This window comes from Oreochromis niloticus, linkage group LG5 (genome assembly GCF_001858045.2).
Source record: "Oreochromis niloticus isolate F11D_XX linkage group LG5, O_niloticus_UMD_NMBU, whole genome shotgun sequence".
Taxonomy (NCBI): domain Eukaryota; kingdom Metazoa; phylum Chordata; class Actinopteri; order Cichliformes; family Cichlidae; genus Oreochromis; species Oreochromis niloticus.
In genome coordinates, this window is record NC_031970.2 from 7,318,927 (window position 1) to 7,607,284 (window position 288,358).

Here is a 288,358-nt window from a genome sequence, read left to right on the forward strand (position 1 = left end):
GATCCACCGCTTGCTGAAAGCATCTCCTCCTCCTCCTGACAAAACACCACGAATTCACCATTTAGGACCTCAAAACAGTCTGTCACATAACCTCCAGTAAAACCTTGAAATTTTTGTTTTCATGATTGAGTTTTGACCAACAACAAGTTTTAATGTTTCTACTTGTTTCTACCTGTTTTGCCACATATGCCACATTAATACAATGCGTTTGCAATCTTCTAATTTAACTCTTGGCAAAAAAACTTTCTTTTAAGAATACAGGGATTTTTGCACTTGTAGAAATGGTTTGAAAAGGTTTTAAACTCAAGCCCTTGTGTGACACTTTTAAATCCTTGTATGACCCGTACTGGCAGACATCCCAATGTGCATTGATGCTGAATGCACTTTTAATTATTTCAGCCAAGAATGCTCTAATGTGGTCTAATGTGTATTGCACACAACTTTGCAGTAGCAGCAGGGTAAATTTCAAGATCTACAAGCTTCAGTTTGAACCTGAAGCTGTAACTTTTAGGAAGCATGGCAGAAGAGGTTAGTGGGAGGGAGTGAGCATAGGAAGGACAACCTCTGTTATGCTGGCTGGCTTTGGAAAAGTGGCAGGCTCTTTTATTTCTCTACATGGTCTCTTTGGGACTGGAGTCCCTTTCCCGCTGATACTCACCAGTGCTGCCCTTTGAAGTGTGCAGCCAGGAGCTTCACACAAACTCGATTCAGTGTGACACATGTAGAAAAAAAAAATACAAATACTCTAAAATACAAGCACTCACACACACACAAACTTGCATGCCCTGGTATGTAGGATAAACATATGCATGGGATCTTTTTTAATGACACAGGTGTGATGGGTGCTGCTTATGTTTAAGTTCAATTAGTTTACATTTTCTATTAAATGAAAACCAAATTGTGCCAAGGCATCTGCTAAATATGAGAGCATTCACATCATCTCTGCTCCTTTTTCCTAAACCAAAATTTGCATCTCAGTGATTCTTTACCAGTAATTCTTGTTTGAAGTGAAACTGCTTGCAAAAATGAGACAGAATCTCAGCAGTCTATTTGGTGTTGTTTGTAAAAACGATAAAATGATTGAATTCAAATATATATTTTTATATTCCATTCTTACCATCTTTCTCATGAATGGTACAATAAGCGATTTCTCAGTGCAATCACCCACTACTCTTCTAATAATAACTTATCTATGTGGGAGTAGTCATCACAAGTGTGTGTCACATCTCATGTCTTTGGAGAGTGTCTCTGGAGACAAAGAAATGAGCCCTCTATTTCTCTGCCCTTTCTTCTTCCCCCACCATTCAGTCCTTGTTCTTCTCAACTGTGTTGAGTAGTCATTAAATGCACAGTCATCATGTCTGCTTAAGAAATCAGTTTAAGCCCAAGATATCAGGTCCACTATATGTTGTTCGTCCTTTGATACATTCTGTGTTCATTGATAAACCTCCTTTTTGCTTGGAAAGCCAGAATCCCTGCCTCCCTCCATAAAGCCCTTCCTGGCAATCTGAAAATTTAAATTGGTTCTGCACCAGTCATAGTCAGGCTCTCCTTGTGCTCATCACTCACACTAGTGTAACATATAAGAGATACTGAGGATGGACGAGATTATGTTTGCAGCATCTGTGCTGTGTGTGTATGTGCATACTCTGACTTAAGAACTATGTGTGTGAGGAATGAGAATATAGCCATGTTTCATCTATTAAGCATGTTCATGAGGTGTGTCATTCATATAGCAAAGGTCAGCCAAGGGTAGTTTACCAGCTGGCAATAACATGGTATAAATAATCCCTACTGCAGCCAGACTTCATATAATATGATGTGCGATGCAGTATATTGAAATTGCCTACAGGAGAGGAGTCTCAGGAAATTGGCCATCTGGCTTCAATTTAAATTTAAGTAAACAGTTTGCTATAGTCAGTCAGGTGTTTCTTGTTTTGCATAGATTAATGTCTTTGTGTTCTGAGACACAGGTGTCAGGTTAAAGCATGACTTTCAAACAGTGTTACCGATGTTTAACATAAGACATATAACATTTACTAAATCACTTGATCAAGAAAATCTGAAAGATTTTATTGTATAATTTACTGAAAAAAAAAGATTTTTTATCTTTTTTGGTGATAAGAGTGGAAAGCAATATGTCATTTGAACTGAGGTGTAAACAAATTAGTGCATATGTAACAAATTGAAAAAGTGACAATTGATGTCAATCTATAGGGCATGACACACATGGGAAAAATACGTTTCATGTTTATGTTTTCCAGTATCACAAATAGTACACATAGCTGACATAAATCTATTTCCAATTAGATTTATGTCTTGAACAAAGTTTAGTCAAGTTGTTTTGTCTGAACTGGGGTTTGATTGTCCGCTAACATGGTGAGCTCAAACTATTCATTCTCTTCCGCTTCACGTTTGAAAGGGGGCTGGTGCCTATCCCAGCTGCCATAGGCCAAGAAGCTGGGTTAACCCTGGACAGGTCGCTAATCCTTTGCAGGCTAACACAGAGAGACAGTAACTTTTAGCATTCCCACCTATGGGCAATTTAGAATCCCCAGTTAACCTAATCCCACTAGCTGTAGTTTGACTGCAGGAGGAAGCCAGAGTACCACGAGAGAATCCACGCTGACACGGGGGAGAACACGCAAATGCCACACAGAAAGGTCCCAGCCAGATGGTGGATTTGTGCTAACAGTGCTAACCACCACTTCACCGTGTTGCTTCTAGCTCAGATCAGATGAAATATAATATAAAAAGAACCTTTTTTTAAAAAAAATATATAATACAGAAGTGCTATCCCAAAAGCTACTTTCCCTATACCACTGACCTATATTGCCAAAATAATTAATTCAGTTGAAGGATCATCCACTATCACACTGTACAGGGTTCACTGTTTCATTCGTTGTTGTGATGGGGAGATGACTCATGTGACATCTGTCTGACTCAATATATTTAATTGAATTTTTTTAGCTCACAATAACTCTCATACAGTAGTAGCTCATTTACAGTGACAGATGTGTGGTGTGTTTCAGTAATGTAATAATGACGTTTGTCCAATAGAAAGCACCTATTGAATGTACAGTACAGATGGGGGGGTCAACACCGGTGGTTCTGTGTGTGATTAGATGAATGTTCAGCTGCACCAAACACAATTTTAATATGGTCTTTCATGAGCCATTCCTGGCTGTTTGCAGTGCTACCAGACCAGGGAAGTAGATCACAGAGGTTTGAACAGCTGAACGAAGTACAAAAGAATTCATTGCAACAACAGATGTGAATAAATTGTAAATCACCATAATTGTGTTCCAGGAGGCCCCAAGAAATGGATGATGTCATTAGGGGCACAGCCGGTGCCTGGTCCCAGAACAGCCTCTCAGGTGGAATGTACTGCAGTTCCACTATTCCCCTGTCGAAAGGTAATGTAGAGTCCAATATCTACTCTCTTCTCAGAGGGGGAAGCCGATTTGTTGTTGAATAATTGAGACCTAGATATAACACCGATAGTTTTGCATTAGACAGCAGCGTGGCCTCATTGGCTCTCACTCTTCTTTAAAACCATGTTTCTACACATTTTTTATTATCTGCATTTTCCTTCTCAGAGCTGTCTGAGCTGTCATCTGATGTATACACATGCAATGCTTTTAGCAGCATAATTGTCTTCATAAATAATTAGGTTTGGATATTTCCCTGCTAATAGCTTCCCTGCTGTTTAGTCAGGCATGCTTAAAGTTACTGATAGGGCTTTTCTGTAAAAGACAAACTGAGGCAATGCCTAGGTTAAAGCAATATAACCTCATCTGTTTCTCCTAAAGGTGCAGATGTCTCCATACAGACTTCCAATTGCTTGCTGAAAGATCTTATCATCAAGCCAATGTACACATCATTCTACCCAATGAAAGTTTATCTGATTGTTGGTGCACTGACCTGTCTGTTGGCTGGTGTACATTATAGTAAGGGGAACTTAGCAATCTCGAGTAGTACATATTAATGCTTCGCTTTTAAGTTTGCAACTGCTGGTCCTATACTACCCCACACTTGGTTTTATTTTTTTTTTCTTGTTGAACATGTTGAAGGACATGTAGTCAATGGATAAAACAAAAATGCAACAATGTCAAATCGCTATCAGAAAAAAAATTCTTACCAAATGTACACTTACAGTAGGATTCACATGAAAGCAAGCTGTTTAGGGTTTGCTTTTATCCTAGTCTCTATTGTAGCAGTGATTCTTCCATGCATACTTCACATAGTGTCCCTTCCCACAGTCACTAACTTTACACAATAGCAGGGATTGGAGGCTTACCTAATAGCACCATATACAGTAGACTATAATGCAGGTTGATTCTTGGAGCATTTCTATAGTGTTGTTGCAGAACACTGGTTACTCTGATTTCCACTCTTCTATATTTGTTCGACTACAGGATGAGCAGGCTTTGGTATTTGAGGTCAACTTGGAGCGCAACGGCATTAGAACAATGGTATTGAAAAGTTACAATGATTGTACTGGGGCAACACTAATTTGACGCTTTAGGATCAACACCAAAATGACAGTATCACATAAATTAAATACCAGATCCATGTAGACCTTTGATGATGACATCATGTTAACAAGACCTGTAGCATGCCCCTGTAGCATGCCAAAGTGGAAATGAAGACTAAACCAGGATAAAGCATATTGATATTTCTGCTCTTTGAGTCGTACTTTGTTGCTTTGACACACATGCACAAGTGTGACCACAAAGCTCCCAGACCTTATAAATAACTATCAAAAACCAAACCATATTTAAATTTGGCCAGTCTCTGAATCACTTGCAGTGCTTTTTAGATTGCTCAGATAATAACAAGATTTGTTTGCTTTTCAAATCCACAAAAGAGACAATAATATAAATCCAAGACAATGTAATAACCCATATAATGAGCCTTAATTAGAGTATATAAGCAGGATGGAGAGTATTAAAAATAATACTCTCCCACCAAATGCCAAGCTTTTATGCATTTAAAGTTGCCTCATAAGCCATACTCTAGGACAATCATAATAATAATAGTGGATTGCATTTATATAGTGCTTTTCGGGACCCCTCAAAGCGCTTTACAATACCACTATTCATTCACTCTCACATTCATACACCGGTGAAGGCAAGCTACAGTTGTAGCCACAGCTGCCCTGGGGCAGACTGACAGAGGCGAGGCTGCCATATCGCGCCATCGGCCCCTCTGGCCAACACCAGTAGGCGGTAGGTGAAGTGTCTTGCCCAAGGACACAACGACCGAGACTGTCTGAGCCGGGGCTCGAACCGGCAACCTTCCAATTACAAGACGAACACCCAAGTCTTGAGCCACGATCACCCCAATCCACGGTAGCCTCATCTCACCACCTCCCTGTTCACTTGATTGTTTTTGTCACTTTATAATTAACTTTGGACTATCGCTATCCCTTGAATGGCTCCTGTGTTGTCAGACCAAAGAATAGAAGCAAAGAGAAAGATTAAACCCTTTATAAGTATCTTGAATTGCACATCAGCAAAGAACCAGACAAGACTATTGTGAGTAGATAGTTACAACAGTCTAGTCTTCTAAGGGCCACATTTTTACCTAATGCAGCAATGTGTTCTGTGAATTATTGGTGAACAGCACAGTAGTTGTAGAGCAGTATACTGGGGAGCTGTCACCAAAAGTGGTACAGGCAAGTGGGATAAAAAAAAAAAGAAGAAGGGAGAAAAAAATCTTGGCTCTGCTGTAGGGCTGAGCTTTAAGACAGTACTGAAGAAGAACACGAGGACAAAACTGGACTCTGTTTAAGATAACACATTCCATCCAGCTAGGGAGCACACTCAGTCTCACATATTCAGATTGTGTAATGATTTATGCCCAGATGTCCATAGCTGGCAGGGTGCCTGCCAGCATTGTCAGCATGAACTGCCCTGGACTGCTTTCAAATTTGTAAGTGTTCTACCAATATTTGCAGCATGTTCTTCCACAGATGATTTATTTCAGAATACCTATTCATGTAACATATGCTGTTATAATACCAAATACCAAATAAAAAACTTGTTCTTGTTCTTGAATAATTACTACAACATATATATATATATTTGACATTGTTTATACAGTTTATAGAATTTGTCATCACTAACTTGTTGAAAATACAAGTGCTTAAGTATCCCCTCCTGTCCTTGGAAATGATTGCTGTCTTACAACAAAATAACAACAAAAGAAAACATGAATTTGTGCATGACTTTCTACAGTTCTACAAATACTTATTCTACAAGTACTACAATTCTTTGTCAGTTTTTTGTAGTACAAAATATAAATAAACAAGTTAGGCTTGGGTTAAACCTTGGCTGATGTCCAATTTCTTTTTCAATATATTATCCTTCGTGGAAAAAATGTCTTTCTTTTCATTCAGTTTTAATATCCTGGTATTGAACAGTTACTCATACTAAACTATGTTTTTTAAAAATATATTTTACTGTCCCAACGACTTTTTTCACATTGAATTTTAAATGTTTCCATTGTATACAATAGTATTGTCTTTGTTGATTTGTACATCAGGGCATACAGCTTGGATGTGTCAAAAATTATATCATGTTATCGTGTATGTCGTGTAGTCTTCTAAGATTGAATAATGTTCTGCTGAACAGAACCGGTGCTTGTCATTTTGTAGGAAAATACATTCATCGAAGTCTTGTAGGCTAGAAGCTTATAAGCACAGAAAAATACAACTTACACCAGAAGAGAATCCATCCAAAAGCTTCAGGGCTTTTCCCGTTCACTGTCCAGTATTAAAGCATTAAAATAATTGTCTGTAATTACAAATGGCTTCAGTGAGTTTTTCTAAATGACTGACAGGTTTGTGTGTTGAAAGAAGAGAAAATATAATCACTTGCAATAACTCTGACAGAGGTTTCCAAGGAAACACTATACAGTTTATGAGAAATGATGATATGCTTCGGTATGGATAATGGGGTAAATATCTAAGTGAATGCCAAGGGTGGACAAATCTATCTATCTATCTATCTATCTATCTATCTATCTATCTATCTAGCTATCTATCATCTATCTATACACAGTTTGTATGTATGTATATATATATATATGTAGAGAGAGAGAGAGAGAGAGAGAGAGCATGGTATACTAATACTATACTATATGTAGACTAGTCACAATAGTCCTACACTGGTCTGTTCTGTTAGAATGAAATATAATCCAAATAGCCCTCCTCCTCTTCTATAATGGAGCCTATTAAACATGGACTGCAATAAATTATTCATAGGTCCTGTAGAAAGCCATAGGCTACTTCATCAGTCAACTGTCTGATGTCTGGTGAATTTAAATACCTAAGATTGTGGTGTGGCCTTTGGTCAATCAGATGGTTGATATTGACTTACTTTATGGCTCATGTGATGGGTGTGCAGGTTGCAGGGCATAAGGTCATTTCACTTCTTAACTATCAACTAGATGTCTAGAAGTCAGTTTATATCTGCAACATACTGACATTATTTTTAATGCGGCAGTGGTCTTAAGACTCATGCAGAGGCAAGCTTTTTAATATCTATCTATCTATCTATCTATCTATCTATCTATCTATCTATCTATCTATCTATCTATCTATCTATCTATCTATCTATCTATCTATCTATCGTTTGCAATGTGAACATTTTTATAATATGGTCCTCCATCTTGTCAGTGAGCATGTCAAACTGGTAGTTTATCACACCCACAAACAATAGGGATGTAGAGAACTGCTGTGTCAGTGCTGTGCTCTGGTTGTTTTTTAGGTAGGCTCTTTTGGAAAATATATTTTGCAAATTTTGGCCAATATTGAGTTAATATGGCAAAAAATTATTTTGGCACATTTAAAACTCATGCTCAAAGAAGAACAACAGGCTGCGTCCTTGTCTGCCCCCAACCATCAGGTCACATAGAGCCTCTTTCCCCCTGCTGTCTGTGTCTTATTGGACAATCCATAAGAATTACAATATGAGTTTCTATTTTCAAAGAAAACACAAACTTATTTACTACATTATGTTCCTTCTGTCTTTACCAACCTATAGTCTACCACTGGCCTATCTGTGTGTCTATCACTGCATCATACCCCAAACACCACAGGAAGAAAATGTCTCTCCAGTTTACTTGTGGATACATTTCCAGTGCTTCATATTTTTATTCAGCAAGAGATTCATGTATCCCTTCATCTACTGGCAGTAGATTATTCACTGGTGGTGACTGATTTACACACAGGATAGGGTAGAAAATATTCTCACATAACACACCTTGGTTACGTGGCTCTCTTTGGTTGTTGATGAGGAATGGAATTCAGCCAGAAGCTATTGTAACACTATGACACACTGAGTTATAGAATTCATTGCTTTATAAGCAACATATACAATAACAGAATATAAGTCATGTAAAGCAAAGGGGTGGTTTATTCTGTAAATTTTGTCGCCAATTTGACAAGAAGAGATAATGTGTGGAATAGCTTTGAATGACTCAGTGAAATACAATTTATTTCCACATGGAATCATGATATTTCTAAATTCATACATGGGAAAATACCTTTAATGAGTTCGAACGGGTGTTTTTTTTTCTCTTCAATCTAAGACATTTGAGGTATAGTCAGATTGGTTGATTATGTCAAAAGATAATGCCAATTTTTTTCAGTTTCTGAAATAAATATATAAAATGAGATTTACTGATTGCATGAGATTATCTATGTTTTATGTAAGCTTTTGATTAGAAAATTAATCACTAAAAGTCATACAAAGTCTCAAATATTTATTGAGACTTTGTAAATCAAAATTTAAGTTGCATTAAGAAAGGGCAAAATCTAATTCCCAAGTAATGAGAGATACTCACCGCTATTATTACGATGCCAAAATAAGGCCAATAGTCATTTAATAATAATAATATTAATGATAATAATACATTTCACAGCAATAGGCATAAGTGTTTATTTTTTGCAAATGTATAGTGATCAGATATTCATGTATAGTTTGCTTCTTCAAATTACTGTAAAGGAAAAATGGATACGATCCTCACTGCTGTTTTCGAAATAAATTGAAAGCTCACCTAAAATGTTTTTGTATTGAGTTGTAAATCTAATTTCATAAAAGAAATCTATAAGATATTTAGAATGAAACTCATCAAAATAATACTGACAAGTTTCATTTTGTGCCCACCTCTGCATTTTGTCCTCCGTTCAGTAATCTCACGTAACCCAATAAAGTTTTATAAATGGGATAGATATTTTGCTTTGTACTTTCTTGCACTTTCTTTTTTATTATGTCTGTATAGGACTCAGAAGCCATTCATTTTATCTGAGAAACAGAAAGGTCAAGGATGTATCATTGTCAGTGCCCCAGCCAAAATGCCTTCTAAGTTTGTATTGACACCAGATCCAACAGAGAAACCTTTTTCCTTTCTTTTATTCTAGTTGAAACATGATAGTACAGCACACTGTTGTAACCCACACATATGAACGTTGCCATCGCTGTGCACATGTTCATCACACTTACACTCACAATAACAGAGGTTAGGTTAGGTCCTACTGAGATGACCTCACCTAATCTCTAGATAGATGAACAACTACTTCATATGTGGATTGAAGTGACATAATAAAGAGGACAAAGCAATTTCATCATATGTACAGTACTATGCAAAACTCTTGTACATGTGTGATGTAAAATATAGGTTAATGAAATCCATCAGTGTTTGCTAAAAGAAAAAAAAGAGTAATTTAATTAATATATAAATTTGTTTCTTTTGTCACCTTTGTCAAGCACGTCAGTTTTTACAACCACATTCAACCAAATGCCAAATATCAGGTTTTTTTTGGTAATTTCTTTTCTGTGACTAGCTTTAATAGGAAGATAACATTAAACAATGAGATTGGTTGTACTGATTTTAAAATTTGTGTCACAGAATTTCATGTCATAAATATTAAACCGGTAAGGTTTTGTTACTGAAACTATAATATACTCCATGATACTAACACTTGAAGGAAAAAAGAACAACATCTAGAAGACACTGTAAAACTTAAATATGTTTAATTTAATGTTAAGAATTTCTGAGATATCAAAAATCTAACCTGATTCTAATTCTAATCTGATTTTTCAGTGAATGACCCATAGGTCACTCCATTAAATAGGAATAATAATAATATTTAACATAAAGTGTTAAAAACTAATGAAATTCAGTGACACAAATTTTACAATCAGCATAAGGAATGCCATAATCTTGTGATCTTCCTATTAAACCTCACAAATGATCAAATATATAGCATAATTTTTGTAAGAGATGTTAAATTCTTGTTTTAAGCGTTTACTTGTGTTCTGCAGCTCCTCAAGCCAGCAGACACATGCACACAGTGTGAGCACAACTTAAGTTGGAAAGGATCCCCTCCTGAAATTCCCCAAAGCCTCCACTGATCTTTTAGAGACATCCTTGCTAACTGAGAATCCAGTCTGTAGGTCTACACAGCTTTGCTCCTCACTGTGAGCTAATCTGAGTGTTATACCCTGGATTGGCTGGGGTAAGCCTAAACATTCTGAGGCTTTTGAAAATGCACCTGACCACCTGAAAAACAACCTCTGGAGGAAATATCCCACATGACAGCTTTTATTCTGGTTCATCTATCTCTAGGCATGCAACGAGTCACCCGAGGTCTCTTCACTCCCGCTGCCGTGTGGAGACCTGGCATGAATCTGCCATATGCAAAGACCCTTGACAGGGACAATCTTCTTGACCATCTGGCATTTGAAGCAGAGTATACTCTTCTGCTGAGTCTGAAAGAAAGGTGTTCTTTGTGTAAGAAAAGTCTTTCTTTGTATGGAAAGGCTCTTTGATCAGAATGCCCCCAGTAAACCAACAGTGTGCATAAAACCTCAGAAAATATCTGAATAGCTTTGAACCTTGCAGCCAGAATAATACCATACATGACTTAAAGTAATAAATAAATAAATAAAAATCACTATTTTTTCTTATTGCATCTGATACTTTTCAAGTTTGATCCATCTCTACAGGTAAACTAATACAAAAGACCTGTAATATGCAGCCAACTCTGCACTGTGAAAATGTGGAACACCAACTTTGCAGTATTTTACTGGGGATTTATTTATACGTGTATCTGTGTAAAACATTAAACTCTGTCAGACAAATCAGAGAACAGTGTCAGGTGCCAGAATTAGCATCTTCACTGGAGATATATGACTATTGCAGTTACTTTAACAGGGCTCACAAGGTTGCCCTGTCAGCCACATCCAGACAATTAACAAATCAGCCTGCTGACAACTTTAAAGTATGGAAAGATTTATGTCACTGCAAAACACAAACTGCTCTACAGGCATTTATTTTTAGTAGTTCTGCGACAAGCAATCCAAACATTGTAAAATTCTCACATCAGTGGCTCCAAAGAATTACTTTTAAAGTGCTATTAATTTTGCAATAAATGGTTAAGTGGCAGAATATATCTTTGGTCTGAATGCATTATAAACCATTCAGACCACACAGGTAGACTTGACTGGTAATGCATCTTTTAGTTTATTAACATTTGAAAGAAATATATAAATATATATATATATTTTATCTGTAAGATTCTAAGAAATCCAAACTAACCTTGATGGCCTTAATTGCTAACCTCGTGGAATCACTTCCTAGTAACATTCTCACAGTTACAAAAACTACAGTGTATAAGCTTTAAAGATATATAGTGTTTAAACAACATACTAACACAGACAATATAAATATTGGATCATATTTAAAGTAGTGTTTTGAGAAAAAGTAAAAGCCACAGTAACAGTATCTATAAACCATCCTAGGTTTTAGGAATTCTTAATATTCTTTCTATTTCCTGTAAAAACTCTGATGTTTCCCCCTTTTTGTAGTATGCAATTTGAAAATAACTGAAAAGCACACCTCAGTGGTGGCGAACAGGGGGAGCAGTGGGCTTTGTGGCCATTCATCACAGCTAATAGGTCATAGTCTACACTCTGATGCTGGGCATATATCACAGAGTTTTAAAAAAAAGGGGTAAAACCAAAGTCACCTGAGGTTTGTGGCTTTAAGAAGAGCTTAAACATGAGTAATACATGGTCAAGCACTTCCTGAAGTAAACACAGTGACTCCCTGCTCTGCAATAGGTCTCACCAGCTGTGTCTTGTGGCTTTCTTACAAGGGTTGTCATCTCTTCATTTCTTTGCTTTTGGGTCAGATGGCTGCCATAAAATCCAAGATCCCATTAAATTAATTTACAAATTCTTTATGATATGGGTGGCATAGCGAATCTGTTTTCAGTTCTTAATTTGTGCTTCAGATAGTGAGGTAAATGTGAAAAGTAATCTTGACAACAGCTTGCATTTGGTAACCCAAATAAACCCTAATGACTTCAAAACTGCCAGTTTCACTGCAGTTCTGTAGATGGAAGATCACAGAGGGATCACCTCTGGCAGGGGACCTTTTTTTCAAACTGTAGATTAGAGATTCTCTGTGTTGATGATTGGCTTGAGCCCAACTTGTATTGGCATCCAGACAGGTGCTTGAATGTTATTAAGCTTTAATAAGACTCACCACAACGTTCCTTATTAATAGCTGCCCACAGGGCACACTCAGGACCTTTGCATAGAAAAGGAAGAGTGCAACTGAGCAGTAGTACAGAGTGAGAGGTGGAGTTGGGATGGTGGGCAGAAGGCGGGAAGGGACTTGAAAAGGGGGAGACAACGCTTTCATATGGTTGTACTGATAGAATACTAATAAAGTTGGACACATGTACCCTCCTACACCAACACTGCACATTTGTAAGCGCATACAATCCTCCTCTGAGCTTCACGGTGCTATATAGCAGTCTCATGCCTGTAAAATTTCAATTCATACACCAACCAATTAACTCAATTCAAAGGAAAGAGTCTGAGAATTTCAGTCTAAATATTTGAGCTTGGGGAGCAAGTGGAGTTTGGGGAGTAAACATATTCTCTGCAATGTCAAGGGTGTGTTTGTGTGCACATCAGTGTGTATCATACATGCACAAGAGTGGGGCCTTAGAAATAACTCAAACACTAAATCAAAGGAGCGAGTTGTAAATCTTCCCTCTAGATACTAACTAACTGCTGAAATCTGTAAAAAAAACATCAGCTGCGCAGCTCTCGAAGCTAACAGTGTTCAAATTATTTTTGTTGATCATGTTAATGTGCATGAAACTAAAATTCTGGAGTTTTTTTTGTTTTGTTTTTTTGTTACAGAATAAATTAAATACATAAGTAAAATAAATAATTAATAAATGTAATGCTAACCAGTTTCCATATCTGCCATTTATTTAAAAAGTACTTAACATTAACATATCGTTGATATAAACTTTGATCTAACCTCCAAATAAAAAAATAGTTTTGCTGTTGCATTACTGGAGAAACTTCTTGGTGATCCACACTGAGAAACCATCTCTGATTATAGGGTGAAGGTGAGTGTTTTAGTTGTAAACACACCATAGGCATTAAACTTGGAGGGGCAGCACTTAAAAGGCTCTCCTATTTCAAAGTCTGAGATCCGTGAAGGGTAAAACCACGTTCGGCAGCTGGAGTGCTGGAGATACAATAAAGACAGCTGATGGTATATATGTCCATTTGACATTCCAAGGGGAAGGGTAGCTGAAGTAAGTCTTGGTGTGAGCTAGTGCTATATACAGTGCTGCGAAAAAACATTCGGTCCTTTCCTGAGTTCTATTTGGCTTTTTGTTTTGTTTTGGGGTTTGGGGTTTTTTGGTGTGTGTTTTTTTGTTGGATGGAGGGGCCTTTTTGTCACACTTATGCACTTCAGATCATGAAATTAATTTTAAATCTTAGACAAAGTCAACCCATTAAAATAAAAAAATGCTGTTTTTAAATGACAATTTTAGTTTATTAAATTAAAATCACCCTGACCTTGTGTGGAAAAAGTTATTTTAATAAGTGGTTGTCCCACTCTTGGCAGCAAGAAGGTTTGTGATAACTGGAAATGAGACTTTCACATAGGTGTGGAACGATTTTAGCTCACTCTTCATTGCAGGACTGTTTAAATTCAGCTACATTGTGGGGTTTTCAAGTGTGAACGGCCTGTTTAAGGTCATGCCAAAGCATCTCAATCAGATTTAAGTCCAGACTTTTACTGGGCCATTCCAAAACCTTCATTTTGTTTTTCCTTGAACCATACAAAGGTGGACTTGCTGGTGTCTTTCAGGTAAATGTCCTGCTGCATAATAAGTGAGCTTGAGCTTCAAGTGGCCAGATATGGCCAGATATTCTCCTTCAGGACTTTGTGGTAGAGAGTAGAATTCAGTCAATTCTGTGAACGGCATGCCATCCAGACTTTGAAGCAGCAAAGCAATACCAGACCATCACACTACCACCGACATGCTTGCCTCTTGGCATGATGTTCTTTTTATAAAATGCTGTTAGTTTTATGGCAGATGTTTTATGGTAGAGGACACAAATCTCCCAGAAAATTCAGCTTTTTGCTCAGTCTCTTTCTTATTGTTGAATCATGAATGCTGACCTTAACTAAGGCAAGTGAGGTCTGCACTTGCCTTTGTTAAGGTGCTCTGAGTTCTTGTGTGATGGATGAGCCATCACTGTGCTTTTGGGGTAATTTTGGTGGACTGGCCATTCCTAGGAAGGTTCACCACTCTTACAAGTTTTCTGTACTCACTGTAGTCTGCTAGACTCTCAAAACCTTAGAAATGGTTTTGTAAACCTTTTCAGACTGGTAGATGTCAATGGGTTTATTTTTGCATTTATCTTCTTTAGATTGCAGCATGATGGTTGCTTTTTGAGATATTTTAGCCTACTTCAGACAGTCAGACAGTTTCTATTTGTGTGATTTCTTTATTCAACAGGTCTGGCAATAACCAGGCCTTGGTGTGGCTGTTGAAACTGAACTCAAGTTTTCCAAAAAATGTGGTTGATTCAATTACCTGTTATTACTTTTACACAAGCCTGGCAGGTTTAGGCTCAGGTTTTCCTGAATAAATTAATTGTGATTTAAAACCTGCATTTTATACTTCCTTGGGTTATCTTTGATTTGTGATCTAAAACATGTAAGTCTGAAAAAATATTCTAAAAAAATAAGAACTCAAGAAGGGTTCAAATTCTTTTTAGACAGCACTGTAAATACAGTTGAACTGAAGTATCTCTATATCTCCCGCTATGACTGGTAGTCTTTTGCAAATACACTTTTGGTCAGCCAGTGAATGAAAAATGAGGCACTTAAAGGAAACATTGTGTTCAAAACATTGTGAAATTCTAGTAATCAAAAGCTAATTTGGCCATTATTCCCTTTAAGCTCTTGATCTTCATCAGCAGAACCTGTTAGGCTCATCAGTTAAGATGTGAGAGAAGAAAAATCCAACACCATGACTTACTAGGAGCCTGGATAGTGAGAATATGTCCGATAAGACCAAACAGTTTTTTATTGAAGGTTCGAACTGCACTTTGTCTCCATGGTGCGACATTTCTTTACAGAGCATTTAAAAGGTTTTTTTGGTCACACACAATGGCCTCTCCCCAACAGCACTATTGTCTAAATTTGGCTCCCTTTGAATTGGTTCCCTCAAAGAAAGTATAAGTGGAATGCTTTTTGAGAAAATGGAGAAAATTAATCACACATTGAACACATGCAGATCTTTAGAGCAAGACCTCCAGGGAATGGTGGAAAAATGACTTAAGTGTCTGAGTTTTGTCCAGTGAGACCGAGAAGAGTGCAACATTTAGCACCAGTGCCAAAATGTGTGTTTAGCTAATTCAGTTAAAACAAAGAGAAAAGTGGTGTTTTCGTAGAGTAGCATTTTGTCATTTTTACTGGCTTTTACTGACATTGTCTGAAGTGAGAATGTTAAAATCAAATGCTGGTGGGGTTGATGTGAGACTGATTATGTTGATGTAATGTGAGAGGCCAAGCTCAGATTAAAAATAGTTCATTGACCCAATGTTCATAATAATAAGTTCAACTTTAAATAGAGACAGCATGTTGTAGAAAGGGCTTACAATCTATCAACACCTACTTTTTGCAAATGGTGCTTTTCTGTTCAGTTCACCTCACACATTGTCTAAATACAAGCTTAAAACCTCCCTTCACTAACCTCTGTAGTAATGTGACACATTTTCCTCTATGTCAATGTTTTTACAGCATATAATGGCTGTTGGTGCTGAGTTGCAAGAATGCTTACAAAGCAAAGCTGGTACCGAGTGCCTACTTTATGTCCAAGAACCATGACCTACAAAAAAAGTCCAGCAACAGATACAGTGCACAAGAAATCTTTCTGTATTATACGCCGATTCCTGCCCTTTACCTTTCTAGTAGCTCTATCTCCGACCATTACCGTACTTCTTTTGACCAAAGAAAAAATATCTAAAACCAATGGAGCAGAGATTTACCATAATATACACTATTAAAACTCTTCAAAAAAATCAAAAAGTATCTTTAAATAATTAAACTTTCTTTAAATATTGTAGCTTTAGTTTAGTCACAGGACAGACAATAGCTGCATTATTGTCAGACAGAGTTGAGACTGGAGCAAAATATGTGGGCGTGCATGAAAGACAAACCTGAAAGTGCATGTTTTTAAGATGTCCTCCCCATCTCACAAACTGAGTAAAATATAGTGTAATGTCAGTTCTGCTGAAAATCTATGGACATCACATTTTGAGCATGCAGTCTACAGAGAGCAGATGAGAGAAATGTCATACACATAGCTCACCTGAAAAGGCCAACATTGTTTCATTGCACTTTTCTTTGGATCAAACCCTCACAAGAGCACCATTATTTCAACAAAAAGCTCTTCTGATGATAAAACACTGTGTTACTCCTTAGCTTTGTACTCTCTGGCATTAGTGTGACTTATTAGGAGGCTTTATGCCTCGCTTTTTCTCGATCGGTCTTTCAGATCTCCTTGTGATGTTTTTTTTTTAAAATCATTATTTGATTCTGTTTTTATAATTCTTATTATAGAGAAATTAGTATGAATAAAAAAATGAGAACAAATTGGAATCTTTCCATTAAATCTGTAGCCACATGGTGAGGACCTCTCAATCGATATTTCTTCTCCCTATCAGTTCCAGGCGAGTGAGCATGGTAGTGGCATACTATTAGGTTATTACAAAAGCAAATCAGTCAGCAGAATTAATTTTCTTGAAAAATATGAGACTGCCTAAAGGGAATTAATAACCACCAAGGCACATTACGTAGATGTTGAATTTTCATCACTTTTGCCAGCCGTTTCAACATGTGTGCAGAAATCTGTCTGCTTTACTGATGGCTGGTTGTTGTTTTTTTAATCATAACTTCACTTGGCATTTAAATAAGGGGAAATTTGCTTACATAAATTCTCTTAGAAGTCTGATATGTATGCATTTTACCAGAGGATGGGGAAAAATCCAAATATACAAGTACAAATTTGACTTCAAGATTTTGTATATTCAGAATTTACTATTAAAAAGATACAGTTCAGCTAGTTATGCCAATTTCAGAACCCTGTATATTTAGTGGGTATTTTTTGGAGTGCATGCATGTGTGCTGTAAAATCATTTTTGGTCTTTGTCAAGATTAATGTCTTTGTCTTGTCTTTGTATATGAATAGCCCTTCTTGGAGGGCTGATGAACAAATAGAGTCATGGATTTAAAATAAATAAAAAGGGCATGAAGAAAGTGCAAAGTATCTGTTTAAAAACAAACAAATAAACCAAAAACACATTCATATTTAACATACACCTGCGTCTTTCGCCGCAGCTCCCAAAGAGGCAACATACACTGCTGTTTAATCACAATTTTCATTAATCATAGAGTTAAACAGATATTGTTATTTGTGTTTTGTTTGGAAATTATATCCCTCTACTTAGAACAGCATCAACTGTCAACAGTGCTTTACTTTTGATTTACTTTTTTGATTTACTATTTTTGCTTACATAACTAGAAATGCTAGGCCTAAACTAAAGTTTATTTGTCAGCACAATAATAACAAATACAGTCATTATTGCATGCTTCCTGATTTCTGCAAACTTTAAAAACTGCTGTTCATAAATACTTATCTGTTTTTAAAAAGATTACAGTATGAGAAGTATATATTTTTTCAACATTCTTACTTTTTACACATATTCCCGATTTATGCACATATTCTAAAATTGAGTAGTACATGCAGTGTGTGTTTACTGTATGATTTGAAAATGATACTTTCTGACACACGCCAAAAAATAGAAACAAAGTCGCTGACTGTAAAACCACTTGACTCTTTATGATGATGTTCAAATGAAGCTGAATAATATATCTAATAGGTCTCACCTTATCAATTAGAAAAATAATTGAGGTTAGACATGGTGTATTGTATAGTGCTTCAACATTGCCACTTCTGCAGGTGTCCTCTCTTTGTCTAACTTCAAACCCTGACTATCAGACTACGAAACACAGAGTAGAAAGCACTATACCTGAGGTCAAATGTATTAACAAGAAGAGAATTTACTATGCAAGCAGCGTGGGTAAGTAATGTTTAGGCTCGAAGAGTACTACAGGGCTTTCTGATTAAATGTGCTCATGTGTTGTGTCCCTATTTCCATCATACAGATGAGGACTTAATAAGAATGCATTGCCATACTCTTGCAGATACTGTGGGTAGTGTGAGTGAGACAACAGTAAATTTGCATTCAACCGTGGCAGATGTTGTCATATGCTTAACTTCACTTAATCACCTCTGAAGAGACATGCAAAAATATTTTTTAAGTCTCGATCAAAGAAGGACACCTTCTCTACATCCAAAACCAATCTTTTTTTCACTAATGGGAATTATTTGTTTCTAATATCTTTCACTGGCTATTGCATACTTCATGAGGCCACCCACATAACAGGAGAAAGATTTAATGACTACATTTACATATGTGCAGTCTGTATTGATCCACCAAAGATCCTCCACAGTCAGCAGACTCTCAATCAAAACCATTAACATTAATGTTAAAACGTGTCACATTTATGGACAGGCTTGTAATAGCACCACAAGCAACTCCAATAGGTCAGCTTGAACTATTTTGCATATTAAACAAACTGCAGCGTTGTCATCAGTTCACAAGGTGTAATATGCCATATGATGGTATAAGGTTGTTATTGTTGAGTTTTGTTTTTTTGCAGGCTTAATTTACAAATTTCACACTGATTATTGAAAAGAAAATGTCCAGTGGTAGCAGTCAGTATGAATTTTTGCATCTTTTGAAGTTGATTTTCTTTTCTTACCCCTTTAAAAATTGAATATGTTATGGAGCCAAGCTTCCTTTAAAGCTCCAGAAATTCAAATTAATCACTACTATGTGAGAATTAGAGTTTATGACTAAGCCAATAGAGGTGAACCACGTCTGTAATTGCCATACTGAAGCATGACTTGTTGGAAGTGAAATGTGAAAACTGCCTTGCCATCATTTTCTCTCTCATATATGTGATTTCATGCAAATGTTCTATACCCTTGGAAAAAAAAGAGGTAATGGCTCAGTTTGTATAATGACTTTTTATGCCACATTTCACTGGTAGAGATAGGAGGTGGCTAGTGACTTAAGGGCTTTAACACCCCATAAAGTCTCAGTGGTTAAAAATCTTTGCAAAAATATTTGCATGTTTATATTTATTGTATGTATATATATATATATGTCATCTAATCCCTTTGCCAATCTCCCTGAGTCTTTTGACCTGGAATAAAGTTGACTTTATCAGTCTTCTTTCACTGCACAATATTCTGTGTAGGTAATAGTGTTATATATATATATACATATATACATATATAAAAAACAAAAAAAACAAAAACACCCAGCACGCCCGTGCGGGCGGTTTATCCTTCAAGCTCGGGTCCTCTACCAGAGGCCTGGGAGCTTGAGGGTCCTGCGCAGTATCTTAGCTGTTCCCAGGACTGCGCTCTTCTGGACAGAGATCTCCGATGTTGTTCCCGGGATCCGCTGGAGCCACTCGCCTAGCTTGGGAGTCACCACACCTAGTGCTCCGATTACCACGGGGACCACCGTTACCTTCACCCTCCACATCCTCTCGAGCTCTTCTCTGAGCCCTTGGTATTTCTCCAGCTTCTCATGTTCCTTCTTCCTGATATTGCTGTCATTCGGAACCGCTACATCGATCACTACAGCCGTCTTCTTCTGTTTGTCTACCACCACTATGTCCGGTTGGTTAGCCACCACCATTTTGTCCGTCTGCATCTGGAAGTCCCACAGGATCTTAGCTCGGTCATTCTCCATCACCCTTGGGGGCATCTCCCATTTTGACCTTGGGACTTCCAGGTTATACTCGGCACAGATGTTCCTGTACACTATGCCGGCCACTTGGTTATGGCATTCCATGTATGCCTTGCCTGCTAGCATCTTGCACCCTGCTGTTATGTGCTGGATTGTCTCTGGGGCATCTTTACACAGCCTGCACCTGGGGTCTTGCCTGGTGTGATAGACCCCAGCCTCTATGGATATTGTACTCAGAGCTTGTTCTTGTGCTGCCATGATTAGTGCCTCTGTGCTGTATTTCAGTCCAGCTTTGTCCAGCCACTGGTAAGATTTCTGGATATCAGCCACCTCCTCTATCTGCCGGTGGTACATACCGTGCAGGGGCCTGTCCTTCCATGATGGTTCCTCGCCTTCCTCCTCTTTCTTGGGTTTCTGCTGCCTGAGGTATTCACTGAGCACGCTGTCAGTTGGGGCCATCTTCGTGATGTATTCGTGGATGTTTCTTGTCTCATCCTGGACTGTGGTGCTGACACTCACCAGTCCCTGGCCCCCTTCCTTCTGCTTAGCGTACAGCCTCAGGGACTGAGGACTTGGGGTGAAACCCTCCATGCATGGTAAGGAGCTTTCTTGTCTTTATGTCAGTGGCTTCTATCTCCTCCTTTGGCCAGCCTATTACCCCAGCAGGGTACCTGATCACGGGCAGGGCGTAGGTGTTGATGGCCCGGATCTTGTTCTTACCATTCAGCTGACTCCTCAGGACTTGCCTGACCCTCTGCAGGTACTTGGTGGTTGCAGCTTTTCTAGCGGCCTCTTCATGGTTCCCATTCGCTTGCGGGATCCCCAGGTACTTGTAACTGTCCTCTATGTCTGCAATGTTGCCTTCTGGTAGTTCAATCCCCTCAGTTCTGACTACCTTCCCTCTCTTTGTTACCATCCGACTACACTTATATATATATGTATATATATATATATATATATATATATATATATATATATATATATATATAGTGTAGGTTTAGTCAGTACAATTATTCAGAAGAAAATCTCTCCATCTTTCTCTCCTCTGGTCAATCTGTCAGGTTGCCTGCTCATGTCAGGCTGACGCGTGGCAGCAAACTTGTGAATGACTGATCACCATCTGAGGTGCGTAAAGGAGGAGGTGCTGCCAAGGCAGTCTCCTCTGTGGCAAAGACAGTAGTCATGCATGTCAATCAAATCTCCCCGTGACCTTGTGTCAAATCAAACAGCTCCACAGCTGTAACACTAAGAACATACAGTTCTTTCTTTCACCATAGTTGTCAGAAAAGAGCTTTTGTTCTGGTTGTTTTCTTACAGTAGATTAAAGCCAGAGCCATTTTCCTGTTACTCTCAAGTCATACATTTCAAATAATACAAAAGTAAAACTTTCCATTCATAATAAACACATCTTTCTTTATTTATTTAGCAGTATATTTAAAATAAAAACCTTACATGTTCAAACACATTAGAGGTCATTACTATAACTATTTATATTCCCTGTTACTTGAAATTTTTGGTTATAATTTTTTTATTTGGCCTCATGTTTTTAATGTACTATAGGTGGAAAATGACACTGAAAGCATGAATATATCTTTAAAGAAAAGACAGAGAAAGAACAGACGCAAAAGGAATGATTTTGTATATTATTTTAGGTTCATCAGTGTCTGATTTGTTGCTGGATAAGTCCTGATGTGCTAGACTTATCTGTCGCACATAAATTGTGGAAGGACACCAACTTTAAAACAAACAAACAAAAAACCTCTTTAATTCTGACACTTCTGGTGCTCTTTTGCCTTTGTAGTCTCCGGTTGATCAGCACACTAACCCACACTCATGACACAGGCACAGACTAGACTGGAGCACTTTGTTTTTTATTTGATTTAAGAAACCAACAAAGTGACAGCTTAAGGTCAGCTGCCTCTTTCACTTCACATGCTTGCGTCATCAGACACAAGCCGACAAGACAACATGAATCTCTTGACTCGTATATGTTTATATGTATATATATTATAAACACATGACTGTATATATGAATTTTAATGCACATGAACTACAACAGCTACTTCATGATGCCAGAATTATTTTTAATCCAAGATACTGTCATAATCACATTTGACAGTATGCAACATTTTTAAATATCTAAATTTTCTCTACCTTATATTATTGACATAGGGCATACTTCTGTTAATAAGTATGCCTTATGCACCAAGCATACTTATTGTTTTGCAAAATGATAAAAATAAAAATAAATCTTCTTGGCAACAATACTGATTAGAGGTAATAGAGAATAATATGAAATAGAGAACAGGGCCGTTGCTAGCCATTTGGGTGCCCTAAGCACAAATGCTTTATGGTGCCCCCCCCCGCCACTTAAAAAAAAAAAAAAAAACATTAATACTTTTGAATTTCTCAGTGGAATTTGTTTAATTAAATAACAACAAACATGACAGTTAAACAAATAAATAAGGTTAAAGGAGGTTAAAAATACTGTTACAAATAAATACTCAGGCCCCTTTGGAAAATTAAAATCAGAGCTGACATTAAAAGGACCTCTCCGCACAATTTCAACACGATCAGCATCTACAATGTGAGCTGGCCAAAGAGCAGGATCGGTTGAAGGGGGCACACATGTCTCCACAGTGTCACTTTCTGATAGTCTCTCAGTGACAGGACTCTCAGTGGTACTTGTGTATGGAACTGTACCTGAACTGGTGGTTGATGGTTCTTGTTCTTCTTGGCTAGGGATTGTTGCAGGGTCTACAATGGCTGGTGGTTGATGTCCAGGGATGGCACTACTACTGGATGGTTCATCCTGTCCTTGAGATCCTCCTTGAACATATTTAAGCATTGACCCTGCATACAAGAGAAAATATTCAGGGATTTTACAGAAATACAATTTTGAATCTACAGTAGGCCTACGAAAAATTGCATTATAAGACTAATAAATTAAGTAAGTCACTGGTACATTTAAAAATTACTAACTATATTTTACATGTATAGATTTTCATAATGGCAAATGGCAATATAAACATGCTGTACATAATTTGATATAAATGCGCAAGTAGGAAATCTATATTACTGGAAGATATAGGTTTCATATTACACTGTAATATGAAACCTATATCTTATTTATGCCGCATAAATAAGATATGCGTCTTTATAGATATCCTGAAATGCAGCAACATACAAAGTAATCTTGTCTAATCTGATAATAATACTTGACTGCATCACTGACCTATCCCAAAGTTAAGGTTAATCAGTAGCATGCATGACGTTAGCCAGCTAGCAACCTGAGGAGGGAAATGCTAGTCTCACGATTGCTAACGTTATCTGAAAACCGTCAATTGAGTGACCATGATGAGTTGCTTTTAGTAGTCCATTCTATCAGCGCCGTAGCTCCGCAAACGCACATAACGCACACTGCGTAGGGCACCAAATGGCCGGTAGGGCACCAAAAAAATCAGGGTCGTAAAAAAAAAAAAGTAAACCATATAATATGGTTTACTTTTTTGTGTAAAAAAAAAAGTAAACCATATAATATGGTTTACTTTTTTTTTTTTTACGACCCTGATTTTTTTGGTGCCCTACCGGCCAAATCAGGGTCGTAAAAAAAAAAAAAGTAAACCATATTATATGGTTTACTTTTTTTTTTTTTTACGACCCTGATTTTTTTGGTGCCCTACCGGCCATTTGGTGCCCTACGCAGTGTGCGTTATGTGCGTTTGCGGAGCTACGGCGCTGATAGAGAATAATTAAGTTGTAGTCAAAAAAAGAAAAAGAAAGAGGCCTTTAAAAATACCTACACAGAATAGTGTTCAGTGAAAGAAGACTGATAAAGTCGACTTTATCCCAGGTCAAAAGACTCAGGGAGATTGGCAAAGGGATTAGATGACATGGCTTGATTGATGTAATCTGCTGTGATGGATGTAAAGGGAAGTTAGTTTAGTGCAGTAGCAAGAGCGCCGGAAAGATGGAGAAGGGCCAGCTTTTTCAAATAACCAACAAAGAGAGGAATAGCACACAAAGACCACCCAAAGCCACCTCTGAGGTGAAGTTAGCAAGTCAAATGGGAGAGATTTCAAGAACCTGATATTGTTATCATATGATATTTGTGTCAAAGCGTTGAAGCGCTACAGTAGGCATCACTGTATTTTTATTTATTGTTCCAGGAGTCTGGAATTAGTATCCTACGATAGAATTTTAAATCGATTGAGGAAAAATTGTGTTATTATTAGGGTCTTCAATCTGTTGCAAAGAAACATTATTAAAGGCATAGTAGGTCTCGAAATAGTAGAGTAGTTCTCAAAAATCGAAAAATATGTACATATTTAGCAAAATAATTTTCTTTTGTTTATTTTTAAGGTATTATCTGAAAACTCAAGAATTGTGTTCTATTCAGATTACACTATCTAATGATATTTTTATTTTTGTAATGTGACTTGTCATAGTTGCATGGACGTTGAATGAAAGATAGTATTTTTTTTTTCCTTTTTGTGACTAAGAATTTCATGTTATAAAGATTTCTACATGTTTTATTTTGCATTTTTTCCAAATAAATTGTATAATATTTAGAAACCGTAACTAGTTTTATTTTGCAATATGAAGTTTTTATTAGTACACACACAAATGTTTTTTGTTTGTTATTTTCATATTTCAGTCAACCAGTACTCAGACATTTTTCATGTATCTGTTACAAATTACAGATCCTGATTCGTTTTGGTGGTAAGAAAGGTCAGTGAACATTTCAGGCTTTTATCTTTAATGGTTTTTGAGATATTCATGTTCAAACACTGCCTCTGATTTCAATGTGCAAAAAAAATGGCCTGAAAGAGGGCAGACGGACCAAAAATATGAAAAGTATTTGATATATCACGCTAATATCAGAAATAATTATATATGTTCAAACTTTGTATCATAAACTTTTTATGCAAATGGGAGACAGCTGAGGGAAAAAGCCCATGTAGACTTAACATGGAATGACCCATGGGTGACTGACAGGAATTTAGCATACCAGACAAGCACTGCTTTAGGGTCAGCTGTGATACATGCATTACTATAAATATGCAGATAACATTAGTGAGTAAATTATGTGATTCATTACCATAACAGTTTTTCCAACGAAGTTCTCCCTTTCTAATTGCACCTTAGCCAACATAAAGAAATGAAATGAAATGAAATGAAATGTATGACTTTAAGAAATTAATGTGTAAGTGTGAAGAAACTTCACATAATCACTCCTTTAGCACATCTGCAGGAACATTTTTGAGGGTTTAGAAAGGATGTGAACTGCCACCATGTCTGGTTTAATAACACAGGTAATTTAATCCAGAATTTTCAGATTATCATCTCTGAGAAATCAGTCTTCTGAATGAATCATTTTTTGCCAACACACCGCCTTAAATGTAACAGTTAGTTGTGTCAAACACTGCTCAAGTTATTTAATTTAGCTGTATTTTTTAAAATGTATTACTATAATTTAATATACTTTTTTTATTTAAAATGTAGGAATGTTTTTATGAGCTCACTGAAAGCTTTTTTATAGATATGTAGTCCTGACATGACAGCAGCTACAAATGTATGATTTCACATACTAAAATGCATTACTGGTAGTTAGACGGAATATAAAATATTTAGATATGCTCAATGTTAAAAAGAATTCCAGCAGTAATAGTGATGGGAAACATTTTTCTGCAGAATAAATTCTTTTACGTCAAGTAAAATTTAACAATAACACACAGTTTATGTGTATTAAGATGTCTTCATATTGTTTGTATTGCCACTTTTGCCTAAAGGATTGGTTCTAAAATATATTTCCACAAATGTTCATTGTAACTAATCATAAATATTTTGATGATAAATATAAATCATAACCTCTTTATTTGTATTTTATTATTCTTTAGGGAGGAAAAAGTGACTTCAGGTGATAGCGTCTATGCAGAGCCAACCATACCTACATGAAATAATAAAATCATGAAACTGTATATTTTAGTGTGATCCATTTTGTCTAAACCCTTCACTAACTGGGCCAACAACTTCTGCTTATGCTAAGATGGTTGTGACAACAGGCACTGGACTAGTACAAGTACAATACTATACCAAGACTGAAGAGCATGTCACAATAGCAAAGCTGTAAAATGGCACAAATAAGTATACCATATTTGCTACAATGTGTCTTACATGGCATGCCTTATACATTCAAAAGTGAGACCATTTCAGTGATACTTTCATTTTCTTTTTTTTTTCAGATGAAACTTTCTGAAAAGGAAAATAAGACTTGAACTCACTTCATGGCATCTCAGGTTAAGCTGATGTGCTTGACAAGCCTTGACTTGTGCTCTGTTCAGTATGCTTAACAGCGCCGTTATTCATGGATTAATACATGAACACCTTTCAAACTCAGCCTTACAGCCTTGAGTCATTGCGACTGATGTGAATGATGTGTTCACAAATTTGCAAGGAACTCTCTAGCTTACTGAGAAATTGTCATGTTCAAACAAAGGACAGCAGAATTTTAAAACTAGTAGCAACTACAATTCACAACTTATTGCATATATATATCTCCAATATATATACACCTAACTGTATACACAAGCTCAGTGGAAGGGTGCTGCAGAATATTGCGCTTTCTCCATTTGTGAGCTGTGGCTCTGCAGTAAAATTGCATTATGAACACAAAATGCTGATATTTTCTCCTCATACATTCTTAAGATCTCAGTGAAATAGACTGGTATGCAATAAATTGCCTCTGCGTTACGAACAAGCCTTCCCCTTCACACACACATACACAATGTAATACAATGCCTTGGTAATATTATATGACTAAAGAAACTCTCTTTGGGAAAATAACTGGATTTTACCCCCAATATAATGTCTCTGAGGGGCATAGGGAAAGATTAATGTGGTAAATATGAAAGACTATTTTTAGGTCTCTTGGACTGCTTAGCATTGAGTCAGTCTGGTTGCTGTTCCAAAAACTGTGGCAAGCTAACATTAAATCTGAAACAGTTCGAAGTCTGAGAATCATACATCTCTATTTATATCCCTGTTAACTATGGTGTCTCATTTATTTGTGCCCAGATTTTCTCATTTGCTTTTACTGAGCTTCAAAGCTTCAAACTGTGAATTTTCTCTTCAGTGTTATTTAGTGAAAGAATGGATGTAAAGAGCTGCAAAAAAAAAAAAAAAAAAATCTGCAGATTGTTTCATCTGGCAAGCTTTCTTTGAAGGAGATTCCATTGCCTGCAAGAAGATAGGATCAGATCAGCAAAGATTATCAAGCCACAGTACTTTACAACATCTTCTGGGGGACTGTGATTTAGCTTTGGGCTACAGGAACCTCAGTGATATCTGAAAGTCTTTTCTAGCCACATACTGCAGAAGATGAACACACAGATATGAGCTAATATAATTCAGATGTCTGTCAAATGTGCAAGATAAGCAGGGTTACCTGTACTCTGAGAAAAATCCTGGGACAGCATTACGTTATATGAAATATTAGAATGAATTATATTATTTATAGGTAAACTATGTTTTTGCCAAGTTTTATTTATAAAGTACTAATCAAGTGCCCACTGCCACAAGCATGTCAGCATCTGTGAAGTCACAGTGCCATTACATTTACTCTGGTTCAGGTGTGATTTCTCTAAAGAATCTTCATATTTTTGAATAAATACATGCAGATATTTATCCACAGATAGCACTATAAAATACTCTGCAAATACTCTGAGTAAAATGGTTTTTCTTTTTATAATTTTTTATTGATCATACATTGTATGTGTTTTATTGTATTTACGTTCTTTTATGCATTTAGCTCTGTTTATTCATTTGTCTTGTAAAAGCACTTTAGCATTGGCAGATTGTCAGCACGTCTCTATATTTATTGCAGATTATATCAAACTCATTAATTAAAAACAAACAAACAAACATTGACCCCAATCTTATCTTTAACAAAAATGCACATATGATATACCCACAAAATTTATGAACTGCTAAATTCACACAATGATATTTTGACTATTCCTCTATAAATAAACTTTTAGAACTTTTTTTATTTTAACTTTATAACCTTAAATAAGTAGATTTTTTCCAAGGTAAGTCACAGTAAAGTTCCCACACATGCATCCCCCCACTGTAATCACATGAAGTCTTGTTTAGCAAGAAGGGCCAAAACTGTATAGCTTTGCGGAGATGCACATGCATTTCTGTCCAAACTACACAAAGTGCTTTACAGGTCACCATCAGCTGATGCACACAGCTCCCCAATTGTGTTAAGCAACCTAACACAGTCAGTTTTGACAATTTTCCTAAAAATTAACTCGCTGGTCACCTCGCCCCAATTGTTGGGGAAGGAACCAGAGCTAGTGCAAGAGGAGCCCTATCCACTCGATATAGCTGGGTTATATCTAGTAGGTAGACCTACTTCAAGCATAGCAAGGATTTTGGATTCCTGGGGAAGGGCTGGAGTAGCCCACAGTGAGAGGCACCAAGCAAGTGTGGGGATACTCACAAGTCCCCCACTAAGCATCAGAATTATGTTGAGCGAGAGGGTCGCTTCTGTGTGAATTTGAGTCACATGGGGTAAGACTGACTGTTGTCTGTGAATATGAAAGAAAACAGCAGTCCTTAGAGTCTTTAGACGGGGTCTTAGAAGGGGTTCCAACTTCAATGCTCATGTGAGAAACTGGCTGCCTGATCTAAACCACAGTGGTGTTTTGTTATTGGACTTTGTGCTTCTAGTGGACTGGTTATAACAAACCATGTTCAAAGATACATGGCTCATAACTGTTTTCATCAGGTTCTTATAAACCAAAGTGATATCTGTGTCCGAGTCCTTAGCACAAATACAAACACTTTTTCAATGTGTGCTCCACCAGGGTTCCCTGTCATCAGTCCTGTTTTTTGATTTTCATGGACAGGATTTCAAGGCATAACCATGGTGAAGAAGATGTCCGCTTTGGGAACCTCCAAATTACATCTCTGCTTTTTGCAGGTGATGTGGTTCTGTTGGCTTTATCAGAGTGTGACCTTCAGCATGCACTGGAGCAGTTTGCAGCCAAGTGTGAAATGGCTTGGATAAGAGTCAGCACATCCATTCTCCACCATTCCACCATTCTCTGCTGGAGAATGGTGGAATGCTCCCTCTGGGTTGGGGGAAACAGTATCTTGAGATCTTATTAATCGGTAATGGGAATCTGTACTGTGAGTTGAACTCGCAGATTGGTGCAGGATCAGCAGTAATGCGTTGTAACCGTGTGTTGTGGTGAAGAGAGAGAGGTGAGCTGAAATATAAAGCTTTCAGTTTACCAGTCCAAGTTCCAATCCAGAAATTTGGGTAATCGCCGAAAGGGAAAGGTTGTGAATACAAGCGGCCTAGATGAGCTTCCTCCATAGGGTAGCTGAGCTCAGGCTTCGAGCTAAGGTGAGGAGCTCAGGCATCTGAAGGGAGAGTACAGAAGCTGTCTCTCTGCATTGAAAGGTACTAAACGGGAGCTTTCCTATGGAGGTGTTCTGGGTATGCCCAAGTGGCAGAAGACCCAAGTTAAACTTTTTGGCAGTGTCATGGAAAATAGTGTTGGCAGATGACCAGAAATGCTAGGGTTATTGCTGCCTTGTAAGTATATATAGCATACAGTTATAAAACTTGAAAATATAAATGAGTCATACATACTAAATAATAAAGCTTTTCTTTACTGATATAACGTTATTAATAGAGTGTATGGTTTATTTGAAAGCTTGATCTTCTGACACCATTGAGAAAGAGGGTGAATGGTACATGTAAAGACAACTAACATATCAGTCCACATAAGCATTCAGAAAGCATCCCCGTCTAAAGTCAAATAAACAAATATATGAAGTGAAGCGCTGCCTTAAGAAGAGCTGCCTCTTTCATGCAACCTAATAAATATCAATAGGAAAAACAGTGGCAACACCTGCCAACCCGTTCCTTACATTGAGCCACCATGCTTTAATTCATTGTAGTGAGCAAATGCAAGTGGAAGGTACTGGCTTGAAATTCACATAGTAAAAGACAGATGATGCACTATTGATTTGGGCCTCCAGTTGCTGTTCTCTGATCTCTCAAAACTGAGAAGAATATGTTTGGCAGGTGTGCTGATTTTAACCTAGGGCCTGTAGCTCACTTCAACATAGCAAAGAAAATATTCTAGTTCAACTATAGATAGATCTAATAGAATCTGATAGAGCGTAGCTAGAGAGGAGATGCAGAGCAGGTTCCAGGTTGCTTTTAATCCACATTGTATGAGCGTCTGTGGTTTAATTTCTTATGAGACCTCAGGAATTTGCTAATGTTTGAGAATAGCACCCACCCTTTTATTTTACCCCCCAGTGTTACATTGTCTTTGTTGCTTGTGTGTGACAAAACCTCCCCTAACGTATCCACATTAGAATCTCTTATTAACATATGTACTGTATGTACCCTAAAATTAATATTTTGGTAATCTTGGGGTATGTATGTAAACAGTTAGAGCTCTTTTTTGTTAAGCCGAGTGTTCTGTGGGTTTGGTGACTCTTTATATTCATTGCAAGTGTGTTGTTTTAATGTATTTTTATCCAGCATGAAAACTTGCCTGCAGGGATAAATAAAGTTTATTGGATTGAATTAAATTGAATTGAAATGGCCCTGCAATGGCTAGAGAACCTTCAATGAGTCAAAGCCACCCTAATTTGACACAGCACAGACAAATCTTTATTAAATTAAAAAAAAAGTGATGGAGTTGGTGTGTTATGTTGTGCTGTAAGAAAACAATATTGCTTATTTCTAAAAGTTGGCAAGCTTTGTTTAAAGTTTGGTTAAAAACATCTTCATAGTCTTTGGTCGTTTTGTTCTTCAAATGCAATTTTATTACATTTCTATTTCTTTATGCTTTAGACTTTTTTTTAAACACTGCTTGTTGAAGCGTACCCTCTAGCCACCGTCTACTTTATATGTCTTTCCCTGCATCTGTTCTTCTGCTACTGGCTGCGCCTTTACTTGTGCAACTCTTTTTGCGCACCTTTTATTGATGAAAGTTTTGTATAAATCGAATTATAGGAATAGCTAACCACATTCATGATCATATCTTGGATCGCTAAGGGCTTTCAAATTTTTAACCTGAATCTGTTCTTTAAAGACACTTTACCTGGCTGACAAACACATATTTTAATTTAAACATCTTCTTAGAGTCATTTTTCAATAAAGAGAATTTGAAATATATGTTTTCAATTTTTAAACATCACTTCTTAACTTCTTTATCAAATAGGCTACTGTGGCCACCCAGAGGGAACACACCATGGAGAATAAAAAAAGTCACTACCGTTTGTTACAACTCTATGCTTCCTATACCATTATAAGAGAGAGAGAAAAATTCTGTTTGGTTGAGGGAGGCTGTATGAATTATGCAGTCCATGATGCTGATATGGGATCAGCTTTAAAGCAGCTTTTACCCACATAGTAGGCCTTTTAAAAAAAAGGGGACTTGCCCAAGGTGCCGATACGGGATTAATTTTACAGCAACACTCCCATATTCCTCTGTTTGGAAATGAGGAATTGTCCATTGGGCAGATATGGATCCACTTTAAAGCAAGTCTCTCCTACAGTCAGCCGCTCGGAAATGAGGAGTTGTCCATGGTGCTGATTTGGGATTGGCTTTAAAAGCTGCTTTCTCTATACTCCATTTGAAAATGACAAGTTGTCCATGGGGCTGATATGAGGTCTTCTTTGAAGCAGTTCTCCCCTGCAGTCTACTGTTTAAAAAATTAAGTAATAATCCAAATGATTTTGAAGCAGTTTTGAACCAAAGTCTTATGTTTGAAAGGAAAGAGGAATTGTCCACTGTGCTGACTTGGGATCAGATTTAAAGCTGCTCTCTCCTACAGTTTTCCATTTGAAAATCATGAATTGTCCACGGGGCTTAATATGAGATCCACTTTGAAGCAGTTCTCTCCTATAGTCTTATTTAAAAAGTTCCTTTCCATTCCTTTCCCTCCCCAGATTTGGGATCAGCTTTTGAAGCTGGTCTCCTACAGTCTTCCATTAGATAATGAGGAGCTGTCCATGGAACTGTTTTTGAATCACCTCTGAAGCAACTATTTCCCAAAGAAGAAGTTGCTGCATTCATGCACTGCAGTACTACATGAATGCAGCTGCTTCCAGCCGCAAAGAATAATTACACTGACCTGAAAAGTCTTGATACATTGCAAGTATGTGCAGTAGTCAAACAAATGGAGCTACACTCACTATAGCATGAAACAGCTAACAGATTGCCACTTTCATTTGGCTTCACACCACCATTAAAAACAAATATGTCGACCAGTTCCAGCTTCTTTCTTTGTTCCTTCTTCAGTGCAGTATGCACAGTAGCTCACATTCTTCCTTGGACAACATCTGTGCGCTATTGTTGTTTTAGAAATGATCAAATTAGCTCTAACTAGCCTGTATTGCTTGCTTGACTAAGACTGATCACACATGGAGAGCACAGTTAGTATTTGTGGGGCCTTACACAGTTTTTCACAGCATGATATTTGAAAACAGTGAGCTATCCATTCTGCTTATTTGGGTTCAGCTTTAAAACAGCCATCTCTTACAGTCAGTTAGTCGGGCAGAAAAAAAAACAACTTTCCTTTAGCCTTCTTAAGGAATTCAGATGGAGTCCATGATGGCGATTTGGCAGCAGCTTACACTGAGCCTGCTTCATATTAGAGCACATACTGATGATATGGCAAGTAGCTCCTCTGTGCTGTACATGAAACACTCACTTTATTGACAATGTAGAGAAAGGGTTTTTTTTTTGCATACATAAATGAGGAACATCAATGCATCTGGTTCTCTTTCTATTGGGAGAAATGACTATTGGTTTTATGACAGTGCAAAAGGAACTGGAAGTGGAAGCACAATTAGAATGCTGCAAACAGATGGTTAAAATACTTATGAGTGGGGGAGGGTGAACTACCTTTATTATCGATATTTGATTAGTGCTTTTCTTTGGGTCATTTATTAATGTTTCATAGTCAAGTGCTGGTGGAATATCGGGGTAACACTAATGTTATCTTCTATGGACCTTTTACCTAAATACCCATTAACCCCCTCCTCCTTCTCATTGCTTTTTCTTATTCCCCGCCAACCCCTTCACTGCCATGTATTGATTGGCTGCTGGTGGTGTCTTACAGTACTATATCTACCGATATTTATGTTTGTAGCTGCTGGTCTCCGGTTCCCATTATGGGCTTGAGCGATAGGCATGGGCAGTGTTTCAACACCTCGCTGCTGAGGAAAAATGTAATATTCAAGAGACCTGTCCTTAGTCAGCACTTCCACCCCAAGAGCTGGCTATGTAAAATGACCAGGGACAGCAAGTATAATGAAGCGCTGTGTAAAGGCTGAGATACATAGAAAAAAAAGATTATAAGGGATAAACACTGATTAAAGAAAACTTTTCAGGAAATAGCAAATTATGTCAGATTAAATGGTTAATGGACAAGCATTTATAGAGCACTTTTTGAGTGTAGCATGACATGAAATACTTTTAGGATGCAAACATATGCATATAAGCATAGATCACCTATTATATGCATACAGCACCTCTAATGTTCATGCAGATACTCTCACTCCAAATGCCTCCAAATGACCAGCGCTTCCTCCTGAACTACAGTCAGTCCAGCAACTGACAGTTGGTACCATATATGATAGCTATGAAAGTGCCAAAATGCCATGAACATCATCACCAAACATTTGGTTGTGTCAATGAATAAACTTTTAAAAAATCAAGTGTATCAGTACTACGTACCATGGCCAAAAACGACAGACTGCAGTTTCACAGGGCTGCTTGTTGGCAATGATTACACCCTACTTCCTAAAGCATTTAAAAACTCATATGAATCAAAACAATTCTCCACTTGGTTATCATAAAATCCTGAGTCACAATGAATGTAACCTTTCTATCTCTCTTTCTCTCTGCCCCCACTCTGACTCCAGCAACCCCCTCCTCTCTCTTGCTCTCTGAATCTACCTTCCTTTATTTAGCACCTCTCAGAGAACAGCTTCTGCACACTAGCTTTTAAAACCCTTGTTGGTACATCAGCTCCCTAACCTTCCTAACCTTACTCACTGCACCTCAGAGAGATGCCAGCTTGTTGTGATGGTAGGTAATCTGCACCTGTACCCCCCACCCCCAGCCATCCCTCCACCTCTCCCTTTTTGTCTCATGCGCTCTCCCTGTGTCTCATTCTTGTCCCTCACTGCATATTTCACTGGCACACACACACACTCTGATTAACAGGTGAACCACTTCAAGGGAGCGGGCATACTTGACATTTTCACCTTCTCAAATACCCAAAGAAAATTTATCTGAATACCACCTCCAGAAAATGTAACACAGTCCATTGTTCTCAAGCAATTCTTCATTTCCTTTTGTTGTTGTTTTCTACAACTCATGCTGGTCATAAAAATAGTACTGTGTTTCTCTAGGCCTACTGAAGCTGAAAACTATGATGTTTCCATTTGTCTCACTCCCCACACACAAAATCACAATCTGCTCTTTTCTAAACTTCCCACCAAGGAATAAAGGTGCATTATGGGCTTGAGGAATGCAGAACAACAAGACAAATTTTGACAATAAACCACACAGCAGACTGCAAAAACTTTTCCCATACAGCAAAAGCCTTTAGTTTGAAAGTCACGACTTTAGTTTTTGCTTCAGCACTCATTGCTAGAACTTACAAGCAAACTCATGCAACTGTCTTCTGTCTATGGACTGGAATTGTAATGGTAGTAATGAAGCACAATGTGCAGTGCTCATACCATTTTGTGGTGTTCTTTTTTGGGCAGACCGGGTATCCGTCTTTATGACATTCAATATGTTTACATGAATATAGAGGTCAAACAAGCACGCCTTGTTTACTTTATCTTCCAGTGACCCCCATCGGCCCCCAATTCTTTCTCTCATCCCACCTCTCTCTCTCTTTCCGTTTCTGTCGTCCGCTTCATTGGTAGGTTCCCTTCATCACCACCAGGGGCTTTCCATACCGCGCCGTTCCGAGAGCGGCTTTGCCTTTGCTCTCTCTGCGCTCATCGGAACAGAGACTCCAGACGCGCAGCGCGGTGGCAGACAGGGCGAGCGGAGCGTCTGTCCCTCTGATTTTCATCTGACAAGGAATCGTTTACCTTTGATTGCAGGAGAAGCGCCAAGCTGAATAACCGTTAGCGTGTCCCTCTGCAACTTGTCAAGGCAAAGGCATTTGTTCTCGCCATGCGATAACAAAGGTAGGACTTTGTTTTAATTTAATGAGAAAGTTCACCGTGCGCTGGCACGCTCTTGTAACATACATTTCTGTTGGATTTTGAAAATGCCCTTTGCCTTTTAACTGTAGGAGCAAATAGGGGGAAACTGCAGAAATGTACTGTGGATTTTTTTTCTTATAATACTGTGTTTGTGCACATGTATTGATAGAGGAAATTAAAGCTTTTGCATTTTTTAATATTAAATGTATTTATTTGAAGGTTGAACATCGCCAGCTAACTTGTTGACACTTATCACACGTTTAACATTTGTCAAGCACTTGGTAATAAGCGCTACGCAGGACACAGTCGCGATTCCGATCACATGCAGTGATTTAAACAGTAATCAGACTACTCTTAACGATTGTAAGGTTACGGTAGATCCAAAAACTGTGTCCGTTTGGTCGCTCACTCTGGGACAAAACTGCACCTTCACAATTTCGTCGCATGGATTTGTAGCAACATCTTCACGGTGAAATTGGGGAGCAGTAGTGGACTATACTGTGTGCATAGATTTCGTGCGGAATGGTTGTGGAAAATGCAATTTTTCAATGGTACAAACGGCAACTCACTGTAGTAGTCATAGGAATAGACAGTCTAACTGTATATATGCACATCAGCCTTGAAGCAACAACACAAAGCCTAACAAAATGAAATAACCTAGGGGGGGGGGGGCAAAACGACTGCACGCACCTCCTGCACACTGAGATGGGTTTCCGAGGACTGCAGCCACTTGATGCGCCAACAGGATGCATCTGGGGAAGTTGGATGCGTGCCACTGTGCACTAAAGCCATGCTGTTGAATGGATGCTGACTTAAAAGCATTCTAACATCTAAATAAATAAATAAACAAACAAACCACAACTCTTATCTTAGTAATGGTAGGATGAACATTCACTGATAGTTATGTAGACTAAAATATTTTAGTCTCATTAAACAAAAGTCTCATTCTTGCAAATGTAACATCGCCCCTTTTTTGTATCCTTCCTTTCATTTGCTTTTTTCTTATTACCACCAATTACTTTGGGTTTACTCATTTATATTTGATATTTTAATAATTTTCAGTCTTCATGTGGATCTAATAGATATTCACAAATCAAATTAGCATCAGCCGCAATTTCTATCTCGTTTGTTTAACACATTCTGCTGGACAAGATCCAAATTTCCTGCAACATGCACATCTCAGCAGTTACTGACTGAGAATTCTGCTCCTCTCCCTCTCAACCTTTCACTGTGCTTTGTTGCCTTCTTTTAAATTGATTTATTTTGCTCAGCCTTCCAAACTATTTGTCCACATGGCATTTAGATTTGCTTAAATATTATTTGACATTTGTTATTCTCATGAAACAGTCCCTGAAGAGACAGGCAAATGTTAGCTCAATCTAATGTTTGCTGCTTCCCACAATTTTGGACGCATTATACTGTAAGTACTTCACAACTACAAGATTGATCAGATTCCTTCCATGCCAGCTTAATATTTGTTTTGTAGGAAGGCAGACCCTTCATCTTGGTATCTGGATGAAATACAACCTGTTCCCAACTAGAGGACTAGTGTGTGTACGTGTGTGTGTGTGTGTGTGTGTGTGTGTGTGTGCTTCATATTGCTGAATATGATTTGTGACCGTGGGGTTACAGTACACTTTAAGCTAGGATATTACTCTGTGACCTTGGCTAAGGTTAGAAATGCTTAAGTTTATTCCTTAAGGGTGTCTACATTCTTGACTGTATGTATCCCTGTGTGTGGAAATGCGCCTTCACATATACGTACGTCTGTTTATGTACATGGGAAGTGTGTGTATTTGTGAGACTTCTGACAGGCCTCAGTTTACCATTTATCCACAGCTAATTGGTGTGAGAGAAATGCCTGTCGTCACAATAGCCAATCGATTACTTTAATTTTCCAAGTAGATGCTGATCTGTACAGGAATCTGTCAAAGAGACAGGACCTCTAGGTGAGGGCTGCGACCTTTATTGACCCTGTGTTTGAAAAATTGATTTCAGGGGTTACATTATAGGATGGCAGTTGGTTGGAGTAGAGATCAGCGCAAGTTCAGGGAGATTTATTAAACAATTAACTATTCAGTCATTACTTTAAACATTAATCAGGGGGCTTACTAGTTTTCTGCCATGTTGGAATACATTTTCCACTTGCTGCAGCATCTGGTGGTTGTGTGTGTGTGTGTGTGTGCGTGCGTGTGCTATTTATTTATTTATTCGTAATTGTGAAATTATTGCTTTATCAACTGAACCTATCTTATGCATGCAGTGACTGTGGGCTTTGTGATTTTGTTTTGTATAAGGTTGTTTAAGCAATTTTAAGAAGATCTCCCAACCACACACACACACACGCGCACACACTACGTGATTCAGAATACCAAACATTTTCTTCAAGGAATTTATTTGCTATTCTACTGTCCATTAGAGACACATATCTGCTTTCGTAGACTCCTCATTTATTCAGCTGGTGGTCTAACCAGCATGTACATTACAAGGGCCATGTAGCAGTAACCCAGATGGCAGGATAGGCTGATTGTGATTTATGTACCAAAAGTGAATGCATTACAGTGAGCTTCTGGAGTCAGTGCCAAATCCACTGTGAAATTTTCACACGTGTTTTTAACACACAACAGTCATAGATGCACAAAATATAAGCTTACTTACATAAAAAGACCGATGTGTGTTCATCAAGCAGTGGCTCAGTTTTTCTGTGTCTCCTTTCTTCAGTCTGTGTCTTGCTTTTTATCTCACCCTTTGTCACATACACAAACACGCGCGTGCACAAACACACAGCTCCCCTGAAAAATCGTTTCGATGAAGCAGTCCACCATTGTGAGACATTGATTACCGTTTACCAAGCCGGCGCATAAATGTAGTGTTAAAGGAGAGATGGCTTGGATAGATACGAGAAGAGAGGGAGGAAAATGAAAGAGTGCTGGAACTAGAAAGAGAAAAAGGGAGCAAAAGAGGCTGATAGATGGCAGTGATGTGGCACTAAAAATGATATAGACAAGCATAAACGTGAGTTTGTTTGTTTTTTCTCTTCCCTTCATGCCTGACAGAGAAGGTACCGATTAGACCAACTAATTGATTCAGACTTATGATTAGGAACCTAGTTCATAGTGAAAAATCATATACACAATCTCTGTCTCTCTCTCTCTCTAATACCCTCTAATACACACAGACTCATACACAAACACACCCATATACACTAGAACACACATATTCACACTCCTCACTGCTCACACCTGCTGTCTTGTTGGCGGTCAGGAACGGTCAGCCCTTAGTCACTTCATTACCCCCTCCGGGCAGGGACTGCATCAACCATATTACTGCTTGAGCTCTGTGATGGAATCACTAGGTAGAAGGAGACAGAGAGCTTAAGGCTGTGGACCGGCTCCATGGTTGATTTTCCAGCGCTGTTTGCAACTGATTTCAAGAAGAGCGTTACAGGCAATACTTTGATCCAGCAATTTTCGAATACTGTGGCTTTTACTCAGGAAACTCAGCTGCTTTTACTTGTGATGAAACAAGTCACTCATACCGTTTTATTTGGTCACTGTTGCGGCTGTTTTGCAGCAAGCTAGTCAACAATGATTCAACAGTGCAGTTTATGCTGTCATCATCATGCCTTATTTCCTGTCCTTCAAGGTAAAAGAAAAAGTATAAAATCTATGTAAAAGCTTGTTTTGTATAACAAGTAACTCTTGTATAAGAGTTGGATGAGAAGATTGATCCTGCTTCCATATGTATATTCTCTAAATATAAATCTACAGCCACTGGGCCATATACTTAGCTTAGCATAGTTTGGATTAGCGTAAAGAGTGGACGCATCGGAACGCAGCAAGCCAGGATTAGCAAAAACAAAAGGGACTCAAAATCATTACTAGTTATTAATAAGTTATGTCCCCATTTTTTAAACTGTAAAGATGTGAAAATGATACGTTGTTGTGAGGCTAAAATAACTGCTTTTTCTATCAAAAAGCTAAATGCCTGCTGACTAGCCTCATGTTTAGCTAACAGCCATAAGAATGATTTAGTGTTCCAGTCTAACTCATTTGCAAATAATGTTTATTTTCTTTGCTGTGATTGTCTAATTCTAAGTTTTAATTATTATTTGGTCATCTGTTTTTATTTAAACAGATGCTAATTTTGTGCTCTAAAAACAAAAGTATAAACATGCACGTGGAAGTCATGCCCCTATTGTTACTGATAAATTCTGCTAGTTTTGCACAGTTAGACAGACCAAACAGAAGCATGCAAACACAAACAAATGCCGGGCAGTTTTTATGTTCATCTGTTGTATCAGATGGATGCTTTTATTGTTTTATATTGGAAAACAAGTTAAAAAGCATTGTTATTAATTTTTATAATGTATTAACCTAAATGTGCGTCTGTGTGCATGTGTATCGATATATCTATATCATTATGTATCTATCTTTGTAAGTAAAATAAGTAATGTGAAAAATCACACCACCTTATTTCCCTGTCTCATTTCTCATTAGTACACATAACATAATTTATAGACATCTATGGTTTGTTTTTATGCACGTGTAGTTTGGATGCTTGAGAATTTCATTTCAAGCATCTTTAGAAATACATTTACTTTGAAAATTGGTGACATGATGCAAGAAAAAATATATATATGAATTATATACAAGAATTATACAAGCAATGTCCTTCACTGATAAGTTTTGGATGAGAAGCAGGTTATATCCTGGACAAGCCACCAGTCTATCTCAGGGCAAAGTATTCATACTCACAGCCAATTTAGAATCACCAGTTGACCTAACAAGCTTATCTTTGAACTGTGGGACAGAGCCAGAGTACCCAGAGACAACCCACACAGGCACAGGGAGAGCATGCAAATGCCACACAGAATGGCCTTGGCTGGCTGGCAAGTTCGAGCTCGGTGATAGTACAAACCACTGCATCATTGTGCCAACAAGTACAAGAAATACGAGACTCACAATACTGTAATCCCCAAACTTACTTAAAAAAGAGAGAGAGTAGTAAGAAGAGGAGCAAATGGATACTAACAATATTCAAATATTTGATAAAATTGATATAGGTAAAGTCTAAAAACATTTGGAAATACAAGGCAATTTTCATAGATAACAACATTTTTTGTGTTGTAACTATTGGTACTATTGCTACTACTACTACTGGTGGTGGAAGAATAGATTATGTTATATATGTTTGGAGTTTTATAAAATTTACTTTTTGTGTGCTTCAGAAAAAAACAGCTTGTATGCACTACTGCTGGCAAATGGGCTGATTCTGATATAGCGCTTTTCTGTTGTAATTGAGCACTCAATACAACATGCCTCATTCATAGAGCACCTTTTTATCTAAAATTCATTCCAATGGATGCATCAGAGAGCAATTTGAGGTTCAGCATCTTGCCTAAGGATATTTTGGCACGCAGACTGGAACAGACAGGGATTGAACCACCAACTTTCCAATTAACAAATGACCTGCTCTATCCTCTGAGCTACAGTCACCCCTTTTGAAAATATCCATAGTGATAGGTTATGCTCAATGCAATAATGAACATATTGCACTTGACACACAGTGATAGTTGAAGAAATGTTTCACACAGTCAGTTCTTCCACTGTGCTTTTGTTTGTTTCTCTGTTTGTTCTACCTAAATGTGTATGATTTCCTAGAGCCAGGATTTCATCTCTGGTGATGGGATCCAGACTTACTCAATCTGTGTTCATAGCTGGTCTGCCTGGTCTGTGTTTGTGCCTCTTGCACTGGAGTAGGAAGAACAACTGCTTTGTAAACAGGCAGTTCTTCACCTGGATGTCACGGTTCACAAAGACTCTTCCTCTGAGTCTGGCATAACCCCATTGGCAGAGCTTACAGTGGTGTATTTCTGAATCAGTGTCGACTTTGGAAGGATGAAGGCTGCCAAGGTAGGGAAAGTCATCCGCATTTTGTGGCTGAAATGCTTGATATCTTTCGAGATACATAACTTCAGTGAATCACATGCAAACATCCACACGTGAACATGCACAAATATAAGGGCTTTTTTTTTCATATGTTAGAGATTAAAATGAACAAAGGATTAGAGGTGATGCGAAGAGGAGCAAGTTATTATCGTATTGGTTTGTTTGCTCTTCTCATAACCCAGTGTGAGAAGAGCACTGGGGTCATTTTAATAAGTAAACAGTCTCAATCATAGCTTATTTTATGCTCCGTTCAGCATGTAAAAGTAATGCCAGTAAACACAAATTTGATTCCGTTTAACAGGGAAATCTGTGCTTTTTTGTGTACTTTTTTTTATGTAGTTCCAATTATCTACTGTCAGTATAAGGTGACATTTTTTGAAGACTGGAGATGCTCACTGATTAGTGTCCCTGAAATTAGATCTATGATAAGCTGTCACTTTTAAAGGCTTACAGATTGAGTCGGGTACAGCCATTAACAGGAAGGACCTCTTACTTACATGGCTTCCAAACTAAACCATGTAATGCATCATTATTAAGATACACATACGATAATTGGTCGACTTGGCTGAATAAGTTAAAAGCAGAACAATTTTTAGAAACTAAAGTGGCAAAGAGTTTGTTCCCCTTTGTGACTAAGAATCAGTTTATTAATGTTATGTTATGAGTAATAGGCAGAATTCAGTGTTTCTTTGTATATATGTTTGAATGACTGTTATTCAGTCATTAGCTTGCTGCCTGGGAACAAGAAGGAGTTTTATCCAGTTGCCCAGTTTACCTGTCATAGTTCAAATGTATGCATGTTAGTTTAATATGAGGCTACAGATTGTCCCTAGATGTGATTGTGAGTACAAATGAGTGTGTGTCCATGTCAGTTCATCTGTGAACTGGCAGCCTATCAAGGGTATTTTCCTGCCTTCTGTGCCGTCTATGCTGGGACAGACTCCAGCACCTTCTGACCCTGAGTAGGAATAAGCGGATAAGACAATGGATGAATGAGCAAACATCAATGCTGAATTTGTATATTTGTCGAAATTACCCTCCAAAGCTTTTCATTTACTGTCTGGTAATGCAGCCTAGCAACAGACAGTTGGCTCCAGTGAGTGGCTAATACAGGCTTTGGGTAGTTCTCTTTGTCTTTGCCTTTCTCACACTCTTACTTCGTTCTCATTCTCATTTCTTTCTGGCAGGATTGCAAACTTGTGACTGATGAATGGTTCTAGCATACTGTTGTTTGTTATCACATAGAGCTAAATGCACAACCCTGATATTTTCTTTTCTTTGTTTTTATAAATGTAATTATTTATCCAGGTAAACTTCCAAATGAGATAAAAAAAAATCTCTTTTTCAAGTGTGACCTGGCAGCAGAGATTACTTTTATTGCATCATTTTTTTAAACAGGTCTAAAGATTAGTTGGTGAACTGCTTGGCAATCTCCATTTGGAAAAATGTACATGCTCCAATTCTCCAAATTTTTGGGGGAGGTTGCTAGCTGTCACTAAGTGAAGTCACAAAGTGTGTGCCACACCAAAACCCGCTTGGTTTGCATGGACAAGGCTGACTTGTCTGCAAACGCTCCCGAACCACTGAGTTGTAGGGAAACTTGAAAAAGTGTGCTGCAATCTGAAAAAGGAGACTATTCGCATTCAAAATAAAAGTTGTCCCTTTGGGAAGCCAGCATATTTCAAAAGGCAAAACTTTTATTTTGAAGGTGAATGGTCTCTGTCTCTGCTTTGCATTGAACTCTTCGCAGTTGACAAGCTGGTGGCTTCCATGCAAACTACAAACTGGGGGAACCTGCTAGCAGCTAAAGCAATCATAAGGTTTTCATTGCAACAGTATATACCTCTTTGTGGCCAGTTCCACCCAGTGACAGTCAGCATCCTCTCATAAATATTTGTCAACTGGTCAGGGATGCACTTTTTTCAGGTTGTTATCAGGTGTTTGCTGAATGGTCTCTACTCCTGTGTGACTCAATTTCAACAACTGATTTCACAGCAACCTCCAGAAACCACTAACCGGTTGGGGAATACCCATTTTTCCCTAGCGACCAGTGATTGCCAAATGGCACTATGTGCTCTTTCTTACTAATTGACATAAGAACGTGTACTAATAATAAATGTATATGCAAAACATCACAATCATAGTATGGGAGAAAATCCAGTATTAATAACTGGAAATATGATAGAGCAGTTCAGTTGCGTGGTAATGTAATTTTTAAGATTAAATTTTTAAGAATTTTTTATGATGAGAACTAAAAGCAACACAATTTTTGGTGCTTGGACAAAGAAAATATGTCTAAACAAATCATTCTACTACTACATAATACGGAGTGCTATCAAATTAGTGATGATGATTTTATCTCTTTTAATTTATTCTTTGTTGAGCAATTTAGTAAAGCCCAAATGTGCAATAATAATTATAATGTGTATGAAAACAGTTGGTGTTTTATAATTTCTGGATTTATGTATCTAGGCTCCATTGTCATATAGATATTTGCTGTCACATGAAGGACCAAACAAAACTAAGGAATCTCTATGAGCTTTGCAAACAGGGAAAGAGCTCAGAATGCAGAAAAAAACAATAAATTGTGCACTATTATAATCAATAAGGGTTACTCTGTATCTGGACTGACAGAGAATACCAGGTGTGTGGTAAGTGGCAGCTTTAAGAAATGTGTTTGCAGCCAGCATGGATATCACTTCCTCCGGGCAAAGTAATAACTCTTATTACAGCCCTTTTAGGGACTCCTTGGGAGTGGAACTAAGTTGTTTTCCAGTGTGACACTGTTGGCACTTCATAGAGGTATAATGGAAAAGACATCCTTAAATAATTGCAGTTAAAGTGATACTGAGCTGTTGGAATGAATTTCAGGCTTGATAAAATGATCCCTTTATAAAATATTACATGATCAAAATTACAACTTTGATGATGCAATGGTGTTTTTCTCTGTAGTAAAGGGGTTATTAAATATTCAGGTATGAGTGTATAGTTTGATCACACAACAATACTTTTCATCTTACTGCCACATAAAAGTACTCACAAACAAATACAAAAAGGATACACATTATAAGTTTTCATGTGTTTGCTGAATTATGCATTGATAACATATTCATGGGGATTGTTCTACATTATTACTAATGGTATAAGCTTTTGCTGAGAAAAGCATGTTTACACACACGCAAAAGAAGAAGAATACATACAAATACATACACTCACACACCTGCATGCACACAAATATGTGTACAGTTATCATACAGCCTCCATGCTGAAAAGTTCAATAGTTTCTTCCCTTTTCTTGTTATTGAAAACTTTAGCATGCAGTGGCCAACCAGTTTCAGCAGTTTTTAATGTAGGTTCCAAGAAATGCAATTCAGAGAGCATTACTTGGAAGAATGTCTCCATGGCCATCAGTATACTATACTTAAGCTTTGTGATGGTACCAACATTATTGAGGTCAGTCTGCTTGAGTAATCACAATGCATAACAGGTTTTGATCAGGAATTCATCAATTGAGCTGTCTGTGCTGGACAGCAAAGCCTTCAGCTCAACATGCCAGACAAATAGCTAATAGCGCCTGAGTTTAACTCATTCTTTTCTTTCAATAGGAAAGGCATAATCCCTGCAGCACCTCGTAATGTAACAAAATTCAATAATAACCCAGAGATATGTAACCAAGTGAGTATAAAAAAGCAGCATTGTTAGGAAGTCATGAAACGTTGACAAAATTCTCAAGGCTCCCTTGCAAGTAGACAAAAAGAAACGAAATATGAATAAAATTTCACTTATTCGGTAGTTTTATGTGCTCCATTTCTCTTCTGTGAAATCTAAATTGATGTTAGAAAAGTAAAGTAAAACATAATTAGAATGAAATGTTAACAAACTCCTGTTAAATTTTCTGTTCAGGTAACTGCCAATTAGATATATGGAAAAGTCTCAGTTTGGATTTTCCTTGTTTAAGCCCAATGAGGTGAAATGCTCACTTCATATATTTAGAAATTCTGCCCACAACATCACACAAAACATTTTGTCTTCTTATTCCGTATTTGTCTGTCTCTATTTTTTGTCTACTATCATGAATACTTGTACACTATTACTCAGTCTTATCACTGGCATGCTTCATAATTCTTTTGGAGTTCTTCCATTTATCCAACTGTTTACCCTTTACTAGAATTTTTAATTAAAATGATTTCTGCAGTTATAACAAGAGTGTTACAGAATTTGACTGTGTCAACCTGCCTAGTTTTTAATGTGGAGAATTGATATATTAAGAAAGCTATGTGTGCATATGTGAGCGCATGCTCCACTTCTCACAGTTCAACGATATCCAGGTAAAGGCATCTGTTAATTTTCTTTAGCTGTAAATGTTCTTCATCTTCTAACCTGAGGCTTTCTCGGGAAGGCTCCAAGACCATAAACCCAGAAAGGCAAAGCCCCCTTAGAAAAAACATGGATGGATGGATGGAAAATAATGCTGTTTCTTTCTCTTGGTCCTTTTTATCTCTTGCAACAACCTGCAACATTTTCAAGATCCTCACCTCTGCAATGCCCAGACTATCATTTGTCTGCTTAATGAACACTGAGGTGCCATGTTGAGTCATAGTGATGACATATTAGGGTTTTGTCCAATTTAAGGCCTGGTGCAAGAACGTGGTCCATATTTTTATCTTCATTTTAACCATAGCAGGATTTCCAGTTCTTTTCAGCTTAGACACCTCAAAATGCCATAACAGGTAACCGCATTTGATGTAAAACATAATTAACCTATTCACAAAGTAATTCCTAAACCAAATTTCAATATCATGAAATTATTAAGCCTAAATATAACTCTCTTAAGTTTCTTAGTTAACCCATTTGCTGCAATTAGAAGTTGGTGCCCACTAATATTTATGAAAGAACATGAAGTGTATTTATTTTACTTCTGTCATAAATATGAAAATTATCTGCTTTAAAAAAAAAGCACTTTATGTTAAGATTTTTAAAGACTTTTTTAAAATCTCAATTTTTTTTAATGGAATTTGAATTGACACAAGAAAAATATATCCTCTTCACTACAGTGTAAATGCATATATATATAAATAAATGCAAGTGGAGAACATAATATCATATTCACAGTGGGATGATGAAAAGAACATAATATATAGATATATCCAAAGAAAAGAGATTTATAAGAAATCTTTAAATGATATATTTTCATAATTATAATTAAAATGATCATTTTCATAACTGTATGTGTGACGATATTCATGCAAAGTTTGAATCAGATTGGCCTACCAAATAAGGAAATATATACAAACATATATAAATATACATATGCTGCAATCATCATAATATATTACTTCGTTTTTTAAGCCTCGCACATTTTGCGTGCCAAATACTGCCTATTGGTCTGCAACTCGGAAGGTATAAAAACAAATTTGACATGAGGAAAACAAACAGACAACGAATGGTTCATAAATGATGCCTTACATGTATATGGCTTGACAGATCTGCAAACGTACAAAAACACTAAATCTCTCACAACCCAGACAAAAAAAGTTAGTAAGGCTACAAAGCAGATATGCCAGCACGGTTTGGAAAGTTCTCTTTCCAGTGAGCTTTGGCTCCCTTTGCAGCAAAGTGTTGACTAGCCTCTAAAACATGGATAAGTTGAGCTTTTAGATGAGGATTCATGGCAGTGCGATTTGAAATGGTATTAAACAGCTACCATGTCATTTTGAGCAGAGATGTACTCCTTTAGTGGAACAACACAGTTTCAGTAGTCTTCAGTACTCTATATACAGTAAATATTACTTCAGCTATATTTACATAAGGTGATTTAAAAACATGACTTATCTACAAACCTCTGGTGTTAATATATATAAAGAGGTTATGCTATGGTGGTGGATATGCTGGATGGTGGGTGGCTAGAAATTTAAGAAGAGAGTGACACAATCTTATCACAGTAGTGCCTGCAACTACAGCTTTTAAGTCTTTATTGCACAACAGCAGTGCAATCTGTTATTATGTGCACAACATGCATTTGTACTGCAAGTGTAAACTTAAATAAAAGTTTGCACAGAAATATTGGAATATTATGTTTATCTATGAATGCACAGCTGCATATACCTGAGAGCACTGTTTGATTGTACTTGCCTAATTCACTGAATATCCACAAGAAATAATAGGCTTCAGTGGGTTATATGGTGTGATTTAATGTTTGGTTTATTTTATGTTTACACAGTGTTTAATTTACTATACTTACATTATCTGTCTTGGAGAATTTATGATATGAATATGTCACATCTGCTTTTAATGGTGCACAGCTGCATGCCTGCATATCTGGGGCCATGCTGGGATTTATACTGATAATACATATCTCTGCAAGATTAAACTACTGTATGAGCATGTGGCTGTGTGTATTGTGTATGTATGCGTGCACACTAGAGTTACTACAATTCTGGGCCTGTGTCGTCTCCTTTTTGTTTCTGCAGTATAATGGGCTTTGAAAGATAATACCCAAGAGACATAACAATACTTCTGAGCTAGAGGATTGTGAAGCCGTCCCAGTTCGCAGCATGGCTTTGGCTCAAAGCTAAGCTATGATTGGGAAACCAGGGAAACCTGGATTTTCTGGCAAATCATATTAATCGCCACCATGGTCCTTTTTACTTCATGATCTCCTCTCTCTTCAATCACTTTGTGCAGTTTCTAAGCTACTTTCTTTGTTCCGTCTAATTTATTGCAACAGTTTGAATGTAAAAATAGGCTCATCCTCTGCAATATTTTTCTTTTATTTCAGCAGAAATCACTGGCCTTGGCAGATTCAGTTGTGTAGTGGCAGTAACCAGTAACACAACAAGAGTTCTGACAACTTAAACATAATTACTGAATTCCTGCAAGGTTAAAAAAAGCATCTCGTTTCAATAACATGTATTTCAACCTTCAAAGACCTTTTTTCAAACAAAAACAAAAAACATCTAACTTCTAAACATCAAATTTTATGTTACTATAATTGTACTTAAGTAATAGAATTGTAAATAAAAGTAACAAAATACCATTTGAATAAATAAAAGAAAAAAGAGCTGAAAAATAGCTCAAATATTGTTTATTTCACTTATAAAACATCTGAACAGGTGTATTAGTAAACGTGTTTGTAAAAACTGGGGCCCAGTGATTGAAGTTTTGGAAAATGTTACACATCTAACATTTAGTGTTTGAACTGTTCAAGAATATTTAAAAATGTTTGTATTTATGTAAATGTATTTATTCAAGTAATTAATCATTTAGGAAAATATGCTTGGCATACACTGAATGTATACCAATCAATTAAATTTTATTTGACCAGATTCCATTATATTTGACTTCTTTACGTTAAATAATTTAAAGAATTACATGGAAGATTTACATGTGATCAAATTAATTGCTCAGCATTTTGGGACTAAATATTCTTTTAGTGTAGAGAGATACTAAAATAGCCAGAAATGTATTTATTCAAAGACAAACTTTTATATCCACTTTGGTGTTCATCTTTATACCATACAGAAGGTTAGACAGGTATGCAAACATCATCCAGAAAGCTGATACCAGGATGGGCCTTTTTAGCCCAACAAGCAATATTTACAAGAAATTTATTTATTTATTATTTATATGATGTGGTTATGACTTTCAAACTTTTTTGTCATGTTCCAGTGTTTTGTCCCCGTTTTTTTCCCTGTGTCTTTGTAATATGAAAAGTATATTTTGTGGAAAACATAGCTTTGGTGGCTAGGGCTCCTTAGACCATCGGACATATCACCCGTTCAAGGCTTTGAGGCTGAGGTGGAGTTATATTCCCTCAATGTGTGCATGGTTTTTACGCTCTTCTGTTCATGAGGCCAAAGCTCCCTTCCTTCCCCGGTGCACTGTCAAAGGATGTACAGAAAGCCCCCATGTGGTCTTCGGAATAAGAATCAGAATCATGTTTATTGGCAGGTTTGTACAGAGGAATTTGTCTTGGTGTCATCATATGCAGGGAGAAGACAACGTGAAAAATGGCTAACTAAAAAGTTAACAACCAATTACATGATGGCACACTCCACAGCTGTAATAAATAAAATAATATATAAATAATTACACCTTTACATGTTCATCTGTAGATAATTCTTGGCCCTGTCCTTTTTTTCAATTTAAATGCTCCCTTTGACAATGTTGAAAGAAAACAAAACATGTACTCTCATTCAGGGGCGATTCTAGGATCAGAGCTTTGGGGGTGCTGAGCACCCAGAGAGCTGCCCAGCCAGGCAAAATAAACTTTACACGTCACGATGAGACTTCTTCCCTGTCTTTGTTAGTCCATGCATCCTTAAATGTCTCCAGTTGTCCCGAGTTCTCTATGACTGTCTCCTTGGTGCATTTAAACCCCTGTTCCTCCCTGTCCTCGTCGTCTGTTGTCTTCGCCTCCGTTATCAGTCATCATAATTTTACCATCATATCATCTGCAAGTCTGCAAATTTCTTTATAAAATTTTAAGATTCTTAAATTCGTCAAGTCTCTCTGTGCCCGGGTCCTCGTCTCAAAACATGACATCACTGTTTTGTACATTTTAACACAATTTAATACCCACATTTGTGAAAGAAAAACAAAACACTTTTTTCAAAAGTCTGTAACAAAACCATCAACTCTGATAAAGGTTATTTAAATGCTGCAAAAGAAGAATGGATTGGAATAAAAAAAAAAAAAACATATTCTAACCTTAATTACTGCGGGAGAATAATGAATGATTCTCATAGTGAGTAAAAAGTAACAGAGACAGAGATTCACTTTTAATGAGTATGTATCATATAATACAGATATATGAAAACACTCCCAAAACAGAATAAGTTATTACAAATAAATTATTACAAAATATTAATTTAAAAAAATATAAAAATGGAGGCAACTTTGCCTGTGGTAGAATGTATACAATGTATGAAAAAATCTTTACTGCAGATACTAATTTGACTAATTTAATAATACTAATTTTGTGTTGTAAGATTTATGAGTTTCATGCTTTCATAGTGGTACTTGGGAGAGCTTGACATTTTCTCAGGTGGTACACACTGTAAAAAGTTTGAGAAACACTGATAAGGTAATTTATGTGTGCTTTTGGAAAACATTTAAAGCTGCAGTACAGAATCTTTGGAACAAGCTTGAAACATTTTTAGAATATGAACAGAGCACTCTGCTTCCTGTTACAGCTCCTCACTCCACCAGGGCACCGTTTGGCACTTTCTGATATTGTGCAAATGTGATGTACGTACTGTGGCAGTCATAGAGACAACTGGACGGTCCAAATGTTGGCCTACCTATTAGTAGCTGAGGTTTTAGTAGAGTTGTGGCTGGACCACATAAAAATATATCATTAATTTTAATCTCCCCAATCAATGATAATGTTATGTTGGAATGTTGTTAAAGAGGGTCAAAAATGTTTCAACCCAGTTTGTTTTGCAGATTCTGTATAGCAGCTTTAATATAGGGAGAACGCAACTTCCTGATTGTATGAGTAAAATCAGGTTTTTTCTCTTTGTCAGTTTAACGGTTTCTGTTTTGCCTGTCACTATTCCCTGTCTGTTTTCTTACCTGGCTCTTCCTGACCTTGTACTTTTTCCTCACGTTCCCCTCTTTCTTCTCTCCCTTTTTGGAATGACAATCATACACAAATAGATTGTATTCAATTAGATGAAAAAATTACATTAATATGAAAAAAATACTATTAAGATCACTAATGAAAAATCCTCTCTCAGTGTACTTTTAACCAAAAGGCAAATAACCAAACCACATGAACATCTAATAAAAGATGTAAATATTGAAACACTGATCCAACATTATCCTTTATTGACGGATTATTTGATCTTACACTTTTACCTGAATGTTGCTCCTTTTTTTGAAAAAAACCCCAAAAACTTCCTTATATTCATTATGAACCTGGCTGTCTCTCTCTACACAAACACGCACACACACACACACACACACACACACACACACACAACAGGAGTTATAAGGTTAATGGGCATTCAGTCAGTTAGCTAGTTAGTATCCATTTCAAACAACAGTAGGCTAAGGACAATTTTAAGTTTTAGATTTTAAATAGGCTATATACATTTCAATGGGAGCAACAGGACGGTCAAATGTCGCTGATTTTACTACAGAGCAGGACGGATTGTAGGGTAGCAAACATTGTCGTAAAACAAGTTTTCAACACTGCAGGTTACCTGGGTGTAATGCTTTTCGGCTAAAAAGAAACATGGTCTGATACCTACCTAACTATATAAAGAGTAACTGCAGGTTAAATGTAGCTAATATGTCCTGTTTTCAGCCAGGTACTTACACCTCCGCTCCGCTGCGTCTCAGAGTAGGGGAGAGGCGAGCTGGAACAAACCATTTTGGGAGGGGGGGTGGTATCTATACTTTTGTTGTTGAAATGTTACGTCTCAACCAGGTACTGTATGCTTTTTATATTTTTAGTAGTGTGTCACAAAAACAGCAAATATTGTCAAAAAAGTAAGAAATCTTTGGGGGTGCTTTGATTCATTTTGGGGTGCTTCAGCACCCCAAAAAATGGGCTAAAATTGCCCCTGCTCTCATTTCATTATGATGCAGATGACTTTACCTGCCACTGATGAGTCCTCTGAATGTTTTACTCTACTTAACATGAGTATTTTTTTTCTTTTTGACAATTTTAAAACAAACATCTTGACTTTCTACTCCTTACATTTTCAAAACAACTTTTGATTTGGTTTAACAGATTTGCTGGGCGTTACTATTTCAAGTTACTGCTCAAACCGATTTGAGCCTAAACAGTAACATATGAGAGACAACCCTGTTTTTGTATTAATCACTGGGGAATCTTGCATAAAAAGAGATGACGTGTGGCAAAGTTAAAGTAAATTTGACTTTGACTACCCTGCTACCCTGCTCAGTTGTTCACATTGTTGCCAACTTCAGAACAAAAAGGCTATAGTAACTATTCATAGCCTAACCTTTTTTAAGAATTGTCTCTCCCAAAAGCACTTCACTCAGAAAGGAACATCTCTGTTTCCCTCTGTACTATTCAACTAGCTCCAGCACTCAGACGATTCTGAGAAATAAAAGAGACATTCTGTTTCTGTCTGAGTGATTATTTTACTTATAACTGAATTTGTGTATATGAATGGAGTTCATATGACGCCTTAATGCCCACTCACATCCTGGGCCATCTGACCTCAGGAATTCACATGACAAGGTGGGGCCAGGTTTCACAATGAGCTCACCCGAAACCCTGGCTGATTAGGTCCCACACCCGCTTTCACACCTTGGCTCATGTGATTAGAGGATCATCAGGGGGTCCTTTGTCCCTCTTTGGGGGGATACTCCCACTGGGTTTAAATCTGGGACTCTCGGCCATTTGACCTTAGAACTGAAGAAGCTTCTCGGATGAGAGGTGAAACGTCTTCAAGCAACTTAAAGAAGTCCAGACGCTTTTCTTTGCAAACTCCTTTGACTACGATGACCTGGATGACTGAGAACCTTCACAGACATAGTTTTATTTTAGTTTTTAGTTACAACAACATTTGAGACAGACTGCCTCAAACTCAAAGGGTTAACCTCCATATTGTCATAGATTTGAAATCCTTAGCACTCGGATATCTTTTGTCTCTAGCTGGTGGTCAGCAGGGGAGGTCATCCACGAAGCCAATATGTCACTGTGGGTGCGGTAGGGTTTCCATCTTGGTCAGTGATGCACTTCGGGGCGATCGTGGCTCAAGTGTTGGCAGTTCGTCTTGTAATCGGAAGGTTGCCGGTTCGAGCCCCGGCTCCGACAGTTCATGCGGCAGACATGGCCAAACCATTACAGTCGTTGCTTCTGGAACAGGTCTTCCAGTGAGGGATGCTGGTGACACTGACTACGTATCACACTGTTGCTGAGACGGTCACGGAGGGACACTCGGAGAATCTGACGCAAACAACGCATTTGGAAGAACTCAAGCTTGTTGAGGTCGTGCTTGAGGATGACCCAGGTCTCGGCTCCATAGAGAAGAATGGGCAATACCAGTGTCCGGTGCAGATGAGGGTGATGTTTGTCTTCTTCCCGACTAACGTCACCGTTGGAGGGAGGTGAATGCCTCCGCTGCTACACCCTGCCACAGTGTAAAAAAATTTTAAAAAAGGGAAAAAAATAACTTTGTAGAACTCTAGAAGTTTGTAGAAGGTGATATTTGGTTTCACAGCCACACAAACAGTTGAAAAAATTCTCGTGTTAATGTCAGCTTCAGTGCTGCCTATTCTAAAGTCGCAAGAAACTGAATGCTCACCTGAATTCAGTAGCAGTATATTTTGAGAAATATATCAGCAGAAAGTAATGACATTATAAAGATCAGAAAGCACAGGCACAGAAAGAAACATTCAGGTAATTAAGTATTTGATTTACTGCAGATTTAAGAGACTTGTAAATTTTAAAGAGTGAGTTTGTTCACTGATCCAATTAGGAAGATACAGAAAAAGTAGGGTGAGATTAGCATCTATCCCTTTATCTGTTTAAATAGTTTGCTTTGCCTTCTGTTCCATTTTTGTTCTGTGTTGATGTGTTCCTACGTGTTTCGTGTCTCCAAAAGTATAGCTAACTCATGGCCACGTAGACTTTGTTTTTGATGTTGTTGCTAGGATTATTATGGTTTGTAAGTTTAGTTTTAAATGTTAACTTATGTTGGTGGCTTCTTTTCAGTGCTGTGCACGGTACCAGCTTCACAATGACATTATATGCATAACAGACTGCAGCTTTTTTATAATACCTTTTTATAATAAAATATGTTAACTATGTTATTGCTAGATTGTAAAATATAACAATATAAAACAACATAATAAAATTATAACACAACTAAAATTACCATAACAATTGTCTAACCCATGTACTTTAAATAAATAACATGAGGAATAGGGAGCCAAAAAATCTTAATTCAGTCAGTAGCACTGTTTCACATGGGACAGGGGGGTCTGGGAGTTTCTGCTTATAGTGCTGCCCCCACAAGCAAGACCTGGGTAAGTGGAAGAAAATGGATGAGTGGATAGTGGCTCTGTGTTGTAGTTCCTAACTCGTTTACCTTACATACAAAAGATCCCCTGTTTGATTCCTAAAGGATTTACAAGCTCAGCCTCAGGGCGTCACAAGCTGGTATATTCCCAGTGCTGGTCCCAAACCTGGATAAATGGGAGGGTTACATCAGGAAGGGCATCCTGTCTAAAATCTGTGCAAATCAAACATGTGGACCCATCTGTTGTGATGACCCCTTGGGAAATAGCGCAGCAGCTAAAAGTACCTTTTATATTTCATGGTGCTACATGGGGAGAGAGAGAAAGAGTTTGGAGAGAGCTGACTGATTTGGAATTTTGCAACACTAGATGTATTTGTGTTTTTGTTGAGCTAAATGGTGTTGTGATCATTAAGCCTGCTGGTGACAGCAGCAGATATTGCTGCTGATGGGGGAACTGAAGCAACTGTATGTTTTACATGGTCTTGCCTCGGATATACCACAGATACTTGTATGCCTGGAAATATGAGCCTCCTGCTCAAAGTGAGCACAGATGTAGCAGTGAAGTCCCATTTCTTCACCTGCTCAAAGTATAGTCACAGGCAAAAGAAAAACAACTACATATTGGAGACAAACACTGTGCATTCACTTTTCAACTTATTGTTTCCAAGAAATATTAAATTAAGAAATAAACCAGAAAGTTGCCCCCTAAGAACCTTTATGTGCTAGATAATTGTTGCAAAAAACTTTTTGTTGGATCTATAACTCTAGCTCGAAATATCATCACAGTTTACCACTGTGATGAATATGAGGCAATGAAAAGCTGATCTAAATAGTAAATAAGAATCTCTTGGTGTATTTACATTAATTATCCTTTACTGCTTTATTTGAATTCTGCAGCATTGGTTTTCCATTACACAATAATATCAGAGAGACACAGAATTTCAAATATTTAATGAATTGTCAATGAAGAAAATTACCTAAACAACATTTCATTTCTCATTGCTCATTTGCTATCTGAATCACGTTTCTTTTAATCATTTATGCCATTTTTTCATTAGCAAGCAAAGGTGAAGGCTTGTCATTTATAACAAAAAATGTGATTCAGGCACTCCTGGTAATTGCTTTGGTATGGGAGATGTTGCACTCTAGAAGACATTGAAATAGATAGCATAATTCTTTTTTGTGAAGGATGTGATGTTTATTAGAGATCTATCAAGTGAGCCAGGGTATTGCGCTGTAACTCTACAGTACCTGGGTTTATTTATTGCCCTAGCTTGATGCCTCTAGAAGACCTGTAATAGAACTGATAAACAGGACAATTATGCTTGGAACTGCTTTAGCTTGTATTGATAAGGACGTTTGCCAGTAAAAAATAAATTGTGTAGCCTTCATTTCACATGACAGGTTGTAGTTCACTCTGCTCCACTTTTTAAGTGAGTGAGTTTGTTCATGGAGCCAATTAGGAAGATACAGAAGAAGTAGGGTAAGGTTTGCATTTATCCCTTCACCTTTTGTTTAAATAGTTTGCTTTTTCCTTTCTGTATCAATTTTTTAACCTTCTGTCCCATTTTTCCTTCACACTCCTATAAAGAGTCTACACCAGTTGTCCTCCAGAGATTCAGTGGCTGCATTGTTACATCAATGTAACAATGTTTGTCCTTAGTTTTAGTCAAGCCTTCTGTTAGTCCAAGAAGTATCATTTTTCATTCATGTCACTTCAGAAGTCAGAATTCAAAAGCCTCCTCTTCTTTTTCCCAATCAGGAAAATTTGTAAATAAACAGCAAAGCCAGCAGCTGACGATTTGAATCTGTTTATAGATTTACAGAAATTTACAAGTTTATGTTCAATTTGGACACGAAGCATATTATATCTGTGAGGTGTTTATTAGGAAAACACATGAATGTGTGTTACAAATTTGTTCCTTCTTGTTTAGTGTCTCCAAAAGTATAGCTAACTCGCTGACTGATTTTTTCATTATTGTGCTTTGTAAGTGTAGTTTTACATGTTAACTGATGTTGGTGGCTTCTTTTCAGTGTTGTGCACTGTACCAGCTTCACAATGGCAATTACATTTGGGAAATATGAACAACAAAGAAACATTGTTGTTCAGACCTGACTTCCTGCAGCTGGACTTAAAAGAGCATTTTATTTAAAGTGCCCAAGCCCAAAGTACAAAAGTGAAGCAGCACTGTTTTCATTGTATTCCCCATACTCTTCCTTTGTACTAGTGTTGCAAGCGAGGATATTATTTGAGAAGCACAGTTCCAGCTAGTCTTTGCCCTTGTACCTGCATCCTACATACTTATGTAGCATTGTTTGTATTTGCACTTTGTGTGATGATTTCTATATCTCTGTAACTAACTGAATGCGAATTCAGATTATTTCTGAAGGTTTTGGTGTCCAGTATGACCAATTTGTCAATCTAAAAAACTGAGTATTTACCTGGCATAGCCCTTTAAATATATTTGCCATTCCTAGCAAGCTGGAGTTACAGAGTTCCTTGGGGTCGTCTTGTATTAGTAATGATGTAGACTTTAGGCATGCTCTGTGGCCTGTTTGTAAATATATTTGTCACTGTATACATGGGATGCATGATCCCTGTTGATACATTGTGCTTTTCTGTGCCTTGCATGTCCAAAAAGTTGACTGGGGCAAACAAGTCTCAAATACTGAAACAGCCTCCAACTGCTCAATGCTCACTACATCACGTAGTTAAATTCATCACAACTGTCTGGAAATCAGATAACTATATTTCTGTTTCTTAGGTTTTGCAGCTATGTGAAAAAGGAACTTATCAGCAACAGTATGATAGAAAAAAACTGTCTCCTGGTTAGTTCTGGTCATGATTCAACATTTAAGAGTAGGAGGTGGCAGACAGTAAGAATAGGAAGACTGATGGAAAAGGAGGAGTAAATGTCTCCTGGTATAGCAGGCTAGTGTAGTTGCAACAGATTTGCAGAAGATAGTTTCAAACCACCGTAATAACCCAGGCTGTCCATAATGACATTTTTTGTGTTGATTATGAACATAATCTATATCGGAATTTAGAGTTCACTGAAAGTAGTGGTGTAAGACGTCAGTCTACTATAAGTGGTGCATTTATTGACAGCTTGTCAGTATTTCTGGAATACATTGAGGAACTATGCAAGGCTGCAACCACAGCCATCCTCATGATACATGCTATAGCACCATAAGCTATAGCGCTATTTTCATTTTATTGTAAAGTGAGAAGTAGTAACAAGACTAATGAAAGCTGCTTTATACGCAGCTGCATGCACGCTAACATGCAAAACCAGCAAGTAAAGCAAGAACTATTTTACATCCTTTTCAAATACATGTGTCATGGAAGAACTACTGTAGGTTTTACCAGGATTTCACCTCTGAGGGATGGGGAAAAGTGTATACAAGTGTGTGCAAAAATACATGAGGCATCAGTAGTGCTGTCTTTACATCATGTGATCAGTCCTGCCTTTGTGCAGATCAAACTGCCCTTCAAGATAAATCATAAAACTCAAACAATACACTGTAAATACAGATATTTTGTTCAGTAACACTACAATACTTTGTAGAGTAGGATCAACAAAAGATTATGTGAACAAGCTACAGGGACTTTGGAAGCTCAACAGGGGTACTTTGACTTGAATGACCTGGATAACACAGGAAGTCCTGGAATCATTCACACAACTGCTTTTTTCATTACTTCAATCACATCATAAGAATTCTACATCAAAAAGCTTAAAAACTTACTTTGGAAATTAGCACACCAACTGTTGGGTTTTCTGTTGGTTATTCTTTGAAGCCCAGTACCCAGATGTTTGCCATGAGAGAGAAAAAACACTGATACTGCCTACTCTTCCTTCAATGAAACCATATGTCCAGTGGCTTTAACGTTAATAAGTATTCTCCTTTTTTTCCTTAAGAAATTCAAACATGTAAGAAAAAAAAGTGTAACAGACTTCTCCCATTAACAATCTCTCTTGCACATTTCCTGTTTCTTGTGTGCTGGCAGTGGGAACCTTTATGAATCATTGGTTGTTAATGGGACATTGACTATTCCAGTCACAGCAGGAGTGAAGGAAGGGGGCAGCTGGGAGTCCCAGGAGTACTCAGACCCATGGCAGATCCATTATTCATGGTTCACCATGGGCTTGTAGCGAACACTGACACCCGACCTGCCTAAATCAAACAGGGCCAGTGAGTTTAATGCCTCTTGGGAAATGTGAGGCCCAGGTAAAGGTGGGGTGATGGGGAGTAGCGGGGGGGAGGGGGGGGGGGGGGGGGTGATTGTTACGATCAGGTCAGAAAGGATAAGAGGGAGGGGTTAAGGGGAAATGAGGGAATAGCTCCTGTTCCCACTGGCTCTTTCTTGAAAGATGTCACCAGAGTAGCTTTAAAATCAGCCTCTCATGATTTCTTTCTCTCTTTCTTGTGCATATGTAAAGATCTATCAAAAAATGCAAAAACACTACATTGCAGGAAAGAGATACTGGGAATGTGTATAAGAGTGCAATCATAAATGTGTCCTAAGATTATAGTATGGAATAACAAAGCCAAAGCTTCACCAGTCTTCAGAGTGAATGAGAAATCAGCAAGACCTCACTAGTGTCCTCTGTGTGTCATTGCTATGCAGGAGTGTTAGTAGTAAGGCTCCATTCAGCCTATGAGCCAGAAGGTGACACTGAATTGAAGCCAAGCGCTAAACACCCAACAAGGGACTGATTGCCTTGCCTACACCAGCATTTGAATGAGTTAAAAATCACAGAAAGCTTAAGAAAACCTTCACTGCTGCTATGATGATAACAGACCAGATTTTTCTTGCAAAGTTATTCTTTGAACATGCTGTGTGTCTTATCAAACAAGCTTGTGCACAATAGTGAAAAAAAAACAAAAAAACCCTAAATCTGCATCATATTCATGTATACCAAAAGGTTTTTCTGGCTTCTTCAAAAAGACAAACAAAAAACCCTTTAAAGTCAACTGTAAAATGTAAGAGTCTTCTTCTTTCAATTAATTCACATTCTGTGATGTTCCTGAGCTGCAAATAAATAAATAGTAAATAAACAAAAAATAAAGTAAGAAAAAAAGAAACCTTACCAGCACTTAAGATAAATTTTCCCTTGATAACTTCTGCCCCAATGTAACAGGTCATTACTGCCTTGTTTGTGCTTGTCTAGTTTTTCTTGAGTAATTGTATAAAATCAGCGGAAGCGCAAAGTCATGGCACAGCTACATTAATATTCTTTTATTTATTCTCTATGTAGCTATGGGAGCTAATGAATCCAGAGACTGCTTTACAGTGTTTGTACATGACACACAACTCATTTCCCACAGACAAAGAGACCCTGAAGTCCTTTGTAATTACCCATAGAGAAGTTGAACTGTTTGGTTGCCGTTTATCTCCCTCACTCGACACATCCCATGGGCAAGTTCCTCTCTGTTCTCAATGAAAACCCCTCTGTAACATGCACGCGCTTTCTTTGATCCTACAAACATTTTTAATTTGAGTTAAATTTTCAAAATTTACTTATTAGATAATCATCAATTTGTTTCTGCATGAACTGACATTGCAAGCAAGGACTTGGAAGTGTCTAAGCTCTTTAGCATGCATTTTTTGGAGCATTTTTTGGGAAGATAGCCAGAGGCAGTCAGTACTTCATCAAATCTTCAGTGTCACTTTGAGCTTGTCACTGCATTAGCTGTGTGTCTTCTAATGAATATGCAGTGACGCACCTCTATCACGTTGGCGCTTTAACATTTTGAGAAAAATACCATTAATATTTGTTAAAATGTTCTGTGAAGGTATGAAGGCACAAGTGCAAAACTCAAGTTTGAGGACAACATATTGTAAGACTGAGCAGTGTATAAATTAAAAGTGAAAGGACTGTAGGTCTTTCTCAAACAGATGCAGGTAATGTTTGATTGGATATGTTTACAAAGCAGTTGACAAATTGCTTTAATGAGTAAGAAATTATCTGACATGTAAGGGGTTGGGAATCATTTTAAAAGTCATTTTGCTTTGTTGACAGACCCAATGAGGCATCAAAATTTCACTGATGGTGTCCAACTCCTCAAATCTCTGCTTTGGTCAAAGGTTGTTAGTCCTAAAAAACACAGAAAAATATGCTGTCTTTTTTTCCCTCCTCTCCTCTCTTCTCCTCTCCTCTCCCCTGCTCTCTATGCTTTCTATCTTCACTCCCATGCTTCTTTCCATCCATTGCCAAGCCTCAGATTAATGCATTTGACAAACCACTGAGCAAGAAAGGGCATTAATAGCTACTCAAAGCAGAGAGCTATCATGGGAACCCTTGTTGTGAGAAAATTACGCATCTTCAGACCCGCAAGGCGCTATGCGGGGATAACAACACTACTACACACTGTTTTCTAAACACTGTCTTGGCCAAGCCTGAAAAGCAAGAGGCAGGAGAAACTTGGGCTTCAACTGGAAAGGCACGCCAAGGCGAGGTAAAATGTGGGAGGGCGGGGACTGGGTTATGTTTCCTGGATTAATGCGTGTAGCCCTTTGCTACTGAAACATCTGGTCCACAAAGGCCTAATCACCAAATGACATGATGAGCCAGCTTACAGTGGCAGACTGACAATAAAGATGTGGTTTATTCCTTCAAATACACCATGGAATTAAATACGCGTACGCACACTTTGTGTCTGTCATGTGTGTGTGAGCGTATGCTCACCCAAGCATGTGTGTCAATGTACATGTATATTTACATATGCTTTAGGTTCTTTAAAATATATATTTAAAAAAAGGCAGAATTCTCGTGTGGCTAATTTGCATACACCTATGAGTGTTTTTGCTGTTTGACATTATTCTCCACAATTGCTCTTGACAAATGACCACAAAAGGCTGCAGCATACTCGTGTCTAAAGACATGGAGTGTTTTTACAACTGCATGACCTTCATCGTGTTTTCCTCTGGTATTTTCAAGTGGCAAACACATTAAAGACTCGAGGTGAAAAAAAATACATATTTAGTTCCAGACTATGAACAAAAATAATGATCAAAATGATTTATAAAAACCATTTCCAAATGCATGACACATTCAAGGGAATGGTATGAATGCATTTAGCTAATTAGCTTTCAAAATAAGAAATTGACAAAGCAAAACGCTGACCCCATTTGTAATTTTGAAACATGTTTGTTAGTTTGCCATTTTGAAATGTTATTGTGCTTGTATTTTTTTTTTTTTAAAGTATCAAGTATCAAAAAGTATCAAGTAACCTTTCTTTTAGTGAAAGTTCTTAGGTTTCTTAAAGCTTATATTCTTTTTTCTGCAAGCAAACCTCGGAAACAAAAGCTTTCTCACGAGTATTATTTTATTTATTTTTACAAATTAACAACAGAATTACCAGTTGTTGTTTTTTTACATTCTGCTGTTTTCAGTTTAATATCATCTCAAGTTCACTGATGGCAAGTTCAAAAGCAGTAGTGCATGGCCCATTTTCAACATTTGAACCAACTCAAACAACTTTTTTTCCCTTGGAAAATACATTTTTGTACATTTATGAATTAGTTTTACTCTAAATAGTGTAATATCCTAACTATAACAAGAACTGTAATGAATGACTTGTAACGAACTGTGCAAAACTTGACTTTTAATAATATCTCAAATTTTTGTGTCATCAAGTTTTTCTAACCCTCCCACTGACATTTTCGGCTGCTGCAACGGAGACTGCATTCTCATTACATTCTCGCCATAACGCTCAGGTATGTTATTCATTAATATTTACTTGTCCATGACTTCTGTCCTGTGTACCTGCTTACTAAACACCACTGTATTATTCCTGGGCATTCTCATCAATGTTGACTGTGCTACTGCTATCTGAAATGTAGTACGAATCTCACCTTTGCCAGTATCTGTCACAGTCATGATTACAGTCGACTAATGCTGCAGAACAAAAGTGTAAAGGTGGATGAGGAGATGCTTGCAGCACCTGACTGAATGTTTGAGCGCTTCCATCTCTAAATAATATTGGTCTGGGTATACGAACATGAACGCACCTTCTAAAGCGCATTGTGACTATATAGGGCAGATTGTCATGCATACTGCGTATGTCTAAATGAGTTGCTAATATCGCCTTTCTCATTAATGCAGTCACCATAGACATAAATGTGCTGTTAAACGGCCTATGTTCAAATGACTGGTGTGTGTGAGAGAAAGTGAGAAGGATTGGATGATAAAAATTTGAGCTTTATTTGGATGGCTTTGGGGTGCTAACAGTAGTTGAGGAAAATTGTTTTTCTTCTTAAAACAAAAAAGAAAGAAAGGAAAAATAAAATCCAACATGAACAAACAAACACATAAGGACTCGTACATGCGAACTTCTACAAAAACACACAACTGCAAACTCATATACACACCCAGGCAATGATCTGACAGGTGAGAATGGCTTAAAGCTAGGTTAAAGGGGGAGCACACTACATAAGCAGGTCACCTCTCAGGGGACATAGCAATTTTTCAGTGTTGCACTACACAGACCCCCCAACAACCCACCCCACCCGCTACCTCAAAAGAAAAAAAAAAAACAGAGGATGGGTGATCTTCGCTTGTTGTTAGTCCTTCCATCAGTGCTGTCTTTTTGTGTCTTTCTTTTTTTTTTTTAAAGTGGCTTCTCTATTAGCTCCTACACTTCACTTCAAAATTGCAGTAGCTTTGACATGAAAAAAATGGCAGTGTGCAGTGCAAGCTAGTGCATTAGGGACTGGTGTAAGTTTTTAAGCCTTTCCTTTTTAACACAGTGTCATTGCAGACAGTATAGAGTAAATAAGTGAGCATAAAGGGTTGTATAAAATATATATAAGCATAAAGTACTTTTTACAGTCATGTAGTACAACAATATAAAAAATTTACTAATAATCATAGAAAATCTTCCCTATATAGCAATACAGTTATTATCAGTAGAAATCTCTACAGAAAGAGTAGTCAGACAAAAAAGTATTTTTTTTGAAGGACTCTACAGTTTGTCTCACCATCACACTAAACTACCTCCTCCCAACCAGTAAGACATTGTAATTCAAAAATACCTGTTGTCTGCCTCTTGTCTAGTGCTTGTACCTTGTACCTGACGATTTTCAAACAAATACTTTTTTTTCCCACTCATATATAAATCATTCAAGCACAAAAAGGCACCTAACTCAAGGGATGAGCCAGGGTTGTGTCACAGATGACAGAAAATTTTGAATTTTATCTTTAGGCATTTTGTCAGTGTCAGTGTTTGTTTTTGTGTTGCAAAATACATAATTTATTCTTGTTTTGTTCGTTGAATCTGTGAAGAATGCCAAAGATGACACAGTTGAACAAGTATAAAATAGTATTTTTGCACTAACAAGATGATTTTTAAGAGCTTATCATCTTACCAAGAATTTCACTCGCATGTACTGTACCAGTGTACCTGCACATGTGACGTGACAATAAAGGTGATTTGATTTGATTTGATTTTGATACCGTCTTTGGAGATGGTTTAGGATCAACCAGAGACTTGGCATGTCAGAGCAATGTGCGCAGTGTCCATTAAAAAAAATGTGAAAAGTGGTGGAAAAAGAAGAAACCAGCCTAAAAAGGTATATTCAGCAAATGATCAGTACCTGAAAGTCCTGTTCTCAAGCCATGGGGGAAAAAAATCTTGACAAGACCTGACACAGGACTTGAGAGATGCATTTGGCTCTTTAGTTGTTTCAGCTACTATTCGCCAAAATCTCATCAGAAAAAGCCTCAAGGCAAAAGTGTCTGTCACACATGTTACAAAAACTATTTGATTGTGCTTTGGTGCAGAATAGTTTATTCATGGTTTACTAATATACCCTAATAAGTTGATTTAAAGACTGACTTTCCTCAAAATGTCCCTGAGAATTACTGCAATCCTCTGACTACTGATCCTATATATATATATATTATTTTCTTGTTTAATGATAACAGATTTCCTCGCAAAATCCTCCAGCAAGAGACCTTGTGATTCAGACTGCTTGCAGCTTGTCTATTGTGTGCCAGTGTGCAGTCTGAGCATGTTGTTGACAGTGATTTGTGTTTGCAGAGCCTGAATGGGCACTGCTCATCGAACATATTTGACACCCTTGTTTTATAGATTCTCCAGTTTTGACTGTGTGCACTAATGGCTACCACTCTGTTAGAATATGTTCGAACAGCCAGGAAAGTCTGAAAGACCTCTTAAAATACATCTATCATCTTCTTCATAATGTGGCGCCCACAGGAGACGCAGCCATCCCTGGAGTTTTCCTTCTGAACAATGGTTCCATTTGGACGGGTCGATGAATGGTCATTCAGAGCAGTGTTCTTTTTCTTTTCTTTGAAAGGCTGGAGAATTTTAGGTTGAGGTTTAAAAGAAGGACTCCCAGGTCTGTCCACTTCACATTGGAAAGATAAAAGCCTCATGACTCAGGTGAGATGTGTTTTAATATCATGGAGCTTTTCTTAGAGAGTTGACACTTTCACGTTGAAGTACTGTCTGACAAGCCAAGTAACTCTCTGATGTTGTCAGGGTGTGATTGGTCAGACCTTTGCTCAGTATGCTCTGTATTCACACTAATATCTTTTCCAGCTTCTATTTCTGTCAGTATTAACAAGATAACAGAATAATTACAAATGTAAGCAGTGATATTTAAAGCATTTTCATTTTAAAGCAAGCAGTGTTCTCCAAAATTAGATATGTTCACCAATTTCTCCATTCCCAATGCATAACATATGCAAGACTCTCGCTTATCTCACTTACACACAAGCCATCCTTTGGAGGCATTTTGTGATGCACCAGGTTATGGTGCACATTCTCTCTCAGGACTGTCATTCTCAACACATAATTCTGCAATGCAAACGGTTAGCGGTGTGATAGGGCATGTTTTAACCCAAGCTTAATTTGCACATAGGCACAAATAAATGAGATAAATATCCATTTTCTCAACAGTTTATCCAATTTGGGGTGACAGAGAGACAGAAAACCATCAGTGCTCACCTACAGCTAATTTGAAATAACCTGTCTTTGGATTTTAGGAGTAAGCCAGAATAGCTGGAGAGATATGAACATGGAGGCACAGGGAGAACGTGCAAATTCCACACAGGAGAATTTGAACCCAGAACCTTTCACTGTGAGGCAACAGTTCTAATAACTGCACCACATTTTTTTTTTTAGTTCAATATCCATTTATGCAGAGATGTGTATGTGGATTGAACACTGTGTGCCTTTCTGATCATAACAGTTTCATAACCAAATCATTTTCAAATTGGCTGCAGATTGGCTGAAATCCAGAATTCAGCTTAAAGTCCTTTTGCTCCTTCTGGGCATTTCTCCTCTACACTCGTACTCATTTTACTCCTCATGTGTTTGTATGCCATCACTTCTTTGTGGTCTCTATGCTCTTAACCTCCAACTGATCATTGCAAATTGCTGCCCCACCCCGAGGTCAATTGTGTTAGAAGTTTCTTTCTGTTAGAAAAAGCTTCTTACTCCCCACCATTGCCAAGTTCAAGCTTACAGCAGTTCAACAGATTGTTGGGGTTTCATTTTTAATTCTGGAAACAACATCATACGTATTAGATTCAATCTCATGTCACACCACAAACAGATTTGACTGGTGACATTATGTTCTTTCAGCAGTGGTTTTGTGGTCAGTCTGTTTAAACTTCAGATCATATTACAATGTCTTCAGAGTGACATAAAAATAAAACATAAATTACTTTTTCCACTGAAAAGAGCTAGGGTCCGAGGCCTGTGACTAAATAAATGAATATTACAACAAGATAAATGTACAAATAATTTTCCTGAAACCTTTAACTAACTTTAACTAATGCAAAAACATACATTTATTTGCAACAGGACACAACTACTCACTAGCTGGTCAGCCATGTAGCTGAGTCAGTTAGGGAGAGAAAAACAGGGGATGTGTAAACAACAACAACACAACAAACAGTGATGTAAAACACAAAGTTCTGATCTGCTTTGCATCTGCTGTGATTTGCATATCTCATAAACTCATAAACAAATTTATTCACAATAAAACAAAGAAAACATATGAAATGTCTCAACTGAGACATTTTAGTATTTCATGAAAAATATTACCATATTCTGAATTTGATGACAGCAATGGGTTAGGAAAGTTGGGACAAAAGGCTTCTAAAGTGCATGATACTTACAACAAACAGCTGCAGCAATTTTTTATAGCTAATTAGGATAACTGGCAATAGGTCAGTAACATGACTGAGTATAAAAAGGGCATCTGAGAGGTGGAGATGTGAAGATGGGAGGAGGTTCACCAATCTGCAAAAACTGTATCTACAAATTGGAAAACAACTTCATAATAATTTTCCTCAATGTACAATTATGAAGATAAGAATATATCATATATGAATATGATATGTGAATATATCATCATCTACACTACATAATATCATCAAACGATTCACGGAAAATCAATATTGGATGCCCATGCATTTATAATAGGCATGATTCTGTCATGGAAATAACTGAAAGGGCTTAGGAACACTTCCAGAAATCTCTTTCTGTGAACACACTTCACCATGCCATCATGTAAAGAAGAATCCATATGGGATCCAAATCTGATCCTAAAAGGAATCTCCATTTTTAAATCTCATTAAAAATGGACTGAGGCAATGTAAAAAAACAAACAAAAAGAAAACCCCAAAACCCATCTGTAAAGCATATTGGTAAAGGCACTATAATGCTAAACGGTATATACAGGCTTCAGAGAAACATATGCTCCATCCATACATCATTTTTTTCATCATACAAAAAATGGGATAACGTTTCTTTCTCAAAAGTCTACCTACTGGTATCCTCCATTTCTAGACATTTGCGGACTGTTGTTAAGAGAAAAGGTAAACATGGCAATTTTTGAGATGTGTTTGTGTTGCCAGATTCAAAATGACCTCATTTATTTCTTAAAATATTATAATATTCTCCTTTCATTCTTCTCTTGTTATGCAGATCAATAATAAATGTGCATCATTGCATTCCAACTTTTTTGTTGGTATTGTAAAAAACAAAAACAAAACAAACTGCCTTTGCCACTGGAAAGTCAGAACACTCCTGACATGCTTTTCCACATGGAAAAGCACAATAACTAACAATAACTCAAAACTACATGGAATGAAAGTTGCACAATGTAGCTGTTTCCATGTAGCAAACACATTTGAATTTTGGTTATTTTTCCGTTGTGACTGTACTACTGTATTCACTGGGGGCAAGATACTCTCTCAGGTAGATTTAGAGACAGGAGCTGGAGCTAATGGTGCTGGCTAACAAGTGACACTCTCTCATTAAGTGGGAAGATTTGTCTGAGTGGCCAGTCAGGACATTACACAAGGTCAGAGCTTCTGTCTGCCATGGGAAAATAAGTGAAGTAGAAAAGAGAAAAGAGGCCAAGCAGACAGGCTAGAGACAAGATGCTCGCTGTGCTGTCTGAAAGCTCCTCTCCTCTCAGGCTGGCAGGGCTTGATGTGAGCAGAGTTTGAAGTTTGGACTTTGGTCACTGCTACTTTTGAACATGGTGCTATTTCATGCCTGGATGATGTGTGTGTGTGTCTGCCTTGTGTTGGACCGTGTATCTATATAAACTAACTTTGCTGGCCACTGGGTGAGGTAGAGACTCTTTCACAGGTCTATGAGAGTTGCTACCAGAATTGGAAATCAATAATATAGATAGGATACGCATTAGGAGATCCAAGCGGTTTTAACAGCCCCATTGTCATTCCACCACTTTTGTAAAGTGCAGGGAAGTGGGCTATTCTTTCGAAAAATCTTTTTCAATTTTCGTAGGACTGAGGAAGATAGACAGCTACACAAACAGAGAGACAAAGACAGAAGGAGAGAGGCAAAGACAGGAAGCCTTTAGACAATCACACTGAAAGCGCATTTTTGACACATCTTCTGTTCGACAGCCATTCACAGAAGCTTTCAGGATGTAATTTTTTTCCAGACCATCAGCCACTGAAGTGATCCATGGTTGTTTTCTCATCAGGGCTAAACACTCTGTATGACTTGCCCTTCACCAAGGAGGCTGGCCTTCATGAGCATGTTTGCTAATAACATATTCTGAAAAAACTAAACTTTTCTTCTGTATTAAAGAGCTTGCATTGTATGCCCATTTGAGCTAAGACAAACATACACTCTAAGATTTAAAGTGTCTAACTAAAAATTAGTTACACATATATAAGAAGTAGAATATCAAACACCTATACAATATTAGAGTCATATTTTTTCAAATGTAACATCTAAGGGATGTTACATTTACATAAGATGTAATATTAGGGAACAACCATCAAAATTATGATTACTACAATTCTGGTTTAATCACTTCAGCTTTAATAGAGCTGTAATGTGTATTGTTCTAATGTATAATCTGCACAAGTTTCAGTGAATGACCTTATTTGTTTTGTGCTGCTGTAGTGATATCAGTCTCAGGCTAAATTGTGCCTCTATATCTAAAGAATCATCTGGGTCTGTCTGTATTGGAGCTGTACACTGGTGTGAATTAGAGATAACGTGTTTAGAGCAAATGTCACTGTGGGAGACACTAATGTAAACCAGGCCTAAAAAGTTAAAACAACACATTCAAATATTTAAACAAAAGGGGTTTTATGTTTCTCACAAAATTAAATTTAGCGTTATCTCTTGTTTATTTATTTATTTGCAATTTATAATACTGGGAAAAAGTCTTAAGACAACACACTTCTCTTTATATTTTGCAAGGAACTGGGAAAGGTTCAATTATTTATTGTAAAACAAACGGAAAGGTCGTTTATAAGTAATTTGTAAGGCAAAAACACTCTAATGTGCTTGAAAGTCAACATTTGGAATAACGAACTATTCTTGAACGCACCCTGCGCTCTCTTAGACATGCTCTCTTGTAAAAAGTAGTCCTCAAGAATAGTTCTCCAGGCTTTTTGATCCCAACATCCCAAAGTTCTTATTTGGATGTTGGCTGTCTTTTGTTCTAGTCTCTGTCAAGATCATCCTACACTGCATCATTAATGTTGAGGTCTAGGCTCTGGGGAGGCCAATCCATGACTAAGAGTTTTCCACTGTGTTTCTATCCAGGTATGCTTTTACTGCATTGGCAGTGTATTTATGACTGTTGGGGTGTTGAAACTGAAGCAATTGCCAGATTGTACTGGATGGTGGAGCAAAATCTGCTGGTACTTTTCTGCATTCATAGTTCTTCAACACCACAGACAGCCCCAAATTTTGATAATACCTCAAGTGTATTCAACAGAGAGGTCTGGGAATTCGTTGTTTGACCTTTCTGGTAACCTGCTCCATACTTTCTGACAAGATTTTGTATTAAATATCTTGAAATTGGATTCATCCCCTCATAAGATCTTTTGTCTCTGATTTTTAGTCTCGTTCTTTTAGATCTTGGCATTCCTTTTCTGCCTATTCCCTTCTTTAAAACAGCAAATAGTGAAGGTCCAGATGTAGACGACTTTTACTCAGTGCTGTAGCTCTATGATGAATAAAAAGTGCATACCATGCAAGTATCTCATAGTTAGCTACATTTTTAAATTTTATTTTAAAGCCCTGCACCAAAAAAGAATAGATGACATCAAGAAGTGCTGTTAAGATTTGGCTGTTACACTGACAGTCATTTCCCCAAATACCACTGGACTCATAAAAGCGTCACTTTGAACTGTCTTTTAGGCTCATATCTGTCTGAAAGCTTCACATACTGTAGATCACAGTGGTTTTTAGTGACATTGCTGAAGACCAAACCCTTCTCTTTCTGAGAGATTAATCTAAATGTTAATCTGAGTATTAATGCCGCTGCTCATTTCCATGTTGCAGCTCTGCTTTGTATGTATGTGGTGCTGTGCTTCGTATTACTTATTGTTTAAGTTAGACAGTTATATTCACCGATGCCAATTTCTCATCTTCAAAATGTGTGTAGTTAATATGGGTGAAAGTGTAGTTAAGGAGCCTTGGAAAAAGTGGAATCTTTGTCAATATTTATTCTTAAAAAATGAACAGTAAGTGTTTTAAAGGTCAGCTTTCCCAATAATAGCTCATCACATCTACTTAGTTTCTCGTACACATTGTTTTTCATTGAATGTGAGATTCTGTTTGAATGGGAAGAGCTGTTATTATGAAGCTTTGGGTGGAAATGTAGGCCGTTCACTGAGGCAAAATTAGATAAAATTTCCTAACATAACAAAGGAAGGAGGGTGATGATTAAAGACATATGTAAATCAGAAAAAAGCAAAATTAATATGTCCTGAGTGAGGCACCCATTTATACCTTGATATTCTAATTAATTCTCTAGTCACAACTTGCACTGATTTAACAAATGCAGTTATTTTGGTAAATGGTTGTTGCTGTTGTTGAATTACAACAACAGGAGGTCTTGTAACTAGTTCCCAAGAGAAAATACATAGTGCTTTTCTACAAATGGACATCCAATAGCAATTACAGAGTTCAATATAGTATAGTATAATTGCCTAATGTAGGAATAGAAATAGACACATGACACAGTAAGATTATTTGTGTCCAGTTTGAGAGTTAAATTTTTCATGACACTTACCTGCGGAGAGCTGTCTGTCCAGAAAGAAAAAGGGTGACACAAAGGCATAAAATGAAATAATAATATTAATTAAAAAGTACAAAGGTCACACATTTCATATCCTGTGCATATATCCAATAAATATCATAAAAAGCATTAACTCTTATTAAGCTTTAAATTAATTTGTTAAAACTCAAGTAATATAATGGAGCCTCCAGTACCTGATAGGGTCTCTCCTCTTGGCTGCCATTTTCAGAGTCATCTTCAACATGAAACATTTTAACCAGATCTTCTTCAGCAAAAACATGGGAATACTTGTAAGCGTGCACACAAATGTTTGAGGTGTGTCTTTTTTGGGGAAAAAGGTATGAGTGTCAAATTCAAAGAAGAAAGCAGTGAAACTAATTATGTTAACTCTTTAAAATTACCTGATATTATTTTGACCAAACAACAAAATTAATTGTGTTTCTTCTATGGAAATAATTTATCATTGGAACTCTGATTAAACGTCTGCAGAGCAGGTTTGAGCGAAAAGGCAGTTTCTGAGACATGATGTTGGGGGGCACAGGAAGGACTCCTGTTGTTTTCTTAAGGAACAATGCACCTGTTTTTCCCAGGCTAGTCTGTTTTTGGTCAGCACATTATGCATCCACCCCACATCCACCCCAACAAATTGACATTTGGTAGTATTGACAACAGGTTGTGTATGATTCACCTGACTGGTGAGTCTGCATTGTAGGACCTGAATAATCCCAAAACGTCTATGTAAACACATTGATCTATGGATTCATCCATCCATTGATCCATCGATCCAACTATCCATTCATCCAAGCAAGCTTGAGTACTCAGAGAGACACAACACAGACATGGGAGGAACATGAAAACTCCACATCTTCTTGTTGTAAGGTGACAGTGCTAACCACAGTGTTTTTGTTTTTCCACTAGTGAAAAATTGTAGCACATCAGTACATCTACACTTTGACCAAAATCTGGGACTGAGATATTTTAGCTGAGGATAGAAGTATAATTTTCTAAACAACACAAGTAAATAGGTGCTCCATGTAAGAAGTGATTTGCCTCAAGTGAGTTCAAATACCTTGGAGTCTTGTTCTCAAGTGGGGAAAAAATGGAGAGGAAGATTGACAGATGGATCAGGACTGTAGTAGTAGCATTGTTGTGAAGCGAAATCTGAGCCTAGAGACAAAGCTAACAGTGTTCTTGTCAATTTATGCTCCTAGCTTTACACATGGCCATGAGCTGTGGGTATGGAGTGAAAGAATAATATTGTAAATGCAAATGGAGAAAAATGTGTATCCTTCGAAGGATAAACAGTTTCTCAGTTTTACCCCTGGAGATAGGGTGACCTTAGGGCACTCAATAGAAAAGAGACACAAGGAGATAGCTTATGCGGAGACTGTAGTTGAGGAGACAAACTCAAGAGATAGATCTCTGGGTAGGATTGGAAACAACAGTGTATCACCCGGAAAGAAGTAGAGGTGTTGGAGGGGGAGTAGGCAGTCTAGGCAGCTCTACTTGGGATGTTGTCCCTGTGATCCAGAGGAGGATAAGAACTAGTTAGTTGCATACATTTGCCAGTATTACAATTAGTTTGATCTGGTCACCCTGAAGTAGTGAAAGACTGATAAATCAAGGTGATTTGGATTTGGTAACATGGCTGCAGCTCTGTTGGCCTCAGTGGGATTCTTGGATTTGCAGCGGTACAGTAAAAGCTAGGGTTACTGAGATTGTAATGCCACATTTAAATGTCTCTCTTTTAACCTCCTAAGACCCGAACTCTTCCATGACATGCATTTTTAATTTCTCTTTGATATTTGGGCATACTGGGGCCCAATGAATGTAAAAACAAAGAATTTCCAGATTTTTTTTTTACCTTATTTTTGTTTTTAACAAAAATGAGAGCCACAAATGAGGATATTCACTTAAAATTTTGATAGAACAGTAGCAGTATAATGTCCTCGTAAGTGGATATCAGGCCCATGTAGAGCAAAATTGAGTATTTTGGTCAAAATAACCAAAAATGTGATGTCCACATATGTGGACGCCAGGTCCTAGGAGGTTAAAATATATTTTATACCATTAGTGATTTTGGTCTTTGTTTCATTTTTTAAAAAATATATCAAAACATATCTTATGTTTACTGTAGGTGCACCTCTGTTTTGAGACATACTTCATCTATTACTCTGAAATATCAGCCCCAAACATTTTCAGTCTTCAGCCTCACTGTATTGGAGAGACCAATTTAACAGTGCTTTACTTCAGTCTGGCTCCACACACAGATAAGAATATCCCAGAGCAGCTGAAAGAACCCTCTCCTTTCCTTCATCATGTTATCTTAAAGGCATATTCTCTCATTTCCACCGGATACTGTCATGTTTCTGGGTCCATGTTTTACTTCTCTGCTCGGCACAGGGAATGCTTAGCTGAGAAAGTCAAAGGGAAATTGGCCCTTCTCATCCTGTCTTTTTGAGTCACTTTAGAGCTCTCATATTCTTTTATTCCTCAGTTGTAAATAATGCTTTTTCATTGCCCGCATGCCTTAGCTCAGTACTGTTTTGAAAGTATTTTATGAATATCAGGATTTGTTTGAAGTTGACGCCTATTTCAAACTTAAATCTCCTGGCCTTCTAGTTCAACCCCTCCCCTTTCCTCATTCTCTTTGATATGCAGGCAGTGTACACAGAGCTGATTGAATTTGTATTCATCTTTTTTCTAATTTCAGAAAATGCATTACTATTACTATATTTTTGGTAGTTCCAAAGAAACACTACAGTCATTTACCCTTGATGACTGTAGTGTTTCTTTGGAACTACCAAAAATAGCAGTGAAGACTGCTAAATGGAGGGTGAAGAAGTAAAGGTGTCTGATTGATTTGGAGATTTAGTTTGCGTTCTAACTGCACTTCCAAGTGTTTTACACATGAGAGGGGATGTTCTGACATATGCTTCTGAGATTTTAATACTTACAGTGTAGATTAATTTAGTAATATACCCTAAAAAACTGCATTTCCCCAGTCACAGTACACTACACACTACAGTATAGCAAACGTCTCTTACACCCCCTAATAGAAGCACACTTTGCAGTGTGAATCTCAGGTTTGACATGCTGTCTGTCATTATCATTGTCTTGGCCTAACATCTCAGTCACTATAACTTTTTGAGTCGCTGCCTTAAGTTTGATTCTCTTTGAAAATGTAAGTAGAGTGCAAACCACAGGTTGCAACTGTTAGCTATTTAGAAAGCTTTCGAGGTTCCAACACTGCTCACTGGGAAACAGACAGATGCACGTGATTTTCCACATCTACACACACAGACAGATACACAAACAGACACACACACACACTCTGACTCATAACTTGCTGTGTTTTTAGCCATAGGGAAGTCCTTTATCCACATAACTAGATTAACTCACAGTGAGCACTGATCAGCTTAATTTGGATTCAGCCTACTTAGCCTTCCCTGGTCTGCCTGTCAGTCTGCCTTCATGTTCATCTGTCATTCTGTGTGTTTGAATGGCAAAGTATTTGTCTACATGTCTCTCTGTCACTTTATTTACACGCCTCTCTCTGTCTAGTCTTTAACAAGGATTATATTTGCAGCAGTTTTTAGCTTTTTTAACTCCTTTCTCACTTACAAAATTATTTCAAGCACATTTCAAGCATTATTTCAAGTTTTTTTCTTATTCTTTCCTTTTATTTTTTTATTTTTTGCTTTTAATGAATAACACCCTGACAAGGATTGATGAATATAGTGTAGCTTTTACTTTTACCCCAAAAGAAATACAATTTGCTCTAGAGTCTTGTTTTTTTTTTCCTTTTTAAACCAAATGCAATGAACTCGTTCTGCCTCTGTGTCTTGGCAGGGTGTCAATGCAATATATTGACCACATTAGTCTCTCAGTGCTTTTGGATTGCAGAATCTCTAGGATGTCCCCAGGGACTCATTGACAGCACACATACAGATGTATGTTAAAAAAAACAGAATTTGATCGCCATTAAGTCAACCATTACACAAAAATGTGGTATGTCTCTCATTACATTGGTTTACAAGTTTACAAGTCACAATAAATGTTATATTTGTACACAGATAATTTATGCTTCCAATCAGTCACTCTGTTGGGTAGAGGAAGAGAAATCACAGAGTGAAGAGAGAAAAATAAAAAATCAAAAAATCAAAGAGGTCGTAATATGGCACAATTGTAGATTATAAAAATATATTCAAATGCCATGTAGCCCCACCAAAAATACTTTTTGACTAATAGTTATACTGTTATTTTTTAGTTATTTTCAGGACTGTTATCTTGACCTCACTTTCACAACCTCGATTTTCCTCAGTGCTTAAGTTGGCTGTCAGGTAGTGCTAGTGTTTGGAGTTTTGGTCCTGAAAAAATAAGTTCTGACAACATTCGGAAAATATTGTCATCTATTATTTATTCTGTGCGGTTGCAACCCCCACTCCAGAGAAGTTTGTTTTGTAATCTTTTTTTTTTCTTTAGTTTTTCAGATTTACCTTACCGCATAATTAACCTAAGGCCATAGTCACTCAGGTCTAGAGACTGGTTGGCAACCCCCTAGGACCCCACAGGTTGTTTTTACTTTGAGTGTAAACAGTCTCTTTTTCATAGTTTCAGTAGTACTCTGTAGTTAGTGAGTGTTGGTGGACAAAGCAGCATCTTCCATGCAAATTGCAACTGTGGAAATTTGTTAGCAACCAGAACATTCACAAAGAGGTTTTCAGTGCGGTTCTCTATAGCTCTTTGTGATCAATTACACCTGGCCAGGGGGTAGCCAACTGGTCTCTAGAAATGTGTGACTGGGGCTTGTTCTTATGACAGAGGTTACACGGCATTTTTTCATGTTCATTAACTTTAGTTTCACTGCATATTCTCCCCCTTGCCATCCTCACTCTCTGCAGTGTCTCTGTGTCTTCACAGATTGAGATGCTACTTTATGGCAATAATAATAAGCCTTATTTGTTACCGAGATCTGAAGTAGAAAGAAAACGACGTGGGGGCAAAGGCTCGAGAAAGTGATGGACACAAAATGGGAGAGGATGACGATAAGTAGACATGAAAAGTAGAATACTATAAAAGGCCAAAGGGAAGGTGGGGACAAGGAGTGTTACAGAAAGAATGAGATGCTGAGGAAAAGAAGAGGGAGACAAATAATAAGGGATGGAAGGAAAGTGAGGATAAGTGAGGAATGGAGGAGAAGGTGGGGGCAGCAAAGAAGGAGCTGAGGAGGCACTGGGCCTGGGGGATTGCTGTGCGTTTATCCTCCTCTGCAGCAGGCTTCTGAAGCACTACCTCAAGAAAAGACTTTAAAGCAGGGTGGCTACAGCTCTGTGCTGATCTGTTAATACCCACAGATACATGAGGCTTCGCCATAGTACTCTGGGGATGGGGTGGAGCGGGACAGTGTGTATAAGTGTGCATGGGAGTTTGTGTGTGTGTGGTTTTTTTGTTACGTGTTCAAGGATCATATCATATCTCTGCAGACGATTTTCCATCCCCACCGTTAGCTTGCTCCAACTCACCCTGAGACATGAAGTTACCAGAGCGATTAAAAGATTAGATTGGGCTATCATGTGGCTGTGTGTCACCTAAAGCTGGTGCTGCAAGGGTGGAGCTGGGAGGTGGGAGGTGTATGACTATCCTGTTTTAAGATCCTGTATAAATAGACTCCTGCCTCCCAGGAATCAGTGTAAAACACCCCCAGAGCCACAGCATGCAGCAGAAAATATACACACTGGGAGGTGAAAAAGCAGTATAGGATTTGGGATGGCTGCTTCTCAGAGGACTGCATTCTCTGCTCTCGGGGAGTCCATGTGACTATGCAAAAGAGGGCATGGTGTGATGATTAGAAGATGTAAAGATCATTTTATTTTGGGGTATTCCTCCTATTTCCTTTCTCATAATGTGAAAAATGATTTAGATTCTTTTTCAGCACTCAATGAAACAGTGAAATGGTTAAAAAGTAAAACGTCTCATCACCATTCTAAACAACTAATTAAGATGCATACCCGTATTCACTGACTTCTGTATTTTTTCAAGTCAGGGGACTATAACGATGATATCTAAAATGATAAAAGTCCCTTCACAGAGGCAATTAGAGGGGAAAAAGGAGTGGATGGACAGAATGATAATAACAAACAAATAAAAAACAATGTAACAATCTCAAGCCCAGTGAGGATTCCGCATCATGCGGCTTTTGATCACGATAAGCTTCAGGATCTCAGCAAGGCCCATTGCAACTGTTTAGCTGCAGTCTCCAGAAGATTCCTTTTGTTTTCTATACTTTGTTTGTGGTGAATAGATAAATGATCATAGTAGAAAATCAATGTTATGCCATTCACTTTTGCTTCAACTTTTTTTTCCTTGAGTTCACATTCACTTGATCACAGCATTACTTTGTTTAGAGTCAAATTTCTGTAGGTATTTGTTAAACTGCTTTCTTTGTATCCGCAAGGGCCTCTTATCCACTTGATCAAAATACCCCTATTCTTAGCAGTCTATTAGAATGATATGGTTAACCAAGCATGTGATATATCCTACAATAGTCTTTAACGACTGTGTAAACACAAGTGGTACCGGGTCGCTGCTCTGTGGTACATGCACACAGCCTTTGCAGCTTGTGTGTAAATGTGTCCTCTTATGCATGAAATATCACAGTCCTTACAAAACATCTAATCTAATCAGATAGCTGTTTAATCTAATGGTTTAAAATACTAAGGCGGTATTGTTGATTCAGCATGTATTAGCCTCAAAAGTAATTGAACATTATTCAAGGTTAGCATTCTTTTGCAGGCTGATTTGGATACAACTGATTCCCCTTTTCATATTGTGTCAGCCTTATCTGGCTACACTGTCATTTGCAGTGATTAAAAGAGATTTAGGTTCCATTGTGAATTAAAACATGATACTGACACTATGTACTGTTTAAGCTGTGGCACAAAAAGGCTCTCTTCAGCTTCAAGAGCTGGATAAAAATGTCACACACACGAGTAATATCTGGGAACATTCACTCACCAAAGATTATTTCATAAATATTCTGCATAGTTTTTTGGAGCCCTTTACAGTATATAGCCATAATAATTGCAATATGCACACCAAAAAATATCTATTCATGCTTCAATCAAACGAACATCTAACCAAGTCCTTGTGATTTCCATTGAAGCGCGACATGATAAACTGTAAATACTGTTCTACCAAATTAAGAGGCCTAAATCCTGGAGCGTCATGTTGCTGACTGAGTCTGTGCCTTCTAATTTGAACATGCAGTTACAGGGCAACTGGGTATCAGGACAAAGTTTGTAGACTCCAGTTGCACAGTAATTAATAGTTAAATACCTGTGTCACAGTCTCAAGGGTCCACTGCATCTTACCCTCAAGGTAAGAGTGGCAGACAGTCGTTGTGTAGGACAGGAGTGTGCAGTGGCTGCATCAGGGTGAGAGGATGTGGGGGTATGAGGGTATGCATGTGTGTGTGTAGGGGTGGGCTTGGGGGGGCATTGCAGATCTAAATCTCTTCCACTCTCCTATGTTTCTTGAAGTATCCCTCACTCTCTAACCTTGCACCTGAGATGAAGATGGCAGTTAATGATCTTTTTTAAAACCACTTTAGCGCCCGCTCTATAGCTCAGTCTCTTACTCTCCAGACAGACCAAGGTTTTTTTTTCTCATCTCTTTTTTCTCCTCCTTTTTCATCCTGGGCCCATACACCATTTTTCTCTGTTCCATTAGCAAATTGCCTCCCTCTCTTTCCTCCTCGTTTCCACCATCCCACCTGCCCCTAACACTCCCATTAAAAATCTAACTGGGGGATTAATTTATTTAAACTGGAACAAACAAAGAAATTCACTCTAGGGTATGTTTTATTTTTCAGAAGTCGAAGAGGAGACACAGTGTTCGAGAGAGACTAATGTTAGATGGCATAATAAAGACAACCTGAAGGACCTGAGAGCCATCATTCGCACAGAGTGTCAGCAAGGTCATCTGGCTGAGGGATGGTGAGTCTGTTATTTACATATGCCATGGGCAATGAGGTAATAAGGTCTGCTTAGTTTCTCAATTCTAATAATTTTAAAAAGTGTTTAGACAACCATTAGCAAACTGACCAGCAATCTGTTTAATTTGCCTACCTATTATCTGCTTTAATGCTTGCATTGACCTGGAAATCTTACACATCTTTTTAAGACAATACAAATGAAGACGCTTACTGTGCAATTTTGTGTTGTTACCAACCATAGATCTTTGTGTGTTGTAGTATTGCATACATAAATTGGTATGCCAAAGAAAGTACCCCTATACACCACTCTAAAGTATCAAACTATATCACCACTGTAGGTAAGCTTAATCTAAAAAAAAGAAAAAAAAAAAAGATTATTTCATATCATATGTCATATCATATTTGTATGTACAACAGTTTCATTGCATTTAGTGTAACAAACATGTGATTATAATAAAACTGAAAAAAAAAATTAAACAAGTAGTTTAAAAAAGATATGACTCAGCTCAGATGCCTCACAGACTGCTCCTTGCCTTAATATGTCTAGTCCTTAGTCAGGTTTTTGAATATCAGGGTTAATAACTCACTGAAGGATCCAATCCTCAAGATTACGTGTGTTTGATTTTGTTTACACCATCTGCCATCAGATGTAATTGAATGTACTGCATGGTATAATCTGATACATCCGGGGGTGATGTTTTGCTGCTGTTGTGTGTGTGTGCCTGTGTGTGTGTGTCTGCGTCTGTGCATTAGTGTGTGCAGTGTTACACAGCCCATAGCTATCCCTTAGGAATTGAAAATAGCCTGCAGATGTCCTGCAGGAATTTATCCCAGTCTTATTGTGAACCATGTTCTCCAAGTCAAAATTGACTTGTTATGGTGATATCACATGCATTTTACTGAGGCACTGAAAGATACTATGCATACTTAATAAAGTGCTATGAGTCTGTGATCTTTTTTCTGTAAAAAAAAAAAAGAATCTCTCCATTTTTTATTTTTATTTCTGTTTCCAGCTACAGTGTAACAGTGCTACTGTAACATGAAAAGTTGCTCTGGTTTTCAGAAGACATTGCCATGTCATCCTATTAATATTATTATATGATACCGTATTGTACCTGTGTAAGCATTTACCACAGCAGTTATCACAGTAAAAACACTGATATTAATATTCGAATCCAAGTTTGCCATTTAGTTTAGTAAATGAGCTGGTATATAAGGGGTTAACTGACAGGCTCAAGGAATTTTGGTGAGGTTTAAGGGTGATGGGAAATACCAGCAATTAATGTGATTTTTTTTGTTTGCAGGGATAAGTCATTAGTATCAATTGGCCTTTTGTAACAGGAAATACAGACTGCTTAGTAAAAACTGCTCTTCCAGCAAAGAGTTCTTAATCTTTGTTAGAGACATTTTATTCAATAGGCTCACTGATTTTGTGGCAAGAGTTTGGTAAAAGACGATAATTGATATAATTCTAATTTAACATGCCCGAAGCGAGGAAACGGGTTCGCTTAGCTGCTAATTAACACATTATATACTGATAGCATAATCTTCACACGAATAAAAAGTGTGCATCATCATCTTGATGATCACCAAGACTTGTGAGAAAATAGATGATCTGAAACAAATGTTCCAAAAAATAAGAAATCAGGAACGGGACAAAAACTTTTTCAGAGCACAATATCTGGTTCTTTTATTAAAACGTACAAGCTTGTATACACAAGATGTTGTTGTAAAAGTAACTTTGACTTTCAAGGTGTATTCGGGACACATCTAGTCCCTGAGCTCACAGTTTTGGCACACTGTCTGTTAAAGGCAAGCACACACTAAAGATTATACTGTTGACAAAACTGAAAACATAATCTGTAGCTTAATTCAGTTCACTTTTGAATTCTGGGTCAGTTTTGATTGAATTCAGCAGCTGGTTTCTAAATGAGTGGAAAACAAAGCCTTTTTAAATTCCACGTCATTCCAGTTCATCACTCTTTCTAGTCCATAAAAATGGTGTCTAAGTCTTATATAACACATGTACTTGGATCGATCCATCCGACCAAAATGACAGAAAATACATGACTTCTTACAAACAACCGTGACATTATTATAACTGGTGACCATAACATTGAGCTACAGGGTTGTAATATTGCCCCGGAGAGTAATGTGCTTCTACATGAGGACATAGTTCAAAGAAAATTTTAAATGTCTCCAAATCTAGTGGTCCCTGACACTTTCCAAGTAATTTTCTTGTCTGAGCATGTTAATTTCCTGGTCCCTTCACATTAATGAGGCTACCGTGTCCGCAGTGGATCAGCTTGTTTTTGACACTTTGGCTTTTGTACAGAGAAAACAAAATATTAAATATTAATTGTTGATTCATTGTTAAAATTTAAATGCTCATGGTTAATCCTTTTCATGATTGGACAGAGGCAGACGGGCTCCTCTCTCGTTCCAGTGTTAATGCTAATGGAACTTTCCTGGCTCCAGTGGACAAGCATTAGCAGTATCAATCATTTCCACAAGATATTTGGCATGAATCCAGAACTGTGGAAGGAAAATGCGTTTCATGTGTTTATATAAGGTTTAGCAAAATACAACAACAGCAAGTTCTTCAAAGATGTATCACAAGACATAGAAAAAGAGGATGTTACATGTGAATTATTGTCTTTTTTTCTTGACACCCCAGAGCATCTTCAGTTCAAAGAGGTAGACTAGTGATAAATATGTCACTGGTACCAAGCCAGGATAAGGCATTACTAGCTTTAAATCCCTCAGCACTGATGAAAAAAAGACTTACTGCACACACAGAGAAACTGGTACTTTCAGCAACACAAAGACCTTCACACACACATACACAAACTTATACTTTGACAATAAGTTGTCAAAATGAAAGTGACCTTTGTGGTCTAGTTTCACAGGACAGATGGCGGCCATCAGCAGAACACAATGTGGCCTACGAGGCTGTATTGGAGCCCTCCCTCTTTTCCACGTCTGTTTTACGCTTATTTTATGTCCATTTGAACTACTGCAGTTTTATAAATAATGCAAGAAAACAAGGTCAAAACACAAAAGATCTGATTTTTTTTCATCATTTTAAAGCAGCATTATTCATGCTGCAGTGATTCAGCTTATATGCTGGTCCACATTTCTATTTTAATTAGTCAGCTATTAATGTTTAACAGCAATTCAAATTTACATTTAATCTTAAGAAACAGTTTTGCTTTGGCCCTATTATATAATGGGAAAGGGAAGTGCTCTTTAGAGTGTGTTCCTCCAGCCCCTGCGGTTTAACAACTAAAGATTTGGATTAACTTCTTAAAATGAAAATATTACTCTTAAGTCCGCATATCTAAGTTGGGGTTTTTAGGCATTTCCAAAATTTAAACTCTCTTACTGCACTAAAATTTGTAATATGCAAGATTTAACAATGTGTGAATTTTTATGTTTATGGATGAGTGCATGTCTATATTGGTTTTTCCCATCACAGTATTTATGCATACACTTTGTAGACTATCTGTAACTGTTTGCATATGATAGTGTGCTAGTCTCTCTGAGTTCATTTGCTCTAGCTTGTGTACTCACATACCTCCATATGTCTCATAATCCAGGAGACTGGCACACATCATAGCACTGGGAGCATGGGAATTCAGAGCTGTTCTGCCACATTCATCCGTCTAAAGAAACAGACAGAGAGAACTTATGTGGCAGTGTTTAGCATATTACACAAAATAAAGAAAGATTTTGACTACGCACTGGGAACTGCTGCCTCACTGAATGAGGAATCAACTGTGGTGAAGATTCAAAGGGCCAATTTTACACTAGCTTATGAGAAAGGGAGTAAATAGAGGGATGCACAGTGCCTAGAGACTGCCAGATGTTACACAAGGGAATTCATCTGCAGCAAGAGTGACCATGGGTGGAATAGTTCTAAATTGGCTCTGAAAAATTGGGTCCTCACATACAAACAGATGAAGGGAATATTTGGGATAGAGTGCTTCATGAAAAATGGTTGTCAGTTTATTTCCTTGCATTTTTCATTTCTGCTGTTCTGTTATCAGCCGTTTTCCTGCCTCTTGTTAGATTATGTAATAATGCTACAACAACACATGGCTACTTTTTACTGTGAATCTAACTTTAGATTTTCCCATTTCCCATTTTCCTACAAAACTAAGCAAAACAAAGGCACAAACTAAAAAGAGTAATAACTGAGCCATCCATCTTCAGATTACATCACCATTAGAATGTTGAAATCTAGTGCAGATTTTTTAAAAATCTAGGGATACTACTATTTTGGCAGATTTTGTGTCTAAAATGTGTCTTTTTATGCATAAAAATGACATTCTGTTCAAAAAATATAAACTAATTAATTAACATTATAACCTAGGAATTTAAAATTTGAAAAGGCCGTATTGTCAACTCAGTATATATTAACCTCAAATATTACTAAACATTATTCAAAGTTATTCTTCACCACACTCAATATTCTGCGCACAACACCCAATGATGACTTTAGGGTTTGCTTGTATAAATGTGTATATATCTTGTTTCCACTGATCATTTGTCAGATTTTTCTCAACAACTTGGCTGGAGTCCACCTTTGGTAAATTCACCTAATTGAACATTATTTGGAAGGGCACACACCTGTCTATATATGGTATCATAGTTGACAGTGGATGTCAGTGCACAAACCAATCAATGAAGTCCAGGAATTGTCTGTGTATCTCTGAGACAGGATTGTATCAAGGCACAGATCAGGGGAAAGGTACAGAAAAATCTCTGCAGCAATGAAGGTCACAATAAATCACAATGGCCTCCATTATCTGTAAATGGAAGAAGAATGGAACCACCAGGCCCAACTTGATTGAGCTTGAGAGGTTCTCCAAAGAAGAATAGAAGAAACTTTCAATAAATATGTGTACCAAGTTTGCAGCATCATACTCAAAATGGCTTGAGGCTGTAACTGCTGCCAAGAGCTTCAACCAAGTACTGAACAAGGGCTGTGAATACTTATATCCATGATATATACATATTGGTCATGGAATTTTCAGGTGAGAAATCAATTCATCCCATTTTGGAATAAGGCTGTAACGTGAGACATTATTATTTAAGGTGTGATACAAAAAAGCTGTCTTCAGTTTCAAGGGATGATAAAAATGTTAGACACTGACATAGTCTGAATAATAATAACAGAAGCTTGGCAGCCCTGGATGCTTGATATGGCAGAGTTTTACATGATATGTCCTTCCTGACGCAATCCCAACGGGGATGCCTACTGCAACTGAACCAGTATATATAAATTGCAACCTGCAGGCCAATTTTCAAGTATCAATAAATCAGCAAGTGAGTATTGCTATTATTGTACACAATATCTTAGAAAATTTCACAAATTTCAAATCTGTTCTTTAAAGGTCTACAGCATGACAGTACATGTATTAATTGGCCTGTATTGTTACAAAGACTGACCTGCACAGCCTAAAAACATCCATCCATTCACTTCCGCTTATCCTTTTCAGGGTCGCGGGGGGCGCTGGAGCCTATTCCAGCTGTCATAGGGCGAGAGGCGGGGTACACCTAAAAACATGTTCTGGCAAATACCTTCTGTCATGTCCTTTATGAAGACTACCTAAGATATTGGATTTGATTTGCTGTCAGCCTTTATTAAGTCCAGTATGAACAGTAAAGTCAAGTAAAGTTGAATTTAAACAAAGTTGAGATTAAACTTTGAAAATCTTTCAAAGGAATGGCCACAAAACAGAACTACACAAGTAAAATTGTTACAGCTGACCTTACTTGAACTTCTTCTAGCTGGTGCAAAGAAATTTTGTACTTTAATTTAAAGATATTGTGTAATCCTATAAAAACAATAAAAACATATCCCAGTTTGGGACTGCTGTGTGTTCAAACTCTGTTATCTCTTGAGATGTTGTGGTTCCGTAGCAGATGGGAGAGGCAAGAGGCAACAGCATAGTGCAGTCTGGTCATTACACTGGGAAAAGTGTTTGTGAATGTGAATCTGTGTGTGTGTGTGTGTGTGTAGGTGTGTGTGTGTGTGTGTGTGTGTGTGTGTGTGTGTGTGTGTGTGTGTGTGTGTATAACCTTGAGGTTGAAAGAACCTCTGGTGTAATAATTCTGTGTGTTAGCTATGGCAGGTGGTTGGCATGCTCCATGTTAAATCTTTATTGATCTTTTATCTTTCAAAAAGTACAAGACAGGTCTTTTGTTTGTGCATCACAGAAAGTGGTGATAGTTTGTGGAACTGACGTGGACATTACAGTTAATACCAGGGCAGGAATGTATAGTTAGTACATGTACATGTAGTACTTGTTTGTCTTACAGTACATGTTGTTTCTCTTTTGTTTTGAACTATAAATATAGTAACTGCCCCTATGAGATAAAGAGTCAGACTAGGACTGCTACTATGAGTCGGGCACTCAAAGTTTCCCCAAGTCATTGTTCTTAATTTCGGAAGCTTCCCTCATTTCTTGCGAGTTTGGCTTTCTTCTTTACTCTGCACTAGTTGAAGAAAAAAGAAAAGGGAAAAAATCCAGAGACATGAAGCTGCAATAGAAAACTTGTTAGGTGCTACCCCTTTCTCAGATGCCATAGTGAACTAAGCAAAGGGATCTTTAAGGGAGCAAAGGGACTTTTAATGAACAGGCACATTATTGATCTGTGGACAAAACAGTCGTTAATTATGTGCGGGTGGAAATTTAATTGAGGGAGTGAAAGAAGGTCTCTGCTTGCTAAGCTAATGCATGGTCAAGAATGAAGAGAATTTGATTGAGCTCTGTGCCATTGGGGTAAAGGATGAGACACAAATGATCACTCAGCCAATGCCTCTGGATTTTCCCTGCTCCCTTTCTCTGTCTAGGCCTTTCTTTGTCTTTTATCAAGCGCCACTTGTGTCATTCAACTATTCCTTTGTTTTCAAATTAGGAGGAAATGCCTTCAATTGACTAATTTACTTCACCTTTGTGTTCTCTTTTGCCATCTGTTCAACCCACTCTTGCCAATCTTTGTTTTTTTGGGGTTTTTTTTACCTGTATAAATGGCAGGAGTTAAGTGTCTAAAGAATCCGGAGGACGAGCATATTGACTCAACATGTGATGTGTGTGTGTGTGTGTGTATATTTGTGTGTGCTTATGTATTATGGCATCCATCTTTCTGGGGTTTGTCCAATCTTGTGTATATCTCTGATTTGTAGTTGTCAGTTATCATCAGGCAGTCAACTGTTTTATGGCTCTGCTCACTGAGCCATATTATGTGCCAGCAAAATCTCCTCTATCTCAGCTGAATGCCTGTGTGAACCTTCTGAAAATTGATGGCCATTTAATTCAAATGATTATTCTGTTAGGTTATATTAAGTAAGAAACAAATTTAAAGAGAGTGTCAAACCATTGCTAATTACAGTAAGGTGGAAACATTTAATTGCAGTATTAGCCCGTATCTTATAATGAGCTGTAACACAGCATGAACTTTTCATTCTTGCATTTTCTGAAGTTTAGCCGTTCTAAATAAAGACTTCCAAGTGCACACAAACCAGGACACTAAACACACTGAGTCATTAGATCATCTGTTTAGAGCAATCAGATTACACTTAAGTCATTACTGTTGGTGTGGCATGCACCCAAAACAACCATATAACAGCACACTGCAGATGTTTCTGTAGCTGAATGAAGGTGATGTTCAGCTGAAGAACTACATTGTGTAATCCCTGCAGGGGATGAGTTGTGTTGCTTATCCAAGAGTGTAGAAGCTCAGCATGACTTAGATTCTCATTAAAGGAGCTTATTTATCTCTACACTTCCTAAAGAATCAAGGCTGGCGTCTTGAAGTCTTTGGGTTGGCAGCAATTACCATACCTATCAAGTAGCTTCATAACACCTGTTCCGTGTCATAAGAAAGATGTGCCAAGCTATTACTCAGTTTTCACAAGGTGTAAGTACTGAATGCACTCTCAAAATGGATTTATGTAAAAGGATCAATTTATTTGCATGAAAAAACCCACCCATTTTAGTAGTTAAAAATATAGCTTTGCCATGTTTTGAGAAAAAAAGCTTGTAGTTGTGAGGCTTTTAAACCTCTTGTGTTTGAGAATTTTAACTTTAACTAATTTTACAGATATACTTTCCATTTGCTAGCATTAAGTTTAGAGGCTGTTATTCTAAATTTCATGCAGCACAGATTTGTTGAAAAGGGCTACTTTGTAAGATAAATGCCTTTCATTATCTTTGTTTCAATCGCTATGTACTTTTCCCTTTCCCCTGTACTTTTTTATGACTCTCTTTATGAGTCTAATTTTGCAATTCTCATGCCATATTCACATCATATGGCACACATGAGCTCCGTCTCCAGAAAAACCATATTTTAATGTAATTTCATCAATTAAAATGATCTTCGCTTATCTTGCACCTAGTGATCACTTAAATCAAGTTGCTATCACTGGTTAGCGCTTCAGTGATCTAGACTCTGACTTGAGAGGGATCACTAATTCTTCAATGAACAGTTTTATTCCATACTAAAATGATTGTGGGCAGCTTCAGTAATAACATAAATCATATTTGTATGAGTCCTAATTTGAACTTCTGTGTAGTTCCTAGGAGTGATTGTGGATGCTTGATAAATATGTACTCTGATCCTATATGATGAAATACAAAGCAACTTCTTGAGCAGAGGGTATTCAGCATCCAATTTAGCATATGAAAAGATAAATCCATTTTATTTTTTAAACCTTTTTAATAATGCAAACATTCCTCTAAATTTTCACGTAGTGTCAGGGACTGGTAGTAGAAAATTTTTCTGCTGAGTGTATTGTGTGACTACTAGCTATAATACCCCAATGCTGCTTGGAGGGCTATTACTGTCATAGTAACAGGGGGTCATTAAATGGCTAGCAGCTGTGACTATTTGTTTTCTTTTATGTTACCTCAGTCCCGCAGCTGTGTTCTCTGTGTATGAGCACGAAGAGGAATATATACATGATTGACTGTGCAGGCTTGTGTGTGTGTGCATGTATGTGTAGTTATTTATTTATTTATTTGTATGTATTTATTTATTTTTTTAGGGTCATAACTTTCCATTGCTCTATGATGAATACACAGTACCAGTGTTCATGGGGCTTTAAAATCAAACTATGAGCTGGCCCCTACCAGAGCACTACATACTGTGGTCAGACACATAATTGATATGGATCGGTTCATGCCTTATTTCTGTATTTCTCTCTCTCTTTTTTGTTTGTTTTGTTTTTAGTTAGCTTCTTTTACATTTTTAGTGTCCCGTAAATTATTTAGGACATTAAATTGTTGAAGGCAAGCATTGAAATTGCAGATACTCAGTGTCATTTTACACAGTTCACAGAAAAAGAAAAAAGAAACACTGACCTTCACTGACCAATATGGACATGCACCCATCCATAAACATAAAAACACTGACCACTGATCATTGCAAGCCCAATAAGTGTATTTATAAAGGTTTTGTTTAAGTTGAGATTTTAAAAAAATCTTCTTTTGCTGTCTGTGAAGCATGTAATTGGTCCCAAATTTCATCTGGAACAGATGTTATGACCCCACAATGCCTTAATTGCAACATCTAAAAGAATTGGTGCTATCAACAGCAAAGCATGATCAAACCCAAGTATGCTTTGATTTTTTTTTTCAGCTTACTTAATCGATAGTTTACTGTAGTGGTTCTCAAAGTGTGTGGCGCGCGGATGCCGCTCAGGTACGTCCGCCTCCCCCACAGCCGCTCCACAGACCACGCCCTGCCACAGCTCCGCAGTCAAAAACAGGCTCACTGCAGCCACTAAGAGTGAATAGTATTAAACTTTCACTAAATTAAATATTTTTAATCTCTGTTCACAAGTTTTTGGATTTCTTTTTTTACAAGACTAAGACTGAACTTTATTTTTCCATGTTTGTCAGTGTTCACATTCTGTTTAACTTGTTGCTTTTTTGAAAAGGTGCTGTAGGCTGATGAAGCAGTCTAGTGACAAAAGTTACAAATTGTTGTTTGAAATGAAAGTTGTTTGTTTAAAACAAAAATTACTGAAGGAATTATTGTGAATGAGTTTATTATCTAAACAAAGTTGCAGCTAGGCTTTTCTGTCATTGTTTTGTTTAGATGGGACGTGATAATATTTCTTCCTGCCATGTGGGGAATGATGTAAAAAGTTTGAGAACCACTGGTTTACTGTTAGTACCTAAAGTTTTACACAGTACAGTTGTAGAAATAGCCAAAATAATAGGTGACATTATCTTTAAGGCATATTGGTCAAACTATCAGCATACTATCAGCTAAAGCAGAAAATAAGGATTTTCCCTGAATTTTGTAATCAGGGGTAAGTGATCAAACAGATTAAATAGACTTTCCTATTAATGTGACATAAATATTTGTATGTGTGAGATGTGTGTGATGGGTTTATTCACATCTATGCACTTACCGTATAGTTTTCTATCACTCATCACTATGTAGAGCAAGGCTGAGGTCAGAAGCAGCCATTTACTCACAGCATTGGACAGGAAAGTCAACCCACGCACACTCTACTACCTGAACACCTTCAGGGCCTTTCTGTCTCCAACTTGGAAGTGAAAAATCAGTCTATTTTTCTCAGCTGTGCAGGTTGAGAAGTCTTTTTTATATAAGGCTACAACTCTGTTTCCCATAAAGTTGGGATATTGTAAAATGTACCAAAATGAAAATCACTATTTAATTGAAGATATCACAGGTGTTGAAAACAGCATATTTGATCATTTTTGGAGAAAAAAAATATGCCTTTAAAAATTTGATACTAATACCACTTTTCGAAAAAAGTTCAGATGGGAACATGTTTACAACTGTGTGCCTCGTCTTTTAAAATATTTTAAAAAGTGCTTAGAAGCTGTTAGAAAGCAACATTGTTTCCCAGTCTTGCTTGATATGGGATTCCACAAACTCAAAAGCTGAGGGCATATTTTTAAAAAATATTCTTTTGTTTCAAAATGTGCCAAATCTTTTCACTAGGTGGTGGTTCATGGGTATTTTACTGTGGAGCCATGCTTCTGCTATGTGTGCAGCGTGTGCTTTGGTATTGTCTTAGTTGAATAAACCAGACTTTTCCCGAGCTGTGTGGGACCATATGTTGGTTTAAAAACTGTATAAATCATTCAGCATAGCATCCACAAAACATCATAGAATTCATAGAATTCAAACATGCAAAGTCATAAAACTGTGATAAAAATTGTAATCTGTCAGACCACACTTAGACAGTTTTTCATTTTGTCTCAGTCCAGCTCAAAATAACTCAGATGGCAAAGGAATCTGTAGATCTTGTTTATATATTTTTTTCTTTTCTTTATCTTTTTTCATGCATTTGTAAAGTGATATACCAAACATGTGGTATTCACTAACACTGGTTTTCAGAAGGGGCAAATTAACTGCAGATTACTGTCTGTTTTTGCTGTGCTATATGAGCGCCAAATCTCACAAGCAGTGAGTAATTGTTTTTAGCCTTTTTTATTTATATACACAAACTTTTTTAATATACCGTTCGCCATATATGATGGGTAAGGGCTTTGCATTTTACATACATAAATGTTATTCTTTTCCTTTGTTTTTTTTTTCTTTTTTCCCAAACTGCTTATCCACAAAGGAACAGATATGCTAAAGGTCTATGTCAGCATTATGTTTCATGTTTGGATTTATTAAAGAGGCACAGTGTCAGTTTTGGTCTGTTGGTCTAATGTGTTTGTCAATGTTCTCAGAAAGCAACATTCTGTGAGGAGAATATTTCAAATATAATTTACTAAGATTTTTAGAAAGAAATTTACTCCTTATTGTTTTGAAATTAACAGAGGAAAAGCATACACTTAATGTAACTGTATAGTTGAAACTATGTTATGAGAACAAGTGCATGATAGGGACTGGGAAATCTGTGAGTGTGGTGCCAAAGCTTTGGCTCAGTCCTGTAACTTTTCACTAAGCCCTTGCACACCATGTTTAGAGTTAAGCCCCAAAAATACAGGTAAAATACACCAAGAGTCTTTTTTTCATTAACACTATGTCATGCTGACATGGGCATGAGGAATACAGGAAGTCAGAGACAGAAACCGTTGGATATTATAATAACAATAATAATAATAATAATTGCACCATTAATGATAAGATATATGTTTTACATGATCTGCAAATTATTATTATTTTTTTTACATTTTACACAGCATCACCTCTCCTTTTTAGGAAACAGGGTTGTAATTTATTTTTGATTCAAAACCAATTTCTTTTCACTTATCAGGCTGTTACAGCCTCTCATTCCTCATCCGCCCAAAAAGTCTTGAAACTTGACAAGAGATTTTCAATTTCCAGCAGCAATCTCTCCTAACAACCCTGGCCTACCAGGATATATGGGGCTATTACCATTCATGGGAACAACAAGAAACAAGATGAAGGAGAAATCCCATAAGACCAACAGCAAATGCATGGTGTTGTCTCCTTATGTTAAATCAACATTTTGCTCTGTTTAGAAATATTTTGTTCTGAAGCTTTCCTCCCACTGTTTGCATCTTGGGTGTCTGTGAAATGTGTTTTCTGTGAAGTAGGATCTGATGAGTGGTAATGCTTCATTTTGGCAAGGCAGCACGGCAAACTTTGAAGATACTGATTGCTTGTGTCCTACACTCTAATGCTCTTGTTAATTCCCCAATGAAGTTGATTGCCACATTCAGATGCACTGAGAAGGTTAGAGAGGAAAACTGTTAGTGGTGCAATGACAAGGTCCTGCAGCAGCCTGCCATTAATTCAGCTACTGAGTTGTTTCACCTCTTGTCTTTTCCTCCTGTTCTCTCCCTCTTTGCCTCTCACCCTATCTCTCTCCCTTTTCTGTCCCTCAACTGCTTCACATAACATTTCATGAATTAAATTAGAGCTTGCGAAATCTTCAGACATGCTTATTACCGGGCTGGCATTGTTGTAATGTGTCTGACCTTGACCTGTTAAGGATTAATCCAAGCAGACAGGGCTGAGAAGGCTCCCCAGCTGATTCCCATGCAGAGCACAGACAGCAGTTGTGTTTACCAATCTTAGATGGAAGAAGAGAGCAAACAAGTACCAGCACCACACTTGAGGAAAGCAGTATGGACTCGACTCACCGTGTCATATCTGACAGTGGGAGAGGAAATGTGTGTAACTGTACGTACGTGTTAAGGATGCATCGTGTGTGTATTTTAGTCCTTAGTGCCTGCTATTTTCAACAGGTAAAATTAAAGGAACAAAGACTCACATGCATCCACATCCAGCCAACATGTCTGTGAGCTAGGCTTGGCTTTATTGTAGGCCAATATTTGAGCTCAACTACGTGACTCGAATTCCTGCGTGTATATCTACCTGTATGGTTTGAAGTATCTTTGCTTTCTTCTTATTCAGTACATTTTTAAAAATTCTTCATAGTCTTCAATACAAAGAAAACTAAACATAAAAGTCTTGTAAGAGTCCACACATATTCATCCAAAATCCAAAATTAGCTCCAAGTTGTGCAAAAGACACAGGAAGTAATGGTCTTATTTTTTGTTCTTGTCTTAAAATGGTTTTAAAGACACACATGCACATACATAGATGTTTCTGTGTAATCTCTGACTTACATTTTAACAGGTAAGAACAATGTATTTTCTGTTTCTTTTTTGTTAGTTAATTACCCACACAGGCCCCCACGCACCACAGGAGGAGAGGGGGGCACGGGGACCCACCAATCCACCCCCTCTACATAATTTCCTTAGGGATTATTAAAGTATTCTGATTCCAATTGTGATTAACTTTAAAATCTCTTTATGTCATGCATGTTTCTGTTTGTTTATTTATTTATTTTTTGCTGTATGTTGTTACGCACTGGCCTGGTATACTGCAAAAAGCTGACAAATGGTCTGCTTACTACTTGTTGACATGCACAGCCACACACACAGGCACAACTCTGGAAACTTTGTGAGAGATTGTGTTGCTCAACAACACAAGTTGTTCTTGTTTTTTTCTACATGCACTTGTCTCTGTGGCTGCCATTGTTTTTTTCTGACCGTCATCTAACACAAGCTTTTTGTTTGATAGCATAGCTCTCCCTTTGTTTTTTTTTGGTTTTTTCCTACCACCCTTTTCTGCAGATCCTTTCATTTCTGTTCTGTTCTGTTCTGAGCCTCGGTTTGCCTTTGCTCTCATCATCTTCAGTGTAATCGTCATCATTACAGTCCTGCTCATCTGTCCATCCAGGGTGTCCAACGGCATTTTCAGGCAAGCATTTGCCAGCAGACAGAGCCTGAATCTGTTGTGTAGTCAAAAGCACTCCAATTTAGTGCAAGCATCTGATTTTTAATCACTTTAATATTTGTGATTTTTTATATATGTATATACCGAAAAAAATCATTAGCATTACACAGCATATTTTGTAACCATAATTAAGGCAACATTATAATTCATGTACCAACTGTTAGTACTGTTATCACACATATATTCCATTCATATGCAGGCATCCTAAGGTGAAAAGATGTTTAGCAGCCTGCATTGTTTATCTAACCATAGCACACATTACAATGGGGCATATGTTATTTAATGTGTGGAATGCAAATGTAGTCAAATTTATACCGGCTACGAAGCCACATAACCAAAAACACCTTTGCAGATGTTTGCAGTGGAATACACGAGTGCGATCTTGTGTCTTGTTATTGATAACCTCATCCCAAACTAAAATAAGAGTGTAGTCTTAAATGATAAGGTGAGAAATTTTGAAACGAAGACTACTCTGCTCCTATGTAGGTCATTAGTTTTCAAAATCCTCTGCCCTCAACAGTGCTAATCGGTTGCCTAAATTTAGTAATCCTGTTAGCAGTGAGGGCAGAGATTCTCAGAGTTTGGCTTTTGCAACACTTCTGAGGAGCCAGCAGAAATGTTGTCTTGGTGGTTTAGCGAGTTCACTCATCTCAACATGCAGTAAAAGCTGAATTGTTTGTGTTTTAGTTTTTCTTTCAGGTGCAGATTTTTTTTCAACTAATGCATTTCAAGGGTTTAAATACTGACATGCTGGTTACCATTGACATCAAATCAACAGTTTATAAGAAGTAAATATCAAATCAATAAAACTGTCATGACATACTCAAAGAGTCGTCACAAATAAATTGAGAAATCCCCCAAAAAACCAACAAACAAAAAACAATTAAATTATATCATTTATTTAGAAAATATAGTTCTAAGGAGTTGAGACATACATGGAGGTAGGGTAACAGAGTCAATGTGTAGCAAATAAGGTGAATGCATAATCTCACTCAGTGGACAAAAGTCTATCAGTATTGTATTTGAATGCAGCATGTCAAAATGTGAATACAGTTAAATTTAACACAAAGGTTTAATTGGGTTATCTTTTAATATTGAACTAACTTAATAACTTCAAGTCATGCACACATGTAAAGTTTGACCATGTCTATTTAGAAACAAAGCTGGAAAGCTGTATGTTTCACTTCTCTGGTGTTTGCAACCAATGCCCCAAGTGGCCACAGTGTTTAAGTCTCCATGCTTTCCACAAGTGCTCTAATGCTTCTCTTTACTCAGGCTCCAATTAGTATAAACTATTCCTTGCATTTTCAACACTGACTCTTAACTTTACTACAGAAATATGGAAAGCAAAACACTTGTTTCCTCTGCAACCAGTAAACTTGAATCCCTGTTTACTTCACTCCTTTTTCAGCAAATGTAGCACATAATATCACTAAAAGAATCTCTCATCTCTTTAAATTGTCCTTCATTTCTGTCTTTTTTTTCTTGTACTGCTGTGATTAATTCTTTCTCTCTCTCTTTCTCTGGTATTTCTTGACCACATTTCTGCGTCCTCGTGTCTTGGTCTCTCTTTTCTTGTCTTTGTCTCTGTTCTTCTTTTCTCCCTCAGCAATGTTTTGTGATTGGCAGCTGAAGCTTGACTGCAGTTGAGTTAATAGAGAATAGAGAGGAATACCTAGAGGATTTACAGCTGAGTGGAGACGCACAAATAAGATAATGACTTGGGAATAACAATTTTGCTGCACCGTTTGGGAAGGCACCGGAGAGAGAGAAAGAGAGAGAAAAGACAGACAAAGAAAGTTACAAAGACAGTGAGGAAGAGAGGGGGAAAGAGAGGCAGGCATAAGTGAGCAGATTCCAGGGGCGGCCGACTTAACAAGATTTTTCTAAATTGGAGAAAATAGTCAAAATCCCTGTGGGTTTTCCAAAAAGATAAAGCTTTGTATTTTTAGACGAGTCACACTGATGAACTAAAAGAGTTATTTTCCTTCCTGATGTATGTGTTTATAAGTCTGGTTGATTACTGACCATATCTTTTGTATCCTAATGGGACACAATAGACGTTTTGAATATTAAGACTTGAGTGTGAGTATTTGGTGTGGGCTGCCTCTGCATTTGTCTTTTATTAAGTTTTGATTGTGATGTTTACATTTCTTATCCAAAACAATGGCTAAGTACCAGTATAAGGACATTTATCCCACAATAGAAGAGGTGCCTGTTACGGAGAGATAGCCCTCTAAAATTCATAATACCCGAACATCTCTTTAACTTTGCCAGACAGGAGTGGGTCACCCATCAAAACCATTATCTATAGTCATTTGGTTGTCAGAGTTGTTGGTTGAGTTATAGAGGCTGTTGGCACTCAGAAGGCCTTCTTAAGGGACCTAATCTCAGACTAAAAGACAAGGGCTCTTGGTGATATCATTTTCCCCCTCTTGCTTCACTGCTCTGTCCCTCCATCATCTCTTTGACATCACTCAACGCTCAACAAAGTAGTTAATGAAGCAGAAGAAGAGAGAATATTTGCCTGCTAATTAAGAAAAATGAAAGGAAGTGGAGTTTGAAAGCTGACACAGATGCACGCCATAATTGTCCTCTCCTTGATGTGGGAGTATAGCAATAGGCTAAACTTTTTCAGTTTAATCATTTTAACCGTTTGTAGCTCTAAGACCTGTGTCTGTCTCAGAGTTTGTCACTGCTTTTCCCCCCTCGTTTCCTCTCTCTTTTCCACTGTTAGCTGTTTTTGGTTTTTTGCATTGTCGGCAAATTTGAAGACATGAGGTGAAAAATACAACTGATGCATTTGGCTGCTTCCTGCTAAAACATGTTCATCTTAAACACTCAAGCTAAAATCATTTTGTTCTATTAAGACAAACTGCATGTACCAAATATAGATTGCTACACAGCTTTTACTCCGTAATCATCTCCTTAATCAACGTCAGGAAGCCCACATACAAATCTAAAATGTTAAACTGAAATTATTAAAAATGTACCACTATGCATATTTAGTACTGGGTGCAGAGGCTTGGAGGTGTGCTCAATTGCCTGTGCACAGTATAGGAAATTTCACTCTTGTGGAGATCACAGCAAGAAGTCTTGAAAACTGTTCGGAAATGTACTATTACTAAGTGGTTCCCAGGGACCAATTTTTCACGCCGTTTCCTGACAATGTTGGGTGCCCATTATATGTGGATACAGGCTCATTTCATATTTCAGACCTCTTCACATATAAAAGACATAAACAACATAGTGTAAATGCTGAAGCAAGTGCTATACGTTTTGTAAGACTATACCTGTTTAGACTATTTTTTTATTCTTTCTAATCAAAAACTGATCAATAGAGGTGAAACCAGAGGGTCTGAGAAGAAAGAACATAATTTCTTCACCTGGCTTTTATTAGATGTGGTTTCAATAGAGGTCATTTACATTGTAATCATTGGAAAACAAACATTGTGGACTGGGATTTTTCCATGTTTTAATTCTCTAGAGGCATCCGGAAAGACGAGAAGTCTTAATATACAGTCATGAATTTGTATTGCTGTCTTTTTAATGGGTATGCATCTTATTTAACTAGTTGATAATGAGTCAAAATGCACATTTTTACATTTCATTACATGTTATTAATAAATGCTTTGAGTATGTACAATTTTGTAGAAATCACTTTGGTTATTGTTTGTTTAATTAGCAATTTTAGACTGGTTCTGACATTTGAAAGGGGAGCGTGGTAGAGAGACAATGCTGTGATCTGTGGTTGGGCAATCAAAGCAATTAACTGTCAGGTGAGACCCTGGGCACATTATTATATCCCAAAGGTAATATCTTTCACATTTCATTATTTTTTTATTGGATCATTAATTCTCTGTCAATTCTAAGCACATGCCATGCAACTGCACATGTGTTGTGACCCCAGTGACATCCTTAAACTCATTGCATTGGATATTTGTATCCAAGATATTAAATGATGGACTTCCTGCAGCTGAATATGGATAAAACCAAACTAACTGACTAGTGGCCCTGATGCATCTAACCCACTCACAACAACATATCTGAGGTCCTTGTCTATAAAGTTGAGCCAGTATAATAATATTTTTAGTGTGACTTTTGAACCACTAAGCACATCAACTTAATCATCCAATCTTGATATATGCAACTTGGGAGACTTAGTAAGATAGGCTCAATTTTATCCAAACAAATTCTAGAAACAGCCATGCATGCTTTTGTTTCCTCTAGGTTAGATTATTGCAATTTATTACAGTTTGTTTATTATACAACCAGACTTGCTAAAAAAGGAAAAAGAAAATAATTTTAGCATCTCTTCATTGGTTACCTATTACTCTTAGAATTGATTTGTTGAGTTTTTGGCCGGCTCTCTACTGGCCAACATATAATCATTGGTGATCAGGCTCTTTCTGTCAGGGCATCCACTCTTTGGAGCAAACTCCCTGAGGGGAATAGGACTTGCAAGCTCCTTTTCATCTTTTAAAACCCTCTTAAGACATGATTTTGTAAGCAGACCTTTTCTGTGCCTCCATTTTGGGTTATTTCAATGTTGTCCTTTATAATTGTTTTATCATCTCTTCCTAGCCTTATTTTTTTATTTTATATTTGCTTTTAATTTACCTGTTTTAAATTTCATTTTCTTTATTCCCTGCTTTTAATCACCCTGTGCTGGCAGTCTACGCCTACCTGATATTATTTCACATTTATCGTTTAAAAAATTTAATCGCTGCTTGTTTCCTGGCTTGTCTTTGAAAAACTTTAAATCTTTGTCTTGAAAGCTGCTACAGTAAATAAAGAAAGTTTAATATCCATAGGATAGGACCGTTTTCGTCAGCCCTACAGCAGTTACTCACTTAATTTGTATATGACGACACAGACATGTACTGTATGCTAGTTTACTTTGTTATTCTTGTGATTTTTATTATATCACTGCATATAGTAAGATGGGAAAAACAGCTCTTAATAACTGCCAGACAGATGAATAATAAAAAAAACATATTCTTCTGCTTGGTATATTACATATTTGTTGTATAAGACAAAGTAATCAGTTACAAGCACTATTAGTGTTACTTTTCTGTAGCACTAAAAATTGTTGATCAAAATTGATTTACAACGTACACATAACATAAACGTAACATCGCTGTTCACTTTGGGTCACATGCTGTTTATATATAATTTGTGAGAGAAAGAAATTCACAGATGCATGGGAGTGGGCACATAGTAGCACAGTTCATTTTGACATCAAAAACTAAACATAATATATATAATTTGTGAGGAAGAAGTGCTATAAAAATAACCAACAGCTCTAAAGATGATGATAGTGATAGTTTCTTCCAGATTGATTAGCATGTCTAGGAGGAGTTAGGGAACAGACCCACATACATATCATTATAGTAAAAATACATCTGACAGTTTATGCATTGGTTTAAGATATTTTCACATCTTAATCTAGCTACATAATGCTTAGTTGTAGGATAGCAATTTATAGAGCAATGTTCCATATGCATTTACTCCCATTGCACAGACCAGTGAAATATAGTTATTTTACATGCTGACAAAGTCCAAGAACTGAACTTTGTTCAATTTAATCCTACCCTCCCACTACCACAGCCACCGTCCTCCTGCCGGTCCACTTCTGGACACATGCCGTGATTCTGATTGACTTCTGATGGACATTATTCTTTTTATGATGGTAACAATAACTTCAATGCTATCCTAATGATAGTGATCATAATGCTGGGAACTCACTCTCCCAATAGTGTGTTGATAGCCGTGCAACAACCTCAGCAGGGAGTGAGTGAGCAGACTTCAAAGGTGCGATTTGCCTCACAGTGGAGTCTAGGGCACTGCGGCCCACGTGGGCGGCTGTCATTTTCTTGGTGAACTTCTCTGTTTTGATCCTGCAGTTCAATTGCTGTTCTCTGGCCAGGTGCTTGAGGAGAAAAATAGTGTGAAGGTCTTATGTGATTTCTTAAAAATTGATTTATATATATTTTTTTCCCTATATCACAACACCATAGTCTTTTCAGTACCACCATTAGGGTTCCCGTGGCCATGTGCATAACTGCCACTTTGGATTGGAGAAAGAAGAGAAATCACACACAACTCATCTTGACATTGATATTGATCAATTTGCCAGTAGACGCTGCTACTGTGCTCAGCTGTAAATTGAACCCTAACACTCATCCACTCACCCCTCTCTCCTTGGAATGCTTCCTGCAATGCCCCAATAATTTTTATGCAAAAGATGGCCTTTTCTGCCATGAGAAGAATACAATGAATAGATTGATTAGTCAATACCATAATGGGGATAGGGTAATGAGCCTGTCAGTCATAGAGTCAGAGCAAGAGAATATGCCCAGACAGCAGAATTACTTTGTTAGTAGTGTAGACATGGGCAGGGTGGTAAAAATTGGTTTTTAGACTGATTTACAGACCACTGAAACAGAAAGTGTTCTGGGGAAAAAAAAAACTTCTAAGGAATAGAGCAGAGTCACATATTGTGCTTGAGAGTGTATGAATGTCTAGTTGAGTATTTATTCCTGATATCCATCCAAAAATAATACTCTACACGTCAAAGCCTGACGCTTTTGTATTTGTTTCTAGTGAAATTAAGACATTGTTAATCCTCTCATGAAAACAAAGGCTTCCCACTGACAGGATTGAGCAGTTGCATCATTATTTAATGGCAATAAACTGACAAGTAAAAGGCATAATCACTTAATTTGAATGCTACTCTGTTAGATTTTCTGTCCTATTATTTCTGGGGTGTGAACTAAACCAGTGGGCTGTGATATTAAATTTGTGGTGAAGAAATTGAATAAACTATACATTTAAAGTGAATGAAATATTTTGAAAATAAACAAGGAAAAAAAGCAGAACTTACAGTCGATTTATACATGAATGCTCCATTTGTTCACAATATTCAAGCCTTTCTTTCTCTTTTCTGCCTCCACTTTTTCTAGTCGTTCTGTTTAATTCTTCAGTTCATTTCAGCTTTTAGTTTCAATTCTGACACAAAGCTCTTTTGTAGGCGGGTATGACGATTTTTAAGCCCACCAACTTCTTTGCCATTAAAATCATAATCATAATACATTCTTTTATTTATTATTTTTAAACATGTGCATGACTGATATAAATGTTGTCTGCATTTACAGTGAGTAGATGTGCATTATAAACCTAAAAGGAGAGGAACCATCTTCCCACTATCCCATTTGTTTTGCTGTTGGGCACAGAGAGCAAATTCTCTTGTATCTGAAGCTGAGGCAATTTGTTTTATTTGACTTCTTGCCCCATAAAGTGTCAACTTTGGTTCCTTTAACCCAGGGGAGGTTTGCTGCAGAAAACAAATGGGTGTTGTAACAGCCCTTACCAGCAGAGTTCAGTTTTGGAGTGTGATCTATGTATTTATCTAGGAACATTTGCTCTGTTTATCTATAACTGGGAGGATAACAAGCAGGTTTCTTCCTGTGTGCCTCCATGCTTGACTTTACACACGATAATTGATCTCATGTCCCTAGAGGACTTTGGAGAATTGGTAGCCACTTGAAATATTTATCAGGCTGCAAAAAAAGTCATAAAATTCAGAACAGATAAAGGTGGGGGTGTTAGTATGTTCTAGTACTGGTGTGTATGTTTGTACACTGCTGAGAGGATTGTGTGTGTGTGTGTAACTATGAAGAAGTGAATGTTCAGCCAACTATTGATTTTGGAAAAGGCTCTCACTGAGATGATGAGGAGGTGTGTCTTGTGAAGTGGCTATTATGTGAAATCAGTTGCTGTTGGCTGATTTTTGCATGCTCTATATTCATTGCTTCCAGCTCTCTAAAACAGCTTAGGCCGCATCTCCTTAGGATGCAAACAATTGCATCCAGATTCACTGGTTTAAAGAACACTCAGCTGCTTCAACGTGCTTGAAAGTGCATCCAGGACCGTAATCGCTCCATTTCTGGGAAGAATTTAGTTGTCTTGTTTTGCTCTTAACACCCTGAGATTGAGGCTGAAAGCCAAAATCCAGTAAACAGTGTCAAAAAATAAATAAAAAGCATCATTGTGAAACAGATACTTCACCATGGGAGGGATATTGATATGTGTGACTTAAACCCTGCTAAGCATTATAAAATGTATTAAGCTGAATTCAAAGAGTTTAAAGTCATTTTCCCATCTACAATATTTCAGACAAATTTTGAATATGACATGAATGACAAGTGCAGAATGGTATGACTTTTAGAAATTGAATAATAATGTGAGAAACTCAATAAAGTAATCATATTTAATGAATTACTTTTTTCCCCCCAACTGACTTCCTCAACACTGACATTTGAACACCCACAGATAAGGATTCAAACAGCCTGTGTCCTGGATGTTGACATTTGACATGAAGTTTCCTCTAATTCCTGAGCAGCTACATAATAATTACTGCAGTTATACAACCTGTCCTCGGGCTTGGAGGCTTGACCTTTCTGCAAATAACATGTTCATTTCCCTTAATGTGAAAACAGGGATGTCATTTCCTATTGTGCGCTCCAAACGCAACAACTAAGATGTCATCTCGCATCAGCTGCATGCGTCAGCTGTGAACTTATGATATTGTCGAGGCATATATGTACTGGGATTTGTGACTTTTTATATGTGCAACAAACACATGGGGTCCATAACAACTTATTTTTTAAATTCAGTTTTTTTTTTTTAATGTACTTTCTTGTAACTTTTTCACCAGGAACCACAAGGGAGGTAAACAGAAATCCCTTTGAGGAGGTCTTCACACACGCTTTCAAAACCGCAGCCACATATAAACACTTAACCATCAACGTAGTTGATGGTGGGAAGAAACATGCATATTTAGTTGTTTATAGCTGAGTAACCACACAGCAGGCATGTAGTTAAGATGTATGACAACCTAGTTAAAGCATTCAAGCTGAAAAATGAGCTACACTGAGAAGAAAATTAAGTGTATGTTATGGCCCGGCATTTGGTTGATAAGAAAACACTTTTTCTTTTCTCTTTATTAGACAAGGGATTTTTGTTTGTTTCTTTCTTTCTTTTTGTTTTGGGGAATATTTTAATCAGTTCAATTAACTATGATCAATAATCGATTGCAACTTGCTGACCTTTGCAAATTTATTTTTGGCACTGTTGACTATGTTTTTATATTTTTCCTGGCTGAAGGAGCCTCAGTACACAGAGGAGAGGAAGCTGTGTACACTACAGTGCGTGCCTTGTTTTTACTTTGTACATATTTACTTCTCGATTTGAGGTTTAAAATTGGCTGTTGTCACAACATATTGCTTCGATTTACCAAGTGATAAAGAAGAAAGTAAAATAAACATGTTATTGCCTCTGAAGTCCTTGCGAAATGTGTACTCCTCTGAATATATTAAAGGATTAGAGATTGTATGTAACATGATTATAAACAAAGCAGCTGAAGTGTGATCAAAGTGAGGGAGAGTAAACACACACGCAGAGCAAACACACTCATACTTACAGATACATACACAGGAGACGAAAAAGTGAGGGATAAACAGAAATTATGAGACGGATTAAGAGATTACTCCAAAGAAAGATTTTTTTCTTCCATAAACGAAAACAGAACATTAGCAACAGACTTTGCAAATGAAGAAATATTAAATATGGAAAAACATGTTTGCACTTTTGAGGTTTTGCCCGTGATTTCACGCTATGAGACCGCTTCTTAACAAATATCCATGGGATAGTTACAGATTTGTTTTCCCTTTTTTTAGTGTTCAGAAAATATATTTGAGGCGCTGTCTAAAACACAAATAAAAACAAAATGTAACGTGAGGATTTGCAGTTTTTATCAGGTCATTTAACTGAAATGCTGAATAGAAAATTGAATATTACTGTGACAATAAACACAGTCACGCATATGCACATGGCCACTTTATTAGGTACATGTTGGTTAAACCCCTTTTTGCCTTCGGAAATGCCCTAATCGGTGATGGCATACCTTCAGCTATGACTCTTGTGTTCAAGAAACCAGTTTGAAATGATCTGGGCTTTTGAACATGGCACATTATGTAATGTGATCATAAAGGGATGGAAGTAGTCAGCCACAATTCTCAGGTAGGCTGTAGCATGCCAAGAAAATACACCCCACACTGTTACACTACTAGTAGCAGCCTGAGCATTTGCTAAAATGTAGAATGGATCCATGCTTTCATTTAGATTGATGTCAAGTTTGATCAACTGTGTCTGCAAAAAGAAACCATGACACTGAGAAGATTTTGACATTCTGCTCCTTTGCTACAAATGCTGATGGAATATATATAAAATGCATTCTTACATTGTTTTACTGAAGTGAGAAAGGCATTTTCTCAAGAATGCATAATCTGGATGGCAGCAATTATATTTCATATGCTGAACACAAACTTGAATATGTCACTTAGCTCAAATGCTGAATGTATGCTGATAAAAACCTGGCAGCTAATTTCCACTTAATCACAGAGAATGTACTCTTTCTTTTCTTTGCATAGTCAAGTTTTAACAACATCAGTGTTTAATGACAGGGTTTTTCAGTAGTGTTACTTAGCTCATGTGGTGATATAGTAATTATTTTTATTAGTTTTATGGGCCTTTTTTGACAAAGGCTTCATTTATTCTCTGATGTACTACATACAAAAGGTAACCTCTAAAACACTGTGTTGCAATAATAGCAGGAAGTATATATGAAGCTAATGGAGAAGCTTCATATGTGTCTTTTTTTCACCTGAATTCTGAACTGCTGATGATGGATGAGATCATTTTTATCCACTAGTTCAGGGGTCGGCAACCCGCGGCTCTTTAGTCCTTATACTGCGGCTCCGCCTGGTTTGGGCAAATAAATTAGAAGTATTTCGCTGAAGTGTATTTTATTTATGTTAGTTCTTTTTAACTCGTAGTTCTAAATTGGAAGATTATTGTGATATTGAAATATAAAAATAAAATTATATTCGATTATTTTTTCATCGCTCAAAATAAGAGTCACACTCGCGGAAGCCGGTATACCCGCCGAAACGCCATGCATTTATCGAGACTTTCACCCCCAGGTAGGCCAATTATGGATCTTCGGATCCACATTATGGCAGCAGCTGTTCTCCACCGTGAACTATGTTAAAGACAAACACCGTTCACGCCTGACAGATGACAGCTTACAGTCCTGCATAAACTGACTTCGTATAGCCCCGATTTGCGGACTCTGTGCGCAGAGCTGCAGAAGTCCCATTGTAAACAAATCACGGCAGACCTGACGATGTTTCCATGAGCATGCTTTTCAGCATCTCTTTATTGAGCACTTTTCACACACGGTTGCTGTACGCATACAGCCGGTGCTGTAGCTTTTCAGCTCACAGCCCGACAACACAACAGCACAGATAGCGCAGACGTTAAGGCGGCGAGGCGTGATTGCAGGTGTCGCTCAGGTGCGTCCGCCTCCCCTGCAGCAGCGCTGCAAACCACGCCCCGCCGCACGCATTAGCCAGGTAAAATACATATTTAGGCAGAATTTTGCAAATATCTATTTTTCATTTTTCAGCAGCATAGTGCTTTTTTCCAATTATTTTTTAAGAGTCAGGTCAAGGCTCCAACAGCCCAAAGGCGATATAAGGGTGGCGGCTGACAACAGTTTTTGTTTGCTACATGGATCATTTTAGTTCAGGTTGGTGTCTTTCCTTTTGTTATATTTCTTTAAGAGTTCAAAATGTGTTGATTACATAAATATAATTTAATTTTCTCTGTAGCACTTCATGGATTTCATAAGCAGCACACCTTAGTTGTTCACACAAAGCATAAAGATAAAAAACAATATATACAGTGTTATCTTCATTTTAGATGTCAAAAAGTATTTGCGGCTCCCAGTGTTTTCTTTTGCGTGGAAACCGGGTCCAAGTGGCTCTTTGGGTGTAAAAGGTTGCAGACCCCTGCACTAGTTCATGACTGTGTACTGGTCAGTGGTACCTCAGCAGGATCTTTAGGATACTTATATCTGTGAGACATTGAGCAGTGACACTTAACATCCTCACTTCCTCACTTCAGCTTTATGCTTTTCTTGTTTTGTTAGTTTTGAGGTGGCTCAGATGGACTCTGGACAGGCCTCATTAGTACTGGAAGGTATATAGAGGTTTTAGAGCAAACTATGCTGCCATTCAGATTTGTCTTTTTCGGGGAAGGCCTTGCATATTTCTGCAAGACAACAGTAAACTGCATACTGTATCTGTTACAAGACCATGGCTTTGTAGTGGAAGAGTCTTAATATTTAACTGGCCTGCCTGTAGTCTAGACCTTTCAGTAACTGAAAACATTTGGAGAACCATGAAATAAAAATGATAAAAATGACAAAGAAGACCCAGGACTATAGAGCAGCTAGAATCCTATATCAGACAAGAAAGGAGAAACATTCCTCTTCCAAAAGTCCAGCAGCTGGTTTCCCAAGTTCCGAGATAACTCACTCGCAAATGGAGAAAAATGTAAGGAAGACAGAAAGGGAGATAAAGAGAAGAGTTTATGAGCATGAACAGGCTGTTTAATGTCACGGCAAAGCATCTAAATCTGATTTAATGGTAAACACACTGGTTCTTTTCTTCTCTACCTGTCCACTCAAAGCAGTGTATATACAACATGCTTCATTCACACCCATTCATACAAGGACTTTTTTCTATGCTTACTGTAAGTGCTTTCGATCTACAGTTACACACATTTACTCCAGTTATCTTGGTTTAATATAAACATTTGTTTGATGATCTGCAACATTTAATCTGAAATTAGACATGATAGTGCATGTAAGATCAGTATGTATCATGTTGAATCCACTGAAAGCAATGAAATTTAGAGCACATGCAACAAAAGACAGCTGATCACAGCCTGTAACCAAAATGTACTTGTACTCACAACAGAAATGAATGAAACTTATTTCTGAGCGATTCTTTTCCTCCACTATTACAGATCATACTGGGTTTCGTAAACATGCCAAATCCAACTGTAACCCCTGATTTTATTCATTTTCCTGTTTAAATGTAGAGACAAAATGGGGAGACACATAGATCAATGCAGTGCCTGTCATTATTAATGTAGTGAGGAAAGAACTGTGGATGTCAGTCTACAATACTATACTCACCCATGTCCACAAACTGTGGATAGTGACTGAAAGACTAAGATACAATACAATAGAAATGGGCTCTCCCTGAAAGTGTCTGTGGTCACTCATAGATACAAGGTCTGGAGTTTATTCAATTGAGAGAGGCTTATTGTGGAGCCACTGCCTCATCTCCATTGAAAACAAACTATTACAGTGGTTTGGACAACTTAGGTGTCTTCGTTGCCTCCTAGATGAGTTTTTTTATTTTTATTTCCAACATCAGAAAGACCACGGCATGCTGAAAAGATTTTGTTTTCTGGTTATCTTAAAAAAACTATAATACCTCCAAAAAAAGATGAATATTGAACATTTACCCTGATATCCCAGACAAACCTCAGTGAAATCTTTCTTTTTAACTTTATTTTTTTCATCTATTTTACTTCACCCCCCCCCTTGGCAGTCTATTGGATGTTAATCCCAACAGCTTATTCTACAATCTGACCATGCTGGTTCTACATCAGGGATAAAATGTAAGATGTTAATCCCATATAATTCTGGAGTCCCAGAAACTATTTGAAACCATATTCCAGGAACATGAATAACAGGATGTGAAAACATGGACTCGTTATATTTCACACTGTTTCTAACTACTGTTAAACTGCATAAATTTATACATACACATTTTGTATTTATATAAAGTGTCCAATAAGATAATGCCCTGACTGTTTGACAGCAGGTTGCAATCATCTTTTGGGGATTTACATCCGAAGGCAATACAGTGGTGTAGTGCTTAACACTGTCAGCTCACGTCGAAGGTTCTGGGTTTGAACCTGCAGTTTAGCTGGGGCCTTATTGTGTGTAGTTTGCATGTTCTCCTTGTGCCTTACTTTATAGATCCCTTCACTACCAAAGTCTCTAGTTAAAGAGTTTTTGCTAGCTAGAGAGTTTTTGAGTCTAGTGTTTTTCATGCTAGCTCTTCAAAAAACATACAGACCACTGTATATTCATAACTTTCATAGCAGTTATTTCCTGTTACTTTAATGTTTATTTATCTCTGTGGGAATCACTTTAAAGTTTTTGGAACAGAATTATTTATAGTTTGATTACTGTTAGAACATATCGCTGCTGATCATTAAATTACACCCCAGTTTCATCATAAACTTAAACCACAGAAAGAAAAATGTACAGCATTGTGTTAGTTTGACCACATAACACAACTTCTTATTCCAGTATTTGCTGCGTTATCCACACTGGGATCATCAGAGTTAAAGGACAATCAACCAAACTCACCATACTATTTTATTCCTCTTGAGTTTTGCTAAAGGTTTGAGCACTTTAATGTATCCATATACATCCCATATGGGTGTTTAAGGAAGGTACAGTATCTCTTACAGTTTCATTATTTTCCGAATCTGCTTTGCTGTATTTTCTTTAATGAATTAGACCTTACTAACAACCCTCACCTCTTGATATTCTCAACTGCTTTGATATTGCATTTTCCGTTAGACCACATTCTACACATTCACTGACATTTTATCCCAGGAGATGAGTTTCGTTTAAAGAAACAAACTCACACATGCTGTTATGAGTATGGAAAGCTTCATTTGTGGTGCTCTCTCAAAGCTCTCTCATCCAGTTCTCTCTTTTCTCTTGTTGTGTTTCGCTTTCTCAAGTAAGTCATTTTGTATCTCAGGTACCCTGAGCCTCATTCCCAAGGTGTATATTTCAGTTCTTACATACATACAGTATTTGATCTGCTCTCTCAGGTTGTTCTTTCCATATATCCTTTCTACTTTCTCTCCTCCATTCCAGACGGGAGCTATCTTAGTATTGTTTGAAAGTTTAGCTTAATCAGCCAGTCTTTAGCTTCAGCCAATTTAAAATTGTCAACATCTTTTAATCTTGCTATTCATCTCTTTGTGCTCAAACTCTCTGTGCAAGGCACCTTTGATATTAGTTGGCTGTTTTGTAAAGAGTTCTTCCATATTTTCAGTTTCACTGTTAAATTTCTTCCTCAGATATCTGTGCATCTGAGTGATGAGGTAGTCTCCTATCTTCTACTTATTTTTTATAGTATAGAGCACAGTACCAATGCAATAATCTGTACTCTACTAGATACTCCTGTTAAGGGAGATGTATTTTTTTAATATATTTTAATGTTCTCTATCTTGTGCAGGTCAAAAATGTGATGAATTCTGTTAGACAGGAACGTAGGAATGCCAAAAAATAAACAAACACGTAAGTGTGCATTCCTGAAATGCATGGTTTGAAATGGTTGGAGTTTTTTCTGTGAAACTGTATTTTAAACACCATAACGGATTCCACAGGATAGCGCTTTTCATGGAGTAGTGTGACAATTTGTAACGACTCAGTGCCAAGTGAACCTAAGGTCACAAGGCATTAATTAAATTGCTCTGAACTCTAAACACTCCTGAGCCATGACACATCCTTTCATAAAAAGAGCAAAGAAACTTGTCATACTAGTTCTCTAAGATAGTCGACCACTTGGTGTTATGGCAGCCCATCCAAATTGCTTACTTTTGTGTCTGCATTGGCTAGACGCAGCTCTCAAAGGCAGCACTGGTCTGTTGTTGTACCAGAGGGTCCTAGTATAGCCTGCTTGGTGCTAAGGACAGAGTCAGAGCAGCGTGTTGACAGACACCAGTGCTCTTCTACCATGCAAGGCCCATGTGCACTGACAGCTGTCAGCTACCTTGGCCATCATCTGTCTTTCACTGAGATGCACACATGCACCTCCGTGTATGCATGAACACACACACTAACATAATATTTCCTTTGCACACATGCGTGCACACATGTGTAAGTAGAAACACACACAGAGCCTGAGAGGAGAAACCTGGCCCAGAGTCTTAGTCCAGTCTACCTCTCTCTCAGTTTCTCTTTATCCCTCCCTCTCTCTTTCTACCAGCCAAAGCTAGGGATACTGAGCACCAGCCACCCGTGAGATGAACGATTTAGTAATTGTGCAGCTGGCAGCCCAGGCACAGGGGCTTTTGCAGTAGTAGTGGACACTGTGGCATGTATGGACAAAAAGACTACTCCCGTGGGGAGAAAAGAGAGAAAGAGAGGCAGAAAGGCAAAGACAGATAGAAGCAGAAAGATGGAAAATTTAATGGAACACGGTTAGTTCTTGAAAAAGAAGTTTAGGGAAAATTAATGGCTGTGAGGACAGTGAGAAAGACAAGAGAGTGGGTGCAGGCTCATCTTGGTATGTGGGTGGAAGCTTTTGAGTTTTGAAGAGTAGCAACAGTATTGGCATGGGAGAAAGGGAGCAAGGGAGGGGGGGCGGGCAGTGATTTGAATAGAAAAGGGAGGGAGCGAGGGATGGGGGTGGAAAAGCAGCAATTAGTGTAATTAGAAGACCAGCTTTAGCAAGGCACTGACAATATGTCACCTCTCATTATAACCCATAAGCAAACACAGCAGCCTAATTCAAAGCAGCACCCATTCTCTAGACAGTTCCCTGTGTCAATGCAGATTTTGTTCTCCCCAGTCACGCTCGACTGCATATCATTGACTTGCCAATACAACATGGGGTTTTGGATCCAGAATATAGAGTCCAGTCTGGGAGAGAGAGACCCAAACAATAGCAAGGTCCAACTAGCATGCTGCTGGAGTATGGGATGTTTGGCAGCCAAACAGACAGGACTCGAATCCTTGTTAGGCTACAGTGAGATTGATTAATTCAGATGGATGAAATGTGTTAGATGTTTGTGCAGAGGTGGTTTGAATAGCGGATTATGTGTTGATTTGGATTTAATGTTTGGGCAATTATGACATGAGAGCCATTGTGCTTTAAAGCTGTGGACACATTTCACTGAACAGTTTTATCGACTTGTGTAAAAACAGTGTAGGATTGCACTTTGGACAGAATGTTATTTCATGTTAGAACAAGTACACATATGTCTACATGATAAGTTTGTATTTGGACTTAATAAAAAAAAAAAATCAATATGCCAGCTAAGCTAAGCTAAGCAAAAAATGCACAGTACAATGCGTTTTATTATATCATACGTGCTCATCATTTCTTCCCATTTCTGATAATTTAACAACTTCCAGTGCCCGTGTTTCTGTCGTCCAAAGGCAACTGCTATTTTTTCTAGTTTGTCTCATAGCAAACAGCCCATTAAAACTTTACCATTGCAACATAAACACTTTACAGAAACAGACATGTTTTCTGTTGTGCCTCTGCTTCTTTTTTTCACCCCTCTGTGACATGACACAGGGCTGCTGAGCCAAGTGACTGTGACAAATTGGGATTGGAAATGACAAAATAGGCTATTTAATAAGCATGGCAGAGGGGATTGGACTCTGGTGTTGGGTTCACTCGAATAAGCAGACTGTCTGAACTCCTCCTGGGCCTGGCTTTGATGGCAGCTTTCATCCATCTGATGGGGAGATTCTGGCAATGGAAGTTGGAGCCCTCTATGCCTGCTATCTACAGAGTCTGTGTGTATTAAACTGTGCATGCTCGTGTGTGTTCATGTGTGTGTGTGCATAGGAATGGTTTTGTGTAAATGCAAAACCAGTGCACACATCAATCCGAAGCACAGATATACTGCGGCGAGTGAGGGGGCCCGAAGGGAATAAATGTGGCCATGTGTTAACCTCAGGCTATTAACTTCCAAATATAAACTCCTTCCGTCAGATTGTAATCACTTGTGCTGTTTTTGTCACCATGGCCCCTGAAATGAGAAGCTGTTATTAGAGAGAGATGCAGCGATATTCTCTAATGATACTAGGTTCAACTGATTTGTCAGATTTTGTTAGTGTGTGGGTGAAGACAGAAATATTTGCCTGCATATATGTTTAAAAAATATCTGATGACTAATAAAAAACAATGTCCACGTGTTCAATAAACAGTGAATTTAGAAAACTAATATGAGAACATGCATTTTAAGGCAATGCAGAGCGGACAAAGACAGGAAGACATCAAGAAAAGGTATAAAGACAAAACAAAGTGTGAGTTGAAGCCAAAAAGAAAAGACAACAAAACAAAGTTACAAAGAGAAAGAACTGTTAGCAGACAGCAATGGCAGTGTGTTACAGAAACAGAGACAAAAAGGCAAAGTAAAGAAAAGAGGGCTTTGATATATTAAAAAAAGCAGTTAAGGAAAAGTGAGGAAGGGAACAAATGATAGGATGGGTGAGAAAGTTTATTGTGGTGTACAAGCTGGAATACATTAACAAAATAAAATACCAAGGTTTGCATATGATTTCTATGCACATTTGTGTGAAAAGTGTGCTTGCTTTGTGTTTATGCATATGTGTCTGGGTGAGTGAGTGTCTATGTCTTTGCCTGCATTTAGGTTTTGTTATACAAGCTTCCCAGAAGGAAAAAAAAAAAGAGGCCAGCAAGGCAGGAGAACGCTGCATTTTTGACCAGTTACATCACACACCAATGCCTGTAAAAACATGAATCATGAATTATTGCATGACATTTTTCACAAGTTCGCAAGTTCAGTTGTAGGGAGAATTTTGTTTCACTACTTCAGATTTTTGCATGGTTCAAAATGTAGTTCAAGGCTATCATATAGACTTGGACTGAATTCTTGGACAATTCCTGGTCTGCTGTTAGTGACTGTTGTGTTTGCATAAAGTGCAGGTGTAATGTTTACCACCACCACTTCAAGGTAAAACTGAGGCAAGACTCACTATAGTGTTAAACTGTTATAGCTGAAATCTGGTCAATGGGTACAGTGCAAAAATCTTGAACCACCCTTCATTTCTTTATATTTTGCTTGCAAGGAGCCAGACCTTCTTGTAAATTTGTAAGGGATTTCACATTTTCTCTTTAAACATTGAGTATTTTGTCACTCATTTTCAGTCCAGGAATGATTTATTATTATTATTATTATTATTATTGTTATTATTATTATTATTATTATTATTATTATCATTATTATTATTATTGTTATCATTATTATTATTGTTGTTATCATTATTATTATCATTATTATTAGTAGTAGTAGTAGTAGTAGTATTATTAGTATTTTATTTAATTCAGTTTGGGCAGTTTTTGACTAGCAGTGTCTCAAAACAACAACAACAACAACAAAAAAACCCCCCACATAATTTGTTTCACTTTATTTAGCTGCATCAATGAAAAATGCCAAACATAACATTTAGTCATAAATTTGTATTTTTGCACCGACAAGGTGATTCTTTATTAACTAAATTGAGGAAACAGAACAAGTATGAGTAGCAGTATATTCTTTCACTGATTTTTATCAGAAATAGAATCAGAATCTGACATGCAATCCAACATGTAACATGCAATATCATCTGATTGGCGTAATTTGTCAGACTGACACTAACCTCAACCACACTGTAAATGGAGTGAAAATGTACCTGGATAGAATAGCACACAACAGAACACTATAAGTCATGTCGTAGAATAACGTCAATAAAAATACTGGATTTCAAACCCTGTAGAATTATACAAACTCTACTTTTGCCTTATATATAGTATTTTTATGTATGTTTCAATACATCTCTAAACCTACCTAACCCATCCCTACATATAAGGGGTGGCTCAAGAATAGGGATAGGGTGGGAAAAGAAATATTAACAGGGGAACATGTAGAGAAATATAATTAAACCCAATGCCAAGCTGACAATTTTGGAATTACAGAGACTTTTAAATCAGGTGTTACAATAAAAAAATAAGATAATCACCAAAATTTGTGCGATATAGTTTTTTTTGAAATATTTTTTAAAGGTATGGTCATTTAAAGAGAAAATGTCAAAAGGTTCACTGGGATCCTAAACATGAAAAACCTGCACAATATCAGGGACAGCGCTCTGATAAGCTACAGTATAACATACTTTAGTCTATTTTCCTGCTGTATTTTAACAGATATGGAGGGCAACAAAATGTATTTGTATAGCACTTTTTTTTAAAAGCAAAAGCAATTCAGAGTACTTTAAATATACAAAGAAAGACATTAAGGCCTCCAAACACTGACTGTTTCTTTTTAAATCTGTGTCAGTAACATGGGAGATCACAAATTTAATGATGCCAGTAGGGCTTCTACTCATCTATCCTGTCAGTACATTAAGGCGTCTGATGAGAGGTTGTCAGCTACCTGCTTTGCTAGCTTTTGTTGTAGCTATGGAGTCTGTGTTTGCAGTAATTGTCACTGCCTTAAAATGATCAAGCTTGATCTGCTTCATACTGAAGGCACTGACAAATGCTACAAATCTCTGCAGTGAATGATTCATCTTTTTCAACCCAAGTTAAAAGGTATTTCACTGGAAAAAAGAAGCTGCCAGTATTTTTCGCTCAGTAGTTCACAGCACTCATATATGCACTCCACACAACTCTCTGAAGTGGCGTCTAATCTGATTGGTCAAGGGAGGCATGATAGAGAGAAGAGAGGGCTAATGGCAGAATAGAGAGGCAAAGATAACAAGCTTATCACAGTGTGGAGAAAAAAAACTGGGGAAAACCTGTTTTGAAGACAATGTCAAAACAAAACACTGACCAGTTTGCTGGCTTGTCAGTGTCATTTTCTAACACACATTTCAAGAGGTGAGCTTTATCAGTTGTCATTAATTAATTAATACTTGGGTAATTTAGATCTCTTTGACTTTAGGATTTTTGGCTTTCTTAAATATTTCGTTCCAATCAGACTTTATTAAGGACAGCAGTCGCTGGCAGAACAACAACAAATGTAATACAAAATAGAAAAATAAAAATTAAGAGATAAAAGAAGTGCAACTGTTTCCATAACACTGTGAGGTTACTTGGAAAAGCTGTGTTTAACCTTACCCAGTCATGGTCACCATATAACCTATTACAGCTAAATACAATCAACAGCTGATTAGATGTGTTAAGCAGCTGTGACCTTCAAGATGTCCAGTGCAATGTGATAAAATGAGTAATAAACCCATATGTAAACAAAGAAAATGTCCATACATCTATAACAGATGACAATAAACAAGAATAGGATAGCAATTAAAACACAATGACCATAGAAACAGTGGCACCGTCAGATGGAATCTACTCTGATTAAGTATATATTGTGGGCCAATTACATCCTCAGTAGTCATTTAATATATATTAGTTTCTGGCAAACAATTAAGTGGCGGTTTACGCCACAACATAATTGCCGGGTAAATCTCCTACATAATTACAAAGAACAAAATACATTACGTTATGTAACACTATGACAGTGACATCATTGCTCACAACAAGAAGGCTTGATAAGCACTCTAATAATAGTAACAACAGCCTAAGTAATATTAATGCTTATTTTCCTTTGAAAAGGGCAAAAGGCCACTGATTTAAGACAGCATGGCCATGCAGTGTCCCAGAACAAATGCATATCAACACACACGCATTCACACACGCAGATATAGATGTATTGTGCCCTTTCATGTCTGTGAATGGCCACATCTGTGTGTGAGAGAGTGTCAGAGACAGAGAGGGCTGTCTGCTGGTCATTGGCCCCATGCCTATCAGTTTGCAGTGATCAGTCTTGCCTGGCTGTCGTCTGCTCGCTGCCAGCTGTCAAAGGGCTTGCTCTGGGCATGCCCACTGATGAGAGGCTGCAGCCATGCTCTAGAATCAATCCAGCACTCTAATAGGTCACGAATGGCTGCACAGTGCTTGCCAATAGCTTTGGACTAGAGAATGAGTAGAGGAGGGAGTGGAAAGAGAAATGAACAGGGAAGGATAGGTACTTCAAACATATATATATTTTTTTAATCATCAATGTTATTTTTTTCTTTTTTTCAACAAGGTTTACTGCCCATTGTTACAAAACAAAGGGGTGGTAATTGACATGCCACTAATTTGCCTCTGCCAGCTAAGGCTTGTGACTCCTTTGTGGTGATGGCCAAGTTTTAGTGAAATCAGAACACACTAACATAAATCTCTCTCTCTCTCTCGCTCTGTTTTTCTCCACAGCTCATTACAGTTACCCACTTTTAGACCCAAGTATAAGTAAATGTGTACACACTTAATGGAATTCCCTAAGTGGACAGGCAGAACAGAAGGCGACGGATTTTCATGGAGGAGTGTACATTTTATTTTTTGGATGCCAAGCAGTTGGTGCTCAGCAAATGTTTCAGTTTGCAAAGCGACTTCTGGGCCATTGGTGCACACAGAAAATATTTGATACAAATGCTCTCTAATTAATCAAATTCAAACCGCCTGTCCTACTGTTAAATCATCTACTGTAAGGGAACAGGGAAAGCAGATAGGCAAAAAGAAATTAATTCTATCTTCCCAATGTTGTTTGCCTTTGAGGCACAGAGGAATAAACAGTGTGTTTTTATTACTTTGAAGTTATCACTCCACAGCTGTAAAATATCTAATTGGAAACTTGAAAAGAAATATATTTGATAAATTTAAGTCAAGTGAAAGACTTAAGAAGAGTTCTGCCTCCCTGTCTCTCTCTCTCTCTCTCTCTCGCTCTAAATACACACACACACACACACACACACACACACACACACACAAAGTAACAAAAGACATACATTTCCTTTCATCACAAAATATATTTATGATAAACATTTGAACTTGTTATAGGTGACTCCTAGACGATGCTCTGAACCCTACAGTAGTAAGACAGTAGACATCATTTCTTGAAGAAGTTGTTAATTTAATAATGTAATGTTTCTCATTTTAAGTACCTTTTGACAAAAGCCATATTTAGGTTTAATTCTTAGTGGTTTTACTATTTTATCAGTGATTTAGATGTCTTCATTACAGATGGTAATTTTAAAATACTCATTAAAATAGACTAATAAACAAATGGAAGAACACATAACAGCTAACACATCCAAAAATGTAATTATTACAGAAGAACAGCATTAGCTGCGCTTAAATAAAGACTATAAAGTATTTATAGTTTCATGTGAAACCCACCTCCGGTCCACTGCTCTCCAGCCATCCTTTGAAGGTCTTCGAGTTTAACTTGCTGTGCTATCGGATGTAGTAACCGGCATTTATTGACAGCTGCAAGAAGGGTAGAGAGTATGGCACCAACATGTGAACACCTGTCCTAACCCTGCCTTACAGGCCAAATATCATCAATCCCTGTGTAGCGGGGCGTGGTCGGTGGCACGACTGCGGTGAGGCGGACACACCTGAGCGGCATCAGCAATCACGCCGCACCTGCATTAAAGAGTCCATACTGGGTCCTGTCAGTGTTGTTGTTGTCAGTGTGTGTGGCTGCGAGCTGCAAAGCTGCAGCCGTTTGTGTGTAGCAGCAACCGTGATAATAAAAGTATGCTGGAAAGCATGAGTACATGGTCGGTTTGCCTGCCAGGTTAGTGACTGAACACTATGGATAGAGTGCTCACTGTGAAACAGACTGAACAGCTGATTTTAACATTGTTATCACAGGTGGTGACAAAAATGTAATAAACACGTTTGAATAATTTTTATAACAGAATAATTATTCTGCTCCACGTCAGTCTGCAGCTCTTCACAATTTCACCTCTCCTGCTCAGGCCTGAAAATGATTAGGCTGTTCTGCTCTTTATTCTGCTCACTCTTTATTTGCTCAGATTAGTTCTCCACACTCTGGATACTTCATTCAGCTACAGCTCCCCCACTGCTTTGCACAGCCAGCAACCCGTCTGGTTTTCCGGACACACTACCCACTCTGACCTGCTCTGCTCAGGCTCAAAATCCCATCCTGAGCCTGGCAGTAATTATTCATCTTTCATCTGGCTACACTCCCTTATATATTTATTCATCGATTATTTTGTTACCTGTTGAAGATCAGGCTCTGGCTGCTGGGTTAGGGTCAGCAAACGCTCAGCTTTCTTTCTTGGCTAGCTGTGCATTAACATGTTGTCTGCGCAGATGCTTGCAGAGAGCCGAAGTTCTGTTAGCAGCATAATGCTGTTGTTTCTGTCTTGTCCTTTTGTGCAATAAAAATAAACGTAATTTCCATATCGCCAATTCTGATGAGCTGTACTGCACTCCACCCTTTTCCTCCTCCCACACAGGAAATGAAATCGATATTGATATTTATATTTTTTTCTTTCTATCTGGAATGCAGACAAATGAAAAATGAAGAGTCATTGTAACACAAGAAACAACTGTAATGTAATGTTACATTACTGAAAAATATACTCTTATTGCAGTAATCCATTACATGGTAAAAAAACAAAAAACTGTCTTTAGGCTGTCTTTTCAGGGTCTTAGTTTTAAGTCTGTCTCTTAAAACTGTCTCCTCTGAGGTGTGCAATGAATAAAGCATGAAACGTGGATTGAACAAATGAATGAATAAAAGTAATTATTTAGACATAATTTGCAAAAATAATGAACAATAATCAGTGTCAAGTATGTGCTTCTTGAGTAACACATGTCTTCTTGGATTTGGAATTTGGTTATTTTTAGTGTTCAGATGGAAAATAGGACTGCGTTAAAAGCCCTAGAGACACTACATTTGCTGCTGGTGTGTCGCTACAGGTGGCACTGTGAAAATTAAATAAGAGCCCAGCTAGTGCACAACAATTTGTACTTCTTGCCAGAAGTTCTATCCTCAGGTAAGATAAACAGCAAGGTAAACTGCAAAATAAACAGTACACTTAGCTTAGGGCTATACTCATCACAGTGCCTTTTTCTTGATCAGTACAGTGTGTTTTTAGATGATGCTAAACTGCATTTAGCAGCAAGCTTATTGGCTGAGTAAAGATTCACTTTTGCCTCGCCAGACCTTGGACCTGAGGTCATGGTGGATAAGCAGGACATTGTTTTTATATAAGAATTTGCTAACCTCAGGGTTTTTTGCATATCTTGCGGGGGGAAAAAAACACACCAGACAGATAGGTAATATGGTCCAGTAGTATGAAGACATGAAGTTGGAACTTGCTCTTTATCAGAACTGTGGGTGTGGCCTGGCTACAGTGGGGAAAAAAAGCTCTGTCATCCCCAGTGCCAGGCAGCAGGAAATGGTCATTATCTTCAGGAACAAGTGGTGGATTTTAGAGAGGGATACATGGCAGACCCAGAAAAGCTTGATCACATTCTGTATCACTGCTGTCTGAGCAAAGTGCCATCTGAAAAGAATGCTGGAAAATAGGCCTATCGCTGCCAACAACCACACTCCCACTGTTAGTGGACGCAGGCAGCCATGTGTGTAGTGCCAAGGCACACTGTGCACCGTTGGTGTTGTTCTAACATACTAAAAGGTCCAGGGTTGTGTAGTTGTGATGAGAAACAAAGTTGTCCGTGACTGCTAAATTATCTCACCGGAGTTCAGTGTTATGCATAGTGCTGAAAGACTACTGGGGTCAGAGAAGGCCTTGTATTCTGTGCATATTTAATAAAATATATTTTCAGCTATCATTTTGACATCCAATAGTTCTGAAAACCAGACAAAAATTATTGTGCTGAATTCTACTTCATAACGATTTATGCATTTGATCTGAAATTGTAATTCCAGTACACCCTTTTCCTTTACAGCAGTGTACCGCCACTTCTGCCTAACAGTTCTAACGAAAGTCACCACTTGACAGAGACTGGTGGGCTTTGTTTAGATTGATGTACTGAAAACACTTGATGAGCAAAAAAAAAAAAAAAAAAACCATCTGAAATGACTTCAGTTGCTTAGAAATGATTTGGTGGTAAGATGCCAGACGAGTTATAACAAATGCAATACATGATGTTTTTAGTCGGTGTGTATTTGTGTTAAATAATTCTAATTTCAATTGTTGACGGTAATAACCCTGTTTATGATTTTTGCCATTCAAATGGCCCTAGCATTCATTTCCTGCCTCTGTGAGCTGTTGGTAAGCTTATCATTGACAAGCCAATCAGTTTATAAATAAGATGGTAATAGGATCCATTGCTGGATAAACAACAGCACAAAATTTAGTATCCCAAAAAAAAAAAAAAAAACCAGTCAGAGTAACAAACATGAACATGTTTTTAAAAGACATGGGTGGTCTGCTAAATCATGTGGGATTATATGATGGAACAGAAGGGTCCTTTAATTTTTCAGTTTCAATACAACCAGCTACCCTAGGCTAATACGTAGCCCTGTTCTGGTTCTTAATAAAGTTGAGGAAAAATTTCCAGCTGGATTTGCTCCACATTGAGTTAATGCATGTAGAGCATCTTCTGGGCAACAACTGATATGTGGTTTGTCCACTGATGAACAGGGTTTCTCATTCCTTCTGAACATAGAAAGAATCACTGGCTGGCTGATGGCTTCCAAAAGTGCTTGCCCTTTCCTAAAAAAGTTTCCAAGGACGTCTCCCAGATGGATCTGTTTAACAAACCATCTGGCACTTAGGTTGTTAAACTCTGCTGTTTCAGCTACCTGGGGAAGGTTACCAGTAGCTACTGAGGAAAATGAATGTGATATAATCATTCTGTTTTGGTTGAGCAATCAAGCCTTAATTTTTCAGAATGTTACAACCAAAAGTTAAATAAGAAAAATACTTGCCTGTTGCCAGTTTAGCCTCTCCATAGACTGCCATAGAATTTATAGATATAGATAAACATGCTACCTGATCATCAGTTTTGCATGCCAAAGACAAAATCAGTTAGTTTCTAATTTCATTGTAAACCTGTGGAAATTTGCTGCTTTCATAATCCTTAATGTTAATATGCAATACTTGAACATTTAGTCATAAAATAAGCACATGGTATATGTATTTGCTATATGATTACTTACCTTAGAGTAGCACATCAATCCCTGCATCACACAACTGTAATAGTGATAATCTTTGTACATTTTCAAAATTGTATATTTTGAAATCAATGCACGGTTTTTCTATTAGCACTCACTGTGCTGAAGTTAATAAAGAGATCTGAGCTGTTTAAGTTACTCCTGAACTGTTTCCCCTGTAGATTGGACACCCCCAGAGCAGTTGGTTTCCAATACCACGGACATTTCCTTGACCAACAGTCTGAGAAGGAATTATTTCCGGATGCTCCAAGCTTGCTACCGGGCAGCAGGAGAGCGCGATTAGAAATTCCTTCTAAGCCAGCAGAAATAGGTTAAACCACCTGCTGGCCTTAGGAGCTTTTCTTCGGCTGGTGTTGCAATCTTCTTTCTTAAGGTTGTAAGGCCAGAGACATAGTAAATGTTATTGTTTCTTTTCCTTTTGGTCCTTTTGTTCTGAATGTTTCAAAGAGGCCATAAATCACACCCACAGCCACACAACACACTCTCTTTCATTTCCTCTTATATTCTCGGCCCTTTAATTTCTTCATGTCTTCCTTTCTATCTCCTTTAGAACCCTGCTTTTACCCTCTCTGTCTCTGCTCTGTCAACTCTGCCTTTCTGTCATCCTCTGTGCATGTTTCACAGCAGCCAAGGACCATGTCTGTTACCCCCTCCTACTCTCCAATGTTTGTCTGAAGTATTAGGGGGTGTTGCCTCATTGGATAGAATTAATTGATTAATACTTTTATCCAATTAGTGTTCCCTCATGCAATTAATCAGCTGGCTGCGGTTAGGTCCGCTCCATCAGTTGGATGAAAGGCAGACAGATGCTTTGGGTTTGCTGTGTGATGAACAGTGACCTTTCTTGCTTGCGTTCCCTTTCTCTCACTCCCCCTCTCTCTTTTCCTTACTCTCTCTCTCTTTCCTTCCTATTTTCCACATGTCTGGTTTCCTGTCTTTCTATCCCGTTTTCGCCATTCTCCAGGAAATTGTTGGAATTCTTGCTGAACACAAGAATTACTAATAGAAAAATGTTTGTTGCAGATAATCCTAACAAAACCAAAACACTTATGGGTTTTGTACTTCAAAAACACAGAGTTAAACAAAGATAAATTGAGCAAAAAAGCGGTGCTATAGGATTTGTTCTTTATTTATTGTTTATTTGTACATTGATGCATACTGAATACATTGCATTACATTTAGTATTGATTGTAAAGAGCTATGAAAAACTGACACCAATAACCCACAACAGGTCAAGTAAGGAAAGAACATACAACTAAAATAATAATAACAATAATAATAATAATAATGTTGCTGGTTAGTCAATCCTCAAATCTATCAAACAGAAACTATTTCCATACTGAGGCCATGACAACAGTGTCTTTTCTGTTTTACAGGTTCCCTCTTTTCCTGCCTTCAATCCACGATGGAGCTGTCATAATGGCTGAAAAAACACTGTAGGACCTTTTGAAGAATGAACTTTCCAAACCAATGGATTGTTTTGAAGGGCAAAGCTGTCAGAGACCAAACATTATCACCAACAGTAAAATCCTTTGGCCTTTCGTCAGTTCAAGGTTTCTGCTTCAGAAGGTAAAGCCAGCTGTGACTTTTCTAGGAGCTGAACTACTGAAGAGTTTTCTCTTCAGCAAAGTTTAATCAAGTCATTTTTGGGCAGCTTAGTATCAAACCACCTGAAACACACACCAGCTACTGGAGGTGACATGGCTAGAAGTCAAAATGGAAGCACTGCAAGCAGTAATCGATACGAAGTCAAAAATGGATGGAAGCTATCACTCTCAGTCTTCATAGGCATGCTTTTCAATGTCATTCTATGCTTGCCCCCCCTAATTCCTTCAATGATCAGTGAGCCTGTCTAGCAAAGCCTGTTTTTGTTGCTTTCGAAAACCTTGAATAACATTGTCCAAAGTCAGTTTGTCCAGCTACTTTAGGTCACATAAAACAAAATATTAAGAAAAACAAACAATAAAAAGGACCCTATAAGTTGGAGTAAACACTACGAAGAATCAGAATTACTGACAATGTTACAGTGCAAACCGTTACTCTGCAGGTGGTACAACTCCTATATGCTCTCTGACCTGCCCTGTGTTTGGCAGATAACTTCAGATTGATTTCTGATCCCATGGATTAACTTTCAAGCTCTTTCACAAAGACCTTTAAGCGTGTCCTTTTGGAGTTTCATTTCACATAAAACTACAACAGAAAACCTTCTCTTGTTTGCATGTATCTTTTACATTACATGTAGACACAAGAAGGATTGTTTTTCTTTTTTTTCTTTTCTTTTTTTTTTTTTTAATCAAAATGGCTCCTTCATGGACATCAGGGGTTTGGACACTACTGGCAGCACTAACTCTACTTAGCTGCAATATTTTTACCTGGTGTGAAGCCTCAAGGACTAGTGGCACAACAACTTCAGGAGAAAGAGAGCAAGAGCAAGGACCCTCATCGCTTGAACGTGTAAAGAGAGGATGGGTGTGGAACCAGTTCTTTGTCGTGGAGGAGTATACAGGAACAGAGCCTCTATATGTAGGAAAGGTAAGACATTATGACTCATTACATAAATAATTGAAAAACCTTGTGAACAGGTGTCAATTCCTTGAACTGTTGGTAGTGAAAAGAAAAAGGAAAGAATGTCTCAGCATGCAGTTAAGATTTGGGTGAAACATTTCAGGTAAAAAAAAAGTATAATACTCTGGATAATGTTCAGGAAAGCTTTAGTGATGTACTGTGGAGGGAGATTAATATGTTGGCAAGCTATGTTGAGGTTAAAGTCAGAGTTTCATAAAGGTAGCTCTCTTTTTACTTGGCTAAATCACCATGGTAACATATGCTATATGCAACCTATTCAAGCAAGCACAAAATTGTCATGGTTTCTTTTTCATTTAAAATATGCTGTAAGTGTAATATAGATTCTCTGCTTAAGGAAGATGTATTACATATGCAACTTTGAACCATACCTAACTGAATGAAAGTTAGAGCTGTAAAGTTACAGCACTAAGAAACTTTGTAAAGGGCCAAAACTACTGTCTCGCTGGAATTGCAGCTAATAGAACTCAGAAAAATAAAAAACAGATAAGTTCTATTTCTAAGAACGAATAAAATGTATAATGTATTGAACTTTTCACAAACTAAACTGATCTTCTTATCTCCTTTATTAGGCTGTGAGAGAATGTCAGACCTGAACACACTGATTAACATTTAAATAATTTAAATATTTAAACTAGAGAGATGAACATGCAGCAGCTGACATGTTAGGAAAAAATTAAAGATCTTCTGCAAGAATACTCTCTTATCTTTGGATCACCAGTGCTGCATTTTACTGTTATCCTTTTTATACTCTTTAGTGAACTTTATCACCAATTCTTATGATAATGTTATGAGTGTCTGGAGTTGGTGACACTCATAACTTTTAGTGCTGAAGAAGAGTCAAATGATGCATCAAATGCCCCCCCTTTTTGTGAGTGTGCATAGAAAGTGATGCCGAAAGTCTGACTTAACAAAGAAAGTTGATAACCTCTGACACCTGTTTCTCTAAGTAAGGTTTCAAGATTTTGTCAAGACAAAAAAATACTTGCCAACTTACTTTGCAGTATACACTTTTTGAGGGACAAATTCCCAATTTGTTGTGAAAATACTGCAGATGCCTTATGTTATCAGGATGAAAGCATTATTTCTAAGAACCTCTCCCAATCACATCAGCCCTACATAAGACTTTTTAATGAGCAATTCAGATCAGTTACTTTAAGCAAATGCTGCTGTTGCCCTTGTGAAACAGAGTAAATAAAGTGGCCAAACATAGATATACAGCAAAACAAACAGGCTTTCAAGGGCAGACATGCACTTATATATGAATTTGCTGTTTGAGGAGCTTAACACATAGTTACTCACCTACGTTATTTTAGATGATAATTTATGTGACACCAGCATGTCTCCTTTAAAATACTATACTTTACTAAAGCCGTTAAAAGGTATACATATTTTATAGAATAATACATGTTCAATCTAGAGTATAGTGTAGACTATTTTGCTGTAATATTTGTGAAGCCACAATAATGAAATATAACCCCTTCAGCTCACACACCCATCAGAAAGGCAATAGCTGGAATGACTGTCAGATCCTTTCTCAGTTACTTCAAGTAGACCATGATTGTTGAGTGTTACCATAAGAATTCAAGAGAAGCATTTTCATTGGGCTCGGAAATCAGCTGACAGTTCCTGCAAGCATCCTTGTCCTGCCCAAACCTTTACACACAATTGTACATACAGAAAAAAGTACACACAAATGACATTTGTAGATTTAAACTAAATATACTGTTTAGACATCTATGTGTTTGCATTAACTGTCAACTCCTGATAAAAATCTGCATATTTATTCAGTTTACATAAAAGAGAAAATGATTTTAGTTCAGGATAAAAGTGTGATTTGGTCAAAGTCAAAGCTCAACTACATTAAAAGCATTTTTGAATGGTCTAATTATGCACCTCTTCTAATCAGTAACCACAAATGCTTCCCTCTGCTCTTTGGCATTTGCTTTGTAGGACAAAGATGCAAATTGGCCAGAATTGTTGCCAAAATGCATCACTTGAAGCCACTGAATTACTAAACAGACACTAGCACTAAAACCTCGCTTCGAATCAACAGTAATTTCATTGTAGTTGCATTTACGTGTCTTCTTTTTAACCTGCATAAAATTACAGAGTTCTGGAGATCAAGACCCTGACATTTTGAATGAAGAGCAAGAGATTAAATCCAAGTGGTTTGCTGCTAAGAACTACCTCTGAACAAACTCTAAATAATAATTACAACTTTTCTGTAATGCAAACACTGTGGCTATTCAGAACAAAAGTGCTGGACAGATGCTTATGGATTTTCCTATATAATGTAGGAAACATTTTCTTTAATGTTGACTTAAGGTAGGCATATACCTCCCACATGACTCATGCTACTGAAGGGAAGGCGCCATTTTTAAAGAACATAAATACTTTGAGCTGTCAGGAGCTTTTTGGCTCCTGTGCAATGTAAGAGTCACTGTGGCTTCCAGACTTCTTTCAGTTCTTGATCCAGTCTCTCTGGAAACCGTAGCCCACTGGCTTAAAATTGAGTACTTCGATCTCATGCTCCACATAAAAAGCTTTCAGAGATTAGTCTTCAAAGCCAATTTTGCTCAGAAAGTCTCAAACTACAATATTTTTCTTTTCCTCACAGTGTACCAAGTGAATGGAAAAAAAGTCATAGATTACTCAATTGCACTTACTTAGTTATAAGTCATAATCAAAACAATACAACAATACAAATGATTTAGTTGATATTGAATTACTAATTTGTATCACTTTTTTAAACCTGACTAAAGTCCTTATTAAACTAAAAAAAAAAAAACAACAGAAGCAAAAAAAAAGCAAGGAACTATCTCAGCCACCTGTTTTCAAGACATCTGAATCTGATGTTTTTGTCTTATTTTCTGTTCACTAAAAGTTCCTGCTCCAGGGCTAGCACTGTTTGATCACCTTGGGAAAATGTTAAAGTGCACAAAGACACTCACTTGTCAAACACAAGCCTGTCTGCTACAGTTTGCCTCCAACATTCTCTTATGTACAAATTCTCACGGTATGCAAAAAGTATATTAAAAAGTTATTTTATATTTAATTGTAATGAGCAACTGTATCAAAAATAACTAACAATAAATACTTTGCAAGTACAGTGTAGTTAAAGACAACTTTAAAGACACTTTAATATTGTTCCTTAATACATTTTTAGCCAATTTGTCAAATCATAAATGAAGCCATGAAAATTCTGTGTTGTTTTTCTGTCTCTGGTGTTTGGTAACAAAGCCTCTGTACTTAGTGATGACAGCCTCAGCAGTGCCCTTCCTTTTGATATTGAGGACAATGTCTTGACACCAGAAATGTGATCAGTGAATGCCATTTTGTAATGTAATCATAGATAATGGGTATGTCAAATGAAATCAGTTTGCTATCATGTCAGTAGCAAGTGTGCATTTAGTAATATTTTCACTTTTTTTTTCATTTCGTCTCATTCACATCCCATTCATCAGCTGTTTCTCATATGATCCTCAGTGACTTGATGAGAGTGGACACCGTGTATGATTCGATTGCTTTACGTAGGACATGATATAAAAAGACAGAACATTAAAGCAGACAGAATGAGACACGGTGATGAGTCACATGCATCAATCATGAAATCCCCTTGTTTCTAATCAGTTAGACATGGCAATTGACCAGCTAATATTGCATCTGCATATATTGATCTCTCTTTTCTTACAAATGAATGGAGATGTTCTTTGTACCAGAGCCTGGTCTTACAGAATAATTATCCTTTGATCAGTATTTTTCTGCAATTGTGAATGTGATGAATTCCTGCTGGCAAAACCAAACATTGCAACAGGCAGCACTGTCTGTCTGCTGGTAGAGGAAAAGACAGAATAAAGCTGAGTGACATATGAGAAAAGGAATGAAGTGAGAGGAAGGCTTCAAAGGGAGACTGGAAAACAAGAGCCTTCATACACTGACTGGTGATTCATTAAAAGGACAGGGTGCCAGGGAAGACAGTGAGCTGATATAAAGGAGCTTAAGGGAAGAGCTTGAGGGAATGATGCAGCAGGAGGGAGAAAGGAGATGATTTTATTAATAAAATTATCAAGTTATTGCATTTCATGTCACAAGGGCAGTGGCCAGTGCTATTTATGGCATGCGTAAGTGTGGATGTGATTGTCTGGGTGTTAATACATGCTCAAACACAGACTACCCCTGCTGGATTTTTGGTATCAAAACGATAATTTAAGCTATGAAGGATTAGAGCCAAGCATTGGCCCTCTGCATTGTATAATTGTGCATCTTACTTTGCCCCGACTCAGCATAGTTGCCAAATTTGCTTTTTTCCCACACTGTGGTTACTGCCAGTGAAGTCAAATTTACTAGTAAGATGGTCGCTTACATGTATTTGATCTGGAAGATTTTATCTGTGTATTTAGATAAATACCAGTTGTGTACTTATGATGATCTTTTGGACACTCTTTTTCAAAGCTCTGTGCAGTGATAAAAGGAAGGGAACTGCTGTAGAGCACAGGTAATCCTAAATGGCTGTTGTTAAAGGAAGTAGACAGGGGAAATGATACATTCTTCATCTACTCTGGTGTTTTTTTTTTATAGTTTTTTTTCTCTTCTATGTTGACAAATGCTGTCAGAAGTAAATCCATTGTGAGGGTGAATGTGTATGAGGTGGACAATTTTTGCAGCATGTGCACACATTTTATGCTCACTATAGTAGTGTGTAGAGTTTCAGTGTTGTCTTTATGTCTTTTCAATTTTCTCTCAACTTTGTGTCTATATCTGAGATGAGTTTTTGCATACTGTCTCAGCAATAGTGATAAAGTGGTTATTACAGTCCATGTCACACTCCAAGGTGCTTCTTATCCCATTTTAATTCTTAACCCCAATGAAACAAATTGGCTTTTTTAAAATAAATATTTTTCTCATACATCATTCGTCTTTCTGAAAATTTTCAATTTGATTTATGGTGTATCAAATTCTGTGTCTGATTTTGGTTGCAGCAGGTTTGTTGGACATAAAGTAAAATCCATTTAAATGGTAAAAATCAAAAGAGGCTTTTTTTTTTTTTTATTTATCTGTTTTCTGATGTTTTGTAATGATCAGAAATATGTTTGAATAAAACACTGAGTTTTTTAAGTGAGTTTGTTTAAGCTTTACATGTTATCAAAACATGTAAAGCTTAAACTATAAAAAATCATTTTAATTCATGTATTTGTTTATTTTATTTCAGTAGATGATTTTCTTTTACTACTAAACAATCCCCTCACTTTCAATTTAAAAGTTTAGATGCTGTTAACTAGCTAACTGTGGTACATTGCATTTTGTGTTTTCCTACTGGTAGACTGGGCAGACTGCTGTGGTAGTGATCTGTGATATCATTCTGCTGCTTTACCACTGTCTTACCTTGCATTTAGAGAGATTACAACTCAATGGTCTTTGAAATCCATCTATGAGATAAGAAAGTCATTGAAGAGGCAGCTGATTATATTTCTTCTCCTTTGCTGTAACCTTTCTTTTGGACACATGCATATATACATACCAGGTTTATGTCACTTCTCAGGTTTATTTATTTATTTTTAAATAAGATCCTAAATTGTCTGTGTAGGTTCTCAGTCATCTAAGGCACTTGGAAAGAAAAATGTCTGGACTTCCTTAAGTTTCTAGAAGATGTTTCACCTCTCATCCAAGAAGCTTCTTCAGTTCTAAGAGCAATTGATGGAGAGTCCCAGGTATTTAAGCCCTAGTGGGAGTTGCCCCGTAAGAGGGTCGTTGACGCACTATTGACCATGTGCCACATCACATGAGCTAATGTGTAAAAAAGGGTGTGGGTTATTATCATTAGAGGTTTCGGGTGAAACCTTGCCACACTCTATCATGTGACTATTGAGATCAAATCACGCAAGATGTAGGTTGCCGTTAAGGCGCCTGGGAAGGGATCTCAAAAATAGATTATAGGTGGTAGACAGTTGGTGTTGTTAGCCACCCCCTCTGTTCATAGATAGTCGTTCACAATGGACATAGATGGCTTCTTTCACATCTCTTTCAAACCATCTGTCTTCTCCATCCAAACGTGAACATTGATCGAAAGGTCCTAAATTATATTAACACATCATGACAATGTTTTCTCTTTGATGTCTAGATATTCATTCTCTCTTTCTGTCTAAGCTTCTGTAGGTTTGCCTCTGTAACTGTAATTCAGAACATCACTTTTACATTTTAACTTCTTTCTGTGACTTTTTTCTTCCTTTTTCCTACTCCACTGTGCTACTATTTTCTATCCATTCTCATCGCAGGTTCTGTCCTTGGTATGTATCCTTCCTTCCCCATAGCTATCCCCAACTAGACTGTCTCTGATACCTTGTCACCTTGTTAACACTTTGAAACTTTTAAGATCAGAAGCTTTACAAGCTGTAGTGAAATGTGGCATGCCTAGTCCAGATTACACAGACTTAAATATAAGACAGGCAATTTGCTTCGTCTTTGAAATCTTCAATAAACTAAAGCTTCAGTGCAGCTCACATTTTTCTATCTTCACTGTAAATGAAAATGCTACTCCATGTCTATTCTATCCTATTCTATTCTATTCTATTCTATTCTATTCTATTCTATTCTATTCTATTTTGCTACTAAACACATTTGTTTAGTGTGAGCTTGTGCTTAAAATATGGTTCGGAGACAGTGACACTGACAAAAAGACAGAAGATCAACTTGAAGTTGGAAGAGTTGAAGATTTTCATTGGGAGTGACCAGGAGAGACAAGATTAGGAACGTATATATCAGAGGGAATGGTAAATTGACTGATTCTTATATAGCGCTTTTCTACTCTCCTCGAGCACTCAAGGCACATTTTAACATGCCACATTCACCCACTCATACAAACACTTTCTATCTAACATTCACACACATTTATACTTCGATGGATGCATCAGAGAGATTCGGGTTAGTATCTTCCCCAAGGATATTTGGCATGCAGACTGGTACAGCCAAACCTTTAACCTTCCTATTGTTAGATGATGTGCTCTACCTCCCGAGCTACAGCCAGGAACAGCTCAGGTTGACCATTTTGGAGACAAAGTTAGAGAGACAAGGCTGAGATGGTTTGGAGGTACAGGAGAGGGATAGTAGACAAAGGATCTTGAGTATGCAGCTGCCACTCAGAAAGAAAAGAGGAAGACCACACAGAAGATTTATGGATGTAGTGAAGGAGGACATGCAAAGGGTTGGTGTGACAGATGACGATGTTAGGGATAGGAGATTGAAGCAGATGATCTGCTGTGACTCTTAAAGGGACCGACCAAAAGGAGAAGAAATAAAAGGGGTTGCCACAGCGTGTAGCTTCACATGTTTGATCTGGTAGATTTGTACACCAGATGCCCCTCCAACCTCATAAAAACTTAAAAAAGCTGACTAAATGTGAAGGAAACTTTCAGTCACTGCATGTGAGTCATATGTCATCCCCTTCAGTAGGTTAGCCTATAGTGACAGCTAGACACTTTGTTATGACCTAAAGGTGAGTCTGACAAGACATCAACAACCTCACTGTCCTCTGAGTCAACCCACAGGCCTCCACTGTAAACCCTAAAGCATGGCTGACTCTTGCTAGCATCAAGTTTAGCATAAAGCCAGAAACCAAATTAATACTGTTTAGCTGCAGTGATAGGATGATATACTTTTTAGTAAGTTTATAGAAAGGGTTCAGATAATTGGTATAGTAGTTTATATCCCTACATTATATTTACTTTGGAAATTTGGTCATTGTGCAATGACCAGTAATCCTTCTTTTACATTTTTTAAAGGAACCTAACATTTTGACATGAACAAAGTGTTATTAATAAAAAAAAAACTCCAATCTCACATTTGACGGCTGTAAAATTTCCAAAACATCACTCTCATGATAAGTTGGATAATCAGGCTCATCATGTCTCGAAGACTTCATATTGCCATATTCTACACCAGGGGTGTCAAACTCAAACACACAGTGGGCCAAAATTCAAAACTGGAAAAAGTCGCGGGCTAACATTAATATTTATTGAAAAAAAAATCTTCCTCCAGATATGAGAATGAATCATTTCTTATGGACTCAAACAAGTTTTGCTGAAAAAGTGAATATGGAACAAGCAAAGCTCAATACTGAACAATATATATATTAGCTGTATAATACCAGTAGGCCAGCTCTAATAGTAATTTGGTATGGCTTCGCGGGCCAAATGTAATTAGGCTGCGGGCCAAATTTGGCCCGCGGGCCAGAGTTTGACACCTATGGGCTACACTGTAGGCTTACTTGTGGTTCCATTCTTCCAGTAGAATGGGAGAAGCTTTAGCTTAGAGGCCCCTCTAGTGTGGAACGAGCTCTCAGTTTGGATTCAGGAGAGAGTAACCTTTTCTACTTTTAAGATTAGCTTAAAATGTTCCTTTTTGATAAACCACATTGTTATGGCTGTATCAGGTGATCCTGAGTCCCCACTTAGTTATGCTGCAATATTCCTTGGCTACTGGGGGCTTCCGATGATGAGTGTCTTCTTTGCTCATGTTTTTTCATTCACTCATGTTTATGCACCACTTTAATTTAATCATTAGTTATTATTAATTTCTTCTCTCTTCCACAGTATGTCTTTTGTCCTGTCATCTTCCCCTCACCCCAACTGGTCATGGCAGATGGCTGTCCCTCCCTGAGCATGTTTTTAATGGAGGTTTCTTCCTGTTAAAACTTTGTTTTTTCTTCTCACTGTCCCCAAATGCTAGTTCATAGAGATGTCTGATTGTTGTGGTTTTCTCTGTATTATTGCACGGTCTTTTCCTTACAATATAAAGTGCCTTGAGGCAAACGTTGTTGTTATTTGGTGCTCATTAAATAAAACAGAATTAAATTGAATTGAAATGTGGAAAAGAAGTGCACTGCCCATGGAAAAAAAAAAATACAAACCCTACATTTTCCCCAGCATAAAAGTCTTCTCTGTTGTGCTATGTCCTCAGTATGTCCAAAATGCTCATAGCTTCATCAGCTTTATATTAACTAATCGAAGGGAATTAGACTACCGGTGTGATTTCCATATGCTCCAGTGAGCATGACTATAATTTCTTTCCTGTGAAACTTGACCATTACTTGAACCTTGTGAACTGAAGCTGAGAAAGACTAGTCAAAATCTACAAGGAAGCTACAAAGTTTTATAATTAGCTTTCTACAGTGAAGCAATGACATCAAAGAGTAGAGTTCCTTTAGTACTGATTTGAAATATATGTTGTTTTTCTTGGTGTGTGTTAGTATTTTTGATGTCTATACCAGTGACCTAGCCAATAAAAGAAATGGCACACCTTGTCCAAATGTGGAGAATCTATTTCCCCCCCAAAGTGTCAGGAATATCGTTTAAAGATTTTACAAAAAAAAAAACATCTATAATGTCATGCTCAGCAGGTGTACATGATGTGTGTCTTTCCCATCTTCTTCTTGGAAATTTGTTGTGCACTTTTGCACCCCCGCTTATTTTTTGTGAGTGACATCCTGACTCTGACCTTTAGTTTGCAGAGAACAACTTAGCTAAGCGAGTGCATGTGTGTGTGTCTGTGTGTGTGTTTTTCAAGCTGCCAACTTGAATCACTCCAGTGAGGATAGACTGACAGAAGGATGGGTATAGCCAGCCTGAGGGGAGAGAAATTGCATCATTCCTGCAGAATGATGATCCATGTGTGTGTGTGTGTGTGTGTGTGTGTGTGTGTGTGTGCCCACATGAGTGTATGTCTGTTTGTGTCTATGTGTGCAAGAAAAAAGGAAAAAAAGCCCACAGGACTTCTTTATAACATCTTATAATCATCTAGGGTTCCCTTAAGCAACCTTGGTGATGTAAATAAGTCTCTGCACCTAATTGATGTAGAAAAATTATGCTTTTAAAAATCTTTTTGACATAGTAAACCTAAACCAAACCAAGCAATATTTTTACCTAAACTTAACCAGACAGAGAATTTATGTAAAATATGTAAAATAATGTACTCTGATGTTAGACACTTGTAGACATTTCAAACTCCTGTTGTAAGAAACATTCTAAGCTAATGTATTTACCAATCCCAGGTACAGTGAGGGAAATAGTTATTTGATCATCTGCTGAATTTGTAAGTTCCCTCACTTGCAAAGAAATAAAATTCATGGTAGTTTAATTTTAGTATAAAAAGACAAAATATCAACCATACAGCACACAGGTTAAAGTCAATAAATAAATCAATCTTGTTTTTTGTTTTTTTTTTCATTCCAACTTCTTCAATACCATGGACCAGGGAGCTGTCAAAGGACATCAGGGACAAAACTGTAGACCTACACAAGGCTGCAGTGAGTCACAAGATCATTAACCAGAAGCTTGGTGATAAGGTGTCAAATGTTGGTTTGATAATTCGGAAACAGGAGAAATATAAAATGATCATCAGTCGCCCTCAGTCTGGAGCTCTATGCAAGGTCTTTACTTATGGGGTGAGGACAATCATGAGAACGGTGGTGGATCAGACCAAAAATACAGCCGGAGCTTGTTAGCGATCAGTAGACCACCATTGGTGACGGACTGAAATCTTGCAGCGCCCACAAGTTCCTCCCTGCCCAAGAAGGCACATATACAGGCCGGTCTTAAGTTTGCCAGTGAACATCTAAATGATTCAGAAGATGTTTGGGAGAAAGTGTTGTGGTCAGATGAAACCAAAATCAAGCTCTTTGCCATCAGCTTGACCTTGTGTTTTTAAAGAAAGAGAATCGCTAACTATGACCCACAGAAGATCATCACCACATTCAACCACCAAGGTGGAAACACTTTAAGCTAAGCCTACCGGACAACTTCACTGCATTGAGGGGTTAGGGGATGGGGCAATGTAAAATCTTGGAGGAGAATCTCCTTCCCTAAGACAGAACAGAACAATAAAAGTTGGTCTTCTAAAATAGAATGACCCATACTAACCATACTACTACAGCATACTGCCAGGCAACAAAAGAGTGGTAAAAGAAGAAGTGCAGCGAAGAAGGTCATGGAGTGGCCTGGCCAGTCTCCAGACCTCGATCCTATACAAAATCTGTGGAGGGAGCTGAAGCTTTGAGTTCCCAAGTGACAGCCAAGAAAGGAGTTAAGAGTTAAGGGAGTTAAGAGAGATCCATTTAGTCAACAGATGGAGTGTGTGCTTTTGCCATGTTACCTTCTTACAATTTTTTTTTTGTCACATTTTATAAAGAGGAAACACTGCTCTGTGGTTTCAGGAATTCTTACATAGGTCATTATAAAAATGCATTCATGTTTGTTTTTTTTAGATGGTAGAGGGAAAGCAAAAAAAAAAAGATATTATTTTTTAATTGCAGGACTTGTTGTGCCAACATTTGTGGAAGTGAATGAACACAAGATGGCAACACTTCACACATGCATTTCTCTCCTGAGATTCTAATTTTGAAATTCAGGAGGAGGTTGAATCTGGAGGAAACATATCAAGTGGTGGAAGCGTGTGCTCACTTTTATTGGATAACTTTCACAGTTTGGACCAATGAAACTTTTATTTTCCTTTTTTTCTTTTTTATTATAACTGAAATATTGATACCGCCAAAGTATCCAGCAGTATATTTCCACTGACTGTTCGTGTATTTGTCTTGAGGATGATTCAGAATGGGGAGAAAAGGCAAAAACAGACAGATAAAAAAGAAGAAGAAAATGGATGATGGAAGCAATATCAAGGCACAGGCTTGCATTATTCCTCGGTTTTACGACAAATACTTAATGAAAATCCCTGCAAGGGTGATAGAAGCCTGTATTTAATTAAGCCTTTATAAAAAATTAACCAGGGAGGCCAGGGCGATTTCCCCTCTCCTCTGGTCTGTTGAGTAGATTGAACCACAGTTACACTGCATAGACAGCTCTGAATTATAATTTTAGATAGAAGGTGAGTGAGAGGGAGAGGGAGCAGGAGCAAGCAGGTCTAATGCTCACTAAAGAGCCAAAGGGGAGTTTAGGATGGGGGACCAATGCATCTCCTATTGCTAGACCTGGAATGTCTTCTAATCACATTAGGGGAAACTATAGCTCTGATTTATAAGGGCTCTTTTAAGTTCACTTTTCAGCCACAGCACCTCCATGTCTCTACATTTAAGAGTCTTTGAATGACTTTGATCTCCTAATTTGGGCGTCACATCCTGTGAAGGGCACAATGTGCAGAAAAGGTGTAAATCATCACAGGAACTCTGGTGTCTTTTTTTTTCACCACACTGATGATGGCTAGTCCGCAGGGAGTAGAAGGACTTGAATTGGATTTACCACCCTAAGAGAAGAAAAGTCAATGGATGAATAAAATACACATATTTCTTATGGTCATGGTTGATGACCAAATATCATTTGGGGGTTGTCCATTTTTAACCTTTTTCTCAGCAGTTAAAACAAAATTATAAAAATAAGATACCTGACAAATATGTGACAGAATAATCTCAACTCGGACAAGGATCACTTCAGATAATTTTTTCTAAACTTTCAACAGTTTCTAATACTTTGAGGTGTCATCGAGTGTGGCGTGTCAGCCATGTGATAACAAGTGGTCAAACAGGACTGTAATCCCTGTCGTGGTTCAAGGACAGTTTTGCAGTTCGATTTGGTTGGCCCCGATCGTCAGACTGCTAGGACGGGGTGAGCAGATTTTGCCTGAGGTTCACAGATAGCTTTGTTGTCTGTATCAAAATGTTCCGTTAAAGTAGAAAGGTTTGAATTAGCCTGCGTTCAAATGCACTCCAACAAAACAGTACTTGATTGCAATCTGAATAAATTAATGCAACACTTGTAAAGTAATAGCTAATAAAAGGAAAACAACAGCAGTAGCAAGTTCATTACATTAAAGTGGATTTCTTTTCAACTCAGAGAGTTGAAAAGAGTTAGTTATATTTACATATTAAAAAGTTAATCAGTTTTTGTGTTTTAAACAAATTGTGACTTTTATAAGCATTCAGCTAACATTGAATGGTACCCAAAGCATTCAGGTTTGGGTACTAACAATGACTATTAGTACCCAAACCTTAATAGATAACTATACTTTTGATAATATAACTAGTTGTTATGGAGAAAACAAAATAAACATCCATTCAGTGAATTATTGTCATCATCAATATGCAACTTGATCATGACACTAACAAAACATTTTTTAGAAATTTTACGGTATGTACCACATTGCATACTTGTAAAAGATGGAATGTGTGTGTGTGTTTTATTGAAGTCATCATTCTCAAAACCGCTCTGTATTTTTTTTTTACAGATCCATACAGACTCTGATGATGGTGAGGGCAACATCAAATATACTATCTCTGGAGAAGGAGCTGGATCCATCTTCATCATTGATGAGCTTACAGGAGATATACATGCCACAGAGAGACTAGACCGAGAGGAAAAGGCTTTTTACACTCTTAGGGCTCAGGCCCGGGACCGGCTCTCTAACGATCCCCTTGAGCCAGAGTCAGAGTTTGTCATCAAGGTCCAGGACATCAATGACAGTGAACCCAAGTTCTTGGAAGGACCCTATATTGGCAGCGTGGCAGAGTTGTCACCCATAGGTAAGCTGGAAAATGCCTAGCACAGTCAGACAGGAACCATCTGGATAACTGTTTGAGGCTCTGTACATAGCAAAGCCCAAGGGTGCCTGTAATGTATGGAATTGCAAGTTTTACTGCAGCTATTTTCATGATACATAAGTAGGGTGTGTGAGCTTTTTTTATGGGCTCAAGGGAAGGCGTAAAGTGCCAGGAGGAGCAATATGTTAAAATTCTCCTCCACAAGAGAGATGGATATATGAAAAAGCAGACATGTAAGATAGCTATGTTAAATGAAAATGGATTTGGAGTCAGTGAATTTATTCTCAATAGTAGGAAGTAGAAAATGAAAGAAACAGTGCAGGCATATAAAGAAAGTAGAGGCAAACAAATTGCATTACTCCCAGATAAGCTGTGTTCTAACACTGTTTTGAGGCAAATGATAAAAGGAAGAACAAGAGGGAAAGAGCAACATAGGAACGGTGCTCCAGGAGTGCGGTTAATGGAGAGAGTACACTGTCAGTAAAAATGACACTACAATACTTTAAATCCTAAAATGTTTTATTGTGACCGAGTATATTAGCAGCAATGAAAGGCTGCTTAAAACTATTTGCAAAATGGAAAAGACAGGTGAATGAGGGTGTCAAGGGCTTCATTAGCGTGGTATTAATGTCAAAGACAGTTGATGTTTAATAGACAAAATTCTGTTTAGCTGCTAAGCAATATCACCATATTTGCTCCAAAGGGTTTGTGCGATACGGGTATATGCGTGCGTGTTTGTGTGTGTGTGTTCATGCATATGCAGTAGAGGCGGGGGTGCTTCTTGTTTGAGTGACTCCAGGAGTGGTGCAAAATGGAATGGCTCTTTCCTGTTCAAGCCTGATTGGAATTAATTCCTGCTTTCTCAGCATGATCCAAAGCATGGGCATTTCTGCCTACATTGCTCTCTAAAACTGAATGGCGTGTGTATGCATGTGTGTGTGAGTCGGTGAGAGAAAGGAAAGTGAAAGTTAGCAAAAACAGGAGCATGATAAAGAGAAAAGGAATAAACACAATTTCAGAAAATGATGCAAAACCCTGGGGAGCACAGGGGAGCTGTCCGCAAGAAAGAGTGAGATGCAGCCTTAAAAGCCATGCTTGGTTAATAATAGTTTATGTAATCTTAATGATCATAACACTTCTACCTCTGTCCCTTATTTGACCCTGTCACGTCTCACTCAGATTATATAAGAAATAAGCAGACAGTTCATGTTCTCATGGTGTGCTACCACTAATGACATAACATTCACCACTAAATCAGGCATTCTCATGGTTCATCCATGTGTCTTTTCTTTTGACCTGTTTGACTGGCACTCACCATTTCCCAGCTCATCACCTTTACTGCACATTTCCATGTTTTAACGATGATAATGTCACTTAGTTTGGACGTATACTTTTATAAATGTATTATAAAAGTATAACATTTGCTATATTGATATATCTCATAATAGTTTGTGCTTTTTATTTTGGATAATTCTGTAGAACCCTACTTTCCACTGGATCAACAAATTTACTAATCTGCATTTTAAAATAGTTCCTAACAACATCTTACACCGGTTTGAGTAGAATCTGGTAAAACCTACAGTGTCCAGCTGTTTTAGGAAAATGCTTCTTTATGACACAAACTGGTTTTCTGTTATTTTTATTGCTTTTTGTGGCCTGTTTTTGTTTTGGGAGCAAAAGACAATGGGGCAGAGCAATATAGAAAATAGGTTTGAGAAGGTACTAACATTGAGGGATGTACAAAATATTGACTTTAGCCTTTTCAGGAAAAAAAAAAACCTGTCTTATTAACGTTGAGAAAAAAAAGAGTTTTTAGTTTGTTTGTTAATGTGTCTCAAAATCATTCAGAATTTATAGGTATGCTCTTATTTTGTTGCTGCTCTGTTACTGTTGTTTATGAATTCCCAGAGGAATTTTGTCTTCATGCCCTATGAGCATGTGCTGACATCTACTGTAGACTTGATTTGTCTTTTTCTTTGTGAAAAAAAAAACATTGTACCTGCACAAAACCTCGGTAGAATCATCACTTTCACATAATTTGGACACAGCTCTTCTGATATGCTGTGATGGAAGCAGGTTGCAAGCATTAACCACACCAGTGATATGCTCACTGTGCTGTTTTATGCTCAGCCATATAGCCAAATTGCCTTGGAACACGTGAGGCCATAACAGTAAGAAAGTAATCAGGACTCAACTGCCAGAGGCATATTCATCTTTACCCCGTCATGTCTCCCGGCGCTCGTCTTTGTCATAGTCTTAAAGCCTCTCTATGCTTGCCTCGCCCCTTTTGTTAGGGCATCCTATTTGGTTGCCTATCTGTCTATCCTTAGTATACTTAGCATGCTCAGCATTTTCTTTCTTAAAAATAACCCTTTTTCACCCAGTGAGCAGTGTTTGTTAAGGAGAACTGCAATAATTAGAAGTACTGAAGCTGATGATGAAGCATGAAGGTCTGAGCTCTGCGTTGTCCTGTGGAAAATGTGTGTCTAATGAAATTGCTGTCTTAAATCAGATTTGTTGCGTATGGACGATTGAATGTTGTTCAGAGAACCATGCATATGTTTATGATGGAACAGAAAAGGGAGCATGGAAACCTACAGGTGTGCTCCAATTCATGACGACAAACTGTGAAAGATCAATTTGAATCAGCACAACCAGTAAAAGTACTTGAGCTAACTATGCTTCTTGGTTCATAATTATATTAACTGCCATAATATCGATGCATTTTCTATTTACATGTTTACTGATTCCATTATTTTGCCACAATAATGGAACAGTACCACATAGCAAGAAGACCCTGGGCTGCAACTAGAAATCTAGTCTCCATGTTCGAGTAGTTGCGTGTTCGAGTAGTTGCATCCCACCTGTCCTTTTTTTCATGCTGCTCCCCAATGCATGCATTACTAGCAAGTTGAGGACAGTCAAACTTCCATCTGTCTTTTTGTTTTTTGTTTTCTGCCTTACAAATGCGCAAGAATGAGTCGTGTTAAATAATATTAAGATTCTACATTTCTCAAATCATTTAGCAGTGATTGTTCACCGCCATTAACTCTGTCTAACTGCAGAATATGTGGCAGAGTTGGTTTGGGGCTGCATTCATCTGAGCTCAGTTTTGTAGAAAATTTGCATACTGTCACACCTACAGTAATGCAGATCTGTAATATTCACAGTGTACATAAAAATAAATTTAAGTTTATAATTGCATTTTTCTTTGAGATCATTTGAAAAGTCAGCTGGATTTAATATCTGAACTTTTTAAACGTTTTCGGCATTTTCCAGTTTTTGGATGGCATATGTAGAAAATAAAGGAGTTTTCTATGTAACAATTATAATGACATTTTATTTGTTATGTAGAAATATTTTTTATGTTTAACTCTTAATATTTAATAAACTTTAACTTTTAATATTTTGCTTTTTCTAAGTTCTTTAAGTCCAAAGCAGACAAAGAACTTATTGTATTTTGAAATTAAAACTAAACATTATAGGTCGGTTTGATTAATGGCTTCTCACTTACAAACTTACAGGTCATCATTCTCTTTATAGCTCATCCTCCACTGTATTTTCTGAATCAAAGTGAAGCTATAATAAATGTAAATCACCTGCAATGTTAAAAGCTAATGTTGCCTCACGTCCATTTGCAAGGTAATATTAGAAGTACGGGTCTGTCCATTTTAAATACCTATCCTTCCATTATAAAATTATATGTATTATATCTTTGGCAAAAAGCCCTGTGCCTTCCTAAAAGTACCAGCAACTTTTAGTGAGTGTACTTAATATAAAATAGTAGGTTAAGATACTAATCAAGAGGTAAATATAACCTTAAATCATTTTGTATTATGATTTGTTGTTTTCTAAAGCATATCATAAAAGTTGAAGAAAAATGTTACAAATATTAGAAAAATACCAAAATAAATGACACTGATCCTGCTCAAGACTTTAGATGTGAAATCCTGTCCTCTTACTCAAAATGTGAGATTTGAGTTGATTCTTTTTCACAAAACTCTTTCTTGATTCCATTTGACTTTTTGAGGCCTCTTAGAACATGTTATGGCATAACCATTACATGCTGTAACAATAACATCAATTAAAGTCTTTGATGAGAAAGGCATCCATAATATTACTGAGTGGTTCCTCAGGGCTAATTCCAGACACTGGCAGCCCCCTTTTTGATTCTGGAGGAGGGAACCAATGCACTGCCTTCAGTAGCCTTGACTCTTGATACAAAGGATGTTAAGTGAATCTTCATACACTTTGGGAGGCAGAGATAGAGACAGACATCTTGGAAACAGGAACGTGGAGAACATGGAAACAGGGACAAATAAATCTGAAAGCTAAATCCTGAAGCTAATTTCCAGGACTCTACCCTGCAGGCAGAATCTGGGAAATTACTCCTGAGAAAGGTGAGTTTGTCCCGCCTGCATAGGTTTATCCAGTCTGCTAGGGACAGAAGAGGCAGAGAAGGAGGATTCTTGAAATGGAACACCAGCTGTCTGGTGATGTCACCTTTGATTGGAGGCGAGTATTATCCATCTAGTTTACAAGTGCTCTCGCCCTTAGCCACCAAAGTGCAGACCTGCAATATACAAACAACTGTTGAAGAGCAGAAAAAGAAAAATCCTTGACTATAAAACAAACTGTCTTTACCTTTCTGCTGAGGCCCCGATCTCATGCCCTGTTGGTTAGGACTTGGTTTTGCAAAAGAGGTTGGTTGGACCTATAGCTGCAGCATCTGGCTAGAAAGACAATCTAGCATGGCTTTAAGGAAAGATCAGAGTTAAACTAGAGCTATTTGTCAAGTTCCTCAGCCTAGCACGATCATGGGAATTGGTTAGAACTAGCTAGCCTGTGTGCAACAATACTACTACTACTACTACTAATAATAATAATAATAAATCTGCCAACTCAATTTTGCAAAAATATCTTATGAAGAAAGTCTTTGTATAAAAGCTGATTTTGCTCTTCATCTCAGCCTAAAGCAGTGGTTCCCAAACTTTGGACCTTTCATCCACACTTAAACGGCGTTTCCAATCACCGAAAATGGAGATTTTTTAAAACTCCTGTCAGGTTGGAGATTTTGTGAAAACTCAGTTTTTGCGTTTACGTGTGGACGAGGAATACGGAGTTCGTCACGAGACGTCAAGGGGATGTGCCTTTTTTTCACTACACGCTGTGCGTCACGTTATTGGTCATGTCCAAATTCATGGGCTGCATCCTCCTGAGGACCCGGCCTTCGCGGTCTACGTGGGCCGGGTTCTCAGAAGGTCAGGTAGGCCGGAAGTAAACGGCTGTGAAATTGGACGGTCTAGCCTTCTGATTAACGTCACCGCTGTCTCGGTGGAGTTTAATAAACTCGGCCGTCTGCTCCTTGCTATCTAAAATATAACAGGACACTGGCGTAAATTCTCGACCATCTCACACTTCTGTTTAATCGGTTTTCTGTTTGACGTTTATTCAGCTGTGTGAAACCAAGGAGGAACCCACCCGAGGGATTAATAAAGTTTTATTTTATCTAATCTAATCTAATCACTTTAATCTCAGCCAAACCGATTTACTCACGAACAAATAAAACACTGAAAAAAGCCAAACAATATCATTTTTAGGTTGTCTAAGTGACATATATATTACGTTTAACCTGAGTAGCGAAAGTCCGCGGTGATCTGAAAATGATGTGCCGTTCTCGGCGGCTTCAGTGACCCTCGAGCTCTCGGCTAGCTATCGAGCTGGTGGGTAACAGACGTCTCCGAAAACGTCGAAGCACTTTTGCAAATATGCGATACCTTGATAAACCGAGCAGATATTTGATGTTTACACAGCTACATTCTCGCCTGAAAATATGTTAAAAGTTTATTTTGTGACCCAGAAAGATTAATAAAAGTAATTTTAAAACTTAGTAGCGGCCGCCATTGCCGGAAACTGGAGTTTGGCTGGGCCGCGCTATGAATTCTGGGATATGGTGGGCCATGAAGGACACACCCGACCCATCCTTCAAATTCAGGGAAAAGGATGACGCATTTGTCGGCTGCATTCGGAGGAGTCTACGAATTTGGACAGCCTTCGGCGCGTCGCTGTGACGTAATCGGTCTACAAATGCGTCCTCAGGAGGATGCAGCCCATGAATTTGGACACGACCATTGTTTACGTGAGATGAATTTCTACAATGGCGGATATAGACAACATACTGTTAATCTTACTATGTGCAGTTTTTACACGCTTACATATACAGATGCAGTTACTGTCCCTCCGTTTAGAAAGGCAGAGGCGTCATGGTGTAATTATTTTACGTGTAGTTGTTTTTTTCCGGTGTAATAATAATATTCAACATTGCTATCAATACATTTTTCAAAAAATGCCTCTCTGTGCAAAATCTGTTCAAAAACATAAACAACTACGGGATACTGTTTGTCCGTGATTTGGACAGCCCAGCGCGTGCTCCCGACGCATGGGAAACTAATTCTGTCGGGGAGACCTACCTTGGCACTTGTGCAGTAGCGATGTGTCGGTCGCGAACGAAACGGCTCTTAGAGCCGACTCTTTGAAGTGAACGATGTGAGCCGTGGTGTTTTTCTTCTTTCTCTCACCCTCTCTCTCGCACTTTTTTTCGCTTCACTCCGCACGGAAGTCTTGTGTTTTGCGCTGGGAGTCGAAAGATTCGGATCTTTTTAGTGATTGGAGCCGAAACAGCCGGTTCTCTAAAAAGATCCGGAATTCCCATCACTATTGTGCAGGTGAAGCCAAAGGCAAGATATGCTTCATCATATTTTCTAGTATTTGGCTTGGAATGAAGTTGGTTTGGAAACAAATTTGGTGATGCTTCATCTCCTGCTTTGCGTTTGTGTGGGAGCCCCGTCAAAAACCTGTCCATTATGCTAGCAGTGTCCAAGCGCTCTTTTTTTCAAATTTTAAATTTTTTTTATTTTTTTTTTTTATTCATACCTCGCCCTCCCTGCACTTTGGGAACCTCTGGCCTAAAGATATAGCATTGTAATGTTTGTAATGTTGCAATAGTCTTTTGAAAATAATTACCTACTTTTTAGGGATACTTCTGTAATGATAATATCTTTTCCATTTTTCATTTATTTTATTTTTTTTATTTGGTGCCAGTTGAATCTATCTATTGTTAAAGTTTGTTTTGTTTTTTAAATTCTGCATTTTAATTTCAATCCTAGCTAGCAAGACAAAAACATAAGAACTTATTGAGACAGGTGAGAACTACCTCTGAAATGGTGTTATTAATATTGCAAAACCCACATACTGGGGTTCAGTGTCAGTCTGGAAAGTTCGAAGTGGGAAAATACTTTTACTAGCCAGTTTTGTGTTGCCTTAGGCATTGTTTGTCTTCTGGTAATCGATGTTATAATAGGATTTTGGACTGGGAATTTACCCTTATACATCAAGTTTGATATGATGCTTATGAAGGTGGTTTACATAGGATGGTGTGATCGGCTAATGTTTGTGTTTTGTGAAGCCTCATCATCAATAGCTGGATGGGATCCATCTCTTTTTTCTTTGCATTCCCCAGCCATTGAGAGTGTTTAAATATTTATGTACATAGCTTTGAGCTAAGACTGAAAAGTTTTAAAGACCCGGAGGCTTAAGTAGTGTTAAACTAATATGGTGCAACTCTTTGACAATACTACATAGCTGTATAGTTTTGTATCTTCTGCACTTATGCAGTTGATAGATTGAGCTTTTAGATCTAGTACATATACTGCAGTGACATTATTAGCTGTGGCACCACAAGCTAATACTTATGCTTCACACGCCCAGCTAATATTGAAGTAATAAAGACAGGCCTTTTCCAATTTGAAATCAGTATTACATCGTGTTACAACACGCATACTAAGACATCCAACACTCCTTTTCTTTTTGTCTTTATGTGAACTGACTAACAAAGAAGCACCATTTGTTTTGGGCGAAACCATTTCGTCACTGAGATAGTCATCTTTCCCTTCCACACAAAGGTCAGTTGGAAACGTGGCTAAGAGGGTCAGATCTTAGTAGTGAAATCACTACAGGGTGAAAAGTTACCACAGAGCTAATCCTGTGATTGATGTGGTTCCATTAGAGAGGAACTCAGTATCTCTGAGTGGCATAGATGTGGCCACATCATGTCAAAAGAACAACATGCAGGCAAATAACAGTCTAATAACAGAGATAGTGACCACTGCCCTCATCTTTTCCTCTAATTACCCAAACTGATGCAGTGCCAAATACAAACAACCGTAGCCTCAGTTTAAATTAGCATATCAATTGCTTAACCCCCAGTTGATCGTATCTTTTAAAGATAAAATATAAAGGAAGGGCCTTTATATGGACAAATGGACAAACTACAAACTCCATTAGCCAACATAGATTTTCTTTAAGACACTGCTATGCAGTTTAAACTGCCATCATCTGAGGCTTTGGGAAATATTTCCACACTTCACAGTATGTTGTCTGTGTAACTATTAAAGGCCTTTGCATTTTATGTTTATATCTTTTTGATATAACAGTTGCTGTTGTTGGAATATTTTATTCTTGTGACCTGTTTTTACTTTAAAAGAAGCTGTTTTAATTTCAAGTATGAAACATGCAAATATAGAGGATATCACTGTTTCCTAGTAAAGAATATGCTGTGATATATCTGTATTGGCATATTCGTTACTGTCAGAGATGTGTGTTTAATAGATGCCTGAATTTTATATAGAAACTGACACTGATTTTAAGTCCAAAGAGCTACACAGAAAAAGCATTTTGAGATGTACTTTTAAGGCCCTTTCTTGAAGGTCTCTACCTCAACTTCAAAAAATAGATCACTTATTCTAGACTGTACACAATGAACAGAGCGACTGACATTTAAAGAGTATTTGTAGTGGATAAAAGAAAAATAGCACTGGACATAGTAAAACAGTAAAACTGAAAAAACTTGTTAATGAAGTTCTATATTTTGGTTGGCATACATTTTTAAACTCTTCTGTGACACTCAGTGTTGTTTTAGTAAAATGTATTATGGTATAATACTGAAACGCAGGTAGGAGTAGCTTTGTGAGGAAGACAACAGCTTCTGCCTCTTGTCTTTCTTTTTTTTCTTTCTCTTCTTGATCTTTTGACCTTAGTCTCTCTGTTTCAATTTAATACCAGCAAAGTGGGTGTTAGAGATAAATTTCCCACTCCTTTTGCTCCCTTTGTATGTAATGCAAGTACACAAGAGGATTAGAGTAATAATCACCCTAGTGGCTGTGCAGAAGGCTGCAAATTACTGCAGTTACCATTAGGGACTCCCGAGCCTGTCACGCTAACAGTAGATGAGACATTTAGAGCACCAGTTTCACAAGAGCAATGAGATAAGGCAGGAGCAACTTACAATCAATATCATCTGTCAGCCACCTTTATGTATATGACCCGTAACATCCAACATTATGCGCTTAACCACAGTGTTTGAAACAATTGATTTTGGCTGATCTGAGTGAGTGTGTGTGTGTGTGTGTGTGTGTGTGTGTGTGTGTGTGTGAGTGATTATTTGTATGAAGCAATGTGTAAAGCCAGGAGTGGGGGAAAGGGAGAGGGCAACAGTGTGTGTTTCAGTATGTTACGAGGCACCATAGTGTGAAATTGACTAGCATCTTACCTTTTCACTAGAAATAAAATCAAGAAAAGTTACTTGAAAACTGTCTTTACTTTCCCTAAATGAACTGACTTTGTGCAAGGAAAGTGTTAATGCTGATACACCTGTCCATCCATCTTCTTAAGTAGGATGTACCGCACCACTCAGTTTGGATACAGGAAGTATCCGAATTATCCCTAACTTCAGTTTGATACCTTTGAAGGATTTTTTTTTTCTTTTTCCACTTTTAAAGGGAAGGCTAGCCAGCACTGTATTTTTGTATTTTTTTTATGTAAGATCCAAAGTTGCCATTTTGTGTTTGTTTATTTTGTTTTTTTTTTAATATTTATTTATTTATTTGTTTAAAATTCAGTACAAAAGATGGAAACTATTGAGAGGTTAAGATCTAAAGTTGACAAGCCAAACTGCCTTACAGTATTGTCCAGGAAACAAATAATTATATGATCCCGTAAAATATGAAAGACAAGTTCAAGGTCTAACAAAGACTAGATTTACAATCTCTGTCATAAGAGATGAAAAATATCCCTAAATCCTTGTTGAGATCTTGAAGAGGATCAATGTAAGCAGGTCATTGGTTTTTATGACATGGCAGATTTTTCTTCCCCTTATACTTCATTCTCTGCCTCACTCTCTCCCCACCTCTCTCCTAGGGCATTTATGTGGATGAGAGAGGAATGAATCACAGTAGAAGTAGTGAAGAAATAACTTTTCATGTGAAAACACCTCAGCTTTTATGGCTTTACTAAATGATCCATAATGCGGGCAGGGAGCACTCAGTCCTGCAGATTAAGGTGGGTAGGAGTGGAAAAGAGGCTCAGTGCTGCAGCCGTTAGACCCCTCCGCCGAAGCTCGCACCAGTACAGCACCAGCTGAGATAGGCACAAATCTCTTTTATGAGGCCCCTTCTTAAATAGCTGTCAGTCTGGTGTCTCACACGTGGCTCACTTCGCCAACTCCCCTCACAGTAATTGAACCATCTCTCCCAGAGTGCTGAAATGGTGTGGGAAGCCATTCCGACAGGCTGTGTTGATACCATTAAACCAAACTAATGCATAAATCTAACAATATAGCTATCGTCACCCACCCTCCACTGTATCCTCTGTGCCACAATCCTCCTCGATACTAACACACGGTCGGGGGTTAGTTTTCCTCAGAATATTATTTACATTATATATGATGAATAATTTTTACCGCTAAAGTAATATTTGCGATACAGATTGAATCTTTTTTTTTGTCAGAAGTCTGTCAAGGCCTTTTAAATAGAGAGGATGCATTCCTAAAATACTAGTTACAGTAAATATTGTAACAGTTAACTTAATAGACTTAGCTATTAATCCCTCCTACCCCGTGGGGCTTTAAGTGCTTTAAAAAAGACAACAATAGAATTAGAGATTTATTAACTTTTGAATAAAGATGGGAAATAATGTGTAATAAATGGCTGCCATCCAACTCTAATTGCTTACCCATTCTGCTAGAGGCTTAAATGAATAACAAAGCTATATCCTCATTAGCTGCTCAGCAGTGAAATGTTGGAGCCCTGTCTAGTTCTCCATGGTCAGGCAAGTCATAGTGCAAATCATAGTTAAACATTGTTGCTCTCATGAATGTGAACATTATTAAAACAGCAACTTTACAATTTGCTAAGCCATAACCAAATTAGTCCATAAAGTCAAGATTTTTTGACTTTATGTCAGTTCAGTTCAGCCTAATCAAATTTCAAATTTCAGTTATTGCAGCTTATTTTTTTGTTGAATTCTGGTTTATTTATATAGCACCAAATCACAAAAATAGTGATCTCATCTACAGTATTTAGGAGAAAACCCCAACAATCAAGAGACTCCCTGCGAGCAAGCATTTTTCAACAGTTGGAATTTTTCCATAGGAAGAAACCTACTGGGGTTGAGGGAAAAGAGACAAGAAATGAAAAGGAAAGAACCTTGGAGACAACACAAAATACAGACTGGAGGAAAGAGAAGGTGAGAGTGTCTCTCTCCCGAATCCAGAGTGGGAGCTAGTTCCACAGAAGAGAGGCCTGATAGCTGAAGCCTCTGGCTCCAAGTCTACTTTTAGAACCTCTAGGAACCACAAGTACGCCAATCAGACAGAACATTATGACCACTGGCAGGAGAAGTGAACAAGACTAATTATCTCTTCATTATGGTACTGTTAGTGGGTGGGATATATTAGGGAGCAAGTGGACATTTTGTCCTCAAAGTTGATGCGGTACAAGCAGGAAAAATAGGCAAGCAATGTGATGGCTAGACAACTGGGTCAGAGAATCTTCAAAAATGCAGGTCTTGTGGGGAGACTGCAGGGTCAGTATGTATCAAAAAGTAGTTCAGTGGATGGAACAGTGGTTCCATAGGGCTGCATATCCACAGACCAGTTAGGGTGGACATGCTGATCCCTGTCTGCTGCTGAAAACACCAGCAATGGTCACATGAGCATCAGAACTGGACCATAGGATGGTAAAGGGACGGGTTCTTCTTATATAGCACTTTTCTACTCTAACTGAACACTCAAAGTGCTTTACACAACTTCCCTCATTCACCCATTCACACCAGCAGTTTCTTCTATGGTGGAAGAAGGTAGCCTAGTCTAATGAATCATGTTTGTTTATTTACATTACATGCTTATCTGGGTCTGTCTGTGTAGCGTATCTGTACAACACCTGGCATCAACATACATTATTGGAAGAAGGCAGGCCAGCAGAGGCACTGTGATATTTTGGGCAATGTTCTGCTAGGAAGCCTGGAGTCCTGCCATCCGTGTGGATGTTACTTCGATATGTACTATCTACCTAAGCTTTACAGAACATGTACACCCTCTCATGGAAACGGTATTCCTTGATGGCTGTGGTCTCTTTCAGCACGATAATGCACTTTGCCACAAAGGAAAAGTGGTTCAGGTTGAGGAATGGTTTGAGGATAACAACAATGAGTTTAAGGTGTTGCCACTGAGGCTTTACCTGGCAACCTATAGGATTAAAGGATCTGTTGCTAACATCTTGGTACATACCACATACCACAGCATGGGTCAGGGGTTTAGTAGAGTCCATGCCTTGATGGGTCAGGGCTGTTTTGAAAGCAAAAGGGGAACCAATACAATATTAGGCTGCTGGTCATAATTTTATTGCTGACTGGTGTAATCCTGCAGCCTGAGAGAGAAGTGCTCTAGTAGCTTAATATGGTACTATGATGTCTTTAAGACATGATGTGGCCTGATTTTTAAGATGGATTTCAAAACATGTGATCTCTCTTTCTTGTCCCCATTAGTACCCTCATTGCAGCCTTTTAGATTAAATGGTGGCTTTTTCAGGAACTTTTAGAACAACCTGACAATAATGAATTTCAATCATCTAGGTTAGAAGTAATGAATGTGTGAAGTAGTTTTTCAGCATCACTCAGGGGCAGGGGAGAAAAAAGTAGCCCTACATATTTATTCAGTGTAGGCACTGAAGGACAAATCTTGATCAACTCTGTTAGTGCTGTTTTATTTATATAAACACCAGACAGTGATGACGGTGAAATAGAGAAAAAGCCCAATTTTCTATACCATGGTATAAGAATATAGCATAGTTTAACAGTGCCAGTTAAATGTTTTGTATTTAAATGCTAAGATGCTATTTAAACTGGGAAAATACTTGATTTCATTCAACCAGTTGGAATCACCATTAGTAACATTGTATAGAGATATTAAAAATTTGAAGTAGATTTTTTTTAACACAGTAAAAACAAAAACATTTTTTTGCAAAAATATATGGACCTGTATATTTTGGCAGTTTATTTAATAATGTCTTTATTGGCAGAGGAAGGCATTAGACGTTGAATATTGTGACCTTTCTCCATTAGACATACTATACTTCTCCTGTTACTGTTATGTGCATTACATTTCATTATTTTTATTGACTCCGTACACATATATCAACATTCAGATCTGCTTAAGTGTCACCAATGACGACAACATACTGTAGGTAATGACATCCCACTGAAAACACTGAAGCAAGTCAGAATTTAACAAGAACTCAAGTGCCAAACTTGCTGCTTCACTTCTCTTTTTAATATAAACACAGTAAAGGAGCATTTGCATTTATATAGTTCTTCCAAACCATCTGATGTTGCTGCCAGGCAGTATTCAGAAACAGCTGAGCATCAAACTGATTGTTACCTGGGGAATATTAAGATAAGGGAGTAATCCTATGGACAAAAAATGGTTTTGTTGGACTTTCAGCAGTGGAGCCAAACAGGTAGGAAAAATTAGCAAACCCCTGCCTGTTGCCAGTAATGAGAATGCCTAGCCTCTATGAAGTCTTATGTTTTAATGCGATAAGAATGGTATCTCACTCATCCCCCAACTGGAACAGAGCATATCTTGATCTTCTGAGACTGGTGCTTATTTTGCATATATGGGACAGGTAATAACTGGATGATACAACTCAGAATACGAATTTAAAAATTCATTCCAACCTAGTTGATATGCAGTACACTGAATTCATTGGAAGCTGCAATATATCAGGATTTCACTAATATCCTTACAAGGATGTTGACAGTACCAGAATTCATGATTCTGTGGCATTGCACATATTTGAATGTCCTTGTTCATTCCCGTCTTACACCAGTTCTTTCTTAAAATATTTCATAGTGGCTACACAATAGCTTTGTTTCACTACATTTGCAGAGGAGAGGATGATACCTCATATGATAGCTGTAGTTTTGCATGCATGCTGGCAGGAGTACCATAGGTGACAGTGATAGAATAGTGATCCGAGCCATCTGATTTAATGGCTGGGTGGCTTTAATGGTAATCTGGCCTCTCCCTCCTGCTTCTCCCCTTAGGAGTTCTATTGGATGACAGGAAACAAACAGTGCTCTGACACTTCCCGCTCATTAGCATCATTAGCATACGGTCATTATGTAGCTGGACAGTAGCATGACAGGGCTCTGAGAAAGGCTACAGTGGTGACCTTTAGTGGACAACACCAGCTGTCAGTAATTACCCAAAGCATTCTCCAGAGGGATCGAGACAAAGACTGACTCCTTGTCCACGAGGACCTGTGGTGCCTAGGAATCTCTTTTTATCTTCCATTTGCCTGGAAGTGAATATATTTTTAGACAGAGAAAAAAATGTACTCACATCCTAGAGACAAGTATGCAGCTGTTTCCTAACCTAAAAATTAGGAAGCCTAAAGTTGTGTAGGCTTTAGGTGGAGTTTTAACTAAAATGTGCTACTAAATGTGGAGCTACGTCTGCGTTTGTACTGCCAGAGGCTTGTTTGTGCACACTGTTGACAAGTATACTACACCCAGTGGAAAATAATGACTTAAACACCATTGCTCCACAAATTCCAAATTTAACATTTCATGTGGAAATGACTTTATTCTTTGTATTCTCTGTCTAAGTGCCTCATAATCATGTGTAATTGTTTGTTGTAGATTACTTTAGCTTCTAACAGGCTTTGATGATATAATGTTGATTCTACAACTTCATGTTCCCTTTCATCTGTGTGTGCAACCTCTGTATGAATAATGACTTTGAGCCTTGGTGTTGTGAAAAGATAATTTGAAAACATCAAAAAATTTGTTTGGAAAATTATGGGCATGGAGGTGAAACAGCTACTGGGTGCTATAATATCTGAATGCATTAACTCCCCTCTTCCAAAAATAATCGGAGACAAGTATGCATGAACACAGACACAGGTGTTTGCAGGTACTCACACACACATGCTTTTAAGTCTCCCACACTGATGAATTGCTGTGCTCACAACCTTAACTACATTAACGGGGGTGCAGTCTGGTGTACTGTCGAATCACAGCAAGAAAGTTCTGGGCTCAAATCCAGCTGGGGCCTTTCGTTGTGGAATTTGCATGTTGCCCCTGTGCCTCCGTGGGCTTCCCTCCACATTCCCTGGCTTCTCAGCACAATCCAATGACATACACACTCTAAACTGGCTGTAGGTATGAATGTTTAGTTTTTTTTGTCTGAGTTAGCCCTTCAAACACTCTATGGCACCTGGCACTCCCAGCACCCTGTTACACCGAATTGGATAGGCATTAACAGTTGGGAACACAGTTAAGGTTTCCCATCCATTTTCTTAACTGCTTCAGCATCAGCCACACAGACTGGTTGATAACATCTGGTTGCTAGAGAAAAGTGTGCATTCCCCATCTGGTTGGTGAGTGGTTGCTGGCAGTCACAAAAAGGCTACTTCACTAAAAGCCTGCTTGTGATTGCTTTGATTGCTAGCAAATTCAAATGGTTTTCCATAGTTTTCACACAAGATAAGTGGCTTGTCCACAAACACTCCTATTTACTAAGTGGTACTCAAACTTGAAAAAGTGCAATGTAAACCAGCCTCAGATGTCTATAGGCTTTTGTGACTAGGGTCCAAGTGGTTAAGAAAATGGAAGGATAAACTTAAATATGTTCCTAACTTTTTCATAACAAAGTCCTTAAAAATTCAGACAACTACTATACCCCCAGTGTTACTGGAATTAGAAATAACTCCAGTATAGAGGTAGTAGTTCAGTAGTTAGTTCTAAAAATGTAACAAAACATGGAACGCAGCTTAGGCTTTATTACATCCACAAAATAGTGGCAATAAAGTACAATGTTGACTCATCAAAGTGGAATTTTTGCTCACATTTCCTCTCAACTTATTACCTTAGGCATCAACATGGAAAAAAAGTCATACTGTGAGAAATGAAGAAGCTGAAACAAGATTGCAAGACTGCAAAAAAACAGATACTATGCGTGTGAAGAGCTACAATGAAATTGCTCCACTGCTCTTTCTGTGCGACACATAGTATAATATCATTAAAGTGCAATTTAGACATTAAATTGCAGTTGCCTCCTCCCACTTTGGGTCAGTCACCACCTCCAGTATTATTTCTGGAAAAAAACATCATTAAACCCCAGATTAAAACCAAACAAACAGCTCTGATTACAATATCATCAATATTGTTGTTGTAGTTGCAGTTGTATGTCCTAAGCTCCACATGACTATTTCATCAGTTAGCATGTATATTGGTAGCACAAATGCAAATAGAAAAAGCCCTTAAAGGTGTGTAGTTTTCAGAAGAGTTTGCCAGTAGGCACACTCAGGGTATAGATTAATCAAAAGACACCCAAACACACACACACACACACACACACACATAAACCAAGCCTACTTACATTGTTATTTTTAATTTTAGAAAATACTTGTGTTACATTTCGTGGTACTGTTGACATGTTTGAGACCTGAATACAAAGATGATTATAAGAATACTGACATAGCTCTGAATGTATATTCCTAATGAGAAATAAAAAGTATATTATTCCTCATTCTTTAATGAATGTTTGGTGTTGTCTTTTGAGAGCATAGATTACTGTCAGATTGCTTTGTCTGTCAGTCCTAAATTTTGTATTTTTTACTCTGGTTCTACAACATACTGGCCAAAATAATAACAAACCCCTTACATTAATTATCATTTCAGTCTGTTAATTTTGTCCTCACAAAGACAGAACCGGCAGCAGTTTCATAAAAAAAACACTGACATCCTTGAGTCAGACTCATATTTGCATTTTAGGATTATAGTATAGCCTCAAAAGTTTGATTTATCTCCTTTAACTGCTTTTTATTTTCAAAAGGGACGTCTGTCATGAAGGTTACTGCATCCGATGCTGATGACCCAACATATGGCAGCAGTGCCAGAGTGGTGTACAGTGTACTGGATGGAGAAAAGTTTTTCACTGTTGATAAAAACAAAGGTAAGAGGACACATACAACACTCAATTAACCTTCATTTTTTCCTTTTTTCTTTCTCCATTTTCTTTCATCAAAATTTTAGGAAATCTGAAGAGACCATAATGGCCAAATCAATTAAAATATGTAGTCAAACCACACACACACACACACACACACACACACACACACACACACACACACACACACATATATATATATATATATATAAGCTATAGATAAGATAGAAGATAGAAGATAGAGAATGTTACTGATGTAGAGCCTATAGAAACAGTATGGCCTAACCCACAATCTTTCAGGACTGCAGGAAAAAGCCTGTTGGGAGGGATTTCCTCTCCAGGGAAAAGCACTAAGGTTTTAATGATTCCTTTTTTGGTCTCCACCAATTTGATTTGGTCAGCCCAGGCACCTGGATGATAAATGGCTCTGCCTTGGTGGGACTAGTCAGGAGACTAGGTGGTTCATTCCAGCTTCTGCCTCATGACCCCTATTCCACCTACCTCTCTCCCTATCTTGTAGACAGACAGGCTAACCTAATAGGTGCAAGTCAAGAAGGTCAAAATAAAGAGGAGACAAAACAGCTGTGAAATCTACCTCATTAATATCACTCTCACTCACCTTGACAACAAACTCAATAACAAGTCACTGTTTTTTTTTTCTGTTGCTTTGGCAATGCTGAAATTGCCTGAAGATGTTTCTTTGAGTATCCGAGTACTGTCCTTTTAGTTGTTTTAAAATGTTTAAACCATACTATTTAATTCCCCCTTTACAAGCACAGTGGATCATTATATCATAAAAAATAAATATCTAAATTTTCTCATCCATTAAGAATTCTATATCTTTCTATGCTATTAAATTTTATCAAGAAGCATCAATAACAACAGTAAACTTGCAATGGTACATCAGCCAAAACTGCAATATAAATCCCAATGAGTTATGAAAATGATGAAATAATTTAAGATTTTCTGCTAACTAAATTGTAACAATACTGAAAAAAAAAAACAGTTTTTACTTAATTATGCATATGGTTCATAACTATCAATTAAACACAACATACTCAGTGCCCGAGTATGCCTTTGTGCTTCTAGATGTCATTCAAGTTTATATCTGTACTCTCTCAAAGGGGGCTTCTTTATTTTCAAGGCTCAAAAGAAAAAGGAAATAAAAGCAACACAGGTGCTGTCTATGAATGCAACTGCCAAAAGTGTAAACAAAGTGAATAAGTAGAGTGCAATGGCACCTGTGGTAAAAATGTAAAAACAGCACTATGTGTGCATCATCAGTTTTTAAAGCCACAAAGTGGCAGAAGGAATGAAGAGGTGACAGGTATAAGTCATCTTTTTTTAGAATCCATGAAGTGGAGGGAGAGTTGATTATATTATTCATTCATTTATTTATTTAGTTATTTATTTATTATGCTAATGCAGTGAATCACTGAAGCTTCATTTCACAGTTGGTCTACACACTCCGGTCATCCAGTTACAGTGTTTAATCTTAGGGGGGGGGTGATACGCTTTGGAGTATGAAGTGCATAGAGTTCTTTTTTTACATCTTTGATAAATAAAGACCATGCAGATTTATCTGCATATATAGTTTCTATACCATGAAGTTGGAGCAGCACTGCTGTATACTTGTTAGAGATTGTGGCTTTACTTTCGACAGCCCTAATTTAGATGCATCCCCTCTGGCTTTGGTGGATAAAAGAGGAGCATGTCATCTGTCTCCCGCCCTAACTCTATTCCTGCATGTACTGTATTTTGGTTACTCATAGAACAGGCCCCAAGGCTAAATGTGACTGGAATCTGTGAGTTGTATACCTAACACAATGCAAACCTTTGGGAGTGAGACAGCACACCAACACCGAGAAATATATCAATAGATTCTGATGTGAAAAATCCCAAGGGGTAACGTGCAATTATATTACTGCTGCAGAGTAAAGCAGAGAGCTACTGATATGGCTACACTGCAAAAACTCAAAATCTTACCAAGAGTATTTGTCTTAGTCAAAATTATCTCATTACACTTAAAATAAGACAGAATCAGCTAAAGGGCAACATTTCAGTAAGCTAAAGGAACTTGTTTCAAGACAGTAACTCTTAAAACTAGAAAAAACTAGACAATTTTCACTTGTTCCATTGGCAGATTTTTTCACTTATTTCAAGCTAAAATATCTTGTATTAAGTAAAAAAATCTGCCAATGAAACAAGTGAAAATTGTCTAGTTTTTTCTAGTTTTAAGATTTACTGTCTTGAAACAAGTTCCTTTAGCTTACTGAAATGTTGCCCTTTAGCTGATTCTGTCTTATTTTAAGTGTAATGAGATAATTTTAAACAGACCATGTGTTCGTTTTGTATGGATATGTGAGAGATATACTAGGATATAAATATAGAATAGACATATACATATTTTGTCTCCCAGTATATATATACATATACACACACATATATATATATATATATATATATGTATATATATATATATATATATATATATATATATATATATATGTTCATTCAACAGGGTCTTTCACACCATACCGTATTATTAAATTCACACAGTCACTATTAAATGTTGTCTAAAATAGCCATTTAATAAACACTGGTTAGGCTTTTTTGTTATGAATTATAAACAAATATTTATCACTTCTTTGTTGTTTTTCTGATCTTCTGGTGTAAGCCAGAATTTGCAATTTTAACTTATGTAATACTTCTGCTGTTACTGCTACAAAACATGGTTACCCAAGCACTGGAAACTGTCAGACTGTCCCCCCCCCCCCGTCTGTGCTTCATACCTCTTTATTTACAATATTTCACATTTTCTATGTACCTCAGTAGCTTTTTAGGGAATCTAAATCTCAAACCTGAATGCAGACATAACCACCCCCATCCCCAAATTGAACTGGAGAGTTGCAATGCAGTTCAGGGAAGCTGTGTCATGCCTTCATTCTCCCTCTATATATTATTCATCTTAATACAGCTAAGCCATAAAATGGTGTATGTGAAGAGTCACCAGTACAACATGGTCTCTCCCATCCATTCTGTTGGTAGAAGAGAAATGGAACGCGTTGCACTTTTGCCTCCATAATGCAGTACTTATCAGAAGTTGATCTTCAGACTGGGAGAGGAAATACAATTGGTTTAATGCACAAGAGCTAACCACTAATGCAACGCTTCCAGTGGTGTCACTTGCTAACTACTCTTCCTCTCTCTGCCACTCTCCCTTAAACTCACTTCTATCTCTCAATCATTAGGAATCATCATGACAGCAGTGGCAGATTTGGATCGTGAGACACAGGATCGTTACGAGTTGGTCGTCAAGGCAACAGACATGGCAGGACAAATGGGTGGTCTCTCTGGCTCCACCACAGTGACCATAGTGATCACAGACGTTAATGACAACCCACCACGCTTTCCACAGAGTGAGTGTATCCTGTGCATTCTCTCACTTTAGAAAAAAAAAGATAATGAGACAGAGATAGAGAGAAGCTAATGACTGGCAATGTGGGTGAAGAAAATGAAAGCCAAGGCACAAATTACAACAGCATACACACACGTATACAAGAAAATTGTATACAACCTAAAAGCCACTGAAAATATGCAGTAGAATAGATGGCCTGCATCCTGCCTTAGGTTAGATTGTTCTGTTGTTAGCAAAGGTTCAAAAAATTAGCTCTATAAATTGATAGACTGTACATTGTAATGCTATGGACAGCGGGTTCTTTTTCAGCTGAATGGTTTTGATGATCAATGTGCTCAACAAAATATATTTAAAAAGTAAAATTTAATGTGGCTAAAAATAAATTCTCTTTCTTAAACACAAAAACACACTTAATTCAGTTAAATAATAGTCTTCTTTAAAGCAAACCAAAATGTCAAGAATGTTAAAATAAATATACCAATGTGCAAATAATTGGTGAACTCTTATTTTAACCTCTTTTAAAGTTTCTCCAACAAATTATCCTGCTAAATCCCAGTCCTAACTGACGTATGATTGCATGTCTGAATAAAGTAGTGCATTCCCTTCTTGTCTTTTTTTTAGCTCTTTATTCATTCTGCTTCTTTGGAGTTAAACTAATGCTGTAACCCATAACAGTATTACTTTTGTAAAAGCTACAGGTGCAGCATCTGACAGTCTGTTTGATTGTATTCGATATGTCTCCACACACCTTTTTCTTATTCCTGTATAAATCTTTTTTTTTCCATCTCAGTAAATCATATTTACCCAGTCAGAGGGATAAACCCTGTAGGATTAAAGTTCCTCGACTCTACAATATAGTGAAGAAATAGAATCTGAATGCAGCTTCATAAATAAGGTGCAAAGGAGGATGAGATATGATGAATATATGAGATATATGACACATATATTTTGGTGAAAACTTATTCATTTATTTTTTGTTTATTTTATTCTTGCAGTATTTTGCAGTAATCTCTGGTAGATCTCATTCATTTTGGTCTAGTCTTTAGAGTTACAGTTGACAATGTGAGTATGGCGACAAGTTTTTTAGTGTAGTTGGTTTAAAGATGGTTTAAATTGCAGATTATACGATATTGGTCAAATGATATGATGTAACACCAGGGTGAATTCTAATAGATAGAGGGCTAGGGCTAGTGGAACTGTTAATATAGCGCTATGCTTTCATAGGAAATGTAAGAATAATAATGTTAATGTATGTGAATGCTCACTAATAACTGCATGAAGTCTACCTTTTTCAATCCTTTCCTTTATAACTTTTCATTGGTACTCTAACCCCTGTTAGCCATTTCTTCCCTTCTTTAACAGCCCTTTACTTTATCTTTATTGATATCTCATCTACCTTCTCTTCCCACTTTTCTCTGTCTATTTCCTATCCATCTCTTCAGCGATTTCCTTCCCTCAACCCTTTTCTACCTATGGCTATCCATCTATCTTTCCCCTATCTTTCCTCCACTAGTGTTTTTCTCTTTTCTGTGTTACTTTTGGATCTCATCTTTCTTTTGTGTTGTTTTGTACACCAAAAATCTGGATCTTGGTTTAACTGCCTCTATATTTTCTACCCTTGGGCCACATACTTTATTTACCAGAAATGTACCAGTTTTCCGTGTCAGAGGGGGCTGCTGTCGGGACACCAGTTGGACGCATCATTGCCACAGATGCAGACATGGGAGAGAACACAGACATGAGCTATCTGATCACAGATGGAGGGGAGCTCTTCAAAGTCACTACAGATATGGAGACACAGGAAGCTGTTGTCTCCATCAAGAAGGTAGAGTTAAATGCTAAGAATACATTTCTTGTGATACATTTGTTCATACAAACAAACTTTTAAATACAGCCCTATTAGAAATTAATGAAAATGCTTTTATGTCAGGAAAAAGTGAGTATATTTCCCACATTTGCTACATTTACTTTTTCCTTTGAAATAGATAGGAAAAGTGTGTCTCATAAATGAAAGAATTCTTTTGTAACATGTGCATAATGGTAAAATTAACAAGAAGACATTCAGTTAGCAACAATACTGTAGTTCACAGGAATCTCAATAACATGATAATGTGATATGTTAGTATGAAGTGACAATATAACTTAGCAGTTAACCTGTGCTGTGGCTATATTACTGCTCTGGAATGCACTAAGCCTTTTAAAGACATGTTCTGAAATAGCACTGGATCTGTGCACATCAACAGTCTGTGCAAACCTGTACTTTTGTAATCTTTCTTTGTATTTCTGCTTTTCATGCTAGCCGCTGGACTTTGAGAACAAACGGACACACAATGTTGTTGTGGAGGCGGTTAATAAGCATGTGGACCCTCGTTTTGTGGACCTGGGCTCTTTCCGTGACCAGACCATTGTCCTGGTGAGCGTGTCGGACATAGATGAGCCACCTATCTTTTACCCAGCCGATGGCACTATCATGGAAGTCCAGGAGGACGCCAAAGTAGGAGCACTAGTTGGAATCGTTACTGCAAGGGATCCAGATGTGAAGAATAAACCTGTCAGGTATGGCAAGATCAATAAAGGTAATGCTATATTATTGTAGACCTAAAACACACTTAATCACAGCATTCTGCATCTACCGTTTTTACCACTGAAGACACTTTTGAAGTTGAAAAATTTCTTCAAAGAAAAAATGACTTTTGAAAAACTGTAGTTCACTAGGTGATACACATGTAGCTGGTGGGCTTAAAGAGAATTTCCTTAACAATTTCTCTTGAAGATGAAAATCCAAACAGCAGTGTTACGTGAACAATTGATGACAGTGTACAGAACATCTCCATTTTTCTCTCAGATCAACGTGTGTGATAAAACAATATAATCTAGTAATCTTGTGTTTGAAGGTCTTTGGTTTATATATCCTCAGAGGAGCAATTGCAATGTGAGAAGGGAATGTAGATAAGGTCTAAGATAGTCTCAGTGGCAGAGTATACGGCGACACACGCAGGGCCTGTGCAAATTATCTTGATTAAAAATGCATGAGGCTCAGAGTTCCAGGTGTAATAAAGTAAAACACAATGGCAGCACTGTCATTCACCAATGTCTTGGCAGCCGGCAGTCAGAATTATATGTGTGTCTATGAACATATAAAAGTACGTTTTGTTTTTGTGCATGTGTCTTCACTAAGCGAGTAAGTTATTGAGACAAAGGGAGATGGGAGATGTTAGCGAGGATTTACCTACTGAATAGAGTTACCAAGCTCATGACCTCTGATAGCATATCCTCTATCAACTATGTATAATTAAACACAGAAAATGATCAAATGCACGCTCTGTGGAGCTGATTGGCAAGAAAGGTTTTGTAGAACAGACATTTATTTTGACTTGCTGAAAACCAGTGGCAGCTGGCAGTGGACAGCAGCTATGTTCATGTGCTTATGTATAATTTAAAAGGAATTTATAGTACTTTATGCTTTCACTGCACTATATGCATACATATATTCTACAACATATATCTGTATACAAACCATAGCCATAAAATTCACACTGTGGTTTTGTGTGAAACTACTTACAAGTGTGAAAAGTACCTAAATTTTGTGACACAGTGACAAATTACAATATTAAGTAATAACGGCCAATACTATTCAAAACTGTGTGGGAAGCAGGAGTGATTGGATTGTTGTAAATTGCAGTTGCATTGTGTTCCAAACAAAGGAGGTTTGATTGTCATGGTGGGAGAGACTGCACTGGGAGACTCTCCGTTGTAAATGTAATACAGCCAAATATGTGCCCTGAATGGGATGTTACACTAAGATTTAACAGAGCTATGCACATGATGACACCTACATATACTACTGTATAATACTGCAGGTATTATGTTTCTTTGTGCGATAGTATATCATGTTAGCACAGTATTTTAAAAACGTAGCTTTTTAAACGGTAAAAATATGTTAATGCTCTAAGATTGAATGATCACAATTAGTTTTTTAATGACATTACATGGCATGAGTGAAATATAAACAGAACATGCTAATATTTATCATTGTTTGTTTGTTTTTTTCCAAAACATGTAAAAATCAAAACCTGCTTATATGAATTTCTATGCTTTCTGTAACATGTAACCATGTTACTAGGTATTACTGGCTGGTTTCCTTGACAAATAGGCTATCAGGAGGTGCTTGATTCTCTATTATGGTTTATGTAGACTTGAGTAAGAATGGTGTGTGTGTGTAGAAAAGAACTAAGAATAACGAAATTTTATTTCAGCAGATTTTTGTTGACTCACCAGTCTGTTGAGAGCAGCCTTACCCCAAAGAAGGAAAGATGAATTTGTGTTTTTTTCTAGAGTCCACAATGAAAATTTAATGCATTTTTTTTTCTCTGCATAAGAAAAGAACGAGTCAATATATAAGCAAATATAGTGAAGGGGCATAGCTCTATTAGGGTCACAGAGCTTGTGGCAAGTCTCCTGTAAATGCTTTCAAAAAATTTTTCAACTCTTGTCATGACCATGTATAACTACTGCAGAATGTTATCTACAGATATCTTCTTTTAGTCTTTAAGACAATCTTAAAGACACAACATAATTAAGTTACTTAAAAAATGAAATGAATAAATAAATCATTCATTGTAATTATTTATCCATTTTTGTATTGACTTTAACATTTACATCCTAATTTTATTGTTTGTTGTAATAGGTTCTCCATCGATCGGACTACAGACCAGGAGATGATCTTTCATATTGATCCTGACTCTGGTGCCATCACGCTGGGAAAGATTTTGGACAGAGAGACTGCAGGCTGGCACAATATCACTGTGAAGGCTGTAGAAGCAGGTACATTGCTAGCCATTTCAAACTCTGAGTTTAACACTCTGTACAACCTAATACCAGTGTAATATCATTTATCATCAAATATTCTAGTTTGCCAACTTTTCTGACAGTTTATGAGAACACTCTATAGTTTCAATCAGAAACAAAATTAGTTATTTTACTGGTTTATTTTGACTTGTTTTTCCTAAAATGTGACATCAGAAGACCTAATGTTTGAATAATTCAAAGTAACTTGTGAAAGCAGCTGTGTGCTTTCTAATGAAGCAAAAATTAGTTTTAGAAAAGTATCAGCTAATAGTGAAGTCAGATTACAAACAAGTTATCAAAAGACAAAGAAAGAAAAAGTTGTGTCCTGAAACTGGATTGTAGTGTTTAAAGATTAAAGATGTAATTTGCCTGACATTTTAACTAAAATTAACAAAATGTACATGCGTTTGAGCAATTTACAGCCTAATTTTGAAAACAAAAAAGCAAAATGATCGGCTAGCTTTGTTTACACCCAGTGTCTGCCAATGATGGAGACTGTACAAGTTAAATTGGCTTTCTAGCATTTGCTGACTCCCAGCAGGGGTTATGAGGGGTGACAGACAACCTCAAACCAATGTGATCATTAGTCACCAAAGATTTTGGCACATTTTCAGCTGCTGTCTGTTGTGGCTTTTAGCTTTGTAAAAAGAGTGTATGGCAAGAGTACACTCAAACAGAAGTAAAATTGTGTTGACACCTTCATCCATATTGTGCAAAAACTTGGAAAAAAAATTCAGTTTTGTTTGGCAGAAATTGTGTGTGTGTGTGTGTGTGTTAATGGCCATAATTTGTGTGACACATACTGCCACATTCATTACTACTTCTTTGGTATGTGACTGAATGGCTTTTATGTCTTTTAATATGAGTATAACTCAAGGTTTAACCTAGGAAACAGCAGTGATATCAGCAGAACTTTTATGGCATCTTTTTAAGATTTGGTTTATTTGTACACATTTTACAATTTGTGATAGATCTCATAAGCTTTAAAGACTTTCTCTTTGGGAATAATACTATTTTCAATCATTTCTTTCTAGACTTTACTGTTTTGACACACACTTTCTTCTACTTTTTTACATTTGATCACAGTGACAGAATATATCGTTTATTTTCTTTGACCATAACAAGAAAAACTGTTGGTCGCAGATCAAAGGCAGCTATGGACTACTCTCGTTTTTCTTCCAGGAGAAAAATATAGTCATCGCTTTCTTGCTTGTCGATGAGTTGATGAATACATTGCTGAAAATGAATGAAGAGCTTACATTTTTTTCATCTCATTGGGTTCTTTTGTCACAGCAAAGAAAATGAAGAATGTAATAACTTGAGGAAGCTGGGAAGTTATTACTATACCATTAGGAGCAAACTTGAAAAAGGAGGAGGCCTGGTGTTCCTCACTTTTTCAATCTTTTACAGATGAAGTGATTTGGGGGTTGCAGTGAAAGCAGGGGAGATTGCATTCTGCATCTAACTGGTATCCAGCACTGCACATAGAAGCGGAAGAAAACAATACCATAAACAAAGCTGATTTTAAAATGTCTTCATATTTGTTCCTCAATCATATTCCCCTAGACTGTGATTACCCCAATAATCAATACTGCCCAATCTGAATAGTAAGCAGTCTCATCCACCACAAACATTAAGACAAAATTAGCCTTTCTGAGTCCTCCCAGAGCAATTTGGAGCCTTTTGTGGTCTGCCTCTTTGTGCTTGGCATTATCTCATAAACACGTTTTAATGTTAATTGAACATTTAAAGCAACCGTACACCTTTCAATATCAGACATAAACACATGCCTGCACTTGAAAGATAAAGCCTCTCTCATTGCCATTGGTGGAAAAATCCACACAGACAGAGTCAGTGGTCAATGCCATCAAAATTCCCATCCACAATGTGTCTTTATCACCCGTTAGCTCATGGAGTCCTGAGAGCTGTAGACATACAGAAAGCAGACAGAAAGAGATAGAATAAGTAGACACAGAAAGGCCACAAGAGAGATGGAAATAGAGGGGGTGTGTGTGTGTGTGGGGGGGGGGGGGGGGGGGGGGTGAGAGGCATATACTTGTGAAGCTACGAGCTACAGTATTTAAAGAGGGGACTTCATTTTCTCCATAATGATTTTGTTCACTTTTTTTATTTAGGCCCTTCTGCTCATTAAAGCTAGACAGCCACAAGGTCAGTGTGTCTGAGGACATTGTTAAAACTGGAAATTTTGTGGCACAACCCTTAATTATCCCAGTTCATTACTGACCTTTGAACTGTTGTACTGCCCGTGTATCAGTATCGGACAAGTGACAACTGCTTCCTGACAATGCTTGGTGTAAATGCCCCAGGATTAACCTCTGTTGCAAAACTGAAAAACACACCTAAATGTCAATTACTCCATATGTGCCTGAGTAAAGATGTTTTAGTTTCAAATACAAACATGCACACATAGTATGTCTTCAAAATCACCCAATTAAAAGGTGCAACATCTCCTGCAGACACTATCAGTGGAAAAAAAAAGACAGCCTCTCATCTATGCACTGCTTGTCTCCCCTCCAGAAAACGCAGAACCTCCCGAGTACAGGAACAACATTTAATGTACTGTCACTAGTCACAGTACTCGTACTTCCTGACAATCTTCTCCGCAGAAACGTATCAGGTTAAGTTAGAGTGACATATAATTTTCGAGAACTGATAGCAAGTATGATATCACCTTGCAAAACTGCTTTTTTCCCCAGACAGGTAGGTGGGAAAAAAGAACATCACCCTGAGGGCAAAAAGATACTGAAGTAACTGAAAGTCTTTATCTCTTGCACCCTTGCAGAGAAGAAACATTTTCTACAGCATAACTTTTCTCACTTGCTGTCTGGCAAACAAAACACACACTCTTTGATTTTTTATGGTGTTAGAACATTATTCTCTGCAAATCCAAATGAATCACACGTTTGTTGGAAGATGCTGAAGAGAGATCAGTATCTCTTTTTAGTCAAAGTTAGAAAATGTGAAGGTAAGATGAATCTAAAGAGCAAAGTATGAAAGGATTGTCAACTTTCTATGTAATGTGTTCACACCTTTCAGCACTGACAATAAATTTAATCACATTATTACCCTGCAACAGTATTCCATAAGGAATATAACTATAAATAGGACAAATAGGATGCTTTAAATATTCACGAATAAGCAAGTTCTGATGTTTTGGATTGTGCTAAGCTTGGTACAGCGCACCACCTCATGGAAGATGGACTGAGCTACTGTGATGTCATCCATTGGTTTCTAATGTCCTGCTTTGAAACCTTGAGAGGAACTGTTGTGCCATTGCTATCATGGTTGCAAAAAAATGGACGTGATGAGGAAGCAGGTCTGACTGTGAATTCAAACACTCATTGGCTAGTGACTTGTGATTGACATGTCATTAGCCAGTGAGCGTGGACTTTCATATAACAGGTAATCTTCTATTAAAAGATAGACGGGAGCCCATAAGCTCAACGGCAAAGTGCTTATAGATCAAGACAAAAAACATTTTCCCACAGACTTTCGCTTTTTTCTTTTCCCTCTTCAGTTCTTTCAGGACAATAATGGAGAAGCATATAAAACCAGCAAAATGTTCTACTTGAAAAGATGTAAAAGGTTAATAAGCATCCACAATAAAATGTAACAAGTTTTAAGTAATTGACAATGTTCAGGACCCATTGCATTTTTGTGCTTAATAGAGATTGTTCATAACTAGCAATTCTCAGTCACACAAAATCAAGATACACTGAAGAGATTTCTGATAGCCTGGGTTGTCAGTGTAAAACTGGAGCAATGCAATAAGAAAAAAGGAAAAAAAACTGTAATACTGTAAATCTTTGCAGACAACATGGACAGGCCTCTGGCTCAGAAATGAGACGAAAAGCACACGCTCCTGAGTACATTTGTATCCTTATTTATCTCTCCTGACAAAAGTGACATTTTAAACCAACCTGTCTCCTCCAGCATAGACAATAAACCATTTGGTCTCGAGCATTATAACAGTCCTGACACACACCTACACACATGCAGCCATCCACATGTGTGAGGAGACAAGCAAACACTCACATACTGTATCTGTCTTCCCTGAAGTTATGTCAGTATAATTCAGCACCTAAGAGACAGTCTTTCTGTAAGATTCTCGACAGCTGGTATGTGCAGCACAGATGCAGAGCATGCCAATAATCTGTTGAAATCCTTTTTTATTCTTCTACACTAGCTGAAGACAGATTTAGAACAGCACCACTTGGTCCACATGAATGAACCTGTCTCACTGAATACGCTTTTTTGTTTTTTAATTTTTTATTTATTTTTTTGTCCCCATGAAGAGAGTCTGTGGTGGTAGGCGCTTTCTCACATTATTTCATCTCTTTTCAGTTCTGGGAATTGAAATGTAAAATGTGTAACATCTGGTGATTGCTGGTTTTCATTCTGGCACAGCAGGGACAACAGCATAATGTGAAGATGAAATTAGAAGAGGAAAAAGAGATATCTAGGACTGGTGGAGCTCTTTTTGCATTTATGCTCTTGCTGCTCTGGCAAAAAGCAGTCAATTAAAACCCTGCATTGATGTGAGGATTATGCTATTAGTTGAGACCAGCATTCTCATTAGCTGCTGTGCAACTGTTAGACAGAACTATGTGGTGAGAGAGAGCAGGAGAATTTATCTGCTATAGTCTGATGACCATTAGTTTGCTTTGCTGTCTTTAGTAAATCTGTCTTGTCATTTTTCTTTTACTTGGAGTGTGGCCCAATAATTGTGTTTGTAAGCTCTGGAATTTTCCATCATCTGGTTGCTCACAGACATAAAGAAAAAAGTGTGTGTGAAGTTGTGGTGGGACAACCAATTCCCACAGAGTGGTGGAGAGTTTTTATTTTAAGCACAGACATTTACAGACATGCCAGTGTTAAGGACTTAATGTCTTGCAATGAAACCACATCCTAAAAAAAGAGAAGATAATGACAGTCTATAAAACCGTGGATGTGAAGGAAGGTAGGCATCTTTTTAAAGACTACAGTCCAGTTTCCAGGTCCATGTTGGTTTTCGAAATAATTTATCACTGGTTGCACTAAAACTACCATTTTTTTTTTATAGAAAGTGTAACATTAATTAGATTTAGTAAATTTAGAGCAGTAAAAAAACACAGAGTCTAACATCTGTATTTTGACCGCATGTATCTATTAGAAATAGTTAGTAGCACTAATATTCAATTAAAAAACTGCAAGCTCTCATCTTGATTACTTGACTGTGTTAATTTGGTTGTTACGTACTATGTATAAGGATTAATAATTACTAGGCACTTATTTGTATGAGTGAGTTCACTTTATTGTGCTTAACTATCTTCCAGATTTACATAATTACAACAATTTAAATTCATTCAGTGGAACACTTGGAACTGCTAAGATTTATGTGTATATTCAACCACTGGGTAATTGTCAGTAGCTGCATGTTGTTACATTTTCTGTAGGGTGCCACTCAGATGCATAAACTAGGTGGTGACAGCTGTGTATACTGATTTATTCATCAAGTGTGCACTACAATTAACCTACCATATCCAGACTAACACTTGCAGCAACCGGGCACCCCCCGCCTCACCCATTCTCCCAACACGCACACATACACACACACCATTCTTCTTTTCTTTTTCTTTCTTTTTTCCACTAACTCAAGCTCTCATACACACACACACATGCACACGAGGGGCCTAAGGCTCCCTTCTGTACTGCAAACAGTGTTTTATGAGAAAATGGAAACTCCATCAGACATTATCATATGATTAAGAATGGGAATTAAGATTCAAGGAGAAGTCAAGCTAATTTGAAGTGGGTTTTGATTGTACTAATTATATAATCTTCTCAACTCCCACATTTATATTCTTGCCCATTAAGAAAAATGTCTTGAGAGTGCGTTGTGGTGTTATATTTCTGGATGTATCTAGCTGACACTGGCTTAAGAAAGAAAATGATAGTACTACATTTGCAATTTTGTCACAAGCATGTAGTTTTCATTTGCTGAGGTGTGCCTCTTTCACTTAGGCTATTAAACAGCTACATAGCATGGAGTCGTTATCAGATAGTGAGGACCTAGAGACAAAAATAGCATCTTTGGTGCCATTTTTATGTCACTCACTGGCATACAAAAGTGTTTTTTCAGCTAGTGGATGTATTTTAAGTTAACAAAACCCTTCAGCACATAGCTACTAAACTACTTTCTGGTTCCTACTGGGAAATGTGTCTTTGTCTTGTCTGCTAAAGGCTAACAAGGGTGCATTAAGTGTTTTGTCTATGGATTCTTGGAAATCAACACCAGCCTCTTATGGAAAAATCAGCACATTGGCAGGATTTTAGCAGCAGCTGCAGTCCTCTGTCAATATCCACAAGGGAGCACCGAATACTACACACTGCTATGTGTTTAGTAGCATCTTGGCACAACACATATTCCCTGTAGTTACACATAAGCCTGAATTTTAGGTTTCAGTTACATGTGTGCAACCTGGGCCGTTATGAATATACTGGTAAACTAAAACTTTACTTTATCTCTGCCATGTGGTAAATAAAGCAAAGAAAACTGGCTGTGAAAAAAAAGACACACACAGTCTGAGCAGTCTAAGAACCTGTCGTTTCACTGCCAGTTGTTGGCTTCCCCCAAACACTATAGTGAAATAATATAATGCAAACACATATCTGCCACAGGTCATTAAACAACTTTTATTTTCTGTATCATTCTTTTGTAGATAACCACACACTGGCATCCCAAACATCAGTGAGCATTCGGATACTTGATGTGAATGACAATCCACCTGAACTGGCCACACCATATGAAGCCTCAATATGCGAAGATGCCAAGCCAGGTCAGGTATGTTTTCTTCACACAACACAGACTCAAATAATTTCATTTAGACTGTGATCTCAGGAATGTGATCTTTGTATTTTTGATGTAAAAAAAATCCTTAAAAAAATTACTATTGCTCTTTGTTGAGCAAGAAGCTAAAGAGTGCTAGTCAAGTAGTTTTCACTATAACAAGTTAAAGGTGAGGACCTTTGAAAACTCCGTACCAATACACTGTGCCACAGCACATACATATTTAATTAACATCCAAATAGAAAAAAAATGCCACAATGTAACATTATCTGTGTTTCTTTAATCTGAAACACCAATATTACTGCAAAACAGCACACAACCTACTTAAGGCACTTTTGACTGTCATTTTTGACATGAATGACCACAATACTGAATGAGAAATTAGGTCTGTTGTTACACCCAAAAGTACATGAGATTTCAGTTTTTCTTTTTTTTTTAAACTTTTTTTTTGGGGGGGGGCTGTTTACTTATTAGTCCTCATTCACTCCACTAAGTAACCAAAGACAAAGTATTTTTAGGCAGAGGAAGTGTTTGACTCAACATTTATGAAGATTTGATTATGATACCAGCATATTTAATTCTGTGGTTTTGTTCGATTTAGACTAAATTACTTAGTCACAAATATCAGCTTGCTTTCAGGCAGATTTGTAAATTAGAAGCTTTTCTATTTCACACTTTTGCTTAGTTTACATCATAAATGATGTCAGGGGACACATGCAGCATAAAGGATCATGGATGTGAAATATCCATTTTGTATATATTGTAATGATTCAAAATATTGAATATTATGTATAAAGAGTATACAGTATCTTTGGAAGCGGCAGATAGAATGAAAAATGGTAACCAAAATTGCAACATTACACAAATATTCAAACAAATGTTTGATAAATGAACAAGGTTTTTGCATTCCTCTGATTCCATGTAATGTATCATTTGGTAGTGACTTCCATATTTGTTTGTTTAGTCTTGTTTTTGCTTAGTATTATTGCTTTCACTTTTCTTCTGATAACCCTGTGGTGCAGTGGGCAATATGACGAACAGGGAGTAAGTCTCTGAGGTAAAGTCTGAAGAACCTGGACTTATCAAAAGTGTGATTAAATGGTTTAAAAAAAACTGCCCTCATGCACTTGATGATTTGACAGTGGAACAGCTCTCATGGTCTTAGCTCTGTGTGTGTGTGTGTGTGTGTGTGTGTGTGTGTGTGCATTATTATGTTTTTGTACCTAGATTACAAACCAGCATATCTATTCTATTTCTTGTCTTGTTATGCCTGATTATTTCCATATTTTTGCAAAGCTCCACGCTATGGTCTGTTTGACACTTAACACCAAAGGCAACTTTAAACTCAGCTCTAGGGCAAAGACACAAATTCCCCCACGAGTCCTGGTGTCAGAAAGTAAATTGCTTTCCAAAGTATTTATTTATTTATTTGCTATAAATTAAAACATTATTATAAAATAATTTCAGATTTTGATACTGGATATCTATCCCAGAAACTTATTTGACTGGATTGATTCAATGTCATATTGTTCTGCCTGCCAAGAAGTCTTTTCTTTAAAATGTCACTTAACAGGCTCTTCATGAGAGAGACTTCTTTCTTTCATGACAAAACCTAGATAGAATTGTAATTCTAGTTATGATGTTTGCCCATAATTCTGATATGCTTCAGTTATGCCTTTTTCAGGTGTTTCTTTTCTTCTTATTTAATTAAGACGTGATCTGTCTGTTGAAAGTTGTTTCACTGTGGGAAAGAAAGTGGTTTCTGATATTTGATTTAATAGCATCTTATAATCCAATCAGGGCTAAAACTCCAAATAGTGCACCGTTTAAATAAAATTTAATTCAAAGAATGTCAGTCAGTTCACCCATTCATTTATTTATTAATTTTCTAAATGGAAAACATATAAGCCCTGCGATAAAACATTAATACCCAACAATCAAACAGTGGGAGTCTGTGCGAAAATCAAGACAAAGGCACTGATGTGGCTATTTCCAATCCAATAGAAGGCCAGGTTTTTCCACTGATCACCATTAAAAATGGACAAAGTCATTAGGGTGTTATATTCACCTTACATAGCCAACAGGCCCCGAGCTGAGTTAGAGCCAATTATCGTGTGCAGAGCAAAGGAATAATTAAAACAGCAAGGCTTTAAAGTGGGGCCTCCATGCTGGAAGCTGCATTTACATGTGTAATGAGGCTCAGGCCTCTCCTCCCCTTGATCCACAGACTCTTAACCACTTATAGTCCCCCTGTGCCTCTGCAGTACCACCAGTCTGTGCCTTTCTAGAACGTTGTCTGGTCTGATCTCCCTCACTCCCACCTCACTCCGTCTCCCATCTGTGAGAGCCCACATTAACCTTCAGCTCCTAATCACATAGAGATGATTAGTCTTCCAGCTAAAAAGATCATTGCTGGCTCCCAGCATTGTAAAAGAAAAGGTTTTTTAATGTTCTCATTAGAGAGAAAGGCAGTGAAATATTTCACATTGTAATTACAAACTTAGTACATGCACAAGTCTGTGCTGTCTATCCATCCATCTCTTATTTTATTTTATTTATTTATTTTTACTATCATCCTGTGAGGTTGGCAAATGGCAGGAACATCTGTTCCTTTTCTTCCATGTTCATTTTTTGTATTTTCTCTACAGAGTCTCTTTAAATATTGTTATGGGAAGTTCTGTCTGAGTAGGCTGTAAGGATTGAAATTAATTGTTTAAAGCATTTTCAGCCTCACATTCATGCTCAAGGGTAACCAATGGGAGACATGCAGGAAACAATTTGACCCCCTTTGTAATTTCCATGGATAATAGAAAAATTGTTTCCTCTAGACGATGTGAGTCCCTACATATTAAAACACAGAGCGAGTGGTCTAAAAACAATTTTATTTTTGGATGTTTTATGATACGAGTTCAAATTTAAAGGATGAGTGCTTTTTAAATTTGTTTATTTGTTATTGTTTTTTATTATTAAGTTGGGTGCAGGCATTTCACATTTTAGATCAGAAGTGTCAAGGAGACACAGACAGTTGATCCACAACCAACCTGTTAATGTGTCCAATTCAGCCGCTGGATGGCTTTGCAAAGTGTCATTAAATTACTTAGATGTTTATTTACAGGATGTCTACATGTTAAGGTTTTGGACTTTACTAGTATAGTCTTTCAATTGTCATTACAGATACAACAGCCTCAATGAATGTAGAAAAACTGAGAGGTATTTTTGTACTTGTATTTTTTGGTATTTTGTAAATACTTGAATGAGAGAAAATTGTTTAGTGAGAAGTAGTCAAACTGGAATGGATGTGGTTCATGAACTAAAGTGAGCTTCTCACTAATAATAGTGAGTAATGTCACATTGAGCATCATTAAATCACTAAATTCAAGGTAAGTCTTGCAAAGATTGAAATAAAAACTGTAAACATAGTAAAACCTTACTTGAAAATAGTACACTTCCAGACATAGATGTAGTTACTGCAATCTAACAAGGTTGCGCATTTGTTAGCATTTGTATTATGGTCTCTTTTGCTGTAATTTTAATAAATAAATAAACAGAAACCAAATAGTAGGGTTCTATTGAAGCAAAGTGTTGTTGCTTAATGTGCTTGAAATACTTTGATTTCTGCTGCTTCCCAAGATGCACTTATTTATTCAGTAAAATAAGCTGCCAAAGGAGGAGCCTAGAGGTATAAGCATGACTTGACAGATGTGTAAAATGCAATTCAATTTTGTTCCAGCTCCCGAGAATGTTGTTAATCAATTTAGAAACTTGGACAGGCCAGCAGCTTTCAGAAAGAGAAGTAATTAAACGTTTATTACTTTCTCATGGAAAACAGAGATGTCAAACACAGTCATGGTGTCATCTTTTGCCTAATGTATAAACCTCTAGATTCAGATAATGTGCACTTTGTCCACTTCATCTGGAGTCTTTTAGTGGTAATCTGAGGTTAGATCAGGTTACTGTTGTTTTTGTTCAGTGTCTACACTGTTTGTTTGTGTTTTTTAAAGCATCACTTCACAGGGAGAATTCATTAGAGCCCACATAACACCTGTTGTCATGAAACTAAATCGACATCAAATAGTTTGGCTCAAGATTTGAAACTTTTCACGGAGGAGTTTTCTATCAGTTTCAAGTTGTCTTTGCAAATCAGCTAAACCCACATGCGTGGCAAACTTTTGTATCGAGTGATTGATAGCAGGTCTTGAGTATTCATAATTAAAGTAATTTATTTAATACCTAAATCATTTATGCATATACCGTGCCATCAATCAATCCTATTATCAATGAAATGTACAGTATTTGCTCTCTTTACCTTGAATTATACTGCTATGGTTGCCTGTCCCTGCACAGACACATGCTAAAGTAAAATAAAGGCATGCATACACACACCCACACACATGCTGTACACAACCAGGCTGCACTGTCACACTCTTAATGTGTCAGATCAACCCCCGGTTTACTGAGCTAATGAAGAGCATTTCATTGTCTCCTGTTGTGTGCTCTGTTATCACCCAGTCTCGTTCACAGAGTGTCAGCTCCTTGGCTCAGGTCTAGCTTTTGGTGGAACCACAGAGAAAATCAGATTTACCTAAGCCTTTTAACTGCGGTTGGGTTTGATCCTATTTAAGAGTTGGCAATACAACATATTTGTGTGTGTGTGTGTGTGTGTGTGTGTGTGTGTGTGTGGTGGGTGCAGTGTGCTTGAAGGGAATAAAAAATGGGTGAAAGTGGCAAAGGAGCTTTTGCTTGGAGACAGTTCACGCCAGGGCCGTGACACAAAAATTGTTAAATAGCTTCTCACCTTTCATTTACAGAGCCTTCCTTTGCATCCTTCTTATGCAGGTTGATGTTCAGAGATTAAAAGAGAGAAAAAAAAACTTTCCATAAGCCTGAATTAAAGAGAAATACAGGGAAAACAACCACATACAAAATACAGGTTGGATTTACGGTTCTATCATGTAGAACACATGTGCACAACCTTGCCAAAAAGAAATGCATCCTTAATCCATTTCCAGAGGATCAGTTCCAGGTACATCTCCACAGTAAATATAGTTGTGTAGAGTCTTTTTTAGTGGAGTATACATTTAAAAAAAAGACCTGGATAGAAAATGAAACAACAAAGGGAAAATGTTGTCTGACGAGGAAAAGTCGGCACACTGCTATCAGTAATGTACAATAAAGGAACAAGCACGTAATGTTGCTTCAGAACACATTGTACTTAGTTTGACATAAATTCAGTGGTGCTGTTAAGGTGCCCTTCACTCTTTTATTATTTATTCAAATATGAACGCATCTAAAAGAAAAAATAAGGAATTAAAGTCCACAATCACAATGAGTGTAGACAGAGGAAACATAATACAATAAAATGCAAACTATTGGATAGTTTTATTATAAAATCTGAAAAAAAGTTAAGGGATGTATTCCATTTATCTCTGTTAATGTATCTAACGCTATACGTTTCTGGTTTGACAAGAAGCTAGCACGACACTGATGAGCCCTCAGTGACTATTTGTTAAACATTGCTAAATTCAATGAATTTCTTATAGTAAAAGATCCTGATGTTATTTAGAGATTTAAAAACTGACTTTCTCTTGAAATTATTGTGTTGATTAATGACACCCTCCAATTATGATTTTCTTCCCACATCTTTGTATTTAGGATTTAACTGAAAGTGAGTTCATGTCTCAGAATGACTCTTAAGAGACATTTAACGAAGGAAGTCCTGGCAGTTTTCTACCTAGAGCCCCAAACTCTCTCAGACTGCTGCTGTTCACCAGAGACACACATACTGTATGTAGACACAAAAATGTGATTTTTTTTTTTAAATATTTGAGGTAATATATCCCCTAACCCTAAGAAAAACAACACTTAATATTGTTCACAGCAAGCAAGTTTAAAAAGGGGGTACTGTTTGCCCTCTAAAATATGAGACAAAAGATTGTCTTTACATAGTTACAGCGCAAGCACAATGTCTACAGAATTCAAATGAAAACATAAGAAAAATTGTAAAACTGTTTTTAACTGTCACAGGCTTTCAAAGTCTGAGTTAAACAGAAAAAAAAGTCACTGCCTACTATTCAGTCTTTTACATTTCTCTGCATAACAGAACCATGCAAGTCCATAAAATATAAAGGTTAAATTATCATAGCAAATAAACAAAGCCAATTTAGTAGCATACAGATCACTACTCAACACCCAAATTATGAATGAGCCTTAATGGTCTTATGATGTGATCCATTTTAACTACAATTGCCATTCAGACCATGAATCACACAAAATAATACATACGTAACTTAATTTTATTAAGATTTTACAGGATTTAAATTACATTTAACATTTGCTATTCCTGGTCCGTGTCCTGATTTGGCAATTTTCCCCAGCGTTCAGCACCTCTCTAAATGGCACATGACTGTGTTCATGCACCATCCCTCACGCACCTCGTGGTATTTATCTGATTAAATGCAAAGAGACAGATATCATATAGTGCAATGTGTGCAGAAAAAAGGCTGGTTGGAAAGCCAAATACTAAGTGTGGCCTGGGGTAACAGAGGCCTGTCAGCTCTGCCATGCTGTCTTACAGTTGGCTGAGTGGGTCAATGCGACAGATCACCTCAGTTTGGCCAAAATATTGCCAACCTCTAACCCTCAAGGACTCAGTTTGAAATAGCTAAATGCTAAGCCTACACTCACATAGCGTGCATATGAGTACATTGTTTACTTACCTTATGGACATGCATAAAGGACTAAGACAAAAACATAAAACATGCAAGCACACATCAGATATAAAGGAGAAATTAGTAAAACAAGGCATAAACCAGCAGAGATGAGAAAAAAACACAGGAAAATACAGAGAGATAGTTTTGCCAGTGCTTCATGAGTAGGAGACTGAATGAATCATCTATTCTACTTACCAAATGTCTCTTCCTTTTGTCTTTCAAATGTGAATGTTGAATCAGATGAACCAGCAGACTTGACAGACTGAATATTCACAGTTTCCTGTTTTTTTTCCCAAATTAACCTTGTCAGTGTTTACAGCATCAAGGACTTTGTGCATTCAGTACAACTTTTTTTTCCTTCAGGCAGAAAGTCTGGATGTCAAATGATATTTGTCGCTGCATCTAAAATGTTAAATTAGCTTTTTTTGTAACTAAACGAATAAAATGAACATACTTAATTTCTGTAATTTTTCTGGAGAGCTTAGCTTTTATTTGCAGGAACACCGGAGGACACTTGTCAGGAAAATGTCATAATGATTGAATTAAACCATTTAAATCAGACACTCAAAAAAGGCAGACAGTCAGTACTATAGTTTTTCTTGTGAGGATAATTCAGATTTTTACCTCAAAACGTGGTAAGTGAATATATTTTAACAACACTATGTTAGGGCACACCTTGCTAGTAACAGATTGGGCTTTTTGCCTTCAGAACTGCCTTAATTTTTAGCAAGATGCTGGAAGCATTCCTTAGACTTTGACATGATAGCATTACACAGGTGCAGTAGATTTGTCAGCAAACATCCATGATGCACATGTCCCATCAAAGGTGCTCTACTGGATTGAGATCTGGTGACTGTGGAGTCCATTTGAGTACTGTGAACTAGAGATGGGAGTGGATAAGAATTTATTTGATTCTATTATTGATATCACTTACTGATTCGATTCCTCATTGATTCACTTTGAGAATGACCACCATTGCTAAGCTGCATACGAAAGACATTACATTGATACAAGTTAATTTGCACGCTGTGGATCAAATGTTGTTGCATGTTTGTTGTGATCAGTGTTCGGATCTCTACTCAGAAAAAGTAATTGTTACACACATTACACTGAATATGTTTCTTAAAAGTAATGCAGTATGTTAATTGCACCTAGAAAAATTAATTCCTCCACTTTACCTTCGCGGTGTTGTGCAATAAAAATAAAGTTATGTCCATAGCCACACTGTATACTGCAATGCTATTTCCCTCCTCTGACACACAAACTAAAATCGGATGGATAAACAAGCAGACTAGCAATTCCAAAAAAATTGGATGCTGGGTGCCGGTTTTCTACAAGAACCAGTTCACGATTGTTCTATGGTGCCAGTTAATATTATTTTTTATTTTTTGCATGTATCTTTTGACAGTCTAGTCTGGCCATGCTATGTGACTCAAGTTTTGCACAATGCATTGAGACAGTTTAATTCTGCGCTGGGCAACACGAGAATGCTTTTCACCACTCAGAATAATGGATGCATTTGAAAACACACCACTGATGCTTGCAGTGAATTCCAGGCTTCAGAGATGAACCCAGCACTACACATTTTAAGTAGTTTAATGTTTATTTATTTATTTATTTTTTCATTACCCTCCGCACTGCCATCATGAAATGGCTGATTTCTACTGTGAATGAGAAAGCCTCCTCTGCCTCACAACCTTCACCTTTCAGACACCTGTAGTGTAGATGGGGTGTACTTTTGGGAAGTCTCCCCCTGTAGTTTTCCAGAGATGCAAGAGATTTAAGGGGGTCAGGAAAGGGGACTGCTAGATAGAAATCTAATTAGGTGATTGTGCTTGAGGGAGCTTCACTAGCTGCTCGATAAACTCCCACACACTCCTCTCTCATTTCTCTCCCTCACTTTACACTCTCTCCCTTGGCACTTAGTTTCCACTCACCCTGAGATGCTGCAAGAGAGTCCCCCCCACTGAGGGCACAGTCACAGAAAGCAGATCATGGCTCATTTACTACATCTTCACTGTTGTTCATATTCTTCAAATAGAGGAGTAGATTCATCCCCCGGTTGATTATAAAGTTATTGCTTATAGTGTCTTCTCTTTGCTCATTATTCTTTTACCTTCAGAGAGAAATAAAGTTGACAGTGCTTCAGAGAATGATGAGAAGAAAATATCATCCCGTTTTGGCATACAACACTTAACTGTATTTTTCATAGATCACTGTGTATGTGTGGTAGTTTTTTGCTCTATGTCACTGTGTCTTTGTTACTGTGTGAGAGCACACACACATAAAGATGTTGGTTGCTGGTCAAAATACAAATGTCTTTAAAAAAGGGGATGTTTGTCCCTTTTTGAATTTTGCTTGGCCTTTGCTCTTCTTTAACTTCTCATATTAAATGAATCGAAGTGTGATTATAGAAGAAATCAAAGCTATAAAACAGCAGTGCAAACATTTGAGCCATGGTTTACAGCATTTTCATTAAATAATTTGCAATTCGTGATCAAAGCAGTCATATAACTCTGATGGAGACAACATGCCGACTGTGGCATGGATGTTTGTACCAACTCTGGCAATGTGTGACATATTCAAAGGGTGTAGGAAACTGTAGTCAGGGTGCTCCAATCAAGAAAGCAAATGAGATGGCATTGCTCATTTTTTCCACATCATTGTGGAAAAGAAGATATCAAGATGGCATTACTTTAAACATCATTTACATTTAGAGCATGTATAAGGTTGGATCCTGGCATTGTAGCTTGAGGTTTTTTTTGTTTCTTTCTTTCTTCTTAACTCTAGATCCACAAATGACCCCATTTTCAGAACGCTTCTCTGAACCACTTATTGTTGCTAGGTTACAAAACCGTCTTCTTCGATGTTAGATTGTAAATTACTAGTTTGTCAGTGACAGCTAGAATCATTTCTTCTTCTGGCACTCTGGACAGTATTGATATTGTAGGTCCCACCTCTTCTTGGTTTTGATTGGTTAGGGAGAAAGAAGTGACACTGATGATTGCAGTTGTACTGAACTATATCCAAAATTGTTCTATTTTCAAACTGACAGTACAAAACACTGTGTACTTTAGTGTTTTGTTATTGTTGTTTTTTTTTTTTTTACCAAAGATAGCTACAGAAGATTTGTATCCTCTGATACTGTGCAAAAAAACTTTTCAATTTTCAATTCAATTTTGTTTATATAGCGCTAAGTCGGCTCAAGGCGCTTTATATTGTAACAAAAAGACAATACAATAACACTGAGAAAAAAAACACGCCCTGTGGGCATAGAACCTCATTCTACATATCTAAGCTACCACACACATGTAATGCCGCTCTTAATGTTTCTTGACATTAACTTGCAAAGCTGTATGTGACTCAGTACGATCTCACATTAAACAGACTTGCCAGTGCCCTAGAAAGTCTGTGTTATGTCTGATTGTGTCTGAGTTAAAAACAGTAAAGGTAAATTGTTCTGGGAGTTTTATCTGGGCACTGCAGACCATACCCAAGCACTCGCATTGCTCAACCAAACTGTATTTCGAGTAGTGTGACCGTATCTGATATGGAGAGGCTCACGGTGTGTGGCGGACGTGAGAAAGGCGAACTGCAGACGATATCCCGATATGATTCTCTTGACACTGGTTCATGTGTAAAAAATGTTGAATATAAAATGTGGCATTTGAGTTGTCTCATAATATGCTTTCATTTTTTTAAATCGCATTTATGAGTACAGCCACTATTTCATAGTCCATGTGTTTCTATAATTCGTGAGTGGAGATTTTGCACCACACTGAGGAAGAAGCATGTGATTTAGTCTGAAATCATGCTGTAGCATTTTGTAATTACAAAGTAAGGCATATTATCCAAAACAGCCTCCCTGAGCTGTTAGTATGACTAAGCCTGTTCTGTGTTTGTGATGCAACGTCAATCCTGAGACGCTGTTTATTGTGAAGACACAATTGTGGCCCGGAAGTGTGCTCAGCAGTAGCTTAGTCACAGTAATGCATAGCCATCACTCAGGCTCAAAGAGTTCTGTGCAGTGCCATAAATGAGGCTGTCTCACAGACGGGCAAATTGAGCTTAAAAATCACACAATGAAGCAGATGACTTTATATGTGAACCACATGGATTACATCTACAATAATATTGTTTGAATAATCAATTTACAGATGATGAACGAAGGACGCATTTTTCTGAAGGGATGAAAGGGAGACGCTTTGTAAAAGATAAATGTAAAGGACAAGCAATTAGAGAAAAAGGTAATCACCATGATAAACAGTGAGAACAGGCCAAAGAGGCATACGGGTGAAGAGAAAAGATAGAAGGGTTTAGTTCAATAAAAAAAAACTCTCTTTAACATTTTTCTGCACCTGTATCCTGCATCTAAAAGAAGAGACTTCTACTATAACAGCTGAGTAATGGCTTGATACATTTCTCTTGATCTTATCTGATCCTGCGTGCTTTTCTGAAACCAGACAAAGGAATTACAACTGCCGAACACCTGCTTTAATCATTCTGAAAAATGCCTCACTTAAGAGTTCTGGAGGTTGTTTGTCATGTGTGTCTCTACTGATTTTGAACTGTGTGTGTGTGTGTGTGTGTGTGTGTGTGTGTGTGTGTGTGTGTGTACATGTACACGTCACCCAGTACAAGATAAAACTTGTCTGCCTTAACACCAAAAACAATATTACAAAAAATAACCCCAGTATAAAGGCTAAAATGAATTTGCTGGTCTTTTTACAAGGTTCTACAAAAATTATAACAGTGGTGGACTTCAGAGATATTGCCTGTTCCACATTCCTTTCTCAACCATTTACACTTTATATGTATATTTTTAATCATTTGTTTTATGCAATGATTTTCTGCCTAGACACTTTATCTCTGTCATATAATGCGGTGTTTTGCAACTAAGTGCAGAGTGTCGATCATAAGTACTAAATCTTTAAAGAATGTAGATTAGGTCAGAGGGAAGGTGACTGTGTTTCCAATCAGAATAATGCTGCTGATGATGACTGAAAAAAATGAATATTTGGACAGTCACAGTTTTTTTTTTTGGTTTTTTTTTGGGGGGGGGGGGTTGTAATTTTATCAAAACCACTGAAGTTGATTGCAAATCAAACAATTAAGATGTGATGAGGCTTAAAATAATTTTCCACATACTCACAAGTGTTAAATGTTCATTTTTTTTCCTTCTTCTTCCTGTTAAAAGGGAGTTTTTTCTTCCCCCTGTCACCAAGTGCTTGCTCACAGGGTCTCATCTGGTTGTTGTGGATTTCTCTGTATTATTGTATGATCTTTAACTTCAAGCAACCTTTGTTGTGTTGTAGTGATAGGGTTGGACTGGTAATCAGGCATACTTTGCATCTGCCAATGGATCAGTATAATTTATTTTTTTCTTTATTGACATAATTAAACAGTCTACAGGTCGGCTTGAAGGGCTGGCACTACAAGCACTGACACACACCCATTGGTTAATTTTCATTACTGACACTGGCTTGCCCCATAAAATCTCTTAACTTGATCGGCCCTTCTACTACCTTTCCTGTACGCTCATGCACCTTATTGGACAAAGTTTAGTGTGGAAGAAGTGATTGATAGAGATGAACAAACAAAAATGAAAAGGTAGAGCTGACAAGCTAAGAGGGAAAGAGCAAAAGAAACTAGAAATAGATGCAACAAAATATGTTAAATTAACCAACATGTCAGCTGCTGCATCGTCAACAGTAGTACCAGCAACAGCTAATGCAAAGCCCTAGCAGCCAAGCAAGGATGTTGTCGCTAGCGCTGGTCATTGAGAACTGCAGGAGGAGGGACCGCAGTCCCAACAAGAGACTGAGGAAGGTGCAATTAATTTTAATATTCATTTAATATGAAAGTGCAGAAATCACATGGATAGGCATAATTGACAAGGGAGCGATTCAAGAGATTAAAAAAAACTTTTAAAATAAGTGTGGTTCAAACTGTGACTCATCTGACTAAGTGTGGGTTGTATGTAATCAGTTATTATGAAAATATTTACATCATTTAGTTAATGGCAGCTGGAAGACATGGCTAAGATAAAATGTATTAATATAAAAAGAAGGGTGAATAAATAATTAAAGTTATATCACACATGCATCACAACTATTTTTCATCTAGTGCCATCGTAACATCCATGTCATGTAGATAATTTTGACAGTTATTTTGAACAAATAAATTTGAAGAGTTACTGTTTTGTCTGGTTTATTTTATTTACCTAAACTCAGTGATTGTTTTGCAATAAATAAAGATGAAGATAATCAAAATAGTAATGACATGGCCTTAGAGGTTGTGTACTGGCAGAGGAAACATAGAAACAGAGCCGATGGATGTGATGTGAAAATATCATTTATCAGCTCGTGGTTTCATGCTGGCTGTGGAGTAATAGGATGAGAGGAAGATGAATTGTCACTGAGAGCCCCATGTTAAGGTGAAAGGATCTCCAGGGGCTGTTTGATGTCTGTTCAGCTCACAGTGAATCCTATCTCACCTTATTGTATCCACACAGAGTTCTCAAAATTGGATCACAGTTGATTTTTATCTTTGAATGTGGATCACTATTATTGCATTAGATAGGAGAACTACACCCCCACCTAGTCTGTCTTTCTTTCTGTTCTCCTGCACATTTCCATTTTGACTTTACTCCTTCTTAGCACAAATATGGCAACATCAGAGAGTGTCTCTGACTCTGGCTCTTTTTTTCCGTTCTTAGTTCTTTTCTCTTTTTAGTGAGATATTTTATGCTAGTTTTGCATTTCTAACATTAAGACTTTTTTTTATTATTTTGCTGTGTCAACTTTCTAGAAAGGATTTTTTTCAATCTCTTTGCAACTGTAGTCCCTTTAAACTACTCTGTTACATAGGACGCTTTCTTAGCCCAAGTACACTCGTTCCACCTCAGTTTCTCCTTTATAAAAGACATATTTGAAATGCAAAGTGTTTTTATATATACATTTATTTGAAATGAGTAGAAAAGTCTTAATGTCTGTGCCTCCTTTCTTGTTACTTTATTTTACTTTTTCTTCTTTGCTTTCCTAAGTTAATTCACACCATCAGTGTGGTGGATAGAGACGAGCCACAGACTGGACATCGTTTCTACTTCAATCTTGCCCCTGAAGCCTCCAGCAATCGGTACTTCACCCTGTGGGATTTGAAAGGTAAGAGGGCAAAGATCCTAAATTAAAGTTATGTGTGAATAGGCATACAGTATTTGTGCAGCTATGTTGATAACATTATAAGCATTATTGAATTTTTAGATAATGACAGTAAAAGTAGGAGTCCAATCTGTGACCAGGTGTTATATTTGTTGTGAGTGAGTTTAAGAATGTGACATATCTATAATGAACTAATACTTACCACCATAATGAAGTGATAATATTAATAATATTATATTATTAATAATTGACCCCTATAAGGTCCAAGTGAAAGTAACAAAAAGTGTCCAGGTTGAAAAAAAGGAGACAAGGAGGCACAATTGCTAACTTAAAAGTTTGTATTAATTTTTTTACTAAATAAACTGAAAGAGATAGACAAGTCACTATCACCTTTTAAAGAAAGGAAACAACAAAACCCGAGTTTTCTCACTGAACTGTAAAGTAACTCAAAAAGGCTGAACACCAAAACACACACTCCTCTCCACAGAGCAGGACTAAGCACCTACCACACACAGCTCTCTAGCTACAAACCAAAAAGGCTCTCTGGCACTCGAGCTCTCCTTCCTCTGGCTTTAAGTAGTCTGGCACCTAAGGCAGGACAGCCGGCAGGACACTCCCATACAGGGTCAAAATCGGAGGACTGTACCGCTATATAGAAGTTTGGTGAAATCCATTTTTAAAAATGCAGATCTTAAGACAATGTTTACTTGAAAGACTATTGCTCAAAAAACTTTGTGAAAATATAAATTTAAATCCATAATTACAGTTTCTGGGTTATTTTAATCCAGTGCCAGATGGTTGATGTTTTTAACATAAAATAACCGATAAAGTTAACTGCCAGAAGACAAGTTGAGATTTTTTTTACGGCGTAGGGAAAATTGCGTATTTTTTGCGTGATTAGACCTTTGTCTCATAAAAGGGAGATATTTCTATTATTATTTTTTGGATAAACACCAGCTGTTACGCTCCTGTTAACTGAGAAAAATATCATTAGAAAATATTGCATGCCAGTATGTGGATGATTCTCTCCATTTTAAAAATTATTTTTATGGTTTTATGGTATACCTCATAAACTGCAGAGTTGTATCATGACTGTATTTTTTTCAAAGCCTTTTATATAAATGCATAAGCTTTGGAATATCTTTCACATTTGAACACTGTGTTTAACTGAGGATTTTTTCTCTATTTCTCAAATAATGGCTTTTTTAAAAAAAAAATATTGTGTTAAACATAAAATTTATACCTACCTGCAAAATGTAAGGAAACATTAAAATCAGTGTTCCCCAGTGATGACTTTGCTTTGTCAGGAAGATGAGCTTCTCCATGCCTGTCTGTGTTTTTGCAAATGCACTTGCAGATCCGTCGTTTAGATATGTGTACCTAAGTGAATGTGACAACTGGTTAAATCAAGATTGATCTGACACCAGGAAAATGTCAGGGGAGCAGCCGGAGCCACAGAAATGTCACTGTAAAGGAGGCAGCAAGGTCTGCTGCAGTTCCGCTCGCTTACATGTGAATCCAACAAATATAACACAATAATATAGATACAAACACTGGGGACAGCAGAAGTATACCACAAGTGTTTTTCTGCCTTTTCACAAAAAAAATGCACACTTACACACACGTTGGAAAATCATAAATATTATCAGTGTCTGCTTCTATGTAGGTGATTATGGAGACTGGTAAATAATCACGGTACATATATTCTTAGATGTAATGTTACAATTTCACCCCATTTCCCTAGAAAAAATACACAACTTTCATACATATGTATATATATATATATATATATATATATATATATGTGTGTGTGTGTATATATATATCTATATATATATATAGATATAGATAGATATAGATATAGATATATAGATATATATATATATGTGTGTGTGTGTGTATAAACATATATATATATATATGTGTAGTCAAGCCCACAAACAACACCTCAGAACATGTATATGTTTTGATGTGAGGCAAACAAAATACCACTCAGACATTTGATTCTCCTACCCCTGTTTTTGACACTGCCTTCTTTTCATGGACACATTCGTCAGCTTGTCACTTTCAATCTGTCACTTCTTTTCCTTATCATGGCCTCACATTGCGTTCTGTCTCCAAGTCTTGACACACAATGATGAAAAGGCATTTTTTTCATGTTGGTAAACTCTTTGAAGTTGTTGCTGGTCGTCTGTAAAGCAAAACCTTATCTCAACAAATAAAATTTGCTGCTACATGACAAACTGCCTTTATGTTATGGGTGAAATGCCCCGAGGCATGCTAAAAAGATACATAAGACAAATTTAAAAGGAAAATAAAAATACACATTTTGTTATAAATAATACCATAAGAGAAAAAAAGAATTGAAAACTGAATCCTAATCTAATTATCCTTCTGGATACAGAAATTAAACAATACGTGGTGTGGGGGTGTTTTAAAGTTTTCAGAGGTATACAGTCTCAGACTGCTGTGTTCCTTTGGACTGACAAATTAAGTGATTAATTACTTTGTTACTGTTGGATACAGACTGTAGCAGATGTAGGGAGAATCTTTTCTTACAGCGTGCAGCAGTGGAATGGAATGCTGTGTTAAAGTCAAAAGGACAAACTCGGGTGTAGGCTTCCCGTACTTAAACGGTAATATGAAAATTGTTCTACATGTGTCAGAGGAGCTCCGAGACAACACGAATAACAGTGATATACGTTTGAAGAGATGAATTACTTGCTATCCTCTATGCAAGTATACCCACGAAGCCACTCTGACTCTATTTGTCAAAGCCTCGTCCTGTATTCTGAGTTACATTTATCTTTGTCTCTGGCAGAGAGCTCGTACATACACAAGTAAAGTTTAATTTCACACAGTGGCTTTCACAGTGATTTCCTCTCCTCTTGTTGTTTGCTTTTGAAAAAGGAGATGCATGATAAATGTTAATGGCATAAAAGCAGTTTATTTTCCCAGAAAAGTTTAACCTCAGGTTAAACTTGACAATCTTTGTCTGGAATCCTTGGACTGTGCACCGACTAAAATTATTTATTCTAATTGAGTTACTTCTACTACTTGGAATTATTGTTAACTTTCAAGTCGTGAAAACTATAATTATTTATTTAAGCTTGAGTGAACAACACTTCTACAAGTAGTTCTTTTACTGCTTTTATCATTGCAGATGTAAGTACAAAGTAGACAAAAAAACACAACAGTGGTAATAAACTTACTGAATTGAGTTCCATGAAATTTACCGAAGGCTAGTAAAAGCTAGACACTATCAAGGAGACATAGATGGTATTATTTATCATAAGGTCACTAATATGTGTTTCTCTGCTTTACCTTCTCTCTGATCCCAACCCATATCTGACCCAGACAACACAGCTGGCATCCGGACTCAGCGGTCAGGCTTTAACCGCCATGAGCAGAACGTGTACTTCTTGCCTATTCTAGTAGTTGACAGTGGGCCGCCCTCCCTCAGCTCCACAGGCACCCTGACCATTCGTGTTTGTGGCTGTGACACAGGTGAGTGCTACTGTATGAGCTGCACCATTACTAACATTATCATCACTGTCACCTTCTGCAGAAGCAGGAGTGCTAAAAGGTCATCTACATGCCAAACAACAAAATAACACAAGGGCATAAATTTGCATTAAAATGGTCCTCTACAGAGATTTCACACTCTTAAAATCATAATATATACATGATAAAAGACATTTTCTTTACAAGATGAGGCTTTGACAAACTGCTTGTGTTGAATTTGCAAAGTAAATGCTCCTTTTATGTTTTATAATGCAGATGGAGCCATCCAGTCCTGCAATGCCACAGCCTATGTAATGAGTGCAGCTCTCAGTCCTGGAGCACTTATAGCACTACTGGTGTGCATGCTTATACTAATAGGTAAGCAAGTGAATGTTCTTATAAATGTATGGAAGATGAATGTATTGCTGTATGTTGAATTGTTGTATGGATTCATTAGTTTGCGTTTTTGTGGTAATGCTTAGTTTGGGATGTTTACTTCAAGATTCAATGGAATCACAGTGGGATCAACTAGTTGACAGCTGGGCCTAAAGACATCAATTCAAGCTCAGTGCCTTTTTTCATTAATTCCTACAGTCATGTTACCTTTTATTGAACTGGCCAGTTTTATATTTAATCCACATTTAATTAAACTGAAAATGCATATTTGTTAAAAACTTAAATGAGAGACATTAAAACAGATTAAAAACACCTTTTGTTGCTGCTTTCACTAGAAGAAAGAGGCACAGATGACATCTAGTTTTGTAAATGATATCAAGCTACTTTGATCCCTGGAACACAGACTGTGATGGAATGAATGGGAGTAAAGTGGAAGGCGTCTTGAGAAAGCAAACATGTAAAAGAGCAGTCTCAGCACTTGGAATAGAGGCTTTAAATAGGCTTTCCAGAAATTATTGGATTTTTATAGAGAGACACATACACATGTGCACCTCCTAGCACACATAAATGCATATGCTAACCCCCTAAGAGATGTTTGATATAGCCATTTTTTAAATTTTCATGAGTTTCCTTCCCACTTTCCCTTCTGTACGTGTTGGTGCTCCACTCCATAGTGACAGCACGAGACCACAGCGCTGTCACAGTGTTTTGTTTCCCTCGCCCGTTCCTCGACACACTTTACATTGCACAGGAATTGAATGATGGATGATGTGACACTATGCAGACTCAACTGTGAATAACAATGCTAACTATTTCTTTTAAGAGCTTTCCTAATGAGAGTTGTTAAAACTCTGTCTCCATTAACTGAGCCATCTACTGCAGTGAACTTCAAAAGCAGAGCATCATTTATTCATCATGGCTTTAAAAGCCTCAACAAAATGTTGTGTACAAATCTAAGACAACCTCTGCTGGCTATAAAAACGTTTCTCTGGTATTGTGGTTATGGTACTCTGAGCAACATTGCATCCCCCTGAAAAACCTGGGTATGGCCTTTAAACTACTAAAAACCTTGATTCTGTGCATGAAAATAGACTGTACAAAATATTTTATTTAATGGGTGGCTTAGCGAACAAAAACACGCAGTATGCAGTTTTTTTCTTCATTCCAGTGGTGTAAGTAATCCATGCCATTCTCTTGCCTGTAAATGTGCCTCATATAAAAAACTGAAGGACATACTAGGTTAAAGCGCCTACATTCTGCTAGTCATCATGTGGACAGTCAAATCTCAGGACTGCAGGGGTTAGGATCAGGGGGATAAACACTGTTTTCACAACTATCATGTAGTGTGAATAACAACACTAGAGTGGGACATGTGACAGGAATCGTATCACTTCAGCTGCGCACTTTCCTCTTTTCCTTTTTCATACTATACCACATAACATGCTATACACCTATACAAATTGCAAACCTAGATTAATAACTCCACTCCTAGTAACTGCAATGTAATTCATTTTCTCCATGCAACATTATTGTGTGCACATCATCTTCTCTCTCCCACATATGCATATATACACTCTGACTGCCTAACCAACAAGCTAGCACTCTCTCCAGAGACTGGGCAACCTCTATTATATCAATTGTTGGGTGATGAGAAAAATGAAAACAAATTTCTGCCTAATTACCTTACGAACAAACAATCCCTCCATCAGTTCATTTATAGGCCTGATGTGATGAATCCATTTCACTGCGTTGCAGCATCTGCATGCATCTATTCCAATTACCTCCCATCTGCTTGTGATGAACTCCCGCATGGGGGCAACCAGCGCAGCCCAAGGGTAAATTAACCGTCTTGTCAGGAACGCTTATCGCAACATCTGTACACATAGGGACCAGCTTTGTATGTATAAGAGACAGCTATGCGCAGGTACATATGCTTCCTGCAAGAGTAAACTCTGTACATGGTGTTGAATTGAAATTTAGACGTGCTCATCTCCTAGTTAAATATGTTTTCAGTGGCTTTCAATTCAAGCATCTGTATACCTAAAAGGTAAATTCCATTAGGAGGGTTTTTGAAAAGTGAGGCTATCAGATCATCTTCGCTTCAGAATGCCACATAATAGCACATACTCTTTAACACAGTTTACTAAAGGGAGGCTGTTCTGCATTTAGGAGTTCATAGTTTCCTACCTCCTATTGCTCTTCACATTAGTGTGAATTTAGAGTAATTGTCTTAGTGCTTGGTTAGTATGCATGGCAATGTGTGCCACAGTTTACCACAAACCGTGACTCTTTCTTCAGCCGCCTGGCAATTAATTTACCCAATTCATACAGGAGAAGAATAAACACAATGGCTACAGACACCGCTTTCCCAGTGGAGCCCAGCAAACAATGTAAGAAGAGAACAACTGTACGTATCAGTCAGAGATGCTGAATAAAATCCAATTCAAGATCAGCAAAGCTTTTTAGTCTGTGTCACAGCTCTGTAGGCAATGAACCCACTGGGTGTTTCACTTTACAAATTAATTTTAGGGCATTTATAGCAGTTGAAAAACAATTACCAGGAACAGCAACAACTCGTTATATAGATCACATCACTATTATATTCTAATGTTGTGTAGGGTGTACTGAGAAATGAGATGGGAAGAAAGGTGAAATATTTATTAATATAATCATATGCATATTAATATACATGCTTTAACATGTATGGATTTCCTGTACACAGCACCTATTTCTAACATCCATCTATTTTGACTCTGAAACAATGTCACTATAGCTCATTTTCACAATGTATGAATGGGTATTCTGGGTTCAGGGCATCAAACAATATGTGCCATCCAGGACAGCACAGGCACCATTATAATTGATAGTCTTTTTATCTCTGTGGGCTTGTAGGCATCTGTTTTAGGCTATCTGTTCCAGAAGATGCATGATGTCTACTACTTAATGATCTATCTGAATGTCCCTTCACTGGCATCCCTTTAGAGCTGTTGCTTATTGTGCCTGCTAAAAGGAAAAAAATACTGTAGGTACAACAAAGCATTTTAGAGAACATGCCAGGCAACTTCTTTTCCCTTATTGAGATGATATTGTAAAACGGGAGAGTAGAATAATTAGCTTTCCATTTTAGAGAAAGAAACAATTCTGAGCCTGCAAGAGTGTTGTAGTACTTGCCAATTTGTCAGCAATTTGCAATTGGCAGTGTTTTGTGAATCAGGACAGTGCTGCCATTTATAATCTGGTTTTTGTGAAATATGGCCCTCAGAAGCGAAAGACCATCGTTTTTCATGAACAAAAATAAACAACAACAACAACGAATATGCATTAAGATAACAAAATACCAAGGAAGTGAGTCAGAAGCTATTTGATGCTGCTGTACAGTTCAGTTTTTGATCTACAGTAGATTTTTTTCGCCTTTTAATTTAATAAATGAATGTTAGTACAATCGTATTGACAGGAACATCAGAATAAAGTACTTTTATCCTTGTCTTTCAGAGTATTTACAGTGCACTGTAGATAAATCCCTTCGCACATTCTTCTTTGCTAATAACCTGATCAAAGAGCAGCTAGATTGCTGTTTATCTCACTACTCAAAATTGAGTTGTTCATTATCTTTGTCACACTCCCCAGTGTGCATCATTCATTAATAACTGGCTCTAATAAGTTTTTACCATCACTGTAAATGACATTTAATGTTGTTGCAAATCTGAGACAAATCTGGTGGAAGTTTCAGAGGGAAAAGTGCAGCCCTGAGGAGGGATGACGAAGTTAGAGGGTGGGTGTCTGAGCTAAGTGAGACTTGTCTAATCACAAATGAAGGCAGTAATTAAAACAACTAAGCTGAAATTAAAGCCAGATTGATTTATCTGTGCATACAGCCTTTGTTTTCCTCTCATCTCATTAGTCCATAACAGGATCTATCACAATTCTTTTTAATCAAGACTTATTTTTTAAGCATTTATCTCTCTTTCTGAGTGGTCTCCTCAATTTCTTAGCTGAAGAAACAAAAAGTCTTACTTTCACTTGACTTGGATGAGTATTGATATACAGATTGGTCTCCATTAAGCCTTTTGAATCATATTTCTGAGTGAGGCAATCAAGATGTTGAAAAATCAATGCTCATGCATTTGAAATGTAAAACTTGATAATATATTATCTTCCCCTGCGGCGCCTTTGCCCCGAGAGGTGAAATCAAAGTTACTATGGGTGTAGTTAGAAACTTTCCTATGGAAAGCACTTGCAAATCCATCATGTGCAGTGTATGCTCGATATACACATTTAGCTCAGTAAGGAGAAAGAGAACACGTAACGAGCAAAATTTATTGCAGAAACCTGAGCATGCAAAGTAGAAGCATTTTACTCAGATGAAAAGCAACATCATAGAATAAAACCCCAGATGAAGGTAAGGTGGACTAGACTGCAAGGACCCTAGCCACCAGCGGTGAGTTAGCAGATGGCTGAAAAAGACTGTTTAAGATGAAGTGGACAATCCAGATGGGTTGAAGACACGGAAGAGACAGTTTGACAGTCAGATTGACAGACTAATAGGACATTTTTTTAAAAAGGCCCTGAACATGTAAGCATTTTATGTGTTTTTTCATCACAAAATGAAAAGGGGATTCACTTTTTGCATGCAATATGTTTAAGCCCTGACAAGTCTGAATTCATGCCCCCTGTACTCCGTGTGATGAGAAACCTGTAAATGAGAACCTTTTTATCTGTGTTTTACCAAAGCACAAGAATTCAGTGTGTCAGAACATTTGTGGATATGTGTTTTTGTGTTTGTCTTTAAATCTATTCACTGAATTGCTAAATATTTTATTTTAATTTAGAATTACAAATATGGTCTCTTTTCACTTTCTTGTTCTCGCTCTCTCTCTCTCTCTCTGTCCATCAGTTCTTGTTTTGCTGATTCTAACCCTGAAACGCCACAGGAAGGGCCAGAGGATGACAGAGGACGAGGAGGACATGAGGGATAACGTCATCAAGTACAACGATGAGGGTGGAGGGGAGCAGGACACTCAGGCATATGACATGAGTGCTCTGAGGAACCTCTATGACTTTCCAGAGGCCAAGAGCTGTGACTCTGGCCCAGACATCCGCTCACTGCCACAGTGGATACAAGCGAAACGAGTGGGTGGCGGTGGCGCAGAGGCAGCTGCTGCGGCAGCAACAGACTTTTCCCTTTTCAAAGGCTACATTCGAAAGAAGGTGGAGCAGGCTGATGCTGACCTGTCAGTGCCACCATATGACTCCTTCCAGACATACGCCTTTGAGGGCACCAGTTCACCGGCGCTTTCACTAAGTTCCATTCATACACTGTCCACCACCTCAGAACAGGATTTCTCCTATCTCAGCGAATGGGGACCACGCTTCAGGCAACTGGCAGGCTACTACGCACCAGGAAACCCTGAGGAGGAAAGGTCCTAGCACAGCTTCTTCTCAGCAGAGACACTTTTAAACACCCTCTTCTTCCTCCTACTTATCTCTCTCCCCTTCTCACCCTCTGGCAGGCTACTGAGATCAGAGCCAGTCTATGTACTCATTAAAGTCAGAGTACCACCTCTTTATCTCTTTAGCAAAATTCCCAGTCTCAGACTTTGAACTCCTTTGAGAAAACTTTGAGAGTTTTTTTTTTTGCTTTCTTTTTTTTACACTTGTTTGTTTTTTCTCGTGTGTGAGAGTTTTAAGATTTAAATTCAAAAGCTCTGGTGATGATATGAAATAAGGAAGAGTATAGCGATATCTAAAACTGCTATTTAACCGTGTGCAAAGAGAGAGTTTGTTTCTCTCCCGAAAGAAGAACATTTATTTTAAGTTAAAAGACGGACTGTCAGCATTACATGGGTGGGGTTAAACCATGCCAAGGTAAAGTGTCATGTATTTATTTGATGCCGAAATATTTATGTATTTATTTGTTTTTATGTATTTATTTATTTATTTATACCATGCTCACTATGGTAACTACAAGAGTGAACTCTGCTAAAGTGTTAATGAAAAAGTAAGGGGAAAAGGACATCATTAATCAAACGAGACAACATGGAAGAAAGAAGACCCGCATTAGCAGGGGACTCCACACAATACCAGTGAAGAGATGACATCTGGGTCATATAAAATTACATTCTGGAAAATATTTCTATTTATTTTCTATGACCACTTTTGTAAAATAATAACCAACTTCAAACAGATATACGAAAAGCAAAGGAAACTAGAACAGAGGCAACACACTGAATAATAGAACTGCCGAAGAAAACAGCTGCCAGTTTAGTCTGAATGGCAAAAACTGATGCACTTTTGCTGTATTTTAGTGATTTATAAAAAAAGGAGGGAAGTTTATGGTCACAAACTGAGAAAAAAATGTGTGTTAATCATTTCTTATCCTTTCCACAGCCATTTTTAAGGCAATAAGGCACAAACCGCAGCAGTGATTTAAGACGAAACAAAATGACTGTTTTCCTGGAATTGGCTGATGCCCAGCTTTGTCCTACAGGGAGCCAATCTTTATTCCAGATTTGTGTGTGAATGTGTACAATATGTTCAGTTTATTTCATATCCTGAGATGTTTAATTTTCCGTTTGACGTTTTATTTCCTTTGGGGTAAGGGGAGAACAGTTATGTCTAATTAAAGAAAGAGTTTTATGGGATAACGTGATTAAGGAAGTGGTCACATCCACCTGGTATCCACAGCCTTTTCAGTGTTGACCTTAACTTGCAAATGTATGGAAAATGAAAAAAAAAAAAAAGCTAAATAAATATTTGATTTTTTGGTAAAAACTACATCTCGCTTGGTGCAATAAACTAAATTACTCAGTGAATTGCTTTGTAAATGAGATCACGGAGATAAAGTAAATAGAGCATCTCTGTTACTAATTATTGTTTGCCACTTGTTTGCTGAAGATGTCTGCTGAATAATGAATAATTGTGGAGCTAGGTTTTGTTTACACCAGGGGTAGATTCAGAGAATAGTCGTAGATGGAAACAAACAGACCATATGACAGGCCACAGCCAAACAAAGACTCTCCTCCCAGCGTGCATCCCTCCTGGCTGCCTTCTGCCAAACTATAGTAATTGTCGTAGTCACCAGAGGATGCTGAGGTATATGAAGTTGCTTTTATCTTTCTGACCTGCTGCTAAAATGGCCCTTCAGACAGTGGCTTGGATTCACATTCAGCTCCTTTCACAACTGGGTTTCAAAGAAATGTCAGCTTTTTTTCAGTAGCGCTACTGTATCCACTCATAGTTTGCTAAGAAGTGACATTGAACTATGTTTCAAACATAACTTATCCATCACTGCTCGTCAAAAAAAAAATGTATATCTAGACTTTTATTCTACAAAACTAAAGTGACAGCAGCATGACAAAATATATGCTGCCACACTGTTTTACAAGTATAGTAGTGATGCCACAATTAGCAGCACAACTTGACTTTACGTTGTTGCAGTTGCAGAATAGTTGCAAATCTTTTTTTTCTGTAGTTATTTCAATCAGCATCAAAACAATTCTGTAATTAGCATATGGATGGATAGTCTTTAAAAATTGTGCACAGTAATTAAGTTATGTTAAAGAAGAAACTCAAATTGATTTCACAATTTAAATCACATTTTACATCCCTGGCTTCATCAATATGCATTGTACTCTATTATACTGTATTGATCCATACTGCATCAGTGTTTGTATTTATTTGTGCATCTGTGCCAAGGAGTGGTTGGCCATTCATTATTAATCATAGCTTTTAGCCTAACAGCATTTGCTCACTGACAAGCAAATGTCATACGCTGGATGGATTTATACAAATGTAGGTCAGCATGAGCTCCCTACTCACAATCATAAAGGAAGGGTTGCATGTAAATGTCCTTTAAACAAACTATGTAGACCACAATGTTCTCTAAGTGGCCAAAATCTGCAGTCAAAGAGGTCATGTGACTAATGTTGTAAAAGCTGAGGTTGAAGAGTAAGCACATATTTAGGGGAAATGAGATCCTCCAATCGCATCTGTAGATCAGCGCTTTCCATGCAAATGTGCCTTTCATTCATCTTCCGTCACCGTCTAAGAAAGTGTCAATCTGCGGCGATGACCTGAACATGTGAACATATGAATACATTGCCATAAATCAGAATATCCCCCCAACTCCAAGGGCAGCATGAGGCCAGTCATTAGTTATGTAGATAGATGGCTGGTGATTGACAGTTCTCCAGGGGGATAGCTGTGTGCAAATTAAATATCCTCTTCTCTTTGTACTTGGCTGAGTAATGACAATTGATTAAACATTGGGGAAATATGAATGTGTGCTGCTGAAAATATCAATCACACATAGCCTAATAGCTGAATAGCATTAGTTTTTTGTGTGTTTTTTTTTATCAGGCATTAAAAACAAAGCTCTCACCTTCAGCAGTGTAAAAACAAATTCATTTAGCTAAAATGCAGTGCAAGTACACTGCATAAGCAAACCAGACTACAAAACAAATGCAGCTCTCTGACAAGGTGAATTAATAAAATGAGATGAGTATAATAGATAGATGGCCACTCACTCTTTACAAAAACTGAACTCAGATAGAAAATTGTATGTCTTTTTCTTCACAAAATGACACCTTTTCCATGGGCAGAAAAGCGTTTCATTCAGAGATTAGATAATGACCATGACTTTTCTCTTACGGTTGTGTGACAGCACATTGCCTGGGCCTGCAAAGAAATCATTCTGTACAAATCTGAATCAAAAACAAGGGTCCCATTTATTTGTTTAGCATATTCAAAGCTCAGAATTAAAATAAATTAAAAGCTTTGTCAGATAAAACACACAAGACATAATGAATCACATGATGAGAATAAAAAATGATAAAAAAAAAAAATCAAATTACATCCATCATCTATTCTACTTCAGGTTCTGAAAGAGAAAAATCATTGACAGCAAGCATTTGGGGTGAGGCAGGCTGCAATCTGGACAGGTTTGCCACAGGTCTAAATCATATAGAAAAGGGTCCATGAATAAATCTGCTTCAGTTTACCTGTTGGACTGTGGGAAGAAACCCAAGCAGGACAGTGGATAACACACAGACTCCACAGTGAAAAGCACAGTATTCTCAAATAATTCCTTTCAGTTTGAGGCAACACTGCCACCATCACATAAAAATGTGTACTTTTTTTAAAGACGTTAAGATAATATTGATTCTGGCATTGCCTGATGTCCTTGGGCAGATTCCACTATCTTATACAAAGGTCCTAATGGGAAAAAGCCCAGTTACCCCTTCTTTTGATTTTAAGTCTTAGATAAGTAAACACAGCCCTGCAAGAGGATCAGAGGTTGTGCACTGGCTCATGAAGAAATAAATGTGTGCAGTAGCCAGCGGCAAGTCCTGAGCAGGCTTTAAAGGTGATCAGTAAAGCTCAGTAAAGCCTAGAGTGATTATTTGTGCCTTATTCAATAATTCCATGATTTATTTATTAATTAATTTGCATTCCATCAGAGATCTACAGTGGTCTATTCCAAAATAACTATTGCTTAAAAATTTCCAACAAGCAAGATGTAATGCATCCCTCAAGGAATTGCCAGGTTTCTACTGCCTGTTTTTTCCCCTTCCTTTGTTTTTGATTTCTTTTGGTTGTCATGAACTCGCTACATAGAACTAGAGTCATTCATGTTTTCATCTGTTTCTGCCATTTTGTCAAAGCTGCTGGTATCTCACAGAAGGTCTCTTTATGGCAATAGGGAAACAGGTGTCTTGCTCCCATCTCGTCACATTTAAATAAAATGGGTGGGTTTCATTTTACAACATGCGGAGTTACTGTTGTCAAGGGGCATATTTTAACCTAAGCTATGATCTTTTTGTAAACCTAAGCAGCTTTCAGTATCTGAAACTAACCAGGTACAGTGCAAAACACAGAGCTCCCAAAAGGGACACAAACTGTGGTCTCCTGGCTCTGAAAGTTCCAGCTTACTCCGCCTCCGACCTCCTAATAAGGGTTTTATTGCTCTTTAAAAGATGTTATCTCTGCCTAATGTCTAATAATATCTTGTGTCTAATATTGGCTGTGCACCATTGCCAAAGGACACCTTGTGCATATAGACCTTGTGCAAGAGCAGCATTATCAACAGAATGACATTGTTTTACGTCCAAGGATGTGAAAGCATTTTAAAATGTTAGTCAGATGAATTAGGTCAGGTGAAAGCGCTTGTTAATTTTTTTCTTTGGTATAGAAAGGTTTATGTTTCAGATATGCATACATGTGTAGGTATTTTCTCAGAGAAAGGTTTGATATGCAGCAATTATAGTGATAGATGGTAAACATATTAAACACTACCACTCCTTTCTGGCTAAATAAAGGCAAGAGAGGGAGAGAAAGAGGGAGCTATGGTTGAACAAGAGTGAATGACAAGAGTGAGGAGCATTAGCAAGACCAAAGAACTGAAACAGAAAAATCAACATTATTTTCTAAATGTTTCAGGACCGTTACATTCAAAAGCACAAATTAATATTTTCAGACCTCCTTCATCCTGTCTGGTGTGGCTTCTTTGCTCTGCATGTGTGTGTAGCTCACTGACTGTAGAAAACATATATTTATACAGTCATTGATGTGGCTCAGCCAGCCCTGGCCTCAGTCAGACACACACTTAGAGCTCTTTAAACATTCGTAACAAACAGAGAGCAGAAGTTGAGGAGATGACTCAGTAATGTACCCTTGTCATTGTACTTTTATAGAGTCTTTCCTTCACATTAATTAATAGTGGGTTAAACACCCACCCACAAAACGCTGCTCTTCTAAAACATCTTGAAAACAGCAAAATAAGAATAAAATCACTAAATTCAGGGAGAGGTTAATACAGAAAGGTAAACTGAAAAACACTTCACAAGTAATGGTTTGAAAGACTTATTGTTGTCTGTAGTGTCTATTTTGACTGGTTATGCAAACACATGACCACTGTGACCACTTGGTCACTATTTTGGATGTCTAAAAATGTAAGGTCAGGTAAATAAAGTGAATAATGACCATCTGTCAACCACCTGTCGCAAGGGAAAAATAAGTATTCTCCAAGTGGTTGTGAGTGGGTACTACCGTACACCCTGAAGATGATTGCTGAAGCCCCAATCACCCAGGCCAGCCTATCAGTCAGCAACCCCCTGGAAACCACCAGGTAGGGAAGGAGGAAAAAACACTTCTCAACTTCTAGTTTGAATCACATTTTTCCCAGTTTTACTACTGCTTGGCTTGTAGTTAGTAAGTATTTTCAGACAAACATGAAAGACTATGGAAACCTGCTAGCAACCAAAGCACTTACTAGCTTTTTGGTGCACCAACCCAGCAAGAGCCAGCAGCTTCTAGCAACCACTGCCAGCAACCAGTCGATCATTCAAGGCACTTAAAGACTGTACACAACTCTGACCATTTAGTCGCACTACGTGGTAAGATGTGTCTAAACTATATTTTACCTAAGCAAAGTCATCTTTTCATTTGTTAGTGTCATTGGATGAAAGCTTATGGGTTAAGTGATGATGAGACAAACAGATTTCGAAACTGAGGATATGAGTCTAACACATTCTTATTCATTTGATTCAAATACTGTTGTTTTGTTACAACGTGCTAACATCAGACAGATACATACAGTGTATATATTGGCATTGGTGCCCGTGATGGACCGACCAGAGCAATAACGCATGGCACAGCTTTAACAAAAACAGCTGTGCTTCATGGCCAGGAAATGAGCTAGTCGGTCACTTACACCAACAAGCATTTTTTTCAAAGATACTGCAGATTAAGATTGTATTAAAAGCTGCACCTGCCAATTGTCTTTGCAGCAGTGAGTCAAAGTGTGCAGATCTGATTTACTGGTCAATGACGACTCCTCTGTAAGTCACTGTACATTGGCTGTGTAGCAGACAGCTGATCTGACGTTGTCTCTGTGTTATTAGATTTAAGTATTCCTCTACATTTTATGTCAGTTTAAATAAATTTCGAACTATAGCTAAGATTAGCACTATACAGACTGTTTTTATGCAACGTGTGGGGGATTTATTATTTCAGAGCTTTCAAGCAAGAGAAATTAACATTTAAGTGCTTAAAAAAAACTGTATGCTAATGCTCTAAAGTATTAAGTAGAAAAAATACATCTGTCAAAAAAAAGCAAAAACAAATGAATAATTGTTTTTTTATAGTCAAAAAATTAATACTTAATCCCACACCACATTTCTGGTTCAAAGGTTTTCTGCAAATTTCACTTCTAGATTGTTGTTCTATTTCACAAAGCTGATTTTATCATACAAACAATTAACGATTACCTAAACTGATGAATTCCACTCTATGGAATACCACTCCAAGTTCACTATCATTTAGAAATGATGCATTTCTGAATAAGATCAAGAACGTCAGAGCCAATGTCATCTTCTTTGTCTTCTCCCATCGTCTTCAATTCAGGGTTAATGGCTCTGAGGAATTGCCTCCCATCTCAGTTATATATTAAATCAAGCATGCAGACAAACATTCTGCTTTTTTAAAAACAAAGTCATTGGTTTTGTCCGTTCCTGTGTTCTTCTCGTGATTTGTAGTTTTTGATATCTCTGTGCATGCTTATTTCAAACATGCCACCTTTCAACCAATTTGCAAAACAGACCACAAAGTCTTTAAATAAACACATAAATACAATAACAAAAGTTTTGATTGAATTTCCATAAATTGTACTCTAAAAACTGACTTAAGTCACAAACAAGTGCATTAATAATGTAAGGAAATGCTTCATGTTGTCATATTTATATCTCATTCTTGCATATTACACTGTGAACTTCAGTGTCCTTGTGGGTGGGAATCTTAGCCGTGGGACTTTTTCTGTTGCTGTCGGTAACCAACCGTGGCTCTTAAAGTAGGCACGGTTGGTTAGCGGTGAGCCACATGACTCTGTTTTAGGTCATCTTCCCCTTTCATATGCAATGATTATGAAAAGTATAGTTTTTCTACTGCTGTGCATCTATATCATCACATGTTTTAAGCTTCAAAAAATAACACAAATTTGAAAAGCAATGGACACTTTTTAAATGTAATTAAAATTAGATAACTGATGAGTTTTTCCTTTGTTCTATTTCCATTAAATCCTCAGTCATTAATCTTTGTGTCATTTTTGACCAGATAGTGACTGTGTAATTCAAGTCCTTTTTTTAACTTCAACTGAGTAATTATGCCAATAGTTGTAATTTCTGTTGTATTGAATTTAACAGCAACAGTTCTACTAAACTTTTTAAACAGTTTTCATTTCACTTCACTCCTACACCAACTCTCCATCAAAGCTTAAGATTCTTGTGATTATCATCTAGTAGCTTTTTATGTTTTATACTACAAAGCATTTAAAAAATTTAAAAGGTGCTTTAAAAAGAAATTGCTTTTCCTAATAAATTCAACTTTTTGCTTGTGGGTGAATTATTGGGATTGTGTGTCACTGTATTATTGATGTACAGTGTACCAGTGATTTTAAGTAAAATGTGTCAAATGGATGGTTTAGTCAGAAAATAATATATCTCTCCAATACAGAAATTTCATGGTCATTCTTTCTTACTTCTGGCAACCCAGACCAACCAACTACCAAGTTTACTCAGGTTAAAGGTGCCTTAATCTGCTGCCATAGATCTTTGTATATGATGATGTCTTTGGCTTGCGATTGCTAAGGCTCATCCAGTGCTGTTCGGTGATAACCTCTGCAACCATGTCTACAGAGATAGCTGACATCAACACATTTGCTACACTCTTGTGACTGAGTAGGAACTCCCACCCATGAGGCATCATCCTTTAACCTTTATTTAAAACATTTTATTTCTTTTGCCCTTCAAGCCCCATGCAGCAGAGTCCTGTAGGCTCCGATCCCCACAAGTTGCATATTAATATTATTCCATGCAGCCATTTAACCACCACTTCACACAGGCTAATCCTGTAGAGGTCTATACCTACCTGTCAAAAATTGTCTTATTGAACATGTAGTCCTTCATCAGTGTTCAAGTGTAAGAATTATGGATAAATTAATGGTTGTCCAGCCATTTTATCTCTCTACTGGGAGGTATTTCAAGCAAGAGCTCAGGGATGTAGACATTCTTTCATGCCTCAAGCTATACTGTATTAGCCTCTATGTAATAGTAGGAAGACACATATGGAGCATATATCACTGCATGCAGAAGTGTTCTCCCACTGTACTCTAACATTTCTTGCCCTGGTTGGATCAATCGTCCTCTAAATAGAGATCGTAATTCAACTCAGGGTTGACAAAGTAGGAAACTTGTCAAGGGCAAGGGTAGAGCTGTCCTATTGTGCTTCTGAAAATGTGTCTGCGACGCCTTTGCTTTCTGTTGAACTGCTCTGTAAATCACCTCGTTTTGTTGTTTTGAGCCCAGTTTTTGTTGTATGATTTAGTTTTTATGTTTGACTCCAAAATATAATTTTTTTTTCTGCCCCTCTTGATTGATTATTCAGACATTTATACTGACCTGACAAGAACTAACAAACAACAATGGCTAACTAGAAAGCGAAAATTTCAGAAGAAATTTTATGTGTGCCTATGCCGCTGCTAATCACTGTAGTTTGCCATTCATACAGCTACAGAGAGCAAAACTCAGAAGAGCAGCCATTCTCCACCATGAACTATGGTAAAAACAAACACCGCTCACGCTTCACAGATGACAGCTTACAGTTTTGTGTAAAGATGAAGTTACTTCGTACAGCGCCGATTTGCAGACGCTGTGCACACAGGTTCATGAGCAGAAGTCCCATTGTACCATGGCAGACCCGACAATTTTTGCATGAACACGCTTTGAAGCATTACATTATGGACCACTTTTCACACATGGTTGGTTTACCCACACAGCCGGCTGTGCATTCACTTTTTGTTTTTTGTTATTTTTACACAGTGTTCTGAATGATTAAGAATGGTCTACAGCCAATCTTGTGTATTATTATACAAACTGTGGTTGTAAGATGCAGATAACTATTTAATAAAAAGCTAAATATTTTATATGAGAGTAAGAAAGAAAAGTATATCTTTGTGTCCCCCTTTCCCTGTTAATGCCCTACCTGGCCCCCTGGCAAAAGCTTTGCTAGATCCGCCCCTGCACAGTTACCAGCTGTCAGCTACACAAAAACAGGAGCTTGGTGTATATTTGTCTGTCAGAAACAGTTCATAACTTCCCTTCAACTCATTCATGTCACCTAAAGGGTAAACCTGTTTCTCCATCACCAGTTCAGCTCTGATGATTCAGTAAGGACATCTCCTGGTTTGGACCAGCCGCTTCTACAGCTGTGCCCCAGCAAACATCAGCTGATACTAAGATAAGATAAGATAACCTTTATTAGTCCCACATGTGGGAAATTTGTTTTGTCACAGCAGGAAGTGGACAGTGCAAAAGTTATGAAGCAAAAATTAGAATAAAATAAAATAAGAATAAATACAGTACACAACTGTACAGAATAGAATAAAATAAAATACTATATACAGTAGAATAAAATAGAATAAAATATACAATAAGATAAAAATAGAATACAAATGCTATATACAACTGAGTAAAAAATACAACGATGCCAGGAAGATTATTGCACTTAGTGTTATTGCACATGTGTGTGTTTGATCAGTTAAAGTCTTTGTTGTGGAGTCTGACAGCAGTGGGGAGGAAAGACCTGCGAAATCTCTCCATCCCACACCGTGGGTGCCGCAGTCTCCCACTGAAGGAGCTGCTAGAAATTAAAATCAAATGAATTCTAACAACAGCTGATCAAGCTTAAACGTGCTGCTGTTCTTTAGCGCGATAAACAAGAGCGAAAAGCCGATCGTTGATCAGTTTCATGAGTGAAGTTGCAACTGGCGAGAGAATGACAGGGGAGGCTTCGTAACGACAGAATAAATCGTAATGTTTTCTCTGAATGTGGGACGATTCCGTTTGTACGGCAACTCTGACGAACCAACCCTTATGAATATAATAAAGTTCAACATCAGTAACTTACCGCGCACACAGCTGTCGTGCTAGCTAGCATGCAGTACGATTGTAAAAGGTCAGCACAACGAAAATAAACTACACCTAAACTCTGTTTATATCTGACCCAAATAGAGTGCAGTTCATAACTTCTTACCTGAAATTCAGTTCACCCCTCAGCTCCTGCCTTCGCTTTCCCTGATCCACGATTGACCTCCAGGTTAGCAACCACCTTCGCTTTCCCTGATCCACGATTGACCTCCAGGTTAGCAACCACCGGTCGATCGGCGGTGGCCTGCCCCACCTCCTATGTGTGGTTCGCGGCATGTCCTTTCTGTCACACACCGGTGGATAGCTGCCCTCTGTTGTAGCTCCGGCTAGCTCCACCACCAAACAACTCAGTTATTTTTTCCACATCGACCACCATCATCGGCCCATATAAGCGAAAAATGAGTCCAGCTAAAACACAGACTTGGCGAGCGATCGGGTGTTGCAACAAATTTTAGCCGCGTCACTATAAGCCCAGCCTGGGTGCTTTGAGGGTCGCTAGCAGCGCTAGCTAGCTATGCTAGCGGCGCTATGCTAGCCGGCTGGCTATCAGCAACACATAAGACAACTCTTGCTAATATGGGATGTCTTGATAAAACGAGCAGATATTTGAAGTTTACACACCTATATTCTCGCCTGAAAATGTCTTAAAAGTTTAGTTTGTGACCTAGAAACACGAATAAAAGACATAGAAAACGAAGTGGTGGCCGCCATTGTTTGACTCGGTAGAGGCCTCTGTAGAGGCGTGCTATGAATTGTGGGATATGGAGTTTTGGGCCAAGGATAGATCTTTTCGCCTGTACTACTCCGGGTATACCACTAGAGAGAGCCAAGACACCACAAATGAAGTCTGTTTCTATGGCGCCAAAAGTAGAATCTTTCTAAATTTGCACTAAAATATTAATATTTAAAAAACTATAAAAGTCATGAACACCAAAAGTCGTACCATAGTAGTCCAGCTCCAGCCGCACAAAATGATCTAACATATGTAACCCTATTGTCAAAACTGTTTGGCAGAGGAGCGCGGGAAAATTTTCACTAAAATATTAATATTTCAAAAACTATAATAGTCATAAACACCAAAAGTCATAGCACACCATTCCAGATCCAGCCGCACAAAATGAGGTAACATATATGAAGCTTGTCTGAAAACTGCGGGGCGAGATTCGCTGCAAAATTTCAGGCGGAAACTGAAGAATAATAATAATAAATCCGAGGAATAGTAATATGTGTGCCTCTTGGCATAGGCACACATAATTATTTCAAGTGGCATTCAGTGCACAATAAAAGAAAAATAGTACCGAACAATAATAAAAAGGCTTGTACTGCCAGTTTTGATACACTCACCAGCATTTTGTTTTCACATATATGCAAAACGTGGCCATTGAACAGCTTTTGGCACAAGAGATGCTGCGACAATGAAGAAAAAGTTAGGTACTGGGTATGTGATTCACTTTGTGTCTCACGTGAATGAGCGCTGTTCGATAAAAACATTTCCATGACTTTGTGAACCGAAACATTTTTAATGCTGTTATGATTCATTGCTATTCATGAGCAGAAGATGTTATAAGGTCATTTCAGTAAAAAGGAGCTTGAGTTTCTGAAGAGCGTACTTCAACAATAGACTTAAGACAGCCGGCTGTCTTAGCCTCAATCAGTGATTAGATCACATGTGCTTGCATTAATAAGAGACAATAGAATCTAAGTCATTCCTGTGGCTGCACTGCTTCTTTTAATTAGAATATGAAGCAGGTAGGTTTAATGGAAAAAAAAAGTGAATCTATAAAACATGCACATGGTTTGTCATAACAAATCTCCAGCCTCTCTGAAGTTTACAAGTTGTTATGTATAAATAATGTACAGGTCTTGATGGAGACAAAACAGAAGTACTGCTTATCATCTGCTAAAGCGCACCTGACATTAAACTTTTGTAATTAGACATGATGTAACAATTGCCTAAAAGCAAATAAGTGTACCTTCTAAAATGTCAAACTGTTATTTGAATTTGTCATATTTATGTTTGCATTTGCATAATAGTTTAAAAATATCTGAGCATGAATGTTAGCAGAAGTACATAAATAAACAAATTAAAAAAAGCAGTCTCCAAGTGCCTTAAAAGTCACTGAGTCCACAATAAGAATAGAGAACAAGAACTCATTGATGACTGTTAGCTGTAGTCCTAGCACGTGGCTGTTCCTAATAGTAGTAGCTAACAATTTCTTACAGGTGGAATGACGAGAAAAAAGATTAAACACTCACCCTCAAAATAGTTTTTTCTTTATTTTTCTAAGATGGCACAGAAGGGTCTCAGGCGCACCAAAGACTGTATCTTCCATTAGGGAAGGTCCTTCATAGTTTTTAGGAAATCCTAGACTAGGACCATAGATATAGAACTGAAATAAGAAAATATTGGGAAAACATGTACTGTATGACTTTTGGTGTCTTAATCATGTTTGAACAATGTCCAGCATTGACACACCATTTCATATTACTGCTGAAAGAGTTTGACAGAAATCTTTTCAGATGTCTTGTTTTCCCTGTTCTCTCATCTCTTCTTGCAAAGTGGTCTAACTTATAGTGCATCATTCAGGATTTAGATTTATCTTTTCTCATTGATTATCAAATCTGAGGGTTGAACTTGGACGTTTTTTCTCTTTTTTTTACAGATTACTTCTTGACATCTGAAACAAAGTTTTCAGGTGTGACTATATGTAATTATGAGCTTTCACCAATGTTCCCTCTAAGCTGCGCACGTGCGCAATTGCGCACTGCTGGCACGGTCTCTGCGCACAGAAAATCTGCGTTGCGCACAAAAAAAATTCTAACCTGAATTGAAATTAAAATAAATACGTTAACAATTCTGTTTTGCAGTGTTAGTCAGTAAGTCACTGGCTGCTCCTGTATGTGTTTAGAACGATGCCACCTTATCCCATAGTCCAGCCAATGATGCGATTCACATTCGTATATACGCAGCCCATCAACGTGGTTGACAGGCTATGACAGCGTCCTTATGTGCCGACACCAGTGTTTTAGCTAGCAAAGCGGCGTGGCTGATGAGGAGTGAAGCCACGTTAATGACAACGTGTACAACCATTGGAGATGTGAGCAGGACAGACGGAACAATTGATGGAAAAAGTGTGGACTTTATACCAGTTTTTAAATTGTGTTGATAGGCCACGTAAAACCAGAGTTATGATTAAAAAACATATATGCAATGTTTGGTTTTCTTCCTGAATACTATCGTTATTTATATTTACTGCGGGAAGAAACGGTAAAAACGGCGTTTTATAAGGAAAACGCTCGAAAGCACTCTCCGCCTGTGAGCAAAACCAAAACCAAAAACCCCCACCCTTTCCTATTGGTCGAAAAAAGTACCGTGTTGACGAATCAAAAAATGATATGGCAACGTGGCATCTAGTTGTTAAGAAACGGGGGGAAGTTTTAGGAGTGACGGCGGTGTTTTGAGATGTGAGAGATTTGCGACGTTTAGCACAAATCTTGTGTAGTTAGTGTGTAGTTAGTGTGTAGTGTAGTCAATAGTTTTGTTGTGTGTCAGAGCAATGAGGCGACTGCTGAATGTTACAGGTGTTACAGGAGTGATACATCTCCTGTTGTCAGGCCTGCAGGCATCAGGCTGTTGTTCTCCTTTATCTCATAGTGGACAGAAATTATTTTTTGGAGTGGCACAAATAATTTGTGTGGCATCAAATTTGATGCAGAACAGCTGATTGTTCTGTAAATAGTTTGAAATGTTTATTTAAAAACGCCTTGGCTGCATTAAAAAAAAGCTGCAAAAAACTTTGTTGTTTGCCAAACTGAGTTACTTTTTTGAAGAAGTAACTATATAATTAATTGCCCAACACTGGTCATTATATGCTGTATTTGGCAGACAGAGAGTTACAGGACTCTCTCCCAGACCACAAACTCATACTGATAATACAAGTCAGAGCTTTATGAAAAAAAAGAAAGAAAGAAAGTTGTGTTTTTAAAAGTGGAGTTCAAGTTATTTTTACTTCCAATAGTGTTAACATACTACACAGGTCAATGACTACATTTTTGTTTTACATTTTCATTGTAAGTGGGCTAAAGGAGTTAATTAAAAGTAGTCTAACATAAATGTAAATGCTGTAATTTGATTATTTTAATAAACCATGTAACTTGGATGGATTAGATGCTGGCGTGACTACAGTGCACACGTCTGATGTCGCTCACAGTGGTCCAAGGGACCGCTCAGGGAGTTTGTGTGTTCGCTCAGACACATGAAAAATTAGAGGGAACACTGGCTTTCACCACTCCTTTTCAAATTGTATATAAAAATTGTATATTATTAATTTAATACCATATTTATTTATATCTACAAAGTCTTCTTTTGACATTAAAAAGCTGCTAGACTTACTACAGCGGTAAGGTGTCAGTTTTGAGACTGACTGTTGTGAACAGTATTTTTTTATATAAGAAAAAGTATTGTTTACACCTCCTTTCTGCTCACCTGGCATTTCAAGCATAGACAGGAAGCAGACATGAAGACTGAGCCCAATACACTATTAGCTGAAATTCAGCAGAGAAGAAAGGGTCTGCTGGAGCACAATCTCCTAATATCAGTCCTTAAAGGTGCTCTCATGTTGCCTTGTCATGACTGAAGTTAAAGCTGATTTCACTCAAGAAAGCACTCAAGGATAGCATGATCCATAAAGAAAATCAATTAGAAATCCATTTGGCAAAGAGGAAATGCAGACCACACAGTACAATGTTTTGTTTTATAACATAAAGAAAATATTTATTCAAAAAAAAAATCACAGGACCAAATTTGAATAAACTAAATAAGCTTCATGTAACTTTCTGGTGGAATATTTATGAATATTTCCCATTTCACCCATCTCTGCTCTGTTTAATATTTGGGAAATATTGGGTGAAGATGCAACAAATGAACAAATCAAAAGCAATTCCACATCTCAAAAATGATACCCAGAACAGAGATACAACAACTAACAGAACAATTAGATGAGATTTTCTGTTGAAGGTTGCCAAGCATCAGCATGATAATAGAAATGTAATTAGTAATAACACCTAAAAAGTGAAGCTTGTCACTTGGGTTGGCGACATTCTAATTCCTTTTTTTTTTTTTTAACCAGTGATTAGACAATTTGAGGTGTTGTAAGGCTTGCTGCAGCTTTGAATGAGTCTTTATAGCTTTGTCGAATGAAATAATGTGAACCACCTATCTGGGTATTTTTGTACGTGCTAGAATTATGGGTTTATTGAAGCTGTATAATTGCATTTTATTGTTTCTTTCTTTCACCTCTCCCTTTCTCATGTGGCTCATACCAATCCACCCTCAGAGGAAAGTCCTTTTTATTTCTATTTTACTTCTGTACAGCAAAATTTGATCTCCTTTCATTATGCAAATCAATTTAATTTCAGCTAAAACCTGGAGAGAGCAAGTGAGGGAGACTGCGAGAGACGAAGATGAATTAGAAAAAGATGAAAAGGATATACAACAAAATGCATTTAGAATGAAGTATTAGATTTTCCTTGGATCTCATTTTAATAGATTAAAAGTCTTTTTTTTCCCTTTTGGCCTTTTTATCCTTGAAGCAGTCCAAGCTGATTTAGGCTGACACCTATTTTGCCTTAAAACAATTCCACTCTTTGCCCACTGTCGGAGGGTGAGAGACAGATGGAGCTTCAGGATAAACTGTCTCAGTGATTACCCTCTCTGTCTTGTACAGTAAGTCAACATTATAAATCTCAGCAGAGACAGTAGAGCAGTACCAGGCAGTTCAAAAAGCCAATTACTTTTTTAGTGACCTGGCTCATTTAATATTTATAGCAGTATAGTTGGTTCTACTTACTTCAAGTCTTGGAAATTGTGCTGTGGAAATAATTAAAGTACTCCTTTTACATTTTGCAAACAAGAAGTGTGAAATAATTACACCTTCAGAAAGCTACACAGAAATGAAATACATTTTAAATATGACGTTTCTTTAAGTTTACTTTGTATTTTCTAAAAAAAATATTTATTGTAAAAAAAGAAGAAAAGCTTTGCTGTGTACTTAATGCAGACCACACATGTTCACTGAGTCTGATATGTGTACTGTTCCTTTTAAATTGCTCCTCTTTTCCTCCTACACCCTTCACAAATTTAATTACTGTCACCAAAGAGGTCACTATCAAACATTTGGCTAAGTGATGTCAAGGTAATAGTTCATACTCCATGTTGTGAAAGGTTGAAGCTCCTCTCCATGTGGAACCATCAAATAAATGTACATGCTTTGATGCGTGTTTGTGTTAAAGTGTGTCTGTATGGGGCCGCACAGATGACTGGGTGTGTACAAGCTGTCTCAGCTCAGTTCCTGCCCATGCCAAGCCGTGGCTGGCCCAACACAGGCACACACAAATACAGAGACAGACAGGCACACACTCAAAACACATACACATACAATGAATGCCACTGGCAAGGTTATTACTCAGTCTCTTGTGTCCTTATAATCCCCCTCCGTTCTCTACTTTCTGATCTTTCCTTTGTTTTTTTTTTTTTTGAAAAATAATGAGGAGATCAGTGCAAATACATCTAAAAAGCCTAACGCCAATGTCACGACTGTGGGAGGATATGTATTGTAGCTGAATAATATAAACAGGGTAAGTGCACATTTACAGTAAATTTGACATTTTATTGGATAAAATTTACTTTTCCGCATCTAAGGTGTCTTTATCAAACATAAAAACAAAGTGCACTCTACCCTCCAAAATTACCACTAAATCAACCCAGAACAGCAAATCTGAATATTACCAGAAGAAGCAAAAACAAAAAGAAATGCATATGTCCAGAAACTGCATGAGACTGCATAAGAAGTTAAGCTGCCTGGAGTTTTAGTTGTGTTATCTGTATCAGGTTTCTTTTGATTTGCTAGTGACTTAAAATATATTGTAACCTATTCAAATGCATGTAAAATGGTTTGTGCTTCAGGCATGAACTGTTTATTTTTGTACATGAAATTTGTATTTGTGGCTTTTCTTTAAACCAAAAAACAAATGGTGCCAACTTTATGTTGGCTTTTGCCTGACAAGCTTTTTAGGGCTGAGCTTCTAAGTCACATTTTAGTAACAAAAAGGTGAGCTCCCTGGTAAAGGTGAAGGCTTCAGTGGATCACATTATCACAAACTATAGTATTATATAAAGCTTCACAGCTGTAGACGGAGACTGTGAGAAAACAGAAGAAAGTGCTGGTTACACATGAAGAGAAGTGGACAAATGAGTTTAAAACCCTCGTCCTAACCAACATAATTAACATTATATGTACTACAGACTGGGGTCCCTGTGTACCCCAAGAACAATTTAGTGTAATAACAAAGATAATGGCAACATAGTGGTAGCAAAGCTTATTTCTTCACAAAGCATTATTAGTAATGTGATTATATCACCTAAAGAAGAAAATAGATTAATTAACATCCATGTTTTGATTTGACATCACTTAGTTTTCACTAATTTCAAGAAAGCCATATTTGTATTGTATTTATGTGATTTATGTTAAACCAATCAGGGTCATTTTGACCCCAATATAAAATAACATGACAAGATGTCATTGAGGTCAAGGAAAGGTGGGCAGGAAAATTGATAATGTCTTAGGAAAAGAGAAGAGCGGTGGGCTGAGAATCCAAATGACCTTCATCTCTGTAATGCCAGATATCTATTGTGTTGAAACCACAATGTGGAGAAAGTGGACTATAGAATGCACCTCTTACCTCACCACAACTTGTTGTAACGTGTTTTATGTAGTTCATTTAAAAAATGAAAAATATTAGATTTATTTATTCATTTATTACCATATTTATTAACATCTACAGCAGTACAAAGTCTTCTTTTGACATTACAAAGCTGCTAGATCTACTAAAGAACATTTTTTTATTTTAGGGAGAAATGTTATCAGCACGAGTGCGTAATGGGCATTTTGCATGGATGACTTAAAGTTTTGAGTGCAGTGCCAAAATGTTGGCTCTGTCTTTCAACATTTCACTCAGTTGTCATGCTGCATGTTTAGAGGTGAGGCCCATCGAACTGAAGTGAGCTGTCCTTTTCTCAGCAGAATGCAAACAGGGAGGGACTTCTCTCTAATGACTCGGTAACAAAAACAAAGAAATGTCAGTAAAATGGCATGCCTTAATGCTATTAATTATCTGTGTTAGTTTGTTAGATTAAGGTTGCATTGTAATATTCAACAAACAGAAGAAAAAAGCAATGCATGCATTTACACATGTGGCACAGAGATGGATTATGATCAGCTGTTCTACACAGATTTGTTTGTAATAAATCCTGAGCTCCACCCGAGTTTTAATCCTAAGAACCCTTTACACAATCCCCAGTTATTTCCATTAGAAAAGTTATGTCTTAAAAGCCTCCTCTCATGTTTCTGAATTGCCTCTCTGCTTTGGCTAAAACCTGAGTTACACTGTATTATTTTGGTTAATGGGCTAACCAATCTCTCCCTCCTCAGGTCTGCAGATTTTTTTGAGCCACTAATTTGTTCTGTTCTTGACAACAGAATGTTGGCTGTTATTGAATAACTTACAGTAAATCTGTCCCACAGGCTTTAAAATTACTTTTATATATATATATATATATATATATATATATATTATATATATATATATATATATATATATATATATATATATATATATATAGGGATATATTGGGATATATTGGGATTTCTATGAAGTAAGTTTGCCTTCGTCCATCAATTATCCCACCTCATCCAAAGTAAAAGTTAATATGTGGTAATCCTAAAGGCTGCAAAATAGGACATTACTAATGCAAACTGATTATACAAAGCCTAAACATGAAACTTTCAGCACATGCTGGTATGTGACTGGAGGAGCAAAGATGTTCTTGCCTCTGTTTCATATATCAAATATTCAAATTATCTGTAATGTTTTGTTTTCCATTCACTAATACTGGATTGTGTATATGAACTCTTTCTGAACATTAAAATTAATCTTCTAATCCCATGTAGAAGAGTACAATCCAGTCCAAAAATGCAGCAAAATAACCACCTACATGAATTCCACATGTAATAGAGGACTAAAGGATGTAAAAGATACTAAAATAAAACAGGAAGTAACAAACTGGCAAACACTAACAGAGACAGACACTTGACAAAATACAAAAAGGTACTGGTGAGGCTAGACTAAACAGCAAGAGATCAAATTATAAGTAACACGAAATTCTAACAAATATCAGATTTACCAAAAGAATTAGCAAGAACAAAAGACTAAACTGGAGGAATAACAATAGTAAAGAGAAAACACAAAGGCTATAAAAAAACTCTCAAGAAAGTGAAAACTCTGGGTCCAAGATCCAGGACCAGACCTGCAGTCCTGAATAATTATGGCAATTTGATCATAGCCATAATTATTCTGAATATTGTGTTTGACTTTTTTCACCTTTTTTCAATACATCAACTTCAACAACTGACATTTCAGTTGCTGCCTAATATATCCCACCCATTGACAGGTGCTATTTTAATGAGATAATCAATGTTATTGACCCCACCTTTCAGTCATTTTAATGTTGCACCTGGTCAATGAAACCTCAATTAACTGTATATAACTGTTGTGCCAATCAACAGAAAAGTGAAGTGTACTAACGCTGAACTACCTTTAAAAAACTGCTTTTATTTCTGGAGATAATCAAAATCAACAGATTTCACATCAGAGCATAACTGCATAAAACTAAAAGTTATGTCTGTTACCTAACAAATTTCCCACGTGTGGGACTAATAAAGGTTATCTTATCTCATCTCATCTCATCTCATCTCATCTCATCTTATCTATGCCATCATGTTTTTACTAATTCAATAAATAATGACTGGTATTCTGTCACTTCTATAATCACTGGATGAGGACTGCCACTATTTACACTACAGATGTTAAGAAGCTTTAGAGTTTCAGTGAACTCCAGTGATTCCAGTATGTCTTAAAGGTTTTAGATAAAGTAGCTGAGCCATAGACACACAACAAAATTTCTGAACTTTCTACACCATTGTGTAATATGGATATAATAAATGTAAATAAATATTAAAAAATGATTACAGTTATTTAAGACTTTATTTAAGCTGTGGAAACTACACGTCATCAGGGAAGGATTTAACTGGCTTCAATTTATAATTCATAAACTCCATAACATTTCTGGTTACTTTTAATCTGTAATCTAGTCCTTGTAATGCATCAGACTCACCTTTGCGACTGGAACTTAGTCTTTATAAACACACAGCTAACATGCAGCATTTGCAGTTTGCTGAGTAAGCTGATAGTGCAGAAAAGCAGCTATGGCAAACACAATTAATTATCAGTGTTTGTACATCATTAATTTTTATTAATACCAGAAGCAAATGTGAGTGCAGTGATTCTCTCCATTCACTGGCAAAACTGATAAACAGATCATTAGCTTAGAAAAACATATACTTGCATGTCGATATAAATAAAAATATTAACTCTACTCAGTGTTTTGTCACGTAAGGCTGTACTTTGAATATAATACTGAACTGAACATTTGGGAAATGACCCAGACTCACACAGAGTGGGCCCCTTTGACTCAGCAAAGCCAATCAATCAATAATGTGCTTGTCAAAGCGGAAGGGCTGGTTAAATTATGGTTAAGTACCAATCATTACCATTAACTGCATGGTACATTAGCCAGTTTTCTCCATATCATTTCATTAATTTCAAAGCCCCTGACCAGTGCATGTATCCAGTGTGTGCTTATGTATGTATGTATGCCTTGACTTGGAGACATATTAGTAGCATTCATAGAATAATTATGAAATTTCAATAGATAATTTAATAACTTAATAATGTATAATAATTTAATAACTTACATGTAATGACTTTACATGATAATCCATTCATTCAGTATTCTCAGCCTAATATTTGTCTTTCCCTCTTGCAGACACAGGGAATGCAATCAGACACAACAATACAGAAGGGAAAATGTTATTTTAGAGTAACAGAAATAAACTCTATTTTCACAGAGTGCCATTCAGTCAGGTATCAATATTTAATGTAAAGTCGTTTAAAAAAAAAGCAGCAGCCTACAGTACTTCAGTAAGACAAGCTAAAATGTGTAAACATCTTCCCATATTTGGTAAAGTTTATACACGGTACTACAGTTTGCTTAGCCGAAAAATAATGGACTTTTCCGGCTTGCCTCTGGATTATTCAGCTGTAGTATATTGTCCCTATGTTACCTATAGCTCTGCAAATCTCTGAATAGAGATTGTTTTATAGCCTCATGGACTGCAAGTTCTAGCTTGTGATTCATACATAACATGAGAGTCAGGTTAAGACTGATCTTTTCAGGTAGGAGTAGCTATTCCACTGTATTCTGTATTAACCCATCATAGCAGCTGCGGCATCAGTTGCAAAGACAACAATCTGTCCTGCATGTCAAAGCTTTTTAGAAGGATGCAATGGATAACAGCCTTAGTACAAGACTGCAGGTCAACAAGGTGAAATAACAAGTTTCAGATCTGACCTTCATAGTTTATGCTGATGCAGATGATCAGGCATATGTTTGACACTGATGCCAAGGAGGAATAATACGGCAATCTGTTTTTCTGAATCGTTTTCATTTTTCTTTCTTTCTGTACTGAAATAGCATTTTGGTGCATGGTGGCATTCTGATGTTGTCCCCTCCAGTGGCATCTCTTTTGTCACAGGAGCAACAGCTGATAATAAAAATCACTTTTTGATTTTATTGGGTTTTTTTGACTGCAGACTATTTCACACTGTAGCACTGAAAATCAAATTCGCTCTAGCTTATCACTCCCAGATGACCACAATCATTTGTGGGTCTTTTACATATGTTATAAAGTCTGCTAACAAATCTTATGATTTCTGGCTTGACACTGTGCGTGTATTTCATTTGATCATTGTCTATGCAGGCAATTGACCACTTTCATACTGGTCGTGCATCACTAGTTTACTGCTGTTCTCAAACTGTAGGAGAAGCTGTTGCTTTATAATGTAAATGGATTTTTATGGCATCCTGATGGATCATCTGCTGCTGAGCAGGAATTCATTACAGTGTGACAGCCAAGGTATATCCAAGATTAAATCTTCTGAATAATTGTATTGCAACAACTAGTATATAAAATCAATCTAACTCCATATTTTACCACAAGGGCAACGCAGAAATTTAGCTCCTTTATTTAATAGCACTGTTGCTGTATTTGTATTCACTGGGACCTGTAATTGCCCTGATAACTGCAAATAAGAGCAATTAACTAAGCATGCTAATTGCCTCTCGTCTCTCCTCCCTCACTCCCTATGTTTTTTTTTCTTTCCCTCTGCCCCTTTCCTAATGATCCTCTCATTTTGGTAGACAGATATGCTTCAGATTAGAATCTGGGACCAGGATGACAGCAGAAATAAATAATGGTCATTAGAGTATGTTTAACCAACGCAGCAAAGAGAAGTAACCTGCTCATTTCCTGCATACTCGAAGCTTCCGTGGATGCTTGGCTTCTTTGCTTTCACTTCTTTTTTTCCAATGAGATTTATAGATGAGTAAAAATAGGGTTGTGAATCTGATTTATCACAACAAAGCTCTTTGGCTGGATCGCTCTGCCACAGTGCCCATGGTGCTCTCAGGAGAGCTTCACCTGGCATCCAGCCACCAGCTACTCTCTCTCCCCTTCGATCCCTCCCTCCCTCTGTGGTTTTATGGTTCTGTGGCGCAGAGCTAATTTCAGTCAATTTCTGAAAAGCACTCTGTTACACAGTGAAATGGGTCTCTAAAGAGGTCATAAGAGAAGAAGTTTTTTGGTTGATGAGATGTTATTTTATGTCACAACATTTGAGAGATTTACTGTGTGTATTATAAAATTCTGATTTTATAATATGTCAACAAACAAGATTTCACATTAAGCTGCTTCCCAAAGTGAAATAATTAATGAACTGGGAAATATCAGATGCAGTTGACAAATCCTGATTTTGTTATGAAATTTTATTTTAGTTGGGAACAAGATACTGTCATTAGTAAGGCTTGGATCAAGTAGCAAATAAGCAAAAAACAAAGACAAATCAAGATCAAGTAAAGATCAATGGTTTGCATTTAGTTCAAGTATTATACTGATCTCCTTTCAAAATTCCAACATAACATGGAATTTAACTAAGTATGGTTTGTACACTGAGAACTAACATCTATAACACTGATTTGTCTTGAATGGGCACTGCACAGGCATGCCCTTATAGACTGATCTAAAATGAAATCATTAGATACACATTTAAGAATTTGACCTAAACAACAAAAGTTTCACAATAGCTGCCACAGAAAATGGTTCAGTGGCCTTTCTTTCTACTGGCATGTGAAACTAGAAAAAAGGTAACCATGGCAACTCCATGCTTCCACCACCAGTCATCAGTCATTTAAAAATTATTACTTTTAATGTAAAAATGACAATAAATGAGTTCAATGACGTGGAAATATAGTAGCAAATATAGAGACTTGAATCACTGTTTCATACATCACAGTCAATAATCTGTTATATACATAACTATGCAACACACAGGGCCATTCTTAGATTACTTGTTGCACTTTCTGTAGTCCATAACTAATATAAACAGAAAGCAAACCCCCACCATATGCTAGAAATTATGGCAAAATAAGACCATTAGTCCTTTGAGCTCAGTGTCTTAAAGCCTCTACAATCCACAGCAGCTGGCAACAACATGGCATCGCATGAGTTTGTACAGAGATAATTACACCATGTGTGCAGGCCAGATGAATCTCTCAAAATTTGAAACATTGCTGTTTACACATGTTTCAAATCTATATGCATCTGATTGTTGGTGACTGCAAATGGAAAAAAATCCACCTTACAGACAATTATATGATAAAACGGTGATGAAATGATTGTGAGAGAAAGAATAAATGCCAGACTGTATTTGGCAGTGAAAATATGCAACGCGTCGTCCAAGTATAATTGTTTGTGGTCATCAGTGAAAGCAGCTGGTAACAAAAGTGCTAAATTTGCAAACACATTGGAATAATCTCATTGTAGTTCCTAAATTCAGGCAGAAAGTCTGGTGTTTATTTGCTGTTCTTTTAAATGGCTGTTGTGTCAGAGTGAGGAAGTCAGAAGATGGAGATGGAGAGTAGCAGCAGCCGCCTGTGGAAGTGAAGAGCTGATTAAGATTGCTTGGAGATGCAGAGACAAGATGTGAAACTTTAGTTCTCTGACAAAAGAGAATCTCTAAAGTTCTGTTCATGTGACACCTTTTTAATTAGGAAAAGCCTTGAGGGAAATTCAAAAATGCATTTACAGTAAATAATGTGTGTTTACCTCCCAAGTAAGGTGGCAGTTTCAAGTCCCCTCTTTAGACAGATCACTGGGAGAAAAAAACATTTGGATGTGCATTGATCCATAAATAAAATAATTATGCTAAACACATGAATTGGGATTTTAACGTAGTTTGGTTGTATTTGTCATATTTCTGTATGATTAAGCATACAAACTAAAGTAATAATATTTTAGGAATAAAAATATTATTATAAAAGCCTCTGAATTTTAAAAAATGGAGAGCAGGAGGTGAAAGAGAGGAATGGTGGTTTCACTATGTGAGAGAGTTATAGAACAGAAATGGAAAGGCAAAAGATCACTGTTTTGTTTTGGGGGGTTTTTTCTTTGATGAATGTTTTGTCCTGAAGTGAAATGTATTTTGGACTTGTCAATGAAATGATCAGTCTCTGGTCTAAGGGAAGTTTTTCTTTGCTTAGTCCCATCATTCTTTGCAATTCACAGCAAGGAGCTCTAAAGGGTCATTATGTGGTTCCATGCCCAGGCTGTTAAGTCAAATACCATATCACGGTGTAGCATTTTCCTAGGGTTGCAAGGTTTAGTACTAATGTGGTCCCTCATGTGACCTCTAAGGTAAGGTGTTCTGGTATGGCACCCTCCAAGTTGAAAAAACAAAACAACAAAAAAGAAAAAGCACTTGAGTTCTCTACGAAATCCAGCCCCGTAAAACCTAGAATAGAGGCCAGTAAACAATGCCAGTATCCTAAACGATATTGTTGATAATTACCCAACTATTGATTTTAATATGACAACATCTGTATTTATATATAAGCTCCAATACACTTCCACTACCACACTGTTGTGGGAGTAATTGTTTGTCTAATTTGGGACTTGAAAAGGACAAGCTGTATGTCACCGCACAATAAGCTACGCTCATGGTACTCCAGTCACATACTGACCCAAGAGAGTGCAGCAAGGATGAATGACTGTGATAATACAACTGGTCTCCCAGCAACAAGGAGCCAGCTCCTTTTGACTAGAGAGAAGCAAGGGGATGAAAATATATTAAGTAAATTAATTGAAAAGATCCCCCAAAAATGGGGAATAGAGAGATATGTGCTGACCCCCCGTGGGGAAATGTATCATGAAAACAAGGAAGAAAAACTCATTTACTCTCAATTATGTGTCAGGCTATTGTTCCACTGACAATTTGATATAACATTAGATGCTTGGGACTCCTTTCTATGTGGAATATCTTCATATTTTTTCTTGTTTATCAGTTACAGATATCCTGGAAAAACACTTTCCAATTAGTTGATATAGTAATATCCAGACATAAATATCTTTAATTAAAGACAGATTTATTTTGTTAAGATGTGAAATCATCATTGATTTTTCAACCCATCTGGAATATAGTGGTGTGATCGTTTTAATAGTTAGATCTATTATTGGCATACCATCTGAATAAATCTAACTAAAATACCAGGTTTATACAATCTAATTAATTATTTATATGTTACAGTAAACAATTAGATAAATAGGTAACTAATTTCACTTTTATTACAATGTTGGGGTTTACACATTTGCCCAAAACACAAAAGCTGCTTGGTTTGATCCTGGGACGAGACACAAATCCCTTTGGGGTTGCATCAGGAAGGGCATCCAGCGTAAAAAATCTGCCAAATCAAATGTGGAGCTACCTGCTGTGGTGAGCCCTTATGAATGAGGGAGCAGCAATACCTTGTTACTTGAAAAAACACAAGTTTTCCAAAAAATGGACCATTGTCTAAAAAGTTGGTCTAAACTGTCATGTACATGTTCTTCTGGGTTGAACTCTGGCGATGATGAGGGCCCTAGCATGTAACTCACATATTATTCATATTATTCCATTTAGTGATACAGCATGCCTAATTGGTTGGAACACATTCTGGACGAGACTCTCATCATCATGGGACAAAAGGAATCAGTCACAAAAACTATGAAGCCAAGTAAGTGTGACTAGCTGATTAAGTTAGAAAGTCTGTCTCAAGGTTTAAAAGGATGCCTTTTGCCCCCCCGAAACATAAATAAATGATATTAAAATTAAAAAATTAGGCACCTTATGGTGGCTGTTTCCCCCATTAGGATTGCTGCGGTGGCATTCACACATAACTTCATTTTATGAATGTCAGTCCTTGTCAGCTGTTATTTGTTTTTAGGCTTTACTTTACTCTGGCTGTGACTATTTTGGAGGATTGAAAAATCTGGTTTGAAGTAAAGCCATGAGTGCTAGGTACACAAAAAGTACTTTTTTTTTCTTTCAAAACTACAGTGCTATTTTAAATTAAAATTAAAGTGTTGCAATAAATGTGTGTTTATGATGCAGACAAATAAACTCATAAACTATATGGCTTTTTACATGGACATGGAATGGCATCTAGTTTTGTTTTCATTTAATCACCTTAACATTTCATCAGGCCTTTTGCTGCAAAGTCTTTGTTTAGAAGTATCTGGCTTGCTCCTGTAGCATTCGCCAATTTTTCTAATTTGCTCCCTTGAACAACTATGTGAAACAAATCTCACAGAAGCAAAGCTGCACAGGACAGAGAGGCTGAAAAATCAGCGGTGAGCTCTATTATTATAATTTTTCAATCACTGTGAAGATTGATATGTTAGTGGAGAAAGCTATTTCTCCCTCTCCCTCTCCTTGTCTTGTGCCTCTCCAGGTCTGACTGACTCCTTAGGCTCATGAAGAGGCTGGGTGGCCCCTCATTAAGCACATTCTGGATTACAGCTCCTGGCTAGAGCTATTTCCAACAACATGCTAGTGCATTGTAATGAGCCTCTCTGTGTGCTTCGCAAACACACTCAATCTTCCACTTTAATCACACAGGAGGAGATAGGCTACTCCTCAAGCCCTAAACAGGAGCAGTGAAAAGAAAGGGGGATTTGCAAGTTCCTCCATCCTCTGATGAAACATAATCTCCTCGGGAGATGAGTGTTCTGTCTCAGAACTCTGATTGACATGTCTAGCATTATGATAGAGTGGGTTAGGAGCAAAAGCTTGGAGGAAATGCCACAGCCAAGAAAGATGAGGCTGAAATGGTTCACAGAGTGAATGGTGATCCGTCAGCTGTCTGGTCATACTGTTGGTCATGTAGCTACAGATTATCTGTATGTCAAACAACTTAAGAGCAGATTCGGGACATCGTGCACAGTTCATATAGTGTTACCTGCACACACCACTTGATTATATTCATGGCAGTACTTTATGAAATAGAGAATTTCCCTCATCATCCATCAGTGTGATAATTATAAGTAATAAAAACAAAAAAAACACCCTTAATTTGTAAAATACTAAAATTACAAAGTGTATCCAAAACAAGAAAAACAATGTAAGAGTTTAGCCACTTTCAACCTACTTGTCTTTTCAGTAAATCAAATTTATAACTCTAGACTTATTTTAAAAATCCTAAAACACAAAGACGTTTGGAAAAATACAAAAAACAGCCATGTGGGCACAGTTTCTACAGGCTGTCATGAGACGAGCAGTAAGTGCTTTCAGTACCCGAGCAAATCTCTCAAAACCACGCCACTTCAGCATTCAGCAGCTGAAGTGGTGTACAAACAGCCAAAATGGGGTAAATGTTCAGTATACAGGTCAAGTGACAGCACTAAGCACCATCCTACAGTAGAGCATAGCTATTAAACTGGGTAGGGAAACTAAATGAGTTGAATCATCAGTGTTTCATATGGTCTCTTACCTTAAAAAATTATAATTTCTAATTAAAGAGAAGGATCAGGAAGGGACTAAAAAGAAGAAAAAATAAATCTCAATCCTTCATGAGTATTTACTTCTAAATACTTATTAAAATAGAGAGGCCTAGCAAAAAAAGCCCAGAGGTAATCACCTTTATTTTCAGATAAATAATTTCAATCTGAATTTCAGGGAGTGGTGCTAGGGGTCACTGAATGGTTGATTTGTTATGAAAATAATGTAAATTAAATGCTATGTCCTTCACACTCACCAGATTTCAGCCCAATTAAAAATCTTTGGAAGATCTTGGACCACATGTTAGACAGTGCTCTACACACTTCTCATTTGTTTTACAGAATATTCTCAAGTTCCAGAGATCAAAGTTGAGGTGACTTTCAGCTGATTTTGCTACACATGTTGAGGAAACATCTTGCTATAACATTTTTATTATTGCATATATAAAAAAATATACATATATACAAAAAGGCCAGCATAGTGTACCAGGGGACCATGAAGAGTTTCGGTGGCAGATATGTGCCTGACAAATGACTAATTAATTTTATCTTGATTTTCCTTTGATTTGTCGTCCATCTGTACAACAACACACTAACAATAATACAATACCTGAATCACTACAAATATATATATACATATATATATAGTTTTCACAGTTTTCAGCTCTGTTTAAAATAAACGCACTGATCCCTCACTTTTCTTCATTTCAGAAAAAAATCTGCATGCCTGGGATTTTACTGTAACAGAGACAACACATATTGCTCTGCAATTTGCCTTATAGAGGTATGCCTTTTTAAATGGATGCCTAGTGTCTAGACAATATTCTACCTGACTTGCTTTGATTTAAGTGGCCTCTTTGGTATAATGAGAAGCAGTGTACATTTGACTTTTGAAGAGAGGTATTGTGAAATATCTGCTACAGACATTTGTTGTAATCAAAGACCCATAACTGTCTCTGGTTGCTGAGGAGGGAAAATCTGTAGCCATGACTGATGCCTGAGTCTACTGTAATATGTGCAGCAATACGCAAAAGGAGCTTTCTGATCTCTGTTTAACAGTTTATCCAAGTGGCAAAACTTGGTGTGAACATTTTTCATCACCCTGATAAATCTTTGCTGATGGGAGATGATGTTCGCATAACTCCAGCCTTACTGACACAATGTTTGGTTGAATAATTCATGATACCATAAATATGTGACTGGTGAATATAGAAGAGCAAGAGTTATGGTAGTTTTATTAAAACGGTAAATCTAGCAACTCGCCCATGGCTGGGAAAAAAAATAAAAAATTAAGACAGAATAGGAGAACGGTATCATGCTCACATCCATTGTCAGTTTGGTCTTAGGTTGATGCAGCATTTGAGTTCATTTACAGCTTATTGTGTTATGGCTGAGACTTGTGGGTTTTGTGTGTTGAAAGGGGGGCAATATAATCTGTCTTTCAAACAGGAAATGACAAAGGGAGGAGAGTGGAAGAGAGCAAGCAGGAGCAGGTATGCAGTCTGCTTAACTGGTGGCTGTATTGCATTCCACCCAAGCAACGCTGGTGATGGATTGACGCCAGCTGGAGAGAGGCAGTCCTGAATCAATTAAGGTGAGTTCATGAAATTGAACAGAGTTAAAACCTGGAGGGGGGATCTTTTTTTATGGGTAATTTGATCAAACTTGTGTTCACTCTTAAACCCCAAGACCTAATGGGCGATAATGGATGGCAATTGCATTACTTTGTGTTGACACAAAAATATGCATTCCAAAGGTTGCCATTTCTACTCATTATGAATTTCCCATCCATTACTCAAAAGTCATTGGACCCTGAAAAGACCCTGATATATTTCCTTGCTCAGAAATTATAATACAAATCATTAAATATGGGAATAGTGTAAAAGATAGTTAGAAAGAACAGGGAGAGTGTTAGATGCTTTTCCACTCATTGCTCTGTTCCCACTCACTTCAGTGGCCTCTGATCAGAAGATAACATTTTGATTGACATTTATGAAGGTCATTGGTTAATTATCAGTAACTCTTCACCTTTAATTACGCATCAGTGGTATTATGTACATGCTTATTTGCTCAAGACCCCAATTGGTTTGACAACATTTCTTATGCAAATTAGGCAACAATTATCTTCCCCATCAATGATGCAGGACTTGTTTGTCCCTAACGACATTGTTTGAGGTACTGAGTATGTCATTAAGTCCTCCCCTGCAAGGATGTTATCAGGGTGACCACCCTTTCATCGCTTCTGTATCTTTCTGCTCTAAGTGCTCTTTGGCCCACAACAGAATAAAACCATTGCAAACTCAACTTTATCCACTTCAACAAACAGAGGAAGGCCCTGAAGTCTAGAAACACGTATAAAAGGCAGTCTCTATATAAACGTGATTACCTTCAGTATGAAATGAGAGGAATTAAACCACAATATGAATTTAAAAACCACAAGAACTGACTTTTCAACTGTGTTTAAATTATAAGGTTTATTCTAGTATAGCCTTAAAAATACAAATTTGACTAAGCGAATTAGCTCTATGAAAATACTTACTGCTTACATTTTATTTTAGGTGATATATATTTATATGTTGCATATGCATTAGTAAGTTGGTGTTAGAACAAGTACTGTAATAACAAAACACAGTCATGTTAACAGAAATTGCACTATAAACACCTACATCAAAATCATTCTGAGTAATATGACCTCATCTGATAATATTTGAAAAATATAACTTCCACTTATTGGGATGTCTATGCTGTATTTATTTATGTATGGATGCATGTATATGTACTGTATTATTATTCTTATTATTCTTATTATATGATCTCCCATAGCCATTATGTGGATGTGGATGGCTAATTATAAATGCCCAAGTAGAAGCCTACAGACCTTGCCAAGTTTATGAGAGTTCAGTGAGCCCTCAGCAGAGCCAGAGCGAATCACATTCTGCTCTGAATATAAAATGTTAATTCATGCTGCAGGGAATTCACAATTGGGCGAGAGAACAGTATTGCCATCATCGCTCCTTCTTCCTCCCTCTTTTTTTCCTGTCTCTCTCCATCTCCATAACCGACTGCATGCACTCCTGTCGTGGTAGTTTACATTCCTTCACCCTGTTTTCATTTCCTGTTACCTTGTACATCGTGACTGACTGTAACCCTTCTGTATGACCACTGACTGGTCTGACGAACTAGAACACAATGAGCCGTGACAGTAAACATCCACAAAAATCCATATAAATGCACTAAATACATGAGCATATTTCACCAGCAAATGTCCGACTGCTTGGCAAAGTCAAAAAGGTCTTTAATTAAGTGCAGGTTGTCAGATCATTAACATGCTTTAACAAACATATACTAATTAGGAATCAATGAGGTTAAAGCAAGTATCATGCTAAAGATTTTCATAAGTTAACAAGACAACATACTGTGTTTTTACTGTCTTAAGCTTTGCTGGGGACCAGTGAGACAGTTGACTCATTGGCTGGATAGGTATATAAGTACCTACAGTTTATTTCTGTCTCTCAGTAGTTGTGCAGAAGTTTAATCTGTTTTGGGCAAGATGGGTAAATGTTTCTTTTAAGAATCATAAACTGGTCAACTTCACATGTGAAACTATTTTTTATTTGACTTTGATCATGTTCCTCTATGATGCAATCAGATTCAAATTACAAAAAATGTAATTTTTGTAAAAATTGATCTGACTTCGAGCCCATGTCAGTGCCTGATTAATACTTCCACTGTAAACTTGAATTACTAGAAAAAACTCTGGGCCCTCTTTCTTGCCGTGCACATGTACAATCACAGTCTAAATACTGTATGACATGTAAGTGTAAAAAGATTTAAACCAATCCCTTTGGAAAATTGCAACCTACTAAACGTCAGTGAAACTGAATTTCATGGTTAACCGTCTGCCAGTCTCACACCTCTTCCTCCTTCATGCAGCTTTCAAGAGTGATTGATAGGAGTCAAGTCATCCATCCTAAGCTATATATCTTTTTGTGGGCTACATTAATCTTTCTAGCAATTACTGCCCATATTGCAAGGTTGTGAAAATTTAGCAGAACATACATGTACATACTAAAATTACAAGTTTTTGTCAGAGTTCTGTCCATCATAGACTATGATACAAGTGCTAATGGCAATGCATTTGGTAGTCAGAATATGTGTATTGGACAATGAGCACAGCTTTATCTGTAAATGTGTCAGTGCCTCATAACTTTGATGAGGAAACAATTTTGCATTGTTGATGGGCTTTGTTTTGGATGAGCTATGCTTTTGGTCCTAAGAAGATATCAGCATGAATTCTTGCTATAGTACCCAACAGAGCTACACTAACTGTGGAAGTGTTAGCAGTATAATTCTCTGACAGTAGTATGTGTGACGCCCCCCCCCACACACACACACACATACACACATATGTATATATATAAACAGATAGATATAAAACACACTCCTAAACCTTGTGGAAAGTCTTCCCAGAAGAGTTGGAGCTGTTACAGCTGTCAAGGGTGGGCCAACAACATCATATTAAACCCAGAGGAATGGGATGTCACTCAAGTTCATATGCATGTGAAGACAAGTAAATACTATCGATAATATAGCGTATACACCAGAGAGAACACCATAACAAACTGACAGGCATAGTATATAAAACCATCTGTGGCCTGAAAGTCATATGGTCAAAATGCTATTTGCCCCCAAAGGTGGTTGAGAATGACCAAACTAAGATACTCTTGGACTTCTAGACACAGACAAACAGACTGGTGATGGCTAACCAACATAATAGCGGTGGACAATCAGAGATGTAGCAATACCAAGTGATAGTAAGATCAGTAAGAAGGAATACCAGAAGCTCGAGAAATACCAAGGGCTGAGAGAAGAGCTAAAGAAGATGTGCAAGGTGAAAGCAACAGTGGTCCCTATGGTAATCGGGATTCTTCAGGCAGTGACCCAGCGACTGGAGCAAGTGGCAGATTCCAGGAACAACATGATCTCTGTCTAGAAGAGGAGAGTCGTGGGAATAGCTAAGATATCAGGCCTCTGGTAGAGGAAACCACTACCAGCAATGACAATACGCTACACTAATACTTACTATTACACTGCTATTAGTACTTGCATTTAACAAAGAACCAAAAAATGTACCAGCTAGCACTAACTACTAAGGAACAGCAGCATTAGCAGCAAAATAAAATAACAGAGGGCTTGTTAAGAATAAGTTACTATTTATTCAGATAGTAACTAGAGATAGTAAATAAAAAAATACTGGCAGCGACCAGTGGTACCCCTCAGCCTCCTTGAAACCTATGGTATCAATTTGAAAATCCTACGTCGCCTTGTTCTAGTTCACACATTCACAAGATTTTCAGAAAACTTGACCTCTGACCCCTGATCTTGAGGTCAATGTCAGTGAGATTCGAACTCATTCAAGAGTTTTAGTAGAAGCACCTCTGGTATCAATTTCAAAGCTAAAATCCTAGGTGACTTCCTTCTCAGGGTATCGCATTCACAAGATCAGAAAACTTGACCTCTGACTTTGAGGTCACCGAGATTTGAGCTCATTGGAGAGTTTTAGTAGATACACAACAAGTCGTATACATTTGAAACTCCTACTTCCCTTCGTTCTTGAGTTATCACATACAGTATGAATTCAAAAGGATTTGAATTTGTATTGTTTACTACTGGACTTGGTTTCTATTCTATTGGGTTATGCCTAAACGGAAGAAGTAAGCTTGTCAGTGACCAAGGTGCACTCATTCTCTCTAACCTCTTTCCTCTAGAAGATCAGAACAAAATCAGAATAAGCTCAGGGTTAATTACTATGTGTATAATTCAAGTATATTTATCATTTTCTTTTTATTGTTATTTATTCTGCTTTTGCTTTGCTCCTGCTAAAAGCAAAGCAACATTAGTACAAATAGCTCTTAAAGGTTACTTCAGCCTCTAAAAGTAACAGAATCTTGGGTCTAGTTTTCCAAACCACTAAACTAAGCCCGATCATATTCCAAGAGCACTGATCTAGAAGGTTTTTTAGTAAGTTCACCTATGGTATCAATGTAGAACTTTGGGTGTCCAAGCCAACTGCTCGCCCGCCCAGCAGGGTGATGACAATACCCCATCAGCCTTTTACAGCTAAAAAAAATTGTTGTGTGCTTGTTTTATTGTGACCTAATTACTACTCAAACTTAATACTCATTTGGACATTTAGCTTTTAAAGCAGGGTGTTGAATGCCTGTAATGTTGCATGCAAAACACAATTAGAAAATGCACTAATATTTCAGTATTATTGCTATTATTATTATCATTATTATTACTGTCAGTAGTAGCAGTAGCATATACCATAATATGAATCCTGAAGTATTCTAGCAAGTAATCAAGCTCTTCCCGTTTTGAACACACCCAATATGACATGTATTTAAGGCAATTATTACTGGTTCAGAGAAAAATAAAACATTTTTATATTGAAACCTTAGCTCAAATAAATCAGAACTAAAAAGGGGATATCATAAACTCTTCTTTGATAGAAGACATCCATCCATCCATCCATCCATCTTCTACCGCTTATCCGGGGCCGGGTCACCGGGGCAGCAGCCTAAGCAGAGAAGCCTAGACCTCTCTCTCCCAAGCCACCCCCTCCAGCTTGTCTGGGGGAACACCAAGGCATTCCCAGGCCAGCCGAGAAATATAATCTCTCCAGTGTGTCCTGGGTCTGTCCTGGGTCTGCCCCGGGGCCTCCTCCTGGTGGGATATGCCCGGAACACCTCACCCAGGAGGTGCCCAGGAGGCATCCTTGTCAGGCCACCTCAACTGGTTCCTTTCGATGTGGCTCTACTCTGACCCCCTCCCGGCTGGCTGAACTTCTCACCCTATCTTCAGGGGAGAGTCCAGCCACCCTTATGAGGAAGCTCACTTCCGCCACTTGTATCCGCAATCTCGTTCTTTCGGTCACTACCCACAGCTCGTGACCATAGGTGAGGGTAGGGATGTAGATCGACCGGTAAATTGAAAGCTTCGCTTTTACGCTCAGCCCTAGGGATGGGTATCGTTTAGGTTTTATCCGATACCAGTACCAAACCGGTACTTTTGAAACAGTGCCGGTGCTTAAACGGTGCTCGAACCGGTGCTTAAAGAATGGAGAACACAAAGTTGGTCCAAAAACCTCTCATGTTCAGCTGTTTTTTTTTGTAAAAAGATAGCAATGTTAGCCTTTTCTACAGCTATAGGGGATTTATGGCATCACTCTTGGCTGGAAGCACTGCTTAATCAATGGAAAAAACACAAACTTTGTCCAAAAACCTCTCATGTTTAGCTGTTTTCCACTTTTTCTTTGGTCATTTTAGCCTTTTTGGCCAGGGTGAAGGGAGTATCTGCCATCAAACAAGAAGACAGCCGCATGTAACTACGACCAGTAGCGGTTTTTGATACGGGCAACACGGGCGGTTGCCCGGAGCGGCATCGTGGTGGGGGCGGCATCACGGGCATCATCAAAAAAAAAATGCCAGCGCATATTGGGAATGTCATAGGCACCGATCGGTTTTCTATCGCCTATTTGCTGGGAGTAAGGGCGCCCTCCGTTTGCAAGGTGCGCCTAGTGCTTGCGGCACAGAGAGGAGAGGGCGGGGCGGCGGGGGATTCACTGGCTGGCTGAAGCAGCATTTACTAACAAACTCACAAAATAAAACAAAATAAAAACAAACCAACAAACACGAAAACACCGGACATTATGATACAGACTTATAATTTGCACCGATGTTTTTTCGAAATTCTATACACGAAAACTGAGCGCGAGAGCCCTCGGTGCGCCTGCTCGCTGCTGAAGTCAAAGTAAACTTAATTGTCATCTCCACTACATACAGTACATTATATAGAGAGACGAGACGACGAGGCTCCAGTTACAGCAGTGCAAGTAAACAAACAATAAATATAAGAAGAGTAAGAAAATAAATATACACTTTAGGACTCGGGGTAAAGGGATCAATAACAATTTAAAATTTATAATTTACAGTTTGATGATTTAAAGTCTCACACAACTCGTCGAAAGGAAAGGGGGGCTGGCTGCTTCCAAATAGAGCAGATTTCATTCATAATGTTGTAAATCCAAGCCCATTATGTATTCATGATTTGAATCCTGGGTTGTGCGAAATCCCAGAAATGCACCCTAGACAAAGTGAATCTGTGAACTAAGGTGTAGGTCTGTTAGGTTATGTTGTGATCCTCGGGTTGGGGGCTTGGTGTTCATACTGGAGTGCAAAATTAAAACCAATGGAAGATGGACAAGAAAAGTTCAAAGCCATCAGGTGCTCAGTTTAGAAAAAAGAGAAAAGAAGAGGAGGAGAAATGAGCAAAAGATACAGTGGGAGTGTTCGCCCAGGGCGCCAAACTGGCTAGGACCGCCACTGACTACGACGGTGTTTGCTAGTTCACCTTACATGCATTACTTTAATAACATTGTTAGCCTACTCAACGTAAATTACATACGGACAACATTAAGCTACTCACGCAGAGAAGAACGGCTGCTGCTGCCATCATCATCCGTCATCATTTCTGCTACACTGGCAGGGCTAGGGGCCAGGACTCTCCTCTTCGGGTTTTTGGGGGATGTTGCTAACTCCGGGTCCGATAACAGGCAACCCACCCGCAGTAGATGTGCACAGTGTGAGGTCTCGCAGCAAGCTATCAAATACGGCGCATTTCTCGGCTTTTAACAAAATGCTATACGTCGCCAGGTGTTTCATCAGATTCGAGGAGTTACCTCCTTTGCACAGTATCACCTTAAAGCACTTGTTGCAGGCTGCTGAGTTTGCATCTTTTGCTGTGAAGTACAGCCAGACTTTGACCACTTCGCCTTGGGCATTTTTAATCTGTATCTCTGCTCTAAAAGAACGTACGTACCTGGGCCCGCCTACTACGCTTGCAAAGGTAAAAAGATTGGCTAGAATCCAAAGTGTATGACATCTCAGGAAAAAAAAGCACCGAAATAAAGCACCGAAATGTGCACTGCTTTTCGGTCTGGTTACTACCGTTTATGTCAGAACCAGTGCCATAATGGCACCGGATACCGGTACCCATCCCTACTCAGCCCTCTCTTCACCACAACGAACCAGTACAGCATCCGCATCACTGCAGCCGCAGCACCAATCCGTCTGTCAATCCCCTGTCAAGCTCCCTTCTCCTGTCACTCGTGAGCAAGACCCCAAGATACTTAAACTCTTCCACTTGGGGCACGAACTCCCCCGGCCGAATCGCTACCTTATCATGGTGGAGGGGTTTGTGTGTCCCAGGGGCTATGTTGTCTGGGGGCTTCTGCCCCCTGATAGGGTCTCCCATGGCAAATTGGTCCTGGGTGAAGGACCAGACAAAGAGCGATTCAGTGTACCCTCATGAGAAAACCATCGAGGGAACAGTTCATCCTGCATGGGATAGGGTTACCGGGGCTCCGCCCTGGAGCCAGGCCCAGGGAGGGAGCCCGAAGGCAAGCGTCTGGTGGTCGGGCCTTAGTCCATGGGGCCCGGCCGGGCACAGCCCAAAAAGGAGACATGGGCCCATTCTCCTGCAGGCCCACCACCCACAGGAGGCGCCGTAGAGGTCGGGTCCATTGTGTGCCGGGCGGCGGCCCGGAGCAGAGGCCCTGGCGGACTGATCCCCGGCTACCAAGACTGATAGTAGACATATTACTTATGTATTTATTTTCGTCTGGAAGATGCCATTGGAATGGAATGATTCTGGTAAATTTATTTTATTTACATTTTTGAAATTTTGCCTTTTCCCTGTCTCTGGTGTGACTCAGTTAAAAAATTTAGACTTTGTCATTCATTCCACGATTACTTCAAAATTTAAGTCAGTTGCTTTTTCTGCTGCTGTTTATTGTCACTTTCACTGTGAGATTAATGTAACCTTTATTCACCTCTAGTTTTTCCCTGAATCAGCATCCATCAGTCCTTCCACTAAGCACATCATAAGTCCTGCCCCAAATAATATCCATCAGCATCTTTATGCATTGCACTTCCCCTCTTCACCCCTACCATTAGTGTCTAGACTACATCAAGGGTTTTCTAGTACTGCATATGCATTACTCCTTAAAACAACTGTGTCACAATGACATCAAATCTAAATGTTCATGTCAGAGACCTTTAAGTATTTGTGGATTGAACTGAATTACTGATTAACCACTTTTTATTCCTGGATAGCGGTCTTTTAAAGGATTCACTATTTGTGACTTTTTGAGTTTTAACCTTAAAAGTATTAACCTTAAATGTGTATATTTATGAATCTGGGGATTATAAAAGATTAGCTTTGAATACTCTTACAGAAATGTGATAATGTGCTCATTTCTCACTCAAGGTCTCTGTATAAATGATTGTTTTTTAAAATAAAAAATATATATACAGATGTTTTACTTTAATTCCCTTTTCCTTTCATTATATTCCATCTGCTTTCTTGCTCTCCTTTTTCCCTCCCTTTTTTTTCATTGCGCTCTCTAACTCCCTTTGTCCTTTGTTGTCAACCTTCCCCTGAGACAGTGTTGTCACTTCTCTTTAGTCTGGCTACTCACTAAGGCTGCACAGCTGTAATGGTTTTAGATTCCAGCTAAACCTTTGGCTAACTGTGATCAGGGAAGTAGGGGTGAGAACAAGAGAGATAAGTAGAGAAAGAAAGGGAGGTGTGTGTTTGAAGGCTGCAGCCTTTCACACAGGCAATTAATGACTTTGAGGACAAACCTTTGTCTTCTGTCTGTGACCCTGGGTTATGCATTTTCTTCCTAGTCACCCTTTTTGAACTTATTTTCCTTCTCTTTTTTGTATTTTTTAAGCATTTCCTACAGGGACAAAGATGCATTTGTGGAGAGTTTTTTTCCCCTTCTTTTCTTGTATACTTTTTTTTCTTGTCTTATCAAAGAAATGCATTAAGGGCACAATGGTATTCCTGCCCTCTCCTTCTGTTCTTCTTTCACACAATATTTCCTGTGACAGTGTGGGCCCCCTTACAATGTTGCTTTTGGACATGGTGACTGATGAAATAGCCAAGTCTGAATCACTTGCTTTGGGCTTCAGGCTGTGGGTGGTGAGCAGTAGAAGGTTATGTTAGAGATATATTATACAAAAGGCTTTCTTTTTAACATGAATCTCTTCTTGACATTTGCGCCCCTCACTTGGCTCTGCAAAACTATAAGCAACTACATTTAATGAGTTTCATATTTTGATTTAAAGTGACTAGCCCTTACTATGTTCTCATTTTTTATTGAAAATGACTAGATTTCTCAGAGCAGTGTTTTTTTTTTCCCCCAGAGCATATTATTTGGGGGAATCTAAGTGATTTGTGCACTGACATAGTTTGTGTTGAAATGTGCAGCACTGAGTATTGTGTTTTGTAGCTTTATAGTCCACAGATTAGATCACTGAAGCATTAATGTCTGACCTGCACAGATGACATGATGGTGACATAATTAAACTGATTAAGTTCAAATTCCAGAAATTTTTACCATATCATCCCAGTTCCCCCTCTTTCACCATCCCCAGGCTAGTCTAGAGTTAAAGGGGATTGTATAATGGCGGATTAGCCTGGGGGATGTAGCTTAACTTGAGGCTTATCCGATTTTCCTTCACCACTAAATGGTGAATTTCTGAAGATCTTCAGTTTGGTGATTGTTTGGTGGGTCTGCCAGCAGTTGTGAAAATGGCAACTTAGTACATTTCTAACTATACCTTCTTGGGAGGAGTTGAATTTTTTAAGAAGATGATTTATTGTCCTTAACATTACATTTCTGATGACATGGGAAAAGATGAAACCCGGTTTAAAAGCTGCGCTCTCCTGGTGGCTGAGGGGTCTTTCATTATGTCTAGTGTACCATTCATTTTCACCTGAATACCAATTGAAGTCTATTGTACCATTTAGGGATGAAGAAGCACCTTCTGTGGAAACTTCACAAACGTTTGGGAATAATACAACTTTCACTTCTCCTCATATTGTAGTCCACTGGCTTTCATAGGTCAAAGGAGGTTAATGTAGCAGTAGAAACACACAGAAAAAAACAAACTTAAAAAGCTGGAGTTTGAGCTGATAGACAAAAAAGAATTAAGGCTTACTAAATTTGTCATTCCAGTATTGCCAAAGATTTACAGAGTACTACTTGCATAGCTACTTAACAATATCTGATCCAAAGCATTCCAAATATTTTCACAGCAATGTTTCCTGATGGTAGCATAACCTGTTTATCATCAGGCCTAAGGTTATTTTATGTGAAAAAACAACTTCCCTTGGGTCCTACATTTTAGTCAGTGATTCACCCTTTGTTGCACTGGCTTGGAGAGGCCATATAGTAGAAAAACTCCAAGCCTTTCCAAGAAGTCAAATCTCTATAATGTTTTAAAAGTGTTAAATATGACTAAAAACAACAATGCAATACATTAAACTAAGAACTGTGTCTGTACTTTGTACACAGAGTTATTTGTTTGCCAATGAATGATGATCTAAAACTAAACATGCGTACTGTTGCACAAAACAGAAGCTCAACAAAGATAGTGGTGTACTACAAAAATTTGATATATCGGTTATATTTATATATATTTATATTTAATACATACTCTCGAGGTAAAATTATTTTTTGACACATTGCAATTTATTTTAACACTTGAGTTATGTTTTTAAAAGGAATTTTCACATTTCATGCACTCAGTGGTACATGCATTCATTAAATGCAGCAAAGCTGTTCTAAAAAGTCAGCCAAGTCTATCCTGCTGATGTAAAAATAGGACGAAAGGATGTGTGTGTGTTTTTTTTTTTTTTCATTTCAGACAAGACAGAATCTTTGCTACATAATCCCTGCTCTCCTGGAAAGGTTTGAGACCTTGCTAAGCCTGTAATCTCTGCCTCCCACAACTTCACAAAAGTCAATATAAAAGACCAATTACAACTATAAATACAACACTTACCTGTCTTGTACATACTATTAAAAAAGAAAGAAAAAAATGTATGTGTGACTGAGAAGGACATTGGAATTTCCAAAACGTCCAAACTATTTCTGCATCGAGATTTGTTCTCATAAACGATGCTTTCTGTCATGTATTGCCAACAGAATGGAATACAACATGGCAAAGTTATACTGAAGTGCAATCTTAATAGCCACACCTTAAAAAGATCTGTCAAAATCCAACCAAATCACCTTCCTATGAAGCTCTTTCAGTGTCATTTCTATCTGCCTGCATTTCATTTGTCTCAGTGGACACCCTAACACTGTCTGTTTAATTAAGTAACGTTAGCCTTAGAACCCGACTGGGAGCCTTCATTAAACTCTCCATTATGCAATTTCTACATCACTTACTACAAGAGCTCCTTCAGCATTACGGTTGCTGGTTGCTTTCTCCAACAAGTTGTGTTCAGTCGAGGGGTAGGGCCCCAGAGGTAAAATCAAATCAATACTTCCAGGCAGCGGGAGCTAACAAGGTCTATCTAGGGTTGTGCTCTGCTTCTAAGTAATGTCAGGGGACAAACGTGGAGGTTCTAACAGTTACCCTATCACATGTCTAATAGAGTAGTACTCTCCTTTTCTCTGTAAGTTGTTCTGGAGTGTAAGGTGAAGACTTAATCTGCTTAAAACTTCCCAAAGTTTAAAAAAAAAAACTCTCTTGGAGCTATTAAATTTTTTTTAAGTAGTTTAATCATCAGTGACAATTAAAATAGATGACGGTGCGCTTTCTGGACGATAAGTCTTTCTTGGAGTTGGACAGTAATACACTTTTAAAACAGACATGTATCTCAAACCAAACTGCCTTTGCACTTAATCTTTCATGGTAAAACTGAAAGTGTCAGTTATGGAGCAAGGCATGTTTTTCACAATCGTTGATTTAAAACAACAAACAAACAAAAGAATATCCTATGAGTTGCTGATCTCACTCTATCTGTGGCTTATAGCCTATATAAGTTTTAATTTGTGCATCATAGTTCACATCTATTACCAGAGCATTATTCTCTTTATTTTGCTGAAGCTTAGTAGCGATAGCCAGTATAAATGTAATCATATAAATGGTTAGTTCTGAATCTTCTTTGCTATGGAGTCCAAATGTATTTAAAGAAAGTCAAAGAGAAAAGCAGATAATTAACAGAGTACAAACAGATTTGTGTGACAGTTTACTGCCAGTGTTTAATTTTAGACAAAATGTACTTAAACTGGCGTATATTAAAAATCCTATTTTTAATCAAACACTCCACAGTTGCTTGATTTTGTTGGTAATTGTAATGACTAATTTCACCCCCCCCCCCCCCCCCCTTTTTTTACTTCTATAAACCCACAAATACAAAAAAACATGAGATATTATTGTAATGAAAATGATATTTTAAAGTAACCTATTGCAGCGTGATAATTTTTAATACACCAGTTCATGATGTTAATAGGCTAATTTTAAAGAATGTTTCACCTTCATTTTAAGGCTTAAATAAGATTTTTTTTAATGGCTCTTTTGCTAGACTACGGACCATAGACAAACAACAATAACCCTGCAATTTAAAAAATAGAAAAAGAAAAACAGATTAAACAAGTTCTTTAATGTGATAGGGATGTCCCAGTTGACATGCCTGTACACCATTGTGTAGAAGTGGGACACCATGTCTCTCGACTGGGAGACTGTGGTGGTGGTGGTGGTCCCCCTTTTCAAGAAGGGAATGGAGGGTGTCCTCCATCTTAAGGGGAATCACACTCCTCAGCCTCTCCATGAAGGTCTATTACCAGTTTGCTGGAAAGGAGAATTCATCTATTAGTCCAGCCTTGAATCTAGGTTTTCATCCTTGTCACTCAACAGTGGACCATCTCTTTACTCTCTCACGCTTGTGCAAAGGTATTGCCCAATAAGGATTAGAGAAGTTCTTGGAGCAAGTCCACAATACATGCCTACTGTCAGAGTTGGGAGGTGCTTCCCACCTTCTATATCTATGGCCATACACTCATACAGTCCCTGTACAACTGCAGTCAGAGCTTGGTTTCCATTGCCAACAGTAAATCACACTTGTTCTCAGTTGAAGTCAAACACTGCCACTGTTAACCTTTGTCACTGATTCTGTTTATAATTATATCAATACAAGCAATAGACAGAATTTCAACCTTTGATCAAGTAATAGATTGTTTCAAATTTGGTAGAATCACGCCTCTGTTAGCGATATCTCCCTTAGAGATAGCTTAAGGAGCTCATTCAGGACTGGCTCAGAGTAGAGCTGTTACTACTCCACGTGGAAAGGTGCCAGTTTAGGTGGTCCAGGCATCTGATTAGAATGCCACCTGGGTGAGGTGTTTCAGGCATGTGCTAAAAGGTAGAAGAGACACACTCGAGAGATGGTGTCTTTTTTGGTTGGGAAAGCCTTGGGGTCACCATGGATGAGTTGGCCTTGTTGATTCTATTACTGTGTGAATCAACTCTATGGTAAATGGTAAATGGCCTGTATTTTTATAGCGCTTTCCTAGTCCAAAGCGCTTTACACATCCAGTCATCCACCCATTCACACACACATTCACACACTGGTGATGGCAAGCTACGTTGTAGCCACAGCCACCCTGGGGCGCACTGACAGAGGCGAGGCTGCCAGACACTGGCGCCAGCGGGCCCTCTGACCACTAGGCAGCGGGTGAAGTGTCTTGCCCAAGGACACAACGACCGAGACTGTCGGAGCCGGGGCTCGAACCAGCAACCTTCCGATTACAAGGCGAACTCCCAACTCTTGAGCCACGATCGCCCCTATGGCAAATCAAATTATCATTTATTCTCTATACAGTTTTCTATAGTATTTTCCTGAAGAGTGTGCCAGTTGTTTGTGTTTTTCAGTTAAGGTAGCCAGTGTTTATGTTGTTGAAACAATAAAAAATGTGATGTTTGTACTCTTCAGAAAAACCACTTATCATTTTCTTACTGTTGATGCTCACCAATCTTCCATAAGCTTTCTTTCACTTTCTTTCTTTTGTGTACCCCTCGTGTGCTATGGCCCAATTATTTGGCGTCATTTCTATTTCTTAAGTTGAAAAGAGTGAAAATTACAGAGAACACTCAAAAATGCACTATGTTGAAAATAAGGGGGCACTGAAGGTAAAATAAATGGATTCTCTTGTTCCATATTTGTTTTTGTTTTTTTGTTTTTTTGCTATAAACGCATAATCACTAAAGTAAGAAAAAATCTTTCCTTGCTTCCTAGAAATCTTGAAACATCTGAAAATCTTTTGATATTAACAAATACTATATGAATATATTATGTATGATTTTTATATGCATATTAAATTGTGTCACAATCTTAAGTTCATCCATATTAATTAGTGGCTGTTTTAGGTTTTTCTAGTTGATGCTTTTATTTAAGTCATTCTGTGTTCCACAACAGCAACTCCCCAACTCTCCTACCTAATTGCTTTGTTTAACAAAGTGGCAATCAATCATACCACTCACTAGTTATCTGTCATACTATCCAGCCGTGAAATAAACCAAGGACACCATTCCATTTTCTCTTTCAGCTAGAACACCTTTTCTCCTCTTTCAGCTATTTTTTTGTATGGTCAATGAAGATTTTTTTTTCAAAAAAATTCTGATTTTATAATCTGTCAGTCTTCATTTTGTGCTTCTTCACTGTGCACTTTTAAGTAATTGATCATTCAAAATGAGCTGAAAATTACAGATTACTCAAGCTTTTGTTACTAAACATACATATGCAGATCAAACCAAATCAGTATTCACTGACATGTGAAATGAAGATGAAGAAAATTATATTCATTACCACATCAAGAAGTAATTTACCAAGTAAAAAAAAACCTCCCAATTTGATTTTTATCAATTAAGGTAAATCATGTTACATATACATTATCAGTTTAGTCCAGTAGAGGTTAGTTACTTTAGATATTCTTGATAGCATACAGTACCTAATAGGACAGAAGAAGGATAGGTTTCAGGGAAGGATTTGGGGAATTTTATCATTTGATTAATGGGGCATTGATATGCATAGCTTATGAAATGAAAGGCTGGGAAATTGCTTTCCTATCTTGATGGTCTGATAATGTGAATGGAAGGGGGAACTTGCCTAACTCAGTCAACAGCACCTGTCATTACACCTTTGGTCCCTATCAGCCCAGCGATCTGTCTTCTTCTGGTCTGCTTCAGAAGAGTAATCTCACAAAGCAATTAGGACTTCCTCCTTCTCCCCACAGTATTTAAATGGCAAATTATAATCTAGCCCTCCTCTCCACCAGTGGTAGAAGCAATAGCTACAGCTGGGTGTTTACTGAACATAGTCAGTGTGAAGAACAACCATGGCTCATTAGTTTTGGTGTATTTCTGTAACATGTGGTAGTAATTCATTCTGGCACAGTGGTCACATCACATGATCTTTAGCCCTAATATATAGGTAGAGAGTTAAGTAAAATTTCCTCTGATTACTTTGGTCTATAGCCAAAATGATAATTAGATATTACTTTTGGGTAACTAAAAAGATAAATGGTGCTTAAAATTGACGGTTGTGTCTTAGTTTTCATGGTTAATGCTACTAGGTCAGTTCTAAAACCTAAAAGTCCAAACTAAAACCTGAAATGACTAAAAATACATTTTAGTCTCCACATTGTGGCAAAATAAGGCCCAAATGCTTTAAAATAAAGGTGCAGTTTTTAAAAAAGCTTATTAAATTATGCCACAACTCACACAACTTTGACTCACACAACTTGTACCAGCGAAATGCCTATAACCAGGGGTGCACACAAGTGGTCCGCAGGTGCGCATGCGCTGTCAAAATAAAAGACAAGAAGTTGCAACGCGCGTTTGCGTACATAAGATTTTCTGGAGGAGGACAGACATTTGTTTAGAACTCTTAAAGATGTCGAAGAAGCAAGCTCCTTTAAGCAATTACTTTGGTGTTCCTACACCTCCAAAGAAATGTCAGAAGGAGTCTGAACCGCAAAAGAAGCGTGTATTCTCGGAAAAGTGGCTGCAGGAGGTGAGCTGGCTTCAAACAAATGATGAACGCACAGAGATGTGGTGCAGAATATACCGTGAAAATCCCACTCTAGCAGACAAAAACAGGGCCTTTTATATGTACGCAAATGCGCGTTGCAACTTCTTATCTGGTGCACGTCTTTTATTTTGACAGTGCATGCACACCTGCTTGTGGAGACATCCACAGATTTGTAACCAAGTTATGAAACCAATATATATATATATGACACAATATTGTGATTAATTGATGATGTTTCTCCATATCACAACATTCCAGTCAGTCATAGCATTTCGCCCTAGCTTGGCAGAATTTGTAATACAATGTATCAAGAGTAAAGTTTTTTTCTGTATCATAGGCAAACAGCACTATGATACAGAAACACAGGATAGTAATGTAGGTTACAAAAACATCAAGACATTAGCAAACTCCTGTCTTCTTAAAAGTGAAAAGCTCTGCTTTATTTATTTCTAAAGAAAAATACTTGTTGTCACATACTTCTACTGTGACAAACCCAATAAAAATGAACTATCAGCAACATAGGTGCAGGTGGGAAACTGGAGCACAGGAAGTAACATAACTACTGACACTCAGCAGGTCAGTCATCTTCATTCCAGCTGCTAACTAGCAAAAGCCTAAGCAAGGCAAGAAATACTACTGTTTTTTGTCTGATTAGTGCGACTAGTGCACTGAGTTGGGATTTAGAAACATGCTTCTTACCACTGAATCTGATGGAAAACAGTACTGTTTTGGCAGTGTCCAAGAAATAGCTGAGCTGTGGTAACCAAGGATCATAGCACAGTGTGTGTCAGTCTTTTGTAGGTTTGAATAAGAAATTGAATACAAACTTCTCATAGATTTGGACATTTTAAATAAGTCATGTTGTCCTTTGCAGTTTAATGTTGCTCTAGTCAAAAGATATATATTAAAATGTCTTGATACTTGTCTTTTATTTTTTTTTAGCACTAAAGGTTTCACTTCAGCTTTGTCCCTCTCCAATACTGTGAGTAAACACATATATATGTAAATTTTAAATACAGTACATTATAATGCTTTGGAAATATAGCTACTGATTCTGCAAGCAAGGAAAAACAAATAATTAATATGCTGTTGCTACTGCAGAGTGTCTCAAATGTAATAATAGTATTAATCTAGAAGAATGTCACCTGCATGCCAGGAAGCAGTTTTGTTCAGTTACATTCATTACAATCCACTTCATCCAATTACCTTTTACTGACATGCCAATGATAACCAACAACAAAGTGAAATGAACTCATCAGAGGGGGATTTGTCAGTGTTGGACTTTTTAGAAGAAAGAAAGGCTTTTTAGGGTTAATCAGTTTTATTATGGTTCAGTTTTGAACAGATTGCAACAGGCTCCACAAAGCTGTCCTTTTGTTTGTTCTTTTGATCATGTGAGGCAATGCAGTGCAATTTGCAACAACTGTTTTTTCCCCTAGCAATACAGGGAATTAGCCGTGCCACAAATCTCACTTTTAGCTGATGGGGAACTAAGTATAGGTAATCTTTTAAAAGACCTATGTGGACATACCTTTACAGCTATCTCAAGAGCTGGATCGACCAGATCGATATTTAACAACAATGCCTAATAACACAGGAATGATCTTTTGTGAGCAAGTAGGTAAATATAAATGATAAAAACATGAAGCTAATTGGACCATTGTTTTGACTAATTATCCTCATGCTGCCCCATAAATATTCAGTAAAAAACACAGTATCACACGCAGATATATCAAGGATAATGCTTATAGGAGGGAGGGGATGGTGTCAGCCAAGACATGACTGGATCATTAATCACAGATTTGAGGTGACTTTTCCATAATACATTATGAGATGAATAATCAGACTAGTTGGAAATAGGCTTTATAAAATTTCACTTTAATATAAAAAAGCAAAACAACTATGAAAAAATGGCACACATTGATTTAGGTTTTCAAATCATTAATCATAATATAAATGTCAAAATCACAGTGCAGTTGCAGTAATTATTGTGCATTTGACACGTTTTGCCATTTGGAGTTTGTTTTTCCCCTTGGAACAGATATGTTTTCACTGTAATTTGTATTTTATTTGCATAACCATTCCTCAGCAGGATAACACAAATACTAACAAGCCAACAGTCATGAATCAATCATGAACCACTCCATAGTAGTTCATACTATACCTACCCTTTCCTTTCCCTTGTATAACATCAAGAGGTGTGATTTAAAAGTTCAGCAAATTTCCATATTATATATACACACTTTACCTTATTTATCTTCTCCCAAGAGCCTCTTCTGTGGTATTCTTCAGCTTCCAGTGCATTTGAAGCTGAAGAATACCATATATCCAGTGCCATTTTTAGATTGCTACCTGGAAGACTATGAGAAGTTCTGAAGTGTGACAAAATGCTCAGAACTGTGGTATGCAAGCACCAGTGTGTATAAGGACTACATTGAAGACATGTGAGTTTTTGGCCACAATCTTCGCTCACCACCTGGACCATTCACTAGATTTGCCATCAATTCCCAAAAATTAAAATCAAGTTAAAGGATCACAGTTGTATTGAACAGACTTTTATAGAGTGATTTAATAATGCCAGCCACACTGACATTAGTCCATGTTGTAGCATGGCAAGAATATCTTGAAAGAGAGAATTTAAATCATAGGGTTTTTCAATATTATAGACTAATTATAACAACTTTTTTGGTTACATCTTGTAAACCTAAAAATGGGAAGTGTGTCTCTACCTAGAACAACTAACCAAGTGTCATATATAATATTTTTCTGCTGCCTGGCTCTTGTCCTTGCCCTTATCCCAGCACTCCGTGTTACAGACTGATGATGAAGCGTATGGATAAGTTCAGTAGGGATGTTATCTTCTCTGTGGGGAAATAAGTCATTACTGCTGCTCCACTGTCTGCATCTCTTCAGCTTTCCTATGGTGTTACCTCATTTACAATTTCAACATGAGTATACTTGTCCTGTGAACTTTTTTCCAAATTCTTTAAGGTAGTCAAATACTGGCCTGTGTTCTTGAAGTATTACTGCATCTCAGTTGTTCTACCTTCTTCCTATCCTGTGGATGTTTGAATATTTTCAATGCAATTCACCATTAGTCATCCATTACTCATGTACAGTGATTGCATGTCCTTAATTTTGGGTCTTTCTTACGCTCCCTTTGTGCATTTCCTCTCGGTTTTCTCTCTTTTTGTACATTTCTGAAGGTATTCCAAAATCTAGAGCTGCATGTACCTAACCTGTGTTGACTATTTATGGACATATTTCAACCCGATATCAGGACAAAGCATGTAATAGACACGCTGGTCCACTGTGTCCATTTCACGCTTTTCCTTTCCAAAATGTGAGCTGTTGATAATGTAACTTCTGCATGCAGTAATGCAAGGTCTGCATGTCTGTCCATTTTGTGTTTTGGAGAGGCAAAGCGTGAAAGGGACATGGCGTGTCTATTATGTGCTTTCCCGTGATATTGTGTTGCATACTTAGTGTTTACTCTCTCTCGCTGTTTTCTTCTGGTTCTGCCTGAGATTTCTTCCTGTAAATGGGAGTTTTTCTCCCCACTGTTGTTATGCTTCCTCATAGTGAACTGCTGATTATCTGCGTGGAACAGTGTAAGTCTTCTCTCTTACTTTGTAACATCCTCTAGACACTTTATTTAATGAATTGGTGCTTTATACACTGAATTAAAATAAAACTTTTATCAGTAATTTATTTGTATTTTTTAATGTATTTATCTAAAAATCCAAATGTTTTCATACTATAATTGGGATTAATAAGGGCCCCTAATTCTTGTTTCTCACTATGAACAGAGTGGAAGGCTATCTGTAATTTTCAGCTTTTCTTGTACCTTAGTTACTGCAAAGGCAAGTTGCCCTTCTTGTTCAGTAATGTGCAATAGTTTGTTCCACATACATGGACAGCTGACTGTTGCAGATACACTATATCACCACCTTCTCCATATCCCAGATTTGCACAGGTGGCTATGGATGATTAGCTGAGGCATGTGTTTCAAGAAGAGTATTTTTCATCTTTCTGTCTTACTCATGAGTCCCAGTTTGACTCTTCCTAACTCTCTTTTTGGATAGCTTGAATGAAGAAGCTGCTTTTGGCTGCACCCTTATTTACCACAGCCACAGCGGGTAGCTCCGGATGTTTGATTTGGCAGATTTTTTAATGTCTACATTTTACCCTGCTAATGGTCTTCTTTAGCAAGCGTGTCTTGCAGCTCATGCAGTTTTATCACTTTTTTTAATCTTCAAACTGGACGAGTTCTGAATCCATCCTGATTATCACTTTATTTTGGAAGAGAACACGCCAAGGCAAAGTGTAAGGCTAAACATAAAAACCTTAGATATAAAAGTCTTTTACTATGAGGTAGTTTTGCGCACACACAGCCAAAGGGCCATCAAACAACTGAAAACAGCAGCTTGGGTCAGGATTTTAAGGGGAGCTAGGGATTTTCAGAAAGACGATTCTTGACAGTTGAACTTAACTGTTTATAGCCTAGATAATATCATTTATAGAGTAACATAACTACGAAGTGGTGGCCTCAAGCATCTAGTTCATCCTGTTTCAAGAGCTAAAGTGGTGTCATCCCTGAAAAGCATACACGAAATCAAAATATGGATGGTACTGCGAAAATCAGGCTATCCAAGACGGATCCCGATTCTGAGAGGGTTTCTGAAGGGACAATTTTCATTTCTGAGAAACATGTCACTGGATCTTGTGTGGTGCACCTCAGCAAGTGATGGAAGGATCCTGTCTGCTGTTACCTCTCTTGAGCTGCTGTACAAGCACTGTTATGTCCTGCATCATCCACAGTAAGGGAAATGTGTATACTGCTGCCAGGTTTATTAATGACCTGCAACTAAAAGTTGTCAAGCAACCAACAACTCTCACAAACCTGCAATCCCTGACTAACACCTTTTTTGTAATATTATTATTTGTTTCGAAATGGATGGTTGCAAATAAGGGGCTCATTTAGCAGCTGAGCAGCCTTGTACATGTTATTACTACTCGTGACACTAGAGAACAATGTAGGATGAGAATAATGGAGGTTGAGATTATGTTGATGGTTTTTCCTCCTGTTCCTCGTGAGCTCTTTCAGTGGAAAACTTAAACTGCTTTGTTGCAACATGCTTAACAGGTTAACCTATAAGGAGCGGCTGGCAGAAAGCACTGTTCTTTTATGCGAAGCACAGTGTAGCTAAGAAGTCAAAGGGAAAGGGCAGCTTGCAGTCTAGCATTTGTGAAATGGTTTGCTCCCCCCCAAAATCTGGCCTATGATCATGAGGTGAAAAAGTAGCTAGAAAGAATATTTTATTTGTGTTTCTCATGTAACCTGTTCAGATGACTGAAAAGGCATGTATTGAATTTCCTAGCCATGAAAGAGAAACAAAAAATTGTTGAATACTAATATTCATGAATAATTTAAAAATATTTAAATAGTTACAAATTCATTTGCAGTGTTTTACTAACATTGATATGTAAATGACAAACAGCAGCAACTAATGAAATTTAAGGTATGCATGTTACATTTAAAAAAATTATGTTTTTGCAGTGTGCAGTTTAATATCCATACAGCATCACTGTTAGTCATTGCATTTGTTTGTGTTAGTTGTTTTTGAGTTTTAGATTACTGGAAACATTGTGGGGGCAGCATGTGGAGCTGACCACATTAAATGCAGCAAAGTAGGAGAAAGTGAAACATATGATTGATGTAAAACCTGTGCACAAAATATACATTGTTGACCATCATCAAAATAATTGGAAATTGGAATTGGAATGCCTCTTATCATGGTGTATCTATAGCTGCTGATGGGTAAAGGACATTAACGGGTTCACAGGAGGTAAATACATCTGTGTGATTTATTTTGGAGGTTTTCATTTCAATTCAGTTAACATTTAGATGCTAATGGTGGTTATTTAAGGAGCCGGGAAAGAAACTTCGTAGACTACAATGGTCTGGATGGCTGAGAACCTACAAAGACCTAATGGGGGGTTAGAATATTAGCCCACTTGCATTGTTGGCACATATAGAGTGTTGTGGATGGGCAAATTACCGTGTTAATTAATGTGTGCTACTGCTGTAAGTGCTTTAAAATTGAAACTGTGAATAGGCTTGTTAAAAAGCTTTTGTACAAGAGTTCAGCATGCCCTGGCTTTCTTTTTGTAATCTGGATTCATTTACCCTAACATTGGCAATCCGGATAAGCAATCACAGCTGGTTATGAACTGGCTAAGTTCACCCAAAGTGGAGCAGCATCTGACCAATCAGAAAAATGGATAAGCTATTTTGCTTTTCTCTCTGAGTTATTGTAGGGTCTTTACCTTACAATATAAAGCACATTGAGGCAACTCTTTTATAATAAAACTGAATTCAACTGAGAATTGAACTGAATATGTGTATGTGTGTGCAGCTCAGGATGTTTAGAGTAAAACTTTCTACAAATAAGCCTGACATTTGATAATACATTTATATGCAGGCACCAAAAAAAGTATCAAGCTTCTCTTCTGTTGGCCTTTTAGCCAGGGATATGTGTTCCACCCTAACAAAAGACTGTAAGCTGTGTATGCAGTTATACATAGAAGTGCAACACGTTGTGTATGTAAAAATAGGCCATTTAAGCCCTCTTAAAGAAGTGATTACCAGTGTCACTTTCCTGGTGTAGTCAGGGAACCTAAACCCATTCTAGTAGTGTTGTTGTCTTGTTCTAACCAAACAGCAAGTGAGAGCAGAAGTACATATAATAAATAATAATGCTCTAACACCAGACCAAACACCCATTCTTCTACTTGAGCTTCTCCTCTATCTCTTCCTTCTAAAGAGGAATATGTCTGCACGTGTTGTATGTGAGCTCGGTACCAGGGTTATTTCCTCACTTTTCACTACCCGCGTTCCCCATCTTCCCTTCCTCTGCCAAGTGCATGAGCACAGAACCCCTGTTGGTGGGCTTTTGTTTGATGCTTGACTGTAAATAATAAACAATGTCATCCTATGTGCACCGGGCCAGGCCTTAGTTAAAAATGCACTGTGGATTTTTTTTTATTCATTTGTTTTTGTTTTTTATTAAAATATTTCTGTTTGCCATAAATAAAAGAATGTTTGTGACAGAAGCCGTGCGTGACATCGGTGTTGTAATGAGCTTGGATATACTGCTGATCTTTTTATGCTGCTAGTCTCAACAGAGTTTAAATGAGAATCACAGTTATTCCCTGACGGGCAAATCTTAAATTGGAAGAGAACAGCTGAAGTAATAGAGGGGCTCTTCAAAGTATATGTAGAGAATGGTCATTTAACGATTCAGCTGAAGCTACACCGTCAGAATTGAGACCAACACATAATGCACTAACTTCCCCCTTTGCTTCCAAAGCTCAAGAGCTCCACTTTTGCCTACTGCAGGGCTTCGTCATACATAAACACAATTATATTGTTTTGTGGCATTTGCAGAAATGTCTTGTGTGTCCATCTTGACTTGTCAATATATTGTTGCTGAAGATTAATGGATGCACTGTTAGGTTTTGAGGGTGCAATAGTCTTGGTAAATAAATAGCTGACAAGTACATTTGAAGACAATGCTATTTGAAGATAGCATTGTGTTAGCCTAATTCAAGGCCTTCTAGTCACTGAGCTGAGGCTATAATGTGCAGTCTATAGATATAAACCTGCTGGAACTTACCATGATGTTAGAAAATGTGACTCCTGGGCAGAAGCTTAATCTGTAGGCAAGAGAGAAGAATGCCTTTTCTGCTTGGCTGATTAGGCCACAACCTGCTGGCCCTAGTGCCTTGTCAGCTTCTGAGTGCTGAATGTCTTGTTTATAAATAAAGATTTTTGCAAATATAATTTCATCCAAGCATTTGACATTGCCACTGACATCAAAACACTTTCTTTCCAGTTGGCCAAGGAAAATAAAGTGTTTTTTATTGGGACACAGTGCACATAAGCATGGCCATGCATCCCTGAAAAGTGTTTACCAAGCTGCTTGAAATGACCTCTGTAGAAATGCTCACTTATCAGATAGGATCATCTGTGTCATAACTGAGACTTGTAATTCTAAATCAGTTTTGTTCTTTTATCTAATTAATGAAACTGTCTTAATTGTGTAATTGTGATTTTCTGCTTTCCACTGGGAGCAGGAAATGTAGCGACATAGGATAATGTAATCTGATAATAGGTTTGCAGGCCTGGGTGAGAACATTAGATACAAATTCAATAATGCCAGATTTGTGGTTGAACAATTGGATTTTGATTGGCATAATTGACAATTACCATTCACCGGCATGTAACATAGCCCATTGTTTAGTGTATGAGATTCATTTGTTGTTGGGACAAACAAGACACTGTGAGACAGAACACCGACAAACATCTTATTTGTCCTTGATTAACAACAACGTCTATGTGCTGAAGGTGTTCATTGCCATTACTATTATGGTTAGAGCTCTATATGGGGAGCTGTGCCAATATGTTTCTTCAACCTTGTTTAAAACTACAACATCACTCTCAGTTTTCTTTTTTGTATGTCAATTTAAAAATTTTCTTACAAAGTAAACATGAAATGCAGTCTAATAAATATGTTTGAACACAACACATAGATTCCACTGTGTTTGTACTATTTCGCTCATATTGTATTAATAATAAAAATTGTAAACCTATAAAGAAAATAATACGATTTATGACTTGCCATTTGACAAAACGCTTTCATTTTCTCTACTGTTAGGGTGAGAGCCAATCCCACCAGTTCATCACAGTCTATTATACAAAGAGATAGACAACCAGGCGTGTTGTCATTTACACTAATTAACTTCAGATATTCAACTGAATATCTGAATTTTATTTATATAGCGCCAATTTGTAGGTAAAGAAAATGGTTTGGCGACAGCGGGAAGGAAAAATTCCCTTTTAACAGGAAGAAAACTCCAACAGAACCAGGCTCAGCAGAGGGGCAGCCATCTACCATCAGCCTGGGGTAGGGGGAGGAAGACAGGACAAAGACTATGCTATGGAAGAGAGCCGGAGATTAATAATAACAAATATTTAAATGCAAAGAGGTGTATAAACACATAGTGATTGAAAAAGGTGACTGAAGAAGAAACATTCAATGCATCATGGGAATCCCACAGCAGCCAATACTTATTGCCTACACTTATTCCTCCCTTAGTGGGAACAAGGGAGGATCATCCGGGGGATGGGAAAGAGAAAGAAGAGGAAAAGAAAAATAGAGGAGAGAATGGAGAGAGAAAGGACAATGAAAATCTGCTTGATCACCTCTTGAAAAGCAGGATACAATAATGCATGATATGTTAAGAGGCAGATATTTCTAGAGAGGTGGAGTCTAAGACCCGACTTGACACATAGACGTAGTCAAACAGGCACACAAAGACAAACATTCCAACCCTCATGCATACATATACAAACACTCAGCACTCACCCAACATGGACACAAAGAACTGTACGCAGTAAACACACTCACACTCCCCACACATACGCTATACTCCCAAGTTCAGGCACCAGCACCCCCAGAGGGGCATTCCACCCCCAGACCCAGGAGATAGTTCCCTTTACTCTGAGGTGCAGACAAGCAGACTGCCCCCAGTCATGCAGCAGCAGGGAAGCCCAACAGCTCAAACCCCAACCAGACGGCCAGCTCCTCCAGCCCCCCGCCCCAGATGGCGAACAGAGAATGGGGGTGTGTGAAGACCTCATACCTCACTCCACCTGCTCATAGGTGGTGTTGATGCACCATCCGAATCAGAATACTTTAATAATCCTTAATAATTCCCACTAACCTCCCATTCTAATTTTAAATTCTCTAGTAACCACAAGTAAGCCCACAGAGTGAAGTGCTCTACTGGTGTTTATAGACACAAAGAGTATATAGCAACTGTATATAGCAGTAATTTTCTTCTGCAGAATATTGATCATATGAGACCAAGACTGTACTTGAAAAGTGATATATACCAAATTTGTGAATTTTATTAGCCATAAACTCAGCTTAATTTGAAAAAAAGAACAATTTTATTTATTTTTTTCAAGATGAAAAGCTTATGATTTAAAATACAGATTAGTCAAATCCATTAGGAACAAGGCATTTTTTAGGCATTGACAGAAGTAGCAAAATCACAGACATTCTGTATAGAATTTTAGACACTTAAAGTACTGATTGAACTACAACACTGGTCAAAATTTTAGAACACCCCAATTTTTCCAGTTATTTATTGCAATTCAAATTGTTCATGCAATACCCTCTGGTATGCGCCTACTTGGTCACGGTTCATCCTACAACAAGATAATGACCCAGAACATAAGTCCAAGCTATACTAGAACTACCTCAGGAAAAAAGAACAAGCTTGAAAGCATGAAGTGGCCAACACAGTCTCCAGACTTCAACCCCATCGAGATGGTTTGGGATAAAATGGACAGAAGAGTGAAAGCAAAGAACCCTACAAGTACCACGCATTTATTGAACTTCAGCGACAGATATGGGAAGAACTTTCTGAAGAATATTTGATTTCTATTGTAGAGAGAATGCCACCGTGTGTTCAGCTGTGATATCTGCCAAAGGTGGCTACTTTGATGAGTCAAAACTTTAGAATACTTTTGGTCTATAAATTGATTCCATAATTTAACTCCAATTGCTTATTTTTACTATGCTTTCATTTCAGTCCAATGCAATGAGACATTAAATTGCAAAATTTTCAAAAAAAAAAAATGCTTTTTAAAAAAAAAATTTGCATTTGTTTTTGCCTGCCACTGAAAAACCCCCAAAACATTATTTCCTTTACACCTGCTCTTCTTCTATAGGGCTAGCTAGATGCTGAAGTACCATGATCACAGCTTATGGACAAGTTTTACCAAAAAACATGGGGCCACTTTAACTCCTGACTACGACACTATAAATTATGCATAAATTATATGGTTTTGTCTCTTTCATCTGTTTGTATGCCGTGGTGATTCATACACCAATAGGATTGTTTTTCATGTGTTACTGCCCAAATGATGAAGGTTGTTGAAGGCAGGCAGTGACATGAAATAAGAAGTCTCCTCAAATGTCTTAAACTAAAAGTAACAAGCCTGTTTTGAAAATTTAAGGAGTAGAAAGTACAGATATTTGAGTTAAGATGTAGGAAGTAAATGTAAAAGTTTGCCAGAAAAAAAACAATACTCAAAGTACAGATCCCTGAAAATTCTACTGAAAAGTAGAATTTTTTATGTGTTCAAACACTATGTAATGCACAATATAAATTAATATTTATTCATTTAAACCTCAATGAACATCTGTACAGAGATCTGTAATGACAGCTGACAGATGTTACCCATCTAATTTGATGTGTCTTGAAAAGATCTGCCAGGAAGAATAAGCAGTAGTGCTCAGTTTCATGTGTCCAGATGTGCAGAAATGTACACAAGTAAAACAGATGATGTAATAACTGCAAAAAAACTCATGCAAATTATGCATTTTTAATACTTTCTGATGTGATTGTAAATTTGGTTAAACTTGTAAAACTGGTTGGACTTGCACACACCTCAAAACATTAAGATGTTGTGATAATAAAGTAGAAAAAGGGGTTGGGGTACCCTCTACAATTTCAATTCCCTTCCTTTTTTGTTGTTCACTGCTTATTAGTTTTGATTTAATGTTCATTTTCTGTTTCCATTTACAAAAAGGCATACAGTTAGATTTTATCTAGTTCCTCTGTCTTCCAAATGTCTTAGTACAACTGCACTGTCGGAAGTAAGCAGGTGTTGCAAAATAAATAAATATATATATAATGAAATTGATCAACATGGCAATGTGTGAAACTGTGATAAAATGTGGTCTGTTTGCTTGCATTCATGGACATGATTTTTTTATTTTTATTTTTTTCAGGTCAGTGACAAAAATTTTTATAGACTGCTTCTAAGGAGGCTTGTAACCCAGACAACCTAGAAAATGGACCTTTTTCTTTCCCTGAACCTAACCAAGCAGTTTTGTTGACTAAACATAACCAAACATTGAAAATGAGAGTAAACATCAAGTGAAAACAAAACTTTAAAGTAAAAATAATGTGGGAAAATATATGGCCCCGTGGGGAATTTTAACTGTTGGTCATTTAAGCTGCTGTTCAGCCCTTTGGAACAAGGGTGAGGAATACAAGCCGGTTTTCAGAAATGGCCACTTGACTAGTTCAGCCTTTTTTGTTACCACTGGAGCATAGGATCTGTCAGACTGGAGGTGATGTAATAAATTTGCAACATCAAAATCACCTAACTGCCTAACCATTTGCTATTTGCTTGTTTTCTTTTGTTTCTTTCTTTTTTCACATTCTTTTTTCATTGGCAATGAACACTGCCAGCAGTTTTTCACAAGTTTTTTTTGTTTTGTTTTGTTGTTTTCCTGAGGGCATATTTTCCCCAGAAATGGCCATGCAAGGTTCCTACAGGGATCTTTTCATTCAAACAGGCAGGTTTAGGCTGCCTCAGAACTGCCTCCAGTTTCTAAAAAATCCCATTACGTATGTCACCACTACCAGCAACCTCTTGCCTTTTTTCTTGTTTATAGGGTCAAGTCAGTAGACAAAATGTGATTACCTCACAAACTGCCATCAGACTGTGTTGCAGTATCTGATTCTGATGTTATCAGTCCATAGAATGGGTCTTATCAGTACCATACATAGTGCTAGTTTATGGCTTCCACTGCCTCATTCAGTACTGATTCTTCTGTATAGACGGCATGTTTCCAGGTTGAAATAACATTCTGCATAAGGAGGCTGAGAGAGTGTTTGAAGAGTTATAGAATTCATAGTTTTCATGTGATGTGAAAGCTACACATCCACCTGGAGGGCAAAACAGTACTTCAGTCCTTTGCCCTCCTTTCAGTTTAACTTGACCAAAATGCTAGATAGTTGCTGTGCTACACTAATCAGTGTTTTTTTAAAACTGCCATAAGGGCACAGAGTATGGCACCAACATGTAAGCAACATGTAACCTTTTCTTTCAGGGGCCTTAGCCAAATTACACCAATCCCTGCTTCTCCACAGAAACCGAGGCTGTCAGTGGTGTCTTATTTAAACTGTAGGAATGGTTTATCTGACACTGGGAAAACACTCGGTCAACTTTACTGTTATAACACAACATTAATAATATGAAAAATTCATACAACCTGAACTTTTCTGGCACAATATTGCAAATATCCAAGTCAACAAAATGTAAGATTTATGTCGTGCTTACCTCGGCTTTAACAATAAACAATTTTTTGCACTTCACCTCTCACACTACTTCATTATTAACCCATCCAGCAAAAATAGATGTAGCTGTCTACAGATGTATACTTTTATCTTGGCAGCAGTGTAAGGGAAGGATTCGCTGAAACAGTGTTTCCCAACCACTGGTTCCACCTGATTAGTACTCTAAGCCACCGGCGTGAGAACAATTACATTCTCTTCCACTAGAGGGCAGTACAACTACCTACTACACACTACAGCTACTACTGGCAGTTGGCAACCCATATAATTAGAGCTAATCATATGGGTTGCCAACTGCCAGTAAAACAGAAGAAGACGAAGAAGAAATTATGTAATACTCATGCTGTGAGTGAGACAAGCAGCGCATAATAGCAATAGATAAATATTTGATAAGAAAAAGTAGTCAATCTGACATTGGTCAAATTCTGACCCAGATGAATGTCTTAGCATGAGTAGTGGTCAGAAGACAGCAAAAAGGGTATACTGTGGACAAATCGAACCGATTCCGCTGTGGCTGGTGTGCGGGGAAAAATTATCAATATGCTTTTTGTGACATTTTTCTTTGGTGGTGTGTGATTTTTTTTCATGTGAAATATGTGCCGTGGCTCCAATAGGTTGGGATCCACTGCTCTACAAGATACGCGTACTGTAGATGTCAACGAACTGGAGCTCTCTATATTTTCAAGGAATTAAATAATACTACCGGATCAGAATATGGATCACAAGTGTTTGTAGTTTCTTATCAGATCTTTGTTGTTCTTCAGTTAATAAATGATCCAAGTAGTCTTGGCTTGAGACAGGTGAAAAAAAAAACCCACTTTGCCCTACAGTACTATATACTGTCCACTGTTGGTCATCAGTAATGTTTTGCCCCCCAGGGTAATGAGTCAATCATGTGACTGAAAACTATGAATTGGCATTCAGCTGTGACAGATGAATTTATCTACCTTAATTACTATTCATTTCACCCTTGGCTTTTACACTTATTTACTTTTATATTGTTAGGGTTTTTGCTGTATTATTCTAGGGTCTTTACAATATAAAAGACCTTGAAATAACTGTTGTTATGTTGTAACTGTTGTTATGCTGTTGTTTGGTTATCCTAACTGGGCGTTCATAAAATCAGGGGCGTTCATAAAGTCAGCAAAGAGGCACAGAAAAGAAGATCAGACACCAGCGAGGGAGGATAAGAAAGACAGACGCAACAACGTTGTCATCCCCTATGTAGCCGGTGTATCAGAGAAACTCAGGAGAGTTTTCTCCAAGCACGACATCGCAGTGTACTTCAGACCCAGCAACACACTCAGACAGAAACTGGTTCACCCAAAAGACAAAACTCCAAAACACAGACTTAACAACGTGGTGTATGCTGTACAGTGCAGTGAGGAATGCCCGGACCTCTACATTGGAGAGACCAAACAGCCACTTCACAAGCGCATGGCACAACATAGAAGAGCCACCTCCACAGGACAAGACTCAGCAGTCCATCTGCATCTTAAGGATAAAGGTCACTCTTTCGAGGATGCCAATGTTCACATTTTGGACAGAGAGGACAGATGGTTTGAAAGAGGAGTGAAAGAGGCCATCTATGTCCACTGTGAGCGACCATCTTTGAACAGAGGTGGCGGTTTACGACACCAACTGTCTGCCATCTATAATCCAGTTTTGAGTTCCCTCCCCAGACGCCTTAACGCCCACTCACATCCTGGGCCATCTGACCTCAGGAATTCACATGACAAGGTGCGGCCAGGTTTCACAATGAGCTCACCCGAAACCCTGGCTGATTAGGTACCACACCCGCTTTCACACCTTGACGCATGTGATTAGAGGATCACCAGGGGGTCCTTTGTCCCTCTTTGGGGGGATACTCCCACTGGGTTTAAATCTGGGACTCTCGGCCATTTGACCTTAGAACTGAAGAAGCTTCTCAGATGAGAGGTGAAACGTCTTCAAGCAACTCAAAGAAGTCCAGACGCTTTTCTTTGCAAACTCCTTTGACCACGATGACCTGGATGACTGAGAACCTTCACAGACAACTGTTGTTATGATTTGGCACTATGTAAATTGCATTGAACTGAATTGAACTGAAGTGTATTTTATGGTGTTTGGTTAAGTTTAGGCAAAAACAAGAAATAAACATACTCACCTAACCAGTGGATGCGGATTAAAAATGTGCATTGGTCGCTACTATCACTGATTATAGTGAATGATAATAATCTAGTTATTTTTGCTAATAGGTATAGGAGTGTTTCTACCAGTGATACATGTGTGACTAAAGATAATTAACGACAGATATTCATTGGGTTGATAGCCTTGATTCTCAAATTTCAGAGGATTGCATTCAACTAAAAAAGACCTGATTTTTTCTTTCAAAAGAATTTATCTGGTATAACATCACATGTGATAATAATTAGAATGTCTTTGGGATACAAGTATCATAAATTGCCCTTTTGAAAATCTGCATGCTAAATAGAAGAATTTTCTAATTGCCTTGCATAATTTAATTTGCCTTGCATAATTTGTAAATTGTCAAAAGTAATCCTATATTTCATTCGATACTACGGAAAAATGCAATTTTGTCTTCATCGCTATTTCTTTGGCAACATTTATTTTTATTTAAAAACACAACCATAACCAAGTTCAAATGCTGTCATACATGAAGTCAAAATAAAATGGACATAAAAACTGATTCTTTAAAAAAAAATTAAGTACCACTGTCAGCTCCAGCATTCTCCAGCCAATGCATGAATAATTTAAGTTCCTAGATGAAACATCGTAGCTAAACATACTGAACTTGAAGGCGTATCACCTACTACCTAAGGTTTTCTATTCTACTCATTTACATGTGCAAGCTACAGAAAAGATGGTATCTTAAGAGGAAATGAAAGTCATCCTCACCTTTCACTAGCATTTTGAATAACGAGAGTGAGACCTCATCATTCATAATGACACTGATCATCTATAACAGTTTCAGATATGATAAAAACCCAAGCTCATGTAGAAGTAACCTATTTTCCAATTCTGATTTCTATGGATCTAGTGACTTTAACCTTGAGCAGTGACAGATAATAGGTTTGTCATTGGAGAGCTTCCACCTTTCCACATAAAGAACCTTTAAAAGAGATATATCTGTGGCCTCATACTGATGAAGTCTGTAGTGTTTGGGGATTATATCTCGATTCATTCTCATTTACCTTCCTGTGGGTCTCTAATTTAAATGACCCTGAAAGGATCATTAAAGAAGAAGTTATCAAGTCTGTCTGTAGATGAGATGTGTCCTTAGGCACTCAGAATTGGTCACCTTTTCACTTTCACAGTTACCTGGTAACCGTGTCTTCATAAGCTTTGAGGTCTGTCTACCCACACTGTTAGAAATTTTCATCTTTTGTAACCACACCCATTCAAAGGCCAGTAGTACAAAGGTCGGGAGCTTTATCTATTCTACACTGGTGAGATGCATGTCAGCTGCTTTACAGCGTAGCAGTGCTATAAGAAATTGTAAAAATGCCATCTTTACAACTTTTGTTAAACCAGATGATTTTAATCAAAATGCTTCTTCGTTTGCTTACACTAATAGCACCAGGTGAATTGCAAAATTATACTTAAAAAATTATAACAAATATTTTACGCTACTGGATTGTGGGCAATATACTCTTCCCAAACTGAGTGCATAATCTTAGCTATAATTGTTGCTGTAGGACAAATAACTGTGGGCACCTTAGTGAGTTTAAGCTGTCAGTCTACAGATAACCTCAGTTGTCAATATGTGTGTAAGATTTGCTCTGAAGGAGGCAGTAAAATTTGGTGAAAGCAATCTAATATGACTCAGTGAAGCTCCCTTTCTTCTGATCACAGAGTTTAAAAACACATAGCTTTAACTGTTTAGGGATTACCATATCAAAAAATTATATATATGTATTGGGAGGCAGTGCACCTAGACCAGGGGTGGGCAATCTCAGTCCACGAGGGCCGGTGTCCCTGCAGGTTTTAGATGTGTCCTCGAACCAACACAGCTGATTTAAATGGCTAAATTAGCTCCTCAACATGTCCTGAAGTTCTCCAGAGGCCTGGTAACGAACTAATCATGTGATTCAGGTGTGTTGACCCAAGGTGAGATCTAAAACCTGCAGGACACCGGCCCTCGTGGACTGAGATTGCCCACCCCTGACCTAGACTCTCAAGCTAGGCGAGTGGCACCAGCAGATCCCAAGAACAACATCGAGTGCAGTTCTAGCAACAGCTAGTCATAAACATTAGAATTTTTATACCAACTCCACTAAAATAGTTGACTGTATAGATGTTATCCAGTAGCTAAAGAAACAATATTAAAATATGATTACTACTTTTTTTGTTTCATCATGTGCATTATGTCACCATAATTTTACTTTTTGAGTAGCATTTTATAATACCACTTAAAATACACTAGAGATGGGCCGATCCGATATTACGTATCTGTATCGGACTGACCTAAATTACTGGATCGGATATCGGAGAGAAATAAAAAATGTAATCCGATCCATTAAATATCAAAAAAGCACCTCACAAAACTTGCGACATGACGTAACTCAGCTCATAACCTTAGCACGTTGGAGCAGTATGTGTCACGTGATAGAGCGGCTGTGGCGTGCGAGACCTGTTGGCAGTCTGGTTGAGCATTTGGAGCCTCGCTCCCAAACTGGCATTTCATCTCCGAGAAAGTTATCCCAGAGAAGTAAAGCAAGTGTGTAAGTTCATCTCTGATTGTTTGTAAAGTATTCCCACGCATTCCCACGTTCCCACATTCCCAGAAAAGCTGATCAATGATCGGCTGATCATTGATCAGCTTTTCTGTCACGACTCCCGTCTCTCTTGTTTGTTTATCGCCCATTTTGCACCAGAAAGAGGAAACCAGCGGCTGAACAACAGCAGCATGTTTAAGCTTGATAAGCTGTTGTTAGACTTTATTTAATATTACTTTCTACACCAGGATCCTTTTCTACGTAGCTGACGGCTGGTAACTGTGCAGGGGCGGATCTAGCAAAGTTTAGCCAGGGGGGCCGATAGGGCATTAACAGGGAAAAGGGGGCACAAAGACATACTTTTCTTTCTTATTCTCATTTAAAATGTCTAGCTTTTAATAAATAAGTATCTGAATCTTACACCCAAAATTTTAATCTGATGTAAAATGTATAGAAGTCCATTACTGTATATAGTAACTATTAAGTCTAATATACCCTAGTAAGCTATACTACTTTTTCCTTTGGGAAGGTGCCATCTGTGCAGTCTGCAATTCTGTTGAAGAAAGATGTTGAATCTGTTTAATTATTGTAGAAAAATAATTGATTTCTGTGCCTTTTTTTTTTTACACGTGCATTAAATTAAAGTTGATTACATCGATTAGGCATCACAAGGCAGAGGATGGGGGGTGGTTCCCTATTTTTTTTTTTTTGCTGGGAGTTGGCAACCCTATTACTTAGGTTGCTTAATATTTCCGCTAAGTACTCTATAAAATATTAGAATAGGGAGGATGGCGTAGGTTTAAGTTTATTAGATTGATCAGTGTTGCTGAACTATGAAATATTTTGGGTGCAGTGTATTTTTTGCATATAGGTATAACAGAATAGCTTTAGTTTGTTTTTTTTTAAACTTGAGTATGAACTTATACAAAATGCAGCAAGATATTAAAACAACAGTTTTATTGATTAAAAAAGACACTATATCGGATTCATATCGGTATCGGCAGATATCCAAATTTATGATATCGGTATCGGACATAAAAAAGTGGTATCGTGCCATCTCTACAATACACCCTGCAAATAAGGGTGTAATTACCTCACAGTTAATGGAATTTCAGTGTATTTAACTGAAATTATGATGTAATTATATTTACCTACAAAAACTCACAAGTAGATACATTAAAATCCATATTCCCGTATTCTGTATTACGGCCATCTACTGGGGTAAAAATTCAAGTTTTTACAGGTTAGAAGGAATAATTTTACTGTAATTTTAAGTAATGAAAAGTAAAAAGTAAAAAGCATGTTATGTTATGTAATTATTTCTTGATTTTAGCTTAAAATCAGGAAATATTTCCCCAACTTGTCCTAGTGGCACAGGTCATATTATGGAGCAGATTAACATCCCAGTCCTGTTTCATAACTGCACATTATTTTGGTGTGCATGATGGATTTTTGACTGTTCAGTTATATTGCTGAGCATAAGCAGTAACAGGCAGGATTATTCTGCCTTTCCTACATAGAATAAACACCATCAAACACTGCAGATCACAATTCCATTTTATCTAAATGCAAATCAGTTTAATTCAACGGACACAGATCCTTGACCATTTTTTGTCTATCTGTCGAACCGTTTGACAGCTATATATTAGTGCCTTTTATGTATTTTATTTGAATCAGCCTTAAAGGTCTTTAGATTTCAGTTTGCAGAAGGATCAGAGCCACTTGACGAAAATAAGTGGCTCTTGCCTTGCTGTTTTCTTGATGCAGGAGAGCTTCAGGGTGCCCCCTTGGGTAAATTTCAATCTTACAATGGTTAAGCCCTTAACATTAGTTTGTTGTCTCTCTTACTTTCTTTGCTATATATTATGCTCTTTCTATATGAGAGTAGGATTTGAAATGTGAGTTTAGCAAACTTTACCCTAAAACTCCAGTTAAAATTTCCATGCGTCACACAGCTCATGAGTAAAGAGCATGAGTGTGATGATTCATCATCTTTCATTCATTCAGTCATCCTTGTCTAAAGGTCAGAATTTCTGCTCTTGACAAAAGGTAGCTGATATTTGCACTTTAAATATGAAGAGATTGCTTGGTTGAATATAGGCAGAGATGAGTAGAAATGCAACCACCAAAACATTCATCCAACCATTTTGTTAACACCTTATCCAATTCAGCGATCTCCTTTTGTTTTCATTTGTTGTGTGACATTTCTCCTAATATTACATAATATAACAGTAAAGAGATGTTTAGGATGTCAATACTTGTTTACACTAAAAAATATTAATCAAAACTAAAACTTGTATAATAATTTCTATGCCATATACAGCTTATTGCTAGAGTTACTTGTCAATGTAAAGAAGTCACAGTTACATATATTTGTAGGTTTGTAACTTGAGAGTATGAATTTATAGTATTTATAGTGTTTATTTGTCATGGTCTCTCTGTCCTTGCTGTCCGACATTTCTTTCTCTCCTTTTCTTGCTCTGTCTTATCTTTCCTCTATCCCAGTTTGTGTGTTTATGTGTTTGTGTTTGTGTATACCTCTGTGCTGGTTTTTGTGTCTTGGTAGGACTCAAGTTAGCACCTTCAAGTTTCTGCACACCTGCTGAACATCACACACCTGTTCCCGATTCCATGCATATTGTCTTGCTTTGTAACCTGTTTGGAACTTCCCCTTCTCTTCTGAATGCTCATACCGGTGGAGAAATCTTTCCCTAAAAGCTGTGAGCAAGCTGAGCCTGCAAGAGTTTCTATGGAGAGACTGAGCAAGAAGAATCACAGGCACTAGGGAAGTGGGATCATCACTACTGTGTTGGACAATTGTTGCGCTATTCACTTGTAAATAAACTCACTATGTTATTGACAAAATGGTGTATGTTATTCCCGTGGAGAACATCCATTCTCTCTGGGTACTTGTGCTTCCTCTTAAAGTCCAAGGACATGTAATTAGTGGGGTTAGGTTAATTAGTAATTCTAAATTGCTTATAGGTGTGAATGTGAGTGCGAATGTTTGTCTGTCTCTCTGTGTTAGCCCTGCGTCAGGCTGGTGACCTGTACATAGTGTATACCACTTCTTGCCCTATGGTAGCTGGGATAGGCTCCAGATCCCCCTTCCCCCCAAAACGATGATAAGGATAAACAGATGAGATCAAATCAGTACAAAGGACTTTTGTTAATCATATTAATTCAATGACAACATAAACAAGACCCTACAAAATATGATTACCTTGTTAGCATTTTAGTTTTAGTTATTTTTATTTGTAAGAAATACCTTTCTGCATATAAAAACCTTTATCAGCGATGTCCCTATCCTCAGCTGCATCATTTGGGATTATTTGTAGCAATGATCTCATTCAACATTGGAATATATAAGCAAATACTAACTGCATTAAACCCACATAAAGACAAATCTTGCCAGGGCTCATTATCCTAAGTTGCCCCTAGGGCTGTTCCATATTATACCATCCACCAAAATACTGATATTTATGCGTAATATAAATGTCATATCACAATATCAGTGATATAGTGACACCGTGTGTTTACCCTCCCTAGTGCACACAAAAGTGAAATAAGTCCAGACATAATTCAGAGCAATTTACCTAAAAAGAGAGATACCTCAACAACCTCTTCCGTACTTTAACTAGCAACTCACTAGTTACACTCCCTACAGGACTGACAGGAAGAGCAAAAGATGGATGGTAAATAGGAAAGAAGTTGCATAACACAAAGGTGGGTTTTAAAGGGCTTGACTGAAGTTACAGTATAATTTTATTTTGTGAGAATAGTGTGCAGCTTCCAGGAGAGTTACAAGGTTAAGTTACTTATTTTGTTAAACTGAAGTGTTAAGCAGTCATGTTACTTTTACTTAAAATTTTCCAAGGAAAACACTAACAAAGCTTAAATTTGATTAATGTCAAGTCATTACTATTGCACTATAATGCTGTTGCAGCTGGCACCTTCTTGCAATAGATTCATACTTTGAATTAGGTAGTCTGTCATCAATGACAGCAGCTCATTAGAAAAGATAGATAAATAATTCCCTTCATTTAGTTTGCACTAATAAAAACTGCTGCTTACAAGCTGCTAACACATAAAATGTTGTTCAGTATTTATTTTCTACTTATGGTTCTAAATATGACTTAGACATGAAATATAATTTTAGGCTATATCATGGTATATCAAATCATTAAAAGCAGGATAAGTGTAACTGCAATCTCCAATCTCGTCCCTGTTTGTGCAATGACAAAGAAACTCATCAATTATTGATGTGAGTTTTGTCTCTTTTTTTATCAAGGTTACGTAACTGTCTATGTAACCTATGGTTTGCATGAATAATATACAATATAACAGTGTTAACTGTGCAGGGGGTCTCATTTGCAGTTGTAGTTGTCTTTCAACTGGTTGTGCTGCAAATACATCATTTCCTCACTCAGATCACTCATATTATTTCTAATATTTCTGCATTGCTTTTAATGGAAAGGATTTTAGTTTGTACCAAGGCACTAACACAGGCCAGTGTTATCTGTGTAGTCATGTGCACATAGATTTCTCTGCAGATTACTAATAACGTCTGACAACATCTCAAAAATCCCCACTTTACTATAGGCCTTTAGACTGAGTCATTTTATCTCTTTTAGTTCAGGCCTGTTTGCCATCATCAGTTTTTTGCCATGTATTATACATATAATTGACTGAGCAGCACTGATTTCAAATGCAAAACCTTAAGACATAAATAATAAAATAGATGTGTCTCTCACATATTGCATTATACATCATGGAAAAATGTTTAATATAATATATGGATTCCTTTAATTTTAGGCTAATACTGTATTGCAGATGTTGGAGGAAAAACAATGATGTAGCACTGAATGGCAGGTTGGATATCTTCTGTTAGTCTCTAGTTGTTATTTTATGTTGTTTTTTTTAAATTAATGCATTGATTGGCAAGACAGTTGCAATTCACTTTTAATAATCAATACAGTTAACTATAATACATATATAACAATACAAATTAAATTTCACTTTACAGGTTTACATGCACACTACTCATACACTGTCACCTAGAAAAATAAAGCTAACTGATCTTTTGTAAACACACAGTGAGAAGTGTGATGAATTAATCTCTCAGCTCTTCCACTCTTCTTTAAACCTCATCTTGAACACAACTTACTGGAATTTGCTGTAACATTTGGAATCCTTTGTATAGGATCAAGCGGTGAGGATTACTTAGATACAAGCCTACAAACATTTGATACTGTAATTACAAGTGTCTTATATGTGATTGGAGTAAAAAAACATTTTGGGGAATATTATTTGTGAAAGATCTTTAAAAGTGTAAAGCATAAACCAAAAAAGTAAATGATCAACAACATGGAGAGGAAAAAAAACTTACTTGTTTAAAGGAGTTGTTTCAATAGCTGTGCATCACCTGTAGAGCAGCAATTCACACTTGCAGGTAAGCCTCAGTTGCAGACCATTCGACTGGTAACATAATTAAAATGAATATACAACCACCAATTTGATTATAAATCTGACATTAAGACAACTATTTTTTTATATTAAATGAATAAGGTTTAATGATTTTTCTAAGCTTTAAAGGAGTACAGAATCACATTTAAGATTCTCTCAGATGTGTCTCCAAGCTGTGGGTAGCTCTCCTAATTAGATAGGTGTTTGTGTGCTGTAGGTAGACTATTGCCAATTATCACAGTGACAAAGCAAAAACATTAATAGGAAATCGACTGCAGCCAGACAGCAGTGTCTGGAGATGCAAACTCAAGTAAAATCTTTTGTAGACAGGTAGAGTCAAAGGTGAAGTCCAATTAATTACTGTATATTGGTGTAGATAACAACACTGAACAAGAATTATTATACATTTCTCCATCTTAATTAATGTGACTGTAATTAACCTGTAATGACTCCCTCCATATCTGCCCTTAATTAAAGCGAAAGATAAACTGTCTATCAAATCAACTCTCTCCAGTCAACTCATGGCCAGGAAGCCTGGTCTACCTGATAGTGGCAAAAAGCCCTGTAATTTAACTTAGGTAATTAAGATAGCATCTTGAAAGGGTAACCCTGGGTTACACTGTTAGTTATCGTTTACAAACATCACCATGTTCTGGTGGAATGAGGTCCATATTCGATAGATGGAAGTGCTTAATAGACTGCCACCTACGAGATTTTGAGAAAATCATTTGCTTTGTCGGTCCTCTAGCAGCAAGTTTACAGATGCAGTTTTCCTAGCTTTCCTTACGTAAAACATTTTCTAGTCACCAAATACTGTCTGCACTTTTGTTTTAACTGTGTGAAAACAGTTAGCTGGTGAAATTGTTGCCTGAAATATACACTAGACAGAATATAGAACAGATGCAAGCCTCTAATGAGGAAGCCATTTTTTACTCTTCTGTAACTGTTGCATTTTCAGAGTTGTGGTTGCTGGCTTTTTAGCCTGACAATGAAAAAAAGAGAGGAGTATTTTATTTGCAAATATGCTCATTCACACTGGTTAGCAAAGTTAACTTAACATGTGTGAGATAACAAACCTTGAATTCTGATTAAAAAAAGTGTGAATGGCATGACTTGTTAAATAAAAACAGTGGAGTGTTTTATGTAAATGATTGCTAATTTATCTCTTGTAATATATGCTTGATTTTGTTGCTGTCTTTATTCAAGAATTATTAAATTTTGTATTGGCAAATTTGTTTTATTTCTTTTATGAACTCTGTTACAGGCTTCAACAAGCACAAAACTGAGTCTCAGAGTGTATCATTATCCTCCCACTGCAGCTTTGGAGCTATAAATTCTGTTACAGACAACTGAGTGGTGAGTGCCACTCCTAAATGTACGTTCCAGCTTTCCTACCCTAAATTAGCCTCTTACCCTATGAAAATGCAAGTATTATTAAAAGAAAATGTAACTGACCAAAGTACGTTTCCTCAGTTTTAATTTGATTTGCTTTTAACTAAAATACCCTAACCCTTACAATGTAGTAAAAACTTCTAATGACTGCATCATTATAACATGTTTTTTAATGTTATGTTTAGCCACTCACAGCACATTGTTAAGGTTACTGAACAATTGTATTCTTCTTAATAATACTGACTTGAGATGCAACATCTTAATTTTGATTTAAACAAAACCATGGATTATTTCTTTGCTGAAGTGGGATTATTAGATTTAACATTTATTTAACAGATTTTTTATTAAAATGTCAGTTGGCCTTTTCTTGAAAAAACTGACCTAGCCTTGCCAAAACACAATGTGAACAAATTTTGCTGAAATGAAAAGGTCTAAATTACTTCAGAACATTTGAAGTATTAACCTTTTGGGGTTTTTTTTTAAGTTTGGTTCGTTTCTCAAACTTTTTTTTTGCATACCCCACTACAGGGTGACAAAAAAGGGTCCCATCCTACACTTATTAACAATAAAAAGAAAATAAAAAATAAAGGTTAGGAAGAAAAATATATTTTATTTCATAATAATACTATTGATGTTTTGTTTTTTAAAAATAAACAAGTAATTGCATAATATTTATTCATAAAAGACAAAATGACAAAGAGAGAAAGAGACTTTTCATGTCTCACTTTTTTCAGTCTTTGCATGTGAATTGGTCTATCCTGATCATTGGTCTTGTTTCCTCCTGGCTCGCCTGTCGAGTTGTATATATGTAAACTGGCCTTGCCTGCGGCAGTCTTTAAAGGATATGAGTTTGTTGAAGACTGAGGCCTCGCAGTGTGCAGCCCTAACTGAGCAAGCAGTTTGTGTATGTGTGTGTGTGTGTGTGTGTGTAGGTGTGTGTGTGTGTGTGTGTGTGTGTAGGTGTGTGTGTGTGTGTGTGTGTGTGTGTGTGTAGGTGTGTGTGTGTGTGTGTGTGTGTGTGTGTGTGTGTGTCGGGGAGGGGGGGGGGGGGGGGCTTATTATGTTCTCCAGTTTGAGCAAAATTCCCAAGGTTCAAATTCCAGTGTCACATATGCCAGTTGACTCATGTGGACCTTTTCCACTTGCTGTTTTCCTGTAGATGGGGACATGTGAAGTGGGTTTTGTATGTGTTGGGATGTATTGCTTGGGATGTGGAACAACCCAGTGCAACTTTCAATCACAACATCACCATTAGTCTTATTCATCATAAAAAAATAGAAAAATGTAGCTGAGAACAGACAGGTGAGAACAGACAACTGAGTATAATTGCACACAGAGGAGTACAAGGATTATGCAAAGTGAATTGTAACAGCTGACCCATTTACTGTTCATCAAAGCCAGCAAAACGTAAGGGTGGTTGTCACATTCTCAAGGAAGGAAAAAACAGGAGAAAAAGTTTAAATACGGGCAATTATATAAGGGCTAGACTAAGCTGGTGAAATTAGACAAATTAGAAAATTTGGAATCAAATGTTGGAGGTGAGGAGAGAGATAAAACATGTCATTGTTTAAGGCTAAATTTCAGACATTGATCTTGAAGATCTTGTCACAATTGATGGAATTATGAACATAGAAAAGCAGCGTCACATTTCAAATTTTTAATCAACAATCCAATACCTTTTAGAAAAATCTGATTTGCAACAGCTTCAGTAAACACATTATTAATGTAATAAAAAGATGGTGACACTACTTCAGTACATCATCAAACCCCCAAACATCATCTTTACTGTCAAGATGATGTTTAACATATGATGATTGTTAGCACATTAAATATTTTAGCAAAATTTAAAGAAATGATAAGTGTCTCAAGTTCTATATATAGCAGCAATTCACATCAATAGACATGAAACAATTTCTATTTTTAGGATAACTACTATCACAGGAGCTAAAGCTCCAAAAAAAGTCTCTTGAAGGTCATAAACTGTATTTAGCCTTTCCACTTCCATTAGTACTGTCATCTAGAGTTATGTAGTGTGTGTGCGTGTGTATAATATGCACTGTACTGTATTGTATGTTAGAGAATGTGTCATTGAACCTTTGACCCTTCTAGCTTAAGTGATGCTCTCTCGCAGCCTGCCTGCTCTAGTCCTCTAATTAGAGTTGCCAGCCCTGACGGAAATCTTGTCGCAATCCGCCTGCTCACAAATGGCACTCGCATGTTTGTCACCCCTATTTCAGAAAAGTGTGAAAAAATGGAGAGGTGACACATTCTCACTATCTCAGTTCATTTCATCCCTTCCTCTCGCTCCTTCCTTGTGGTTTTGTGTGATTAGCTGTGAGGGCAGACAGATATTAAGGTGTGCTTGACTGCTTTTGCAGTTAGACCGGTGCTGAAATGAAATATCTCCGCCCTGAGATGATGGCAGGTTGCCTTAATTACTCTGTTTACAAAAGTACAATATATTTTGCAAACTTTAGATTGTTCATACAAAGGTTCTAAGATTTGTAGAATGACTTGTCTGTTCTTTCTCCCGAGCTGACAGATTTTGATAACTTTGCAAGTTGCATACACAAACAGTAGAGTCTTTCAACACCCCTGCAGTTATAAAAAAAGCAATTTCTCTATTCTTTCATCTTTTATTATATGTAGAGGTTGCCCAAGGAAACTAGCGGTTTTGGAAAAAGAGAACTAAGGCCATGCTGAGAGTGTGAACAGAGGGGAAGGATTCTGACTTTTCCAATACGGTAAGATTGAGAATACCTTTAGCAATGTACAAAACTATCTTTTAAAACTACCAATGTCACAGCAACAGCACAAATTGCAGAAAACATATTCAAAATGAGGAACCAAAGCAAATATGTTTAGATCAATAACCACTTCCATGCTAACGTTCAAGATTAGATGCCTTCAGTTCTGTTCAATTCAATTAAATGTGAAAATTGATTTTACAGGATGCTTTAAATAGTAAAAAAAAAAAAACTACAACATTAAAATAGAAACTCATCTAACAATCCCCTATGAGGAAGCATGTGGCAAAAGTGGACAAAAAAAAAAAAAACAATTAACAAGAGCCAGGCTTAGGGATGGGTTGCTATGTGCTAGGGTGAATGGAAAAAGAAAGACAACACAAAGGTCAAAGCACAAACTACACAACAGAGGGATCACAAAATTATTAGTTTGTAACGCTGGGGAGAAGAAGAGAGGTTGTCTAGCAGTCTCTAATAGCATAAATAACAGGTGGTTTAGGGTCATCAGCTCATCTCCTAATTATAGTTCAATAAGGAGAGATCATTAGAAGGAATTGAACATGATTTATTGATATACAGAATTCAATTAAGCTATTTAGCAATTAGACTGATGGCCCATCACAGTAGAATGGATTCCCAGCAGTGAGAGGAATTAGGACAGGAGCCCCCAGAATTTTGATGCTGGTGGTGGAGATAAATCTGTAGGCTTGGATGGAGCCTTAGTAACATAGGAGAAGTGAAGATGGGGAGCAGGTGGGCTGCACGAAGGCATCTGCAAGGGAGAATGACAAAGGAGCACCGAGATTTAAAGTACGTGGAGTGGACGTTAATTGGCCTGAAGAAAGCAGGAAGAAAGATGATTGGACTAGACCAGTGATGTCAGCATTGAGCTTGACAACGTGAGAAAGTGGAAGTGATGTAAAGCACAGGTTATCCACCAAACACCTGGGAAACAGGCAAATGTTCCTTATTGAACTGACACGTAAGCTTCAAACTCCCAAACTCCCTACAGCTACCAGGAGGGGTCATTTTGACAACAACAGCAGTAATAGCAAAGATGTTTATTCTTGAAAAAGAAGTTGTTAATGTTGGTCTATTTTTTCTCAATTTAGGTAAGACTTGATAAAACAAGTGTTTAAGATTCATTTTTGGAGGTTGTATCAATACAATTCAATTATATTCAATTTTAATGCATATAGCGCCAAATCACAACGACAGTTGTCTCTAGGCACTATATATTGTAAAGCAAAAACCCCACAATAACAAAAAACAGAGCAAACTCCAACAATTATATGTCTCCCTATGAGCAAGCATTTAGGCAACAGTGGGAAGAACTCCCTTTTAACAACTGCAGTGTAACTAAGGGAGGATTCAGGGTCAGCTGATCCAGGTCTAACTATATGCTTTATCAGAAAGGAAAATTTTAAGCCTAATCTTAAAAGTAGAAAGCATGTCTTTCTCCTAAATAAAACATCCTAATTGTCAATAGAAAATTGTATTTTTTAGTCAGTATAAGCTTTTAATGATATAAGTTTGCTTGTGATAGAATGCTGCATGATGATCATTTCCTTGCTTAGGACTGATTGTTCTTTTCATTGTTCAGGACTGATTGTTCTTCACAAAACGTGTTCTGATTATTTGTATCTGAGTCTTCTCACAGCGATAGTAATAAGTCAAACAAGCAGTTCTGACCACACACACATACACACACACACACACACACACACACACACACACACACACAATCGCATACGCACATGCTCACGTCAAATGTATTCATTTTTCTTGTGTATAAATAAAGACAAGTGCAAGAACAGAGCGCGCATCACAGGGCCCCCACTCTGGTGTGAGTGTTCTGTGATCGCCCTTGTATACAAGTAAATGCTGCAGCGTCTGTGTGTGTTTCTCCTCTTAGACTCTTAGCTGAAGAAGTGTCTTTAGAATAAATCTACTGTAATAATAAATTACAGTAGTCCAGAAATAATAAATATATGAACTAGTTTTTCAGCATCACTCAGAGACAGGATGTTTCTAATTTTAGAGATATTGCACAAATGGAAGAAAGCAGTCATACATATTTGTTTTACATATATATGCATTGGAGGACATATCCTGGTCAAAAGGGTCCAAGATTCACAGTGTTACTGGAGGCCAGTGTAATGCCATGCAGAGAAAGCGTCTGGTTAGATGCCATATTCCTAAGATTTTTAGGGCCAAGTACAATAACCTCAGTTTTATCTGAATTTAAAAGCAGGGAATTAGAGGTCAAAAAGCAGCAAATAATTTTTCCAGGCTAAATAAGGATCTTCTAAATTAGTGAAATGCAAGTTCCTCTGTACTTCTGTTTGTTAACAAGATAACCTCTGTGGGAGTAGTGTTCAGGTAGCTGCTCTGGACTGTGTTGGCACAAGGCAATGAAGAAGATAACAGTGGATAAATTATATGCTTAAACTTAGTTACAGTTTTTAGTTATTAGTTATGAGATTGTTTCATTGCAGATCATAAAGTTAAAATACAAGTTAGAATAAACTAATAAACAAGGAGTAAAACAAATAACACAATAAGCAACACATCTAAAAATGTAACTATTATATAACAACATTGTGAAAAGTTAGCAATGAATTTTTGATAATGTGAGGGATTAGTTGGACTAAAGATGACATTAAAACAGACCAATCACTGTGGAATAGATTAAACAGCTGATTTAAAAAATTACTTCACAATTGGCCACAGAAAGATAAGAAACATATTTTAATTAATTATTGTAAAAGTAGAACATTGAAAGTTTAAGATCTCATCCATCTGCCTCCATTCACCACACCTGCAGCCTCTCATCAACTATTCTGCCTCGTCTGCAGCTTCACCAACTCAGCTCTCATGCTCAGGCATGGAAACCTATTTGACTGTTCTGCTTCGGATTTCATTCCTTATTTGCTCAGGTTAGTTCTTCACACACTGGACTCTCTGTCCAGATCAGTGGTAATTGGAACACTGGGGCAATGACCCCCAAACTGGGGGAGTGGCTCTAGCACGAACGACATCCAAGATCTCTTTCCAGAAGAACACAGGGATAGCTACAGCTGGGATACTCTGCAGGGCCCTCAAGACCCCAGTCCTCCGGTAGAGGGCACGAGCTTGAACCACAAACAAAACCACCCGCAGGCCAAGTTCGGAATTTATCTTGGTATTGTCATAAAATCCAGCTTACATTTTCTCTCATTTGCAGATTTAAAAATTTCTCAAAAAAAGTCTTTGTCTACAGAGTAACTCATAGATAAAACATCAGCTGAGCTATAGTAAAGTTTATTCAAACACAAGTAATTTTGTAAATACACATCACAACCCGAGACAGTTGAAATATAATTTATGCACTTGATGGCAGTGATTTATCAATACGATTTCCAAATAAGGAGATTTTATTAAAATTGTCCTTGTGAAGTATTAATGATTCATGAAGTTTAGTTTAGGAGATTATTGGAATCTGGTGTGTATATTGTGAACATCTGCATGATCCTTGCAGGCAGCTGCTGACTTGCAGAAGCAGCTGGTGACTCTGAATGCATCAGACGAAACCCTGAATGACAACAAGCTCACAACAAAGATTGGAAATGATTATTCTGAGAACTGAGTGATGTAATGTGGTTATGTATGGGATGTAATGTTATTTTTTTTAATTTGATGGCAGCTTTAATGATGGAAGGTAAACACTAACTAAGACTAACACTAAGTGTTAATATGAAGGGTTATGGCATCACTTTGACAGCCCACAAATATGCATTGTCCTCACACTTTGTATCACACTCTAAAGCCAACCCCCTCAGAGCTACAATAGTGCCACCACATTTAATATTTACTGGGATGTGTTAATTCAAAGTAGCCCCTTTACCCAATAAAGCTGTGCTATGCCAGACAAATTCCCCTGTGACCAGAGCTGGCAAAGTCTAACCTTATAAATGTCAACAAAAACTGTCTGATAGAGGATAACTTTCTGGAATTATGCATGTATATATAGAGAGAGCTGCTGACCTGAAAGAGAAGATCATGGCTAAGCTAGAAACCTGGACTCTATGTGGCCAATTACCAAATTTAAAGGAGTTGGAAACTGAGGGGATTGCACTATCAAAACGGCAACATTGCAGACATTTAGGACACGCAAATGGAGAACCATGAAGATGCTGCAAAGAAAGCTAGAACAACCAAATACCTGCAGATAGTCAGGCAAGTCCTTAGGAGTCAACTGAATGGGAACAACATGATCTCTGGCCTGAAGGAGCAGATAGAAGCCACTGACATCAAGACAAGAAAGCTCCTTACTATACATAGAGGACTTCACCCCAAGTTCAGAACCTTGAGACTGTACACTAAGCAGAAGGAAGGAGGGCGAGGACTAGTGTGTGCCAGAACCACTATTCCGGATGAAACAACAAAAATCCATGAGTACATCAGGAAGATGCCCACAAAAGAAGAAGAGCAAGAAGAGGAACCCTCATGGAAGGAAATGCCCCAAAAATATCTTACCAATGAGCAAACTCTAAGCACAAGATAACAATAATAATAATAAAAGATAAGCAAATTTACATAAATTTTTAAAACGGCTAGATGTTGAAGGTTTTGTGGAAGAGGTGGGTTTTGAGAAGTTTCGAGTCCACGGGGCATTGTGAAGCTCAGCTGGGAGGGATTTTGAGAGGGTGAGGGCCAACAAACTGAAGGCTCAGTCCCCAAAGTTATGGAGGTTGGTGTGGGGGACATAAAGACCAAAGGAGTGTAGCATTCGAGACTGTAGGTATGAATGCAGCAGGTCAGACAGGTACTGAGGGGCCAGGGCATTGGGTGATTTTTTATGAGATTTTGTAAGTAATGTGTGACTTGACTGGGAGCTTAGTGCATGTGAGAAGCTTGGTGGCTGAGTTCTGGGCATGCTGGACCCTGTTAAAAGCTTTGGTGGGAATCCCAAATGGGACCCCATTGGACGATCCAGTCACTCTGCTACAAAGTCAGTGAGTGGCAGTTTAGAGATGTTCATTAGATGGGAAAAAAATCTGTTTTGGTGACATGTTTGACATGTCAAGGCATAGAATGAAAGTGTGGAGTCCAAAATGACACCCAGATTGCAAACTTTGGAGGAAGGTGGGATAAGGCAACTGTCTTTGCCAATGAGTAGATCTCCAGTCTGCCAGAGTGGAACTTTGTGGGCCACAACCAAGAGCTCTCTTATTACTGTTGACCTTAACTAAGCTATTTGTCATCCATGTTAGATAGCTGCAGATAGCTGACAAGTAATTGTGGGGGAGCTGGGTGGAGGGTTTGGTACTGAGATAAAATTGTGTATCAACAGCATAGGAATGGAAGCAGAGACCATAGCGACAAGACAATTCCTGAAGGACTACATTCTCTGCTCAGATTCAGCCAATTGTTGCAAAAGTGGTTGGACAGTGTTTCACAGTGCTATTGAATAATTCTCCAAAGTAAGTCTTTTCTCAAGGCAATGAAACAGGACATTAATTAATGGCCATATCAGTCAACTGATCTCAACCCAATAGAATACAGTTACAATACAGTTATAATACAAATGTTTTAGAAAAACACTGAATCAAAACATATTATTTGGATAGAAAATACACCAATCTTACACAAGAAAATTAATTCAATCTTGTTTCAGCAGACCTATTTCACAGTAACTAAGAGATATTGAAAAAAGTTTTTTCACTTACAAAAAAGTGAAAAAAATTTAGTTTAGCAATTTTAAGTAAATTTGCTAAACTAAAATGGTTAAAATGTGACCCGTGAAAATGGAGGTCTATGTATCTGTTTTAGTTGTACGCTAATGTGACCCTGGAGCATCAACTGCATGTGCCAAAGGCCTTGGCAGCTTTCCCAAATGGAAAAAAAAGCCATTTTTGACTTGTGTATAGGAAGGCGAGTTGTTTGAGCACTTTGATAACTGCTGGATGTTGTTCTCCCTTGGCAAAAGAAAGATTCTTCCACGAGAGACCTACTATTCCTAAATGATTTAGTGAAAGCCTTTTCTTCACATCTGCAAAGCAGTTTGCTTAGAGTGTTCTGGCAGGAACGTAAGTAAAGGTCATCTTAGCCATATCTTTAAAAAAAAAGTGGGTTTTAAAGCAAGCAATAGAGAATAAAAGGAGTGACTGAGAGCTGGAGAAACGCTCTGCATATTATAGTTATACAAAGAGAAAAAAGAAATCAAACAATAAAGAGATCTATATTTATTGTTTTCTTACTTCTTTTTCAAGGTTATCTGGACATGTTTTTTTTATTGATTTTCGCTGAAGATTTTCACATTAACTGTTGTTTGCATGTTGACTGCAATATAATTTCTCATACTTTTAACTGTTATATGACTCCAAGTTTCCAGCTTAGCTTTCTCTTCTCTTTTAGGTTAACTGCCCTAGTATTCAATGTACCAGTTGTTATTGGGGCTTGGTATGTAGTCACTCACCCATTCAAGTCATTGAGTTCAGGTGTTCCAATCACTTCCTTGGCCACAAGTGTGTAAACACCTAGGCATTCAGACTGCTTCTACAAGCATTTATGAAAGAATGGGTTGCTCTTAGGAGCACAGTAAATACCAGCATGGTACCGTGATAGGATGCCACCTGTGCAACAAGTCCAGTGATGAAATTTTGCAGACATTGCAGACATTGAGGACAGCTACAAGTACCTTGGACCATGGAGAGGCCTCCCCTTAACTACTACTAATTAGAAACATTTCGATAACAAAAATGACAAAATATACTGTTGCCCCAGAATATGACAGTGCACACACAAGTACAATATGCATTACACAGTCATAGTAAAACTGCTAGAACCAGACAGATCATATATAACGATTTTATATGTAGGAAAATAAAACATGCTTTAAAGAAGACAGCAATCTTTGATGATTTTTGAAGAAATTTTGAACTCACAGTCAAATGTTTCAAGAGTGTAAATAAGGTCTGAACAAATCGCAAATTAGATTTTTGAAGACTTTTGCTGCAAAGGGCACTTCATTATTTTTGTCTCGCTTGACAACTGTTTATTGTTGCTCCCTGTCTAGTGAAGGTTACCTGTGATATCGCCTGGAATACTGGTACTGCCGTGACCACACAAATTTAGAGGTAATCAATCAACCTTTGTGTTACTACACAAAGCCTGTCTTGAGCGTTATGGAAATCTAACAATGATGCTGTCCTTGCCGAGAGTGCTTTTTCCTTTCCTCAGTAGATACATAAAAACAAATTGTTTTTCTTTTAAAAAACACTAACTCTGTTTCATATAAATGCCATATCAGCCAGGAGCTTATGATTACTGATTCTTTCTGTAGGACAGTCTTGACAAGTACACAACTTTCTTGCTTCATTATAGGATGTTTTCATTGTTGTCTCAGACGAATTACATGCAGAGTCAACCGTTTAAGTTAGCAGTGTTATGGAAACATCTATTGCCAATTACTCTACATTAATACTCAGTTTGAAAGAATTTAATGCTGAAGTGGTATTGATGAATTCATAGTTCTAATAGTTCTAATAGAGTGTGTCGATCAAAAGCTCAGAAGAAAAACAGCAAAAAGAGAAATTGTAAGCATGTTCACTTTTTTAATTGACATTGTCTAAGTCGTACAAACTGTATAAATAATATGTGTATTTGCAATTTATGGAGATGGTTTTCATTTCATGTAGGATTATATCTAATTGAATATAAGTGAATAATAATAAACTACGCAATTTTGTAACAAAAAATGTCAGTCATGAATGACCCCAAAATACAGAGAGTTTTTTGCAATATATAACACCCTCTACTGTCATACCATAAAAAAATCTGCATATACATAACAAAAGGGACTCATACAGAGCGATGAAAAAAAAATTGTTTTAATGCATTATATAGGAATAAACATAAAAACAAGTATATGAATGGCAAATAAATTAAAAAAAAAACATTAAGCAGTCAATAAATAAAATATTATGAACTGATGTGCTTGCATGAAGTGCCTATTTAATCAGCCTACCCGAAAACTTAGCTGTTTAGCACTAGGCTTTGATTTATAGTATTACACCATTCAAACTGATCACCCACATCCAACAAGTTCTCTTACTAATCCATCAATTTGGTCACTTGTTGTAACTGTCTAACACAAGCCATGCAGGTAGGAGGTTTATATTTTTTAAAGAGTAAAAGAAAAGTCCACATTAAAGTGGGAGCAGTAGAGGGAGGAATACACTAAGATTTGATTTATTTTATTGTAGATCTAGGTTTTGGTAAGCTTGGTGAAACTGTATACAAACACAAGGTTTGTGGTTATTAAAAATGTTAGTAAGTCTGCTTTCACCAGGGTGCTAGATGCACCTCATCTGATGCTAAGAGACTGAATAAAGTTTCAAAGTCAGTCTTATCCCAGAGAGTCAAATTCTGCAGTTTTTTTTTCAAAGACACTGGCATCACAAGTGTGCATGATGGCATTTGTTCCTTGACACTGACCCACCAAAATTGGAAGCTAAGACCCAATAACATGAAAGAGGAGCATTAGCAGGGTGAACCCCAAATCAGAATTATTCTTACTCTAAAAATATTCAGCAATAAAATACAAAATACAAAAGGTATTTTTTTCTCTTTTGTCTGGAGACCATGCTATGGATTTGACATGAGGTATACAGGCCTTTTGTTAAATAACAGACACATCTCTATGTCACTCACCCATTTAAGCAGTTTGCCATGTAAAAGTAAAAATACAGCTGTTACTTTAACCTGGCCGTGAGCTTGTAATCTTGACTTTTTGTAACAACTGCAATGATGGGGAGAGAGGCGCTGCTAAACACTGAATGAATAAGATCATCATTTTGTTATTTCTTTTTCGGGGCTGGGGGGGGGACAATATACAACATCTGGACCATTGCCACTTTGAAACTGACCTATGTCTAGGCACTTTATCGCTAATTACACTAACTTTATCACAGTGGCTGTGGCTGCTAGCAAAACTGCTTCTCACATACCCGAGTCACAAACTTCCACTGTTACACAGGTCCTTACTTACAGACCCTCTAAATGTTCTTTTGGTAGCAAAAGTATCACTTACATCTCAGATTGCACGTTACTCTGTTGTTAACTACAAACACAATACATGTGGATAAATGAATGTTTAATTCAAAGACATCAAATTAGACATATCAGAGAACTCTGACTGAGAAGAATATAAATAAGCTAATATGACAGTATCCATATCTTTAGAAAAGGGATATGGATATCACACAACATGACATATTCTTGTCTGTGAAGGTTCTCAGTCATCCAGGTCATCGTAGTCAAAGGAGTTTGCAAAGAAAAGCGTCTGGACTTCTTTAAGTTGCTTGAAGACGTTTCACCTCTCATCCGAGAAGCTTCTTCAGTTCTAAGGTCAAATGGCCGAGAGTCCCAGATTTAAACCCAGTGGGAGTATCCCCCCAAAGAGGGACAAAGGACCCCCTGGTGATCCTCTAATCACATGAGCCAAGGTGTGAAAGCAGGTGTGGGACCTAATCAGCCAGGGTTTCGGGTGAGCTCATTGTGAAACCTGGCCCCACCTTGTCATGTGAATTCCTGAGGTCAGATGGCCCAGGATGTGAGTGGGCGTTAAGGCGTCTGGGGAGGGAACTCAAAACTGGATTATAGATGGCAGACAGTTGGTGTCGTAAACCACCGCCTCTGTTCAAAGATGGTCGCTCACAGTGGACATAGATGGCCTCTTTCACTCCTCTTTCAAACCATCTGTCCTCTCTATCCAAAATGTGAACATTAATAAATTTGTATCCAAGCATGATTAATGGACGGAATGTCCATTTAGAACAATGTGCTGTATCTGGCTTGTGGAGGAAGTTCTAGTTGTGTTTTGGATCAAACAAATTTGCATTCTTTTCCATGAACACGGAACTATTTTTCATTTGTTATTCAGCTAACCTATCAACCTACGGTGCCAGCATCGCAGCTTTATGATAGCTTTGCATAATCTACAGCTCGACATTTGAGTGTGAGTGGCTACAGATAGCAAATCATGTGTTTTGTATGATGACTGTTTCAAAATTGTAAACAGCTATAATTCATATGTCCTGGCTTAGAATCGCCACTTCTATACCTCTGCTGAAGTAACTCCCGGAGTAACTCCTGGGAGACAATGATTTTTATTATCATTGCCGAAAACAACATCTATTGAACCAAAAAGCTATTAGAAATGGATTTCACCGTGACAAACGCAATTGCAGGATGAGTGTTATTTTTTTTCTTGTATTTGAATCAAAATGGAAATGAGAAGTGATGACCTTCAATAGCTTGCCTGAATCAACTGAAACAAGCTCAATTTGTGATATTGTTGCTACGGAAGAAATCCCATCTCAGCAGTAGTTTCTGTGTGGTCCAATGCATTATTCAGACTGAGATGAAAGTGAGATGTTTACATCTTTCACTTGTAAATGATGCACTCTTGCTTTTGTGTTTTGATAACATCATTTCTCACCAGCAACACGAAAATATCTACGGAATCTATTCAGAAGTTCATTTGAATTAATAATCTTAGATGTTATATGCTGGTAGACAGCAGGTGAAAAAAATATAATTCATCCCATTAACTTTTAGGTCCTCTTCACTTAACATCAAAAGACACAGGGGTATGTTGGTTAACCCTTATTTTAAGTTTGCTCAATTGATTTTTCACAAAGGGAACATTTGCAGATGAACAACAATAAACCCATATACATAAAATGAAAAAAATATATATTTTAGCATAACTTACTAATAAAAGTTTGTATGGAAGGTCATTGTGAATCTTTCTAATAGGTGAAGAAAACAAGCACTGATAGAACTTAATAAAATTTCAGTAAGGATCCTCATTGGACTCGTGACACTTGGTAGAAATAGGTTCACACATCATCTAATGTGAAATTTGTGTTTGTACTTACTGACTACAAATATAGCTTCAATGTACCGTTGACGTAAGACCTTTTTTAAAAAATGTTATTTTGTTTCTTGTTAAAACATTTAACACTGACCAATAAATCATTAAAGCCTAAAAGGTACCTAACTCAAGGAATGGACATGTTTTGTGTTAAGACACAACAGACGACTCAGTGACCAACCGATTTTAGATCATAGCTTTATGGATTGTGTTCTTGGCTTGTTTGGGGGTGGCTCTAGCTCAGGTAGAGCAGGTGATCTGCTAATCAGACGGTTGGTGGTTCAATCCCTGGCAGTGCCAGTCTATATGCTCAAGTGTCCTTGGGCAAGAAACTCCAAGTTGCTCTCTGATATGTTCATTGGTGTATGATTGTGTATGACTGTTCTATAGAAAACACTAATGTGTAGAAAATAGTATTTCTGTGAATAAATCATGTTATTTCAAGTTCTTTGAATACTCAAACAGTGGAAAAGCATTATCTAAGAACCAGACCATTTAGTAGAAGGTTGTCACAAAGCATCTAATTTCTTTATCTAAATCTGCAAAAAAACAAAACAAAGATAACACAGTTTAATCAAATAAAATAGTATTTTTGCACCAACAACAGGATTCCCAAAGAGCTATTAGCCAAAACCTTGGCATCTTGCAGCATTTTATTTGTAGTTTACTGCACAGTTTTCCCAAAAGTTGATTCTGTTCATCTGGACATGAACAGAATCAACTTTTGGGGTTTTTACTTACCTGGATGATTGAGCATGCATCAAGACGTACTCCACAGTTTATACATGGAATTAACTTTTGCTGCAATGTTTTATACAACCTGCCCTACAATCTGACTTCTGCCTTAAAAGAAGGCAGAAGTCATTGTCTAGCACTCAACAATTGCTGCTGTTTCTGAATTTAGATGGACAGTACCTTTGGAACCCACTACTGTGATGGTTAGAAGTTCAGTGAGGGGAGTGAGCATTTCAGTGAGAAAAGAGTAAGTGAACCAGTAACTGATCAGATGGGGAATGTTGTTTAGGATGGCATCACAGAGTGAGCAGGCAGGCAGGAACTAGGAGAGTGAGTGGTGGACAAGCAGGATGGGAAAGGGCTTTAAAAGAGAGTAGAGCAGACGGTGATAATGGAAGAAAGGCTAATGGAAACTGAGAAAGCCGGCTGAAACACAAGAATCTGAGGTATAGGGAGACAAGCTATTGGTACAAAAAAATCGCAAATGGCAAGTGGAAATGGAGATTTTACCTGGGTGCTATCACTATGGTTGATATAATGATTTGGCAAAGACTGTTTTAATAAAAGCTACTCAAAGGAGCTGCTGTGATAATGGAGAGCAGGTGCGTAAGCTGCAGGTTTTTCAGTAGTCGCCACACCCACAAACAGCTTGGATACCGAGACTAACAGGGACCCATGAGAGACAGAAGGCAATGTAAATAGAAAAGCATGGGAAAATGAGAATTTTATTTCAGGGCTTATGAGAAAGTTTCTAATCCACATCCTTACTTGCATTTAGCAGGTGACGGTTTGTCTATGCAAAGCAGTTTTAGTCATTTTTGCAACAGTTCAACAACAATTAGCCAAAACAAACAAACGAGTGGAAGGTAAAGTGAGTAACTTTGATTATCTCATTACAATAGCACCTGTGAAAGCCGGGGAATATTATACTGCAATTTAGCAGGCAATTCCTGAAGTTAATCTGTTGGAGGTATGGAAAAATGATCTGAGACACATTGACAAGAGCCAAGTTGTGTTGGCAAGATGATTGAATCAAAGCATTTGCAAAGTGGTAGGTGTCATGGGGCGTTGACAGCATTCAGCACACCAAAAGTCATTTAAGAGGAGAAAAACTGTGATTCTGCAACACGTTGAGGTAAAGCTGAGGCTAGCCCGTATGGTACGATTATGTAAAACTTGTGCTGGATATGACAGAAAGGTGTCAGCACTCACAGTGTGTTACAGCTTGCTGGCATGGAGCAGATAGGTTACTGTTCCCATGCTTTGTTGTGTTTATTTTTTCAATTATTATTTTGGTGTGTTTTTAATAAATAAAGTAACAAAACTTAAATAAACTCCATCTTGCAAGGTCATGGTTTTGGGAGTTCTAAGTCAGTTAGTGGCTATTAAATACATCTAATCAAACAGGGGTAGTACAATGACCAAAGAGTTGTTTGAAACATGGAAACACTAAACATGGAAATGATCTACACTCACCTTTGTTAATAATATTTCATTTTATGTTATATTAAGAACCACAAAAAATATTTTAAAATATTTAGCACAAACTGAGTAAATATACTGCAGGGTGTCACTGATATATGATAAATTGATTCCATTTTAAATAAAAACAAATAAACAACAGAAACAAAAAACAAAACAGCTTTGTTGCCATCTCCCTCTGGCCATATCAGTGAAACCAGAGTCCATTTTCAGTCTGACTCCTTGCCAGTGTTGTATGCCCTTTACACTGCATCAATTAGCGAGTACATTTTATGGGCCATTTAAACTTGGCTCAAGCAGTTAAGATTATCAATGGTGGAGCTAACAGCATCTCCCCTAAAGACAAGGCCCTCCCTTTGGGATAAGCCTGCCTGCCCTTCCCAACAGAAGTGGATAGAGATTCAATTGTTGAGTGACATTCACTTTACAACAGCGTGATCTGTGTATTCAAAACTAGGCTGAAACGCCCTTCTCTTTAAATAAGGGCATTTTGTTAATTGTGAACAAGAGGGAAAAAAACAGATTGGCATTTGTATGGTGAGAAGGAAGGCATAATCAGGCAGATCGGAGGCTGAGGAGCGGAGACAAGGGCCATTATGTTCTTCCAGTGCACACACTTCAGAGGAAATGATAACTAGAGCTTAGAGTGACAGGGTAATATCACACACTCCCCCTGCACGAGGAGACACATTCCTTTGCTGACACGGACATGCAGTGAAAAAAGAAAAAAGCTTTGAATTTAAAACTCCCATTTGAAGGCAGATTGATGGTAGCTTTGAGAGCTGCCGACTACTCCACGTCATCCCCTCTAGCAATATTAACGGACTATAATTAATCAAAGTTTTACTTTTTCTAATTGAACTCAACTTTTGATTTCCCGGAAATGAGAACCCCTAACACTGGGTTGTGATGATTTCACATTATGCCAAAGACAATTATGTGCATGTCAAGAGTGTTGTATTACCACTTCTAATAACGGCATGTCCTCTTTCAGAGCCACTGCGGTCATCTTCCATTGCGGAAATACTCTCCAGACAGAAGAAGTGTGGGCGGCAGAGATAACATGGAGGTCACTACAATGGCTGTCTTCACCAGTCCCACAGCATTCAAAAGCGACCTCAAGTATCTGGTCAAAATAAGTCTGGAGAATAACACATTAGTTCTGCTTGTAAAATCATTAGCAATGAAAATGGGAGTTGAAACGCTTTATTGAAATCTGGTTTCCACTTTTCAATGTGCAATATTTAAGTATATCTTATGACTAATTGTATCTCATTATGTTCCTGCTCCATGCTTTTTTTTTTTATTTGGTGAGATGTGATACAATTAGATCAATATAAACTGCAAACTCAATTGCATCAAGCGTTATGTAAAAAAAAGACGGGAGGAAAATTCCACAGTGGAAGGAAACTCAAATCAAGTTTCACTTTAGGGAATGGGAAGAAAATCAATAGCAATATATATACTTCCAGCTTGGAAGTTAGAGAATGATAGCTGTCATAATGTCTTCAGAATCAGTTTTTTAAAATTTGTACAAATTGTGAAAAAGAAGAGCATATAATCTAATGATAGTGCTGTTTGCCTTTTCTATAGCTCCACTCATTTTGTACACTAAAGGTGTAGGATATGGCAGTTTTCTAGTACACCACTTACAGATAAGCAAAATGTCCTCAGCTATAAAAACGCTGATGGGGTATTGTCATCATCCTGTCAGGCAGGCGAGCAGGCAACGTAGACAACCAAATTTGTGAATGGATTACCTAATCAACACAGAAGTTTCAAATTTTATACCATAAGAGCGTCTCCTAAAAATGTCAGACTAATTCAAATCTCAGTCACCTTGATCTCCAGATTAAGAACAGAAGTAAATTTTCTGAAATACTGTGAATGCGATAACTCGAGAAGGAAGTCACCTAGGGTTTTAAAATTGATACTGAAAATTTCTGAAGAGTTTAAATCCCAGTGACCTTGACCTCAAGGTCAGAGGTCAAGTTTTCTGAAAATCTTGTGAATGCAATCACATGAGAACCAGGTGACGCAGGATTTTGAAATTGATCCCATAGGCGTATCTACTAGGAGGCCAAGGGGCACCACTGGCCCCCACCAGTATTTTTGTCTATTCTATTCTAATTGATTGTTCCATGTTCAACAACTGAAACACATCAATACATTAAGAAATCCTTCAGCAGCAAAGTAGTAGTGTAGGTGGGATTATAATGTTAGTGAAAGATGAAATGTAATACATTGAAAGTCAGTGCAATTCAAAGTTTAAGAGCTTAGACTGCATAACTTTTTAAAAATGTTTATTTTTTATCTATTGTATCTCTCTAATATGGTCTAATATAGTCAGGAATTTAGTTAGTTTTAAAGTTTTATATTGTGGAAAGTGCCTTCTTTTGCATTTCTCTTTAGAAATATATTAAACATTTACGATTTTCTATTGATGAATAAGGAGATTCCGTCTAATTGTTTTCTATTTCTTTTTCTAAATGGGACGAGTTCATTTTGTATTCCTATTCTGCTTAATGTGGTGAATTGTCTTGTGTATTTAAGAAACTGTATCTGTGTACTTGGTTAAAACCAATTTTATGATGTCAGTTTTAGGCAATAGCTATATTTAAATGTTTGTATTTTTAAATGTATGTATTTTAGTCTATTACTGCAGTTTTTATGATTTATCAAAAGGATTTATTTAAAAAGAGATCTTTAGAAAGTGCCAGTACCTCCTTGGTTGCACCAGTCAAAAGAACAGAGAAGTTGGAAGAGTTCTTCTCATTTTTCTTGCACTGTCCTTGAAGGCAGAAATATTTTCATAAAGTTAGTGTAAACTAGACACATTATTGATGTAGTATTATTGATCCAAGGTCTCAGGCAGAGTCATTGTATACACTGTGTCCGTGTCTGCCAGGTGGAGTACAATTATTTGTGTGTGTGTGTGTTTCAAGTGTGCTACTACAGTAAACAGACAATTCAACAGAAATTTTATTTTGAACCAGTGACTGAAATTCTTCACTTCTTCACTTTCTTTTCTGTGAAAATACTGCTTCCATGAATTCAAGGCAATGATTAAAGATACATTCAAACTGATGGGCTGATCATTGAAAACTAAAGCAAACATATTAACAAAACACATTTAAACATGTAGTTATCGTGCTGCATCTGAAATTTAATTGCAGTTGGTGAACAATGCAGCTGCAACTGCAACATGTGTTGGTTATAAATACACACATCCCGGACTTACCTCGAATGAATGAATGAATTTCAAACAGCTTCGACAATAAACAGTTGTGTTGAACACCAGTACGTATGAATGCTCGTTCTAAGAACAGTTCATCTGAACACAATATGATGTTGGAAGCATATGAAAAACAATAGCATCAAGAAGCATCCTGGCTGACACAAGAAATTAGATTGTCATTGCCATGTGACCTATGCAGTTCTGTCAAGATGCACTCATCCACTACACATTGGATGTTTTCAGCTCAGTCGTCCCCTAGCGTAGACAGGAATGATCAATAAGACCCTCTTTTACTGCTTCACTTCACAACTGTCTAGTCCTGCAGCTCTGGAATAGTTTGACATGCACAGACAGAGAGGTAAACAAACTTAGAATGGCAGAGGTGAGTTTAAAGGGCCCAGCAGAAGCTTCTTTTTTTTTTTTTTTTTTTTTACTGTCTCAGTGGTGCAACATTTTTTTTGTCTTTTTTTCAACTGTAGCTTACCCCCAGTCTGCTTAGGTCTATTCGTTTTCCATGTTAACACTCATATCTCTGCAGGGAGGATAATTTCTGTTCACCCTTGTTCACCTTAAGCCTTTGGACAGTTCTAGTGTGAAAAGTTGTCATCTCTGATTTGCACCATCTTAGTCAAGATTTTGTAAAGGGGATCTTTTCAGTTTACCAGAAGCAGGTAGTCTTTCTGCACTCACAACCTGAGGCTTTGGTTGTTGTTGGCAGACAAAAATGGTTCCTTGTTTAGATTAGCACAATAGCATCAAACATTTTCACTCCCTAGTTCTTCACACTCAGCCACAGCAGTATGATTCAGTATGCCTTTGTAACATACAGTAAGAACCAATCACTGGCAGTTTGAGTTGGATTCAACCAGGGCTCTTTTGAAAACAAGAATAAACACTTCTTTGGCATTGATACCTTTACTTTTTGGTGCCAAGGATAGATAAGAGAAGACAGCATTCACACAGTTAACACTTTACATATAAGTGCATATGTATTGACATATGCATATGAGGTAGACAATAATGTCAGTAGTTACTGAGGTATTAGTACAGAAGGACCTGAGTTGTTTATGCACAGTTCCTGAATCTGTAGTCTTCATTTGGTCAGATAGAAAAAGAAAATAAGCCATTAGGTAATATTCTGGATTATTTCTGAACCAGCCACTTATTGGCACAAAGTGGTAAACAACCATTCTGTACTACTTACTCTTTTAATGTCTCCCTCAAGCAATGTGAATAAAATGGTGGCTCCTCAATACAATTTGATCGCTCAGTCCCAAATTCCTTGTTAAATTTAGACCAATTTAAATCCTGACCAAAAAGGCTCATGGCCACAACTTCCAAAGTGTTACTTTAATTGAGGTAATTATCCATTATTCAGTCATGCTTGAAGATTTTAATTTATGTTTGACCCAGTAAAATTATTAGTGGTGCTTAGTTTATTAACAAGAATTAAGTTAAAATTCAGTGTGGAAAGTACACTCACTTACTGCTTCCACAGATACTAAGAGGGTAAGTAGCAGCCACAAGCTGATAGTCAAATGTATGTCATTGATCAATCATCAACCAGTGTGACAACTTCTGTAACAGCAGAAGTTTGGGCAGTTTGCAAGTAGTGGGCATTCACACATCTGTTCACATTATGCTAAGGATGCCAGTAGTGATCTTAGAGAAGTAATTGTTGCTTGCCATAAGGGTTATAAGACCATTTCCAAACAATTTGAAATCAGTCACGCTACCTGGAGAAGTAATATTCACAAGCAGAAAAAAGTCAAGAGAGCTGTCAGTCTTCCTAGGAGCAGACATTCTGGTAAATTCACCCCAATGTTTCTCTGTGCAGGGCTTAGATATGTCTAAGATACATCTCAGGCACTAAAGGCCTTAGTAAGTATTTTAAATGATAAAGATTGTAGTAATAACAGTCAAATATGGCTTGTTTGGAAGGGTTGCCAGGAGAAAGTGACTTCTTTCTAAAAAAGAACATGGCAACAGAGCTTGGGTTTGCAGAGTTACATCGGATTAAATCACAAGGCATCTGGAACGATTTCCTTTGGACAGACAAAACCAAAGTTAGGCCATAATGCACAGTTTCACATTAGTCCAACCTAAACACAACATTTCAGCACAAACACTTCAAACCAGGAGTGAAGAACGGTGGTGGAGGGGTGACACCTTGCTCAGTGACTATATGGTCAACTCAGTGATTGCACCTTACAGTTACTGACCATGAACTCCTCTGTATGCCAAAGTAATTCCGAGTCAAATGTGTGGCTGACAGCTAAAGATTGGCCAAAACTGCTTCACATAACAGGACAATGATCCCAAACACACCAGCAAATCTGCAAGAGAATGGCTGAAAAAGAAAATCCAATGTCGCAGTGTCCCAGGCAAATTCCAGACATCAACCCAACGGAAGCTGCTTTGGGATGCTAAGAGAGCTGCACAAAATTAATTTCCAATCATGTCAGAGACTAATACAGTCAAGCAAATAGTGATTAATTCAAGTTATTGATACTAAAGTTTTTTTCTATAAGAATCAGGTGTGCTTAGTATATTACACATTTTCTTTTTAAATACATTAGGCTATGATACGTTTTACTGTACAGTATATGTGGCTGCTGTCTGCTACAACATGACTGATACTGCAGAGTCTTTCACCCATGGCTTCACACAGAACAAATTTAACATGATTTCCATATTGTTTGATTTCTATCTCAGAATTAGAAAAGTGGAACGAAGGCACATTCAGACAAGCCAATTTCAATTCATCTGTTTGAACAATCTACCCCCACCCCCCTGCTTGAATATTTTTTTCAGTGCATGCTCAAACAAGATTCTAGATCATCACTATAATCCAATACAGTGCATGTTTTCCATATTAAGTTGAGTGATATAGAGAATAACAATTTAACATCTTCAACAGCCACTATATCAGAGCAGTCTGTGGGGGTATATAGTCATTTATCGAGTAATAGCGCATGCAGCCCTGGGGTATGGAACAAATTTGTGTTTGAAGCTATTGTGTTTCTATATGCGAGAGTGAACTTTAGTATTGTGGGTTATGAGAATGCACCATAGCCTGCCAAAACATTCAAGGTTAAAGCTATAGGTTTTTTTTTTTTCCTCAAAGCTATCAGCCAAAAAGATACAGAAAGTGGTTTGTGTGCTGTGTCCCTGCGGTAAAAACACCAAGAAACAAACTAATGTTTGCCTTTTCACATACTTTCACAATACCATGCTTATAATCCCCACATGCAATCACTACATTCTATTTTTTTTATCCTATATTGGATATTTACTGATTGAAAGCCAAAACTGAACACTCCTCACTGCCTCTGAGATGTTGCTGGAATAATTTAGACAGTACAGTGTTACTTCCATCTGTAGTGAGGGAGAGACTTTCTAGAAGGCTGAGTGTGCATATTTGTCAGTGTGGAAATTGAGGGTTAGACAGGAGAGTATTTAAGTTTGCTCTTCTTTCTGTGCATGTGTGTGTGTGTGTTTGTGTGTGCATTTCGTGTGTACTTCCACTCAATAGAGTGCACCGTATTTGATCATGCATTTCATAATCATTAGGTGAGGCCCAGGCAGTGGCATCGGCCAAGTTGCAGTTGTTTATCTGCTAGTGCTAGTGCAGACAGCTGTAAATAAATGAAGAAGGAGTAGCTCCTGAGGGACTAGGAGGACTCTCACACTGGGATTTGCTGACTTGTTCTGTCGTAGTAGACTTCATTTTGCATTTTTCCCCCTCTCATGGCTTTTGTCCTTTATTGTTCATGTTTCATTTATTAATTTATCATACTACAACTTATTCTTACATCAGTTCTTGTCAAGGTAATACAGTTTCACCAGATTAATCTCTCACCGATTTTTACTGTACAGCCAGTGCTGGAGCAGTACCTACTTGTTTAATTTGAGAAATGATGTAAAAGGAAAACTTGAAATAATAAATGTTTTGTCCTATGGGACTGTTTGATAGAAGTGGCATCCATCTTTGTTCAACCGCAACCCCCTCTTCTCCTAAGTGATGTGGTTACATGTGTGGTTGCATGGATGTTGCTGAATTACATCTTGGTTTTGCAAGCACGGGAGAGAGACATGGAAGAGTTTATGCTGCACATTTTAATAATACAACATAATAATACAGCAGTTTTGTATTTGTACACATTTATTTTACATTTATGTAGACAACCAGTCTTAAAATAGACACTGCACTGAAAGACTGTATTGAACATATTCAGCTTGGATAAAGACATCCAAGCTACATCTGCATCTGCAAACAAAAATATTCTTCCTCATAATTAACCACAATAAGGTGGAGCTGATGAAGATGTCTCTGGTATGGCAAACAGAAAAAGCTTATTCACTTTTAGCTCCCACATTACAGTTAAGCTTTGCATAGTCCTAATCCTTATTGTCTACAATTAATGAGTTTTCCTCATATTGAGAAACATGCAAATGGAGATTTCTGGTATGGAGAGTGCAATTATGGAGGAAGCTAAGGGATATGAGACCCTAATTATGTGCTATCATTATTGCCATGGCTACTGCTACAGTCGACTTAGTATGCAAGGGTGGAAAGAGGAGTTTGAAATATTATGCAATCTAATGGCTACATGTGATAAAACAACCAAAATATTAGAGGGGGGAAAAAATGTGGAAAGAGGAACACTTTCGGTTTTATTCGCAGAATGATATAGCTCGTATGGAGATTGTAATGTCATTACTTAATACAGCAGTTTAAAACTATATAACAACAACAATGTGGACTTTACTCATAAATTATCTATTAAGCACTTCAAAAGAACTCAGCATTACACAACCTGAAAACATTAATAGCATAGGACATCAGTTACATTAAAAACAGTGTCTGTCTGCAGAGAAAATGAAAAGATGTGTCTACAAGGTGAAAGTTGGTCTGAAAAGTGGTTGAATCAAGCAAAACAAGTGGAATGACAGAACTGATTTGGTGACACACTGCCTTGGAACTCTGCACAAAACACAATATTCCATTGTCATGGAAATTCGATACTGCTGCATCTGCCCCTGAAAACACAAAAACAGCAAACCTACCACTATGGACATTGTCATTCAGGCTTGCAAACACAGATTCGGACGCATTTCACGTTGAGAAACTTGCTTTTGTCAGCTTCTGCTTTAAATTTAATCTCTTGCGATTTTGACACAGCCAAATCATACTAACCATATTGTGAGTGCCATCTTCTCAAAAGAGCTTAGTGAGCAGAACTGATATTTGACAGAGGATAAAACAGTCTTATAAACAGAATCTATGCACTAGTAAACTTGCTTGGGCATTGTGTTTGCATTGCCTGTACCTCTGTCTCCTTTGCTGCATTCGAATGAAAAGAGCAGCAGTCCCATCACAGTGTCTCCTGCTATTTCAGCTTTGTGTATGGGCATTTACTTCCAAATTCACGCACAGCAAAGCTGCTCAGATGTATGACTTCAGGAACATTGTAGCCATCTTGCTGTGCACTTTTAACTTCAATGTCATCCACCAGTAGATTTCCCTTAGGGCTTAACTGATTTGTAAATGGTGCAGTTCGCCCCTTTTGTACTGCTTACAATGTGCCTTTGAAAAATAGCGAAAAAAATAATAACTTCTATTCCCTTTTATCCTGCAGTGTGCCACTCAGTTCACCTGGGGAAGTGTAGCACTTGCATGATAAGAGGAATATTGAAAGAGAAGCCGAATGAATTCAATATTTAAATATTTTCCCCCTCATATTTCAGTGTTGCACACTTAGAGAAGACTCCGAAGTGCTTGACGGATGTTTTAGTCACACGGACTTTGCCGCATGCTAAAGATTTTACTTCGTATAATGGTTTATAGGTGACTGTTGGTTGTAAAGCTTATAATAATAACTGCAAGAATGAATATTCACTGATTAATTATTCATCTACTTTTTCTATTGATCTCATGAGGTCATTAATCTAAGATACAAACCCTGTTTCGATAATAGCATAACATATTAATCACAGGTATAACCCACAGCACTCCGATGACGTTTTCTTGGTGACACAGGCTGTAAGGTTG

The 288,358-nt window shown here is 37.5% G+C and overlaps 1 protein-coding gene and 1 long non-coding RNA gene across 3 annotated transcripts; one reads left to right on the forward strand and one right to left on the reverse strand.

Annotated features, from left to right (window-relative positions):
* Positions 1–22,753: 22,753 nt before the first annotated feature.
* LOC109202152 (uncharacterized) lies at positions 22,754–23,617 on the reverse strand. The gene is made up of 2 exons (XR_002062079.2): positions 23,350–23,617; positions 22,754–23,301 (listed from the first exon to the last, which is right to left on the reverse strand). It is a non-coding gene; the product is annotated as an uncharacterized LOC109202152 (long non-coding RNA).
* Positions 23,618–35,238: 11,621 nt separating this feature from the next.
* Positions 35,239–193,175, forward strand: cdh22 (cadherin 22). Of its 2 annotated transcripts, XM_003456111.5 has the most exons (14): positions 35,239–35,487; positions 78,898–79,021; positions 121,422–122,577; positions 135,859–136,153; positions 153,405–153,524; positions 156,770–156,937; positions 158,580–158,761; positions 159,236–159,492; positions 161,624–161,760; positions 168,507–168,628; positions 182,390–182,507; positions 185,862–186,011; positions 186,285–186,386; positions 191,299–193,175. In XM_003456111.5, exons 3-14 carry the CDS (start codon positions 122,344–122,346, stop codon positions 191,829–191,831), a joined length of 2,418 nt encoding a protein of 805 aa, XP_003456159.1. In that variant the 5' UTR covers positions 35,239–35,487; positions 78,898–79,021; positions 121,422–122,343; the 3' UTR covers positions 191,832–193,175. The 2 variants fall into 2 exon arrangements, with proteins under 2 accessions (XP_003456159.1, XP_019214871.1); XM_019359326.2 differs by lacking the exon at positions 78,898–79,021.
* Positions 193,176–288,358: the final 95,183 nt, after the last annotated feature.

Coding starts and splice junctions, on each gene's coding strand:
- cdh22 (XM_003456111.5), top strand. CDS start 122,344: ATGGCTCCTTCATGGACATCAGGGGTTTGGACACTACTGGCAGCACTA. Junction 158,762..159,235: donor CTGTTGTCTCCATCAAGAAG/GTAGAGTTAAAT, acceptor TTTTCATGCTAG/CCGCTGGACTTTGAGAACAA. Junction 186,387..191,298: donor GTGCATGCTTATACTAATAG/GTAAGCAAGTGA, acceptor TCTGTCCATCAG/TTCTTGTTTTGCTGATTCTA.